Here is a 288,358-nt window from a genome sequence, read left to right as displayed (position 1 = left end):
GAGGCACAGAGCAGGCTGGTCTCACACCAAGGTGTGGTAGATAAAAATTGGGAGGGATATCTTGGCTCTAGAGGTCCCTCCTGGGGGCAAGGGGTCCCAGTCCCAAACTGGCTTCCAGCACAGGATTCCAGTGGCAGGAAGAAAAGTCCCCAAAATTTTGGCTGTGAAAACCAGTGAGGTTTGAGGTGGAAGAAGATGGAAGTTGAAGTTGCTGAAATTCCAGGCAGTTCCTTTCTATTTTTTTTAATTGCTTTATTGCTTAAAGTATTACAAAGAGTATTACATATGTCTCCTTTTTTTTCCCGCCCTTGACAATCCCCTGGCCTCCCCTACCCCCCAGTGCCTTATGTCCATTGGATATGCTTATATGCATGCATACAAGTCCTTCAGTTGATCTCTTCCCCCCCCCCTCCTGCCCCCCAACCCTCCCGGCCTTCCTGCTATAGTTTGACAGTCTGTTCAAGGCTGCTCTGCCTCTGTATCTATTTTTGTTCATAAGTTTATAATGGTCTTTATTATCCATAAATGAGTGAGATCATGTGGTATTTTTCCTTCATTGACTGGCTTATTCACTTAGCATAATGCTCTCCAGTTCCATCCAAGCTGTTGCAAATGGTAAGAATTTCTTCTTTTTTACAGCAGCATAGTATTCCATTGTGTAGATATACCAGTTTTCTAATCCATTCATCTACTGATGGGCACTTAGGCTGTTTCCAGATTTAAGCTATGGTGAATTGTGCTGCTATGAACATAGAGGTGCATATATCCTTTCTGATTGGTGTTTCTGTTTTTTTGGGATATATTCCTCGAAGTGGGATCATGGGGCCAAATGGGAGTTCCATTTTCAGTTTTTTGAGGAAACTCCATACTGTCTTCCACAGCAGTGCACGAGTGTTCCTTTTTCTCCACACCCTCTCCAGCACTTGTCGTTTGTTGATTTGTTGATGATAGCTATTCTGACAGGTGTGAGATGGTACCTCATTGTTGTTTTGATTTGCATTTCTCGGATGATTAGTGACTTTGAACATATTTTCATTTGTATCTTGGCTTTCTAAATGTCCTCTTTTGAAAAGTGTCTATTTAGGGCCTTTGTCCATTTTTTGATTGGAGTGTTTATCTTCCTTTTGTTAAGTTGTAAGATTTCCCTGTAAATGTTGGAGATTAAACCCTAATCAGTGATAACATTTGCAAATATGTTCTCCCATGCAGTGGGTTTTCTTGTGGTTTTGTTGATGGTTTCTTTTGTTGTGCAGAAGCTTTTTATTTTGATGTAGTCCCATTTGTTTATTTTCTCGTTAGTTTCCAATGCCCTAAGAGCTGTATCAGTGAAGAAATTGCTTTGGCATATGTCTGAGATTTTGTTGCCTTTGGATTCTTCTAGTATTTTTATGGTTTCCCATCATACATTTAAGTCCTTTATCCATTTTGAGTTTATTTTTGTGTATAGTGTAAGTTTGTGGTCTAGTTTCATTTTTTTTTTCATGTATCTGTCCAATTTTCCCAACACCATTTATTGAAGAGACTGCCTTGACTGCATTGTATGTTCTTGCCTCCTTTGTAAAATATTGATTGAGAATATTGGTTCGGGTCAATTTCTGGGCTCTCTATTCTATTCCATTGATCTATGTCTGTTCTTGTGCCAGAACCAGGCAGTTTTGAGAACAGTGGCTTTGTAATACAGCTTGATATCTGGTATTGAGATCCCACCTACTTTGTTCTTTCTCAGGATTGCTGCAGCTATTCAGGGTCTTTTTTTATTCCAGATGAATTTTTGGAGAGTTCGTTCTAGGTCTGTGAAATATGCCGTTGGTATTTTAATGGGAAGTGCTTTGAATTTATAGATTGCTTTGGGTAGTATGGACATTTTAATGATGTTGATTCTACCAATCCATGAACATGGTATGTTCTTCCATCTCTTTATGTCTTCCTCTATCTCTTTTTTCAACGTCCTGCAGTTTTCTAAGTAGAGGTCTTTTACCTCTTTAGTTAAGTTTTTTCCTAGATAGCTTAATTTTTTTGGTGCAATGGTAAATGGGATTGTTTTTTTAGTCTCTCTTTCTGTAAGTTCACTATTGGTGTATAAAAATGCCATAGATTTCTTGGCATTAATTTTGTATCCTGCTACATTGCCAAATTCATTTATTAAGTCTAATAGTTTTTTGATGGAGTCTTTAGGGTTTTTTATGTACAATATCATGTCATCTGAAAATAAGGACAGTTTTACTTCTTCTTTTCCAATTTGGATGTCTTTTATTTCTTCTTCTTGTCTAATTGCAATGGCTAGTACTTCCAGTACTATGTTGAACAGGAGTGGTGAGAGTGGGTATCAGTGTCTTGTTCCTGTTCTTAGAGGAAATGGTGTTAGCTTTTGTCCATTTAGCATGATGTTGGCTGTGGGTTTGTCAAATATGGCTTTCATTATGTTGAGGTATGATCCTTCTATTCCCACCTTGCTGAGAGTTTTTGTCAAAAATGGGTGTTGGATTTTGTCAAATGCTTTTTCTGCATCAATTGATATGACCATGTGGGGTTGTTTTTTTTCATTTTGTTTATGTGATGTATCACGTTTATTGATTTGCAGATATTGTATCATCCTTGCATCCCTGGGTTAAATCCTACGTGGTCATGGTATATGATCTTTCTGATGTACTGCTGGATCCAATTTGCTAAGATTTTGTTGAGGATTTTGGCATCTATGTTCATGAGGGATATTGGCCTGTAATTCTCTTTCATTGTGTTGTCTTTCCCTGGTTTTGGTATTAGGGTGATGCTGGCTTCATAGAATGAGCTTGGAAGTGTTCCTTCCTCTTGAATTTTTTGTAGTAGTCTGAGGAGGATAGGTTTTAGTTCTTCCTTGAATGTTTGGTAAAACTCCCCTGTGAAGCCATCTGGTCCTGGGCTTTTGTTTGCTTGAAGCTTTTTGATGACTGCTTCAATTTCTTCCATGGTTATTGGCCTATTGAGATTTTTAGATTCTTCCTGATTGAGTTTTGGAATGTTTATTTTTCTAGGAATATGTCCATTTCCTCCAGGTTGTCTAATTTGTTGGAGTAGAGTTGTCCATAGTATTTTTTAACAATCATTTGTGTTTCTGTGGGGTGTTGTTATTTCGCCTCTTTCATTTCTGATTTTGTTTATGTGGGTCCTCTCTCTCTGCTTCTTGGTAAACCTGGCTAGAGGTTCATCCATCTTGTTTATCCTTTCAAAGAACCAGCTCTTGGTTTCATTGATTTTCTGTATTGTTTTTTTGGTCTCTATGTCATTTATTTCTGCTCTAATCTTTATTATCTCCTTCCTTCTGCTCACTCTGGGCTTTTCTTCTTGCTCTCTTTCTAATTCTTTGAGATTTAGAGTTAGATGATTTACTACCATTTTTTCTTGTTTGTTGAGATAGGCCTGTAGAGCTATAAACTTCCCTCTCAGGACTGCTTTCATTGTGTCCCATAGGTTTTGGATTGTTGTGTTTTCATTGTCATTAGTTTCCAGGATGTTTTTAATTTCTTCTTTGATCTCATTGGTAACCCAATCAATATTTAATAACATGCTATTCAGCTTCCAAGTGTTTGAGTATTTTGGGTTGTTTTTATTGTAGTTTATTTCTAATATTATGCCATTGTGGTCCGAGAAGATGCTTGGTATGATTTCAATCTTCTTGAATTTGGGGAGACTTGGTTTGTGACCCAATATGTGGTCTATTTTTGAAAATGTCCCATGAACACTTGAGAAGAACGTATATTCCGTGGCCTTGGGGTGAAATATTCTGAAGATGTCAATTAAGTCCATCTGATCTAGTGAGTCATTTAGGATTGCTATTTCTTTGCAGATATTTTGTCTAGAGGATTTATCCAGTGATGTCAGTGGTGTATTAGAGTCCTCTATTATGATTGTATTGTTGTCGGTCTCTCCCTTGATATATTGTTGTCGATCTCTGCCTTGATATCTTCCAGAAGTTTTTTATATATTTGGCTGCTCCTGCATTGGGTGCATATATGTTTATCAGGGTTATATCCTCTTGCTGTATTGATCCCTTTAGTATTATGAAGTGGCCTTCCTTATCTCTTGTTATGGCCTTCACTTTGAGGTGTATTTTGTCCGATATAAATATTGCTACCCCAGCTTTCTTTTTCATTTCCATTTGCCTGAAAGATATTTTTCCATCCCTTCACTTTCAGTCTGTGTGAGTCCCTTATTCTGAGGTGGATCTCTTGTAGACAGCAAATATATGGGTCATGTCTTTTTATCGATTCAGCCACTCGATGTCTTTTGATTGGAGCATTTAGTCAACTTACGTTTAAAGTTATTATTTAAAGGTGCTTGTTTGTAGCCATTTCTATTTTTTGTGCCTGTTTTCTTTCTTAGCTTTTTATTTCTTCTTTTTACACCAGTCCCTTTAGCATTTCTTGCATTGCTGGCTTGGTGGTGATAAACTCCCTTAGCCTTTTTTTGTCTGTGAAGCTTCTTATTTCCCCTTCAAGTTTGAATGATAGCCTTGCTGGATAGAGTATTCTTGGATTCAGTCCTTTGCTTTGCATCACTTTGTAAATTTCTGTCCATTCTTTTCTGGCCTGATGTGTTTCTGTTGAGAAGTCATTTGATAATCTAATGGGAGATCCTTTGTATGTACTATTCCGTCTCTCTCTTGCAGCCTTTAAGATTCTCTTTGTCCTGAACATTTGCCATGGTAATTATGATGTGTCTTGGTGTGGGTATTTTCGGGTTCACCTTGTTTGGGACTCTCTGTGCTTGTGTGACTTTTTTCTTCCCCACCTCAGGGAAGTTTTCTGATATTATTTTTTCAAATAGGTTTTCTAACCCTTGTTCCTCTTTCTGTTGTTCTGGCACCCCCCCATGTGTTCTTCATATCAGATATATCATTCTTCATTTCTGTCTGGTTTTTGTTAATGGCCTCTATTTCCATCTTCATGCTGTTGTAATTTTCACTAAGTTCCTTAAGCATCATTATAACCATTGTTTAGAACTCTGTGTCTGATAGGTTGCTTGCCTCCATCTCATTTAGTTCTTTTTCTGGAGATTCCATGTTTTCCCTCATTCAGGGGTTATTTCTTTGCCTCCTCATTTTAGCTGTCTCTTTGTATTTGCTTCCATATGTTAGATAGAACTGCTATGCCTCCCAATCTTTGTGGAATGGCCTTATGTAGACAGTGTCTTGAGGGGTCCAGTTGTGTATTCCCTTTGCTTACCTGAGCTAAACATTCTAGGAATGCCCCTTTGTGTGTGGTTTGGGCTCTCCTGTTGTAATTGGGACTTTATTGTTAATGTCTTGTGTGTGGGAGAGATCTCCCCTCCAACTTGCAGCCAGTGAGGTTCAACCCCAATGTAATCATGCCAGCATCCAGTGGATGGGGACTCCTTAGCCCAGAAGTTGGGTCTGCCTTGAGTCTCACACCTTGACTGACACTGTTTTGAGCTGTACTTCCTTCCCCCACAGAGCTGATCCCACAGGTTTCAGCTTCAGACACTTGAGGTCCCACTGGCTTTTGCCTCACTACACAGTCCGGGATGCAGTGGGGACCCAAACTGTGGTTTCTGTATAATTAGATCATGCAAAGACTCAAAGCCTCCAGTGAACTGCCTCTTCCTACAGACAGATTGGATTCAGTCTTGAGTAGCCCTCAGGCAATTGTCCACAGGTAGGGCGAGAGATTTTCCAACAGGGTGGGACAATTGCTTCTGCCTGAAGACTAATTTTTATTCTCAGTCTCTTAATGAGCCTCAGATACTCCATGGGGTGGGGCAAGGGATTTTCCAATAGGGTTGGTCAACTGTCTTCCCCAAGTGGAAAACAGCAGGATAACAAAGGTTTGCCTGAGAAAGATGACCTGCTTAGGTTGAGGGAATGACTCAACACAGGAAAACTGGGTGTCTGTCTTCTGAGCTCTTGTTTATACAGCTCTAGTCTACTCTGCCCTTCCTCTGCCGAAGCCAAAGATAAGTAACTGCACTCAAAATGTTGTGTGTTGTCCCTTTGTGAAGGTGCCTGCATTTCCAGCCATCTCTCCCTGGCAGAGAACAACCCTAATATTTTTCACAGCCAAATATTATGTGGGCACCTTTCTCAGTCTGGTGCTCCCTGCTGGGGAGCCCATATTAGTGTTTAGACCCCAGATTCTCAGTGGCAATCCCCCACAGCTGAGATATCTGTCTGGAACTTCACCTGCTGTCTTTGGGAGCCTGGCCAGCCCTTTTATGCCTCCATCCTTCCTACCAGTCTCTATGTGGTGGTATACACTTTCCATCTTTGGTTATCATGGTTCTCTCCAGTTAGTTCTCAATTGATTTTTCAGGGTGGTTCTTCTATATTTTAGTTGTAATTCCAGTTTGGTCCTGGGAGCAAGTCTGTGTGAGCTTCCACTTACTTTGCCCCATTTTTAATCTCCTGTTTGGGCTTTCTTATGCATTTGCAGCTGACTGAGGGTTGCCTGGAAGCTGGCTGACTTAGGATGTCCAAAGCTGGAAAGACCCAACTCTGCTCCACTTCGTCCCTCATCATCATCCAGCAGACTAACCTCTGTTTGTTCTAATTGCTTGGTAAGATTGCAAGGGAGCAAAGAAAGCCTTCTATAACCTGAGCTTGGAACTAGAATTTTGTCACTCCACTCCTGCCACATCCTGTTGGTCAAATAGTTTCAAGGTCAGCCTGAATTCTAAAGGTAGGTAGTGAGAGGAGCTGCAAAGTCAGATTGTGAGCAAATGAAAACTATTTTTGCAGCCTACCACATTGATTACCATAATGAATTTTGCAAAATCCCTTTATCTTCTCATAGACATGCCTATTATTCATGAGGTCTACATTATCATATTTGTAAAATCATTGGGTTTCAAGTTTTATTTTACATGCATTAAAAGTCATAACTATTAAAAACTGAGGAAAGAAAAACACAACATACCAGTTAAAAATTTCTCAGTAAAACACATTGAATAAATTTAATATTCAGAAACTTGTATGGGCTCCAAAGTGTTATGAAAAATCTTTAACTTAATCAAAGTGATCTCTCTAACAAGTACTAGATCTCCCATTGTATATAAAGCACTCAAATAAATTTAGAGAAAGATACTAAAAACTTTAACCTTGTCTTAAGAAAGTTTATAATCCAACTGGCAAACAAGGTCATCTTGCCTGATACACTTGATAACCCATGATGAGTAGAAACACTATGTTTGTCACAAAGGAAGTGATCAAGTGGAGAGTAGAAGACCTCATGAAGAGACTTGGCTTTGAGCTGGAACTTTAATGTGGGTAGAGGAAGAATAAACAACCTTGAGGTAGGGAGGCTTTTTAAGTCCAAAGAAAGCCGCAACTAGAGGCTCAATCAATCAATAATTTTAATTTAGGCTCAGTAATATGAGGTAACATTAAAACTAACAGTATCTGCATTACAGTATGTAAATTAGATTATGTAAAACTTAGCTTTGCTCTTCAATATGGTGGTCATTGTGTACAACAGAATTTAAGAGAGACAAGGAAGGATATAAAAGAGTTGAGAAATGGGATAGACTCTACTTTGGTCAGGTGGGACTGCATATTTTGAACCAAAATTACTACTACAGATAAGGAGAAAAAATGAATACAATATAAAAGCCATTGGCTAGATGGCATTTGAAAGCTCATAAAATGGGTGGAAAATTATCAGCTCAAGATCTACACAGGAGATAAAAGCTCAAAAACCTGCTACTAGGAGAGAACCAAGATGGCAGCCTAGGTAAACACAGGAGATTGCTGCCTCGCACAACCACTTCAAAAATACAGCTAAAAGACAGAAAGGACATCACCCAGAACCACAGGAAGACTGGCTGAGGGGAAATTCTACAACTAGAAGGCAAGAGAAAAGCATACCGAGACTCAGAGGAGGTGCGGTACGGAAGTAAAATACAAAGGTGCGGAGGTGCGTGCGGAGCGGGCTGGCGGCTGAGGGCACGGTTGTCTTTTTCAATAGTGAGGGAGTCTCAGGCTCTGGGCTCCAGCTACAGGCGAGCCTCTGGGGACCCAGACTCAAACGGGAGAAGCAGGACTGTCTGACATTGGTCAGAACTCAAGGGCAGCTTTCTCTCTGAGGTACTTGCAGCGGTTGCTGGGACACTAAGAGGCAGAGCCTCTGAGGACGGGACTGAGAGCAGCCATAACTGCTCACTCCACCTGCCCTGTTGATCCCCTGGGACCCGCCCCGCCCAAGCCTTGCACAGAGGCATTTGCTGGATAGCCTCAGGCAAAGGCTAGATTAGCACCTCCCTAGAGGACAGAGGTTCTCCCACTGCAGACACAGCTGATTCTCACAGCCAGTTGGCCTGGAGGTCAAATCCCCCCCAGTGTTACCTACAACAATCAAGGCTTAACTACAACAAGACTGCACACAAAGACCACTAGGGGGTGCACCAAGAAAGCATAAAAAATGCGGAGACAAAGAAACAGGACACAAATGACAGAAATGGAGGAAAGCAAAATGCTGGATACAGAGTTCAAAACCACACTTTTAAGGTCTCTCAAGAACTATCTAGAAGCCGCTGATAAATTTAGTAAGGCCCTCAAAAAGACTGGTGAGACCGCCGATAAATATAGTGAGATCCTCAAGAAATCTAATGAGACCCTCGATGTTGTGATAAAGGACCAACTAGAAATTAAGCATACACTGACTGAAATAAAGAATATTATACAGACTCCCAACAGCAGACCAGAGGAGCGCAAGAATCAAGTCAAAGATTTGAAATGCAAAGAAGCAAAAAACACCCAACCGGAAAAACAAAATGAAAAAAGAATCCAAAAACACAAAGATAGCGTAAGGAGCCCCTGGGACAGCTTCAAGCGTACCAACATCAGAATTATAGGGGTGCCAGAAGATGAGAGAGAGCAAGATATTGAAAACCTATTTGAAGAAATAATGACAGAAAACTTCCCCTACCTGGTGAAAGAAATAGACTTACAAGTCCAGGAAGCGCAGAGAACCCCAAACAAAAGGAATTCAAAGAGGACCACACCAAGACACACATCATAATTAAAATTCCAAGAGCAAAAGACAAAGAGAGAATCTTAAAAGCAGCAAGAGAAAGAAACTCAGTTACCTACAAGGGAATACCCATACGACTGTCAGCTGACTTCTCAACAGAAACTTTGCAGGCCAGAAGGGAGTGGCAAGAAATATTCAAAGTGATGAATACCAAGAATCTACAACCAAGATTATTTTATCCAGCAAAGCTTTCATTCAGAATTGAAGGTCAGATAAAGAGCTTCACAGATAAGGAAAAGCTAAAGGAGTTCATCACCACCAAACCAGTATTATATGAAATGCTGAAAGGTATCCTTTAAGAAGAGGAGGAAGAAGAAAAAGGTAAAGATACAAATTATGAACAACAAATACACATCTATCAACAAGTGAATCTGAAAATCAAGTGAATAAATAATCTGATGAACAGAATGAACTGGTGATTATAATAGAATCAGGGACATAGAAAGGCAATGGACTGACTATTCTTGGGGGGGAAAAGGGTGAGGGAGGTGCGGGAAGAGACTGGACAAAAATCGTGCACCTATAGATGAGGACAGTGGGTGGGGAGTGAGGGTGGAGGGTGGGGTGGGAACTGGGAGGAGGGGAGTTATGGGGGGAAAAAAGAGGAACAAATGTAATAATCTGAACAATAAAGATTTAATTAAAACAAAACAAAACAAAAACCTGATACTAGATTTGGGGGCAATTTCCCTTGAAAGCATTAGCTACTAAAAGGCTTACTAGCACTTTTGACAGCTTCTCAGGAATAAAGACACCTAAGGTGGAATACTGGCTCACATTTTAGGATGAAGCCCTAATGGTTTTATTCTGAGTTGGGGTCAAGTGAAAACTGGCCCATCTTCAGAGCATCTAAATCTTTAAAATTGAGTTATGGTGTCCCAGGGCCTCTAGCATTTTAGAAATCTTGTTTTTAATTCTATTTCATTTTCCTTTCAGCTGAGTGTTCCTACTACTGGATACAGAATCTTGATGAGAAAAGACATCTATGAAAGTACTAAGATAATATGAATTGACTCACCATGTTTGCTGCAAAGGGAATTTTACTTATCACACTAAAATATTCAGAGCAGAGTGTTGCATTTTTATTCATTACAAAAACAAATGAAAAGAAAACCTTTTCATTGACTCCAACATGGGTCATTCATATAGGTGATTTTCTTTTATAACCTTCTTTATTTAACAATTTGGAAAAGTTGTTTATAAGATGTAGACCAAAAATAAGACTAAATATCACATGAATTATCAAGTCATATCAGAAGGAAAGAATCCAGTTTCTGAAGAAACCATACAGTTAGCCATGTGCCATTAGTTTTGACAAAGTTTGATTTTTATGAGATAGGGATGTTTTCAGAAGTCTCAAGATAGAACTCCCAGTAAGAGTAAACTCTGCTAAGCAACAGAAGTGACTTGTGCCACATGACAATTAGTATGTAGGTTTATAATCTGTTACTCAAAATACCCTAGTATATCTTTCTATTTAATTCATTTTTCTGATTCTCAAATATGTCAGAACAAAATGTTCTCATTCTTTCATTTTTAGGGACACAATTCTCTTTTGTATAATTTTAATTGGCACTTGTCTACTCTGTTCTTTACAGGGTTTTTATATATATATATATGGGCTGCTGTGTTACATAATCAAGTAAAATAGGAGCCACCAGATGCTGAGTTGCAGAGAAGAATGGACTAATGTATTCAAGTGTATTTGTGGTGAATTTTCTGTGCCTAACTCTTCAGTACCATATACTAAACAGGAATCTATAACTAAGATATTCAAATTCATTTCAAATATTTAATAAAATCAATTAAGAATGATGACCATTAAGAAACACTGCAGGCATTCATAACCAGATAAAATATAAAATGTTCTTTCCCTCCAAAATTTCTATGATAATTAATTGTATGGCTCAACTTGACTAGACTATGGTGCCAGTTGTTTGGTTAAACAAATCATATGGGTGTTGCTGTAAAGATATTTTTTAGATGCTATTAACATTTTAGTTAGTAGACTTTGAGTACAGCAGTTTATCCTCCATAATGTGGGTGGGCCTCATCCAATCAATAGAAGGCTTTAAGAGGAAATGCTTAAGGTTGCCTAAAGTAGAAGGAATTCTGTCTCAAAACAGCAATATAGAAATTCTACCTAAATTTCTAACCTCTGAATTCAAAATTGCAACATCAGCAGAATTTCAAGCTTTTTAGTCTGCCCCAGGGGTGGGCAACCCCTGGCACACGTGCCAAACATGGCACGCCAGTAACTTTTGCTGGCACGTGAAATCCTCTTTTATAATCTTCCATTTACAATTTATTTCTTAATATCAACTGTTTTATTTTTCAGATAAATTCAGTGTAGGTGCATCTTAGATAAATAAATAATTTTACATAACAAGTTATCTTAAAGACCATGGACATGGATTGACAAGAGAGGGGAAGAACAATTTCTATGCCTTTGCCTTAACTCTCCCTGCCTTCCTAGATTTGACCAGTGTTTTGGTTTCATCCACATACACTTGTGAATCTTTGTTCTCAGTGATGAATTTTGTTAAGTCTTGTAATAGGAGTAGCTTGACGGATGAAAGTAGTAGCTCGTGCATATCTCTGAAGGTCACGAAATATAAACCTGATGTAAAATCTCTGTCATCAGTGATGCAGCAGCAAAAGTCCCACTGATAATATCAAATGGAGTCATAAAATTTTCTGTCGGACTATCAGTGTACATGTATACATTAAAAAATAAATGTATTATTCATCATCATATATTGTGCTTTTGTCACTCGAATGAATTTTATTATTTCTTCAAGGTTCTTCACATACGTACACCTTAAGAGATATCAAGTAGGCATAACATGTTCCCAAAAAATTAGGGTTGGCACGCAGAATTTTGAGTCAGAGATTTTGCTGGTTTTGGCACACACTCACAAAAAGGTTGCCCACCCCTGGTCTACCCTATAGATTTCAGATTTGCTGTCTTCCAATTCTTAAAAATAAATATTTTTCTCTATATGCACATCTATATATCCTATTGATTCTGTTTCTCTGAAGAATTATAATACACCTTCCACGTTATACAGTGGAGTTACATGTAATAAATTTCAAATGTTTTTATAATTTTTTGGTACAGGTAGAGAATAATCAATTACCACAGGAAATTTATTATGTACTATATGCCTGGTGCATGAAATTCTTGCACTGGGGGGGGGGGTGGGGAGGGAGGATGTCTCTCAGCCCAGCTTGCACCCTTTCCAATCTGGGACCCCTCAGGGGATGTCCAACTGCCGGATGTCCACAGGGATCAGGCCTAAACCAGCAGTCGGATATTCCTCTCACAATCCAGGACTGCTGGCTCCAAACAACTGGCCTGCCTGCCTGCCTGAGTGCCCCTAACCCAGCGTTTCTCAACCTGTAGGCCCTTTGGAGGTCGAACGGCCCTTTCACAGGGGTCACCTAAAACCATTGGAAAACATATATATAATTACATATTGTTTTTGTGATTAATCACTATGCTTTAATTATGTTCAATTTGCAACAATGAAATTGGGGGTCACCACAACATGAGGAACTGTATTAAAGGGTCGCGGCACTAGGAAGGTTGAGAACCACTGCAGCCCTAACCACTTCTGCCTGCCAGCCTGATCACCCCCTAACCACTCCCCTGCCAGCCTGATCAACGCCTAATTGCTCCCCTGCCAGCCCAATCACCCCCAACTGCCCTCTCCTGCAGGCCTGGTAACCCACACCTGCCCTCCCCTGTTGGTCTAATCGCCCACAATTGCCCTCCCCTGCCAGCCATCTTGTGGCTGTGGGCACCACCATCTTTGAGGGCAGGGCAGTCAATTAGCATATTTCCTATAATTGTTTTAGATTATCTATGAGAATATGTTCTTTTGACTCTCTTAGACTTCTTTCCTCAGTCTTATTCTTCTGTTGCTTGCATACTAATCCTTAAAGAGCATTAAAGTTAATTCTTTTCCCTCCTGAATTAATAAAAGAGTTATAATTATGTATCCAATGGCCCCTAGTGGATTTCAAGTCAATGATTTTATTTCTTTATTTTAACATATTTTATTGATTTTTTAAAGAGAGAGGAAGGGAGAGGGATAGAGAGTTAGAAACATTGATGAGAGAGAAACATCAATCAGCTGCCTTCTACACACTCCCTACTGGGGATGTGTCTGCAACCAAGGTACATGCCCTTGACTGGAATCGAACCCAGGACCCTTCAGTCCACAGGCCGACACTCTGTCCACAGAACCAACCCGGTTAGGGCAATGGTTTTATTTCTTTCATGAAAACAACTATTGTCATTTTTTAAATTTTGAAACATAGTAAATTGCAATATATTTAAATCTATGGAAAAAATACTGCCTGTTCTATAAAACAGTTCCCAGAAGATTATTATTAAAGACAATTTACCAAAGTCATGAGTGTTAGGGCTATCTTAAGGACAACTTCTAGTGGTGGGAGGGGACAAAAATAATTTATTGAAAAACAAAAGAGTTAGTTCGGAATGGAGAAGTCTTGAAGAAAAAGTGTTTAATGAGTATATGAAGACAGATTTTTATATTCTTATGCTCAACTCCCTCATCCCACTGTGGCCAAACGGAAGAAAAGATATGGATATTAAACAATAGAAAAAATTCTAAAAGGTACATGTAAAGTTGTTCCTTAATCTTTTATCATAACCTAGGGAGACTGAATGTACCACTGATTGTTGTGGTAGAAAATAAATTAAGTGTAGGCATCTAGGATATGTAGGGACCAAAAAGAGAACTGTTAACAAATGTCCAAAATTCCACAGTCCATTAAAATTGTAATTTTTCAAATGTGTTTCTTTATATAATCATTTGGAGATGATGATTGACTATATTAATTTCTTCAAAACACACATGAGAAGATTTTAACAAAGTTATATAAGTACCTATGTTCACAGTATGACAAGAGAGAATTTTATCTTAACTGTTATCAGTGATCTGAAAATATTTCAGCCTTGAAAATCTGCTCTCATACATATCCTCTAGAATTTTCCAATGTATGTCAGTAAGTCTTTGATTCCTTTTCATGGATACATCGACCCAACTGGCAAGGCTTTATTTGTTTATCTCCTTTGCTGTTCTGACACCTAACTCTAGTTATAGGTTTGGATAAAAAGTAGAGATGGGGAGAGAGATGTGGGTAATGAGTTTCCTCTTCAAGGGATTCACTAAAATCTATTTTTTAAGATTTTAACAAATTGATTTTTTAAAATATTGTTTTATTTCAGTGAGGAAGGGAGAGGGTGAGATAACAACATCAATGATGAGAATCATTGGTCAGCTGTCTCCTTCACGCCCCCTACTGGGGATCGTACCCACAACATGGGCATGTGCCCTTGACTGGAATTGAACTCGGAACCCTTCAGTTCGCAGGCCCACACTCTATCCACTGAGCCAAAGCAGCAAGGGCTAAAAATAAAAAAAAGAATATTTTTAAGAGACAAGGAAGGGGTGGGAGAAGGATAGAGAAAGAGAAACATTGATCAGCTGCCTCCTACACGCCCCCCTACTGGGAATTGAGCCCACAACCCAGGCATGTGCCCTTACCTGAAATAAAACTGCCAACCTTTTGGTGCACAGGATGATGCTCAACCAACTGAGCCACACCAGCCAGGACAACAGAATAATCTTTAGTCAAGTGACAAAAATCATGAAAGATGAAAAGGAAATCTGCTTCTGAAGGCAGAGGATGCTTAGTGGAATATGGGAGAAAGCCACCTACATATTCTATTTCTAATTATTAAAGTTAGATATTTAAATTAGTAATTCCCTTTCTCTAAGATAGTCCTTTAATCAGAAGAAGGCACGCTGTCCTTGAGTTCCTGCTACCATACTTTGGTGGCAGCAATGCTGTCTCTCAGTGTTTGTTCCCTGGTGAACACAGAATGATTGAAATAGGGGTTTCACAACCAGTGTCATGGGTGACTAAATTCCATATCAGAATATTATAGGACTTTTAAGTGGATATATCCAGACCAAATCATCAGTCCCATTTTCTCCATTTCCCCAGGATATGTTTTGCTAGTGTTGGTCTAAGTCAGTGATGGCAAACCTTTTGAGCTCGGCGCGTCAGCATTTTGAAAAACCCTAACTTAACTCTGGTGCCGTGTCACATGTAGAAATTTTTTGATATTTGCAACCATAGTAAAACAAAGACTTATATTTTTGATATTTATTTTATATATTTAAATGCCATTTAACAAAGAAAAATCAACCAAAAAAATGAGTTCATAGGTTCGCCATCACTGGTCTAAGTATCAATTAGGGTATTGTTTTATAATAATTAGCATAAATATATTGTGGTTAGCTTAAGGTGATAGGTGGTAGAATTATAGAAATAAATATTGATATATTTAAGGATATATATGCATATATATGTATATATAAGGATATATATGCAAATATACATTCATATATGTGTGCATGTTTGATATATATATAAATGATATATATGTGCATATATCTGCCCAGAATGCATTTCTTCTATCCTTGTATGGATCGCAGAGTAAAGATTCCAAGTCACGTGTGGAAAAATCAATTAGGGAATTAAATAATTATCACTACCTGACTGTCAGTGTGTGTCTTATTCTCCTGCCCTATGTAGCAGGAAATAAGGTACTGCCTCCAGCAAGATTACACACCATGGGAAATTACCCACAAACAGTATAATAGACAGCCTCAAAATGCACATGGGCACTAAAGCTTAGGTGTCTTTGTGGCCAGCATAATCTCCTCATTGAATAAAATGCACTCTAGCATAGCTAACTTAAATATGCCTCTGAAAACTCTGAGTTACCTCCATGCTGGACATGTCTTGGTCTTTTTTTTTTTCTCCTAGCAAGGAACAAAACCAAGTTTTTTAATTGTAACTGTTCAGTCATCATGAACATGTAGCTTGCCTTGATTTGCAAGGCAGCAGTCAAATGGCTGTCACAATAGCAAAAGCCAAGTCTCCTTTGAACATAGAATCATCAATAAGATTCAGTCACTGGTGTCTGGCATGCAATAATTACTTTTCTACTACAGAAAGCCATCTGAATTGAATTTGTATTTCCTGTTTCCCAAGCATTTTGAGTAGGAGAAGAGTAGTCCTTCTCTACCATCAAATGCAGTGGCTTACATCATCTTAATTTGGTTGGTGCCTTATATCCCTGAAATCCTGACTGTCTGCATTCCAAGTTGTGGGGTGTGGCAAACAGCCCAGTTGCTTTACTTCCAGAAACTGCTTGATGAGGTTTTGAAATAAGACCACTATGATCTCTGTGCTTCGTGTGTTATTTTCATTGAATATGCAAGTGATTGAAGCTCATTCATTTACTTGGTTTTGACATTTCCAGACACTTAGTGTTCTCTCAACACACGTAGATGGAATACCAAACAAATCTTGTTCCTTACTTGTTCCAATTAAAATTGCAGAAACAAATGTTTGATACATTAAAGGATAAATAAAATATCATATGGTAAGTACCAAATGAATAGTACAGGTAACAAAAGATATAAGAGCCCTGGCCGGTTTTGCTCAGTGGATAGAGCGTCGCCTTGCGTACTGAAGGGTCCTGGGTTCGATTCTGGTCAAGGGCATGTACCTTGGTTGCGGGCACATCCCCAGTAGGGAGTGTGTAGGAGGCAGCTGATTGATGTTTCTCTCTCATCGATGTTTCTAACTCTATCCCTCTCCCTCTCCCTTACTCTCTGTGAGAAATCAATAAAATATATATATTTTTAAAAAAGATATAAGAAAGAACTTTAGTGATGGTAACCCCTCCTACACGTTCTGTTTCCAGGAGAACAGATTGTTGTTGTTTTTCTTATGTGTTCAGGTATAACTAAACAAAAAATTGTTTTGATTGTGCTACTCCTAAATAAATGTGTCTGCCTTTATTACCAGGGGAAGATACTTGCCTGTAAACTTATTCTGCTCTTTCTAGAAATATGTGTTCAAACCAAATTCTGAATAAAGCCTTAGCCCTGAAGCTGAATCTACTGCATGTTCTCCCATAGTTGTCCTTCTTAAATGTGTATAACTTGGCATTGCACGTCAAGTTACGATCTTGGGGAAAAGATCCACAGATTGCCATATTCAAGGAAAAAATATCTCAGATATGACATATGGAGTATTAAGATTTTTGCCTAAAGTTGGATAGGAACTGCATCTGTTTTTAAAGCATATCTCCATCTGGTAGTCAATTATTCTTATTAAATGGATGCTTTTTGGGGACTACCTGTGTTCACATCTTAAGCAGAACTGTAGAGTTAATACAAGTAGAGAAAGAAAGAGCTTTTTAATAAATAGGTGTGACAGGATTTTTCAGTATGAACTTCAGGATACCCTCCCTACAGCCCTTCTGGGTGACTTGTGAAAGAATGAACAGTGAAGTTCTGCTGGACTGGCTCATGGTCAATCTCCAGTACCTAATATGTTGTTTGATGTACACTAACTTTAGGGCATTCCCAAGTGCCAAGCACCATACTAAACAGATTATGGGCACATAGGAAGGGAATTCTTCAACTTGAGGCTGAAATCTCCATGAGAACCAGTGCTGGGAAGGAAAACCTAAACTACAGTTGATGAATTGCTGGTGGCTCTGAGAGATAAAAATTCCAGAGGAACCAGTCATGTGGAAGCCTCCACAATTTTGTGAATACTACCTCCTGGAGCTCTACCAGGTTTTCACCGTGACTAGAGGAGAAAAACCCCCTTGGCTTCCAGGAGCCCCATTGTTAAATAAACCACATCATTCTTTTGATGTTAACAAGGTCTGCCCTCAGGAGAAACTATTGAACCAGAGCCTACTTGCTACAATTTCATCACAGCCTGTCTAACCAGGGAGAAGGGAAATAACCAACTCTAGCTCACTCCAGTCATCTTGTTTCACCTGAGAAACTCGAATTAGATTCAAAGCCACATATAGAATGAAAACAAATGGATAGATAAAAACATACCATACTAATACTAATTAAAGGAAAAGAGAAAGTCGCAATATTAATTTCATGTAAAGCAGACTTTAGAGTAAGCAAAGTTACCAGGGATAAAGAAAGGCCTTTATGTCATTGTAATAATCTGGTTATTATTTCACAGGAAAGGAGTAAAAGGGAAACCAGATAATATAGGCATGCCATTTATAAAGCTTTGATAAAAAGCTTCACTTAACATTCTCCAAGTCTGTTCCCTGCTGATCACCAGGGGAAAGGACTGGACAAAGTCGGTTTAGATGCATGTCCAGTAAGGTCGGAGTGACATGGGAGGGTGCCTATCTGTCTGCCTGTCAATCATCCCTGGAAGGGAGTCGCCAGAATGGCCACTGCAAGCATGGGAAACCTAAACATTTAAACTTCTAAACAAAGATTCACACTGTCTTTCTTCTCTCTCTCCTCCCTCCTCCGCTCTCTGGGTTCCTGTGACTCCTGTGTCAGCGGATGTGCTCCCCTGCACTCATGTGGTTCACAGCCATGTGAGACACCCACAATGGACTAGTGGACTTCAATTAGCTTGGATGCTTAACTACACCTGGCTGCAACATGGAATGAAAGCTCTGAATACTGGCCTTACTTTTGGTTCTACTGAAACACCCAGCTGTACCTCCTTCAGGACTGACTTAAGCGACATGGGACTTTGGAACCTGAGCAATGTAACTTCCCACAAATAAAGCCTTTTACCACATCTCATTTTCCCATGAAGGCTTCTGAAAATTCTTATCTCAGAAATACTCCAGGAACCTCACTCCCATGAGTGACAGAGGAGTTTAATTCTCCAGCAACAGCCTAACATAATGATAAAGTTGTAAATTCTCCAGGAAGACACAATAATTGTTAATACATATGAACCTAACAACAGAACATTAAAATACATGGGGTAAGAATGATACAATTGCAAGAAGAAATAGATAATTCACTGTTATTTTTGGAAACTTTAATATTCCTCTCTCAGAAACAATAGAAACAGGCAGAAAACCAGTAAGACATAGTTGAATACAACACCATCAATCAACTAATTGATATCTAAAGATTATTTCATCTAACTACAGTAGAATGCACATTATTCTTAAGCTCACATAAAATATTCACTAAGACAGACCACATCCTGGTCCATAACACATCACTTAACAAATTTAAAACAGATATTGTACAATATCTACACTTCGACCACAAGGAATTAAACCACAGGTCAGTAACAGGAAGATGCCATTTACCATTGCAACAAAATAAATTAAGATACTTAGAAATAAACTGAACCAAGGAGGTAAATGTTTGACAAAGGACACAAGAGCATACATTGGAGCACCGACAGTCTCTTCAATAAATGGTGTTGGGAAAATTAGACAGGTACACGCAAAAAAATGAAACTAGACCACCAACTTACACCATACATAAAAACAAACTCAAAATGGATAAAGGACTTAAATGTAAGATGAGAAACCATAAAAATCCTACAAGGCACCATAGGCAGCAAAATAGCAGACATATGTCGTAACAATATCTTTACCAACAGAGCTCCTAGGGCACTGATGGTGAACCTTTTGAGCTCGGCATGTCATCATTTTGAAAAACCCTAACTTAACTCTGGTGTCGTGGCACATATAGAAATTTTTCGGTATTTGCAACCATAGTAAAAGAAAGTCTTATATTTTTGATATCTATTTTATATATTTAAATGCCATTTAACAAAGAAAAATCAACCAAAAAAATGAGTTCACGTGTCCCCTCTTACACGCGTGTCATAGGTTTGCCATCACTGTCCTAGGACAATGGAGACCAAGGAGAAAATAAACAAATGGGACTACATCAAAATAAAAAGCTTCTGCACAGCAAAAAACACCATCAACAAAACAACAAGAAAGCCCACTGCATGGGAGAATATATTTGCCAATGTTATTTCCCATAAGGGTTTAATCTCCAGAATTTACAGAGAACTCATACAACTTAACAAAAGGAAGGCCGAAACCGGTTTGGCTCAGTGGATAGAGCGTCGGCTTGCGGACTGAAAGGTCCCAGGTTCGATTCCGGTCAAGGGCATGTACCTGGGTTGCGGGCACATCCCCAGTAGGAGATGTGCAGGAGGCAGCTGATCGATGTTTCTCTCTCATCGATGTTTCTAACTCTCTATCTCTCTCCCTTCCTCTCTGTAAAAAATCAATAAAAAAATATATAAAAAAAATAAAAATAAAAAAAAAGGAAGATTAAAAATCCAATAATAAAATGGGCAAAGGACCTAAGTAGACACTTTTTGAAAGAGGGCATACAGAAAGCCAAGAGACATATGAAAACGTGCTCAAAGTCACTAATCATCTGAGAGATGCAAATCAAAACAACAATGAGGTACCATCCCACACCTGTCAGAATGGCTATCATCAACAAATCAACAAGCGACAAGTGCTGGAGAGGATATGGAGAAAAAGGAACCCTTGTGCACTGCTGGTGGGAATGCAGACTGGTGCAGCCACTGTGGAAGATAGTATGGAGTTTCTTCAAAAAGTTAAAAATGAAACTTCCATTTGACCTGGTAATCCCACTTCTAGGACTATATCCCAGGAAATCAGAAACACCAATCAGAAAGGATATATGCACCCCTATGTTCATAGCAGCACAATTTACAATAGCTAAGATGTGGAAACAGCCTAAGTGCCCAACAGCAGATGAGTGGATTAAAAACTGTGGTACATCTACACAATGGAATACTATGCTGCTATAAAAAAAGAAGGAACTTTTACCATTTGCAACAGACTGGATGGAACTGGAGAGCATTATGCTAAGCAAAATAAGCCAGTCGGAGAAAGATAAATATCATATGATCTCACTCATATGTGGGATATAATGATCAACATAATTTGATGAATAAAAATAGATCCAGAGACAAATGACGGGGGGCGGGGGAGGATATGCATGCATATTAACATAACCAATAGACACAGACACTGAGGTGGTGGGAGCTTGCCAGGGGTGAAAATGCTTTGGGGTTGGGGGATCATTTGGGGGAAAAGGAGAGATATGTAAAATTTAAGACAATAAAAAATAAAAAACAGAAAAATATAAGCCAGATCTCCCATTTAAAAAAACACCTCACAATTTGGGATTTTGTTGTTCTTATAGGTAAAATTTATGCCAAATGGATGACAAGTTGTTGTTTAGGCTTAATGGGACGACTCTGAGGGAGTATGCAGAGATTAATGCATAGATGCTGCATCACATTTGAGCTCATATACTCTTTGAAATAGAAAGAATAAAAATTTCAAGGCCTTTATTAATATTTCTCAATAACTAACATATATTCATAGACATCCATGCAAAATTAATGAGCTACTTAAATTACTTTCAATGCCTTTTTACTTTATTAATTTCTTGAACTCAAAAATAATGTCAGTGAAATTAAAACATACTTACATTACAGATTGATAAGATGAGCTTCCAAATATTAAGAACACAGGACGTATAGGAACCAAGATTTACTGAGCATATTCTGAACAATGGCAACGATTCTTCACTTGACCAAACTGAAGTCAGGGTCCTGAACCTCTCCTACCTCTGCCTGTGCACCTCCTTGAAGATTCAATTCTAGCAAGAAAGCTGCTAACTCAGTAAGTATAGCAGGAATTCCTCATACTCCATGTACGATTATCCTGGATATCTCATTGGCTTACTGATCCTTCACTGAGACAGGCCAATAAGCCAGGACAAGTAGAATAGGGAAACTGAGACCGAGAGCTGAGCAAACTACAGAGAATTTTATAGCAGATACAGAAGGTCACTTCCCTAGAGATAACGTCTAGGCCTCAGTTGTATTTCAGCTCCAGACCCAGAAAAGCTGCAAAACCAGGTGGGGACACCAGGACCAGCTATGATGACTGATGACGCCCTGTTCTGACACTGACCAATCCGTGGAGACTACAGCCCTGGAGAAGCACGCCTAGAAAAATGATGAATATTCTTCTGAGACCTCCCCTAAGATTCCGGTTCTATAGCAAGGAAGAGATAAAAAACCTTAAGACAAAGGATCCAGCATATGCTCTCCTTCTGGGGAGCAGCCTCCACCATTCCCTTTCCCCTCTTCTTCCTTCACTTCTTCCTCCACAGGCGTGCATCTCCTAAACTTTAAGGGACTCCATGAGACTTGCGACCAGGGGAGTAATGGACAGTAGCAGCTCATCCCAGGCTAATCCCTGAACCTGTTCCCAAGGACCCCTTGCCAGAGAGCTAAGGCAGCTCAACCTAGACTCTTCTGTTGCTTCTTCTATGCTAAGCCATTTCTTGTTTTACTGTCCCCAGCTTTAATAAACATTCCCTCATACGCTCGTGTTGCGAAATTTTTTCTGCACGGAGTCAAGAACCCACACACTACTGTTTGGCCCTAGGCAGAGCCACCAAGGGACAGGTCCCCTTCCCAGGAACACCCCTCCCCACCAGGTGACTCTGTTCACTCTGGCCTATCTTCAACAAAATCCTGGCAGGTTGGGTTAGCCAGAATCTCCTTAACTCTGATATTTCCTTAATAATTTTTCATCCACTGACCGCCCTCACTCTGCTTCTTGGCTATAAATTTCCACTTGCTGAAATTTATTTTAAATCAGCCCATTTCTATAGGAAGTTCTCTTTTTCACTATTGTAATAGTTCTGAATAACATCTAGTTTTACTATGTTAACTATTGTCCAGCTCTGCTTTTTCTTTGACCCAAGAATTGCTAGGTCCTTTTGCATACTTTTATCATTAAATCCTTACAGCAACCATAGTGTTATTATTCTCATTTCAAGTTTAGAAACTGAAAGGTAGAGAGATTAATATTTATTAAAGATCAAATAACTAGTTAGTGCTGAAGATAGAACTCAAATCCAGGGGTTTTGTGAACTTTTTAAAGTCTTATTTATTGCAAAAATTGTGTCATCTTTAATTTTTTCTAGGGTTTTAAAATTTTTCCCAAATATAGAAAGCAGAGGAGCTGTTATGTTAAACAGGCAGTTTTTACAATATAGGAGATAAAGATAGCTTCCTGTTTAAGATATCTTAAGTTTATCTTAGCATCAACACATTTTGGAGAGAAGCCATCATCATTATACAAGGGAGTTCCCAGAACTGAGCCAAACAAAGCCCTTGAAAACAGAATCATGGGAACCTTCATTTCACATTCTCTGGGGAAGAAAGTGAAGAATCTTCATCCCACATGGCAATGCTCCCTGCTGACCCTCCCTTCTTTGGGAAGGATCATACCACATTCCTAGAATGTTTGCGGTCATTATGAGAAATTGGCTGCATTCCCATCCACATCAAGAAAACAGTGTTCAAATCCAGCTAGTTGGAGATTACAAACTAACCCTTTATAACATAGAGCTCTCTTCAATTCTTGAATTTACAAAATAGCCTTCAATGTAACCTTATAGCAATAGCCTATCATTGATTTCTATGGAAATTCATCTTATTTCATTGTTGATAATAATGATTTATTATCTGTTACCTTCCCAATAGCCAGGTTAAATAATTTAAGAAATTGACTCCCCAGCATAAGAATGAGGCATTTTGCCTCCAATCTGAGGAGGAAGGTTTGCCTTAGGTGTGCAAAGAGCACATACTTGTAGAACCTAGGTTAGCTCATACATGTCTCTAGCTTGTTAAATTTGTGTTTTAGAAGTCAAGAGAACCCATTCTATGCATTTTGAAATGTCACATTTTAGCTGCCTATCTCCTTAAACATACTATTCCTGTCTCATATTCAGATGAACATAATTGTGGATTTGAACCATGGCCAGTATAGAGGAGGAAAAAGAAATTCTATCTTCTTACGTCCTATAGCTGGGCCTGAGAATTAAACTGACAAAAACAGATTAATACAAGAAAAGCATACAACTTTTATTTAATATTTTTATGTGTACATGAGAGCCTTCGTAGTGTTAGTGGTGAAACTGCACCAGATATAACAAGTGGTGTTAGACCAGACCTTGGTTCAGCAACCTCAGTACTTGAGTTTGGAAAAGAAAGAATTCAGAACCAAGGAACTTGAATTGAAGGAGGAAGTTTATTTAGAATATTACAGAATTAGAAAGAAGTGAGCCAGCTGAGTTGTGTGGGCTCAGGAAACAAGTTACAAAGGCAAAAGAAGGATCCTTGGAGCTTAGAGAAAGAAAGAGCAAAAGTACATACTTCGAGAAAAGAAAAAGGGGGAAGGGCAAGGGTGTACTCCAAAGAGAAAAAGAGGGTGCACTGGATCTTGTATCCTGAGAGTTTTTCTCCCCTCTCTAAAGACGGGGGATTTTAGGGAAGGTCCCAGGGGAGGATTAATATTCAATAGAATATTTTTTTAATTAAATCTTTATTGTTCAGGTTATTACAGTTGTTCCTCTTTTTTTCCCCCCATAGCTCCCCTCCACCAGGTTCCCACCCCACCCTCTGCCCTTACGCCCGCCACCCACTGTTCTCATCCATAGGTGTACAATTTTTGTCCAGTCTCTTCCCACACACCCCACACCCGTTTCCCCCCCAAGAATAGTCAGTCCACTCCCTTTCTATGCCCCTGATTCTATTATAATCACCAGTTTATTCTGTTCATCAGATTATTTATTCACTTGATTTTTAGATTCACTTGTTGATAGATGTGTATTTGTTGTTCATAATTTGTATCTTTTTGTTTGTTTGTTTTATTGCTTAAAGTATTACAAAGGGTATTACATATGTGTCCTTTTTTTCCACACCCCCCCCTTGACAATCCCCTGGCCTCCCCTACCCCCCAGTGTCTTATGTCCATTGGTTATGCTTATATGCATGCATACAAGTCCTTTGGTTGATCTCTTACCCCCCCCCCCTCCTTCCTGCCCCCCAACCCTCCCTGGCCTTCCCGCTGCAGTTTGACAATCAGTTTGAGGCAGCTCTGCCTCTGTATCTATTATTGTTCATAAGTTTATAATGGTCTTTATTATCCATGAATGAGTGAGATCATGTGGTATTTTTCCTTCATTGACTGGCATATTTCACTTAGCATAATGCTCTCCAGTTCCATCCATGCCGTTGCAAATGGTAAGAGTTCCTTCTTTTTTACAGCAGCATAGTATTTCATTGTGTAAATGTACCACAGTTTTTAATCCACTCATCTGCTGATGGGCATTTAGGCTGTTTCCAAATCTTAGCTATTGTAAATTGTGCTGCTATGAACATAGGGGTGCATATATTCTTTCTGATTGGTGTTTCTGTTTTCTTGGGATGTATTCCTAGAAGTGGGATTACCGAGTCAAATGGGAGTTCCATTTTTAACTTTTTGAAGAAACTCCATACTATCTTCCACAGTGGCTGCACCAGTCTGCATTCCCACCAGCAGTAAAGGAGGGTTCCTTTTTTTCTGCATCCTCGCCAGCACTTGTCATTTGTTGATTTGTTGATGATAGCCATTCTGACAGGTGTGAGATGGTACCTCATTGTTGTTTTGATTTGCACCTCTCATATAATTAGTGACTTTGAGCACGTTTTCATATGTCTCTTGGATTTCTGTATGCCCTCTTTCAGAAAGTGTCTACTTAGGTCCTTTGCCCATTTTTTCATTGGATTTTTTATCTTCCTTTTGTTAAGTTGTATGAGTTCTCTGTAAATTCTGGAGATTAAACCCTTATCGGAGATAACATTGGCAAATATGTTCTCCCATGCAGTGGGCTTTCTTGTTGTTTTGTTGATGGTGTTTTTTGCTGTGCAGAAGCTTTTTATTTTGATGTAGTCCCATTTGCTTATTTTCTCTTTAGTTTCCATTTCCCTAGGAGCTGTATCAGTGGAGATATTGCTATGACAAATGTCTGCTATTTTTGGTGCCTATGGCTTCTTCTAAGATTTGTATGGTTTCCCATATGCTATGGGATGAAAGGTCAGCCTGGGATGACGTCCTAACCTACAATTTTCCTTTGCTAGACACCCAGGGCTTTTTACCCTGGCTGACCTTCCATATCTGGCCTATCGCTCTTGTTCTGCTCATGCCTATCTAACTTCCCACTACAATAGAAAACAATAAACAATCAAAGAAACAGTTATGTGTAAGAGCTTATATACTTTTTTTTTTAGTCAAAGAATGATAAATTTGTGAAGAAATGACAAGACAAATAAAAGGGCTTAGAAGCTTCTAGGGGTGATAAATTGTGGGAAAGAGACTAGAATATATATTAGAAAAACTAATGTTAGACAGACATTATTTTAGTTGGTTTGTTTATACAGATCCATTTGACTTTAACTTCCAGACTTTAGTGATAAGAACGTTCTGTTCTTAGTACAGGGATGGCACCTTTCTTATGGGAAATTTTATGACCTGCCTTTAGATAGAAAAGGGAAGTCAGAGAGTCCTTTCTGCATCTGCTATTTCTCAAATGCCTTCAACGCAAAATAATCAATATGCCAAAGCAGCATATTTCAGAGTGGCATGTTCTAAACCCTTTTACCATCATTAGCAGTAAAGAATGTATGTACTTTTAGGCTTTGGAATCTCAGAAATTATAACAAAACAAAATTCTAAGAATCCATTTAATTAATACACACCATCAAGTAACAGAAGTCACTAGGGGAAAAAAACAACTAAGGATTTTGTATAAACCTACAATTCACCAGTAGGTTTTGCTTTAATGACTACTTTAGAGTTTAAAAATTCAAACAGTGTCAGTTGCATACAACTGATAAAGGAGAACTTTGCAGAGAGGAGATGTGTCCAATAGCAAAGAGAAGAAAAAAAGATTTTCACATGATTCTCAACATTCATGTTAATTTACTATTTTATACCACAGCTCTCAATTTTTTGAATTAACTAGGAAATTGCTGATTTACTTGAGAGCATGTGAGTAACTACTACCAAAGAAGTGGCAAACTGATATGAAAATCTTGGCTATAAAGCACCTACCATAAGAACATCAGTACAGAGTACTATTGAGCAAGTAGTTGGTTAAAGGCCTAGTGAGAAAATGCCAAGATGACAAAAATGCTCTGGAGAACTATATTTCATATGGAAAAATGAGCACAATTAAAAGGATGAATATGGTAAATGCTGCGGAGTGTACAGTTGGGGATTTATATAAACTCTAACAAGCAGAATTGGGAAAGACACTTGGAGGCAAACCACTATGCCTTTAAGTATTCTTGACTTCCAATTCCAATCTAAAGCTACGAATATGAACCTTGAATAGGTGACTAAAACATCTCCCATTACATGGTCAAAGAACATAATTTTCTTCATGATAAATGCAAAGTTCTTCATTCCTCTGACAGTATTCAATTTCAGAAATTTGGTTTAAAAAAATAAGTTGAGCAGATAAGGCATTTGAATACTTAAAGGAATAATGTAAAGAACACAATATTATTAAATGAATTTTTCACAGAACATGCTATACAACTATAAAAACATATAACCAAAAAAATGATCGAGGTCAGTGGCTACTTTCCTGGTACTTGATTCAGGTACAGATGTTTTATAATCAATGAACTCAATTATGAACAAAGCCTGAAGCTCAGTATTAAGATACTAGTCATATAAACATTACTGGGAGTTACCCACTTGATCATCTTTTAAAGTAGCACTTCACCAATGGGAGTTTCTGAGTTAAAGGATGTCAGGAAATTTTTTACACATCACAGTGACCTTGGGAAAACAGAGGTAGCCCTCTTCCTTGTACTTCAACTTTCTCTATTTTCACAGAAACCTATCAAATAAAAATTATGAATGAACTTTTAACATGTTTTTTTCCAAACTTTCAATTGACCCCATTAGGGTTGGTGTGAAGAAATATTCATATGACCATATAAAATCAGCATCAGGTCACAACCCACCATCTGTCCATGAGAAATTGACTGGGAGGTTGTTCATTGCTGAACAGGCATGTCTTAGCACTTAGGGGCAGAAACTGCGTAATTTATTGAACCAAAGTACTTTATGTTGGACACCAGAAGTCCTTTTCATATTAATGTAAAATAAGTCATCTGAAGGAGGGCATTTTTAATAGAAAGGGTGGTGCTTATTACAGACTCTACAGGATGATTACCATTAAATCATGTATTTGTTTGACTTTGTCTTAGGGTCTTGAAATCTATTTATGTCCTTTTGATACAGGTCCTAGAGACTCTCTGCTTTGTACTCAGTATGATAGAGTGAACTTTATATGTTTCTTTTGGTTTTGCTTCATTTTTTTTTTTCTTATTGATTTCAGAGACAAGAAGGGAGAGGGAGAGGGAAAGAGAAATAGAAACATCATCAATGAAATAGAATCATCTATTGGTTGCCTCCTGCTCACCCCCTACTGGGGATTGAGCCCATAGCCTGGGCATGTGCTCTGATCAGGAATCAGATCCTGACTTTCTGGTTCATGGGTCAATGCTCAATCACTGAGCCACACTTGCCAGGCAAGAGAGTGAACTTTATATAAATTAACCAAATTCAAAGAAGTTTGGTTTGTATTTTTGATAGTAATATAGTATATGTGACTTTAACAAGGGCATGAAGTAGCTCTTTAAAAATCCTCTAACAGCTTTTTTTATACAGTCTTTTAGTTTTCTTAAAAATCTAATTTTCCTCATGAAATTTTTGGTTATTACAATACCCACTTTGTATACAAGATTTAACTATCCTTTGAGGGTCATATTTCAAATTATCAACAGTATTTAGCACTCCTTGAAAGTTATCACAAAATGTAAAAAAATAGAGAGAAAGACAAAAAGTAGAGATGGAAGTCCTGAGCGGTGACCTACGATCATTCACCAAGTAAGGGACTGTCTCAATTCACATTATGTGATCAAATAATTAAACAAATTAAAGATGACTCCATTTGATTATGTGTAGAATGGTCAAAATTAATCTTAATTGCTGAGACTCTACTTGATGGTCATCCATGCTGGACAATAGATATTTTTGCTTCCTTACATGCTTGTCTGAGATCACTATGAAGCATGCCAGAGTGTCTTCGGTGTGATTGGTATCCTACAGCTCCCTCACTTTGTCTAATACAATTAGCACAACCACCTTGGTTCTATAAACTTGATCCAATGTTCTTAAACTTGCTGTCTTTATTTTATCTACATCTATCAATTTAGGCCAAAAGTGTTTGTTGCTGCTGTGGTTTTTGTTGTTTGTTTTTTTGTACATTGTATCTCCCAGTTTCCCAACATAAACATCTACTTTCCAGTATTTCATCCTTTCTGCTGTGGTCCATCAAAATGACAATAGATTGATTCAATAAGTCTATGAGAATATGGACTAGGGTTTATGAGGTTTTCACTTTTTACATTGTCTGCTCACTAACAGTGTGCTACTGTACAGGTTACTTAAACATTCTTCACCTTGCTTAAATCAGTCATGGGACAGAGAAAAACACCATTCTACAAGGTTAGGAGGGTCAAGTGAGAAAGGATTTATCTGCTCACAAATAAGAAGTTTTGATTTAAGACAACAGCAGAACTCTAAGTTTCTGTGAATAACAGTAGAAACAATACTCTTCCAATTTACTTTGGAGAAGAGTTAAGGTCAGGATGGGATGATCCCAATATTCACTATGTTTGAGAGAAAGCGTTTCTCAGGAAAAGGGAGTTGTCATCTTCTCAGACAAACAAAAATTCTTGGTACACAGCTAGCAAACTCCCTTCCTGGAATGAATGTACCAGGAAAGGTAATTGTTAAAAGAACTCAATTTAGCCGAGACCGGTTTGGCTCAGTGGATAGAGCGTCAGCCTGCGGACTGAGGGGTCCCAGGTTCGATTCTGGTCAGGGACATGTACCTGGGTTGTGGGAACATCCCCAGTGGGAGATGTGCAGGAGGCAGCTGATCGATGTCTCTCATCGATGTTTCTAACTCTCTATCTCTCTCCCTTCCTCTCTGTAAAAAATCAATAAAATATATTTTTTAAAAAGAACTCAATTTAAAAAGCGAAATGATCATTTGTAAACAATTATTGCATTTATTTTGACATAGCTCAATGAATAATTTTTCTGAATCAGTCGTACTTGTTCACATAGTACTAAATAAATCTCTGACAAATTATCCTGATTGTACTTTCTGTAACCATGTTGAGAAGAAAGTTAATTTCTAATACCTCAAATTTAGTCTGTTGGTATATTTTAATTAAAGAAATACCTAATTCACATCTGCTTTCTTCTTTCCCTAACTTTTCATTTCCATTTTTACATCACTAATATGTATTTGCCTGCTTCCAAAAGGTTTGGCATTCCCTAATGTTCATTTGCATTTTGTTCAGATTAAAGAACAAAGAATGGAAAAGAGGCTTTATTTTGTGAACTTGATGGTCTTTTTTGAATAATAAAAGCTCTTTCTAATGATATTTTGGGAAGAAACATATTATAAGCATAAAGGAATATCTAAGCACAGTTATTGTCCTTGATAGCAAGACCTCATTTACAGAGGGCTTTACTGGACTCAGATTAGAACCTTCAGGTAGAATAAGTAAAGTATGGACTGTTCATAGCATATATTCCCCCCAATTGTTATGCAAATAGTAGTATCATGTTAGAAATTCCTATTATTTATGTACCAGAATCCCAAGGTTGATTGATAGGCACTTGAGCATTGGAAGTTTCCAGATGACATTTAAGGGGCCTATATGAAAAAATAGAAAGGCTCATGGATTTAAAACAATATGGGATAAACCAAGTACAGTGGGGCCTTGACTTACGAGTGTCCCAACTAACGAGTTTTTCGAGATACGAGCCGTCTCTTGGATGATTTTTTGCTTTGAGTTGCGAGCTAAAATTCGGGTTACGAGCCAGCTTCAGATATCCCACCGCTAGTTGGCGCAGCGAATGTCGTAGTGAATGCCACAACATCAGCCCAGCATCACGTGTCTCACTCATTCACTTTTTGATTTGACATATGAGTAATTTGAGTTACGAGCTCCATCACAGAATGAATTAAACTCATAAGTCAAGGCCCCACTGTACAGTCATCCAGTTAAAATGCTCACCAACTCTATGATCTGGGATAAATCTCTTTAACTCCATTTCTTTACCTGTAATTTGAGATTGATGGGCCTTCATCAAACTACCATTGTGTACATCTACACTAATAAAAGACAAAGATGCTAATGGACTGTACCTTTGCTAGGCCCACCAGCCAATAAGAAGAGTATGAAATTAACCCAACAAAGTTGGCCGTTAAATTTGCATACTGCAGGTGGGGCAGGCAGTGCCAGACGCCACCCGGGGAGGTGGAGCCGGTGATCGCCCCAGCCAGAAGCCTGAGGCCTGGGCAGGGGCGGAGCTGGCAATCGCACAGAGCTGGGGGTCCCCTTCCCAGGCCTAACACCCCGGCCAGAGGCCTGAGGCCTGGACAGGGGTGGAGCAGGCCATCAGAGCAGGCTGGGGGTTCCCTGCCCAGGCCCAATGCCTGGCCAGAGACCTAAGGCCTGGGAAGAGACAGAGCTGGCAATCGCCCGGGGCTGGGAGTCCCCTGCCCAGGCCTAACACCCCGGCGAGAGGCCTGAGGCCTGGGTAGGGGCAGAGCCTGTGATCACACAGGGCTTGGGGTCCCCTGCCCAGGCCTAATGCCCCCCAGAAGCCTGAGGCCGGGGCAGGGGCAGAGCCAGGGATTGGTGTGAACTACAGAGGAAACACCTTTTCTGACCGCTCATTGGCTAAGCTCACTATATGCCACTGGTAATATTCTTAGTAACTTGGGTAATGAGAAACCAAGAAGGTGATCTAGGGGTTTTTCACCATACTCCTGGAGAAAAAAACGAAGGTCTGCTGCTGGAAGGGCTAAGAAATATCATATCCTGCCCTAGCCGGTTTTGCTCAGTAGATAATGCCTTGGCCTGCCTACCACAGGGTCTGGGTTCAATTCTGACCAAGGGCATGTACCTAGGTTGCAGGCTCTTCCCTGTCTGGGGCCCAGGTCAGGGCTCATGCAGGAGGCAACCAATCAAAGTGTTCCTCTCACTTTGATGTTTCTCTCTGTCTTTCCCTTTCTCTTCCACATTCTCTAAAAATCAGTGGAAACATATCCTCAGGTGAGGATAAAAAAAATAATAAAGACACATATGAAAGACACATCTTGAAAATGCCTAAAGAAAGTTGTCATTTTCTCATGGTGAAGGGACTGGAGTCCGTGTTGATGAAAGTACCTTGGAGGCTGCGGTGACTGGCAGTGGCTGCAGCAGCGGGGTGATGGGGCTGGTGCCTTCCCCTGATTAGCCAGGTCGCCTCCTACAAAGGGAGGCCAGACTGCAGCTTAGGCCCGCTCCCCATGAGTAGCAGGGAGTGGGCCTAAGCTGTAAGTAGGACATCACCTGAGGGCTCCCAGTATGTGAGAGTGAGCAGGCTGAGCTGAGGGACCCCCACCCAGTGCACAAATTTCATGCACCGGGCCCCTAGTTAATATATAAAAACTATTTCATAAGGTGTTAAACCCTAAAAACTACAGTTTTAGTAGTTGTCATTAGCAGTAGAAATGTTATTATCATTGTATTGCACCATCCTATCAAGGCATATATTTTGAAAACACATGCCAAAGGCAGACAAGGAAATCAGGTGAGAATTTCTACTTATAATAAGAAAGTTTCTAAAAAAACAAATATGGTGTAGCAGTCATAGGGTGCATTTCATAATGCAAGATTTTAGTACTTCTCTAACATCAGATATACAGATTAGTCTTTCGTTTGAAAATCAGCAGTGCCCTAGCTGGTTTGGATCAGTGGATTGAGTGTTGGCCTGCGGACCCAGGGTCCTGGATTCAATTCCAATCAAGGGCACGTACCTCAGTTGCAGGCTCCTCCCCACCCAGGCCCTTGGTCAGGGCATCTGCAGGAGGCAACCAATCAATGTGTTTCTCTCACATGGATGTTTCTCTCTCTCTTTCCCTCTCTCTTTCACTCTCTCTTTCACTATCTCTAAAAATAAATGGAAAAATATCCTTGAGTGAGGATTAAAACAAAAAAGAAAATCATCAGTAAAAAAAAAAAAATCACTGACTTCTTTCATTTACTCTCATGATATTGAAAATTACCAAACAAAATGTTTATTTTTAAAAATGTATATTTTATCTGGCTACTTATAGTGATAATACAGCTTGAATGTGTGAGATATTTTCATTTTTCCAAGGTAAATTATTTTTATGTATTTTCTTCTTAATAATCCTTAGAATGAAAGAGAGGAAATGTAATTTTTTTTCACAAAAGCTTTTTTTCATGAATTATATTTTGGATACAATTTAAAGGAAAAAAATGTTTAGACTAAAATATTTTACCCACAAAGTTAAATACAAATAACACTAAAAATAAATATTCTATAGTTATAGCATATGCACAACCACAAAACCAAATAAGTTTTCAAGTTAAGTATAACACCCCCAACTTTTTTTAATAATTAAATTTGCAATGACAGATGTTGCTGAGTTTAATAGCAAAAATGCTGCCTTAGATCTAGTTCTAGACTTGATCTGTTTCTAAATTTTTACATAAATACTAAATATGTAATAATTATCTATTCACATAGATGTATTATAGGAAGCAAATAGTTTCAATACATTACTAGCTCAGAATAATGACTATTTAGATGGAGGATTAAAAATGGTAGTAGAGTAAGTGGATGTTGTATGGACTCGCTCCCAGAATCAAACTGGAATTACATCTAAAATAAAGAAAAACTTCCTGAATAATCAAATGAAGACTCATTGGAGAGAACCCAATAACCAAGGACAAAAAGTAGGGACTACATAGAAACTGGAAGAAAGGGCGAAGGCATGAAAGGGCTTGCAGGGTTCCCACAGACAGCAACTGAAGTTCTGGGGAGATATCTCAGCTGTGGGGAGCTGCCACTGAGAACTTGGGTCTAATCCCCAAGCTGGGAATCCCAGCAAAGAGCACCAGACCTGAGAAGGGTACCCACATAACAGCTGGCTTTGAAAAGCAGCAAGGTTGCTATCTGCCTGGGGTAGAAGTCTGGAAATGCAGGCACCCTCTTAAAGGGACAACCCACAACATTTTGAGTGCAACCACTCACCTTGGGCTTCTGCAGAGGGAGGGCAGAGTGGGTTGGAGCTATGAGAGCAGAAGCCAGGGTTGGGGGCTTTGGGGATAGAGCTCAGAAGGCAGACAACTTGGCTTCCTGTGCTGAATCATTCCCTCACACTGCAGAAGTCATTTTTCTCACACAGACAAGTGCTATCTAGGCAGTTTTGCAGTGGGGAAGACAGTTGACTCACCCTATTGGAAAATCCCTGTGGAGTTTCTGTGACCCATTAAGAGACTGAGAATAAAAGTCAGCCTCCAGGTGGAAGCAATTGCCCCACACTGTTGGGAAAATTTGCACCACACCTGGGGACGAATGCCTGAGGGCAATTCAAGACAAAAAATCTTATCAATCTGTAGACAGAGGTGGTCTCCGGAGACTTGGAATCTTTGTCTAATCTAATTAGTCAGAAACACCATTTGCACTAGAGATTGAAAGGCATAGTAGATCTACCTAATACACAGTCACAAACCCAAACAGGCAGCCAGAATGAGAAGACAAGGAAACAACCCCCAAATGAAAGAACAATAAAATTCTACAGAAGAAGAGATAAATGAAGCAGAGATAAGAAATTTATCTGAAATAGAGTTCAGAATAATGATGGTAAAGATGCTCAACAGCATGAAAAAAGATATAGTACTAGGTGTACCAGCTAATAATGCGGATTTTGTAATCAAAGGAAACATGGTAATTTCAAGAGAAACATCAAAAGTGCTTTATTCAAAGTAATGCCCAACACTTGCTACAGATTTCCCCCATCTTTCAGGTAGTTTGTGGATGCCATCCCAATAGAACTTTTCTTGTTTTGAGGCAAACCATTCAGACACCCAATTTTCCACTTTTTCATATGTTTTGAAGTGCTGCTCAGAAAGTGTGTGTGCCATCAATTGGAACAAGTGGTAATCTGAAGGAGCAAGGTCTGGTGAATACGGTGGGTGGGTTAATACTTCCCAGGCAAGATCTTTTAATGTGTCTTTAACTGGTTTTGAAGTGTGTGATGGTGCATTATCATGAAGCAAAATTACTTTGCTGTGTCTTCTGGCACATTCTGGTCATTTTACAATCAAAGTGTGGTTCAAATTGATTATTTGTTGTGGTAGCAATCAGTATTAATGGTTTCACCTGGTTTTAGAAGCTCATAATGCACCACACCTTCCTGATCCCACCAAACGCAGAGCATTGTCTTCTTTCCGAAGCCATTTGGCCTTGCAGCCGATGTTGATGGTTGACCTGGATCAACCCATGATTTTGTGCAATTGGGATTCTCAAAATAAATCCACTTTTTATCACCAGTCACAATTCGATGCAAAAAAAGACTTTCTTTCGTACTATTGAAGCAATATTTTACTGATGACTTTTCGGTTTTCCATTTGTCTTTCGTTCAGTTGATGTGGCACCCATTTTCCGTCCTTTAAATCTTTCCTGTTGCTTGTAAATGATCAGAAATTGTTTGCTGAGCAATATTTAATCTTTCTGCAAGTTGTTTTTGAGTTTGACATGCATCTTCATCCAATAATGCTTGTAACTGTTGGTCTGCAAACTTTTTCGGTTGACCTGGACATTCTTTGTCTTTCACATAGAAACATCACTTATAAAGCATTTAAACCAGCATTCACAAGTATCTTAAGATGGAGCATGTTCACCATAAGCGTCCTGAAGTGTTCAGCAGCACTTTTCTTCAAAATAAAGTAATGAATTAAAACTTCCCACAAATGCTCTTTTTTGGCACAAAATTTGACTTTTTTAAGCATAAAAATATCTATGATGTTAACACCTTCAGAAAATTTGACATATAAAGTTTTGAAGTTTGCTGTCAATACAACAAAATAGCATGCATATCAATCGCATATATATCAACATATGTGTAACTCCATCTATTGAAAAAAGTCCACATTATTAACCAGTACAACTGGTAATTATGAAAAACAGAAATAAAGAATGACATAACACAAATAAAGAACACATTGAAAGGAAAACACAACAGATTAGGGGAAGCTGAGGATCAGATCAGTGAATTAAAAGACAGGGTGGAAAAAATATCAGAGAACAAAAAAGAAAAAAACAATTAAAAAACAGGAAGATAGCTTAAGAAAGCTGTGGGACATCATGAAACATAACAATATTAGAATATCAGGTGCTCTAGAAGAGGCAGTAAAGGTGAAAGGATAGAGAAGGTGTTTGAAGAAATAATAGCAGAAACTTCCCTAACCTGGTGAAGGAAAAACTCACACAAGTTCAGGAGGAACAGAGTCACAAGCAAGAAGAACCCAAACAAGCTCATGCCTAGACAAATCATAATTAAAAATGCCAAAAAATGAAAGACAAACAGAGAATCTTAAAGGCAGCAAAAGAAAAGAAAACTGTTACCTACAAAGGAGTTCCCATAAGGCTGACACCTGATTTCTCATCAGAAACTCTATAGGCCAGAAGGAAATAGCATGAAGTACTCAAGGTAATGGAAGGCAAGGAGCTGACATCACAATTACTATATCCAGAAAGGCTATCATTCAAAACAGATGCTCAAATAAAGAGCATCCAAGAAAAAAAAAAAAAGGCTAAAAGAGGACATCACCACCAAGCCAGCATTACAAGAAATACTAAAGGGACTGCTGTAATGAGAAGAAGAAACAGAGAGAAATATAGCCATACAGAATTAAAATGGCAATAAATAAGTAACTATCAATAATAACCCTAAATGTAAATGGATAAAATACTCCAATCAAAAGGCAAAGGATAGCTAAATGGATACAAAAACATGACACAACTATATGCTGTCTACAAGAGACCCACCTCAAAACAAAAGACACATACAGGATGAGAGCGAAGGCATGGATAATTTTTCCATGGAAATGGAAAAGAAAAAAAAAAGCTGGAGTAACAGTACTCATATCTGACAAAATAGACTTTAAAATGAAGGCCATCACAAGGGACAACAAAGGCCACTACATAATATTAAAGGGATCGATTCAACAAGAAGATATAACCTTGGTAAAAAACATATGCACCCAATATAAGAGCACCTAAAAATATATATATATAACTTCCAAAGGACTTTAACACAGAGATTGACAACAATTCAGTCATAGTAGGGGACTTTAACACCCCTCTGACTTCACTGGATGGATCTTCCAGAGAAACACTTAACAAGGAAACAGAGAATCTAAAGGACACACTGAATCAGATAGATTTTTTGACATTTATAGAACATATCACCCCAATGCAGCAAAATATACATTCCTCTCAAGTGCACGTGGATCATTCACAAAGATAGACCACAGGTTGGGGGAGGAGGGTGGGAAACAAGTCTCTACAAGTTCAAGAAGATTGAAATAATAGCAAGCATCTTCTCAGTTCACAGTGGAATGAAATTAGAAATCAACTACAATAAAAATACCCCAAAACATTCAAACATATGGAGGCTAAATGGGGCATACCTTGGCCTGGCCTGTAGGATTGGGCTAAAATCGGCTCTCTAACATTCCCCAAGGGGTCCCGGATTGAGAGAGGGTGCAGGCCAGGCCAAGGGACACCACCAGTGCACAATTGGTGCCAGGGAGGGACCACAGGAGGGCTTCAGGGCGTGTCCAGCCCATCTCACTCAGTCCTCATTGGCAGGACCCCAGCAGGAAGCTTAATTACCAGTCAGAGTGTCTTACCCCAGGTGGTCAGTGCACATCATAGCAAAGGGTTGAATGGCCTTAGTGTATCATTGGCATATCACCCTTTGATTGGTTGAATAAACAACTAGACACTTAGCATATTAGGCTTTTATTATATAGGATGAATGGGTTACCAATGAGATCAAGAAAGAAATAAAAAAAACTTTCTGGAAACAAATGAAAATAAAAACAGAACAACCAAAAATCTCGAGGACACAGCAAACGGAGTCCTGAGAAGGAAATTCATAGTACTATAGGTATACCTCCAAAAAACAAGAAAAATCAGCAATAAACTATTTAATCCTACAACTTAAAGAATTAGAAAGAGAACAACAACAAAAAATCATTGAGTAAGTAGAAGAAAGGAAATAATAAAGATTAGAGCAGAAATAAATAACATAGAGACTAAAAAAGTCAGCACAAAAAAACAATGAAACCAAGAGCTAGTTCTTGGAAAGAATAAACAAGATTGATGAACGGTTAACCAGACTAGTCAAGAAACAAAGAGAGAATACCCAAATAAATAAAATCAGAAACAAAAGTAGAGAAGTAACCACTGACACAACAGAAAAACAAAGGATTGTAAGAAAAGAATATGAGCAACTATATGCCAACAAGCTGGACAATGTGGATGAAATAGACAAATTCCTAGAAAAATATAATCTCTGAAAACTGAAACAGGAGGAATTAGAAAACCTGAATAAGCAAATAACAACTGATGAAATAGAAGCAGTAATCAAGAAACTACCACCAAACAAAAGCCCACATCCAGACGGCTTCACAGGGGAGTTTTACCAAAAATTCAAAGAAGAACTAACACCTATACTTCTCAAACTATTTAATAAAATCCAAGAGGAAGGAACACTTCCAAAATCTTTTTAAGAAACCAGTATTATGCTAATTCCAAAACCAAATAAAGACACTATAAAAAAAGAGAATTACAAGCCATTATCCCTGAGGAACTGTAAAATCCTAAACAAAATCTTAACAAATCACATCCAGCAATATATTAAAAAGATCATATACCATGATCAAGTGGGATTTATTCCAGGGATGCAAGACTGGTACAATATTTGCAAATCAATAAACGTGATACATCACATAAACAATTTGAAAGACAAAAATCACATGATAATATCAATACATGCAGAGAAAGTATTCAACAAAATCCAACACCCATTTTTGATAAAAACTCTTAGCAAAGGGGAAATAGAGAGAGTATATTTCAACATGATAAAAGCCATATATGACAAACCTACAGCCAACATCATACTCAATGGGCAAAAAACTAAAACCATTTCCCAGCGGGAAAACCAAGATGGCAGCATAGGTAAACAACGGAGTTTGCTGCCTCGAACAACCACTTTAAAAATACAACTAAAAGACGGAACGGACATCACCCAGAACCACAGAAAGGCTGGCTGAGTGGAAATTCTACAACTAGAAGGAAAGAGAAAAGCATACCGAGACTCAGAGGAGGCACAGTGCGGAAGTAAAATACTAAGGTACAGAAGCGCACACGGAATGGGCTGGTGGCTGAGGGCGCGGTTGTCCTTTACAAATGGGAGGGAGTCTCAAGCTCTGAGCTCCAGTTGTGGGTGAGTCTCTGGGGACCCAGACTCATACAGGAGAAGCGGGACTGTCTGGCAGCGGTCGGAACTCGAGGGCAGCTTTCTCTCGGAGGGGCTTGCAGTGATTGCCGAGACATTGAGAAGCTGGGCCTCTGAGAGCAGCCATAAGTGCTAGCCTTGCCCTGTTGATCACGTGGGACCCACCCCGCCCAAGCCCTGCAGGGAGGCTTTTGCTGGATAGCCTCAGGCAGAGGCTAGATTAGCACCTCCCTAGATATCCAGGAGCCAGTGTACCCAGAGGTCAAAGTGGGACCATCCAGTTTGCAGCTCCATGGAACCATAAAGGACACACTCAGGGGGCAGACTCAATGAGCACCAAAGCCCCACTGAAGCAAGTCTTGCCCCAGAGGGGTGTCTCCAGCACAGAAGTTCTCCCACTGCAGACACAGCTGATTCTCACAGCCAACTGGCCTGGAGGTCAATTCCTCCCAGTACTACCTACAACAATCAAGGCTTAACTACAACAAGACTGTGCACAAAGGCCACAAGGGGGTGCACCAAGAGTGTCCTCCTCAGGTAATCGTGGAAGCTGAACCACTGGGCCCTAGAGGACACATAGCACAGAAAACCACTTTATCAACACAGGGAAGCATAAAAAATGCCGAGACAAAGAAAAAGGACACAAATGGCAGAAATGGAGGAAAGCAAACTACTGGATCTAGAGTTCAAAACCACACTTTTAAGGTTTTTCAAGAATTTTCTAGAAACTGCCGATAAACTTAATGAGATCTACAAGAAATCTGATGAGACCCTCAAGGTTGTGATAAAGGACCAACTAGAAATTAAGCATACACTGACTGAAATAAAGAATATTATACAGACTCCCAACAGCAGACTAGAGGATCGCAACAATCAAGTCAACGATTTGAAATATGAAGAAGCAAAAAACACCCAACCAGAAAAGCAAAATGAAAAAAGAGTCCAAAAATACGAAGATAGTGTAAGGAGCCTCTGGGACAGCTTCAAGCATACCAACATCTGAATTATGAGGGTGCCAGAAGATGAGAGAGAGCAAGATATTGAAAACCTATTTGAAGAAATAATGACAGAAAACTTCCCCTACCTGGTGAAAGAAATAGACTTACAAGTCCAGGAAGCGCAGGGAACCCCAAACAAAAGGAATCCAAAGAGGACCACACCAAGACACATCATATTTAAAATGCCAAGAGCAAAAGACAAAGAGAGAATCTTAAAAGCAGCATGAGAAAGAAACTCAGTTACCTACCAGGGGGTACCATATGACTGTCAGCTGACTTCTCAACAGAAACTTTGCAGGCCAGAAGGGAGTGGCAAGAAATATTCAAAGTGATGAATACCAAGAATCTACAACCAAGATTACTTTATCCAGCAAAGCTATCATTCAGAATTGAAGGTCAGATAAAGAGCTTCACAGATAAGGAAAAGCTAAAGGAGTTCATCACCACCAAACCAGTATTATATGAAATGCTGAAAGGTATCCTTTAAGAAGAGGAAGAAGAAGAAAAAGGTAAAGATACAAATTATGAACAACAAATACACATCTATCAACAAGTGAATCTGAAAATCAAGTGAATAATCTGATGAACAGAATGAACTGGTGATTATAATAGAATCAGGGGCATAGAAAGGGAGTGGACTGACTATTCTCGGGGGGGAAAGGGGTGAGGGGGTTGCGGGAAGAGACTGGACAAAAATCGTGCACCTATAGATGGGGATAGTGGGTGGGGAGTGAGGGAGGAGGGTGGGGTGGGAACTGAGTGGAGGGGAGTTATGGGGGGAAAAAAGAGGAACAAATGTAATAATCTGAACAATAAAGATTTAATTAATAAAAAAATAAATAAATAAATAATAAAACCATTTCCCCTAAGAACAGAAACAAGACAGGGATGCTCACTCTCACCACTCCTGTTTGACATAGTACTGGAAGTGCTAGCCATAGCAATCAGACAAGAAGAAGAAATGAAAGGAATCCAAATTGGAAAAGAAGTAAAACTGTCATTATTCACAGTTTTACATGATATTGTGCATAGAAACCCCAAAGACTCCATCAAAAAACTACTAGACCTAATAAATGAATTCAGCAATGTAGCAGGATACAAAATTAACACCCAGAAATCTATGGCTTTTTTATACACCAACAATGAACTAACAGGAAGAGAACTAAAAAACAAAATCCCATTTACCATTGCACCAAGAAAAATTAAGGTACCTAGGAATAAACTTAACTAAGGAGGTAAAAGATTTGTACTCAGAAAACTACAGGTTGTTGAAAAAGAGAGGAATGCATAAACAAATGAAAAAATATACTGTGTTCATGGATTGGTAGAATTAACATCATTAAAATGTCCATACCATCCAAAGCAATCTATAGATTCAATGCAATCCCCATTAAGATATTTCACAGACTGCCCTAACTGGTTTGGCTCAGTGGATAGAGTGTTGGCCTATGGACTGAAAGGTCCCAGGTTCGATTCCGGTCAAGGGAATGTACCTTGGTTGCAGGCACCTCCCTAGTAGGAGGTGTGTAGGAGGCAGCTGATCAATGTTTCTCTTTCATCAATGTTTCTAACTATCCCTCTCCCTTCCTCTCTGTAAAAAATTAATAAAATATATTTTTTAAAAAGATATTTCACAGACCTAAAAATAACTCTCCAAAAATTCATATGGAATAAAAATAAATACCCCTGAATAGCCTCAATAATCTTTAGAAAGAAGAACAAAGTTGGTGGGATGACAATATCAGATTTCAAGTTTTTCTACAAAGCCACTGTACTCAAAACAGCCAGGTACTGGCATACGAATAGGCAAATAGTCTCATGGAACAAAACAGAGAACCCAGAAATCAACCCAAGCCATTATGTTCAATTAATATTTGACAAAGGACGCAAGAACATAAAATGAAGTAAAGACAATCTCTTCAACAAATTGTGTTGGGAAAACTGGACAGACACATGCAAAAAAAATGAAACTAGACCACCAACTTACACCATATACAAAAATAAAATAGTAAAAGACTTAAATGTAAGGCGTGAAACAATAAAAATCCTAAAATAAACCACTGACATTAAAATCTCAGACATCTCTCGTAGCAACATGTTTACTGATACATCGCCTATGACAATGGAAACTAATGAGGCAATAAACAAATGGGAACTAAATCAAAATTAATATCTTTTGCACAGCTAAAAAAAAAAAAACCATTTACAAAATAATAAGAGAGCTCACTGCATGGGAGAAAATATTTAGCAATGATACATCCAATAAAGGCTAACCTCCAAATTTATAGGGAATTCATAAAACTTAAGAAAAGGAGCATAAACAATCCAATTTAAACATGGGCAGAGGGCCTAAGTAGACACTTCTCCAATGTGGACATACAGAAGGCTAACAGGCATATGAAAATATGCTGAGTCACTAGTCATCTGAGAGATGCAAATGAAAACAACAATGAGGTACCACCTCACTGTTGGAATGGCTATCATCAACAAATCAACATCTGTCAGAATGGCTATCATTAACAAATCAACAAACGACAAGTGCTGGCAAGGATATAGAGAAAAAGGAACCATCATGCACTGCTGGTGGGAATGCAGACTGGTGCAGCCACTGTGGAAAACAATATGGAGTGTCCTCAAAAGATTAAAAATGGAACTCTCATTTGACCCAGTAATCCCACATCTAGGAATATATCCTAGGAAATGAGAAACACCAATTGGAAAGAAAATAGGCACCCCTATGTTCATAGCAGTACAATTTATAATAGCTACTATTTTGAAACAGCATAAGTGCCCATCAGCAGATGAGTGGATTAATAAACTGTGGTACATCTACACAATAGAATGCAACGCTGTTGTAAAGAAGGAACTCTTACCATTTGCAACAGCATGGATGAACCTGGAGAGCATTATGCTAAGCGAAATAAGCCAGTGGGAGAAAGATAAACATCACATGATCTCATTTATTGTGGAATATAATGAACAACATAAACAGATGAACAAAAATAGAGCCAGAGAAAATAAAATATTTTAAAATATAATAGAAGTAAACCTGTTATTTGCAGATTTTTAATATTTCCTACAACTTTTGTGATATCATACTATGCTAGTACAGTTTTGCTAATGTTACTATATTTAAAATCATTTTTCTTGAAATATTAATCTTTATTCCATGTAAATGGCTAATTATTTTGGATCTACAACCTGGTAATAGATTTATTTTATATATTGTAAATAAATAAATAAAGGATTGACACTGAAAAAAAAATTGTCCTAACATAACATGCCATGTTCCAATAAAAAATAGAAAATAAATTAACAAGGAAACAGTGACTTTAAAGGACAAACTGGATCAGGTGGATATAATTGACATTTATAGAACATTTCACCTCAAAACTGCAGAATATACATTCTTCTCAAGTGTGTCATTCACAAAGATAGACCACATATTAGGACACAAAACAAGTCTCTACAAGTTCAAGAAGATGGAAATCATATCCAGCATCTTCTCAGATCACAGTGGAATGAAATTAAAAATCAACTACAGTAAAAACACATAAAAGACATTCAAACACCTGGAGGCTAAATAGCATGTTATTAAACAATGAATGGGTGGCCAATGATATCAATCAAGAAATCAAAAACTTCCTGGAAACAAATGAAAATGAACACACAACAACCCAAAATCTCTGGGACACAGCAAAACCAATCCTGAGAGGGAAGTTCATAGCACTACAGGCCTACCTCAAAAACAAACAAACAAACAAACAAAATGAGAAAAAATAATAATAATGTAGGTAAAACTACAATTTAAAGAACTAGAAAGAGAACAACAAGAAAATCCCAATCCCAAGTACAAGGAAGGAAATAATAAAGATTGGAGCAGAAATAAATGGCATAGAGACTAATATATATATACTAGAGGCCCGGTGCACAAAAATTTGTGCACTCGGGGGAGGGGGGGGTCCCTCAGCCTGGCCTGTGCCCTCTCGCAGTGTGGGACCCCTTGGGAGATAACAACCTGCTGGCTTAGGCCTGCTCCCAGGTGGCAGAGGGCAGGCCCAATCCCTAGGTGCAGCCCCTGGTCGGGCTCAGAGCAGGGCTGATTGGGGAGTTGGGGCGCCGCCCCATCATGCACAGAGCAGGGAGATTGGGAGGTTGTGATGCCACCCTCAGTCACGCTCAGGGTAGGGCCGATTGGGGGGTTGGGGCACCGTCCCCTGTCACACTCAAGGCAGGGTCGATGGGGAGGTTGCGGCGCCACCCCCTGTCACGCACAGAGCAGGGCCAATCAGGGGTTGGGGCGCTGCCCCCTGTCACACACAGAGTAGGGGCGATAGGGGAGTTGGGGCACCGCCCCCTGTCACACACAGAGCAGGGCCCATCAGGGGGTTGGGCCGCCGCCACTCTCACACTCAGGGCAGGGCCGATGGGGAGGTTATGGCTCTACTCGTCACACACAGAGCAGGGCCCATTTGGGGGGGGTTGGGGAGCTCCCCTCTATCAGGCACAGAGCAGGGCTGCTCAGGGGGTTGGGGCACCTTCCCCTGTGAGGAACAGAGCAGGGCGGATAGGGAGGTTGTGGCCCCGGCCCCTGTCACACACAGAGTCGCAGGGCGATCAGGGGGTTTGGGTGCTGCCCCCTGTCACGCTGATCCCGGTGCCGGCAGGCATATTACCCTTTTACTATATAGGGTAGAGGCCTGGTGCACGGGTAGGGGCCGGCTGGTTTGCCCTGAAGGGTGTCCTGGATCGGGGCGGGGGGTCCCCACTGGGGTGCCTGGCCAGCCTGGGTGAGGGGCTGAGGGCTGTTTTCAGGCTGGGGGTGACTGAACTTCCAAACGCTCCTTTTTTTCTTTTTTTTTCTTTTTTATTCTGGGCCAGCTTTAGCTTGAGGCTTGGCTCCAGCTCTTAGGCCTCCCTCCGCTGCTGAAAGTAGGTTTCTGGCCTTTGCATACAATGTTGCGAATCTGCTGGCTGAAGTCCCGCAGTATCTGTTACAATGTTTGAAACTGCAGGCTCAGAGGCCTGCAGCCGCAGACGGGGAATGTTGGTTTCCTCCATCACTGAGGCAACCAAGCCTCATGTTAGTTTCAAGCTGCCTGGCTGCCCGCTGCCTTCTTGGCTGACAGTTAATTTTCATATCTCGCTGATTAGCCAATGAAAAGGGTAGCGGTCGTACACCAATTACCATGTTTCTCTTTTATTAGTGTAGATAATCAAGAGCTGGTTCTTTGAAAGGATAAACCAGATGGGTGAACCATTAGCCAGGCTCCTCAAGAAACAAAGAGAGAAGGGCCCAAAAAAATAAAATTAGAAACAAAAATGGAGAGGTAACCACTGGCAGCACAGAAATACAAAGGATTATAAGATAATATGAACAACTATATGCCAACAAGCTGGACAGTGTGGATGAAATGGACAAATTTCTAGAAAATACAATCTCCCAAAACTGAATCAAGAAGAATCAGAAAACCTAAATAGGCCAATAGCAATTGATGGAATAGAAGCAGTAATCAAAAAACTCTCAGCAAACAAAAGTCCTGGTCCAGAAAGCTTCACAGAGGAGTTTTACCAAACATTCAAATGGTCCCATTTGTTTATTTTCTCCTTAGTTTTCTTTGCCCTAGGAGATGTATCTGTATACATATTACTACAGAAAATGTCTGAGATATTGCTGCCTATGGTTTCTTCTTGGACTTTTATGGTTTCATGACTTTCATTTAAGTCTGTTATTCATTTTTAATTTATTCTTGTATATGGTATAAGTTGGTGGTCTAGTTTCATTTTTTTTGCATGTATCTGTCCAATTTTCCAAACACCATTTATTGAAGAGACTGTCTTGACTCCATTATATGCTCTTGCCTCCTTTGTCACATATTAATTGAGCATAATGGCGTGGGTCAATTTCTAGGATCTCTGTTCTGTTCCATTGGTCTATATGTCTGTTCTTGTGCCAGTACCAGGCTGTTTTGAATATAGTGGCTTTGTAGTATAACTTGATAACTAGTATTGTGATCCTTCCAACTTTGTTCTTCTTAAGATTGCTGCAGCTATTCGGTGTCTTTTTTGGTTCCATATATATTTTTGGAGTATTTGTTCTAGATTTGTAAAATATGCTGCTGGTATTTTTATAAGGATTGCATTGAATCTGTAAATTGCCTTTGATAGTATGGCATTTTAATGATGTTATTTCTACCAATCTTTATATTCTTCCACTTATTTATGTCTTCTTCTATACCTTTCTTCAACCTGTAATTTTCCAAGTGTAAGTCTTTTACTTCCTTAACATTAAATATTTTTGTACTTTATTGATTGCTACCAATTTAAAAAGCAAGTTTTTTTCATATTTAGTGGTCATTTACTATTGCTGAGTCATTGCACACCAGTCTTAGAAACATGTGCATAAAACAGTCATTTGCCAGTGAATACGGTGTGGTTTTACCCATTGAATTCTTATCTATTTTAAGTGCTGTGAAACTGTCCTTGTATGGTGATTTAGCATCCACTTGGCACAAACATACAATCATACCTCAACAAAAACATACAATCATATCCCAACAAAGGAAACTGATGTGACTGAGTAGTCCATTATAATGTGGGCATCTTGATGATGCAGAACTTGTTGAAAGCAGTTTGAGACCTTCAAGTGATATTTAATTACCTCAATCTGAAATACCATGGTCTAAAGTAAATTCTAATTTGTGCTTATTTCAGAGGAATATATATATTCTATGTTCAAAGGCTGTTAAATCGCGTTGTTTATCCATATCTTCAGAAAAAATTCACTTCTACTGTCGTGGTAAACAACCTGCTTCCCTATTTATAATGGCCTGGCCCTCTAGCAACTTCAGCATGAAATTATAGCTAATTTGCCTACAAACATCAGGTGGTCATAATAATCTGGCCACTCAGTGTGTGTGTGTGTGTGTGTGTGTGTATATATATATATATATATATATATATATATATATAGTTTCATAGTATAGTTTTCTTTTACTATAAGATTAAAATCTGACTAAGACAACAAAAGAACAGAGTGATTGAGATATACCAGTATTACCTTAGAAAAAGAGAACACAATTAATTAATCTTGACATAACTAGAGTAAGAGATAATAGCTGGTAAGAAGATAACATGCAATTTAGATAAAGTAAAGAAAACTGACAACCATTCGTCTGTTGCTAGAACAACAACCTTTGAGGAGTTGGGGGGAAAAAAATGCTGTAATGAGGTTAAGGGAGAGATTTTAAAAGTATACACACATATTTTAACTCTCCTCATTTGTTTTAACAGGTTATTAGGAAAGACTACAGGGAAAAAAAGAAAGAAAGAAAACAACGTGTTTTCCTTCACTAGAAAAATCAGGCATCCCCTGAAAATCATCTCACAATTTATACAGAATGATGCAGGCATATGGTAGAGGCATTTTCATTTTAAAATACATCCCAAAGAAGACTTAATGTGTGAAGTCTTAGGGAAACCTATGTGTTTATACTGTTACAAGAGTGACAGCAGCCATAGTACAGCTAATCACTTTTATTTACCATCTCAGTCCTAATGGTCTTTTAGAAATAGCTCAGTAATGAGCAGGCCATTTATGGAACCAACTCAGATCCAAGTGATTATATTGACTGAGAAAATAGGAGGACCCAACGAATGAGCTAGGGCCCCTTACGTTCTATCACATTTTCTTTTTAAATCACTATTGTCAATAAAAGATTATTATTTTGTTGTATCTTTTTCCCAGTGATCAAATCACTTGATCAAAATCTGAGATATATGATATTTACTTTTCCATGAATTTTCTATTTTAAAGATCTCAGTTCTTGAGTATGGTTTTTAAAAACTCAATGTGAAGAGCATGAGTTCTCATGTTTGAGATGAATGCATTCTTACTATGTCTTTTAATATTACTTGTAATTTTTTGGATAATGATTTTTGATAGTAATAACTTTTTCCTTTATATGTTAAAAATAATTATTGAACCATTCTTATTCTAAAGTTTCTTTAACTCTTCAATTCATCTGAATTTTCAGTTGTGTGTGATATAGATTCACATCCTGTTTTTCACCTCTCCTTTGACCCTGGAACTTTTGACCTCTGAGTTCTCTATTTTTCCACAAGATCTAAGCTGGCTTCTGGCTTATTTTAGATGATAAGGATATCAATTCTTTCAGCTTTAGTTTTCAACAAGGGGTGCTGGAAAAACAATCAGTTCAGACCCAAAGGACTGGGTATATAATTTTAAAAATTATTTACTTTGCAAAGGATAAGTAAATATTTCCATATACTTTTACTAGAGCTCCTACCTTCAAATCATAAAATCCTACCAACTAGCCCTCATCCAACTTATAAACAAGTTATTTTTTACTTACTTGGACTCTTTCTGAAAATATGTGTTTATAAAACTCCTACATGTAATATGTTAGCATTCAGGAACTACTGAAATCCTTAAGTCTAATTTAGACAATTTCAAACATAAGACATTATAAATGTTAAAAGCTTTAAAAATGACTCATCCAAGTAGAAAACTGGATATTTTCTTTGTTTCAATGCATTCTTGAAATTCACCACTTTGGTAAATATCTGCAGGTAGTCCTTTAGTTAAAACTACTAGATTATTTCTACTTTCCTTAGTGTGTGTGTGTGTGTGTGTGTGTGTGTGTGTGTGTGTGTGTGTGTTGTTTGAAAGCACATGCACTGAGGAAGCTATCCAACTTTATCCATTGTATTTGGTTGAATCTGGAAGCCCATCCTTTAAAATAAAATGCTAATATGAAACTTGTCCTCTCTACCAGAAATTTGACCAGGAGTTCAACTGGGAGTTTGACCAGGGGGGCGGCCAACCGGCCAACCACCTCTGGCCCCTTCCTCCAGACAGCCCTGCCCCTGATTGGCACATCCCACCCCTACCTGGGGCGGGGCTGGTGAGCCAACTAGCGGCAGCCCCTCCCCCCAGCCAGCCCTGCCCTATCGGCCCCAATCAGGGTGGGCCAGCCAGACCCCACCCATGCACGAATTCATGCACCACGCCTCTAGTTTACCTATATTTAATTAAAGCAATATACTCAAGCTATCTTGAGATCTTCGAAATAGATTTTTTTCTAAAACTCCAGAATCCCAAAATGCTGGGTAGAGCTCCAGAATATTTCAGCACCTCTTCTCTAAACAACACATGACTAGAAACCAAGGTGACAACAGAATAAATGGATCTGAATGGTGGCCAGTCTCAGAGGTAAATTTCTGATTTACCTTATGTATAGTAAGTCTAAGAAGTAGAACTAATGGCAACTAAAAAATCTTTTTCAGAACCTGTGTTCCTTGACCTAGATTAATATTTCAGATAAAACAGTCTTTTTACTTGAAATGCAAGTAGAAATTAAATTTTTAAAATTACAAAAATAAAAAACCACCTATACTCAGTTGAAACTGCATACCAATTCTACAGAATATATGGGATACAGAGTTTGCAATCAAAATGTACTTAATTCTGTCTAGTTTACATTGAAAATACCAAGTATACCTGTCTATACCTATATACATGACCAATTCAACTGAATGCCTTCTTATTAAAATAAAATATTAGAGCAACAAGAGAAAAGTAGATCAATTGGATTGCATCAAAATTAAAACTTTTGTGCACTAAAAGGGCACCATTAACAAGAGTGAAGTAGCAACCACTGAATGGGAGAAAATATCTGAAAATCATATGTTTGATATGGGGTTAACATCCAGAATAAGTAAAGAAAACTCAGCAACAACAACCCAGAAACAATCTGATATAAAATGGGCAAAGAATTTGAATCTATATTCCTCAAGCATGAAAAGATGCTCAACATCACTAATTATTAAGGAAATGCAAATCAAAACCATGAGATACCACTTCACACTGATTATTAGGTAGTTATTATAAAGCAAAACAAAACAAAACAGGGAATAAGTGTTTGCAAAGTTATGGGAAAATTGGAATCCTTGTGCATTGCTGGTGAGAATGTAAAATGATGCAACTGCTGTGGGAAATAGTATAGTGGTTCCTCAAAAATTAAACATAGAATTACCATTGATTCAGAATTTTATTTTTTGGTATATACCCAAAACACATGAAAGCAGGGACTTGAGCAGATATCTGTACACTCATATTTATACCAGCATTATTCACAACAGCCGAAAGGTGAGAGTAAACAAGTGCCTACTGACAGATCAATGGATAGACAATATATCCTATATAATAAAAGCCTAATATGCAAATTGTCCCCTTGGGTGGTTGTTCAATTGAGAGTTTGACTGGGAGCCTGGGAGTTTGACCACTCGCTATGATGTGCACTGACCACTGGGGGGGGGGGGGGTGTGGAACATGGTGGACGTAGGGGATGCGGCGCTGACAGTGGGCGGCAGTGGAGGTGCTGCCGGCCACTATGGGTCCCAATGAGTGCAGGACCATGGCGGGATTGTGGAACAGGTAAGCAGGTGGTGCCAGGCCAAGGCAGGTGCAAGTAGGGGTCCGATCACCCAGCCGATAGTCCCGCAGATGGCGATCAGTGGTGGTGACGGGGGGCAGGGCTGCTGCCAGGTTGTTGCCTGGCTCCCAGGCACTGAAAGATCCAGGTGGGGGAGTGGGGCCTGGCCCCGACTGATCGCCCCACAGGCAGGATGGTGAAGCAAGTGAGGGGTCAGTGCCAGGCCAAGGCGGAATGCCAGGCCAGGCCGTGAGGCTGCAAGGCTGAGGGCGGGAACTGGGACTGTGAAGCTGGGGGTGTGAGCTGGGGCCCAATATCCACAGGCCACCCCAGGGGACCCCACAATGCTCAAATTCATGCACCAGGCCTCTAGTATCCTATATAATAAAAACCTAATTTGCAAATCGACTAAACAGTGGAACGACTGGTGGAATGACCGGTCTCTATGACATGCACTGGCCACCAGGGGGCAGACTCACAATGCAGTAGCAGCCCCCAACCCCCAGGCCCCAGGCCAAGACAGGTGCCAGTGGGGGGGCCTCCCTAAATTCCCGGCTGGTAGCCTCCCACAGACCAGCAGCAGGGGGAGTGATCAGGCAGGCAGTTAGGAGCAAGAGGTCCCAGATTGCAAGAGGGTGCAGGCTGGGCTAAGGGACCCCCTCCATCCCTGTGCACAAACTTCGTTCATCAGGCCTCTAGTCTATATATATAAAAAGCCAGTGACTGGAATGCTGTAACAACTGGAACGACCAGTTGCTATGACGCCCACTGTGGCCAGTTAACCAGCAGGATCTGGAGGTGGGGCCAGCTGGCCAACCTCCCACGGCTGCTCCCCGCAGCTGGCCCCGCCCCTGATCAGCCTCTCCCACCCGGATCAAGGGTGGGTTGGCCAGCCAATACCCCTGCATACATTCCCCCAGTCTGGCCCCACCCCTCATTGACCCACCCCATGCCAATCAGCCTAAAGCCCCTCCCGCCAGCCAGCCCTGCCCCTTATCACCTTGCCCACCCCAATAGGGAGCAGGGCTGGATGGCCAACCTCCTGCAGCCCCTCCCCCTGGCCATCCCTGCCCCAGATGGGCCCCCACCACCCCAATCGGCCTGCAGTCCCTCCCCCCGCCAGCCCCACCCAGAATGGGCCCCCACCACCCAGATCAGCCTGAAGGCCCTCCCCCTGGCCAGCCCCACCCCTGATTGCCTCCTCACTACACCAATAGGGGGCAGGGCTGGCTGGCCAACCTCCTGAAGCCCTTCCCCCATTCCAGCCCCACCCCAAGTTGACCCCCCTACCCTGATCAGGGGCAGGGCCAGCTGGCCAATCACCTGCAGCACCTCCCCACAGCAAGCCCCACCCCCAATGGGCCCCTACCACCCCAATTGTCCCATGGCCCCTCCCCCCACCAGCTCTGACCCCAAGTGGCCCCCCCCACTTCAATCAGGGACAGGGCCGGCCAGTCAACCACCCATGGCCCCTCTTCTGGGCAGCTGGCCCCTGATCAGCCCACATACACCCCATTTGGGGGCAGGGCCAGTTGGGCCACCACCCATAGCCCCTCCCACAGCCAGCCCCACCCCAAATTGGCCACCCACCCCAGTTGGGGGAGGCTCCAATGGCCAATCGCCCACAGGCCCTCCCCACGGCCAGTCCGGCCCTGATCAGGCCCCAATTGGGGCAGGCTGGCCAGCTAACATCCTGCCATCTCCTCTTCCCAACTGGCCAGCTGGACCCCACCTGTGCATGAATTTGTGAACTGGGCCTCTAGTATATATATAATATTACTCAGCCTGGAAAAGGAAGAAAGTTTTAACTCATGCTACAGCATGAATGACCCTTGAAAACATTATGTTAAGTGAAATAAGACACAAAACAAATGTTGTATACCATGTATATCAGATACCTAGATATCACTTATATAAGGTACCTAGAACAGTCACATTTATATGAAAGTAGAATAATGATTGCCAGGTCCAGAGAGAAGAGGTGAATGGGGAATTATTGTTTAATGAATATAGAGTCTCATTTTTCAAGATGAAAAACGTTCTGGGGGTGGATGGTAGTGATAGTTGTACAAAATTGTGAATGTACTTTCATAACACTGAAGCATACCTTTAAAAATGGTTAAAATGGTAAGTTTTATGTTATCCATTTTTAACATAATTAAAAAATAAATAATAAAATATTTAAAAACTAGAGGCCCGGTGCACAAAAATTTGTGCACTCGGGGGGGGAGGGGGATCCCTCAGCCCGGCCTGTGCCCTCTCACAGTCTGGGACCCCTCGGGAGATAACGACCTGCTGGCTTAGGCCTGCTCCCGGGTGGCAGAGGGCAGGCCCAATCCCTAGGTGCAGCCCCTGGTCGGGCTCAGAGCAGGGCTGATTGGGGAGTTGGGGCGCCGCCCCCTGTCATACACAGAGCAGGGCGGATAGGGAGGTTGTGATTCCACCCTCAGTCACGCTCAGGGTAGGGCCGATTGGGGGTTTGGGGCACCATCCCCTGTCACACTCAAGGCAGGGTTGATGGGGAGGTTGCGGCGCCACCCCCTGTCATGCACAGAGCAGGGCCAATCAGGGGGTTGGGGTGCCGCCACTCTCACACTCAGGGCAGGGCCGATGGGGAGGTTATGACTCTACCCCGTCACACACAGAGCAGGGCCCGTGGGGGGGAGGAGGGGAGCCTCACCCTGTCACACACAGAGCCGCAGGGCGATCAAGGGGTTTGGGCGTTGCCCCCTGTCACGCTGATCCCAGTGCCGGGAGGTCTCGCGGCTCTGCTGATCCCGGTGCTGGGAGGCATATTACCCTTGTACTATATAGGGTAGAGGCCTGGTGCATGGGTGGGTGCCGGCTGGTTTGCCCTGAAGGGTGTCCTGGATCAGGGTGGGGGTCCCCACTGGGGTTCCTGGCCAGCCTGGGTGAGGGGATGATGGCTGTTTGCAGCTGGTCACACACCCTTCAGGGTGGGGGTCCCCACTGGGATGCCTGACCAGTCTGGGTGAGGAGCTGAGGGCTGTTTTCAGGCTGGGGGTGACTGAAGCTCCCAACCGCTCCTTTTTTTTTTTTTTTTTTTTTTTTTATTCTGGGCCAGCTTTAGCTTGAGGCTTGGCTCTAGCTCTTAGGCCTCCGCTGCTGAAAGTAGGTTTCTGGCCTTTGCTTACAATGTTGCGATCCTGCTGGCTGAAGCCCAGCAGGTTTCTGGGGTTTTGTTTAGCTTCTATGTTTGTTACATAGTTGCTTGCAGCTCAGAGGCCTGCAGCGGCAGGCGGGGAACGTTGGAGTCCTCTGTCACTGAAGCAAGCAAGCCTCATGTTAGTTTCAAGCTGCCTCGCTGCCGGCCGCCATCTTGGCTGGCAGTTAATTTGCATATTGCCCTGATTAGCCAATGGGAAGGGTGGCAGTCATGCGCCAATTACCATGTTTCTCTTTTATTAGATAGGATAAAATATTACAGACAAAGTTTGAGTTTGTAAAATTGCCTGGGTTTCCTATGAGAGTGGTTCTTGAGATCTTGCTGTCTTACCTAGAAAATTCGTTAGCACACTCTTGTGCTGTAAAATAAGATAGTGTTATCAGGGCCATCTTTGCTTTTTCCCAATGTAAATTTTACAGTTACTTGGAGGTTATAATTTAGAGAATCTTCCATTTGAGCAGATTTTTTAAATACAAACTAATTTTTCTTCAGAGACTCTGAATATCATCACAGAATGCATCCCTTAAAATAAAATAATCCTGACATGACTTGCTAAACTGTTGTATATAGGAATAAAAATATTAAAGTGTTAGTTAAGTGCTTTACACGAGCTTACAATAAAAAGTAGTCAACAGCCCGGCCAGCATGGCTCAGTGTGAGCAGATTTGATTTTCACTATCTAAATGTGGCTTATTATGGAACCTAGCTTATAATTAGGTGTTTTTTTTTCAGTTTAGTTTTTAAAATGTTTATTTCTACCTCAAAAAGTTTTTCATGCAATGCAGAAAAAATTTACTACATGCTAATATGTCTTTATAACATATTCCAAAATGCTTTGTTCCATGCTCAATGATTATCTTCTTAACCACTCACAGATTTTTTTTCATTAAAATTACGTTTTCATTGTAACATAACTTAAAATCATGCAAATATCAAAAGTGATGCCCAAATATTTAGGTATTGGTGAAAGCAAAGTTTAAAATCGTTTTTGTCCACTTTCTACTAATATTAATGATAGCTATATTTGTTGACTACTTCTTTTATAAATATACTTTTTAAAATTTATTTCAGAGAGGCAGGTAGAGGGAGAGAGAGTTAGAAATATCAGTGATGAGAGAGAACTATTGATCGGCTGCCTCCAGCATGCCCCACACTGGAAATTGAGCCCACAAACCCCGGCATGTGCCCTGACCAGGAATCGAACTATGACCTCCTGGTTCATAGGTTGATGCTCAACCACTGAGCCATGCCGGCCAGGCTATTGACTACTTTTTATTGCAAGCTCATGCAAAGCACTGAACTAACACTTTAATATTTTTATTCCTATATACAACAGTTTACCAAGTCATGTCAGGAGTATTTCATTTTAAGGGGTGCATTCTGTGATGATATTCAGAATCTCTGAAGAAAAATTTGTATTTTAAAAATCCATCTTTACTTCCAGGTACTCAAACGATGAGATCAAATCTTCATCTATTCTTTAAGAAAGAATTCTTCATGAACATAATGTTTCTGGTAGTAGAAGGTTTCTCTATCATTTTACTCTAAAAAAAAAGGTTGCAGTAAGAGATAAAATTCTCTAGATTCTTCAGTTTGAGAACTGTTACTGCACTGTGCATGTATGACAAAAATGTTCTACTGTGAGGAAGGCCAATGTACAAGATACTTTAAAAGATCTGGGAATCTGAATTGGATGTTCAAGTTAAGAAGTCCAGGAAGAAAGTGAATAATCCCATCTTATACTAATCAGTTTGGTCAGGAGCTTCTCCCTTCTTATTTCTCTGGATGATGAGTCTTTGTGTGATCATTGCTGCTGTCTAACATTTTTCACTATCCTTTGGCTTCAGAATTGCCTTTTGTTTGTTAGGTCAGGTTTAGTATTGGAAATACGTGTTCTTCATTTTGGTTTGTGGAATCTATGTCCTCCTAGGTTAGCCTCTATGGCACATTTTTAGAAGGGTGTGAATGGCTGTGCAATGCTCAGGGTACTCAGACTTTTAGAGTCTTGACATACATGGAATTGTTCAAATACCTATTGCTGGTGACATGTACTTGGCATAGTTAAGAACTTGGGAAATCCTAAATAATAAAAGGTTAATATGCAAATCGACTGAACAGAATGACTGGTCACTATAATGCGCACTGACCACCAGGGGGCAGACGCGGGAGCTGCCACCTGGTGGTCAGTGCACACCCACATGGAGAGCACCGCTCAGCCAGAAGCCCTAAGCCGAGCTTGCAGCTGGCAAGCACAGCTGCAGTGGCGGGAGCCTCTCCCACCACGGCAGTGCTAAGGATGTCCAACTGACAGCTTAGGCCCTCTCCCCAAGGGCTCCCAGACTGTGAGAGGTTGCAGGCCGGGCTGAGGGACTCCTCTCCCCCACCCCCCTGCCCCGTGCACTAATGGGATTCTCCAAGATAAATACCAGTATTGACTCCTTCAGCTCCCTTGAGAACACTCTAACTACTTATGGGATGTAGGTTATTTAAATGAAGAGAAAAGGAATAATCTGGATTAAAGTTGCATGGTGGGATAAACCGTGGCCTACTTAAGGTTTATGAACGGATAAAACTTGCCTATTTAAGGTTTGTGCTGAACTTAAACTATTACATCCATGTTGCCATGACGCTGACATGATTTATAGGGGCAGCAGTCTTCTAAACTCAGACTGGTCTATGTTTTCATAGAAAAGTCATGGTTACCATAAAGAGAGGACAATAATACTGGTGATAATATCAATTAATTTATGTGTGAATAAGAGAAAATTGCTTTATAAATGCACTTTTCCCTCTCTCTCTCTCTCTCTCTCTCTCTCTCTCTCTCTCTCTCTCTCTCCAACCAGGTGGACCTAGAAATTATTTTTTTATGTCCCTTTTTCTTTTTTAATTGAATTTATTGGGATGACATTGATTAATAAAATTATATAGGCTTCAAGTGTATAATTCTAGAATACAGCATCTGTATATTATATTGTATGTTCACCACCCCAAGTCAAGTCTCCTTCCTAAATGCACTTCTTTTATTGTTTTTGTTAAATTTCATGCAAAATGTCCTGGGCATATTAAGCTTTTTTAAAGTACATACCTAAATTATTGCAATAAGACTGATTCTCCATGAATGCCTTATTTCAGAATTATATGGGCCTTTAAAAGCCCAATTTCATACTCAGCATGGATGTTTTCTAATGCAACCACTTCAAATGTATATAATTCTTGCTAATTTGCATAATTTATATGCATTGCATGAGTTGGAAAAAGGCTCAATGGGCAAGTTATTTGGGAGGGTTAATCATTCTTGGTTTTTTTCTTTTTATTGAATTTACTAGAGGCCTGGTGCACGAATTTGTGTATGAGTGGGGTCCCTCTGGGTGGCCTGCAGAGATTGGGCCCCAGCTCTCACCCCCAGCCTCACAGACCCACAGCTCCTCCTGGTACCCTGCCTGGTGCTACCCCCTCACCTGCTCCACCACCCCACCTGCTCAGGGCCAGGCCCCACTGCCACTGCTGGTCACCATCTGCAGAGCGACCATGTGCACAAACATAAAATGTTAGCTTTTCAATGGCTGTGTCAAATCCAAAAATCAGGGCTAGGCCCCTACCCCCTGCTGCTGCCGCTTCAGGGCAATCAGCAGGGAGATCGGGCCCCTACTAGCACCTGCCTTGGCATGGCACTGCCCGCTGACCTGCTCCACCATCCCACTGCAGTCCCACTCTCGTCAGGGCCCATCCAGCAGTGCCTCCACTGCTGCCCGCTGCCAGCGCCACATCATCAATGCCCGTCATGTTCTGTGCCACCCCCTAGTGGTCAGCTCACGTCATAGTGAGGAGTTGAACTCCTGGTCAAACTCCAGGTCGAACAACTGCCCAAGAGGACAATTTGCATATTAAGCTTTTATTATATAGGACTAGAGGCCCGGTGCACAAAAATTTGTGCACTTGGGGCGGGGGGGTCCCTCAGCCGGGCCTGTGCACTCTCACAGTCTGGGGCCCCTTGGGGGATGACCATCTGCTGTCTGAGGCCTGCTCCCCAAGGGACTGGGCCTAAGCTGGCAATCAGGCATTCCTCTGGCAGCCCGGCAGCCCTCGGGGGATGTCCACTTGCCAGCAGGGAGCAGGCCTAAGCTGCAGTCGGACATCCTTAGCGCTGCTGAGGAGGCAGAAGAGGCTCCCACCACCACTGCTGTACTGGCAGCCATCAGCCTGGCTTGTGGCTGAGCAGAGCTCCTCCATGTGGGAGCTCACAGACCACCAGAGGGCAGCTCCTGCATTGAGAGTCTACCTCCTGGTGGTCAGTGTGTGTCATAGTGACCAGTCATTCCCATTCTTTCTGCTGTTAGGGTCAGTTTGCATATTGCCCATTTATGATATAGGATAGAGGCCTGGTGACGGGTGGGGGCCGGCTGGTTTGCCCTGAATGGTGTCCCGGATCAGGGTGGGGGTCCCTCTCGGGTGCCTGGCCAGCCTGGGTGAGGGGCTGATGGCTGTTTTCAGGCTGCTCGCACCCCCTTCAGGGTGGGGGTTCCCACTGGGGTGCCTGGTCAGCCTGGATGAGGGGCTGAGGGCTGTTTACAGGCTGCCCGAACCCCTTTAGGGTGGGCATCCCACCCGGGGTGCCTGGCCAGTCTCAATGAGGGGCTGAGGGCTGTTTTCAGGCAGGTCAAGCCTGCAACTGAAGCTCCCAGTCTCTCCTTTTTTTCTTTTTTCTTTTTATTCTGGGATTTATTTACCTTCTATAATTGAAACTTTGTTGTGGCTCCAGCTCTGAGGCTGGCTGGCTGAAAGCAGGTATCTGGTTTTGTTTAGCTTCTATAATTGCAACATTGTTGCAGCCGGAGCTCAGAGCTGGGCCGCAGCAGGCGGGGAACCTTGGCTTCCTCCATCGCCAGGACAACCAAGCCTCATGTTTCTTTCAGCTGCGTGGCTGCCTGCTGCCATCTTGGTTGGCAGTTAATTTGCATATCACCCTGATTAGCCAATGGGAAGCATAGCAGAGGTATGGTTAATTACCATGTTTCTCTATTATTAGATAGGATTGGGTGACACTGTTTAACAAAATTCTACAGGCTTCAGGTGCACAATTCTGTAGGACATCATCTGTACACTGTATTGTGTGTTCACCACATCAGATCAAATCTTTCATCACCATTTATCACCCCTAATATATTATTGTTTATTACAGTCATTGCTGCATTGGGTTAAGTTATCTTTGATAATTTCCTTCTAAACGTGACTTTATGTACTTACCCAATCAACAATGAAAATATTTGATCACTCAGATTTTTAGATATTAGAAATCTTTTCTGATTTTCAAATGTTGCCCTCCCTACCTACAAACAAAACACACTTTATAGAATATTTTTAAAAACGGGTTTTAAAAAACTTTTTAAAAATAGTTGAAATTTTTTAAAAATTGAAATTCTTGGTACAATTCTGCCTTTGAAATAGAATCTCGGCTTAACAGGTTGAGAATCTACTTTAAACATTCCAGGAAGTTCCCATGAAGTTTTCTTATTCCTTTCTGAGAAAGAGGTTTGTACAACACTAGGAAAATGTAGTACAGAAGGATTTGAGAAGCAATTTGTTCAGAATTTTGGGCTATGATGTTTCAGGATAGAAAAATCATTATTATGAAATTACCATGAAGGTAGGCACCTTCTCCACCTTGTTCTCTACTCTCTCTATCACTTAGTACTTACATGTCATACACATAAATATTTGTTAAATGAAGAATTTTCTTCACAGGCAGAGCTCAGGTTGAACTTGAAGTCACTTCAGAAAATAGTAGGTATGTGGGCAAAGGAATCCAGAATGATATTAATATATCATGTACTTATGTTAACAAAGAACTCTGATTATTTTAGAATCAAGAAAATCCTAGACACTTTAGTGAAAAGTACACCCTGATTAGATTTTCCTTCCCTGATGTTCACTAAATCAAAAGAAAATGGACAAAGAGATGAAAGAGTATGCCAGAAGCCCTTCCTATACCCTGAAATACTTATTTGAAAATTCAGATTTTCTAGAGTGTTTAATAGAGTGACAGAAGGCTAGCCTTAGTCCCAGTGCTTTGCTCTTGTTTGTTGAGGGAACATTGTGTAACACCTTCCTCACCCAGCAATGGTACTTGTTGACTGAATTGTTTAGGGCACAGCCTCCACTCTGCAGAAGAATGGAGAAAACAGAAGGAATGACCCGGCTGCCTCCTCGGGCATCATGATTGAAATTCTTTCTGAGTTTTTGTGTTCACATAGAAATGTTATCTTAATCTCAATTGACAAAAATTGTTCTAAAAAAAAAAAAAAAAAAAAAAAAAAAAAAAAAAAAAAACTCAGAGCTAGAGGGTGAGAGGAATGCTTCAGAGAGATCTAAAAAGAACCAAGTGAGTAATAGCTGCTCAGCAATTACATTTAGAAACTGAAAGTTACCCACAATTTAGACACTAGATGAAAAGACAGATTTTTCCTTTCTATTTTGGGTGAAGATTATAAAATACCATAATAGTGGTTTTTCACATTAAATAATGTTTTTCCATTCCTGTAAAAATGCATTCATGTCAAAAAAGGAAGGAAAATCACTTAGTCTCACAAGTGGGGAAAAATAAATCTATGTAGTGGCAATAATTCATTTATTCCTTCATCCAGTGGCTACTAAGCATCAATTGTGTGCCTGGTTTTGGTCTACGGGGAGAAAGGAATATTTCTGAATAAGGGCTCTAAAAGAGAAATCTCAGCATATTCTGAAAATCTTTAACTAGACTAGAAATAGGGAAGGGCTTCTCAGAAGAGAAGAATACTTGTAAATAGGCAATATGAGGATTTTAGAAATTGAAATTTGAAACATTTTAAAACAGTATCATTAAATTGTCTTTCCATGTAAATTTACCTAATGTTATTATTGAAATCTTTGTGTGTCCTAAGCACATATAAGCCCCAGAAGGAGAAAAAGAAGCAGTTCAGTGTTGTGTGGCAGGGAGGTACTGGATTTAAATGTTTCTAATAACCCAGCCCCATTCATAGCAGCACAATATACATTAGCTAAGATTTGAAATCAGTCTAAGTGCCCATCAGCAGATGAATGGATTAAAAAACTTTGGCACATCTATACAATGAAATACTACGCTGCTGTAAAAAGGAAGGAACTCCTACCATTTGCAACAGCATAGATGGAGCTGGAGAGCATTATGCTAAGTGAACTAAGTCAGTCAGAGAAAGATAAATATCACATGCTCTCACTAATTTGTGGATTATAATGAACAACATAAACCTATGAACAAAAACAGATGTAGAGACAGAGAAGCATTGATCAGATGCTCAAAACTCAGAGGGAAGGTAGGGGAGGGTGGGGGTGAGGGGGAAAGATCAACCAAAGGACTTGTATGCATGCATATAAGCATAAGCAATGGATGTGGACAACAGGGGGTGAGGGTGAGGGCAGGATTGGGGTGATGAGAGGACATTGGGGGCATAAGGACAAATTTGTAATATCTTAATCAATAAAGGGGGGAAAAAAAGAATAACTCTTGATCCTCACATGGTTCAGACATCAAACTGATAACTGAAGATAGAAGAGAAGGAGAATTTTTCAGGAGTATTTGGGAAGTGCATAAAACTTTGTTTGCTTGCTTGTTTTTAATTTTTAATCATCTTTATTTAATCCTAGATGACTCACTTTATTCTCTAAGAATCCTAGAACCTTTTTTTCTTTTTTCCTCCCACCACTCTCCTTTCTTCTCTCTCTCTCTCTCTCTCTCTCTCTCTCTCTCTCTCTCTCTCTCTCTCTCTCTTTCTCTCTCTCTGCAAACCTTACATCTCTACAAAAGATAAACTTGACACCATTACTAGCAGTCACTCTTTTGTATCTACTCTACAAGTTCCATGACACTGCGGAGGAAGCAGGAGTTTCTTAGGCATTGAGTGAGGATTGGGAAGGGGTAGCAATAAGGACTAGTATGCAGGAAGATAATTGTAGTTAGCACAGGAGGGTATCTGAGGAATGAGAACAAAGAGTGGAAACAAGATATATTAAACATCATGATTTCAACTCTACTGATGTTGCCTTCTGTCTTTTCTTACATAACATAAGATTTAAAGTAATAACTAGAAAATGATTGATGATAATATCTCTAAACTCCTTTATGTCCTTTCTGTACTACTCTATCCTTATGATCCTAACAGAGTCAGAGGAAATTTTAGGCCACAGTCTAAGAGGAAAAGAAAAATCCGGAAGTTCAGCTGTGGTGAGAAGGGAAAATGCATAGTTTTTAAGGTGCTGATCAAGATGTAGTGCGGTCCCAGTTTGGGATGGGGAGACAGAGAAAGGAGGTACGACTGTAGCAGATCTGATTGCCTAACTACTGCACTTAATTAGTAATAGTCCACTTTCAACCAGTGTCCTCAAACTTCAGTGTTTATGGGATGGGAGAAGTGCTTGTTGAAATTGCAGGATCCTAAACCCCATTGAAGTGTTTGGACAGCATACCTCTCTAAGAAACACCAGTTGAGAGATAAAGTACAAGTTTCTTAAAACATAATGTAAAATCCTTTGGGGACCTGAAAGAAGCCAAATTGACCATTTAATAATCACCAGGTTCTTTTGGCAAATATTGACAGCTCCCAATGATTAAATGTAGGCGTAGGCTGGCATTCCTCTCCCACACAACATGGTATGTTAATAATGAAAACAAGTTTTAGATTAAGTCCTGTCTAACATTTACTAACAAGCAAGCACAAATACTCACATAAACTGTGCTTGTAAGCTTTGGGTACAAAGGCTATTAAGACGTTCTGAAATCAGAGTAGCCAACCATTTAATTTGGGTCAAGCTATACTGTCCTCTCTGAGATGAGGGTGCAAGACCAAATGGAGTTGTGAACCTAGAACACAGCTCCAAAGATATTAGCTGTTGCTTGACTTGCCAAATCCTACACCATGCTTTACATGGGTGTTGATGCCTGTTTACTCTTACCCGATCATGATCAGATAACTCAAGCACAACTCATTTTACTATTTTAAAAAGATCATCTTAAAATTTATCAGACTAATTTAAAACTCTCTAGACATATGTACTACTATTTGTAATACTTTAAACAATAAAAAAAAATTTAAAATAAAATAAAACTTCAAAAAAAAAAAAAAAAAAAACCAACTCTCTGGTATAGTTTTCCATAAAGATATTTGAAGTTTTTGTGTTGCTACCTCTGAAGTGTGATTACCCAATTAGGCTACTTCCACTGTTAATTATACTCTTAGAATAATGAACATAGTAAGCATTCAAGTCATAGCTATTACTATTTTTCTTGTAATTAGCATAATTGCCATGTTTATCTCTCTTATAGCATATGACACATTCAGCTACTTCTCTACATATCTAAGTTAGTCATTAAACTAGTTTTTTTCAAATTCATGAATGGGTTATCAAATCAATTAACCCATTCCCCCTCCCACTTTCTCTCTGAGATTCATCAGTCTATTCCATGTTTCCATGACTGTCCTGTGCATTGAGCATCTGCCCCCTGGTGGTCAGTGTGTGTCATAGCTACCAGTCAAATGGTCGGACACTTAGCATATTGGCCTTTTATATATAGACTAGAGGCCTGGTGCACAAAAATTTGTGCACTCAGGGTGGGGGGTCCCTCAGCCCGGCCTGCACCCATTTGCAGTCCAAGACCCCTTGGGGGATGTCCACCTGTTGACTTAGGCCCACTCCCCAGGGGATCAGGCCTAAGCTTGAAGTCAGACATTCTTCTGGCAGCCAGGGAGCCCTCAGGGGATGTCTGACTAAAGGCTTAGGCCCCCAAGGGAGCTGTGATGAGGAAGCTGGGGTGACAGAGGAGCCACGCTATCCTGCCCCACCACCCTGGGTCGGGTCGCACATGGGACGCCCGGGCACGCTGGCAGATCGCTGTTGCCCTGTCCGGCCGCCTCTGGTCGGGTCACACACAGGATGCCCACCGCCCCGGGTCACAGATAGCAGCCCGGATGGCAGCAGGGCAGGCAGGATGGCACTGTCCTGCCTTGCCTGCAGCATGCAAATTAGCTGCCATCTTTGTTGGCGGTTAATTTGCATATTGCGCTGATTGGCCTATGGGCAGTGTGGTGAAGGTATGGTCAATTAACATGTTTGTCTATTATTAAATAGGATATAGATATAGATATAGATATAGATATAGATATAGATATAGATATAGATATAGATGATATAGATTATGCTAAGTTGCAATGGAAAATGTATTTTCTACTGTGGGTCATAGTCAAAAAGAAAAACACTGTAATGATTGTATTCCTCAAAATAAGGGAATAAGAAATGCTGTCTTACATGGAGGGACCTGGAGACTATCATGCTAAGTGAAATAAGTCAGTCAGAGAAATATAAGTATCACATGATTGCATCATATGTGGAATCTAAGTAATAAAATAAACTGATGAACCGAGTGGATCCAGAGTCAACAGAGTGCTGCACCTCAGAGGGAAGGCGGGGGAGGGTGGGTGACTGGGGAGGGTGGGTGGGTGGGAGGTAATCAACAAAGACCTTATATGCATATATGCATAACCCATGGACACAGACAATAGGCTGCTGAAGGCCTGGGGCAGGGGGTGGGGGGCTAGAGGGAGTCAACTTTCAACAATAAATAATTATTTTTAAAAAAAGAAATGCTGTCTTATTTATGTTGTTATCTCCATAGGTTAACATATGTTTAGATGCTCAGAATATGTTTGAATAATTTTTTTAATCTGCTAAAATGAATTTCTCTGTAAAATGGAACCAAAGATATTTAAACCATTTTCAGAATCTGAAACAGAGTATATATAAGCATTTGTAACTGATATTTATAGAACCAAAGAGTACAAGTGTTCTCCACTGTTCTGATTTGAAGAGAACTGTAATTATTTCTCTGGAAATCTTTATAGTCACTTTCTTCTATACCACAGGGTTCTACATTTTTTTAAATTAGCTATTTTTATGCAATGTATTTCTGTACTCTTTATATTCGTTTTTCTATTGTTGCTGTAACAAATTATCACAAGTTATAGTGGTTTAAAACAATGCAAACTTATTCTCTTCTAGTTCTGTGGAATAGACCTCTGACATGAGTTTTATTGAGCTAAAATCAAGATGTCCATGTGGCTGTGTATTTTGCGGCTGTAGAAGAGAATGTGTTTCCTGGCCTTTCCCAGCTTCTGCAGGCATTCCTAGACTCACGGCTCTTTCTCCATCTGTAAAGCCAGCAGAGTAGCACTCTGACCTCTGTTTGAATGGTCAAAGCTGCTTCCTCTAAATTTGACTCTCCAACCGCCCTCTTTCATTTATAAGGTCCCTTGTGATTACATTGGGCAAATGCAGATAATTCATACTAACCTCCCCAGCTAAAGGTCCTTATTTAGTCAGGTCTGAAAATTCCCTTTCAGCCATTTATTATTCACAGCTCCAAGAATACAACTTGGTCACCTTTGGGGGACAATTATTATGCTTACCACACCCTTCAATTCCATCATCTAAGAACTGCCCCAGGGAACAACTATTTGCCAAGCATTTTGGGTAATTTTCATTCTACTTGATTTATAGCTATCAGTATCCAACAAATTTCCTATAAACCTGTTTTCTGATTTCATATAACTTTTGGGACAAGGGCCAATACAGTAACATCTTACATCTATGATTTTAGTGCCCCTATTTTTTGATAATTTGCTGAAATTTGTGTAACATTATAATCCTTATGTTGAAATTTTCAAAATTAATAGCTTTTAACACTCATATTGTTTGCTTAATACCCTTAAAAGAAAGAATTGGAGAAATAGAAGTGCAATGCACAAAATTCTAAGCCAGTAAAGTATGGTTTCATAGTTTATGCTCATAATCTGCATTATATCAAACTTTGGGGAAAGAATATGTTTGTCCAGAACAAAGGCACTGCAGTGTTTCCTGAACAGTTGAAGGAAGTGATTCATAAGAGCTGCTACCAGTTGGCAGAACATTCTAACCTTGTCTACTCTGGCTTGTTTTGGAAGCCAATACTTTCTAACACTCTTTATTTCGGTGACCAGCATTTTAATTTTTTTTTCTCCAGCTCCCTATTTTCTATTTTTCTCAATTCACACTCTAATTCTTGGAAACAAGTCACCACATCCAGCTTACCCCAAGGAAGGATAGTGGTGGTGATTAAGCTGGGCCTCCTTGAGGAAGAAGTATCCACATATGTAAAATAGAATTCTTTCATATGGGAGATTTGTCTCTTCTTCCCAGTTATTTATTTATGTATTCATTTACCTTTATACAAGGATTGAACCTATATTTTTGACAATTTTTAACTGTTCACATAGTAAAGGAAAGCAAACAATATATTGAAAAACATGGATGTGGTTTCTATAGTAGTCTTCGGGCTAAATAATTTATTCTTTCAATATTTATAAGGGCTTTCTGAGAAAATATGAGAAAACTATTAAGGAAATGTTTTATCTAAATGATGATAAAAGATCTGGAGAAAGAAAAGTGCTCCGCGTAAATCAACAACTCATGCCATAGACAGTTTTTAAAACAAAAATGAACTCCAAAAATAATAGTTCAGCCTCATTGTTTTCATCAAGGAGACCAAGGTACTATTTAAGCTGTAGAAAAATAAATCAGGTAAATTCATTTTATGACTCTGAGTTCATCACAAAAAATGAGCCCCTCAATTTTAGGCATCTATTTTGTTTTCCCATGCAATACACATTTTTATAATATAATTTGGCATATTTTATGGCCAAGGTAAAATATACAAAAATACACTATAACATGAATGAAACTCTAAAAGCAAACTATATGAGGGGGAAATTACCCAAATGTCTATTAAGTAGAACTCAAGATAACTATTTTTTTCCTCTTCTTAGATGTTTTTTCACTTCTTAATCCAGCCTACATATTAGCTCCTGGACAAAAGTTTATTACTTGTAGGTCTATATATATTCCCTGGACAAAAGTTTATTACTTGTAGGTCTATATATATCTCTTGTGTTTCACTTCAATTGATACAATATCCCAGTACACATCTTTTTTTATTTCTTTCATTACATTGTACAATTTCTTCTTTGTTGGCTTTTATCTCCCTTAGAATGCTCTTGCACTGAAGACAGAAACTGCTTTTTTTAATCTGGATCCCTTTAGTTCTTTGCACAGTGCATAGCACACAATAGATGCTCAATAAATATAGAATGAATTGACTAACACATATATCACATCAACTCTCAGGACATTCAATTTCCTTAAAATGGTAGCTGTAAGTATGAAGATAGATAAGTACTGCAAACATTCTCACCTTTATAAATTCTTTTTTTAAAAATTAAATCTTTATTGTTCAGATTATTACATTTGTTCCTTTTTCCCCCGTAACTCTCCTCCTCCCAGTTCCCACCCCACCCTCTGCCCTCACTCCCCACCCACTGTCCTCATCTATAGGTGCACGATTTTTGTCCAGTTTCTTCCCGCATCTCCCTCACCCCTTTCCCCCCCAAGAATAGTCAGTCCATTGCCTTTCTATGTCCCTGATTCTATTATAATCACCAGTTCATTCTGTTCATCAGATTATTTATTCACTTGATTCTTAGATTCACTTGTTGATAGATGTGTATTTGTTGTTCATAATTTGTATCTTTACCTTTTTCTTCTTCCTCCTCTTCTTAAAGGATACCTTTCAGCATTTCATATAATACTGGTTTGGTGGTGATGAACTCCTTTAGCTTTTCCTTATCTGTGAAGCTCTTTATCTGACCTTCAATTCTGAATGATAGCTTTGCTGGATAAAGTAATCTTGGTTGTAGATTCTTGGTATTCATCACTTTGAATATTTCTTGCCACTCCAATCTGGCCTGCAAAGTTTCTGTTGAGAAATCAGCTGACAGTCGTATGGGTATTCCCTTGTAGGTAACTGAGTTTCTTTCTCTTGCTGCTTTTAAGATTCTCTCTTTGTCTTTTGCTCTTGGCATTTTAATTATGATGTGTCTTGGTGTGATCCTCTTTGGATTCCTTTTGTTTGGGGTTCCCTGCGCTTCCTGGACTTGTAAGTCTATTTCTTTCACCAGGTAGGGGAAGTTTTCTGTCATTATTTCTTCAAATAGGTTTTCAATATCTTGCTCTCTCTCATCTTCTGGCACCCCTATAATTCGGATGTTGGTACGCTTAAAGCTGTCCCAAAGGCTCCTTACACTATCTTCGTATTTTCAGATTCTTTTTTCATTTTGCTTTTCTGGTTGGGTGTTTTTTGCTTCTTCGCATTTCAAATCTTTGACTTGATTCTTGCACTCCTCTGGTCTGCTGTTGGGAGTCTGTATAATATCCTTTATCTCAGTCAGTGTATGCTTAATTTCTAGTTGGTTCTTTATCACAACATCGAGGGTCTCATTAGATTTCTTGAGGATCTCACTATATTTATCGGCGGTCTCACCAGTCTTTTTGAGGGCCTTACTAAATTTATCGGTGGCTTCTAGACAGTTCTTGAGAGACCTTAAAAGTGTGGTTTTGAACTCTATATCCAGCATTTTGCTTTCCTCCATTTCTGTCATTTGTGTCCTGTTTCTTTGTCTCCGCATTTTTTATGCTTTCTTGGTGCACCCCCTAGTGGTCTTTGTGCGCAGTCTTGTTGTAGTTAAGCCTTGATTGTTGTAGGTAACACTGGGGGGGGGGGGATTTGACCTCCAGGCAAATTGGCTGTGAGAATCAGCTGTGTCTGCAGTGGGAGAACTTCTGTCCTCTAGGGAGGTGCTAATCTAGCCTTTGCCTGAGGCTATCCAGCAAATGCCTCTGTGCAAGGCTTGGGCAGGGCGGGTCCCAGGGGATCAACAGGGCAGGCAGAGTGAGCAGTTATGGCTGCTCTCAGTCTTGCCCTCAGAGGCTTTGCTTCTCAATGTCCCGGTAATTGCTGCAAGCCCCTTGGAGAGAAAGTTGCCCTCGAGTTCCGACAGCTGCTAGACAGTCCCACTTCTCCCGTTTGAGTCTGGGTCCCCAGAGACTCCCCTGGAACTGGAGCTCAGAGCCTGAGACTCCCTCCTGATTGAAACAGACAACTGTGCCCTCAGCCACCAGCCCACTCCGCGAGCACCTCCGCACCTTAGTATTTTACTTCCACACTGCGCCTCCTCTGAGTCTCAGTATGCTTTTCTCTTTCCTTCTAGTTGTAGAATTTCCCCTCAGCCAGCCTTCCTGTGGTTCTGGGTGATGTCCATTCCGTCTTTTAGTTGTATTTTTGAAGTGGTTGGTGAGGCAGCAATCTCTGGTTTTTACCTATGCCGCCATCTTGGCTTCCTCCCCTCTCAGCAACTTTTTCAAAGCTTCAAGCAATTTACAGTTTGTGCTTGCCTCCACAGGGCTTGATTGTGCTCTAGGACCAGCCTCTTAGCAGCATAGGGACCAGGGGAAGGTCAGAAAGTTTCCCAAGGCAACTCAGGATCAGCCTCTACCTGCCAGTCAGCTATCAGACTTAGTCACTGAAGAAGTTGTTTTTGAAATGAGTTTTGGTGGAATCAGGAAGATGAGACCTCTGTGTCTACTGTGAGGGGGAGATGCCATTCAAATTTCAGAGATGATCATAGGTGTGTTCCCCCACCCCAAGTTACACATGTGAGTCTGTCCAAAAATATTTCCCTGACCTTATCAGGGCAGAGCCCCTCGTATGCATTCTTGTGAGGTCTGCTGTTTCTATCAGCTCTTCCATGAGGGCAAAGTACCAGTCAGTTTCCCAGGACAGTGTGGGAAATGGACCTACCCTAAATCCAGTCACTGTTGCCCCCTTAGACTACCCAGACCCATGGGGTAAGGGGGATTTCTGAGGGTGGGGCAAGCTATTTTCCCAAGGGCTGGATATTTGCTTTTCCCCAGGGTGTTGCTACGGGGAGGTGGGGGGGAAAGAGGGCAGTGCACCTCTCAAGAAAAATGGCTGCTGCAGTATGGGGAGGGGTGGGGCATGACCAAGAGCAGGTCTTCTGACTGGCACTGTTCCATGTCTCCCCCCAGTGCCTCACACCCCAGGTGATTCCAACTCGCACTGCCCTCCCTCCTCCAAAGCCTCGGGTGAGTGCCTGTTATGAAAACTCTGTGCTCTGGGGTGTGTGTGTGTGTTGGGTTTTTTAAAAGTTGCTTATTTCCAGTAGATTCCTTCTCTCCCTAGCAGATAGAAACCCTGCTGCCTTTATAGCTGGACATTATGTGATCAATTGTTCTTGGCTCTGGTGCTCTGGCTGGGAAGCCCAGCCTGGGTTCTAGTCTTCACTCCTCTCAGGATAATCCCTCTTCCAAGTAGCTGAGATATCCCTCCCATCCTCAGCTTGCCACCTGTGGGATCTGGGCCAGCTCCTCTCACGCCCCTGCCCTTCCTGCTCAGTTAGTCTTCAGTTGGTTATTCAGGGTGTATGTTCCCCAGTTTAGTTTAATTTCCAGTTTGCTTCTGGGAAGTGGTGCATGAAAGATCCACCTACTCCTCCGCCATCTTGAAACCCCCTCACATGCAATTCTTAATACTTAGATACATAGGTGGTCATGTTCCTGAACAAAACACAAATTTGAGTTAAAAAACATAAAGTATGAAAGGAAATAAATATGGCCCAATGAAAAAAGGTGTTTCAGAAATTGGGCCCAGCTATAATATATAGGAAGTTTCAGTCATCTAGGTATATTCAGACTTGCATGTGAAATGGAACTTAGAAAGGGATGGATATCAAGGAATGGAAAGGAGATCTTAGTGCCTTAAATATAGAGAATGAGGAGCAGTATGAGTCAAACAAGATAATAGACTTTGTTTGACACTGACAGATTACAGTCATGATGTGGTGTTGACAGATTCAATGAATCACAGAGGAAGAACTGGTTTCCAGTAGATGTTTTATTGAATTTGGTCCTTTCCTCACTGCAGAAGCACTCTCTCCTCTGGCCTTCTGCCAAACCTCTCTTCTCACTTTCTTTTTTACCTCTACCATTGTTTCTTCTCAGTCTTCCTCATGGCCTTCATTTTGTGCCCACCTCTTACAGCTCATACTTTCCTGAATAGAGTCATTCACTTCCAGGGCCTTAATGCACAAATACTAATTACTTACAAATGTATATGGTCAAAAGTATGTCTCCTCAACTTCAGACCTGGATTTCTAATTGCCTGTGGTTATCTAGCTCCACCGTCACTTTCAACTTGTCCAAAATTAATCTTATTACCATCTATTACCCTTCTACTTTATTCATACTCTTCATTATTACTTATCCCTACTCCATTTACTTTCTATCTTTGCAAATTGTCCTGAAGATCTATCTTCTTACCCAAGCTAGGAAGCTAGGAGCTTCTCCACACTTATCCCTGAACATGCCCACTATTTAATGCTATGTCTTGCCACGTCCTTAATTATGCTTGTTTCAACCATCCTCCTCAACTTTCTGCACTGTCCTAATTGCAGGTTCTTTTTTTTTCTCTTCGCTGGCCTATTATAATTGTATGGAAGCTTAGCTGCCCACCCTTAGTTTCGTCCAACTCCTACTATCTGCTTCCCACATGCTCTTAGAGTGATTTTCTTAAATATAACACTATTGCCCTAACCAGTTTGGCTCAGTGGATAGAGCATCGGCCTGAGGACTGAAGGGTCCCCAGTTCCATTCCAGTCAAGGGCATGTACCTTGGTTGCGGGCACATTCCCAGTGGGGGGGTGTGCAGGAGGCAGCTGATTGATGTTTCTCTCTCATCGATGTTTCTAATTCTCTATCCTTCTCCCTTCCTCTCTGTAAAAAAATCAAATATATATATTTATATATATTTATATACTAGAGGCCCGGTGCACAAAAATTTGTGCACTCGGGAGGGAGGGGGGGTCCCTCAGCCCGGCCTGTGCCCTCTTGCAGTCTGGGACCCCTCGGGAGATAATGACCTGCTGGCTTAGGCCTGCTCCCGGGTGGCAGAGGGCAGGCCCAATCCCTAGGTGCAGCCCCTGGTCGGGCTCAGAGCAGGGCTGATTGGGGAGTTGGGGCGCCGCCCCATCATGCACAGAGCAGGGAGATTGGGAGGTTGTGATGCCACCCTCAGTCACGCTCAGGGTAGGGCCGATTGGGGGGTTGGGGCACCGTCCCCTGTCACACTCAAGGCAGGGTCGATGGGGAGGTTGCGGCGCCACCCCCTGTCACGCACAGAGCAGGGCCCATCAGGGGGGTTGGGGCTCCATACCCTGTCATGCACAGAGCAGGGTCAATCAGGGGGTTGGGGAGCTCCCCCCTGTCACGCACAGAGCAGGGCCGATCAGGGGGTTGAGGAGCTCCCCCTGTCACTCACAGAGTAGGGCTGATAGGGGAGTTGGGGCACCGCCCCCTGTCATACTCAGGGCAGGGTGGATTAGGGGGTTGGGGTGCCGCCCTCTATCACCCACAGAGCAGGGCCGATCAAGGGGTTGGGGCGCCACCACTGTCACACTCAGGGCAGGGCCGATGGGGAGGTTATGGCTCTACCCCATCACACACAGAGCAGGGCCCGTGGGGGGGGGGGGCGCCGCACCCTGTCACACACAGAGCCGCAGGGCGATCAGGGGGTTGGGGAGCTCCCCCCTATCAGGCACAGAGCATGGCCGATAGGGAGGTTGTGGCCCCATCCCCTGTCACACACAGAGCCGCAGGACAATCAGGGGGTTTGGGCGCTGCCCCCTGTCACACTGATCCCGGTGCTGGGAGGCATATTACCCTTTTACTATATAGGATAGAGGCCTGGTGCATGGGTGGGGCTGGCTGGTTTCCCTGAAGGGTGTCCTGGATCAGGGTGGGGGTCCCCACTGGGGTGCCTGGCCAGCCTGGGTGAGGAGATGATGACTGTTTGCAGCTGGTCACAGACCCTTCAGGGTGGGGGTCCCCACTGGGGTGCCTGGCCAGTCTGGGTGAAGGGCTGAGAGCTGTTTTCAGGCTGACTGAAGCTCCCAACTGCTCCTTTTTTTCTTTTTTCTTTTTTTATTCTGGGCCAGCTTTAGCTCTGGCTCCAGCTCTGAGACCTCTGCTGCTGAAAGCAGGTATCTGGTTTGTTTGGGTTCTATAATCGAAACAATGTATAACTCCAGCTCTGAGATCCTGGCTGGCTGAAAGCAGGTTTCTGGGGTTTTGTTTAGCTTCTATATTTGTTACAGTGTTTCTTAAACTGCAAGCTCAGCGGCCAGCAAGGCAGGCGGGGAACGTTGGAGTCCTCCGTCACTGAAGCAAGCAAGCCTCATGTTAGCTTCCAGCTGCCTGGCTGCCGGCCGCCATCTTGGCTGGCAGTTAATTTGCATATCGCCCTGATTAGCCAATGGGAAGGGTAGCGGTTGTACGCTAATTACCATGTTTCTCTTTTATTAGATAGGATATATATATGATCATTTCCATGCTCGAGTTGAGTTAGGGGCAATAAATTAATGCAGACCAGACTACTTATACTGTGAACTGGTATGGACTTCAATCAAAACTTTGAGATTGTTAGAGTTCTTTTTGAGTTGTACTGAAGTTGGAAAACTCTATTTTTAGTCTTGTGATTTATTCATATTCATTCTATGTCTCACATTTATGATTAAATTTGGGACACTGGCTGGATAGTCATCTATATATACATAAAAGCCTAAGTGACCAGCCAACTGGCCAGTAGCTATGATGTGCACTGATGGCCAGGGGGCAGACACTCAAGGCAGGAGCTGCTGAGTGACAACAACTTTGCAGCATGCCCTCTTGCACTCTGGGACCCCTCGGGGGATGTCGGATTGCTGGTTTTGGCCCTATCCCCACAGGCCAGGCCAAGGGACCCCACCTGCTAGAAGGGATCCCACTCACTCCGCAGACATCCTTCAAGCCCCAGCGCCACCCCAGGTGCAGCTGGCCAGAGAGGGACCGTGGGAGGTTGGCTCCAGGGCATGTCTGGCCCATCTTGCCCAATCCTGCCCTGACAGCCACCTTCTAATTAATTTACTTTCAATGTGCATGAATCCATGCACCAGGCTTCTAGTTTAAATATAAAGGAAAGAGAATAAAAATCTGTTTATCATCATAAAAATTGAATTGGTAAAAAAAAAAAATTAAGATGTGGAAAAATGAGTAACTATTAGTATGATATTTTGTCCAAAATATGAAAGCCAACTACTTGCCTTTATAAATCCAATAAATGCTGTTTGTGTCACAAAATATAGGCAAAATATAATACTCTTTTCAAGTGTCAGTTTTATTTCAGGAAAGACTAAAATATTTTTTAAAAACTCTAAAAATCAAAGACAGTAACTCCCAACTATATACATTTTGCTTGCATTCCACACCATTTAGTCCAAAAATGAGGACATGTAGTAAGTTTTTACTTGTTTTATTTATCCCTAGATTTTTAGTTATCAATACAAAGTGCATATATCTTATTACTGGCTTTGAGGATGTCCCTACATGCAATTATTTGTCAATAAGTTTGTTTTTTTCTCGGTTATTTCCAAAGAGAATACCAACTTAAAACTCAGAAACCAATTCCAATTTGTTTTAGTGCATGTGTAGTATCAGAGAGGTTTTCTATTTAATATTTAAACACATTACTAAATATTTAAACAGAAAAGTACTTGCACTGGGTAAGTTCTAACTAAAGTAAGATGGAAACTATTTTACTGTTCCTGTGCTACTAACAGTGAATTGGGGATTCTCAGATATGAGGCTTCTTGCTGTGTGCATATGTGTGCATGTTGTCATTTCAGTCTATTCAGCATAACTTCCAGACTAAATTTGATTCAAGTTGAATAAGCCATAAAACTAGTTGAAGATTAAAGTGGTCTTTCTTAAACTTTTGTCTACTATATACTTTTGAACAAAATAAGAATTTCAAGAGTAAAGTAAAATCCTTTTCAAATCCAAAGTTTCAGCTATTGGTATGTAAGTTTAATTTATTATTTATTTATTTATTTATTGCTTATCTTGGATTATTGACTAATATCTTTCCCTTAAGCATACAGTTTAGAGTCTAAATATTTCCAAACAAAATGTTTTTTTATTCTTGTTAACTATCTTCATGACAAATATCATAAGTGAAAGTAATAAGAAGGCTAGAATTTTATGAAGTATAGTTATTTCCTATACCTGTTAGGACAAAGGTCCCAGTGTACTACCAATCCCATAAGAAATCTGTATTTTTAATGACAATAAAGTTGCAAACTTAGATAGGTGGGTAAATTTGGGGTGGTGGATAAAATAAAGAAAATGTGGATTAGATGTGACCTTTTGAAATCAGTGTTGTTCTAGCACAGAACTGCCTTTGTAGACTACTGAAAGAGTATCGTGCACATTAAAGATTTTTACCTGTCTATGAATCTACAAAATGGATTTAGGGCACATGTCTTTGAGGATATGAAATGATCTTCAATATTTTTTAAAATTAAAAAGAGCGAGGTAAAAAATAGAGATTATGTGATACTATCTTTTTTCTCTGGTTTCTATCCGCTCGTATATAATAAGAAACGATAGGAACGATTGTCACCACAGAGGAAAACAAGAGGATTTGATAAAATAAGTATTTTCATCTGTGAATCTTTTCAAAATTTAAAATTTGACTCTATCTGCTTGTGTTATCTAGTTTGAAAATCTGCGCAGATGCTGGAGACCCAGCTTTACTGAATCCGAATTTCTGGGGTCCGCTGAGCTATTTGAGTTTGTATGTGCTGTAACTCCCACTTGGCACTTACTGCCTCCTTTTAAGAGCTCTCCACAAAAAAAATAGAACTTTTGTTCCCCCCAACTAGAGAGGCACATGGATGGAGGTGAGGGAATCTAATGTTTTCTGTTGTTCAGAAATATCACTGCCATTCTACTATTACCTTATGTTATAATGAGGAAGGTTTTTAAAAATTAAACATAACAGGATTATGAGGTTATTAACATTTTTTATTTTTCTGATCAACAATATGATATCCCCAGTAACTTTTCTTTTTTGAAGGCCATAGTTAGTGAATTAATCAACCCCTAGATACCTTCAAGGGCAAATAATAAAGTCCAAAGCTAAGACTGTAGGCCTTGGGTATGTGTGGTTACCAGACACAGGAGAAGTCATACTATATCACAGAGAGGGTCCCCATCTCCAGGGTGATAGATATGGGGCAGGGCTATGGTTTGCTGCCTTCTCTTCTATTGTTAGGTCCCAGCAGGATGCACAGGTTTAGGTTATGCATGGCGTTCATGAAGATCTAGTTTACCATCATTTTCTTCTTTTTGACACAGGGCTTCAAGTCAGGTCCTTTCCAGCCTTTGGCAACCTCAGTCCCCTTATAAGTATTTGGGGGAAAGGTGTTCTCCAAAATATCCCAGGATCCAATATGGTAATGTACCCTAAACATTGTCTTTGTGTTCCACTGATCAACCCCTTTGGAGGTGGTTCTAATGCAGGAAGATCCAGGATGCCCAGAAAGAAGCTTTAAAGGCTCACTCTCTCCACAGGAGCGTATTGCACCTGAGGGGAAGCAACAGCTGGTCTGTTTAGGAATAGGATGGGAATAGTGACCTCCCTCATCTTCTCATGTGGGAGTAAAATGGAAGCAGTCAACTGGGCCTTTCATAGACTGTTCTGAATATACTGCTTTAAAAGTCACAGCAAGCCCAGCTGGTGTTGCTCACTGATTGAGCTTCGACCTATGAACCAGGAGGTCATGGCACATGCCCGGGTTTCAAGCTCGATCCCCTGTAGGGAGCATCCAGGAGGCAGCTGATCAATGATTCTCTCTCATTATTGATGTTTCTATCTCTTTCTCCTTCTTCCTTCTTCTCTGAAATCAATAAAAATATTTTACAAAAATAAAAATCACAGCAAAAGGACATTATTCAGGCAATGAAAGGTAAGTTTTGTAGGTTTAACTCTCATTAAAGGGACTAGAACACATCTATATGGTATTAGCCAGATGTTATCTGTTCCTATCATTGAAATTAGAATGGGAACTTGGTAAGGAAGCTAACAGGTGACTCCATTCCTCTTCTCACACATATGGCTCATTAATATTAGTTAAATTGAGGTTGGGCTCAATCTTTTCTCTAATTTATGAGAAGAACCGATCTAGCAAAAGAAACACATACATGGATATTGGGAAGAGAGGGTAAATATATTAGCTTTAAAAGAGATGAAGTGTAGCTGGTTTGGCTCAGTGGATAGAGCATTGGCCTGCGGCTCAAAGGGTCCCAGGTTTGATTCCAGTCAAGGGCACCTACCTTGGTTGCAGGCTCCTCCCCAGTCAATGCAATTTGGGTAGAAGGACGTTCTTGTCTATCTCTTTCTTTAACTATAAATTCACTATAGACAGCAACTTCTTATATTCTCCTGGGATTCGCTGGACTAGACTGTATAGCACAAAGCTTTGCTGTGTGGAATCTAAAATGCCTCTAACCTTTTCTTGGGCAACTGGTTTAGGAACTCACTCCAGAAGGGGACAGAAGGCCTCTACTCCAGTGCAAGCGCTAGGCCGATAGTTTGAGTGACTTCTCTCTCTGGCTTGTCATTTACTCAACTTTCCTTCTCTTTCATACATTTAAGACTGAAGATGGTGCCAGGCTGTGGTAGACAGAATTTTGAGATGGCCCCCAGAGACCCACACCCTTAAATTATCCCTCCACTTCACCCCCTTGAGTGTAGATGGGACCTGGAGCTTGCTTCTAACCAATAGAATGTGGCTTATGTTTTGGGATATCACTCCTGAGATTATGTTATATGGAAAAGATGAAGGGATTTTTCAGATATAATTGAGGTCTCTAATTGGTTGACTTGAAGTTAATCAAAAGGGAGATTATGTTGGATGGGTCTGATCTGAGCTCTGTTAAAGAGGTTTAGAAACTCTCTTTTTTTGCTATCCTTGAAGAAGAAAGCTGTTATGACTTCTACAACTGCAAGGAAAGTTATTCTTCCAACAGCCACAGAAGCTTGGAAGAGGACGCTGGGCATGGATGAGATCCAAGTCCTGATGACTCCTTGCATGCAGCTGTGTGAGGCCCTAGTAAGGTGGGCCTGGACTCCTCACTCGTGGAAAACTGATATAATAAGAGCAAGTTATTTTAAGCCACTGTGTTTGTGATAATTTATTATGAACCACAAATAACTAATACACAAGTCTATGAAATAAGAAACTCTGGTAGCTTTGTATGATTATATTATATTTTTATATGTCTGTATTTTCATACACTTCTTGATAGCTGGACTCCTCTTTGCTTCTTTTTTGTGTCTCCCTTCAGTTAGCACATAAATATTTCTTAAATGCTAGTATTCTTTGAATGAATAAATTAATGGATTAATTCCTTTTTTGTGGTACCCTGGTTCTTTTTATGTTCAATCCTTCTCCTAACAAACTGTTCTTTCCATCTCTTAGCTCAGCGGTTCTCCACCTGTGGGTCGCGACCCCTTTAGCGGTCGAACAACCCTTTCACAGGGGTCGCCTAAGACCATCCTGCATATCAGATATTTACATTACTATTCATAACAGTAGCAACATTACAGTTATGAAGTAGCAACGAAAATAATTTTATGGTTGGGTCACAACATGAGGAACTGTATTTAAGGGCCAGAAGGTTGAGAACCACTGTCTTAGCTTATTGTGTTCTCTGACTGTTCTCAACTGGAGAATAAGTTTAATCAATTAGCCAGCCATGTTTTGGTTATAATTAGCAAGCATTAGCATTGCAAAGTCTAATGTAAGTTTATTCCCTTCAGTTTGGGACCATGTGAGCTATTCAAATTAATATGTCTTTCTTCATATTCAATCATAAAGGCAACCTTCCTTTCAGATATCATCACTTGTCACTTAATTATTAGGACATTCTTATAATGAATTTCCCATTGAACTTGTCCAATTATAGGTACTATAAGATACAACTACATTATACATTCTGTTACTTACGAAAAATTGGGCCAGCAATAGTTCCTTGTTAAAAGTGACAGAAATCAATTCTGCCTTTAAGAAAGAAATGTGTTGGAAACCTATATGGCAGCCAACAAAATAAAAGGAAGGATAGAAAAATCAGCATGGAAAATAGATAGGAACCAGGCAAGTGTGTGGGGAGAGTTAGAACTACAGCTGAAGGGGTGACCTTCCAGCAGCCAGTGCAGTGTTGCTACATCCTTGACTTGACACGGGACACCACTCAAGAAGTCCTCACCATCATCACCCTTCCACTCTCACCACTCCTATCACCAGAAAGAATTCTAACATCTCTTTATTTGCCTCACTAGCTAAAGAGTGAGTGGGTCTGATGGAGTATCTTATTGGCAGAGAACATTCTGTAGGTTGGAGGGAGCAAGTATCAGCATTTTGGTTTCTGTGGCAGTAGTTGGGGCTCTACCTCTCACCCAGACACAATGGCCAATACCTCAAACATGAGGTTCAGGTAGTGGGCTGCTTCTGCCCAAAACCATAGCCTCCAATACATCCAGTACAAAGTGTTAGTGCTTTCTAGAAGTAGGCTTAGTGGTATTGTTGAAAGAAAACACAAAGCACATCTATATATGGTTTCTGGAAAAACTTGCTGTATTTTAGAACATCAGAGTAGGACTGATGAGAATTTTAGAACACCAGAGTAAGACTATTTAATGACCAAGTGTATGGCCACTTTTGGCAATAGTTACATAAAGAAGAGATAACACAAAATGGTTCTGGAGACTTCTCATATTTCCAGAAGTTGCCATTCATATGCACAGCTATGGATAATTCCATTTAACTGGAATAAGGATTCTGCAATGTTAAAGTGTGATTGCCATTCTCAAGGTATTTCCACACAATCCCCCCACCCCCTGTGTTTCCACTCACTAGCCTAACTAACTGTTGTATAGACTCTGGCTACAAAACTTCCTGCTGAGCACATGCAGATAATTGGTTCAAACAAATACAATAGATTCATGATCATGTACTTCAAGTTTCTGCGAAGCAAAAGCAAAAGAAGGGTCAAGTTCTCAATACCTTCATTCAGTAGGCTGGGACTTGAGGCCCATGCTGTCAAATACTCCCACATCATTCTTTCTTCACCAAAGCCTATATCAAAGTTCACTTTCTCTGTAAAACCTTGCTTTGTTTTCTCATATTGAGTCCATTTCCTTCCTTTGACTTCCAGTAATTTATAAATAAATTTGCTTATTCACATCTCATATTCTGTTGTCAGTACTTGTGATTCTCCACCAGATTGTAAACTATGTCAGAGCAAAGACTGTGTTCTTTAGGCAGAGTTAGGTATTCCCTAGTCCTCGTTTCCTCATTACATAGTACACTGAGACATTTTTTTCTGTAGCTGACTCCTGACCAGGCTGTCGGCTTTGGGAGGGAGGTGGGTAGATATTTGTTTTCCTTCAGTCTTTGTCCATGGTACTGAAATTTGAAAGAGGCCATCGCTTGGGATCATTGGTTTGTCTTAAGTGGACTTGTCATAAAGAAGATGAATACTACTCTCATTTATTTGGCCAAATTATCACATTTTTAGAATGCCAATGAAATTCGTGTGTGTGTGTGTGTGTGTGTGTGTGTGTGTGTGTGTGTGTGTTTCTGTTTTTTGGAAGTTAACTAACTGAAAAAGAGAGCATTATATCACTTATTCTCTGAAGATGGAAAAAAATAAATTTGAGGATTGAGTATAAAACCTTAATGTTAGAATCCATATCATCATTAGCTGTTATTGCTCCCCTGACAAAATTCTGCATAAGTGAGTGCTAACTGAATAGCACAATTTGCCTTTTTGAATTCATTTTTAATAATATTGGCAAGAGGAAGTGTTGCAAAATATATTACTATCTTAAATCATCATATGCCAAAGCTAAGACACCAAACTAAGAGTCAGAAGTCCCATTTCTTTATTTTTTTAATTAAATAAATATTTGCTGAAGTATTGTTAGGTACCATATACTTTTTGTGCACTGTTGGCAAGTCACTCAACCACTCTGAGACTAAGTTTTCACATTTGTACAATGGACATAGAGTTCATCCAGCCTTGTCTCATAGCATAGTGAGAGTCAAATGAAACACACTATATATTCAAGTGATTTTCGTATGGTAAAGCACTCAAATATAAAGTTATATTTATTATGTTAGTTATAACACACATATAATAATGCAATAAAATTATAGTTATCAAATACACTATGGTTATCTCTCAAAGCCAGTTCCTAACTTCCATAATTTTATTACTACCAAATATTATAACATAATAGTATCATACATTTGAAGTATATTTTACCATTTTCAGAGCACTTTCAAATAATGTATTGCTGATTCTTTTAAACAAAGGAAAATGTGGAGCTGCCTGCTCTGCTTTATTCTTTCATCCACACATTTCTAGGTCTCCTCTTTTCTACATGATAATTTCTAAAGATAGAACTAAACTAGCTTTTTCTGTTGTCATTGTTAATCCTCCCTCAAGGATATTTTTCCATTGATTTTTAAAGAGAGTGGAAAGGAGGGAGATGAGAGAAAGAGAAAGAGAGAGAAAGAGAAACATTTATATGATTCTCACATCGATTGGTTGCCTCACATACATGCCCTGACCAGGCCTAGGATCAAACCTGCAACCTAAGTACATGTCCTTGACCAAGAATCAAACCCATAACTCTTCAGCGCCCAGCTGAAGCTCTAACACTGTGAACACTGGCCAGGGGAGAACTAAACTAGCTTTTGAATGGTACTTGGATTAGAAAGAAATTTTGATTCTATTTATTTCTACCTCAATTTCTTGAGGATCTCAATTGTGATACATGATACTTGAGAGACATAAAGAGCTGTCAGATTAATTTTACTTCTAGATTTCACAAAAAGCCTGGTAACAATCGATGTCTACAGCAGTGGCCTCAACGTTTTTCATCCTAGGACTGATCTACACTCAAAAATTATTGAGGACCCCAATTATACCTGTAGATTATATCTATCACTCTTTATTTCATTAGAAGTTCAAACTGAGAAATTTCAAAAATATTTATTAAATTATTTTAAAACAAGAAACCTGTTACATTTTAATGTAAATATTACCTTTATGGAAAATAACCATATTTTCCAAATTAAAAAAATTAGAGAGAAGACTGACTTTGTTTGACATATTGAAGATCTCTGTCTGATTTAACAGAAGACAATAGAATTCTCTAATCTGCTTCTGCATTATATCTGCTACCATATATTATTTGGGATGAAGTATATGAGGACAATCTGGTCTCACACAGATATGTACGTGGTTGGTAAAGGGGGCATCTTACTGACCCTCTGAAAGGGTTTTTGAGGATCTCCAGGGATCTACCCACCACACTTAGAAATGGCTGCTCTACAGTGTGGGGGTTTCAATGCAGAAGCTGCGAAGTTGAGCAAACCTCCTACTGGGATTGAAACTGATTTAGTGTTTAATTGTGTGTCCTCAGGCAATTTACCTAAACAGTAAGCCCTTCTTCCTCTGTGAAAATAGTGTAATAATACCAACTTCATGGAGTTGTTAGAAAAACTAAAAGCTTGAAGTCTAAAATGCTTAGTGCAGGTCTTGGCACATAGTAACTATACAATAAAATAGTAGCTGGCACTAATGTATCATAGACTGTTTTCTATACTCCCCTTAAAATGAAGGCCTAGAATAGCCATCCCAACTCACATGCCTGTAAGACCAGTCATAGAGGGAAGGTTCTGAAATCTAAATCAAAAGGATCTCACTTTAAAATATGCTATCCTACTGTCATTTATACAAGATTCATTCCCAGTCAATATTCTCATACAGTTATGGGTGTTCATAATATGATACCAAATTGAAGGCTATGTGAGATTTGAAAAGAACCATTCAACTAATCTTCACATTGAAAAATTGTGTTGTTCTTGATGAAAAACAGGACAAATTAATATGCTAAGACAAACCTCATTTTATAGACAACTAGTGGACCAGTGCATGAAATTCATGCATGGGTAAGGTCCCTAGGCCTGGCCGGCAATCAGGGACGATCAGGAACTTCCAGCTGCCGGCCAGGGGCCTTCCTTCCCTCGCTGCCGGCTGCTGGCTGGGGCCTTCTTTTTTTCCGCGCCGCCCCCTGGTGGTCAGCACACCTCATAGTAAGCAATTGAACTCCATGTCTCCTGGTCGAACTCCCGAGGGAACACATTACATATTAGTCTTTTATAAATATAGATATTAAACATACAAAATATAATAAAAACGTTTTCTGGAAGCCTAGAAAGTAAAGATTTTTAAATTTTGTTTTCATTTTTGTTTATAAATTTATTTCAATGACTCTTAATATTTTCTCTTTTCGTTTTGTTCCTACTTGCTAGTGCATCATCTTTTCCCAAAGTAAAAGATTTGCCATATCTCTAGTATGTATTTTTAAAAATTAAATATAAAAATTAAATATATTTGCATCTGAACATTGTATCTTTTCTACTATCCAAGAAAACCCACAAATAATCAGAAGAGTCTAAAACTAGTGGTAAAGTAGCTGCCTAGGAATAACTAAACAAGTTCTTTTGTACATGATTTGATAAATGAAACTATTACAGAAATGTCAGTGGAACACTCCCTTCTTAGACTGTCAGATTTTGTAAACTTACTACTTAACTCTGCTTCTTATCTTGTTTTCTGAGATTTAGAATATTCAGTCCCAGCTGACTAATTCTTCTTGGTTCTCATCTATACTGGTTTTAACTTCTCAATTTATAGGTCACAAGGAAGGCCTACTAATAGTAATAGCAAGAACTTCTCATATGTATTATGTACTTACTTTTTATCTTATAGTATTCCTAATACTTTATATGTACTTAATAATTTAAGTAACCCTATATTATAATGCTCATATTAAAAGATGACAGAACTGACCCAGAGAACATCTTTCAGTAAAGGTCATGTCAGCAAAACAGAATACTCTCAAAATATTTAAATCAAGGGATACTTAACCCAAAGAATTGGTTATGCAGGTAACGAAAGAGCTGAGAAGCCAAACAAGGACAGTAAACTCAGCAACAGCAAGAACTCATAAATCTTAATTTCAAGGGATGATGAAAGGAAGCAAGATTTTGAGCAGAAATTTGAACCAAGGTATGCCAGTCTGGTGACAGGTAGAACCCCAAAGAAATATAGCCCTAGGAGGTGCCACCCAAAGGGGAAAAGGAGAAGAAGAAAGAGAAATAGTCTGGTTTCTCCCTTTCCTGTACCTCCCCTTTTCCCCACCCCTACTGCAGATACCACACCTATGTCTCTCATTGGCCAAATCCATTCTAAAGCCAGCTGATCTGAGAGCATGGAATATCCAGGGTTAGTCTTTTCTGTGATTCAGAGCAAAGCAATTGAAGTGCAAGGACTGTACCTAATAGAAAATAGGCAAGGATTGTGCAAAAGGCTTAAGTGAGTTGCTAGGATCATAGAATTAGCAGTCCTGGGCTGTTCTTTGGAATTTATATGTGTGTAGCAGTGATGTGCTCTGAATACGAGAGACAGAGGTCTTGAGAAGTGACATTAGTTTATGTAGTTTTCTCTGTCCATATATGCCATAGAATAATTTTAGGAAAATGTATGTCTATCACTACAGAAGAGAAAGAAAGGAAAGAAATGAGAAAGGGTCTGGGGCTCGAAGCCATTTTCATTTTCAGAGTATGCTTTTGAGCATGTTCAGGGTGAGGGAAGCAAGTGATTCATGCAAGAAATCTCCACTTTTGTGCTGGCTCTCAGTTAATAAAGTATAGCTTTCTATCCAAGTAGACATTACTTTTAAAGTAGACTTTGCAAAAAATAGTTCACATTGGACTAGATTCCTATTTTGATGCACAGAACCTCTTTCTCCCAAAACTATTGCAACTAGAAGTATCAAAATTGGCAGAAAACTCAGAAGTACTGTTTTTTAAAGTGTCAATGCATATCTTACCAATCTTAGAGTTTGTGAGATGGAGTAGGAAAAAGGATATTTGGTGACACAAAAGAATAAAGTGTAGGGTTAAGTACATTAAATATGACTGTTATGAGCTTAATTATGTTCCCCTAAAATTCACATGTTAAAGTCCCAACCCCTAGCATCTCAGAATATAGCTGTATTTGAAGATAAAGCCTTTAATGATGTGATTAAATTAAAACGAGGCTGTTAGAGTGAGGCTCTAATCTAATCCAATATGACTGGTGACCTTATAAAAACAAAGGAGCACCCAGGGTCTCTACCACAAATGAAGAGGCAGCAATAGTGTGGCACCTCCAAGCTGAGGAGAGAGGCTGCAGGAGAAACCAACGCTGCTGGCACCTTGATCTTTGACTTCCAGCCTCCAGAACTGTGAAGAAACAAATTTCTGTTGTTTAAACCACCCAGTTTGTGACATTTTGTTATGGCTGTCCCTGTCAACAAAGAAGCGATATCTGGAGACTCTCAATGTATACCATTAACTGCTGGAGATACTAATAATGGTATGCTGTGTCATATAAAACAATATAAGACAACTAGGGGCCCAGTGCATGAATTTGTGCATCTTAAAAGGAACTGTGGGCTGCAAGGCTGCAGTGGGCACAGGGGCAGGTCTCGGCCCATCCTCCACGCCCCCGCCTGCCCCTTCCGCTGTGGCCCCGGTCAGTCCCCTGTCTGCCAGCAGCCCTGCTCCTGCCACTTCCACAGGCTGATGGCCAGCCCCACTTGCACCGGCTAACGGCGTGGAGCAGTTGGGGCCAGTGCAGTCAGTGGGTGTGAGCAGTGGCTGCTGCCACAATCGCCCCTCAGGAGCAGGGAGAGGTGGAGAAGCCCTCAGGGGTGACCGGGGTGGCAACTGCCACTTGCACCCACTGACAGCACCAAGTGATTTGGACAGGCGCCGGGTGCCAGCAGCAGGTGCGAGCAGGACTGGTGCTGGCAATAGGTGTGAGTGCCGGGTGGGACCATGGCGCGCAGGAGCAAAGAATTTTCAGTAACCACCAGAGACTTGCCCAATGACAGTAACCAGCGGCCCGCCTTGGTCTGGTGCTCCCGCTCACCTGCTCCACCATCCCACCACAGCCAACGCCCGCCATGTTCCACACACGCCCCTGGTGGTCAGTGCACATCATAGCAACCTGTTGTTTGCTTGTTCTGCCATTCGGTCTATTTGCAATTTAGGGTTTCATATATATACTAGTATATGTAGATATGGCTGCCAGAACCACAAAGCTGTCCATTTGGAATAAGACATGCAATGCAAAAGCATAAATAAACTTGTTTTCTCTCCTTCATGGCTTCCCATTGAATATAATAAGCATTTTATTTTGCATGTATAAGGCAAATAGTACTCTTACAAGTTCTAATCTATGAACACCTATCACTAAATGGTGCCATTGTGATATCATAGAGAGTTCCTCTTTGAATAATTCCTTATGGTTTCCTTATTGGTGGGAAAAAATTATTCCAGAATGTCAATACATCTAAGGAAGAAAAATACTGTAATTCTTATCCTCCTTAAAGTAGAAGAACCACCCTTTTGTTGCAGAAATTGTTCAAATCTATCCTATGAATTGAATCTTTCTCTCTTATTCATATCTTACAAATGTGCTTTAGCAACGTATTCGATTCTTGGTCCAGAAATGGATTCTCAAACCAAGGGAAATGAATAGTTAAAATATACAAGACATAATACTGAATATTATAAGAAACATAATTTTGACCCCAAATAAAAAAATAGCCTTGGTACTAAAAACTAAATTTAAAATTTTATTTGAAATCTATCACTTTATATGTTTTTCTGAATATCAACAATTCAGAGGAAAGCAGTAGTTTAGGAATTATTAAATAGTATTCCTAGGCTATATTATTCCAACAACTATCATATAAAGGCTGATTCATGAATAGCAAAACTGACATTGTGACAAAATTTTTAAATGAATTAGAATACCTGACAATGGGTTTTATGTATAAATTTCTTAAATTCTCAAATTTCCTTTTTCTATTCATTTTAGTTGTATTCATTTTTAAAAAAATATATTTTATTGATTTTTTACAGAGAGGAAGGGAGAGAGATAGAGAGTTAGAAACATCGATCAGCTGCCTCCTGCACATCCCCTACTGGGGAAGTGCCTGCAACCCAGGTACATGCCCTTGACCAGAATCGAACCTGGGACCTTTCAGTCCGCAGGCCGACAGTCTATCCGCTGAGCCAAACCGGCTTTGGCAGTTGTATTCTTTTTAAAGAGAATACCTATAAGGAAACTAGAAATTGTCTTCTCAAAGTTCGCCAAAATAACAATTATGGTTAAAAAAATTAAGTAGGAAACCATCAGATGTAAGCTGGGAATGAATGACCAAAGTGGAAAAGTATAACTACCTTATAAAGACCCTTAAAGACCTTTATTTGATAATTATTTAGTAAGCACCAGAAGATAATTTTTTGGTGGAACTAAAAAAATTTTACACAGAGGAACACATTGGCAAATTCTTGAAACTAATCTTTAGTATCTGGCAATGTTTTTTTTTAAACCACAGTACTAGATTTTTATGTTTGATTTAACTTTATTCTTCCTCTTTTGGGGGAGGGGTAATGCTGGGGTTCTTGTCCCAGCATCAAGAAGGGTTCAGGAATCGGGAGAAGGCTGTGCATAGATGTTAAATAGGAATCCAGAGACTAACAAAGAGTCCAGAAATGAGATATAATTTTGAAAGGCATTTGGGGATCAGAGGAGCTTAGCTAAAGGAACTAAGATCCAAGATCTTAAGTCTAAGGTCTTAGGTTCTCTTTGTCCCCAGGACCCCATGCTTTTTATTAACACAATTTGTCCTGAGGTGAGGCAGAGATATACACTTCGAAGGGTATACACGAGCATTGTCAGAATGGGGGAATTAGCCTACGGCTGTTCAGGTGTTTGGCCAGTAGGAGGCAATAACATGTAAATTAAGATGCCTTTTAGCTGTCTGGCAGCCACAATCAGTTTCCTATTCAGGTGTGGGGAAATGCCTTCAGCCATTCCCAACAGGTGACTACATGTGTGACTCAACCCTGTTGAGTCCCCAAGTCTCATCAACCTTTTGATGAAACTCTTGAAATTATGACATGCTGAAATTGGTCTCCGGCAGGGTAATCTTCACCAGAGGTTATTTTTTCCATTGATTTTTAGAGAGAATGGAAAGGGGGAAGGAGGAAAGAAAGAGAGAGAGAGAGAGATGGATAGGTTGCCTCCCACTTGTGCCCTGGATGGAGTCTGCAACCTAGGCACCTACCTTGACTAGGAATCAAACTTGTGGCCCTTCCTTGCGGGCCGATGCTCTAACCATCGAGCATAACCAGCCAGTGCTAGATTTAACTTTCTTAAACTCAAATATTATGAACTTGATAGATTTTCTTTTTAAATCTAGAATGCAGAGAAACATGAAGTTGATATGTTGAAAAGAACTGTGCTCTATAAATGAGGAAAAATGGATTCTAGTATGCTTTCCTGGATGAGTCACTCTCTGTGCATTCTATCAGAACTGTTGCATTATTCCTAAAATACTGGGTTTCCAACCATCTCACATATTTTGGAATTCTTCTGGTAAAGACATAAAATATCAATAAAATAAAATTTGTAATTTGTCAAAATCAAATGATTAAAAATATGAAGAATCAAAGAGAAGATCTCAAAAGGTGGCTGAAGATAATCTAAGGTGCAAAAATGGTTGTAACATGCACAGATTTGTTACAAAGCCCTAAGTATTACTTGACATATGATTATTAAATAAAACCAAATAATATTTCAATGATCATTTATCAAGTTTGCTTTTTTTCTCAGCAGATTAAAAATTATACCTGGATTTGCATATGTGTGAATTTGTGATAATATGCACTAATTATTCCACCCCTCCCAGGTTAGCTCCTAAAACAAAAGCTAAGATAGGTTAAGGATAGAGATTGCTTTCTCCATGTTAGGTTTTCCTTAAAATTATATACAGGGTATCCTCCCAAAATACATATACACTTTGAATAATTATTACTTCCAAAAGGTTAAAACTGAAAAGAAAGAAACATCAGTTGAACTATCAGAAAAAAATGTGTGTAGATTTTTTTGGGACACCCTCCATGCAGAGTGGTTAATTGATAGCTTGGCAATTGGGATTAGAACAATGTAGCATTTTAGACAGTGATGCTTTTGTAATGTTGTCTGTTGTATAAACCATAATTCATTTATATAAAATCTCCGGGAAATAAACCGTATTTCTCCAGAGCTTAGCAGTGACCGGCACATGTTTGAATGAATGAAGTAGACGGAGAATGTCAATATTAATTTATGTAATGATTAGTAAAGAAAAAAAGGACATTCTAGCAGAAGGTCTTCTGTCCACCGTTCGGTTAATTCATTCTTGACTTTTCCCTTCGGGCGAGTTGTTTGCTTGGGAAATTCCTAGAAGGCGAAGGCAGAGGACGGAGACTTAGAAAAGAGAAGGGGTTCAGGACTCAAAATGGTTTTGGGACAGTATTACGGGGCCTAGAGGGAAATGTTTTGTCTTGTAGGAGTTCTGAGAGCAGGCGATCCGAAAGTCCTGGGCCCCACAGGAACGCAGCCCTCCAGCCTCGGCTTGGAATTTCGCGCAGCCGAGCGCGGCGTCGCGCAACCTGCGGCAGAGCAGGCTCCCAGTCCCGGCCAGAGGGGCGCGCCCTCCCTTCCAGGAGCGCGGGGCCGCGCCGGGCGGCCGGAGCGGGGGCCCGGGGGCGGGACTCCGGGCGGCCCCGCCTCGCCCCGCCGCCCCGCGGGTCACAATGTAGGGTTAGGCGGCGGGCGGGCGGGCGGGGCTCGGTGGGGGCGGAGCCGCCGGGCAGGGGCGGTGCCGGTAGTTGGGGGCGGGGAGGGGAGGAGGACGCGAGCGGGCGGAGGACAGCGCCATTCCGGCCGGCCGCTCCCTCTGGTCCCTCTGCCTTCCCCGCGGTGGCCCGAGAGCGCCAGCGAAGGAGCGCGCGCGTGACGCGGCCCGGCTCGCTGCGCCCTCCCGCCCGCGCCCGCCGCTCATGGCCCGGGCCGCGCTGGCCGGCCCGCCGTGAAGACGCCTCCGTGGCCCTCGCAGTCCGCGCTTCGCCGCCAGCCCGCGGTGCCCGCGCACCCCAGCCGCCATCGCCTTCGCGCCTGGCTGGCGGGGGCGCAGTCCCCGGCCGTCCGCGCCCTTCCCTGGAGCTCGGCGGAGCGTGGCAGCCGGGGCCGGCGGAGGTGCGAGGAGCCGGACGCCGCCGCCCGGGTCGCCGCCGGCGCCGCGGGGGCCATGACCGTGGAGCAGAACGTGCTGCAGCAGAGCGCGGCGCAGAAGGTGAGCGAGCCCGCGCCTCCTTCCGACGTGCTGCCCGCCCCCGGCCCCCGCCCTGCCCCCTCCGCCCCCCTCCCTCGCTACCACTCGGCCTCGCTGCCCCGGGCTCCCCCTCCGCCACCCACTGCCCCTGCCCGTGGCCTCTGGGGCGTCGCGCCCGGTGCCGGCTGCTGGGGTGTAGTTGGCGGGTCGCAGTCCACTTCCTTCTTGCCGATTGTTTTCCTGTAACACGGTGCGGGGTATTCATTGAGAGCGACCCTCGCATTCCTACACTCCACTGTGTGGCTTCTTGATTAAGCTTATCCTCCTTTAAAAACCATCAGTCGTCATTCCTGCCGAGCACAGCGGGCGTTTCGGAGGTAGGAACATTCCAGGCCTGCTGCTGTGCGAAAGGGTCTCCGCCAGGACTGCCCTGCCTGCCCTGCGGGGCAGGTGCGTTTACCAGGTGGACTCTCTGTACTAGTCGAGGGTTTGGTTGTTTCCCTTTCCTCTTCCAGTTTCTTTCTTTTTTCGTTTTCTTTTTTCTTCTTTTGTCCCCTTTTCTGAGGAACTGTCCTTTAAGAAAGGAAACCTTTCTGGCCATGTTTATTTCAGGAATCTTTTGTCCCCTAAGTTTGACCTTGTTCCATGGTTCACCCTTTACCCTGGCCTCAGTCACACATTCAAATGGTCACCTAAGGAAAATAAAAAAAATAAATCTATGTTTGTGAAGCGCCAGCTCTTTCATAGTCAGTAGTGAGAGACGCTCTTTTTATTCTAGATTTTGCTTTCAGAACCTCAAGTGCACTATCATGCTCGAACTATATCCTGAAGAGTAGATGGCTATGCATTATTTTATTTTATTATTTTTAGGGGGGGGGGTCATTTGTGTGAGAAGCATTTTGGGTAAAAGAAAAGCATTGCTTTAGTCTGTTGGAATTATGGGGATAACTTTGCTTTACTGTGAGCAGCTGCCAAAGATGTGTGTGGTTTATCTGGGAGAGTAATGAATGCCCCACCCTGTCGTAGTTTTGGCATAGTTATCCTACCTGTGCTTGGTTATAGAATGAGGCCTGCTGTCCTAAAATGGTCTATTTATATATTCACAGTATGCTAAGTTTTTGCTTTGAGATTATTTTTAGATTTTTATGATAGTACTTGTGGTAATTGAAGATGCTCAAGAATTTTGGAAAGCAAGGATAGTGCATTGTTATTTTAGGCCCTTTGGGAAAGTTCCCTTGTAACTCTTGTGTGTTATAGTTGACTGTTACTGGTAAATGTAGAAGGTTACTGCACCCTGCTGTTTATTTACAGTGAAATAATTCTAGATTTAATAATACGAGTTTAGAACAGTTTATCTTCTAATCTCCCCCTTGGTTCTATTTTGAATATCTTAAACTTTAGTTTTTGATGTTTATGTGATAAAGTGCTAATACTTTCAACAGGATTTCGAGGTCATGTATATGAAGTAACATTTAATAAGTTTGGTATCATCTTTGTTAATTCTTTTCAATGTTGAATATTAGAGCCTATTTCAAAGTGGGAAATGTAGCTAATATTTTTTACATCTCTTAAATTTGAACAATGGCAAAAAGTTTGTTAAATTGATTTCACCTAAGTACTTTAACATAGAATCAGATAATACAGATCTGTCTGGATCAGAGGTTTATACATAAAGTTGTAGGATTGAGAATCAAAATACTGAAAGTGATCTTGGCCATCAAGTTCAATTTCCTAGTTTAATGAACCCCCTCCTTACATAAAGAAAGTAGTAGTTAATTTAAAGTATTACAATTATGATGCTATGTTTAGTGTATGTCAGATTATTTCATTGATTTTGGGGAATTTTTTTAAAGCAATATAATTTTATACTTTCACCATAGTATTTATGTTGTTTAAAAAACGTTTAATTTCGTTATTACTATACTATTACATATTAGAGCTATTTTAAAAATATATGGGTATGAATACTTTACCCCACCTACCTCAAATAAGTTGATAGATTTAAATCCATTAAACTAGTAACTAGGAAGTGGGCTTCAAGCTAGTAACTAGGAAGTGAACTTCATACTTTAGAAGAAACAAAAGTGAAACTTTTTGTTTTCTCTTTGAAATTTTATGAATGATCATTAAAATGAGAGTGGTTTAGTGCACATTGCACAACCAAAATTTTAGTCAATTTTCTGCTCTCAAAAAAATTGTGTGTGTATGCACTCGTGTAACATTAGTTTTATGTAAAATAGCTGTACTCTGGTGATTAGAACAGTTCCCAATATTTTCAGTATTCTTTTTTTTTTTTCATCCAGAGAATAATTGGTGATAATCTTTTAAAAAAATTTTTTAAAGCAGCACAACACAAAACTCTCATAGCTCTTTGTTTACCTACAGAGTAGCTTATCACTGTATAATATAACTTAAGGAGCTGACTTTTCCTCTGATGTGTTGCTTGATGCTGAAGTTTGTCCATGACAGATATTTAGGAAATAGGATACAGCTACGGAGAGCTACTTTTCTGAGTTGTAGATGATACAGGTGAAGTGGAGTTGGAGGCAGATTAGATACAGTTAAATTCTGTCATTTGGTCTTGAACATGTATCTTGAGCCTTTATACTTGATATTTTTCTAAGTGTAGGATCCTTAGATCTTAAAAATTTGATACATAGATTTAGGTCCAAGTAAGGATTCTTTAGGGCAGCAATAGAAGACTTCTTCCTAGAAACCAAATCAAGTTGTGAAGCGAGCTGAATATTATTTACGTTAAATGTATCCATCTGAGTTGAATAAAATGTAAGGTTCATAAGGGCATGCATATTGGCTGTTGGTTTCACTGTGGGGTTTATAACAGTTCCTTGCATGTAGTAGGTTTGAGTAAATATTTGATGGTGAAATAAGAGTGAGTGTTTTCTAAAAGGGGTGCAAGTGCAGTAGTTATTTTAATTTCCTAACTGAACCTCAAGATTTAACATTATTGAGAAACAATGAAAGTTCGAACCAGACTTTCTGTTGTAATATAGGCAGTGTAGTGAAAAGACAGTAGGATGTGGGTAGGATCTAAATCACCTTTCTAAGACCTTGGGCAAATCATTAAATGCCTCTGAATCATCTTTTAAAGCCTCAAAGTTAATATGATTAGACAACTTTTTTATATCTGAGTGTTTAGTGGATATAAGCATGCATTTATTCCAAATAGGGAGGGTTAAAGAATAAATAGTAGAGAATGGAGGAAGAAGGAATTTTATGGATCAACAATCAATTTTCAATTAATTACTATGGCGGGGTGGGAAGGATGTCACAGATTAACCAAATTAAGACTTAAAACAAAATTTAAGAAAGAATACAAACTGGATTCAGGGTAAATTTCTTAGATAAAATAATGTAGTATTTTCTCATTTAGGTATCATCTAAAGTTACAAAAATGCAAACAGCATTTCAAGGTACAGTTAACATTATATAAATCACTGTACTGGTAAACATGACATAAAATGAATATTCTTTAGTACTAAATAATTGCTTATCTTGTTGTTAGGGTAAGACTTGGTTTGGGTAGAGAGGTAAGGATCCAGCTGCTTATTCCCTTCTTATCTTTTTCTTTCTCACCTAATTTTGATTTGTATACTAACATTGTATCCAGCTTCCTTTATGAATTCTCATCAGTTCTAATAAATATTTGATTGATTTTCTTCAGTATTCTATGTTGACAGTTACTATTTTACCGCTTTAGCTAAGATTACAGAATGCTACTAGGATTAATGTTAGTTTCTATTATGTATTTTATGATGATATGGAAATTACAGTTCGAAGTTTTTAAAATGTATTGCAATCAGATTTAGGATGTTGATTCTATTAAGTTTCTTTTTTTTCTTCTTCAACAACTGATTTTATATGTCAAGACTGTTGGAATAAATAACATAGATGTATTATGTACTATATGCCTAAGGAATTATGCTAAGAATTTTTTAAACTTTGTTTTGTAATATTTAATCTTCCCAACCACCTTATTAGATGAGCACTATTTTTTTTCCCTTCATGTTGTGATTGAGGCAACAGTATTAGAGAAATTAAGAACTAGAGCAACATTTCATTGTGATTATGTATTTAAACTCAGGGTCAGCAGACTCAATAGCTCCTGCTCTTAGCCATTATGCTTTCTGATAAAATCTCCTTTAGTCATGATACCTCCAAATTTGTTGTACTAAATTTTAATCTAGAATTTGGTATCTGTATGCTTACATGAGCTTGGTTACACAGTTTGCTTTTGTACATATGGGCTCCTAATGGGAGGTTAGATCATAAAATCATTAAGAAAGCTTTTTGTTTTTTTTCTGTGCTTTTGGAATTGTTTATTTTAGGATTAGGTTAAATCCTTCAAAATTGGTGGTATTAAATGAGTTTTGATGAATATAACAATATCACGATGACCATTTTGTTACAGAAAGTTTTAGATAAGCTTTCCAAATTTTTATTGTCTTTTAGATTTTCCACTTCTTCCAATTCAAGTTTAAGACTGTTTTATATATTCAGATTATATTTCATTTAGGTTTCCATATATATTAGTCTGATCTTTTCTCTTAAATCTATGTATATGTAGATAGATCCCTTTCTTTTGTCTTTAATAATTTCACCTTCCTACTCATTCAGGTGGTTATTGTAGATTTTATACTTGAATTCACATTTAGTGAATTTGTAATCATGTTTAATAACAAAAAGCATTTTGGGCTGTGGATTTTCATCTGATTTAGGTTTGGTGTTGACCTTACTTATTTTTTTCATTACTTAAAAGATTGCTTTTTGTTTACTTTCCAAGATGTTGCATTTTAAAAATTACTGATTTTTAGTTTTGACGCATTGTTTAAAAAAACATGATTAGTAATGGTTTTAGAAATTTATTAAGATGTTCCTCTAAGTATATGTGAGGTTTTACTGAGCATATGAAAAGGATGTGTATTCTTTGAAAGTTATAGAGTTGTATATATATATTAACGAACACTTCTGGTGTGATTTGAATATTTACTTTTTTTCCCCTTTATTTCTTAAATCCGGGAGATTTTGATGTCTTTTAATGTAATTTCATCAAATTCTCTATGTATTTTTAATGGATCTAATCCAAATTTGTTTGTTACTTGCTGGTCATTACTAAAAGTTTATCATTTACATATATGGTGATAACTAATAAATTTAATATTTCATTGTCATTTGAGTTACCATATATTAGCCATATTTTTCCCATTCAGTTTTGGTGTATTGATCAAGCTTCATTGTATCACCTTTCCTACTCTTGCCTGTATATCCTATAATGATCTGAAAATCTTTCTCTTTTAATTTTAAACCAACTAAGCATGTATTTTTCTGAATGTCAAAAATCAATAATTGGTTTTCTTCCTTTCCTCTACCATCAATAAGATAAGACTTTTTAGCATATTTTTTATTTATAACATTCCTGATTTTATTGGGATAATGTAGAATTATAATTCTAAGTGATACCCTTTTACATTTCTTAAGGTATACCTTACGTGAAAAAATACCTGTATTACATGTTAGTAGTTAATTAGTTTTTTTTAAGATTAGGTATTTACTTTTACTTTTAACTAATTTTTTTTCTGTATAATATAATACTATTTGATGTTACCTTTTAAGTTTCGTGTGTGTGTGTGTGTCTTTTTAACAGTCCTGCCTAGGATTTTTGATCTGAAAATTATAGTGTTATTTGCAGGAAAAATGTATTTTAAAATTATTGCTCCTACTCTGTTTCTTGTTTTCTCCATCTGTAACTACATTATTTGCATGTTAGATATCATTTATCTCTCTTGCTTCAAATTTTATTTTATAATTTCTTTCTCTCTTTTTGTCCTATATGCTGAGATAACGTCTTAGCTTGGTTGTCCAGATTATTATTTTTATAATGCCAGTTTTCTATTTACCACCTCCTTAGGTGGTCAGATATTTTTGGAGGGTTTTTGTAAATGTGCATTTAAGTTTGTTCTGAAGTGCATAGAATTGAATTAATCACAAACATTGGTTCATGATCAGCTGTACATGAAAATATTTCATTTATTTATGAAATTATTGTCAATACTAAGCCCATATAAATCCATACTTAAAACAAAAGCTAGAGCTTTGAAAGTAACCTGTATGTAAGCCCCTTTATCCCACCCCTCTTGTTTTCGTAAGAGATTGTAATCATCTTGAGTCCTGTTTTCATTCTCCCTTTAATTTCCTTTTCATTCCATCTCTCTGAATTGCTGAAGGTATATGTTTTTTATTTTAGTTGTTTTAAATTTAGGAACTTTTTTCTCACCTCGATATCTAAAAGATATTCATCCATCTTGAAAGGTTAAAGTCGGTGGTGCATGGGCAGGCTAAATAGCAATCTCAGATGGTGAATAAGAAAAATTGAATTGATTTAAAGAAAAGGAGATGGGGATATCCAAAGGGAAGGGCTACACAGCACCGAGCCAAGGGGTATTAGGTTGATTATGGCAGCAAAAACAACTTAGGACAGCAAAACAAGGAAGGTGCATAGAAGAAGCAACAGGAGAGCCTAGGCTGGGCTGAATTAGCTCACTGAGAAGTCAGAGAAAAGGGGACCTTGGAGACAGGTTCAGGAGGTTAGTCTGGGACTAGCTGTCACTGCCCATTGCTCCCCTGGTTGCAAGTCTCATGGGCTCCCTTAGAGGGGAGAAGGGGGAAGGAAATGGCACTGGGTAGCACGCACATTGGGTCTTGCATCCTGAGTGTATTTATTTCTCTTTTGCAGGTGGAACTCTTAGGGGAGCTTTCAGGGGAGGGTCTTAATAGAATATTCCTAGGCTTTCCAGGCATGTTCTTTCACAGGGTCATTATTCAATGCAGCTGGTCCTGAGGCAGCCATGGAGTCACTTGTCTGGTTTTGCTGCTATTTTGGGCCTGGAGCTGAAATACAACTGAGGCCTAGATGTTATCTTTAGGGAGGAAAAGGTAAAGGGGTCTAAACCTCATGACCAGCGATACGAAAGATCCAGAGTCCAAACCGCATGACCAGTGATATGCTAGGGGAGGGTAGGTTACCTTGGGGGTGAGGTTCTTGTTTCCCAGTTTTGCCCCGTGTTAGGCATCCAGGACTTTCTGCCCTGGTGAGTTTCTGTACACTGGCCCGTTGTCCTTGCTATGCTCATGTCTAACAGTTAGACTCTAACTGCCCATAACACATTTTCTATTAAGAGTTTTTGAAGTTACGTTTGCAACATTTTGACCTCATTTCATTTGCATTTAATTTTCCTATCTGGTATGAGGTAGGGACCCAATTTAATGTTTAGTATATATGATGTTTTTGTTGTTCATCTTACCTTATTGAAAAGTTAAATGCTCTCTCCCATTGAACTGGCATGCCATCTCTGTCATATATAAGACTTTATGTGAAATGCTCTTTTTCCCCTGTTGTTTTGTTCCATCATTCATTTTGTGAATACTGTCCTGTCTTCACTGTGGTAGCTTCATTATAGTTTCTGTACTAGTTAAGTAAGCTTGCTTTTCTTCTTCCAAGATGTCATGTTGCTTTATTCTTCCTTATAAATTTTTAGACTAATCATACAAAGTTCTCTGAGAAACCCTTGTTTGATGTTTTCTTTTTTATTAATTTCCTTGAATTCATAGGCCAATTTGGCATTAGTGACATCTTTATGATATTGAGTCTCTCTATGAACACGATATACCTTTTTATTTAGGTCTTCAGTATCTCTTATTCAGTTTATAATTTTAACTGTAGAATTCTTACACATTATTTGTTCTAGGTAGTTGATAATTTCTGGTGACAATTATATGTGATGCTTTAAAACATTTGTTATTGGCGCTGGTGCTGGCAACTTGGTGGCGATGCTTCTGGACATGAGCTGCAAAAAGTACAGGGTGGCCCTGAGGAAGGAGAACCTAAAGAAATGTGGGCAGGAACTCGGTAGTTGGAGAAACTCTGGACTCTGACAGAAGAAGGGGGAGGAAAAGGAGGAATCTCTTATTGAACAACAAGAAGAGAAGCTGTTGGAGAGAGGCAAAAACAACAACAACAACAAAAACACACACGAGTGGTTGCTGTGGGAGCAGAAGGCACAAAAAGAATTCAGAATAGAGGAGGAGGAGGAAGAGGCACCTAAAAAACAAGAACAGGAGAGAAAGTTGAAGAGAGCCGAGCAGCAGAGAAAAGAGAAAGAGGAGGAGCAGAAGCTGCAGGAGGAGAGGGAAAGTGGAGGCTGTGAGAAGGTGCTGGGGTGGCTGAAAATGAGCTGGGAAATAGTGCCATGTGGCAAAACTCAGAACCACACAGGACTGATGAATAATGAAGAAAGATCTAGCTAACTGTCCATTCTACAAACAAACAAACAAACAAACGGGAGCTTGCCGTTTTGGAGGTAGAGGTGTTCACTGAGAAACAGTTTCAACACCGAGCCCCACCCTTCTTATCAGAAGCATGTTTACAGTGTTTGGTGTGTGGCCAGGAGGGCAGCAGGAGGAGGGCACCCACGGGGCCTGGACTTCTTCGAGGGTGTGTCTCTCCTCCTCCCCCCAGGTCCGGTCAACTGCAGCATGGAACTGCATCTGAGGGGCAGCGTGTGTGTGCAGTACCGATGGGAAGAAGAAAGCAGAGTGACCCTTTCTCTGTTTAAAGGACCTTGGTTTGCAGGACGGTAGCTTCAGTGCAGGTTCTGTCCCGTGACTCCGTGGAAAGGGCAATTTGTGGTTTATTTGAAATACAGCAATGCCCAAGAGGAGAACACTGCAACTTTCTTCATGTGTTCAGAAATCCCAACAATGAGTTTTGGGAAGCTAATAGGGACTTGTCTCCCGGTGGGTTTGGTTCTCCCTTTGGTAAGAACTCAGAGAGGATAAGTATCACATGATCTCACTCATTTGTGAAATATAATGAACAACGTAAACTGATGAAAAAAATAGAACTAGAGACATAGAAACAACGAATAGACTGTCAAAGCCCAGAGGGAAGGCAGGGGAGGGTGGGAGGAGGAGGGAGGTAAGAGATCAACCGAAGAACTTGTATGCATGCATATAAGCATAACCCATGGACACAGACTGTAGGGGTTGAGGGCACGTGCTGGGAGGTAGGTGCGACCAGGGAGAGGTCAATGGGGGTAAAAAAGGAGACTTATGCAATACTTTCAACAATAAAGAATTTAAAAAAGAAAAGAAAAAGAACTAAAGAGGAGGGGACTGTGACAGGCCCCAGGAGTGGAAGCTCCAGTCTGGCCCGTTTCTGCAGAAGGAATGGAGAAGCTGAGAGGAAAAGGAGAAGTAGTCACAGGGGTAAGAAATCTCACAGAGACACAACACAAGTCGTGAAAGGCACAGTTCAGGAAGTAGAGAAAGAAAAAGGCACCGCAGAGGGTGGGGGCGTGGGGCAGCCAGAGCCAGAGCCCAGCCAGAGCCCAGACCTTTCCAAGTCTAGCAGTTGGGGTGGGAGGAGGTCAGGTAGTAGAGACAGAACTGTTGATAGTTCCAAATCCAAAGAAACTGATTTTATACACACACACACACACACACACACACACACACACACACACACACACATTTGTAATTACTGGTGTGTACAAATGCAACTGACTTGTACATTAACCTTATATCCTGATACCTTGCTAAGCTTTTCTAGTTTAATACTTTTTTAGCAATAATTTTGAATTTTTGTCTGTAAAAGATTATATGCATAAGTCATGATGGTTTTTTTAAAATATATTTTATTGATTTTTTACAGAGAGGAAGGAAGAGGGATAGAGAGTTAGAAACATCAATGAGAGAGAAACATCGATCAGCTGCCTCCTGCACACCCCCTACTGGGGATGTGCACACAACCAAGGTACATGCCCTTGACTGGATTCGAACCTGGGGCCCTTCAGTCTGCAGGCCGACGCTCTATCCACTGAGCCAAACTGGTTAGGGCAAGTCATGATGGTTTTATTAATTTACTTTCAATTTTTATGTCTGTAACTACACTTTTTCTTGTACTAGGTAAGACCACTAATAAAGATTGATTAGAAGTGATGTCAGTGGATAATGTTTTATTGCTGATTTTACAGGACAGTTCTCTACTTTGGTACCTAATGCCCTTCTAAAGCATTTAAATGTGTTAGCTATATAAACAGCTTTTATAATAATAAAAGGATAATATGCTAATTAGACCAAATGTCATTCTGGACGTCCTTCTGGACGAAGCCGGGGCCAGAGGGAAGCCTGGATCCTGGGTGCCAGAGAGAAGCTGGTGCTGGCAACCAGGGGAAGGAAGGCCTACTCTTGCATGAATTTGGTGCATCGGGCCGCTAGTATGTTATAAAAAGGGTTCTGTTTCTAAAGAACTAAAGATTGTTTTGTTATTTTAAATTTTCATGCTTGCATATATTTTTTCTTTTGTGCCCAAGTGACTCTTTGTGAAAGTTTTCACTCCAGGCATGCTGGGGGTGGGGGGCAGGTAGCCTGTTTGTCAGCCACTTCTCTGTCATGCTAGGTCTTTTGGTGTGTGTGTGTGTACAAATCATTTCTGAAATCTTTTAAAAAATGTGTGTGAAATAGCATATGAAACCTTATGTCTCCTTTAAAGGAATATAATAAAGATAATACCATTTGTATTACCTGGACATAAAATCGAGTATCATCTTATTATCAAAATTTCCTTTGTGCCTCACCCACACAGTCCCTCACTTCGATATACCACTAGCTGCTATCTTGACTTTTTGAAGTTAATGTTCCTGTGATCCTGTGATATAATTTACAAAAAATAAAATGAAACCACCCATTTAAACATGTTTAATTAGATGAATTCTGGCATTTAGACAGTTCTGTCATTCTAGAAGATTCCCTTGTGTCACCCTTCTGATTTAGTATTCCCACTATCCCTATTCCAGGTAACCATTGATCTGATTTGTATTGCTATAGATCAGTTGTGGCTGTTTTAGGTCTTCACATAGGTGAAATCATAAATTTTTGTTGCTGTTGCATTTGATAGTTTGGCTCAGTAAAATGTTTTGGATACTCAGCCATGTTGCATGTATTAGTAGTTTGTTTTTCTTTATTGCTGAGTAATATTTTAGACTAAATTTCAAAATATGTGTGAACACGTACCTGTTGGCGGACTTTGAGTTGTTCCTAATTTGTGGCTCTTATGAATAATGTTGCTACAATGTACATTGTAAGCAGGTCTTTGAGTAGTGGTATTTGCATTTCTCTTGGGCAAATACTTAGGTGTGTTTGTTATAAAATACTGTTAAATGGTTATTCAAAGTGGTTGTACCACCATTGTACATTCCCATCAGCAATGTATGAGAATTCTAGTTGGTCTACATTTTCAGCAACACTTAGCATAGACACATTTTATGTTTTAGCCATTTTTATGAGTATGTTATGTTACCTCATTGTTGTATTAATTTGTATTTTCTTGGTGACACAGTTTTGAACATTTTTATGTGCTCATTAGCCATTTTTTGGATGATTTTAAAATACTGGTGCTTCTCATATATTATCCATTTATATTCTCACAGGATCAGCAATAACTATATCTATTTATTCTTTCAAGTCTGAAAATGGCTAAATAGCTAAAGATGTTGTTAGAGGTAAAACATTATAGCAGCAAGTATGAATATGCTCATAAAGCAAAATGAAACTGCATAATGTTTCCATCATTTTTTAAAAAACTAACATGATGAAAAGGGTCACTGCTGAAGAATAAAAGCCCTTTTCTGATTTCATGCCTCAAACTAACATTAATTTAATTTCTTTGGTAATCATTTGCACACACAGTAGAAATCTTTATGATGTATATTTTGTTCATAGGGTACAAAATACTTTTACATTGTAGTTGGTTTTAAAAGAGCTTCGAGGACTGATGGCAGGTGGGATGAACTGTGGAGTTGAGTGGCTGGTAGGTAGAAAATAGGGCAGAGAAAGACATTTTTTCTTTTTTTTCTCTCACAGTTTTTAGTCTATGTGAGAACAAGAAAGAAGTGCAGCCTGTTTTGAACTGGAACAGAAAATATTTAATATTTGCTGGGATTTTGTTGGTGTTGTTCAGCCTGGAAGTTGGTGGAGTGAGGTCTGGTTAGCTGCAGAGCTGAAGGAGTGAGATCCTAAGTCTTCCCATAGGACCTTAGAGAAAGGTTTGGGGGCAGGGAAAGGTTGAGGAAGAGGATCAAAGAAACAAGCAGCAGTCCCATGCCTCAGGTTTAAAATTCCCAGTTTGGGGAGGGAAGAAGCAGCTCTTTGCACAGGCCTCCTGGGGTAGTGGACACTCTTTTGTACCTCTTTAGGTTTCACCATACAAATTCTCAGAACTGATTTCCAGGCTTCTTTTCCGGTGGGGCCAGGACTTCAAGTCAGTGATAAGACTGTAGAACTGCCCTAGCTGGTTTGGCTAAGTGGATAGAATGTTGGCCTGTGTACTGAAGGGTCCCAGATTCGATTCTGGTCAAGGGCACATGCCGGGGTTGTGGGCTCCATTCCCAGTGGGGGTGTGTGTGTGCAGGAGGCAGTCCATCAATGATTCTCTCTCATCATTGATGTTTCTATCTCTCTCTCTCCTCTCTGAAATCAATAAAAATATATTAAAAAAAACCCCCAACCAAACAAAAAACAAACCAAGCCATGTAGAGCTAGCAGAACTGACAATATTTCCTTTGTTGCTGGTGACCTCAGAGGGAAGGCACCAGTGCATCTGAGCATGTGTGGCTGTGGCTGGATAGATGAAGGCAGCATATGAGATGGCTAGGGTCAGTTGTGTGATTTCTGTGGTGTTCCCTGGGTAGGGGGCCCAGGCCTCTGGAAATGGGGATCAAAGCAGCCACCTCAGTGCATAGAGTTCTATATGAGGAGGTACGGTCTTAGGACCCTGTGAACATTCGTATTATTTGGTGTTGCCATTAGCTTACTCTTGGCCATCTTGGGATTGGCTCAGGCAAACTCTAGCCTCGGAGTCTGCAGTTTTCAGATGGAAGCAGATCCCTTCTATGCATTCTTGGCTATGCGGTGGTATCAGGTACCTTTTACACCCTGGCACTGCCTGGAGAGCAGGTGGAGTCTCTGGTTTAATGTGCAAAGGGAGGGGTTGACTGCCAGTTCCTCTGTTTCTCCTCTTCCTTCTGTCTTAGGGTCTCAAGGCTGTCTATAGGAGTGAGGGGGGAGGGTTGTGGGAGGGATGGTAGGCAGGCAGGGGGTGTGGTGGGGAGGTACTGGCAACCTGCTGCCTCCATCTTTCCTTACTGGCCATTTTTTTTTTATCTTCTATAGTCTATATCTTGCTATTGAGTTGTAGGAATTTATATATTCTGAACATGTTTTTTATTATATACTAGGGCCCCTGTGCACAAATTTCATGCACGGGGGGGGGGGGGGTGTGGCGGTTTCCTCACACTGGCCTGCGCCCTCTCGCAGTCCGGGAGCCCTCGGGGGATGTCTGACTGCCAGCTTAGGCCCGCTCAGGGGGAGCGGGCCCTGAGCGGGCCTAAGCTGGCAGTCGGACAGCCTTAGTGCTGCCACAGAGGGGGGAGAGGCTCCTGCCATGACTGCTGCGCTCGCCAGCCATGAGCCCAGCTTCTGGCTGAGCGGCACGCCCCCTGTGGGAGCACACTGACCACCAAGAGGCAGCTCCTACGTTGAGCGTCTGCCCCCTGGTAGTCACTGCGCATCATAGTGACCAGTTGTTCCACCATTGGGCTGAAACCGGCTCTCTGGCATACCTCAAGGAGTTCCAGATTGCGGGAGGGCACAGGTCAGGCTGTGGGACCCCACCAGTGCACGATCAGGGCTGGGGAGGGACATGGGAGGTTGACCAGCCAGGGAGGGACCGCGGGAGGGCTCCAGGGCCTGTCTGGCCTGTCTCGCTCAGTCCTGATCTGCCAGACCCCAGCAGCAAGCTAACCTACCGGTCGGAGCATCTGCCCTATGGTGGTCAGTGCATTTCATAGCAACTGGTCGACCAGTTGACTGTCTGCCCCTGATGGTCAGTCATGTCATAGCAACTGGTCGACCATTTGACTGCCCTCTCGTGGTCAGTGCACGTCATAGCGAACAGTTGAGCAGCCTTAGCGTATCATTAGCATATTATGCTTTGATTGTTTGAACGCCCAACTGGACAACTGGGCACTTAGCACATTAGGCTTGTATTATATAGGATTTTTTCTCTCAGTATGTAGCTTATTTTTATTTCATTTTCTTGTAAATTTCTGTGAAGTCAAAGTATTTTAACATTGGTAAAGTTGATTATGCCATTTTTTTCATTATAATAATGTGCTTTAACCTAAATTTTTGAACCTTGTCCACAAACATTTTTTCCTATATTTTTGTCTAAAATGTTTTTTTTTTAAAAACTTCTACATTTAGGTCTATGATCTATGTGGAGTTTATTTTTGTGTGCTCCAAGGTATAAGAGTCAAGGTTTATGTGAAATTAATGAACCTTGTTGTTGCAGTTCAGTTATACTTCTGTATATGGCAGAACTTAATCATTCTACTGTTGACACACTAGTTATCTTTTTATATATTTATGGAGCATTGGTTTTTTTTTTTCTGTGACATTCATATTTGTTTCTCTTGTTTTTTGGGGGGTGGGGTTGCTTTGTCCCTTTTTTTTTTTGAAGGAGTTCTTTATAATTTTATAACACTTTTTTTCCACTTACATCTTTTCTAAATCTTTTTCCATTTTTAGAATATCTTTTTACTCCCTTTATTGTGTCCTTTTATAAATAAAAGTTCATTTCAGTTTAGTCTCATATGTAATGTTCCCTTTTATCCCCCTCAAGTGTTTCTCTAGTTTTACCTTCAGTGTTTAAGTCTCATTTTACTTGTACTTGAGTTTTGCATATTGCTTGAGTATGTGGTCAGATTCGGTTTCCCCTTTGAAGAACCAGCAACTCTGTTGAAAAGTTTCTCTTCCCTGTTAGTACTTCTGATGACTATATGAATTGGGACTTTTTAAAGGAAAATAAGTCTGAGCGACTTTTTATTATAGTTTATGAAACTTACATAAATGTAAACTAAGTATAAATTTATTATGTTCTATTGTATAGCTCTTATGCACTAAACCCAAAAACCAACTAATAACTTAGATGTAACCCAAACTATAAAATTAGTATCATTTATAGTAACAAGGTTAACTTAACTTGACAATGGTTGTGTTTAATAGAAGCTAACTTGGCACTTGCAACTTCAACCAGTGTAATTCATATGTGTGTATCAGGATATTCTTGTAATATGTTATTAACATCTGGGAGTAGATTTTATTGCTGCTGTCATGTACATTACATCTGTGACCCTGGTGCTCAGTTAATAGCTAGTGTCTTAAGAGTGGTGTTCTCAGCCTTCTTGTTGTAATGTCTTCATAGATGTACCTTCAAATTTGACCATAGCTTAAAACATTTTTTTCTGTAATTCAATGAAATGTAATTATTGCAGTGCCTCTCAAATAGAATGTTGAACAGCATAGATTGTGTGATTTGTGTAGAGTGGGGTACATTTGCTGTGAAAAAGAAGTAACTATTGTAGCTTACGTTTAAGTTAATGCCAAGTAAATTTTATTTATTAGAACTTGTAAGTACTTTACCTTGTGAAGATATCTTAATGTCTGGGGCAATCAGGAGGGTGAAACAGTGCTGTGCAGTGTGATAACTGCTTTTGCAGACACCATGAGACAGCATTATGATACTGAAGTAATAACTGTTGTAGTTATTGCTACCTCCCTTAGGATTGTTGAACGTCATAGTGAAGGTTTAAAACCTTTCAAGTGTGCTGCCAAAATATTTAGCATTTGAATACATGTTACAAACACAAAGACATTGAGGATTTGGGAATAAGAAGACAGCAGAAAGTAGGCCTGGGTATTGGGCAAGATTTCTTTGAGCTTGTCAGGTTTTGCTGTGTTGAACTTTCAGTACATATATTTAAACTGTTCACATTTGGGTGATACAGCATGGCAAAATTTGACTGCTGATACCGTATGCTATGTTTCTACTTCTTAACTTGTAATTTCCAAGGCTTAGTCTTTTGATTTTCCGCTATTTGCGATCTCTATCTTTGAAAGATCACGTATTTTCTCAGTTATGTGTATTCATTACTACCAAGTTTGCATATGTAAAGTAAATTTACACCCTCATATAAATTCTCAGTTCAGGTTTTTAATTACCTGTTTCTGCTTAAATATCCAGTCATCTTTCATTGTCATGCTCATACATTTGTTTATTCTTTCTTTATTTTAAGCAGATTGAGAAATAACTAATACACAAAAAGCTTATAATTTGGTTGTGTTGGGAGCCAGAGATCTATATATGTTAGAAGTTAAGTGTAATGTTTTTAGGCTGTACTGGTATGACCAATTAGAAGATCTAAGAATAGGAAAGACCTCATATAGCAGAGAGTAATGGTTGAAATGAACTGATATTGAAGACTAATAGCCAGATTGAATATCCTAGACAAGGAAGTCCATGAACAAGGACATACCATTTTGGTGCCTTCTGTTATGTGGCTAGATGTGGTATAATAAAAAATAAATATTTAGTCTTTTGTATGCTAATGAGATAACTCCTGGTTGGGGGACTAGGTAGGTTCAGGTTGGGGGCTGTACCTCACAAAACCAACCACTGTGATTAGAGGTGAGACTTTCAGTCCACTTCCTAGTCCAGGGAGGAGAGAGGAACTGGAGATTGAGTCCAGTCACCAATGGCCAATAATTTGATCAATCATGCCTATGTAATGAAATCTCTGGTGCCTTAACATATTTCTAATAAGTTCTCAGTTTAGCATACATAGTTAATTTTTTCCTTCCTAGTTGTTTTTGAGACAGTTTTCTTAAAAAATATTAACGTTTGGGGAGAAACCAAGATGGCGGCATAGGTAAACACCGGAGATTGCTGCCTCGCACAACCACTTCAAAAATACAACTAAAAGACGGAACAGACATCACCCAGAACCACAGAAAGGCTGGCTGAGTGGAAATTCTACAACTAGAAGGAAAGAGAAAAGCATACCGAGACTCAGAGGAGGCGCAGTGTGGAAGTAAAATACTAAGGTGCAGAGGTGCCTGCGGAGCGGGCTGGCAGCTGAGGGTGTGGTTGTCGTTTTCAATCGGGAGGGAGTCTCAGGCTCTGAGCTCCAGTTCCGGGCGAGTCTCTGGGGACCCAGACTCATGTGGGAGAAGCGGGACTGTCTGGCAGCGGTCAGAACTCAGGGGCAGCTTTCTCTCTGAGGGGCTTGCAGCGATTGCCCTGACACTGAGAAGGGGGCCTCTGAGAGCAGCCATAACTGGTAGCCCCACCCTGTTGATTCCGTGGGACCTGCCCTGCCCAAGTCCTGCAGGGAGGCTTTTGCTGGATAGCCTCAGGCAAAGGCTAGATTAGCACCTCCCTAGAGATCCAGGAGCCAGGAAGCCCAGAGGTCAGAGTGGGACCATCCAGTTTGCAGATCCGTGGAAACATAAAGGACACACTCGGGGGGCAGACTTAGTGAACACCAAAGCCCCATTGAAGCAAGTCTTGCCCCAGAGGGGTGTCTCCAGCAGAGAAGTTCTCCCACTGCGGACACAGCTGATTCTCACAGCCAATTGGCCTGGAGGCCAATTCCTCCCAGTGATATCTACAACAATCAAGGCTTAACTACAACAAGACTGTGCACAAAGACCACAAGGGGGTGAACCAAGAGTGTCCTCAGGTAATTGGGGAGGCTGAACGACTGGGCCCTAGAGGACACTTAGCACAGAAAACCACTGCATCAACACAGGGAAGCATAAAAAATGCAGAGACAAAGAAACAGGACACAAATGACAGAAATGGAGGAAAGCAAACTACTGGATATAGAGTTCAAAACCACACTTTTAAGGTCTTTCAATAATTTTCTAGAAACTGCCAATAAACTTAATGAGATCTACAAGAAATCTAATGAGACCCTTGATGTTGTGATAAAGAACCAACTAGAAATTAAGCATACACTGACTGAAATAGAGAATATTATACAGACTCCCAACAGCAGACTAGAGGATTGCAAGAATCAAGCCAACGATTTGAAATACGAAGAAGCAAAAAACACCCAACCAGAAAAGCAAAATGAAAAAAGAATCCAAAAATACGAAGATAGTGTAAGGAGCCTCTGGGACAGCTTCAAGCGCACCAACATCCGAATTATAGGGGTGCCAGAAGAAGAGAGAGAGCAAGATATTGAAACCCTATTTGAAGAAATAATGACAGAAAACTTCCCCTATCTGGTGAAAGAAATAGACTTACAAGTCCAGGAAGCGCAGAGAACCCCAAACAAAAGGAATCCAAAGAGGACCACACCAAGACACATCATAATTAAAATGCCAAGAGCAAAAGACAAAGAGAGAATCTTAAAAGCAGCAAGAGAAAGAAACTCAGTTACCTACAAGGGAATACCCATACGACTGTCAGCTGATTTCTCAACAGAAACTTTGCAGGCCAGATTGGAGTGGCAAGAAATATTCAAAGTGATGAATACCAAGAACCTGCAACCAAGATTACTTTATCCAGCAAAGCTATCATTCAGAATTGAAGGCCAGATAAAGAGCTTCACAGATAAGAAAAAGCTGAAGGAGTTCATCACCACCAAACCAGTATTATATGAAATGCTGAAAGGTATCCTTTAAGAAGAGGAAGAAGAAGAAAAAGGTAAAGATACAAATTTTGAATAACAAATACACATCTATCAACAAGTGAATCTGAAAATCAAGTGAATAATCTGATGAACAGAATGAACTGGTGATTATAATAGAATCAGGGGCATAGAAAGGGAGTGAACTGACCATTCCTGGGGGAAAGGGGTGTGGGGGATGCAGGAAGAGACTGGACAAAAATCGTGCACCTATGCATGAGGACAGTGGGTGGGGAGTGAGGGAGGAGGGTGGGGTGGGAACTGGGTGGAGGGGAGTTATGGGGGGAATAAAGAGGAAGAAATGTAAGAAGCTGAACAATAAAGTTTCAATATAAAAAATTAATGTTTGTTATTAATACATTGTTAGGATATAAAAATTGCATTTAAAGAAGTTGAACCAATAAGGGTCCAGTTAGGAAACAAACCACAGAATAATTTGAGCAGGGAAAGTTTGATACAAAGAAATATTGCCTAGTAACAGATGACTGGCTAGGAATGAAGGAAGGTTACGATTGAAGTCTACTGGATGTGAGCGGTGCAGTGCTAGAGGCTGGGACACTTCTGCAAATTGCTCTTTTATGGGTCCTGGAAGAAAGTGGTATAGAGCATATGCTTTATTAAACCTACATTATATAGGTGAATGGAGGAGTTTCTAGTAGTCAGTAGGGTGTATTATGTGTGTGTACTTAGAATAACCGAAAACTGTATTGGTTTTCAGGAATTGTTTCTGATACATATAGACTCTAGGAATTATATAGTATTCAGTTTGAAAGTTCTACTTAGAGCATGTTTATTTTGCTTTTTAAGGGATTTTCAATGACTTGCAAGTTAAATATGAAAATTTAAGTAAGGAAACTAAAGATGCGTAAGTTAATTAAATGAGAAATATATTAGGAATCAGTCCGATTATTAGCATGAAAACAAATTAAGTACATATTTAAACTGAGAGATCATAGTTTAAGGATATGATTTGATTCACAAAAGTTTTGTTTAACTACATCTTTTCCAGTATATAGCACTCTAAGCAAAGAAAACAAAAAGACTCTTGGACACAGATAACAGTATGGTGATTTCTAGAGGGAAAGGAGGGTGGCGGGAGGTAGGAGAGGGTAAAGGGGGATAAATGGTGATGGAAGGAGACTTGACTTGGGGTGGTGAACACACAATACAATATATAGATGATGTATTATAGAATTGTATACCTGAATCCTATGTAATTTTAATAACCAATGTCCCTCCAGTAACTTCAATAAAAAATAAAGAGTCAAATAAAAGCACTGTAATTTAAAAAACACACTGTTCCAAAAGATTTTGCAAATTGTGTTTTCGGAACTCAAAAAGCATGTTCCCATAGAAACCATTTTTCATGTTGTTGAGCTCTTATTTGGCCTGGAAATGTGTTTAATTCTGTATGAATATAACTTATAGTGCTATGTAACAATATTTTTGGGAAAAACACATTTAGAGTTTCTACTTTTGATGCATTTCTTTTATCTGCTAATTAATAGGGATGGGGGATTCCATTGGCATGGCCGTGATGCAGATGTTAGATTGGTTGAAGTGTTGGGTGAAAAATAGGGATATGAATTCTGAGATGAGGAAGAGTGGAAACAAACATTTGTTGAGGACCAACTATATTCATTGCTCTTTGCTACTAATTCCCCATAAAGTATCTCATCCCTTTATTTTTTAATTACATGAAAGCTTAAGATTGTTACTCTAGGGTTCTATAAAAAGGAAAAGACTTTTTAAAATCAGAATTTCTGACATTTCTAAGCTTAAATGTAAATAGTGAAGATATAAAAAAGTATGCCTTCAGATTTATACACACACAGAGGTATGCAATTAACTTAGCGCTAAAATGCTGTTAACCCAAAATGATTAAGATAAGCCTTGAGCCTGTGGCAGTGGAAAATACAAGATACCCCAATCATTCATGGGATTACTACATAGATTATTTGTAATTGGGAATTTCAGCAATACTATATATATTGTTTGCTTAACTTGAAGCAGGATTGACAGGAGCAGAACTATGAAATGAAGCCTATGAAATTCTAGGTAGAATGTATGAGAGGATGGAAACATTGCTTATTAGTAAATGGGCCTGATTTATGTATGCTTGTTATTCCCATCTCCAGTAATTAGCTAGTACCTCTTTCCTGTGGGTAAGATCAGGCCTTGTGACCTGACTTACTCCGGTTCACCTCTGCAGACTCTGCTATGTTCAGTTTTCAATCAATATTCATTGAGTGCTGTCCCATGCCAGACACTGTACCAGTTACCAGGAATGCATTAGTGAGTGAAATGGAGTCATTGTATATTATTATAATCTGTGTTGCTAGGAGAGCCTCTCACCTTAAGAGAAGGCAGTTGAATATACCAAAAAACCTTTGAATTAGAAAGCAGAATAATTTTTTTAGACCCTGAATGACAGAGGGAAGAGGAAGACAAGTTTACACTACAGATAACTGTGGCATCCTTTAAGCCACACGGATTGTGCTATAGGAAAACTCAGAGGGGTCAGAGTATTACATAAGAAGGAAAATGAAAGGTTTTGTTGTCCCCTTTAAATTACAGATTTTTAAAAACAGCATATTTGGGAAATAAAAGTTTTGGTTTTTTGTGGTTTGGGTTTTGTTTATTGTTTGTTTGTTCTTTGCTTGTATAGCTGGTTGTCTAATAGGCTTCAGGCTTACAAAGAGCTACAAGGGGTCATATGTACTTGAAATGATCTGTCAGTGAAGTTCGGGGATTTCTTGTTACTGTAAGAGATAATATGAACTAGGGCAGTTTAGTGTTATCAGGTAGATGAGAAGGTATTCACGAAAATAGATGTGTGTATGGTTACATACCTTAACGGCAGTAGTATAATTAATTTTTTCATTGATGGGTAATGTTGAAATATTTATCACTTAGTGCCCAGCAGTGCTTTAATGCATGTGATTCTGAAGTTTCAGAATGCCTTCATATTTTCTGAAATTGTTTCCCCTTCTCCCCATCTTTTATTAGAAATTTTGAAAGCTCTCTTAGAAGTCATTGTAAGAGTTGCCTTTTTCTCTCCTGAAGATGGAAACCTTTGACTATCTTTTCCTCTGCACTAAACCAAGTTTTATTTATATTTGGAAATTCAATTAGAGGAACCAGTGACTGATTTATGAGTCATTTACCCCTAAATCAGAAAGCTTTCCTGCCCGTTAGTCAGTGGTGCATCACTTTTTTATACCATTATCTAAACACTAAAGGCCCAGTGCACGAAATTCTTGGGGGGGGTGGGGGTGGCGTGTCCCTCAGCCCAGCCGGTGCCCTCTTGCAGTCCGATTCCCCTCAGGTAGGGTCCCTAGGCCTGGCTGGCGATCAGGGCCTATCAGGGCTCCCTCCCCCTCCCCCCCCTCCCCCGGCTGCTGACAGCTGACCCTGCCCCCGCCACTTCCACTGCTTGCCATCTGTATGGTGCTGCTCCCTCCTCCCCTGCCACCGGTCGCCTCCCTCTGTGGGCGACAGGTGTGGGGTGTGATTGCTTGGCTGGCCTGGGCCTTCCTATGCCAGGCACTCACTGGCTGGTGGTCTGGACCTCCCTCTAGGAGCGATTGCAGAGCTTCCCCATAGATCGCCCTGCTGGCCGGTGGCCTGGGCCTCCCTCTTTGGGGCGGTCGATCATGGAGCGCCCCCCCCCCCCCCCCCATTGATCACCCTGCAGAGGGTGACCTAGGCCTCCCTCTGCAGTGTGATTGTGGGGCAATGGTGGGCACTCCGACCAATCACATCACACCCGCCTTTGCTGGCCTGGCGCCAGTGTGTGTCATAGCATGGTTGTCTGGAAGGTCGTCTGGACAGTTGTTCTGCTGTTCAGTCGATTGGCATATTACGCTTTTATTATTATAGATTTTACATTAACAGAGTAGTGGAATTTGGGGCTGAGGTTTCTTTTTACTGAATCTTTAGTCTCCAAAATCAGATATAGAGAAGAGCAAATATGGAAAGAACGTGGGCTGTGGAATTTGAAAAAACCTTATTCCTGATTCTGTACTTATTAATCTCTTGAAGGCTCTGTTAGCTATAAAATGAGAGTAACTTCTTAGAGGGTGTGTATATGTGCATGTGCACATATATTAAATGAGATTATATATTGGAAGCACTTAAAACAGTGCCTGGTATACAGAAAGAGCATAATAAGTGCTTGTTCTTTTTTTTTTCTTTGGCCTAAACCAGTGATCTTTTTTTGCATCCTAAAAAAGTTATACTAGTGTTTAATATGTTGTAGTCTTTACTGAAACAAATCTGAAACAGACCCAATATTAGATAGGGTTAACTGGGAAGGGCTAGAATTTCTGTGAAACCCTCTTATCCTTAATTCATAGTAAAACTATTAATGCCTCTTTTTACCTGGTAGTACAGAGTACTATATTTTGCACATAGTAGGCACTTAAGGATGTAATCAAGCAGTAAAAATAACGTTAAGGAGGCAATCTGAAGGCCTGAATGTAATCTTGGCTTCTTTGCTTATTGATTTTTATGTAAGCCACCGACTCTCTTTGAACATTGTGTCTTGCCCTTCTTGGTCTAGTAATGTGAGTAGGTTGCATCCACCTTAGAGTAGATAATAAAGTCATATAAGGAAGACCTCGGAGCTCAGAAAGGGAGCTCTAGAAGTGGAAGTGGTTGGATCTACCTTGGATCCAAATTGCTAGTCAAGGAGGAGAAACTACATGCAGGACATTTTTAGTTGAGGATCAGGTGTATCGGAGACCAGAAGTTTGGTAAATAAAAAAGGTGCAAACCCTGAAAGAAATACCAGGTTCTTAATCAAAACAGAAATAGCAGCAACAAAAACATATAATTGCAGGAAATTAAGGTGCAGGTTTTCAAAGACAGAAGCACAGATGGAAGATGCCAGTAACAACAAGGAAAACTTTACAAATGAGGTGGCTTCTATACCATAAATTTAGAATTCTCCTCATAGCTCACCTCTTTTCATCTGTTTCCCAGATCTTGCTAACTTAGCTAAGAAAATTCTTTCACTTTTTCTCTTTCCCACTTAGCCTTCTTCTCTACCCAGTGTTTTTCTCTTCACTGTTTCATTTTCAGTCAAAATGCATGAGATCAAGAACTATGCTAGAGCTATACCTGGACTGTTGTTTTTTTTTTTTTTTAGGATATTTACCTGGCTTTTTTGTGAAAGATGAACAAAATAACAAACCATAACAACATTTTGAAGATGTTGCTTTTCTTATAAAATACTCAGTATTCTTATTGCACTTTGTATCAGTCAACTGTCACCACAACAGCCACTACAAAAGTTAGTGTCATACCAAAATATTATTTTCATGTTCACAGATTTGCGGATTGGTTGGATGGCTCTTCTGCATGTGTACCTTATTCTTCTGGGGTAACTGGGCTACTCAGGTCATGTTCTTCTGAGGAAGTTGCAAAAGTTCAAGAGGGCAAGCTCAACCCTGCATGCACATTTTACGCTTGCTCTCATGCTGTCTGCTAATATGTCATTGGTCAAAGCATGCCAAATGGCAAGCCCAAGCAAGAAAATACAGCCTGTCTCTAGTGTATGAGAGTGGAAAATGGCAGAGGGTGTGGTGGATACAGAGATGGGAGAAGTCTTGCAAGTCTAGCTTGGGCATTGTAATATTTTCTGGGGTTTATATTTGTGTTTATGTTTTACCTTGAAGTCATCAATGTGTATATATACTATTTTGAATTTCATCACTTTAGCTTGATGTGATTTTGCAATATACAGTTGTTTGCTTAACTCAGACTGTACTTCTAGGTCCATCTATATCAAAATCACAGTCTCTGGGGGTAGGGCCTGGGAATCTTCATTATTAACAAACTTATCAGGTCTTTCTTATGCACATTGAAGTTTAGTCTTTCTTCCTTAGTGGACATTTACACTGTTTCTGTTTTTCCAGCGTAATATGTAATAGCCAGCAACTTTGTACAGGTGACTAATTTTGGGGGTGGTTATTCAATAGTCTTTCCCTGACCCATGATTGGTTAATTTGCACTTGAGGAAAGTAATATTTGGAGTAAAGAATGGAGTTTGGAGTGCTGGTGATGGTGAGATTACAAGCAAGGCTATAACATCTTTTAAGTATTTTATGCTTATTAAAATAAAACATTGAGTTAGGTAAGGAGAATTTCTGTAATATTGTTATACAGTTTTTAATTGTAATGTTGGGCTGTGGAATTGCTATTAGGGGTAATTTTTAAAATGAGAGTGGAAAAGTTGATAGGTTTAAGGAGAATTTATTTTTCTAATATTTTAGCTTTATTAATCTGGCATTTCGATTCTTCAACAATTTTGATTCTTCATGGCATTTAATAAAACCTTGTTTATGTACTTTATTGTGTCTGTATTGTTGGATATTCTTGGTTATTTTAGCTCTTTAGGAGTGTTATAGCAATGAAAATTGATGGCTTGGCAGATACGGTATATACTGGTATAGCATATACAGTATACATTCTTTTCTTTTTCCTTATAAACAGAACCCTTTTTCCTTATAAACAGAACCCTATTTATTTTATTTTGCCTAGCTGAAAAGTGTATTCCCCAACCTCCTTTACAACTATGATTTGGCTTTGTGACTATTTTGCTTAGTGAGAAATGAGACTTCAAGTGGAAGTTATTTGAATAAATAGGGTTTGTTAAAGAAGGCAGAATCATTTCACAGATACCTTTTGTCCTTTGCTCTTTTCTTCATATTACCTAAAACTTGGACAGAATGCTGGAAGAGGAGACATGGAGTAACCGACATTTGGTGACTGTCACACATAAGAATGTTTAGTGGGAAGACAGGAGGAGCTTAGATCTTTGACATCCCATGAGATATACTTTTCAGATCTAGACTGCTCTCCTCCAGTCTACCTAGATTAGGAAAAAGAGACATTTCAGTGTGTTGAAGCAATTATTTAAATGGGACTCTGTTACATGTAGCCAAATATAATTCCGAACTTATACTTGTGTTTTCCGTAAAACATATTTAGACTAGGTTATCTGAAACTTAACTTTAAAATTGCTTTTATTTTTTTCATTTAATTTAGACATTTTTTAGGACTCTTCATCTGAATGTATAAACAAGTACATTATGCATATTTAAATTATCAAGCATGTTTTGAAATGCGCATTTTCCAATACTGACGTCAACAAATCTACATGCAGAGTATTATAAAACTTACTTTGAAGTAATTTTAAATATAAAGTTGCAAGATGAGTATGAAGAACTTTCATCACTTATTTTTGAACCATTTGAGAGTAAGTTGCATGCTCCTTTACCACTTAAACATTTCAGGATCCGTTTCCTAAGAAAAAATATATTTTTGAGGCAGTTATCAAATTCAGGAATTTAATATTAATACAATATTGTTACTAAGCAGTCCATACTCCTATTTCTCCGGTTGTCCCAATAACATGCTGTAGAATTTAGTATGAGAAGCAATCTGGTCTCACTTTATGTTTGGTGGTCATGCCTTTTCAGTCCTCCTTTAATCTGGAACCGCATCCTTTGTCTTTCTGATGTGTAGACAGTGTGAAGATAAATGTTTCTCAGTTTGGATTTGTCTGATGTTTCCTCAAGATTAGATTCAATTTGTTTATTTTGTGGCAGGAATAGCACAGGTGGTATTGTCTTCTTGGTGTATCATATTATATATCAGGAGGCACACAATGTCATTTTACCCTATTAGGGGTAATATTAACTTTGATCACTTGATTCAGGTGATTTCTGTTAGGTTTCTTCTTTATAGTTACTTTATCACTTTAGAGTTCCTAGGAAGAGAGCTTAAAACTATGCTACTGTCCTGTTTCTCATTAAACTTTCACCCATAATTTTAGCATGCATTGATGATCTTGACTGAATTATTACTGAGATGAATGTAAAACATTTTCAAGAAAGATTTTATCAGATCCTTTTATTCATGACTAGAGGCCCGGTGCACAAAAATTTGTGCACTCGGTGGGAAGGGGGGGCCCCTCAGCCTGGCCTGTGCCCTCTCGCAGTCTGGGACCCCTCAGAAGATAACGCCCTGCTGGTTTAGGCCTGCTCCCGGGTGGCAGAGGGCAGGCCCAATCCCTAGGTGCAGCCCCTGGTCGGGTTAAGAGCAGGGCCGATTGGGGAGTTGGGGCGCCACCCCTGTCATGCACAGAGCAGGGCACATTGGGAGGTTGTGATTCCACCCTCAGTCACGTCAGGGTAGGGCCGATTGGGGGGTTGGGGCACCGCCCCCTGTCACACTCAAGGCAGGGTCGATGGGGAGGTTATGGCGCCACCCCCTGTCACGCACAGAGCAGGGCCCATCAGGGGGTTGGGGCGCTGCCCACTGTCACGCACAGAGCAGGGCCAATCCAGGGGTGGGGGTGCTGCCCCCTGTCACGCACAGAGCAGGGCCCATCAGGGGGTTGAGGAGCTCCCCCCTGTCACTCAAAGAGTAGGGCCGATAGGGGAGTTGGGGCACCGCCCCCTGTCACACAGAGAGCAGGGCGGATCAGGGGGTTGGGGCGCCGCCTTCTATCACCCACAGAGCAGGGCCGATCAGGGGGTTGGGATGCCACCACTCTCACACTCAGGGTAGGGACTATGGGGAGGTTATGGCTCTACCCTGTCACACACAGAGCAGGGCCGATCAGGGGGTTGGAGCGCCGCACCCTGTCACACACAGAGCCGCAGGGCGATCAGAGGTTGGGGAGCTCCCCCGTATCAGGCACAGAGCAGGGCTGATCAGGGGGTTGGGGCGCCTTCCCCTGTCACGAACAGAGCAGGGCGGATAGGGAGGTTGTGGCCCCACCCCCTGTCACACACAGAGCCGCAGGGCTATCAGGGAGTTTGGGTGCTGCCCCCTGTCACGCTGATCCCGGTGCTGGGAGGCCTCTCGGCTCCGCTGATCCCGGTGCTGGGAGGCATATTACCCTTTTACTATATAGGATAGAGGCCTGGTGCATGGGTGGGGCTGGCTGGTTTGCCCTGAAGGGTGTTCTGGATCAGGGTGGGGGTCCCTACTGGGGTGCCTGGCCAACCTGGGTGAGGGGATGATGGCTGTTTGCAGCTGGTCACACACCATTCAGGGTGGGGGTCCCCACTGGGGTGCTTGGGCAGCCTGGATGAGGGGATGATGGCTGTTTGCAGCTGGTCACACACCCTTCAGGGTTGGGGTCCCCATGGGGTGCCTGGCCAGCCTGGGTGAGGGGCTGAGGGCTGTTTGCAGCTGGTCACACACCCTTCATGGTGGGGGTCCCCACTGGAGTGCCTGGCCAGTCTGGGTGAGTGGCTGAGGGCTCTTTTCAGGCTGGCGGGTGACGGAAGCTCCCAACCGCTTCTTTTTTTCTTTTTTTTTTTAAATTATGGGCCAGCTTTAGCTCTGAGGCTCCAGCTCTTAGGCCTCCGCTGCTGAAAGTAGGTAATCGAAACAATGTATAACTCCAGCTCTGACTCCAGCTCTGAGATCCCAGCTTGCTGAAAGCAGGTTTCTGGGGTTTTGTTTACCTTCTATATTGTTACAGTGTTTTTTAAACTGCAGGCTCAGAGGCCTGCAGCGGCAGGCGGGGAACATTGGAATCCTCCGTCACTGAAGCAAGCAAACCTCATGGTAGTTTCAAGCTGCCTGGCTGCTGGCTGCCATCTTGGCTGACAGTTAATTTGCATATCGCCCCGATTAGCCAATGGGAAGGGTAGCGGTCGTTTGCCAATTACCATGTTTCTCTTTTATTAGATTAGATGCTGTCTTAGAAACTTCTTTTAAAAATGTAGGGAGGAACATAGCTCTTAATTAGGGTAGTTCAGGGAAGGATTTGATAGTGGGATCCTATCCATCTCCCTCCTTTTCTCTCCAATCTATACTAATAAAAGGGAGACCTTCCAGACAAAGCCATGGTGGCCGGGCCGAGGCAGAGGTGTTTAGGGGCGATAAGGCTGGTAGGGGAGGGCGGTTGGGGGTGAGCAGGCCAGCAGGGGGGGCGCTGTTGGGGGCAAGCAGGCCAGCAGGGGGGGCAGTTGGGGGTGAGCAGGCTGGCGGGGGGTGCTGTTGTGGATGAGCAGGCCGGGGGGGTGGCAATTGGGGGCAAGCAGGCGGCTGGGTGGGGGCAGTTGGGAGCAAGCAGGCCAGCAAGGTGGGGGCAGTTGGGGGCAAGCCGGCCAGCTGGGAAGGGGGCTGTTGGGGGTGAGCAGGCTGGCAGGGAGGAGAAGTTGGGGACCAGCAGGTCAGCAAGGGGGGGCAGTTGGGGTGAGCAGGCCAGCAGGGGGTAGTTGGGGTCGAGCAGGCCGGCAGTTTGGGGCAGTTTGGGGCGATCAGGCCAGCAAGAGAGGGCAGTTGGGGGTGAGTAGGCCGGCGGAGGGCGGCAGTTGGGGGTGAGCAGGTCGGCGGGGGGGGCAGTTGGGGGTGAGCAGGGGGCAGGCAGGGGACAGTTGGGTGAGCAGGCCGGCAGGGGGGCTGTTGGGGGTGAGCATGGAGGCAGGGGGGCTGTTGGGGGTGATCTGGCTAGAAGGTGGGGCAGTTGGTGGCAATCAGGCTGGAAGGCAGAGTGGTTAGGGACGATCAGGCAGGCAGGTGAGTGATTAGGAGCCAGTGGTCTCAGATTGTGAGAGGGATGTCCAACTGCCGGTTTTGCTCTAATCCCTGTGGGATCGGGCCTAAACTGGCAGTCGGACATCCCCTGAGGGGTCCCAGATTGGAGAGGATGCAGGCCGGGCTGAGGGACAACCCCCCACCCCTCGTGCACGAATTTCGTGCACCAGGCCACTAGTTCTATCTAATAAAAGAGAAACATGGTAATTAGCCATACATCCGATACCCTTCCCATTGGCTAATCAGGGCGATATGCAAATTAATTGCCAGCCAAGATGGCGGCCGGCAGCCAGGCAGCTTGAAGCGAACATGGGGCTTGCTTGCTTCAGTGATGGAGGACTCCAACGTTCCCCGCCTGCCGCTGCCGGCCTCTGAGCTTGCAGTTTGAAACATTGTTACAAATATGGAATCTAAACAAACTCCAGAAACCTGCTTTCAACGAGCCGGGATCTCAGAGCTGGAGTTGAAACAGTGTTTTGATTATAGAACCCAAACAAACCAGATACCTGCTTTCAGCAGCAGAGGCTTTAGAGCTGGAGCCAAGCCTCAGAGCTAAAGCTGGCCCAGAATAAAAAAAGAAAAAAGAAAAAAAGGAGCGGTTGGGAGCTTCAGTCACCCGCCAGCCTGAAAACAGCCCTCAGCCCCTCACCCAGACTGGCCAGGCACCCCAGTGGGGACTCCTACCCTGAAGGGTGTGTGACGAGCTGCAAACAGCCATCATCCCCTCATCCAGGCTGGCCAGGCACCCCAGTAGGGACCCCCACCCTGATCCAGGATACCCTTCAGGGCAAACCAGCTGGCCCCCACCCGTGCACCAGGCCTCTATCCTATATAGTAAAAGGGTAATATGCCTCCCAGCACCGGGATCAGCGGAGCCGCGAGGCCTCCCGGCACCGGCACCGGGATCAGTGTGACAGGGGGCAGCGCCCAAACCCCCTGGTCGCCCTGTGGCTCTGCGTGTGACAGGGGGCGGGGCCACAACCTCCCTATCCGCCGCCCTGCTCTGTTCGTGACAGGGGAAGGCGCCCCAACCCCCTGATCAGCCCTGCTCTGTTCCTGATAGGGGGGAGCTCCCCAACCCCCTGATTGCCCTGCAGCTCTGTGTGTGACAGGGTGCAGTACCCCAACCCCCCCCCCCCCCCAGGCCCTGCTCTGTGTGTGATGGGGTAGAGCCATAACCTCCCCATCGGCCCTGCCCTGAGTGTGACAGTGGCGGCGCCCCAACCCCCTTATCGGCCCTGCTCTGTGGGTGATAGAGGGCGGCGCCCCCAACCCCCCCCTTTCCCCCATGGGCCCTGCTCTGTGTGTGACGGGGTAGAGCCATAACCTCCCCATTGGCCCTGCCCTGAGTGTGACAGGGTGCAGCGCCCCAACCCCCTGATCTACCCTTCTCTGTGACGGGGTGGTGCCCCAACTCCCCTATAGGCCCTACTCTGTGAGTGACAGGAGGGAGATCCTCAACCCCCTGATGGGCCCTGCTCTGTGCGTGACAGGGGGGAGCTCCCCAACCCCCTGATGGGCCCTGCTCTGTGCATGACAGGGGGGAGTGCCCCAACTCCCTGATCGGCCCTGCTCTGTGAGTGACAGGGGGCAGCGCCCTAACCCCCTGATTGGCCCTGCTCTGTGCGTGACAGGGGGCGGTGCCCCAACCTCCCCATCGACCCTGCCTTGAGTGTGACAGGGGGCAGTGCCCCAACTCCCCAATCAGCCCTGCTCTGAGCCCAACCAGGGGCTGCACCTTGGGATTGGGCCTGCCCTCTGCTACCTGGGAGCAGGCCTAAGCCAGCAGGTCGTTATCTCCCGAGGGGTCCCAGACTGCGAGAGGGCACAAGCCCGGCTGAGGGATGCCCCCTCCCCCCCGAGTGCACAAATATTTGTGCACCGGGCCTCTAGTAGAGTATAATTACTGTATAGACAAATAGCATATGAACAGGTCTGAAGCAAATGGGAGCAAAAGATGCATTCTATATTTAGGATCTTTTATGACAGATTGGAGAATGAGGTGATTCTCTTTTTTCCTCAAATAGCTCTTAGTATTTCCATGATGTAGTATACCTACATAGTATATGGCCTGCCAAAGCATGTCTTTTTCAGACGTTCCAGGTGCCTGGATGTTGGCTGACCCAAGAGGCAGGGAGGAATTCCTAGAATTGCCTGACTTCAGTCAGTAAGGCCATTACCTCCTTGAAGTAGCCCAATGGATACACTTTCCTTAGTTTTCCTGGGTTTATCCACCATGCAGATCACTCCTTTTCATTTTGGGAGACATGAATGAGGTGGTGAAGATTAGCTAGAAACTTAATTCAGGAGCTCTTATTCTTTGGGAGTAATGTAAAAATTCCCTTTTGGTGGAATCATGAGAATGGGGTAAGGTTCTCCACATAGCATGGTTCATTCTTCCTAAAAGAGTGAAATTTGTTCAGTCTCAAGTTCGTTTTTATTCTAGTTTAATTTGCATTTTCCATCACCCTCCCCCCTCCCTGCAAAGTCAGTCATATTTTCATATTTCAAAGTGTAATAATTTTGGTTTTCCCCCTCCTTTAGCATCAGCAGACGTTTTTGAATCAGCTGAGAGAAATCACTGGGATTAATGACACCCAGATACTACAGCAAGCCTTGAAGGTATGACCTCTGTTTTATGACATAGTTCATGTTAACCCCTTTAGTCTTATTGCCTACCATGTTTGAAAGTTGAATTTTTTTGTTATACCATGTGGTAGTAGTAGAAATATAAGAAAGAACTTTTATAAAAGAAGAGACTTAACACACTATAGTTTTGAGCATGTTAGCTTCAGCAGCCTAATGTTCCAAGATATTGTGGAGTGACAGATAACTCTCCGTAAGAAACACTTTCATGGCAAAATGGAGGGGTGTGATGAATCCAGATGTAGATGGCTGATTTACTCAAGAGCCACATGTTAGAGTTTAAATGGGGTGGAGAGTGGGTTGCGTTAGAAGAAGAGGAGGAGAGAGGAGTAGAAAATTAATAGAGGATCAAAAGCTTACTTTTTTTTTCCTTCCAAGGAAAAATATAATTTGGCTAACATTCAACTGAATGTACCTTATGAATATTCAACATCAAACCTGTTTAGTACATGCAACAAATATAGTGCATCATTTTGGTTGTATCTTATGAAGTAGCCTCCTTTCTATATGAGGCACTAGATGAGTCATATCACATGGATACGTGCATTGAAAAGATGAAGTGGCCTGGCCTGAGTGCCTCAGTGGTTGAGCATCAACCCATGAACCAGGAGGTGACTGGTTTGATTCCATGTCAGGGCACATGTCTGAGTTGTGGGCTCGATATCCAGTATGGGGCTAGCAGGAGGCAGCCAAATGATGTTGCTCTCTCTAAAATCAATAAAAACATATTAAAAGAAAAAAGATCAAGTGAAGGAAAGATGTTTAAGAATTTAAATTTACAGTGTTTGTGCCACTCTAGGCCTTCATACAACTTCAATCCTTTGGAACTTGCTACATGAGGCAAAATTATGTAATTTTTTATTCTGAGCCCCAAATTCTTCATTTGTTTCTAGCAATAATTTATCATTTAGATGAGTGTAATCATAATCATCATAATGATAGTGATCATAGCACTTGTTAGGCACTTACAGTACTAGCTGCTATTCTCAATACTTCATGTGGATAACATTCTCCTACTAGCTCTATGAGATGAGGTAGGTATTATTTTCACCTCCTTTTAAAAGATTAGGAGACAGAGGTTAACGTGACTTGCTTAAGACCCCACAGCTAGTATGTGGAGGAGCTTAGAATAGAAACCAAGAAGCCTGGTTCCGGGGGGCCACACTGAACTTCTGCTTTTACTAGAAGCTTTGCTTCAGCTTTTTCCCCATTAGAAAAATGATGAGATAGTACTGTTTAGACTGACCCTCAATGCATGGGTTATGAAGCCAATGTATGTATTTGGACAGGAAGCAAAAGTGTTGTACTCTGTTTTTATAATTATGACATTTGGATGATTGCCAGTTTTTTCTTTATTCTGATAACCTGACCAAATCACCCCATGTGTATTTTCAGACAGTGTCTTTTCCATTCTGTACCACTGAGTGGGAGTATACACCATTATATTGTCAAGGCAAATCTAGGAAATTTCTTTTTTAACTTGGGAAATATGTAGGATATGTTTAATTAAATAATAATAAAGAATTAATTAAATTCTTGTCCACATTTTCTTTGAGGTAAGTTGTGTAACTTTATTTGTTTTTGTTTTAAACTTTTGATTCTGGTACCAGTAGTTGGTCTGGGGGTTGGGGGAGACATTGTGCTTGAACCTTAACTGTTGCCCAATATAAATTTGTAAGATGTTTAATAATATCTTGACTCTTGCAGTCATAGACTGACAGGTAGTTTACTGTTGGGAGCCACAATGTTATTGATTGATTTCAGGACTTTTATTTTATTTTGAATATCTATCTTTAGCATCCAAAGAGTTAAAGATAGATATTCAAAATAAAAGGTTACTATCTTTAGTAACCTTTAGGTTGTGTAAATCCTGGTTGCAGTTTGTTATTGCATAAGATAGTGTATGAAATGCACTTAGCACACTTTTTGGCACATAGTAAGTGCTCAATAAATATTAGCCATTATTATTGCAAATTATTTTACAACTAGTTTATTTATTGAACTATAAAATATGTTACAGCCATATTTTGGATGAATCATTCATTTAAGAGTCTTATAATAATTGTGACAGAGTTCAAAGCAGTGGTGCTTTTCAAATTGCACCGTGACCTTTTCTCTCCTCACTAGCTACTAGAATTGCAGTGAGTGCATTGGGGACTTCATTCTTCCATAGCTCAGGCCTCAGGTCTTGGAATCATCCTGATCTTTTTCTTTCTGTCATCCTTCCCCCCTCCCCCCATATTTAATATGATAGCAAATGATGTTGGGCTTTGCTGCTGCCCTTTCTGTCCTGTAATCTATTCTCAACAAACAGTAGAGCAATCCTTTAAATGTAAGCCATACCATGTTATTTCGGTCCAAATCACTCCACTGGCTTCCTGTTACACTTTGTGTGGGGGAAAGTTCCTAAGGCCTGCACAGCTTGTGTCCTCTGGTTTTCTGTTATAAAGATAACTTCATTATTAACATTTGGATTTCTTAATGTTGTTTGAATTAGCTGCCATAGAACTATTGTTACATGTATTAAGTGTACAGAGAATATAGAGATAAAACTGAGCAAGTCATTCTTTTGTTGTTTTAGAAATTCTCAGTTTCCTAGCATCTACTTTTTTTCTAAATTAACTGTAGAAAAAAGTTGTGTCTAGGTATGCTTTTGACGAGAATTACATAAACTTTATTAGTATGTATAGGTTGGGTGGGATCATCATCATCTTATCATTGAGCATTTCTGTCTAGGACAGCAGTTCTCAACCTGTGGGTCGCGACCCCTTTGGGGGTCGAACGACCCTTTCACAGGGGTTGCCTAAGACCATGGGAAAACACATATATAATTACATATTGTTTTTGTGATTAATCACTAAGCTTTAATTATGTTCAATTTGTAATAACGAAAATACATCCTGCATATCAGATATTTACATTACGATTCATAACAGTAGCAAAATTACAGTTATGAAGTAGCAATGAAAATAATTTTATGGTTGGGGGTCACTACAACATGAGGAACTGTATTAAAGGGTCGCGGCATTAGGAAGGTTGAGAATCACTGGTCTAGGAGTTCTGAGTGTCTCTTCATACTATCAAGCTGCAGAACGTTTTACTATTTTCTTTCTACAGGCCTTTGACATTTGCTTAAGTTTGCCTGTAGGCATGGATTCAGCATCCATATTAAAGGGAACATCTTTTATTGTCCTTGTTTACAGAAGTACTGTTATAAATACTGATTTTTTACACGTTTATATAGCAAGCTCCAGAAAACATTTTTTAGTTTGTTCGTTGGTTTAGAAGTATAAGTTTGTGATTGATTTTTGTTAAACAGATATGAAAGTAATGGAAAAATAAGAAATTGGTTATATAATTGATTTTTACATTGTATTAGTAGTTTTAATCAATAGAAACAGGAATTACTATTGATATAGTATACTTTGTTTACAATGAATTTAGGGTACAAAATTAGAATCAACAATAATTTCAAATCTGAAAACAATTTTTGCTATTAAGTATTAGTTGTTATGAAGAGAATTACATAAACCATGAGGATGTATAGAAATAGTTCAAAATATTTGATATTTTGTTCTTGATATTTGAAGGACAGTAATGGAAACTTGGAATTGGCAGTGGCTTTCCTGACGGCAAAGAATGCCAAGCCCCCTCAGCAGGAAGAGACAGCTTACTACCAAACCGCGCTTCCCAGCAGCGACCGGTACATCAGTGTGGGGAGCCAGGCGGACGCAAGTGAGTTTACTTCTCCTTCTTAATATTTTATATGATGTAATGAGAAATTCCCGTGGGAATATATTCATTTGTTTAAGCAGAGGTGAAGGAAAATAAAAGAGCTACTTCATCAGCATTATATATTTTTTTCCAGTTTAGGAGTTAAAGATTGTACGTAAGTTATTTATCTTTTCATTGAGCATTTCACATAGTAATTATTGTTTAAAATAGGGAGTAGCTACAGGTGTTACTCATTAAAGAAACAAACTTTTCTAGAATTTTAAGTGGGAACAGTCATTTCTTTTATGGAGTTTAAGTGTTGTGGCGGCCTCAATATTATTTTTGAAGGTAAAATATTATTTTTGATTACTGATAGGTCCATTTAATAGACTTTCCTTTACCTCAACCCCTGCCCTTCCCCAAAATAAAGCTTTTGGGAGAAGATTTATTACCATGTAATAAAATAAACACATATATGAACACACAGACACAGATACACATATACATAGAAAATTTTGCATGGGATACTAAGTTTTCTTCAGAGTATCAATATGTTTATATAACAATGAATTTTAAAAAATATGAACATTTACCCCCTATAAAATGTAGGTATTTATTTTTATGCATTCTGGACTTGAGCAGTTTGATTATTAACTTGTATTTGAAGAGAATTTCTGATTTTGTTTATAGACTTTATTTAAGTTAGACAGCAATCAGGAAGAACCCATCCACATAGATGTTTATAGCTATTGATTGGCATTAAATACTGCTTAATTCTTGTTAATAAAATATTTTCATTTCAAACTTTCAAGGTGATCTTTATATTTTTGCTTCACAAGTGATCTTAGGTTAGCCAAAGCTGGAATACTCCTACATCACACAGATAATAGGTGTGGGAGAAGTTTTATACTCATAAGACAGACTTTGCTTATGTTCAAGTTCAAAACACACTGTGTTTTGGCCTCTGTCTGTATCTCTAACTTCCTTTTCTCCTGTTGTCCTCCTCTCACTTTGTACTGTCATAATACAGAATGGCTTGAAGTTCTCAGACCCTCAGTGCTATTTAATCTCTCCGTCTTTACATTTGCTGTTCCTTCTGTCTGGAGTCCCATCTAGCCTTTACCTCTAGCTTCATTCCTTCTGGTGTAAGACTTAACTTAAGAGCTGCTGGTTCTGGCAATAAGTGCTTCTCTAGCAGCTAGAGCATACTTTTGTCTTAAAGAGTACTACTGTGTTATTTTCAAATTGTTTGTGTCTTTCTTGCTTACCAAACTGGAAGCTTAACAGGGCAAGAAACCATTGATGTTCCCGGCATCATACTAGAATGTCATAGTGTCTCAAAAGCGTTTGTTGAATTATTTTTAAATATATAAAAAGCTGTTTCAAGACCAATGAAAGGGAACAAGCTTGTTGCAAGAAAAAGAGAAAAAAAGAGGTGATTAAAAAAGGTGAAAAAGGAGAAGTCTATAAATAAAGAAGGAATGAGTATATGAGAATAACAACATTTATGGTTCTGAGACTTGGGGGGAAACAAAATTAGGTAGAAAAGGGAAAAACAGAATTATTTTGATTGAAGGCAATTGCTTAAAGTGAAGGAAACAGGGAATTGACTAAACATGGTTCAGGTTTCTAGTTGAATGGATGAAAATATTTTAGAATGAGAGCTGAGAATTCTTATAGATGGTAGACTTTGTGACATGAGATATCATATATAGGTATTCAGGGGAGGTAAGATCATAAGACTGTTATAAACAAAAGAAAATATCTTATTTGCTGTGAGAAAGTCAGGAAATATTCTTTTTTTAAAAATATTTTTTTAGGAAATATTCTTTTAAGGTAGATGTTAACACCTGTTCAAGATTTTTGACAAAGGAATAGTGAAAATATGGATAAAAAGAGATTTGAACAGGAGTTCTGAGGGAAAGGGCCACCTGATTTTATTTTTATTTATTTAATTTTAATGTTTTTATTTATTTTAGAGAGAGAGGAAGGGAGAGGGTTAGAGAGATAGAAACATCAATGAGAGAGAAACATCACTGAGCTGCCTCTTGCATGCCCCTTACTGGGGATTGAGCCCCAACCTGGGCATGTGCCCTGACCGGGAATAGAACCGGTGTCCTCTTGGTTCATGGGTCGATCGATGCTCAACCACTGAGCCACATGAGCTGGGCACAACCTGATTTTATAAGACGTATGTCCCATTTTCTCATAATGAAAATTTGTGTGTGTGGCTCTTGAAAAATGTACACTAAATAATTTTATATTTCACTTGAAAGAAATGGTAGAGAAATGGAATTTCTGGTTTCATCTCAACTGATTTGACAGTTGTATTGAGCAAATTGCTTGCTGTTGTGGTTTCTTTATTGATAAAATGTGCTGCCCTTCTACCCAGATGTTAATTCATATTTAACCATTCAATAATTTGGATAGCGTGTTCATAAAGTTGGTTTGAGATTAGTGAGAAGAAACTTTCTAAAATAGATGTGGTGATTGTATTAATAATAGTATCAAACTGAGGAAAGTAGCTGAGGAGGTAACAGTAATTCTTTTCCATTTAATAAGCTTGTGCCATATTTTATGAAGTTTTAAGAAGTACATCTGCCTTTAGGAAATAGTCCTGATTCAATATTTAAATTCTGTAGTGTAATAATTTCACATGGTTTAAAACTGAGAAAGTACGGAGATGTCATGCATTCATTAGATTCTTTAAATTATTGTGCTGTTATTGCTGAAAGAATCAAAATCTTTTGTGTATTTTAACTGGGAAAGAGTGGTAAAACATGTGGGTAGGAAAGATAATTACAAATGAAAATGTATTCGAACACTGGCCTCTACTGAAAAATCTGCGTTAAGTGCTTAAAGAATGTGTAGTGTTGAAGTGATCAAAGTGTTAGGAAGTTTTCCAGGGATTGCTCTAGATCAGTGGTTCTCAACCTTCCTAATGCCGCGACCCTTTAATACAGTTCCTCATGTTGTGGTGACCCCCAACCATAAAATTATTTTCGTTGCTACTTCATAACTGTAGTTTTGCTACTGTAAACAATATATAATTAATTATATATGTTTTTTCTGATGGTCTTAGGTGGCCCCTGTGAATGGGTCGTTCGACCCCCAAAGGTGTCGCGACCCACAGGTTGAGAATCACTGCTCTAGATCAAGCATGTCAAACTCAAAGGCTAAAACAGGCCAGATAAACAAGGGTTAAGTTTATGTGGGCCGCAAAAAAAACAAAAGCTTCAATTTTCATAGAAACATAGGTTTATTTTGATAGAGACATGCTGAATACAAAGGGCTGAAATAAATGAGTAATCGTTAACATAAAATAGAAGAACATTTTCATAAAAATTAATATATTTTTTAATTTCTTTATTGTTCAGATTATTACATTTGTTCCTCTTTTTTCCCCCCATAACTACCCTCCTCCCAGTTCCCGCCCCACCCTCCGCCCTCACTCCCCACCCACTGTCCTCATCCATAAGTGCACGATTTTTGTCCAGTCTCTTCCCGCATCTCCCATACCCCTTTCCCCCCCAAGAATAGTCAGTCCATTCCCTTTCTATGTCCCTGATTCTATTATAATCACCAGTTCATTCTGTTGATCAGATTATTTATTCACTTGATTCTTAGATTCACTTGTTGATAGATGCATATTTGTTGTTCATAATTTGTATCTTTACCTTTTTCTTCTTCTTCCTCTTCTTAAAGGATACCTTTCAGCATTTCATATAATACTGGTTTGGTGGTGATGAACTCCTTTAGCTTTTCCTTATCTGTGAAGCTCTTTATCTGACCTTCAATTCTGAATGATAGCTTTGCTGGATAAAGTAATCTTGGTTGTAGGTTCTTGGTATTCATCACTTTGAATATTTCTTGCCACTCCAATCTGGCCTGCAAAGTTTCTGTTGAGAAATCAGCTGACAGTCGTATGGGTATTCCCTTGTAGGTAACTGAGTTTCTTTCTCTTGCTGCTTTTAAGATTCTCTCTTTGTCTTTTGCTCTTGGCATTTTAATGGTGACGTGTCTTGGTGTGGTCCTCTTTGGATTCCTTTTGTTTGGGGCTCTCCGCGCTTCTTGGACTTGTAAGTCCATTTCTTTCACCAGGTGGGGGAAGTTTTCTGTCATTATTTCTTCAAGTAGGTTTTCAATATCTTGCTCTCTCTCATCTTCTGGCACCCCTATAATTCTGATGTTGGTACGCTTGAAGCTGTCCCAGAGTCTCCTTACACTATCCTCGCATTTTTGGATTCTTTTTTCATTCCGCCCCTTCGGTTGGGTGTTTTTTGCTTCCTCGCATTTCAAATCATTGACTTGATTCTTGCGCTCCTCTGGTCTGCTGTCAGGAGTCTGTATAATATTCATTATTTCAGTCCATGTATGCTTAATTTCTATTTGGTTCCCCATCATAACATCGAGGGTCTCATTAGTTTTCTTGTAGATCTCATTAAGTTTATCGGCGGCTTCTAAACAGTTCTTGAGAGACCTTAAAAGTGTGGTTCTGAACTCTATATCTTCCATTGACAATTTTGTCCTGTTTCTTTGTCTCCGCATTTTGTTATGCTTTCTTGGTGCACCCCCTAGTGGTCTTTGTGCGCAGTCTTGTAGTTAAGCCTTGATTGTTGTAGCTAATACCAGGGAGGGTTTGACCTCCAGGCCAAGTGCCTGTGAGAATCAGCTCTGTCTGCAGTGAGAGAACTTCTGTCCTCTAGGGAGGTGCTAATCTGGCGTTTGCCTGAGGCTATCCGGCAAATGCCTCTGTGCAGGGCTTGGGCGGGGCGGGTCGCACAGGATCAACAGGGTGGGCCGGAGAGAGCAGTTATGGCGGCTCTCAGTCCTGTCCCCAGGGGCTCTGCCTCTCTGTGTCCCAGCAACCTGCAAACCTCGGAGAGAAAGCTGCACTCGCTCTGACCGAAGCCAGACAGTCCCGCTTCTCCCGTTTGAGTCTGGGTCCCTAAAGACTCACCCGTATCTGGAGCTCAGAGTCTGCGACTCCCTCCCGATTGAAAACGCCAACCGCCTCCTCCGCCGCCAGCCCGCTCCGCGCACTCCGCACCTCAGAATTTGACTTCAGCACTGCGCCTCCTCTGAGTGTCCGTGTGCGTTTCTCTTTCCTCCTAGTTGTAGGACTTCCACTCAGCCAGCGTTCCTGTGGTTCTGGGTGATGTCCGTTCCGTCTTTTAGTTTCACTTTTGAAGTAGTTGTTCAAGGCAGCAAACTCTGGCGTTAACCTATGCCGCCATCTTGGTTCTCCCTAATATTTTTTCTTGAACATTAACTTACCAGACACTGAATAACTACATAAATAAATAAGCGTAATGCAAATAAACCTATTTTTCTTGTTCTCCAAAAGTGAAATATTTCCTGTTGTGCACACTGAACAAGTCAGTCCAAGACTATTAACATGACAATCAGCTGCTAAAATATTTGCTGCTAGTGTTAGTGGAGAGAAATGGTGTGCCTTGCGCGTAAGGCGCATAAGGGAAATGAATGCAACATGATTATAGTAATCAGTCATTAGTGAACGTTTTAGTTCATTATTAATAACTAGAGGCCTGGTGCACAAAATTTGTGCACTGGGGGGGGGGGAGGGGTCCCTCAGCCTGGCCTGCGCTCCCTCGCAGTCCGGGACCCCTCACTCCTTAACTCCTGCCTGCTTGCTGTTCCTTAGCGCTGCCACCGAGGCAAGAGAGGCTCCCGCCACTGCCGCTGCACTCGCCAGCCATGAGTCCGGCTTCTGGCTGAATGGCGCTCCCCATGTGGGCGTCTGCCCCCTGGTAGTCAGTGCACATCATAACGACCGGTCATTCTGGTTGTTCTTCCATAAGGGTTGCTTAGGCTTTGATTATATAGATTATATAGACTAGTAGCCCTGTGCACGAATCCGTGCGCCAGTAGCACACTGTGGGGCCTGGCCGATTCGCATCTGCTGCCCAGAGGCTCTCCACAGCCCAGAGGCCCATCTGCGTCCTGGCCTGGCCAGAGGCCCATCCACAGCCAGGTGCAGAATGCTTGCCTTGTTGCCGGGGCAATGACACAAGTGTCTCCTTCCCCCACCCCCACCACTGCTCCGTGCCTGCTGCTGAGAGGCCCTCCGCAGCTGGGGTGGAACACTTGCCTTGTCTGCCAGGCTGCTCATGCTGCCCACTCTCAGCGGCCACCCCCCCCCAGGACTGGGGGACTCTGGCGGGGCTGAGAGGACGGGACGTCGCCATCCTGTGGCTATGGGCACCACCATCTTTATGACGGAGTGATTGTTAATTTGCATACTACCCTTTTATTAGATAGGATTATGTATAACATATTGTAAAAATTAAGTTACGAAATTTTTATTAAAATGTTTCTCTTTAAATTTTATTTTATTGTTTAAAGTATTACAGATGTCTCCTTTTTTCCCCCATTGACCTTCCCCCGGCCTACCCTATTCCCCGGCACATGCCCTCACTCCACCCCCACAGTGTCTTGGGTCCATTGGTTATGCTTATATGCATGCATAGAAGTCCTTTGATTGATCTCTTACCTCCCCCCACACAATCTTCCCCAGCCTTCCTGCTGTATTTTGACAGTCTGTTTGATGCTTCTCTATCTTTCTATCTTTTTGTTCATAGGGTTATAATGTTCTTTATTATCCATAAATGAGTGAGATCATGTGGTATTTTTCTTTCACTGACTGGCTTATTTCACTTAGCATAATGCTCTTCAATTCCATCCATGCTGCTGCAAATGGTAAGAATTCCTTCTTTTTTATAGCAGCGTGGTATTCCATTGTGTAGATGTACCATAGTTTTCTACTCCACTCGTCTGCTGATGGGCATTTAGGCTGTTTCCAAATCTTAGCTATTGTAAATTGTGCTGCTAGAACATAGGTGTGCATATATCCTTTCTGATTGGTGTTTCTGTTTTCTTGGGATATATTCCTAGAAGTGGTATTCCTGGGTCAAATGGGAGTTCCATTTTTAAATTTTTGAGGAAGTGCCATACTGTTTTCCACAATGGCTGCACCAGTCTGCATTCCCACCAACAGTGAAGAAGGGTTCCTTTTTCTCCACATCCTCTCCAGCACCTGTCATTTGTTGATTTGTTGATGATAGCCATTCTGACAGGTGTGAGGTGGTACCTCATAGTTGTTTTGATTTGCATCTCTCCGATGATGAGTGACTTTGAGCACGTTTTCATGTGTCTCTTGGCATTATGAATGTCCTTTTTCAAAAAGTGTCTATTTAGGTCCTTTGCCCATTTTTTGATTGGATTGTTTATCTTCCTTTTGTTAAGTTATATGAGTTCCCTGTAAATGTTGGAGATTAAACCCTTATCAGAGATAACATTGGCAAATATGTTCTGCCATGCAGTGGCTTTCATTGTTTTGTTGATGGTTTCTTTGGCTGTGCAGAACCGTTTTATTTTGATGTAGTCCCATTTGTTTCTTTTCTCCTTAGTCTCCATTGCCCTAGGATTTGCGTCTGTAAAGGTATTGCTATGACATATGTCTGCAATTTTGCTGCCTATGGAGTCTTGTAGGGTTTTTATGGTTTCCTATCTTACATTCAAGTCCTTTAGCCATTTTGAGTTTGTTTTTGTGTATGGTGTAAGTCGGTGATCTAGTTTAATTTTTTTGCATGTATCTGACCAAATTTTGCAACATCATTTATGAAGGAGACTGTTTTGATACCATTGTATGCTCTTGCCTCGTTTGTCAAGTATTGAGTATAATGGTTTGGGTCAATTTCTGGGTTCTCTATTGTTCCTTTGGTCTATATGTCTGTTACTGTGCCAGTTCCAGGCAGTTTTGAGAACTGTGGCTTGGTAATATAGCTTGATGTCTGGTATTGTGATCCCTCCAACTTTGTTCTTCTTTCTCAGGATAACTGTGGATAGTCGGGGTCTTTTTTATTCCAGATGAATATTTGGAGAGTTTGTTCTAGATCTTTGAAATATGCCGTTGCTGTTTTAATAGGTATTGCATTGAATCTGTAGATTGCTTTAGGTAGTATGGACATTTTAATGATGTTGATTCTACCAATCCATGAACATGGTATTTTCTTCCATTTGTTTATGTCTTCCTCTATCTCTTTTTTTCAATGTCCTATAATTTTCCGAGTACAGGTCTTTTACGTCCTTAGTTAAGTTTATTCCTAGGTATCTTAATTTTTTGGTGCAATGCTAAATGGGTTTTATTTTTTCATTTCTCTTTCTGTGAGTTCATTATTGGTGTATAAAAAGGCCATAGATTTCTGGGTGTTAATTTTGTATACTGCTACATTGCCAAATTCATTTATTAGGTCTAGTAGTTTTTTGATGGAGTCTTTGGGGTTTTCTGTGTACAGTATCATGTCATCTGTGAATAAGGACAGTTATACTTCTTCTTTTCCAATTTGGAGGCCTTTTATTTCTTCTTTTGTCTGATCGCTATGGCTAGTCCTTCTAGTACTATGTCGAACAGGAGTGATGAAAGTGGGCATCCTTTTCTTGTTCCTATTCTTAGGGGAAATGGGTTTAGTTTTTGCCTATTGAGTATGATGTTTGCTGTAGGTTTGTCATATATGGCTTTTATTATGTTGATATATGATCCCTTTATTCCCACTTTTCTGAGAGTTTTTATCAAGAAAGGGTGTTGGATTTTGTCAAATGCTTTTTCTGTATCAATTTATATGATTATGTGATTTTTATCTCTCGGTTTGTTTATGTGATGTGTCACATTTATTGATTTGTGGATATTGTGCTATCTTTGCATCCCCACAATAAATCCCACTTGGTCATGATGTATGATCTTTCTAATGCATTGCTGAATCTGATTTGCTAGAATTTTTTTGAGGATTTTAGCATCTATGCTCATCAAGGATATTGGCCTATAGTTCTCTTTTTTTGTGGTGTCTTTACCTGGTTTTGGTATTAGGGTGATGCTGGCTTCATAGAAAGAGCTTGGAAGTGTGCCTTCCTCTTGAATTTTTTGGAATAGTCTGAGAAGGATTGGCTTTAGTTCTTCTTTGAATGTTCGGTAATACTCCCCTGTGAAGCCATCTGGTCCAGGGCTTTTGTTTGCTGGAAGCTTTTTGATTACTGTTCAGTTTCATCAGTAGTTATTGGCTTATTCAGGTTTTTTTATTCTTTCTGGTTGAGTTTTGGAAGCTTGTGTTTTTCTAGGAATGTGTCCCATTTCAGCGAGGTTGTCCAGTTTATTGGAGTAGAGTTGTTCGTAGTATTTTTTGACAATCCTTTGTATATCAGTAGGGTCAGTTGTTACTCCACCTCTTTCATTTCTGATTTTGTTTATTTGCTTCCTCTCTCTTTGTTTCTTGGTGGTCCTGGCTAGAGGTTCATCAGTCTTGTTAATCCTTTCAAAGAACCAGCTCTTGGTTTCATTGATCTTTTATATTGTTTTTTTGGTCTCTATGTTGTTTATTTCTGTTCTGATCTTTATTATTTCCTTCCTTCTGGATACTGTGGGCTTTTCTTGTTGCTTTGTTTCTAACTCTTTGAGTTGTAGTGTTAGATCATTTATTGCCAGTTTTTCTTGTTTTTTGAGGTAGGCCTGTAGAGCTATGAACTTCCCTCTCAGGACTGCTTTCATTGTGTCCCATAGATTTTGGATTGTTGTGTTTTCATTGTCATTTGTTTACAGGATGCTTTTTATTTCTTCTTTGATCTCTCTGGTAACCCAGTCATTGCTTAATAGCATGCTATTTAGCCTCCAACTGTTTGATTTTTTTTTCAATGTTTTTAATGTAGTTGATTGCTAATTTTATGCCATTGTGATCTGAGAAGATTCTTGTTACGGTTTCTGTTCTCCTGAATTTGAAGAGATTTTGCCTGTGTCCTAATGTATGGTCTATCTTTGAAAATGTCCGATGTGCACTGGAGAAGAATGTATATTCTGTAGCTTTGGGGTGAAATATTCTGAAGATGTCAATTAAGTCCATCTGTTCTAGTGAGTCATTTAGGATTTTGCTGTTTCTTTGCTGATTTTTTGTTTAGAGATTTTATCCAGTGGTGTTAGTGGGGTATTAAAGTCCCCTACTATGACTGTATTGCTCTCAGTCTCTCCCTTGATATCCTCCAGATGTTTTTTTTATGTATTTGGGTGCTCCTGTATTGTGTGAGTATGTGTTTACCAGAGTTATGTCTTCTTGTTGGATTGCTCCCTTTAGTATTATGAAATGCCCTTCCTATCTCTTTTTATGTCCTTCACTTTGAGATTTAATTTGTCATATATAAGTATTGCTACCCCAGCTTTTTTTCATTTCCATTCATTTGAAAAACTTTTTTCCATTCCTTCACCATCAGTCCGTGTGATTTTTTTCTTCTCAGGTGCGTTTCCTGTAGACAGCAGGTATATGGTTCATGTTTTCTTATTCACTGAGCCACCCTATGTGTTTTGATTGGGGCATTTATTCTATTTACGTTTAAAGTTATTATTGATAGGTACTTGTTTGTCACCATTTTTATTCTTTATGCCTGTGTTCCTTCTTTGCTTCCTATTCTTTTTACAGCAGACTCTTTAGCATTTCTTGCATTGCTGGTTTGGTGGTAATAAACTCCCTTAGTTCTTTTTTGTCTGTGAAGCTCCTGATTTCACCCTCAATTTTAAATGATAACCTTGCTGGTTGAGTAGTCTTGGATTCAGTCCCTTGCTTTGCATGACTTTGTAAACGTCCTTCTATTCCCTTCTGGCCTGATGTTTTTCTGTTGAGAAGTCAGTTGCTAGTCTGATGGGGGATCTTTTGTAGCTAACTTTCTGTCTCTCTCTGGCCGCTTTTAAGATCCTTACTTTGTCATTGGTGTTTGCCAATTTAATTATACTGTGCCTTGCTGTTGGTCTTTTGGGGTTCATTTTGATTGGGACTCTGAGCTTCTTGGACTTGTGTGAGTTTTTTCTTCCCTATATCAGGGAAGTTTTCTGTTACTATTTCTTCAAACAATTTTTCTATTTCTTACTCAGTTTTCTCTCCTTCTGGGACCCCTATTATGCAGATGTTGTTTCGTTTTGTGTTGTCCCAAAGTTCCTTTCCAGCTGTGGGCAAACTACGGCCCGCGGGCCGGATCCGGCCCGTTTGAAATGAAAAAAACTATTGAAAAAAAAGACCGTACCCTTTTATGTAATGATGTTTACTTTGAATGTATATTAGTTCACGCAAACACTCCATCCATGCTTTTGTTCCAGCCCTCCGGTCCAGTTTAAGAACCCATTGTGGCCCTCGAGTCAAAAAGTTTGCTCACCCCTGCCTTAGACTCTTCTCCTGTTTTTTATGTTTTTTTTCCTAAATGCTGCTCTGCTTGTGTATTTTTTCCTACCTTGTCTTCTATCTCATTGGTATGGTCCTCCGCTTCTTCTAGCCTACTGTTGATGCTTTCTATTGAGTTCTCTATTTCAGTGATGTCATTTTTCAATTCTTCTTGGTTCTTCTTCATTTCCTCTTGATTCTTACACATATTGTTGGATTTGTCTTTCAACCTTTTCAGCGACCTTGTGACCATTTCTCTGAATTCTTTCTCTGATATGTTGCTTGCCTCCGTTTCGTTTACTTCTTTTTCTGGTGATGCCTCCTTTTAGTTTGTATGCGGGTTGTTTCTTTGTCTCCCCATGATCTCTCCTCTCCGGGTGTCTGGTTTGTGTAGCTCTTTCTCTCCTGCGTTGACTTAAAGGCACAAAATACAACACAACAAGGCACAACACTGAAGACACTGGACACAAATGTATTCACAATACTAATAACCCCAAATAAAGGTGACCACCAGAGAAAAGAGAATTAGGGGATGAAATTTTTTTTAAAAAAAGTGCAAAAATTATATTGAGGAAAGGAAAAAAAGTAAGAGAGAAAATAAAGAGAATAAAAAAGAAGGGGAAAAAAACTTCATATGGGGAGAAAACTCCAATAGAACAACAACTAATCCAAAAAAAATGCAAACAACTAACACCCAGATATGAATGCAATCTACAAAGAACAACTAATAACAAGTGAGGAGAGTTAAAACAGAAGCAAAAAGAAGAGAAACAATCACAGAAACAAACAAACAAAAATACCAGTATAATCAACAATCAAACAACAACAATAGGACAGAGAGAACGAAGGGCAAAACAAAATAAAACAAAAAACATAAAAAACAAACAAAAATAAGGGAAGAGAAAAAAAATTTGATAGTTAAGAAAGAGAACAGAGAAGTGTTTATGGACTTGGAGTAGGGGATCAGAAATTAGATATATAAGTCGGATGAATTTTTTAATGGGGTAAATAGAAGGAATAGGGAAAATCTGAAGCAGGAATAAGGTAAGAGAAATGGGACAAGAAAAGGGGGAAGTGAGGAAGAGAGTGTTGGCATAAAGGTAAAGTTAAGATAGAGTCAAATGATGCTACAGGAAAAATGAAAATAGAATGTAGAACACGAATTCCAAAATAAAATAAAGAGAAAATAAAATGAAACTTTAAAAAGTAAAATAATTGTAGTAATAATACTGATTAAAAATAAAAATATAATTAAAAAGGTAAAATCAAGTGAGAAAAAAAAATTTGTTTAGTTTCTTGAGTAAAAGATAAAAAAAATGTGTAGTATTGAAGGTCATTCCCTTGCTCTACTGTTCTGTTTGGCATGCCTGTTTCCTGTCATGTAGTCTGGACACTATTGAAGTTCCCTGTGTTCCACTGTTCCTCTGTGTCATATGCCACAGTTCTGTTTCCAAGCAGGCGGTATTTCTTTGTTTCTCAGCCTTGCCTATAGTTGTATTTATACAGGAGTTAATTTGGGGAGTTAACTCCTTGTTAGCAGTTTTCTGTATTGACTTCTGGGGCTATAAGTCTTCCCTACCCATTATTTAGATTTTGTTTTCTCTGCTGCACTTAATACTGGTTTCGGGGAATGGACTGCCCCAGAGCTGGTTTTCTGATTGTTTCTCCCTGCTCTGATCCCCTGGTTCCACAAAAACAATTTTCCCCTGCAGTCTCTGAGATTGTTTTTAATTGGGTGATCCTATGTACTGGGCTTAGTAATCAAAAGCAAGGATTTAAAGAGAAAAATGAGCCAGAATAAGCGTGCGAACTCGTGACTTTTTCGCCTTGGCACTGCACATGACTTTGTGCTCTTCTCTGTGCACATCTTTTTCCCCTGGCATTGCTCAGCCAGTTTACTGGTAAAGCTTCAGGCTGCCTTTATTTGCCCAGCAAGTTATGGGTTGATTTCTAGAGTTCCCTTCTGCCAGCAGCCCTGTGGACCCCCTTCCACATTCGCGGACTACACTGGCCCCAACAGCTGTGGGTTTTGTGGGGCACAGATTTCTCTGAACCTCTAGATCCCGCTGCGCTCATTTCTCCCTCCAGTCTGGATTGCAGACCTCACCTTTCTCTGGATGAAATCTGACCTTTCCGTGAGAAGATGCAGAGCTCGTCTTCGTCTGCATATTCGCACTGCTTAAGACCCGGTGCTCGTGGATTTGCAGCTGGTCCCTGGATGTTGTGGTTGTAGGGTCTTGGGAGGTATCCGATTCTTCCCGGTTGAAGGTACTCTCTATTTAAGATGCTGCGGTCTCTGCGGCAGAGCTGGTCACTCTGGGAGAGATTTCAGCAGCAGCAGAGGCTGCCCGGTCAGGGGAGCCTGGTTCAGCAGTCCCCAACAGTCCCTTGGAATATAGCTGTCCCTCACTCACAAATAGACAGTCCCTGTACGTCCACACACTCTCATTTCGTTCTCTCACTCACACACTATCTTGCAGCCTGCTTTCCTGTCGGCAGCCATCTTTCTCTCCCTCAAAATGTTTCTTACATACTGTTATATTACTTGGGCTGCAAAAATGCTGGTTGTGGGTTACATGTGGCCTGTGGGCTGCGAGTTTGACATGCTTGTTTTGGTATAAAAACTTGTTTGAGCATTTTTTTTTTTTACTTTATGTGAAATATCTTGTTATTTGAAAGTAAAAGGAAACATTTCAAGGAAAGCTTGCACTCTGCATATCAAGAAATTATGAAGCAGTGTACCTGGTGTCCTTATAATGCTTTGGTAGCATTCCAGACTGTAATTTAATATTCTGTTGAATTCTGGGAAAAGCCCAAATCATTTGTAGTGTTATTAGCAAGAATTTTAGGCACCTTTTTTTTTTTAATTTCTTAGATCTCCTGTCCAGATTGGATATTGTGGATTTTCATGAGTGCCTCCCACCTCCATCTTAAATTGGAAATAAATCATGTTGGAATTTTGCAGTAGAAAATACTAATGCAAAGGGGACTAGGAAGCAATGCAAGATATTGAGATATCATCGGTGTACATAGTAGTCAGAGGAGAGATTCTCTGAAGCTTTTGTGTCAAGGCAAACATGACCATCTATTTAAGGCTGTTGCCCCATTTGAAATTAGTCATATTCTTTCTTCATGACCATTAAATTCTTTTGAGCTTTTTAAAACAGGAAAAAAACAATATCTGCCTACCAGAATGAGATGTAAATACCACAATTGGGCTATCAAAGTATGGGTCAAAAGATAAGAGGGATTTAGGTAGGTAATTTTAACACAGAAAGTAATGCCACATACTGGCTTAAATTTTAGAGAACTTGGCAGAACACATTGGAATGAGTATTAAGTGTTAAGAATGACTCTTCACAAATTTGGCATCAATGTATCCCCTCCCCCAGAGAACTTAAATAATTTGTAAGGATTGCCTAGAAAGTGAGAAAAATGTTGAGGTTCTGTCCTAGAGCCCTGGTCTTGTTTCTATTGCTTGGCCAGCCTAAAAGTGATTTAAAGCACAAGTGATAAGCAGATCCAAGTCTAGTGCTGTCATTCCTGCTGAGGGTAAGACACAACAAGCAGAGCAGGTTTCTGTTAATTGAACACTGGTATTTTCCCCATGCGTCATATTGGTCAAGTAACTGCAGATAGAAAAACACATGCAGTGAAAGTTAAATCTCTTTTTACATCAAGATTTCTAGTATGTAAAACTTTTTCAGAGATTCACCAAAAATCCAGGTTAATCTTACAAATGAGATGCTACAGTTGTGTGAAATTACTTGCAACTGATTAGATGCAATTTGGTTTGCATTCTGTTAGACATGCAGTATAGGATGACTTGTCTATTTTATGAATTTTCTTTAATTTCATAATTTTAGGCCAAAATGATAGTCATGGTCTTTGAACTTTTTGTTGACTAATATAGAATGTTAACTTTAATTTTTTTCACAATCCATGTTGAAAACAGTAAAATTGATGACAAAAATTATTTTCCTTATTTATCAATGCTAACATAATTTTAGCAGCTTTTATTAAAAACAGAACAAGACCATTTAGAGCTGAACTGTAGTAGCTAAAATTTAAATATAAAATTAAATAATATTAAAATTTTGTTTCTTTCTTGCACTGGACACATTTTAAATGCTCAGTGGTAGTCACATGTGACCAGTAGCTACTGTGTTGGACAGGTAATAGTGCAGATAATAGTACATTCCCATTATCAAAGAAGGTTGTGTTGGGCATCACTGTTTTAGAGAGCTGTGTTCAGTAGTGGGAAGATTGGAAAAGTAGGAACATCTTAAGAACTGACTGAGGGGAGAGGAGTGGGAAACAGTTTACATTGTTTAGGTCATCTTCCTTTTAAGGATTCCTTTGACATGATACCCTATTGTGCTATTTATCTTTTCACTTTCTAAAAAAAAAATTAGATGGATAAACCATACATCCTCAAGTCTTCTAGTTAGTTCTGCTATGAAGATGCCTTACTAATTTTTATCTATTCCAGAGTCTAGATATTGATTTTTATTTGTTTAACCAATATTTGTTGATTGCCAAGTATGTATCAGGCACTTGACTTTGTTAGACTATTAAAAAACACAATTAGTTTGCAGTTCTATCAGCTTTCATGTGCATTTTTTCCTGTATGGTTGTCTCCTGCCCTGATACACATCCTATGTAATAAAGCCTAATATGCAAATCGATCGAACGGCGGAATGACCGTTTGCTATGATGTGCACTGACCACCAGGGGGCAGACACTCAACGCAGGACCTGCCCCCAGGCCAGCTAAGGTGGGTGCCAATGGGGGGCCTCCGGATCACCCTGCCGGTCACCCTACAGATTGGCCCTGATCACTGGCCAGGCCTAGGGACCCATCCTGTGTACGAATTTTGTGCACTGGGCCTCTAGTTTTTCTTTTAATATATATTTTATTGATTTTTTACAGAGGAAGGGAGAGGGATAGAGAGTTAGAAACATCAATGAGAGAGAAACATCGATCAGCTGCCTCCTGCACGCCCTCTACTAGGGATGTGCCCGCAACCAGGGTACATGCCCTTGACCAGAATCGAACTGGGGACCCTTTAGTCCGCAGGCCGATGCTCTATCCACTGAGCCAAACCGGTTAGGGCAAGTTCTTAATATAACTCTTCTCAAACTCTTGTTCAGCACTTTAACTCCTAACTTTTCAAAACAGAGTTCTTTCTACTAATATCACTCCCCTGCCTAGAAATTTTTGCTGGTTGTAATTATAAATTTGGCTTATTAAACAAGAAAAGTATTTTCCTTAGGTTTAGCCCTATGAAAAAAAGGAAAACAGTGGAAAAACTTTCTTTTTCTTTTAAAATAAAAATCTTTATATATGTAGTTCAACTAGATTATGGGCTAAATTGGCTTTTGTGAACTAATGTAGATGTCTCATTGCCATTGAATATACTATTTTCATTGAGAAATGAATTATGAATTTAATAATTGCATACATTTGAAGTATAATTTATTGGTAAGTCAATGACTGCTTATCTTTTGGAGGTAGCAAAGAAGTGTTTGGTAGGTAAAGTTTTACTCAAATGGTAATTCTTTGGAAAGTGAAAGATTTATTAGGGTGAATATTATGTTTTGCTGTATATATTGCTGACTTTGTGTGAAAATGTTTTAATTTGAGCAGTCTTGAAAATTGGAGATTACTGTTTATAGGCTTTTGTAATATGTGATTTTTTACAGTGTTATTCAGTTAACACTATCTTGCTTGTGCACCTGAATTGAGTTCACACTACTGGAGGGGAGGGGTAGTTAAAATAAAGTTTAGTGTTTTACCACGGTCCTCCTTTGGCACAGATAAAAATATTCATAATGCTTTGGTATTTGGAGGGAACTGTTACAAAGACTAAATTGTTATATTTACTTTTGCCAATTAGAAATAGTTTAGAGCCAAGCTTATTCCCTGTTCTTTTTTGTATGTTAGCATATAAGAAAATCACGGAGGGCTAGTTTTTTATTGTGAAATTGGTAGTTCATTACATGTTTTATGAAAGTTGTCCTACTAAATTCAGAAAAAGAAGAAATTTAGGTTTAACCATTCAAGTAAAAGAATATATTTTATTAATATCTAGTCTTACATGAGTAGATTATAACGGTCTTCTTTCAGGGTTGCTGTATTATTCTAAAATAACCTATGGAAAGAAGCAGCTTTGTTAAATAATGAAAATATAATGAAGACAATTATTGTAGTTATATTGAAACTACAAATAATAAGTAAACCTTCTTTATTGCTTAAAGGAAGATGCCCAGGTTTTCAGTTGAAGGCCAATAGTTTGTGGTAAACCAGCCTTTCTAGCATTGACGATTACTATTGCTTATTTCTTTCTTTGCTCAGACTCAATACTTCTGACATCAGCTGTGTGAGTTTTCCCCATAGATGACCAATTCTCCAACATTAGCTGGGTGTCCTACAATTCAATTTAATTCTGAGACTGTGTACCTGAAGTTAGGATCAGCTGCCACAGGTTAAGGGCCCAGTCCCACAGACTGCCATCACTTTAGGAGTCATTCACAGGTTCACACACTGCTGTTTGACTTGGCTACAAATTGGGGGTTCTCACAACCTCTCCTCAAGTATGATAACTTGCTAGATTGGCTCACAGAACTCAGGGAAACACCATGTTTACTGGTTTATTATATAATAAAGGGTATGATTAAAGCCTTGGTCGGCAAACTGCAGCTGGCGAGCCACATGCGGCTCTTTGGCCCCTTGAGTGTGGCTCTTCCTAAGCCTTAGGAGTAACCTAATTAAGTTAATAACAATGTACCTACCTATATAGTTTAAGTTTAAAAATTTGGCTCTCAAAAGAAATTTCAATTGTACTGTTGATATTTGGCTGTTGACTAATGAGTTTGCCGACCACTGTGATAAAGGATCCAGATGAACAGTCGGTGAAGAGGTACATAAGGCAAAGTCTGAAAGGGTCCAAGGCACACAAGCTTCTGGTTTGTGGAGTTGGGGTGCTCCACCCTCCCAACATGTGAATATGCTCCCCAATCCCAAAGCCTCTGAACCCTGTATTTAGTGATTTTTCTGAGGCTTCATCAGGGAGGCTTGATTGGTTATTAACTTAATCTTCAGGCCTTCTCTCTTCCCCGAGGGTGGCCAAAGTTCCAAGCTTTTTATCTTGGTTTGGTCTTTCTGATCACCTGTGCCCATCCTGAAGCTGTACAGGAGCCCACCAAGAGTCACCTCACTGGAACAAAGATGCTCCTGTCACCCAGGAAATTCAAAGGGATTTAGGGGCTCTGTGTTAGGAACCAGGGTCAAAGACCAAATAGAATAAAAAGTTGCTTCTAAGCATCTTTTTCACATACCTTGCTCTTCTAATGGATTGTTTACTGTGTATGTGGTTTTATAACACTATGCATTGGTAATTTAGAAATTAATTCCTTTCAAATATTGGAAGAATCTTTACATTATAAAACAAATTGAAATTGTTAACATCACGTGATTTCATCCTTTATAATAAAAGGGTAATATGCAAATCGACCGAAAGGTGGAATGACCAGTCACTATGATGCACACTGACCACCAAGAGCAGACGCTCAATGCAGGAGCTGCCCCCTGGTAGTCAGTGTGCTCCCACAGGGGGAGCACCGCTCAGCCAGAAGCCAGGCTCATGGCTGGAGAGCACAGTGGTGGTGGTGGTGGGAGCCTCTCCTGCCTCCAAGGCAGTGCTAAGGATGTCTGACTGACAGCTTAGGCCCGCTCCCCCAGAGGCTCCCGGACTGCAAGAGGGCGCAGGCTGGGCTGAGGGACCCCCCTGAATGCATGAATTTCATGCATCGGGCCTCTAGTCAGAAAAGATTTAAAGTACTGGGAAGATATAAGTTCAAAATGGTGGAAACAAATTTAAAAAGTTCCAACTTTGCTTGAAAATTCCATATTAATCATTGGCAACAAATACTGTTAATTTGTTCTCTTCCAAGTGACAGACTCACTCAGTTTACTTTGAGAAAATGTCTGTCAAATACTGACGTCTGAATACTTATAGTCTGTAGTTTGTTGGTGTTCTTTCAAGTAAAAGTAGTGTTCCATGAAAAAGTCAGCCTTTCAGCCTGTCGCCCAGGCATTGCGTTGGTGTTTGCTCTCAGCAGCCACATGATCTGCATACATAGCATAAGTACTTCTGATTTCATCATACAGTATCAATGAACATGTAAGTCAGTGTTTCAGATTTAATAAAAATTTCCCCTTTTTATCAAGGACTTAAGAGAAACTAGACTTTTTCTTTTTGAATAGTTAGTGTGCATAGTTGTGAGTAGTATAATGAATTGCGCACACACTTGGTTCTACTGCCTTGATTTTTGCTAAGATGCAGCAATTTTAGGCACTATTGTTTTTGCATCATTAGTGCAAATGTGACCACACTAGAATAGGAAAGTAATATGTTAGTATTGTCATGAGAATATTTTTTACTTAAGGAATCCCCTTTTCTAATAGGGTAAGGGGATCCCCAAGGATCCATGGACCACACTTGGAGAACTTCCAGTATAGAGGAGAGAACACTTGATTTAATAGTTAGAAGACTTAAATAGAAGCCTGTCTGCATTCTTTATTCTATAATGTTACACTTCATTTTTACAACCTCGGTTATCTCATTTATGAAATAGGGTTAAAAACATCTTACTTTGTTATTTCCTTTTTTGGTGTTTGAGTTACAATAGATAAATTATGAAATGCTCAATATAAGTTGTTGCTATTTCTAATTTAGTTTTCTGCTCTAGCCATTTTGGTTTACTTGTCAGTCATGAAACAGTAAACACTCCTCATCATTTCAGAGAAATTTAAAACAGGAGTTTGATTCTTCAGAAATCACTGGAGGAACTGCAGCTCAGCCAGCTGATAGGATTCCCAACCCTTGCAGTCTGGCTAGCCAGAGAAGCTGCTCCCTCTGCCACAGTCAGGATTGTAGTGGATCAGAAGGCTGCCTCTGGGACTGCTGAGTTCAAGGACATACCTCTGTAGCTGTGGCCCAGGGAACAGGCAGCCAGGATTAGGTAGCTGCCACTGAGCTATGCCTGGACATTGGGATTCAGAGTTTGGTTGCCACTTCTCTATTGCTGACATCCCTTCAACGGAAACTGGACACTGGAATGCTCTATGGAACAACCATATCTATCTGTTCAATCATATTGGAAACCACAGCCAAAAGCAGTAGGATAATGGTCTCCCCCCTCACTCTGCCTTCCAAATCTCATGTTCATGCATCCAGTTGGGAGAACCTAAATTTTACCCAGAACTTGAACCACAAGTAGATTGGGAAAATAAGTTTGTTTGTTTCAATCTTTCCAGCTTTCATAGTTGAAGATAGCACACTTGAAGGATGAAAGAATGGAGTCTGTGGGCTAATTGATTGTATCCCCAAAACCTGTCTTTCTGCTTCTTTGTTCTTTTCAAATTATTTCCTTTACTTCCATTATTCTCTCTTTACTCACCCAAGTTATAGTCTTTACTTAATGGGCAGGATTTAATGACTCATTATTTATTTAAAATATGTTTTTTATTTTGAGAGAGAAAGGGAGAGTGAAGGATAGAAACATCAATGATGAGAGAGAATCACTGATTGACTGCCTCCTGCATGTCCCACACTAGGGATCAAGCCCACAACCCTGGCATGTGCCCTAACTGGGAATCGAACTGGTGATGTCCTGGTTCATGGGTTAATGCTTAACCACTGAGCCACTCTAGCTGGGCAATGACTCATTTTAATAGGGCATTTTATGCCCCTCTAGTCCTACCTTTTTCTTCATCATTTTTTATACTGGATTGGATGGTAACACCCAGGTAACATCCACCTACAGCTCTGGTCTAGTGAACTTGGGTTTTGTAAGCCAGACTGAGGAAACCTTTAGCCTGCTGGTATATGCAGGCATATGCCATATTTCAGTTACCCTAACTACTATAACTTGTTCCATATTTTACTTGGAATTTTTTTTTGGCTCCTACTTAATACGTTTTTGTGAGACTTATTACTAGTATACTAAGGACATTAAAATAACCCCTTCCATAGCTAACTATTATTTCTAATATTTGTGTAAGCTACTGTTTGGAGAAAAAAAGTATGGATAACAATCAATGTAGGCTTCTGAAACTGTCAATATACATTATTTCTTTCTCATTAATTGTGGAATATTCTTCTCTAGTATCTGTATACAACCCTTTAGCCAGATGATAAAATGCAGTTACCTTATTTCCAATGCCCTACCCCTTTTTGTTTGTTTCTCTCTTGTTAAATTCCAGGGTTACAGAGACAAAAAATAATTTTAACATTTCTCAAATATAAATAAAAAATGAATACAAAACTTGTTCAAAATATCAATAAGCGTAATTCCAACCACGCAAAGGTAATAACAGCTATACTACTTTCTCTTACTCACCATATTGTTTTGTAATCTCCTACTTAGCAACATGCTGTGCCTCCTATCATTGTTTAAATGATAATGGGAGTATTTTTGGCGTCTTTTGGGTTAAGGAAATTAACCAGTTTACATTGGCAAATTAGATTAAAAAGTGTTTGTTTGTTTTTCTGAAGATGATAATTATAGCCTTTTTTTTGGATAAAGAATACTTATAGCTATCAAGATAATTTTCTTTTGCTAGAAAAGAAATAGTGTCATTTATTTGTATTTTCTTGTTGTGAAATAAAATCTTTTTGTTAAATTTAAAGGACTGCATGTTTATTAAATACTTCAGAAGGTAGAGTGCTTAATATAGAAAGTAAAAGATCCTTACACTTCCTCCTCTGTTAACTGTCCTCCCCAAAATTAACCACTTTTAACAGTTTGGTACATACTTTCAGACTTTTAAAAATGTATATATATGGTCAGTTTCTGAAACCTAATTTTAGAGAGCTCCATTATTAATTGTTATACTATGATAGATAATAGCTAGGTTGTAAGGCTACACTCTAGTGTGTGTGCATTTGGGTTAACTTCAAAAAGCATAAATGTAGATGCTTAGTTGATTTCGATTTTTGTTGGTAAAGAAACTTATTAGCTTTTAATCAGACACTTTGTAGTAAATATTGAGATTCCTTTGCAATGAAAAATATTTATGCTCTTATTGTTTTAGGTATATCTTAGAGAAGAACATTAAATTTTGAAGTAAAGCAATTTATAATTGGTTTGCATTCTCTTCAGAGAGGCTCTTATACAGAATTAAGTTGGTGCTGACTTTGGTTTGAAAGGGTAATTGCGTATAACTCCATGATAAGAATTATCTTTCGTTTTGTTTGACTTTTAATTTTGAGTAAGATAGTTTTGCTTTTCAGATGTGATTGATCTCACTGGAGATGATAAAGATGATCTTCAGAGAGCAATTGCCTTGAGTTTGGCGGAATCAAACAGGGCATTCAGGGAGACTGGAATAACTGATGAGGAGCAAGCCATTAGCAGGTAAAAACCATAATGTGTATAAAGTAGATATAAGTACTATTTATAATAGACATAATAATTGGCTTAATTTCAAGAGGCACAAAGATACACTTTGTTATTCTAAATAAACTCTTAATATACTTCAGCATTGTTTTTGTATATTATGTAACTAAAATTTTCATATTCTAGTTCCATTTGAATATGAAGCTTAGATTTTAGGATTTGAAGTGGCATTATGGGGCATATGTTTAGGTGTATAGTTTAATATTCCTTTGATTTTTCTTTTCTTCTGCTAATCTCTTTTACATTCTCCAATTTAATTTATAATTATTTATAGCTAGAGTCAGCAAACTTTTGTTTTTGTAAAGGCCTATAGTACCAGTAAATATTTTAGGCTTTGTTAGCGATATAGTTTCTGTCAAAATCACTTCACTCTGGTGGTGTAGTGCAAAAGCAGCCATAGATCATGCATAATTTAGTGATTGTGTCTGTGTTTCAATAAATCTTGGTTTTATCAAAACAGGCTACAAACTGGATTTGGCTCATGGTCCATAGTTTGCCAGTCTCTCATCTATATAATATGATGGTATAAGGTTTATTTTTTGTGTTTTTTTTTTTTTGTTTTGTTTTTGTATTTTTTTAAGGAATTGGCAAGATCCCAAGGAATGTGATAGAATGCCTCTTTTGTTTTAAATAGCTAAAACTTTTTAGTTTTAAACAATTTGATCCACCAAAGAATCAAATAAGTAAATTTGATTTTTTTTATCACAAAACAGTGATAATTTTTTTAAAAGTATTTAAATTATCACTAACTGTAATCTAAACAACTCTTTGGAGGTGTTGGTAACTTACTGAAGAGGAAATTTATCTTTTAAGAGGCTAACTGATTTCTTAAAAGTTCACAGCTAAGATGGGTCTTATGACTCCAGCATTCTTTTTCCCTACAACAGAGGTTGGTAGCTAAATATATCAGCTTTCTCAGATAATTTCCCTTGGCATAATATCAATAGTTACTTCTTTTAAGTACTCTGAAATTACTGTATAGTAGGAGATTCTCAAAATACTATGTTTATGCTATGCACATAATTTTTCTTAGTGATACTTTTAAATGTCTTTAAATATTACTTAAGAAACTATCTTGTAAGACATTATATTAACATGGAAAGAGTTAATTAAAATTCATTATCCTTTTTAGTGTGGCTAATATAACTTATTGTCAGTAATTTTAAATGAAAACCAAAAATGCATAGGCTATCTTTAGATATTTTATTTAGGCTTATTTTTGTGAAGGATTTGGAGAAATTATAAAATTAGTTTTTATCTTAAGAAAATAGTTTAAAATAATTATCTTGAGTAATTATAAAACTTGACCATACTTAAGCTTTGATAAGAAATGTTTAAACATGAAATACATGAGTTGTATTTCATATTTAAGGGGAATGATGATCTATTATGTGAACAAGAGGTTGTAAGATATTGGCAGTTTTATGTCACGTATTTTCTAATTTTTTTTAACATATAAAAAATGATTTTATCTGAAAATATCCAAATATGAACACACTAGGTATTTTCTAATTTTAAAATAATATGTACTAATTATATAGTAAAAAGTAAAAATAAAGATAGGGGATTAAGACTATTCCTAATCTGTTATTAAGTTCAATCTATATGTTGTTCTAGATACTCATTCTTTTCCAAGGGGAAAAATTTCTTAAGATAATTTTTTTTTGTATTATTGGTTTTTTAAATTTTAATGTACTTTTAAAATAGTAAATATTTTGTGAATATTTATATTGTGGGTAACATTACAGAGATTTGGAATAGTGTAATTTTATATAAAATTATACTCTGTAGAAACAAAAAGTTATTAATTTACTGTTGCAAAGTGTAATTTTTTCTTGGTATATATAGATTTTATAATTTACAGTTTTCAAATGTTAAATGTAAAATGTGCAGTTAATAAGCATGTATATAAATCACATTGTGTCAGAAAAAAGGGAAGGTAAGAGTTCTAGCTAAACTTTTGGCAGAGATATATTTGTTCCTCTGGGTTTTTTAAGGCTAGGACTTAAGTTCAAAAGGGAAAATGATGCATTTTAATGGAAAAAAAAAAAGTCATGCTTAAAAGTAAATTTAACTGTTTGTTCATTACCCAAGTTCAGATGACAAAATGTTGCCAAATTAAATCCTAGAATCATTTGACTATGTTTCTATTTTCATAGACATACAGGGTGAGGTAAAAGTAAGTTTACAATTGTTCATATGGAAAGTAATATAATAATTAATAAATAATACAAGATAAACTTGTTTCCCATACTCACAACTGTAAACCTACTTTTGCCCCACCTTGTACCCTAATATGAGTTCACATATTTGAAATACTACGTTATTATATACAATTAGATGAGATGAAGTCTGTCTTTTTACATCTTACAATCTTGTGTTTAGTAACTCATGAATTTTATGGTATGATCTCTTAAGTTGAACATTTTTATTTTTTATTTATTTTATAAGAAATGTATGTGATATTTACATATATCAGATATGTCTAAATATATAATTATACATATCAACAATTGCTTTATATATGTCACTTATGAATCTATGCTTGCAAACAATATTAAAGTGTACTACTTAATATAATTACTTCTTAATTTAGTAAAAACTAAAGTAAGTGAAAGAAGGAACCCAAAAGAATAAGTTTGGAACACTGAAAGCCACTTTCTGACATGATGAATTTACTTGTGTGTATAAACTTGACCTTTAGTTATAATACACTTTAGAATGTGGGAAAAAGAAGTCTCAGGCCATTGTCTATGTATGGTGGGGAGCTTATTCCCCTCATTAAATGGTTATGCCAAGGGATGACATACTCACAATAAGGGTAAAATGAGAATCATCTCCCCCTTCAAAGCCCATACAGCACTACAAAGTTAGTTGCCTTGGCTCTGAGGATGTAGGTAATTGGACTTGCCCCTGAGGAGTTGTATTATGGTTTTGAAGCTGAAATCTGTGTCACTTTAATGGTCCAGTAAATCTTAACTTGGGAATTTAGTTTTAAAATGTGTTGGATTTGTGTTGTCTATAATTCCTGGCAGAATCAAAAATACATTCTATATTTAAGAAGGTGTCTTCAACTTTAGCCTCAAAGAACCCCCTTCAGTAACTCTATAAGCACCACCAGTCAAATTTACCAAGCATACTTGGGAAAAAGTTACTGTGAGAATCAGCAAAAATTATAGGCAGCAGAAATGCACCCATTTCTTTAGACGTTGTGATTGATGGAATTATGCTTAGGTTTTATTGGGGAAAGTTGCTCAGAGTATGACACTCTTATTTATTTTTTACCATTTTTTTCTTTGTTTTTAGCATTGACACTAATACAGACATGCCCCATTTTTCCTTCATTTCCTTTCTTCTGGCCATCACCACACTGTTTCCTGTGTTCATGGGCTATGCATATACTACAGGCCCAGTGCACAAAATTTGTGCACGGGGAGGGGAGGGTGTTCCTCAGCCCAGCCTGCACCCTTTCCAATCTGGGAACCCTCTCACAATCCAGTACTGCTGGCACCCAACCGCTCGCCTGCTTGCCTTCCTGATTTCCCCTAACTGCTTCTGCCTGCCAGACTGATCACCCCCTGACCACTCCCCTGCCAGCCTGATCGATGCCTAACAGTTCCCCTGAAGGCCCGATCGCCCCTACCTGCCCTCCCCTGACAGCCTGGTCACGCCTAACTGCCCTCCCCTGCTGGCCCAGTTGCCCCCAACTGCCCTCCCTTGCAGGCTTGGTCTCCCCAAGTTACCCTTCCCCTTTGGCCTGATCGCTCCCAACTGCCCCCCCCGCAGGCCTGGTCCCCCCTAACTGCTCTCCCCTGCAGGCCTGGTTGCTCCCAACTGTCCTCTCCTGTTGGCCTGGTTGCCCCCAACTTCCCTCCCTGCAGGGCTGGTCCCCCCGAACTGTTCTCCCCTGCAGGCCTGGGTCCCCCAACTGTCCCCCCCTGCAGGCCTGGTCCCTCCTAAACTGCCCTCCCTTGCAGGCCTGATCGCCCACAACTGCCCTCCCCTGCCAGCCATCTTGTGTCCACATGAGGGTGGCCATCTTGTGTGTTGGAGTGATGGTCAATTTGCATATTGCCGCTTTATTAGATAGGATGTCCTGTGGCTAAGCTTTTAAAGGAAATGCTTGAAAATATGACCTAACACATTTGAAAAAGAATTGAAATATCTTTTGGAAATGAAAATTAAAATATTAAAAAAAATACAACACAGGTTTAATAACAGATTAGAAATAGCTAGACTGGAAGATATATAAGAAGAAAGTATCCAACCTGTAACAGTCAGCTAAAAAGATGAGAAAAAGTTGCAAGATATGGAAAATAAACTGAAAAAGTCTAACATATTAATTAATATTGTAGGAGAGGAGAGAGTGGGTCAGAGACAAAATTTAAAGATGTGGTCACTGAGAATTTTTTAGAAGTGAAGAGAAAACCTGTTATTTCATAAAGCCCAACAAATCCCAATCATGAAAAGGAAAAGAAACCACTTAAATTCATTATAATGAAAGTCCAGAGCACTTAAGATTGAGAAAATCTTAAAAGTACTTAGAGAAAAAGGTGGAATTATCCTAAAAATAGTGACAGTGAAAGTGACAAATGACACAAATTGACACAGACATATGAAAATAATAAAATAATGTCTAGTGAATGGAAATACAGCTGCCAGAATCCTGTACTGGGTGAGACAGTGTGGGGTGGTCTCACCATGGGATTGCTTTTTGTGATGAGGGCTCCAGAGGCAGTTCTGAAAGGCAGGGGTTGTTCCTGTCTCTCCTATTCCCATGTCTCCCACACCTAGATGCAGGTGCTTGGGCTGACTCCATTACTACAAAATCAGTGCATCCCATTCCTGTGGTTATAAGTTCTTCTTTTTTCTAATAACTTCCTAATTGCACCCCACCTTTCATTCAGAAAGCCAGGTACAAAAGGAACAAAGGCATTTTTATAAAATTACAGGGGACAGTTATGCCTCTGATTTTGGCCAATATTGGCCACTGTGTAGGAACTGGATGATTTGTGTTGTCTATAGTTCCTGGCAGAATCAAAAATCCAGGTGTCTCAACTGAATTTAAGTTTGGAAGCCACCTGGAGGGTTTACCAACCAGGACACCATAGAGTTGTCATTAGGGGAATGAAAAAAGCATCATGTCCAGGAATTGTTAGGGTGGAATTCTGAATTTTTAAAATAGACTTCTATAACTCGCACCCTCTTCATCCTGGTTACGACTAGGAAGCGGCTGTGAGGGGGAACTGCCTTAAGAACGTGTGTGGAACAGGATAAGTGAGAGAAGCAATTACAAATTTTTTAAGATTGATTTGTGAGGATACTTTTAAGGCTCAACAGTACCACATGCCCATGGATGGTAGGGAGTATGGAAGATCCATCAAATATTTTCACTGTCATTCTATTTTTGAGTGATTTTTATGATAAAAGGTACACCAGTATAGATTATAAATGGTTTATAAAAGTTGAAAATATGAAACATTAGTTTCAAGGGCCACAAGGTGTGGCCAGAGTTGGCTGAACAGACATGAACAGCAATAATCTAACTAGAAAAAGTGTCAACAACTCGAGGTACCACTGATAGTCTTAAGACAAGTCAGAGGGAGTGGAGGGGGAAGTGATCAAATGTCCAATTTGGTCAGTCTGCCAAAAGTGGGAGTGACAACTCACCGTGAGAGAAACAGATCAACTTCTGGCAGGAGTTTTATGTCTGACATAGTGGTAGGCTCGGTGTCAGAAACAGAGTCCCTTAATTTGTACTAATTACGATTGTGGACATGTTGCCATGTTGGGTATGATGATAGATTGCAGCAGTGGTGACTGTCTGGGTGGTGCAGGCTGCATCACAATGGCTGAAATTAAAAAGATTGATAATACCAAGTGTTGGTGAACATGGACAGCAAACATGTCAATCCTGCCGTGAGTTTGACGTGCTGGACAAACTGTCATACACTGTTGGTAAAAATGTGTCATGATATAACCACTTTGGAAAACTGGGAATTTCTAATGAATTTCAGTATATACGATGCTATGACTTAGCATTTGCACTCTTAGGTATAGTCCCTTGAGAAAGGAATGCATAGTAGCTTTATTGGTAATAAAAACTGTAAAAAAACCCCACAAGTATTCATAAGAGCAGAATAGGAAACAGTGGTGGATGTTCACTCAGTGGAATTCTGAACAACATAATGGAAAACATTTTTCTGGTACTTGAAAGAATGTGCAGGAATCGCCAAAGCAACATGTTGAGTGAAAGAAACTTGACATAGAAGAATAATTGCCATCTAACTTAGAAGTCAGAATGGTGACTCTGGGAGATGGAGGAGACACTGCTGGCTAAAAAGGGCATGAGAGAATATTCTGGAATAATGGAAATTTCTATATCCTGATCTGAGTGTTAGTCACATGGTTATGCACATATGTAAAAAAATGTCACTGATATACATATTTAAGATTTTTATGTCTTTATTATCTCAATAAACTATTCTTACCAAGAAAAAAAGTATTTAGCTATGTTAATTGCGTATCAATATACAGAAATTAGATTTCTACATATAAGAATGAATGAGAAGGTGAAATTTTAAAAAGCTTTCATCTATAACACAAAACTATTAAAGACTAGGAATAAGTTTAATAAAAATGTGCAAGAATTACCAAGAAGAATATTATATTAGAGGCCCAGTGCACAAACTCGTGCACGGGTGGGGTCCGGCCTGCCTGCCCCAATGGGGGCCAGTTGGGGCTGAGCTGGTGTGGGAGAGGGGCCATAGGTGATTGGCCAGCAGGGCTGGCCGGGGAGAGGGGCCTTGGGAGGTTGTGGGGGCCAGTTGGCCACTGCAGTGCACGTCGTAGTGACTGGTCATTCTGGTTGTTCTGTCATTCCGTCCTTCCGGTCACTTGGCTTTTATATACATGGAGATGTCATTGAGACAGATTAATGAGTAATATCTCCTTAAGTTGACTTAGATTTAGTGTGATCCCAATAAAAATACCAATGATTTTTTTTTTTAAGGAAATGAACATGATGATTTCTCCCTCCCTCTTATCTCCCTCCCTTCCCCCCTCCCTCCTTCTTTTTTTTTTTTTTTTTTTTTAGTGTACAGCTTAAATGAAATGCCTGTTTCCTCAAAGTGGACTTAGATGATCTAAATGGGTTGTTTTCAACATTACTGCTATAATGCAATTTAAATAACAGTACGAAAAAAAAGAAAACAAGCAAAAATAATGACCCACAATCAGTACCACGAATTTTTAATGGGAAGATGAACATTTACCATAAGTCGATGCTTTAAACATTCATTGTGATGTGTGGAAGAGAAGACACAGCATCTTTTTATCTGTTTGTATTACTGGTTGCCATGGTCATGACCAGTGGTGGGAAGATAAGAAAGCCTGTGAAGTGTAGTGGGGGTTGGGTTTTGATTTCTGGCTCTAGGGGTTGCCTTTTGTCATGTTACATTTTGGTCTAGCTATTTCTGAGCTATTTGAAATTTGCAAATTTGTTTTGTTGTTGTGTTTTGTCTACCCTCTCCCTCCCTTCTGTCTCTACTGGCAACCATAATACTTGGAATGCAGCTGTTGCATACTTTAAACTTTAAAGCCTGTGTAGTACCACTGGCTTTACTTTGTGAGTCTAGGAATTTGGTTTTATAGAAAGTTTATGTTTGATATGCCAGTACTGGATTAGAGAAAGGAATACAAGTTTGGGAATAGAGTAGTCTTTGGGTTACAGGTTGGGCTTTTGCTTTGTTTTTATATCTTAGGCAACTTTGAGAAGCAATGGGCATGTATCTCTTGAGCCCAAATCAGTTATAACAGTTTGTATCTAATTTTATTCTATAATGAAAGGGGGATGGTATCTTTCCCTTCCAACTTTCTCTGTGGAGTAATAATACAAATAGCACAGGCAAAGCTGCTTTTGCCTAGAAAGTACATTTGAGGCAGTACATTCCCCCAAGTCCTGTCAGGGGAGAGAGTAGGCAAAGGAACTAAAAAGCTTTCATTATCTAATTACATTGAGGTAGTATTTACATTACACTATTTGTATGAACACATACAAATGAAGAGGTGTATTTTTTTGGTGGAAGATGGGCAGCAGAGGAGGGTGAGGGAATTGCTATATGGAAACAGTAAAAAACAAAAACCTCCCTGGGTTTTAATAATCTTAACCAGATGTGGAATAAGAAGAATAGCATTATCTCAGTGCAGTCTAGATGTAAACTTGGGTTGGGTTGTTGACACTTATGGGGAACATGAAACCTAATTTTATTCAGTCTGGTCTTGAGGCTGAATCTCATTTTTTAATTTTGTGACATATATGGATTTTAATTTTTTGTAGATTAGGTGTATTTTTTAGATATTAGGTATTCTCAAGTTTCCCATAAGTAATGTCTGTGTAACTCATTGCCTAGTCATTATGGTAAATGTGATCTGGCCTGTTGGCATTATCAAGAAGGGATCGTTTCTTACTAGTATTTTATTGTAATTAGTCGTTAAAAATGTATAATGGTAGAGGCTCACCCATTAGATTTAGGATTGAGTGTAATGCTCCTAGACTTTTTACTAGCTTATGCTTTAAAAATAAACTCTAGGATCCTCTCTTTAAGTGGTTATTGTACATATCAACAAGGACACGTACAGTTGCTAGGTGTCTCTCCATAGCTTATGTGTGACCACTGGTGCTAATTTCTTCTTTCCTGTGTGAGGTATTGCTGTGAGTTTTCCCAGAACTCATTGCATCTTTTATTAGTTCATTCATCTCTAATTACCAAGATAGAAATAAGTTTTCTTTATTTATACTTCTAAATATACATATGGATTACAAAGAGAAAATATTTTCAAAAGAAATCACTCCCGTTTATAAGTCAGTAAAAATTCAATATATCTTCTTATGTCCAGCAGTCTTTTGTGTCATATTTATGTTTTGTATGCTATGCATTAACTTTTCTCTGTTGAGTATAAATTAGTTACCTTGTACAAATGCAGTTTGTTCCAGTTGATTGTTGTTATTGTGCTATATTGTGCCGACCTGTCCAACTTGAACAGTAGGAAGTCTCAATTGGCTCTTTGACTTTTTATCTCTCCTTGAAAGGTATGCTGAAATACCTTCTAAGGAGTTATGGTACCTTTTATTGGTAGTTTGAGAAAAAGCCTCTAGTAGCCTCGGTTGCAATCAAAAGGTAATTATTAGGCAAAGTGTGCTGCAAATGTTTGATCACTTGTAATAGTGACAGAGGTGTGAACTGTTTATTTTTAAAGATGTGAGTTTATGTTGCTCTTCATATTTTAAAATATGTTGTTACCTGCTTTTTAAAACCTATTCCCAAATAAAAATTTTATTTTATATTCACATAAGTTATTTTAAGTAATAACTTGGAATCGTACTACATTGTATCTAATATCATGTTGTTAATAATGCTGTTGGAGTAATCATTTCTTTTTCCCCCACAATTAAGGAATATAGCTATATTATTTTGAAATTAATCTGATAGAGTAAAATCTTTAGGATAAAGATGGTGAACTCAAAAAGTTAGAAAAGCTCATTCTTGCTGAGGTTTTTGTAATGAGCAAAATAGGATAAGAGAACTGAATATTATTTATGCTTATTTGGAATAGTAATGCATGTCTTGAGCAGGCATTATGCTTGTTAGTTCATATGTGGGAACTAGGGTTTCCCAACATGTTGTTGCAAGAGCAAAGTAGCATTGCTTTTGCCATGTTTAGGTATGTTTAAGATATTCTGTAGGTGAGCTTATTTTGAAGAGGTTCATATTTTATTATTCTGATACGTAGATATTTATTTCACTGGAATTTTCCATAGGCAAACTTCTGGGTGAAGAAGTGAATACATAAATATTCTTTTCCTTTATTTGGCTGTCATAGAGTCAGATCTCTAGAACTGAAAGGAACCCTAGCACTTACCTTAACATTTTTTTTATAGAAAAGCAAATTAACGGTCAGAGGTGAAAAGTGCATTTGTAGTTTTTACTGTTTTCCTGATGATTCAAAGTAATTGTTATAAAAACTAGTCATTTTGTTACATTGCAAGTATGTACTTTAAAGCAATGATTTCTCAAAACTTATCTCAGTCCTTTCTATAGTCCTGCCACTAAGCCTTTAATTTGTTGAAACATAATTTAACATATTTTGTATTAAAAACATTTTATTTGAAATTTCCTGTTTCTTAGAAAAAAGGCTGCATGTCTTGATTCTTTACCACTGCTATGTTTTTAAAGAACACTAACCTCTGCTTGATTTAAAGATAGCCCTAAGTAGTACTTCCCCAAATACATTATCTAGAGATTAAGTAATTAAAATCTTTAATTAATGCTATTTCCTAGAGTACAGCACTGAATTATAACTGTTCTTTTTTTTGTGTGTGTGTGTGTGTGTTTTACTATTTTCTCCCATTGCTTAAGAGTTCTTGAAGCCAGCATAGCAGAAAACAAAGCATGTTTAAAGAGGACACCTACAGAAGTGTGGAGGGATTCTCGAAACCCTTATGATAGAAAAAGGCAGGACAGAGCTCCTGTTGGATTAAAGAATGTTGGCAACACTTGCTGGTTTAGTGCTGTTATTCAGGTAAGGATATTATGCAGATCTTATTTGCTGGGCATGATAGCAGTGGAGAGTGGGTTGGACTTGGGTTTCTTTTAAGTTGTGTACTTGAAACAGAACTGCAGGCAAGGTTTTAATGTGATTTTCTGTCCGATGAACTAGTGTGGAGATTGCAACATTCCTCAACCTCCTCTGTTCCTCAGTCCCAGGATGGAGTTTTAATGGGAGAGCATTACCTATACCTTCTTTGGGATTATTTTGAATTAATTTATTATTTGAAACTAATTTCTTCTCCCTCCCTGCTGTTAGGAATTATTGTCAGAGTGGAAAGAAAATATTTCTGAATGTATTTCCCTGCAATTTTAGGAAAGATGTAACCAAGATATGAAACCAGAACTAGTTTTTATTTGTGTATGTCCATTAGATCAGATTTACTTGTATATACTAGAAAATGTTTTTCATAGAATCATAGTCTTTTAGACACTATTTTAATGAAATAGGGCATTTTATTTATTTGAGGAGGGTATAGATTTTAAAACATTTTTTTTTTCTAACTTGGAAAGTCCTTAGTGAAATGTTTCCTGAGCCCCTTATTCTAAAATGAAAAATGTTTGTATGCGTAGATATCCATCCTCTTCTTAATCTTGAATAGTTTGCTTTAATTTTTATATCATAAGACTATTATCTCTCAGATTTCAAAACCTTGAAGAATCTCCATAAATGAAATAATCTATGAATAATAACATTTTCTTAATTTTTATTACCCTTTACAAAAATTCATTAATATTTTGTGTTTATTTTCCTAATGCAGTTGAATTGTAGCTTATTTATTTCATGTTCCTGATGTTTCATGTTAAAGCAAGTAACTAGTTTTAACATTTTCTCTAGGATTTTAATTGTGTTTTCTAGACAATTAATATGTACTTTTAACTTTTTTTCTACTTCAGTGGTGTAATTTTTTACTCCCACAAACCCCCATCTTTTGCTTCTGGCACATAATGCGGTGCAATTTGATTTCCTTTAGTTTTCTGTATTTATGTCTCATTCTTTATAATATACCATGGTGTATGTTCGTTACTAACTAATATGCTACTTTGTTTTCCAGGCTATTAAAATGTTAAGGAATACCTGGAGTAACAGTAATACCCTTGTTCCTAGCCTTCTGCATTATATACTCACATGCCAACAATATCTACAATTTTATTTGCTATTTTATAGTCTCTTAGAACAGACTATCTTGCTTTCCTTTCTAGCGCTGTTAGTAAGGCTTTTACCTTTCACTGTCTAATTTAAATAATTTGGACATTTTAAAATATGGAGCATAGTTTTAAGGCTGTGCTCTGAGGGTTCATGAATATGCTTTGCTGCCATAATTTAGACAAGTAAATGCTATTTCTGCACTATTATGGCCAATAAATGAGGTGCATTGATTAGAAGCTTTTAAAAAACTGGAAGAAAGAAAAAACTTTCAAATAAATATTTATTATTTAGAATAGGCGCTCTTTATTTCTCCACACCATACTGTAAGAAAACCCCACTGAAATGTAATTAATTTAATATTAATAGATTTGAGGATAACCACTCTTTGTTTTCATAGGATAAACTTCTCTCAGTATCTTAGTTCAAATGTGGAAGAATTGTTCATCTATTTCTACTTTAAGTGGTGTTTGCTGACCTTAGCTTTTGCTTTACATCTCAAATTTTTGGAGTTTCTTTAGTTGGGATGAGGAAAGGACTAAAAAAATTATTTGTCCTTTTTAACAAAGTTGAAGTAATTTTACTAATTTTAAATTTTTTCTGCTGCCTAACTGGTAACATGGCTTTACCACACTCCTAACATAGGCAAGTATAGGACACTTGGGATTATTATTTATTATTATTATTTTGGAGAAATTGAGACACCCAGAAGTAACAGCTAACCTTGAAAAAGTTGAGTTATAATGAAGTATTAAGATACTAATTTTGGGCAGTATAGTAAAACATTAAGCTTTAGCTTTGGGAAATTATGGATGAAAAAAGAACTTTGTCTAAAGATTATTTCAACTTTTGTTTTTTACTGTTATTTTAAAGTCTATCCTGTTCTAAGTAGCTTTTCATTTCACCATACTCATATATCATGTAGTTCCTGGTTGACTAAAATGCAAACATCCTGAAGGCAGAGAGCACATCTTCTAGATTATTCTGTATAGTCTGACACCTTGAAGTAGCTCCTTATGTAATCATTGAATGAGTGAATAAAGGAACCAAAAAGGAGCAAATATAAATTATGGAGGAATTGAAGACTTAGGAAGCTTCTATCACCCTAATGATGTATGGGATTGAAAAGATGCTGCAGGTTTTCAAAAAAATTCAGTATATAATTTAACATATTTATTCACATCACTTGTTCATGTCTCTTTAATTTTCCTCAAAGAATCCAAATACGTAGTTCAATGAGAAAACCAAGAATTTCATAGCAGTAATCTGCCCTAAACCTCCCTGATGATAGTCCTGTGGCAACTACAACCAGTTCTAGCTTTTTCTCCTATTATCTTCATTTTTATAAATGACATGCCATGCCTTCCTGCTGAGGGAAGTGAGGATTTAGCACTTTCATTTCACTTGTCTAGAATCACCATTTCTTCCATCCACCAGCATAGTGGTAGCTCAACCAAAAAAAAAAAAAAAAAAAAAAAAAGATTGTAGTAAGAGTCTGCATTCCCATGGCTTTGTGAATGCTGCAGCGATTCACTAGGACTTGCCTCTCTGTAACCCTTGTTTTCCTGGGCCTGCCACTTGTTTTTCTGCCTATTTTCTATATACCTATTCTCAATAGTTTCCAGATGCTCCAACATCTCTGTTATCATCTTATCAGTAATATGTTCTATATGCTCAAACATATTAGCTCAATGTTTTTAAATTAAATCTTTATTATTCAGATTATTACATTTGTTCCTCTTTTCCCCCCCATAACTCCCCTCCTCCCAGTTCCTACCCCACCCTCCACCCTCACTCCCCACCCACTGTCCTCATCCATAGGTGCACGATTTTTGTCCAGTCTCTTCCCCCATCCCCCACACCCCTTTCCCCCCCAAGAATAGTCAGTCCATTCCCTTTCTTCGTCCCTGATTCTATTATAATCACCAGTTCATTCTGTTCATCAGATTATTTATTCACTTGATTCTTAGATTCACTTGTTGATGGATGCATATTTGTTGTTCTTAATTTGTATCTTTACCTTTTTCTTCTTCCTCCTCTTCTTAAAGGATACCTTTCAGCATTTCATATAATACTGGTTCGGTGGTGATGAACTCCTTTAGCTTTTCCTTATCTGTGAAGCTCTTTATCTGACCTTCAATTCTGAATGATAGCTTTGCTGGATAAAGTAATCTTGGTTGTAGGTTCTTGGCATTCATCACTTTGAATATTTCTTGCCACTCCCTTCTGGCCTGCAAAGTTTCTGTTGAGAAATCAGCTGACAGTTGTATGGGTATTCCCTTGTAGGTAACTGAGTTTCTTTCTCTTGCTGCTTTTAAGATTCTCTCTTTGTCTTTTGCTCTTGGAATTTTAATTATGATGTGTCTTGGTATGGCCCTCTTGGGATTCCTTTTGTTTGGGGTTCTCTGCACTTCCTGGACTTGTAAGTCTATTTCTTTCACCAGGTAGGGGAAGTTTTCTGTCATTATTTCTTCAAATAGGTTTTCAATATCTTGCTCTCTCTCATCTTCTGGCACCCCTATAATTCTGATGTTGGTACGCTTGAAGCTGTCCCAGAGGCTTCTTACACTATTTTCGTATTCTTTTTTCATTTTGCTTTTCTGGTTGGGTGTTTTTTGCTTCTTTGCATTTCAAATCTTTGACTTGATTCTTGCGCTCCTCTGGTCTGCTTTTGGGAGTCTGTATAATATTCTTTATTTCAGTCAGTGTATGCTTAATTTCTAGTTGGTTCTTTATCACAACATCGAGGGTCTCATTAGATTTCTTGTACATCTCATTAAGTTTATCGGCAGTCTCTAGAAGACTCTTGAAAGACCTCAAAAGTGTGGTTTTGAATTCTATATCCAGCAGTCTGCTTTCCTCCATTTCTGTCATTTGTGTCCTGTTTCTTTGTCTCGGCATTTTCTATGCTTCGCTGTGTCGATAGAGTGGCTTTCTGTGCTAAGTGTCCCAATTAGTTGAGGTAGACACTCTTGGTGCACTCCCTTGTGGTCTTTGTGTGCAGTCTTGTTGTAGCTAAGCCTTGATTGTTGTAGGTAACACTGGGAGGGATTTGACCTCCAGGCCAGTTGGCTGTGAGAATCAGCTGTGTCTGCAGTGGGAGAACTTCTGTCCTGGATCTCTAGGGCGGCGCTAATCTAGCCTCTGCCTGAGGCTAACCAGCAAATGCCTCCATGCAAGGCTTGGGCGGGGTGGGTCCCAGGGGATCAATAGGGCAGGTGGAGCGAGCAGTTATGGCTGCTCTCAGTCCCGTCCCCAGAGGCTCTGCCTCTCAGTGTCCCAGCAACTGCTGCAAGTACCTCAGAGAGAAAGCTGCCCTTGAGTTCCCACCGATGCCAGACAGTCCTGCTTCTCCCGTTTGAGTCTGGGTTCCCAGAGACTCGCCCGGAACTGGAGCTCAGAGCCTGAGACTCCCTCCTGATTGAAACAGACAACCTTCCCCTCAGCCGCCAGCCCGCTCCGCACACACCTTTGTATTTTACTTCAGCACTGTGCCTCCTCTGAGTCTCGGTATGCTTTTCTCTTTCCTTCTAGTTGTAGAATTTCCCCTCAGCCAGCCTTCCTGTGGTTCTGGGTGATGTCCGTTCTGTCTTTTAGTTGTATTTTTGAAGTGGTTGTGCGAGGCAGCAATCTCCGGTGTTTACCTATGCCGCCATCTTGGTTTCTCTCCAAACATATTGGCTTAATTTTTGTTGAGTGCTTTACCACAGAAGATTTCTCACCTCAATATCAGACTGGATTCTGAATCAGTGTGTTGTAAGCATGGTCGCTAGCCTTCTTGGACTGGGGGAGAATCAGTTGGGAGTCTGTATGTTTTTACTTACTACTCCTATGTATTTATAGCTCTGAATCTCATGCCATTTTTCTATCCTTATACACAATATGACTGATTTTTCTGAACCTGAGTCAGTTAAGTCAATAATATTCAAAGACTAAATTTCTTATATTCCAAAGAAGGAGATAGTTGTTGTCTGGATGAATATAAGGCAGTGATGGCGAACCTTTTGAGCTTGGCATGTCAGCATTTTGAAAAACCCTAAAATTTATATAGAAATTTTATAATATTTGTCACATATAGAAATTTTTTGATATTTGCAACCATAGTAAAACAAAGACTTATATTTTTGATATTTATTTTATATGTTTAAATGCCATTTAACAAAGAAAAATCAACCAAAAAAATGAGTTCGCGTGTCACCTCTGACACGTGTCATAGGTTCGCCATCACTGACATAGGGATTTAATTGCTCTATATACAGAAGTTATCTTTTAATCATGCCATCAGCTTTCAATTCCTACCTTACCTTGAAATTTATATGATACTAGAGGTCTGGTGCACAAAATTTGTGCTTGGGGGGGCGTCCTTCAGCTTGGCCTGCATCCTCTTCAATCGGGAACTCCATGAGGGATGTCCTACTGCCATCACTAAACAGGCATTTGGACATGCCTCTCACAATCCAGGACTGCTGTCCCCTAACTGCTCACCTGCCTGATCACCCCTAACTCCTCTGCCTGCCTGCCGGATTGGCCCTAACCACCTCTGCCTGCCTGCCGGATCACCCCTAACTGCTCCCCTGCTGGCCGGATTGCCCCTAACCGCCTCTGCTTCAGCCCTGCACCCAGGACCCAGGATTCCCTCCTCCAGCCAGCCACAGGCACCTTGGACCCGGGCCAGCTTCACCTGGATCGGCTGCAGCTGCAGGGGACTGTGGGTGGGCCGCTTTCCATGGGCTGCAGCCGCAGGCGCCTGGGACTGTGGGGCAGGTGGCTTCTCCATCTCCCGGGCCTCAGCCACAGGCACTGGCATCTGGGACTGTGGGGCGGGTGGCTTCTCTGTCTACCGGCCGCAGGTGCTGGCACCCAGGACCGCAGGGTGGGTGGATTCGCCCAGGCCCAGCTTTGTCAGGAAGGATGTCCGAATGGTTGTCCAGAAGACATCCGGTCTAATTAGCATATTACCCTTTTATTAGTATAGATACCATTTTTTTTTTAAATCCCCCTAGGAAAGTGTATCTTGCTTCTCCTCAGTATCTCTACTATAGACAGGTTATATGTCCTTTTGTTATTTTGTCATCATCAATGGCTGATATTAGCAGCATATTAGACACACTGAAGAGAATTAGTAAACTGGACAGTTGGGCTGAAGAATACTTTGAGACTAAAGCCTTGAAACACAGATGAGAGGAATTTCCACGTGGTGGGTGGGAACATGGTGAATAGCACTAGCACAGTCCATTTGTGGTTCCAGAGGGAGAGGAAAAAGGGATAGGGAAAAAGCAGTATTTGTGAAGAGACAACAATTCCCAAGCAACAGATTTAGGACACAATAGAAATCAAGTCATAGAAACAAAGAACTCTACACTAAGGCACATCATAATAAAATAGAAACATAATGGATTAGAAGTAGCCAGATGGAAAAGGTATATCACCTTTCATAAAGGAACAAAAATATGGGTGCTAGAGAAAATAACTGTCCATCTAGAATTCTATAACTAGCAAAAATCTTACCAAAATGAAAAGAAAACCATTTCAGTTAAACAGAAGCTGAAATAACTCATCAGCAGCAGATTCACACCAGAGAAGATGCTTCTGTCTTTTCAGGGAGAAGGGCATAGTTCTCCAGTGGGAGCTCAGAGCCCAGAAGCAGGATTGGGATTCTTTTCATTTATCAGTATTCTCTTTCCTATTTAAATTCTTCATAAGAACAGTCTATATTTTGTCTCCCTTACTTATATCCCATTTCTAGCAGTATTCATTGCTGCTATTTTTATTGTACTGTTCTACTGAAAAGTGACTTCCCAAATGCCAAATCCAAAGGTTACTGTATTTTTTCATGTATAAGATACTGTTTTTTTCTAAAATCATTAGACTGAAAATTGAGGGGTGTCCTATACACAGAAGTCAGCTGAGGAGGGTGCAACAGGGGTGTGTAGCTAGTCTTTGCTGCCTGTCTTTCTTTGTATCTGGCATGCAGTGGGTGGATACTCCATAAACATTTGTTGAATGGATGCATAAGTGAATTATCTCATATGTGCATATTGTTTAGTTAAGAAATATTTCTAGATCACAAGATAAAATGTTTTCCAACAGTTTCTATTAGTAAATTTATGGTTTTACCTTTCATATTTATGTCTTTGACCCAAATGTATATTTATATATCTGTAACTACTACAGTGGGCCACTTTTCTCTACAGCCAACTATCAAAGAAAACCCCGTTATTTTCTTATTGATTTGTGGTGTCTCCTTTATCTTTTAACAAGTTGGTAACTTGTCTTTACTTAGATTTAATACATTATCACCTCCTGTACAGTGACTTTCAAACTTTATAAACTGAGACTCACAGAAAGGAGTACATTCTACTTTGTAAAACACTTTACACGTATACATGCATGTACAAAATCTACAATGAAACTTTACAAACAGTACTCTGTGGTGAATTTACTGTGTATGAATATGCTCTGAGATTTTACATTGTATTTCATTTCTTATTTTTTAAACAAATGTTTATTATGATGACTGTGGATTATAAGCTATAGTTTATATAGCTTTCATTATACTCTGTGAAGAATACTGCTATATCTTAGAGTCACATTTATATTGTTACAATTATTTATCTTCCTTCTAGGTTATGTGTCTCCTTGAGCATAGAGATAATATGTAATTTCTTTTTATGTCTCCATCACCAGGCATCTGACCCATAAATTTACCTGTACTATATTTTTGTAGAATTAATACCTCTAGATAACTTATAGTAAACATAATATGTCTAAAAAGTTCTAGACCAGCGGTTCTCTACCTGTGGGTCGCGACCATTTGGGGGTCGAACGACCCTTTCACAGGGGTCGCCTAAGACCATTGGAAAACACATATATAATTACATATTGTTTTTGTGATTAATCACTATGCTTTAATCATGTTCAATTTGTAACAATGAAATTGGGGCTCACCACAACATGAGGAACTGTATTAAAGGGTTGTGGCATTAGGAAGGTTGAGAACCACTGTTCTAGACTTTGCTTTTGTATACCTTTTATTTTGAGGAAACTACATATTAGACACAGTGTAACAGAAACAAAGAGAGCTTTTAATATAATATATAGTATGTATGTTTGAGTTGTCCATGTATAATTTTAACTTTTCAGTATTATAAATAATTGTTAATGATCAAGAACAGCATGTCCAAATATAAGTAATTTGACTTTTTCTCAGAGGAATAATAGGCCTTCTTGCACCAATTGCAATAATTCTGTGATGAAGTGCATAGTTGTCAAAAATAAACCTCTGAAACACATTCTATTTTTACTGTTCTGTTAATAGAATTTTTCCTTATGTTTCTTAAATTGTTCTTTTTCAGTCATTATTTAATCTTTTGGAATTTAGAAGATTAGTTCTGAATTACAAGCCTCCGTCAAATGCTCAAGATTTACCTCGAAATCAAAAGGTAAAATTAAGCAGAGGTTCTTAATTTTTAATTTGTGTTTATTTTGGGGGCATTTGCCTCTCATCAAATCTTAAACCAGTGTCAAATTTGAATGTCAACTCATTAATTTCATTCACTACTACAGTTACTTTCAGTTCTTTGTCAGTGTATTGTGAATATGAATTTTTCTTCACCTGTGTGACAGTATTATTCCAATTTTTTGTGTAAGTTTACTAATTGCTTTTTCTTTTGGACTGTCCAATTTCAGTAAACTTTATAGGCTGCAATGTACAATTCAAGAACTTTCCTTATCTCCTGAAAAATTCTGTTGAAATCAAAAGTTTTTTCTGTAGATCATCCCTTTAAAAGCTTACTTTTGCACTGGCTGTCTTTGCAATGCAAATCTATTTTGGTAGGCAGTATAATGCAAAAGCACAGATACGAGGACCAGGTTGCCTGGTTCTCCTGTGGAGCTAACGCAAGACAGATCATCTTATCTGATCTGTCTCTGTTCAGTTTACTTATCTGAAAAGTGTAAATAATAATGGCAGTTATTTTATCAAGTACTGTGAGAATTAAATAATATAAAACATGTAAAGGGCTTCTAGTACATAGCAAGTACCAGGTGTCAACTGTTAGTTATTGTATTGGTCATAGTAGCTTTTCAAAATATAGGACTGATTTGCATGCAGAAATTCATACTTACTGGGCAAAAATTAATTATGGAGATAATATGCTTGAGTGTAGGTCTTCAGTGATCTTCTCATAAACACATTGTAGCCCTAAAGGGAACTAGTTTTCATTAAAGTGTTGAACTTTGTGTGACCGTTATTAGTAGTAATGATGAATCATTCAGTTACGTTTTTCTTTTAGTGTATAATTTTGAAAACTACTTTTCCTACAAACATATGAAACGTTTATAATGCAAGCTAATGGGAATATAGCTTGACTTATAACCAGTTTTTCAGTCTGTAATCTTTAGATTATAAAGTGTCAGGCTGATAAACAAGCCGTTTTCAAAAGGGAGCTAAGGTCATCTGATAACTCCTCATACCTCCAGAGAAGCTAAATAAACCGCTTGAGTCATCACACTGTTCACATGAAAGTTTGGGATTACTGCTGCCCTTTATCGCAATTTGCTAATTTGAACAGTCCTTTCTTCCAATGTGTCCATTGGAGTGTATTTATAATTTACTTAACATTATTTAAAATTATTACTTCCAGTTACATTTTCATATGTATCTTGACCTTTTCTTTTATGTTCCTAGATTTTAGTGCTTTACAGAGTTTTAACTTCTTTTATTCTTCATAGTGTTGACTCAAATAAGTTACTTTTCTAATCTTGCATAATAGACAATTGTGATATCCATGCTTATATATCAGAGCTAGTTTGGGGGTTGTGAGAATGTTCAACTAAATGCGAGAGAAATACATGAACCAAGTTTTGAGCATCTTTCTAGAAAGATTTATTTCTTGCAGGGGAAGGGTCAGCATATCCAGGTGTTCCTTTAGCTTAAAATATAAAAAGAACTTCTACTTCCATTCAGAAAAGACGCTTATAGAAGAATACCGCAGAATTTTGTAAAAGACTGTTCCACAAATGAGGTATTCTTTAATTTGGCATGGTGACAGCAATACATTCTATATCGACATCTTTGAAGCAAATATGTGGGATTTATAGGTAGTTAACCAACCTCTGATTGGTGCTACATTCAGTTAGGTTATAAAAAACACAGGTTTTTAAAAGGGTGTCAGTGTAACTTTTATCACTTATTATTTAATAATGCATTTATGTGTAGCTCATGCTTGCTGCTACTGAGTTTGAAAACTGTGTTAAGATATAGCTTACCCTGTGATCACTTAAATCAAAGCACAGAGATGCTATTTGCTTAAACTGCTGAGCAGGGTATTTTTATCAGCACTTAGAGGTTGCCAAAAATCATACATATTGAAGTGAGAAAAAGAAATGGAGTCTTTGAAATCAGTTTGTATTTTCGGTAGACTTGGTTGTTTCTAGCAGTTGAAACTAATTTTATGCATTCTTATTTATTTGTACTGTTCAGATTTTAATGTGTAGTAGAACTGTGAAGTATCAGAAATTTAAAGATAGATTCTCACTGTAAACATCTCATCCCTACCCACCTTCACACAAACTGTCATTGGCCTAAGAAGTTACAAACTGACGGCAAAGCATATGTTAACAATTGATACACAAAGATGCATAAGCTCATAACACCTAGAAATCTTTATATAAATAGCTAAAGTTTTATTAATCATAAGGTTACCAGAGGCGCAGTGCACAAAATTCATGCACTGGTAGGGTCTCTAGCAGCTGTTGGCTGTGAGCTAGGTACTCCCTCCCTTCCCCCAGCTGGCTTTGCCCTCTGGTCGAACTCCCAGATAAACTCCCTGTTGAGGGGACAATTTGCATACTATGCTTTTATTATATAGGATATTACTTAAAGTCTTGATTTAAGAAAATTTCCAGATAATATCTCCCCACTTTTCACTACTCACAAGTGAGAAGCATATGGGAAAGGAATGTGTTTAGTTGAACACCCTACTGTATTACTACACAAATACATGAAAGAATTTTGAATTTTACAAATAAAGGAGCCATTCTGGAATTTCTGTCTTTAACCATGATGAGGTAATAGAGACTGGATTTACAAGCCTTTGTATATTTTAGAGGATTCAAAGCATAAAAAGTTTGTGTTCTAACTATAATGAAATTAAGTTAGAAGTTAACAAAAAGATATCCAGAAAATCTCCCCGATAGTTGGAAATTAAATAATATGCCTTTAACCCAAAGGACAAAGGGATAGTTCAGAATACTTTGAACCAGATAAAAATAAAACCTTACATATTAAAATTAGAGGGATGCAGCTAAAAACAAAAGTAATGGTAAGTAGAAAATATATGAATTAAACATCTTATTGGTAAATAAGAGTGGTTTCAAATTAATGACAACAATTTACACATCAAGAACTAGGTGGGGAAAGGCAATTAATTTGAAAGCAGAAGACAAGGAATAATGAAGATGAGAGAATAAATCAATGAAACAAATCAGAAAAATCATAGAGAAAATTAATGGGATTAAAAGCTACTTTATAAGAATATTGGTAAAATTGATGAACTAGGTAGACTGAGTAAGAGAAAAGAAGGAAGAAACAAATCATCAATATAAAGAATAAAAGGGGCATATCAGTACATATTCTATAGATAATTAAAGAGAATAGTGGTATATTATAAACAGATAAATATCCTAAAACACACAAGCTATTGAAGCTCACTGATAAAAAGATAGATAATCTGAGTATCCATATATTACATTAAAAAAAGAATATTTAAAAATAATAGTTGAACAGCCACCAAAAATTTAACAACAAAATCGTTCACTGGTGAGTTATACTAATTATTTAAGAAAGAAATAATACCAGTTCTCTAAATACTTTTCCAGAAAATTGAAGAAGAGATAAAACTTCCCAACTCACTATGAGCGTAGGATTTTCCTGAAACCAAAAGTACAAAAAGAAAACAAAAGAAAACTACAGACCAGTATTTCTCATGAATGTAGAAATAAAAGTTGTAGCAGATTTTGGCAAATTGAATTCTGTGGTATGTATAAAGGATAATACCTTATTGACAGGTGGGGTTTACCCAGGACTACAAGATTGGTTATATGTTCAAAAATCAGTATAATTCACCACATTAACAGAGACTATGGAAGAAAACCATATGATTGTCTTAGTAAATGAAGAAAAAGGGTTTGGCAGAAAGCTAACATTTATTTATTGCAAAATCTCTCAAAACTAGGGATAAAAAGAAACTTTCTTATCCTGATAAAGCTAATTTATGAAAAATATTAAACTAATATAAGACTTAATGGCAGAAGACCAAATGCTTTTCCCCAAAGATGAGAGCAAAGCAAGGATGTCAACCCTAACCACTTATATTAAACATTAGACTAGAGTTTTTAGGTAGTGCTGTAAAGCAAGAAAAAGAAATAAGCATGTAGATTGGAAAATAAAGCTGTTTTTTGCATGTTTATGACTTGTCTCTGTAGAGAATCTCAAGTATTCTACAAAAAAAAAAATGCTTAGAAACAAGAAATGATGATCAAGGTTACATGATACAAAGCAAACATACGAAAATCAATTATATTTCTAAATACTTGCCATACACAATTGGGAGTTTAAATTTTGAAATACTTACATACAATAGCAGAAAATATGTACTTTTAGGGGTAAAATGAACCAAAGATATATATGAAAAACTATAGAATATTACTGAGAGAAATTAGAGAAATAAAAAGATATATATCATGTTCATGGATCAGGGCGTTCAATATTATTAAAGTGTCACTTGTTCTTGATTTAATCTGTGTATTCACTGCAATCCCCATCATAATCCCAAGAGGTTTTTTTCATAGGATTGACAAACTGATTCTAAAATTTATATGGAAAATCAAAATATGTAGAATGGCTATAACAATTTTAAAAAGATAGTGTTGGAGGAGTAATTATCAGGCTACAATGATCAAGAAACTCTGCGATTGGCAAAAACACTGGTCTATATGAAGCTAATGGAGTCAAGAAATAGACCTACATATCTCAGGTGAATTGATTTTAGTCAGTGTTGCCAAAACAATTCAGTGGGCAAAGGAAAATCTTAAACTTACAGTGTCATAGGCAGAAGAATAATCCTCAGTTCTTACAGAATACTAAATTATACAGGTATCCTGCTTTAGAAATCCATAGAGGAATTTTTGCTTTTATGAAAAAAAGTTGTTCCAACAATAATGTACGTCTTTCGTAAAACTGAAGTGGCATAAGTTGAACTTTCAGGAAGCAGAGGATACTGTTCACTACACGTTTTGGCTTAGGAAAAGCTTCATAGAAACACTCTACTTTAGATAGTGTGGGGAACATGTGTATGAAAAAAATATAATGGATTATAGAACTAAAAGCAAGAACTATATATAAAAGTTATTGAAGAAAACATAAGAAAAATTTAGTGTCTTGAGTTTAAAAGATGTCTTAAGTAAGATAACAAAAAGGTACAAATCATAAAAGAAAAAATTGATAAATTAGACTATTAAAATTAAAAACTTGTAATCTTTGAAAATTATATAAAAAGGAAAAGGGAAGCTACAGACTGGAAGAAAATATTAGCAAAACATGTATCACAAAAAGGAATTGTATCTAGAATGTCTTCAGAACTTGTACAAGTCAATAATAAAAGTAACCTATTGTATTGGGAAAAATATTTGAATATATACTTCATCAAATAATATATGTAAATATATGCACATGAAAAAATGCTCAACATTTGGAAAATGCAAAATGAAACTAAAGGTGCTGTATACCCACAAGAAGAACTAAAGTTAAAAATATAACACATATGTAAGTGTTGTAGAATGTGGACCTAGAGCTGTCATTACACTGCCAGTGGGAATATAAAATAGTGCGATGCCTTTGGAAAACAGTTTGGTTTTTTCTTAAAAACACCTACACAATCTAGCTCTTCCCTCTGGGTTTTTACTCAAAAGAAATGAAAGCATATGTTCACACAAAGATATGTGCAGTAATATCCACAGAATCTAGAACAGGTTAATGGATAAATAAATGTGGTATATCTACACAATGGAAGACCACTGAGCAATAAAATGGAATGAATTATTATTAATATGCACAGTCATGAATGAACCTCAAAATAATTATGCCTATTATAAGAAACCAGACTAAAACAAGTACATAGTGTATGATTTGATTTATATAAATTTCTAGAAAAGGGACCATGTTTGCCTGGGATGATTAGGAAGAGGAATGAGGGATGAAGAACCTTTGGGGCATGATGGATAGGTACGTTATCTTGATTGTGGTGATGCTTTCGTGAATATATATTACTGAAGCTCAAAAAATTGTACACTTTATACTATACAGCACAGTTTATACCAGTTATACCTTGATAAATGTGTTTGAAAAAAGACCAATATTTGAATAGTTTTTACATGTGGTATTTTCATAATTTAGCCAAATACAGTAGCTGCTTTTAACATAATTTATGGTTTTGCCACTTGAAATTTAAAAAGTCATAGGAATTGTCTAAGAAAAAAATATATCATTACATTAAAGTATTTTCTTAATATGCTTTTTTAGCAGAATTCCACTTAATTTTCAAAAGTCAGTTATTTTATCTGTGTCTTCGCAAGGAGTGTCTCAAAACACTGCACTGACTTTAGATATAGTGATAAATGAAGAAATTGATCTCAGGAAATTGAGGATATATATGGAAATTATTTTGTGGATTAAAATTTGTAGTATTTACACTTTTAAAACTTATTTATATAGGACAATTGTAGGGGAATAGGAAGTACCACAGAAAAATCATGGGTCAGTTTTATATCTGATTTAAAATTTTTGCATTTAATGTTTATCATAGATAAAAAATTTATTATCCTTAAATAAAATGCATGTTTCCCATAACTTAGCATTTTTATGTCAGACAATGCTCTTTGTGATTACTCTATAGTTTTGGATCAAATATTTGGAATCAGTTTTATTCCCTTACACCTATATTTCTTAGAATTCCTTTTTTAATGCATTCTGGGAGCAGCTGTTTCTATATTGTTTATATTAGTGTGAAAGCAATTATACACATACACACACACACCCCTACAGTTTTATAATGCTGAGAACTCCAGCTCTGCAAAATTGGAAAACTTTTCTAATATTTAAATAGCATAATAAGTTTTTATCTGTTAAAATTGATAAATTAGACTTCATTAAGATTAAAAACTTGTAATCTTTGAAAAATGTATACAAAAAGAAAAGGCATGCCACAAACTGGAAGAAAATATTAGCAAAACATGTATCACATAAAGGAATTTTATTTAGGTTATACACAGAACTTGTACAAGTCAATAATAAGACAAGTAGCCTATTACTGTATTGGAAAAATATGTGAACATATACTTCACCAAATAAGAAATGCAGATATGCACATGAAAATATGCTCAACATTATAAGTCATTTGGAAATTTGTTACTGCAGGAGCTAACTGTATAAGAACTACTTTTGTTGCCATAAAGTATTTCACTAAAATATGTGAATTACATTCTTTTAAAAGTTTCCTTCTTATTAAGTTTACAGTCTTATTGAGAAAAGTTGAGTAAGATTTCAGAGGAGCACTAGGTGGATGATACATTAGTCTAATATTATGATCTAGATGAATTGTTAGACTAATATTAGGATCATCACATGACAGTGGCAGTTGGTAATTTGTTGAATGAAAGACATTCATTTTAGTAGCTATGGAGTTTGAAGGGATCATTGACTTGGAGGGTCTGGGAAGGCTTCATGGAGGTAGAGGGATTTTTGATTAAATAGGTTTATCAAGGTAAAATACCTACACAGGGCCTGGTATGTAGCTAACACCCATTGTATGGTAATGATTGTTATTGCTGTCCTCAGCAGCATCTGGGCCTTGCTGAATGGAAAAGGATTATAATAAACAGACTTGAATGAGGAGGATATTCTTGCTGGGTAATGACATGATTTGCTATGAATATGTGGCATTTATGCTGAAATTGTGAGCTTAGCCTAGATACTTTGCTGTTTTTGTGCTTGATTCCTTCTTGAGTCTCCTAAATGACATCACTCTTCTTTAATTATGATACAGGAGTGCTGGACTCGTTCCTAATCTATATTACTTAAATTTTTGCTTAGTTTTTAATGAATATCTGTTTACCAATAAAGATTTTGTTAATCTTCATTTAAAAGCCTTTTTTTCTTTGATCCCATTAGGAGCATCGGAATTTGCCTTTTATGTGTGAATTGAGATATCTATTTGCACTTCTTGTTGGTACTAAAAGGAAATATGTTGATCCCTCAAGAGCAGTTGAAATTCTTAAGGATGCTTTCAAATCAAGTGACTCCCAGCAGGTAGTTCTATTGTGCTTGTTTATAAATAATTTGTATTTTACTTAATCTGATCACTCAGCAGTTTTTTCAGAGTCATATAATTGAAGATGTTGTTATTCATCTTTATTAAAAGTAAGCTGGAGCCATTTAAAACATTTATTTGGAGGAATTATTTTAAATTAAGAAAAGTAATAATGATCTTGAAAGTGTTAAGATAAATCAAAGTATCATTTATATTATGATTGAAACTGGTAAGTTACAACAATGGGTAAAAGTAAAAATTCTCTAAAACATGTAATTGAAAATATTCACAAATGTATGATAACCCAATGCCAGTACAGTGTGCCTGCTTTTGAGATGCATCTTTTTGTTGGCAGGTAATAGTTTTTCTTAATTATTCAGAAAGGTTTCTGATCTACATTAACTTAGTTATGTTGCTTTCCCCCCCCCCCCCCTTCTAATCTTTATGTACTGCTATTTGAAAGGTTAAAGTGGGTGGTGCATGGGCTGGCTAAATAGCCATCTCAGATGGTGATCAAAGAAAATTTAATTTATTTAAGGAAAGGGAATGGGAGATGGAGATATCCAAAGGGAAGGGCTACACAGAGAAAAGGGGGCCTTGGAGACCAGTCAGTGGGTTAGCCCCTGCCCGTTGCTCCCCTGGTTGTAAGTCTTGCGGGGTCCCTTATGTGCCTATCGGAGAATGGTCGTTTTTCCTAGGTTAGATTCCTCCCCCTAATCATCACCATTTTAGGTCCTACTGCTCATGCCTCATAGTAGAAGGACCTCCCCCTGGGCCCTCTTGGCTTCTGCTGGGCAAGTGCCCACCAGAGAAGTCCTGGTACTCTGCTGGTTGTACCCTGGGGAGATTGGAAAGCCAATTTTTCTTCCCTAAACGGGATGGAATGATAATCCCCTTGGCAGGGCAATGCTGCTGTCACCTAGTGTGCATGGAGCTGTGGCTTCTGACCTAATTAAACTTAGCCAATTTTCCTCCTTTCTTTTATTAATATCTAGCTAGTCTATGCTAACAATACCATATTTGCTTTTATTTATTGTTTTCAGTTTTTTAAAATATCTAACTGTCCCAGTGTCTGTTAGGTTAGTGTCTTATCTGTTATAACAGTTCTTAAATACATCAAAAGAAATAATATTCCTAAAAATGATACCAAACCACCATTTTAGGGCACTTTTTCTGGTTTTTAAGTGTTACCAAAAGAAATTATTGGGCCAGATTTCCCAAACAGGAGTGGGAGTTGGGTTCTTGGGGTATCACTGAAATAAGAATTTTCAGAAGCTCCCACGGGAGAGTGAGATATAGTAAAAGGCTTTATTTGTGTAGAGTTATATTCTTACGGTTGTCAAGTCCCATGTCTGTTAACCCAGTCCTAAAAGAGGAGTAGCTAGGATTCCAGTAAAGCCAAAAGCAAAGCCAGGGTCCAGACTGTTTCATGTTGCAGCTAAGCTTAGTTCAGCATTAGGCTAGTTATAGTCCATCAGCCCATTGTGTGGGTCCCACGTGGCTATAAGCCATGTGAAATGCCCCCTTGTAGCAGGAGTCACAGGAGCGCAGGTACCAGGAGAAGCAAGAGCCCAGAGAGCAAAAGCCAAGAAAGTGCACTCCTTTGTTCAGAAGTTTAAATATTCATGTTTCCTGCTCTTGAAGTGGCCACATCTATTTGCTTCCAGGTGTGAATGACATGTAAGCACCTTCCCAAGTCACTCAGACCTTACTAAGCATGCGACCAAACTGCCTTTGTCCAGTCCCTTGCCCCATCAATCAGGGAATGGACTTGGTGAGTGTTAACTTACCAAAGCTATATAAATAGCATGTGAATATTAGCTAGTTTTCCCTCTATTCCTTTCCTGTTAAATAATAATCAGATTATTAAAATTGGTGTCCAATTTTCCCAACACCATTTATTGAAGAGACTGTCGCTGCTCCAATGTATGCTCTTGCCTCCTTTATCAAATATTAATTGAGTATAGTGGTTTGGGTCGATTTCTGGGTTCTCTGTTTTGTTCCATTGGTTTATATGTCTGTTCTTGTGCCAGTATCAGGCAGTTTTGAGAACAATGGCTTTGTAATATAGTTTGATATCTGGTGTTGTGATCTCTCCAACTTTGTTGTTCTTTCTCAAGATTGCTGCAGCTATTGGGACTCTTTTTTTATTTCATATAAATTTTTGGAGTATTTGTTCTAGATCTGTAAAGTATGCTGTTGGTATTTTAATAGGGATTGCAATTGAATCTGTAGATTACCTTAGGTAGTATGGACATTGTAATATGTTAATTCTACCAATCCTTGAACATGGTATATATTCTTCCACTTGTTTATATCTTCTTCTATCTCTTTTTTTAACATCCTGTAGTTTTCCGAGTACAGGTCTTTTGCCTCTTTGGTTAAATTTATTCCTAAGTATCTTATTTTTTTTTTGTTAAATTGTAATGGGATTATTTGTTTACTTTCTTTCTCAAAATTTATTGGTATATAAGAAGGCCATCAATTTTGGGGTATTGATTTTGTATCCTGCTACATTGTCAGATTTATTTATTAAATCTAGTAGTGTTTTTTTTTATATATTTTATTGATTTTTTACAGAGAGGAAGGGAGAGAGATAGAGAGTTAGAAACATCGATGAGAGAGAAACATCGATCAGCTGCCTCCTGCACATCTCCTACTGGGGATGTGCCCGCAACCCAGGTACATGCCCTTGACCGGAATTGAATCTGGGACCTTTCAGTCTGCAAGCCGATGCTCTATCCACTGAGCCAAACTGGTTTCGGCATCTAGTAGTTTTTTGATGGAGACTTTAGAGTTCTGTATTTACGGTACGATGTTATCTACAAATAATGAGAGTTTTACTTCCTCGTTTCCAATTTGGATGCCTTTTATGTATTTTTTTTCTTGTCTGATCGCTATGGCTAGGTCTTCCAATACTATGTTGAACAAGAGTGGTGAAAGAGGGCATCTGTGTCTTGTTCATGTTCATCTGGGAAATGGTTTTAGTTTTTGCCCATTGAGTATGATGTTGGCTGTCAGTTTATCATATATATCTTTTATTATGTTGAGATATGCTCCCTTGCTTCCCACTTTCTGTGAGTTTTTATTTAAAAAAAAGGGTGTTGGATTTTTGGCTAATGCTTTTTCTGCATCAATTGAAATGATCATTTGATTTTTGTCTTGCAATCTGTTTATATGCTGTGTCACATTTATTGATTTGCAAATATTGTACTATTCTTGCATCCCCGGAATAAATCCCAATTGATCATGTATGATCATTTTACTGTATTACTGGCTCCGGTTTGCTAAAATTTTGAGGATTTTAGGATCTATGTTCATCAGGGATGTTGGCATATAGCTCTCTTTCTTTGTAGTGTCCTTATCTGTTTTTGGAATTAGGGTAATTCTAGCCTCATAGAAAGAACTTGGAAGTATTCGTTCCTCTTGGATTTTTTGGAATAGTTTGAGGAGGATAGGTGTTAGTTCTTCTTTGAATATTTGATAAAACTACCCTGTGAAACCATCCGGATCAAGGCTTTTGATTGCTGGGAGTTGTTGTTTTTTTTTTTTTTTATTATTACTGCTTGAATTTCATCAGTAGTTATCGGCCTATTCAAGTTTTCTGATTCTTCCTGATTTACTTAGGAATATGTCCATTTGGTCGAGGTGTCCCATTTGTTAGAATAAAGTTGTTCATATTATTTTTTTGCGATCCTTTGTATTTCTGTGGGGTCAGAGAGGACCAGAGAGGGAGAGAGAGATAGAAACATCAATGGGAGAGAACCATTGATGGGTTGCCTCTTGTACGCCCCCTACTGGGGATCGAGCCTGCAACTTGGGCATATGTCCTTGGCTGGAATCGAACCCGTGACTCCTCAGTCTGCAGGCTGAAACTCTATCCACCAAGCCAAACTGGCCAGGACTCTGATTTTTTTGGGTGTCCTCTCTCTTTGTTTCCTGGAGAGTCTGGCTAGTGGTTCATCAATCTTGTTTATTCTTTCCAAGAACCAGCTCTTGGTTTCATTGATCTTTTCTATTATATTTTTGGTCTCTATGTCATTTATTTCTGCTCTAATCTTTATTATTTCCTTCCTTCTACTTACTCTGGGCTTTTCTTATAGTTCTCTTCATAATTCTTTAGGTTGTAGTGTTAGATAACTTACTCTAGTTTTTCTGGTTTTTTTTGAGTTAGGCCTATAGTGCTAGGAACAAAACTGCTTTCACTGTGTCCCATAGATTTTGGATTGTTGTGTTTTCATTGTTATTTGTTTCCAGGATGTTTTTTCTTTCTTCTTTGACCTTTTTGTTAACCCATTCATTATTTAATAGCATGCTATTTAGCCTCCATGTGTTTGATTGTTTTTGAGTGTTTATTGTAGCTGATTTCTAATTTCATGCCATGGTAGTTTGAGAAGATACTTGAAATTATTTCAATTGTCTTGAATTTGTAGACACTTAGCTTGTGTCCTAACAGGTTGTCTATATTTGAAAATGTCCCATTAGCACTTGTGAAGAATATATATTTCCTAGCTTTGAGATGGAATGTTGTGAGGATGTCAATTAGTTCCATCTGATTTAGTGAGTCATTTAGGATTTACTGTTACCTTGTTGATTTTTTGTCTAGAAGATTTATCTATTAATGTAGGTGGAGCATTAATGTCTCCTACTGTGATTGTACTACTGTCATTCTCTCCCTTGATAACCTCCCGAAGTCTTTTTATGTATTTGGATGCTCCTATATTGGGTGCATACATGTTTACCCGAGTTATAGCCTCTTCTTGTATCGATCCCTTTAGTATAATGTAGTGGCCTTCCTTATCTCTTGGTATAGCCTTCACTTTGAAGTCTGTTTTGTCAGATATCAGTACTGCCACGCAAGCTTTTTTTTTTTTTCTCATTTCCATTTGCCTGAAAACTTTTTTTTCCATTTCTTCATTTTCACTCTGTGTGAGTCCTTTGTTCTAAGGTTGGTCTCTTGTAGACAGCATATATATGGGTTATGTTTTCTTATTCATTCAGCTACCCTATGTCTTTTGATTGGAGCATTTAAGCCATTTATGTTTAAAGTTATTATTAACTAGAGGCCCAGTGCAAGAAATTCTTGCATGGGAGGGGAGGGGTGAAGGGTTCCTCAGTCTGGCCTGTACCCTCTTGCAATCCGGGACCCCTCAGGAGATGTCTGATTGCCGGTTTAGGCCCGATCCTGACCGCTGGCTCCTAACTGCTCGCCTGCCTGCCTGCATGGTCGCCCCTAACCACTCCCATGCCTCTCTGATCGCCTCTAACCACTCTCCTGCCTGGCTGATCGCCCCTAACCATTCTGCATGCCTGCCTGATCACCCCTAACCACGTGTGCCTCGCCCCTCCTACCATGGCTTCATTGGGAAGGATGTCCGGAATGACATCAGGAAGGTCATTCAGCTGTCCGGTCTAATTAGTATATTACTCTTTTATTATTATAGACTGGAGGCCCAGTGCATGAAATTCGTGCATGGGGGATGGTGTCCCTCAGCCAGGCTTGCACCCTCTCCAATCTGGGACCCCTCGGGAAATGTCTGCTCGCCTGCCTGCCTGATTGCCCCTAACCACTTCTGACTCCCAGCCTGATCGCCCCCAACTGCCTTCCCCTTCTGGCCCAATTGCCCCCAACTCCCCTCTCCTACCAGCCCAATCACCCACAACTGCCCTCCTCTGCTGGCCCAATCACCCACAACTGCCCTCCCCTGCCGGCTCGATTGCCCACAACTGCCCTTCCCTGCCATGATCCGCCTCCTCCACCGGGACCCGCCTCCAACGTGCGAGGTGACAGAAACGCCGGGACCGGCCTCCTCCACGCTCTGCAGAGCCACAGGACCCCCAGGCCTCATTGTGCGGAGCGGCCACCAGGCTCCACCTATGCTGTGCACGTGGTCATCTTGTGGTGGCCATCATGTGGTGACCATCTTTTAGTGGCTCTCTTGTGGCGACGTCACGTATGAGGGCGCGAGGACCACCTAGGCTTTTATTAGTATAGACTAGAGGCCCCGTGCACAAAAGTTTGTGCACTCGGTGGGGAGGGAGGGTCCCTCAGCCCGGCCTGTGCCCTCTCGCAGTCTGGGACCTCTCAGGGGATGACCACCTGCTGGCTTACGCCCGTTCCCCAGGGGATTGGGCCTAAGGTGGCAATCAGACATTCCTCTGGCAGCCCGGCAGCCCTCGAGGGATGTCCATTTGCCAGCGGGGAGCAGGCCTAAACTGCAGTCAGACATCCTTAGCACTGCTGAGGAGTCAGGAGAGGCTTCCACCACCACCGCTGTACTGGCAGCCATCATCCTGGCTTGTGGCTGAGCAGAGCTCCTCCCATGTGAGAGTGCCCTGACCACCAGAGGGCAACTCCTGCATTGAGCGTCTGCCCCCTGGTGGTCAGTGTGTGTCATAGTGACCAGTCATTCCCAGTCCTTCTGCTGTTAGGGTCAGTTTGCATATTACCCTTTTATTATATAGGATAGAGGCCTAATGCATGGGTGGGGGCCGGCTGATTTGCCTTGAAGGGTGTCCCGGATCAGGGTGGGGGTCCCGCTGGGGTGCCTGGCCAGCCTGGATGAGGGGATGATGGCTGTTTGCAGCTGGTCACACCCCCTTCAGGGTGGGGGTCCCCACTAGGGTGCCTGGCCAGTCTGGGTGAGGGGCTGAGGTCCGTTTTCAGGCTGGCGGGCAACTGAAGCTCCCAGCTTCTCCTTTTTTTCTGTTTTTCTTTTTATTTTATTCTGGGATTTATTTACCTTCGGTGGCTGTCACTGGAACTGAGAGCCGGCTTTAGCTCTGAGGCTTGGCTCCAGCTCTGAGACCTCGGCTGCTGAAAGCAGTATATCTGGGTTTGTTTAGCTTCTATAATTGAAACTCTGTTGCCATCACTGGTGCTCTAAGCTCTGGGCCCGCTGGCGGCTGAAAGCAGGTTTCTGGAGCTTGTTTAGCTTCTATAATTGCAACATTGTTGCTTAGAGTGCAGCTCAGAGGCCGGCAGTGGCAGGTGGGGAACGTTGGCTTCCTCCATCACTGGAGCAAGCAAGCCTCCTGTTCGCTTCAGCTGCCTGGCTGCTGGCCGCCATCTTAGTTGGCAGTTAATTTGCATATCTCTCTGATTAGCCAATGGGTAGGGTAGCAAAGTTACAGTTAATTACCATGTTTGTCTATTATTAGATAGGATAGGTTCTTGTTGGTGGCCATAATGGAATACTTTATGCCTGTGTTCCTTCTTCCCTTTCTATTTCTTCTTTTTACAACAGTCCCTTTAGCATTTCTTGCATTGCTGATTTGGTGGTTTTAAACTCCTTTAGCCTTTTTTTTGTCTGTGATGCTCCTGATTTCACCTTCAGTTTTGAATGATAGCTTGCTGGATAGAGTATTCTTGGATTTAGTCCCTTGATTTTCATCACTTTGTATACTTCATGTCATTTCCTTCTGATTTAATGTATTTCTGTTGAGAAGTCTGTGGATAGTCTAATGGGAGATCCCTTGTAGGTAACTTTCTGTCTCTGTCTTACAGCCTTTAAGATCCTTTCTTTGTCTTTTACATTTGCCAATTTAATTATGATGTGTCTTTGCATAGATCTTTTTGAGTTCATCTTGATTGGGATCCTCTGTGCTTCTGGACTTGTGTGACTTTTTTCTTCCCAAAGTCAGGGAAGGGTTCTGTCATAATTCCTTTCTTGCTCAGATTTTTTTATTCCTTGCTCAGCTACCTTTCCTTCTGGCACCCCTATTATGTGATTGTTGTTTTATTGTTGTCCCAAAGCTCCCTTAAACTCTCCTTTTGTTTTTTATAATTTTTTTTTCCCAATTGCTGCTCCACTTGGGTGTTTTCTACCTTGTCTTTTAACTTGCTGATTTGGTCCTCAGCTTCCTCTAGTCTACTGTTGAAACCTTCCATGGTTTTCTTTATTGCAGCTATGTCATTCTTCATTTCCTCTGGATTCTTACTCATGGTGTATTTCTCATTTGGGTCCCTATAATTCTCAGTGAGTTGCTTGTAATTCTAATTCAGATGTTTGAGCATCCTTATAACCATTACTCTGAATTCTTTATATGACAAATTTCTTGCCTCCACTTCATTTAGTTCCTTTTCTGGTGATTTCTCCTTTTCTTTCATTTGGGGGTTGTTTTTTTGTCTCCCCATTTTAGCTGTTCCTTTGTATTTCTTTGTATATATAGATCTAACTGCTGTGCCCCCCAGATTTTTTGTGTTGGTCTTATGTAGTAGTTGTTTTGTGGGTCCGAGTGGTGGTGTCTCTCAGGTCTCCTAGGCTGGGTGTTCTAGAGAGGCCCCCTACTTGAAATATTTGAATCTTGAATGTTATTGTCCCATTCCTAGATGGAGAGTCATCTGATTATGTGGCTCACTCCCAACCATGTCATGCCAGCCAGTGTGCAGGTGCTGACTGAACAGCACAAAATACTACAGAATAAGACATGACACAGAAGGAACAGAAAATGAATGTACACAAGACCGCTATCGCCCCAACAGTGACCACCAGAGAAAAGAGAATTAGAAAAGAGAATGATGGAATGGAAGGGAGGGAGAGAGGGAGGGAGGGAGGGAGGGAGGGAGGGAGGGAGGGAGGAAGGAAGGAAGGAAGGAAGGAAGGAAGGAAGGAAGGAAGGAAGGAAGGAAGGAAGGAAAAATTTTTGGAGAAAACATAAACAAATGAAACAAACAGCACAAACAAAAAGCACCCAGAAATGTGGGTGGGGGGCAGAATCTGTAGATGCAGAGTTTAAATAAAATAAGAATAAAGAATTAGAGGAATAGGGGAAGGACCATGGTTTAGAAAAAGGAGTAGAGAAAAAATGAGAAGACAAGAAAAAAATATTTGCAAAGGAGAATACAGGAGAGAGCAAATAGGCCTAAATTTAGGAAGTGAAACAAGAAATTAGAAGAAGAAATGAAAAAGAGAAGAGAGAAAAAAATTTAAAAATTGAGCAGTGGAAGAAAAAGGAAAGAGAACAGGAAATTGAGTAGGTGCAGGGAAGAGGAAAATTATATATATGAACAAAACAACAGAGAATAGGATACTAACACATCAATAAAGCAGATAGATAAAAATGGTCAATTTTAAAAAGTGGGGAAAAGAAAGAGAAAAACTGAAAAGGAGAAAGAAGAAAGAAACATGGGAGGAAAAAAAATGAAGAGGAAGAAATGTGCAAAAAAAGAAAAGAGAAAAGTGAAGTGTCATTCGTTTAAGCTGAGTTTTAATGCCCCATGGGAGCTGGCTTAGGGCCCCACTCTTCTGTCTGCCAGTTCTGGGCTTCCTGTTAGGTACTTGGGTGCTAACCACTGTCAGGCATGTCTTTTGGCTTTTAGCACCTGCTTGAAGCTCCAAACAATCCACCAGTCCACCATTTGTGTCTGTGTCCACAGGCCTTATCTGCAAGCCGAAGGGGCAGTCTGTCTTCTAGAGAAGGTTTGTTAGCCACCTGGAGCCCAGGGCTGATTCAGCACTCTTCCTCTGAATCTCCATGTTCCACTGCTGCCCACCTTTGCCTGTCAGCCAGCTGTCAATCTTAATCACTCAAGAGTCTGTTCCTGACAGTGTTTGGTGTTTCACTTTCAGAGAATATGATGGGTATTTTTTTCTGTCCCAGAGCTACTCCTCCGCGAGTGGCCCAAAATATTACTCTGCTATTGGCTGGACAGAGATCCTTGTATGGAGACCAATGGGGTCAACTGGGGGGTTCTCGTTCCTAGAATAGTGGGGCTGATGGCCCCTCCTCCAATCCATTCACTGAGGGTCCTTGAGACTGTTCAGACCCTTAAGCTGGCCTCTGCCTTTATTTCCTCTGTAAAGCTCAAAATGCAGGGTGTGGCAGGCTGTATCACCTAGGGCAGGGTTTTTTTCCTTTACCTGCCTTCTGGGTGTTAGGAGCAGGTACCTCTCTTCCCAGGGAGAATAGCTGTTTTGGTTTGGAAGCATATGAATGATCCAATGCAGGACTCCCAGCTACTGCTTTCCCAAGTCTCTCTGCCCTGCTTTTCACCCCCTCCTGTCCTCAGGCAACTCAATTCTGTGCCTATTTCCCTATGCCAGTGGTCAGCAAACTCATTAGTCAACAGAGCCAAATATCAACAGTACAACGATTGAAATTTCTTTTGCGAGCCAAATTTTTTAAACTTAAACTATATAGGTAGGTACATTGTTATTAACTTAATTAGGGTACTCCTAAGCTGGCCTTTGCTAAAAACGTCCTCAATCTGATTGAGGTACGTTCACTGAGGTCGACCCCTTCCAACTCTCCCATCCTCAACTCGTGCATGAATTGCGTGCACCTCCCCAGCTGCTGCGTATCCCGCGGCTGCGGCTGCGCCTTTGCCCGACCGACGGACACCCCCCACTTCTTCTAACGCCACTTCTTCAAATTAGACTCGCCCAGGCAGAAAACCGACTTCTGCGCACGGGCCACGAAGTTTCAATCACACTGTACGTGTGCGCCCGCATGTGGTGGTTTGTGGAAGAGCCACACTCAAGGGGCCAAAGAGCCGCATGTGGCTCGCGAGCCACGGTTTGCCGACCACTGCCCTATGCCAACAGCTCGGGTGTGTATTTGCAAATGAGAACTCTTGTGCTTTGGGTTTAAGTGATTAAAAACGAAAGAAAGAAAAAGGCAGTCGAAACTGCAGCTCTCTCCCCCACTGACTCTCGTCCGCCAGGTCTAGACTCTGCTGCTGCCAGCAATCCTGCTGCCTTTCACAGCTGCTTGGATGATATGGGCGTTGTGGGCCACACTGCCACAGGTCAGGCCACCATGGGCTTGGGTAGTGCTGCAGGTCGGGTCATGCCACTGCCACCACTGGTGCATGGAGTCCTGCCTGTGCTCCCAGAACAGTTCTCCCCATAGCACAGCTCCTTCCTTTCCAGGCTCCCCACCTCTCACAACCTCGCCCTTCCTACCAGTCTCCAGGTGCCTTCCTTGTTATAAGTCAGCTCCTCAGCTGGACCACAGTTGGAAATTCCAGGTGAATGTTCTCCAGTTTAGTGGTATTTCCAGCCTGGCCTTGGGACAAGGTGCCCAACAGGTCTGCCTATTCCACCACCATTTGTCTCCCTACTATTAAGTTTTAAAAGTCATTTCTGTTCCTTGACTTATCTTTTCTTCTGAAATTGCTTTTTCTTTGTCTTTTTTGGCTGCTTTCTTTTGTGTTGAAGCTTTCTAAGAAAGCATAGTGATCTTTAGGTATCTTTTCATATTTAAAAATGAGGTAGCACAAGTTTAATTGGAAGCCTTATATGTATGTATATGGGTAGACTTCACTTTTGTTAGAGTGGACAGAAGACAACTAGCTGTTCATGCTGTGACATGCTCCAGAATGCCACATGGCGAATGTCTTTGCTTTGGGTTCTTTTTCTCCCCTCTACAAGGGCTTTTAAAGTAGTTGCACATCACCCTGGCTTGTGTGGCTCAGTTAGTTGGGCATTGTCCCATGCACATTAAAGTTACTGGTTCAATTCCTGGTCAGGGCACATGCTGGATTTCAGGCTCAATCCTCAGTAGTGGGCATGCAGGAGGCAGCTAATTGATGTTTTGCTCTCATACAGATATTTCTTTCCCTCTCCCTTTCTCACTCCCTGGGCCGGGGGGGGGGGGGGGGGGGGGGGGGAGGGGAGGCGGGGAGGAAATCTTTAAAGTAGTTGCACATCAATTGAGGTAGATATAGGTTTGATTCTCTTCTGTTCCTAGATATTCGAATCTAAAGTACACATTAGTGGCATAGTGGAGTGGATCTATAAGTAAAGTAAGCATCATGACTTTTAAAAGTGAATTTAGCCAAAACCGGTTTGGCTCAGTGGATAGAGCGTCGGCCTGCGGACTGAAAGGTCCCAGGTTCGATTCCAGTCAAGGGCATGTACCTGGGTTGCGGGCACATCCCCAGTGGGGGATGTGCAGGAGGCAGCTGGTCGATGTTTCTCTCTCATCGATGTTTCTGACTCTCTATCTCTCTCTCCCTTCCTCTCTGTAAAAAAATCAATAAAATATATTTTAAAAAAAATAAAAATAAAAGTGAATTTATATGTTCATTTCATATTCTTTTTAATTATATCTTTGAAATATTCAAGAGTCTCGGGGATATTTTTTGGGATACAGTACTGCCAAATTTAAGTATACTTATAACTTAATTTAAAACTAAAATGTTATCATTTTTTTCTCTTGATGAAAGCAGGTAGAATTATTTTGTAATTGTAAATTTTAGATTGATTGCTAAAAAAGACAGGGATTACTTTCTCTGAAGAGTATTATGATAACGAGGAAACCTTTTTGTTTTTTGTCAGATAACCTTGCAAGATAAGCCAAGTTGTAGAAAAGTATTGAAGGTTTTAAGGTGTTATAACTTGCTAGGACAACTGTAGCAAATTACAACAAACCGAGTGACTTCAAAACAGTAGAAAAATATTCTCTCCATAGTTCTAGAGGCCAAAATCCTAAGTGTAGGTAGGTGATGGAAGAGCTTTGCTCCCTCCAGTGGCTCTAAGGGAAAGAAGCCTTCCTTGACTCTGTCATCTTCTTTAGGCTCCTGTGTTCCTGTCTTCTGGCAGCATACCTCCAATCTCTGTCTACATCTTTATGTGGCCTTTTCCCCAGTGTGTCTATGTGTTTGCTCATTTTCTGTTTCTTAGAAGAATACTCACAATTGGATTTAGGCCTATTCTAACCCAGGATGATCTCATCTTAAGATCCTTACCTAAATCACACCTGCAAAAACTCTTATTCCAAATAAGTTTGTATTCTGAGGTTCCAGGTGGACAAGTGTTTTGGTGGGCCACTATTTAACCTACTACAGATAGTATGGATGTTTATAACTGGATTTTTGTGCTGAGTTTGTCTTGAACTATATGACATTCTTGTAATTTACTTACTCTTCCTAGACCTTAGTTTTAACATTTTAAAGGTGTGCAAGTTGGCCTAGATGCTCTTTAAACAACTTCTAGATGGAAAAATGTGTGACATTAAAGTTTGTTTTATATTTAGAGCTATTTTGATAAAGACCAAGTGCTTACCCTGCTTTATCTTTCTTTGATGGGTTGATTGAACTCAGTCAAATATGTTTAGTGGATATGCCTTTGAAAAGTTGAATGAAGAAAGGCACATCTTCCTTCTAAGAGAGAAGCCAGTATTCTTTATAAAATGAAGAACTTTTTGGTGATATGCATACTTTTATAAAGGTTCATTAACAGCTTTTTTGAAAAAATATTTTGTATTATTTCATTCATACATGTAATCTAATGAACAAAATAAGTTAACAAGCAAAATAGAGACAGACTCATAGATAGAGAGTAGGCTGACAGTTGTTGGGGGGAGATGAGGAGTGGGATTGAGCAAAAAAGAAAAAAAAAACAACTCATGGTGATTGCTGGGAGAAGGGGTGTACAGAGTTGCAGGGAAGTGGAAAGAGGGTATGGGTAGATAAATGGTGACGGAAGGAGACTTGACTTGGGTGGTGAATATACAATAGTGTACAAATGATATGTTGTAGAATTGTGCAGCTGAAACCTGTATAATTTGTTAACCATTGTCACCCCAATAAATTCAATTAAAAGGGAAAAAATAAAAATTAAAAAATAGAAATCTCATTTGTAAGTTGGAATTCTGATATTTATTTTCCTAAAGTGAAAGCCAATCACAATGATTATCAATATAATGCTTGTTTTTCTCAAATACTGATTTTGTGCTCTGGTTAAGTTATAAATATTTATTGCATTTGATGTGAAAGATTTCATTTAATACCTTTGTGAGTAGTCAGTAATTATATGTTTGAATGTCTGGGTGCAAGTTTTATGTTGCAATATTTAGCATTTTTATTAATAGGCTTAAAAATTAACAAGGTTTTTTTTTTGTGTGTGTTTTGGTTTTTTTTCCCTATAGCAAGATGTGAGTGAGTTTACACACAAATTACTAGATTGGTTAGAAGATGCCTTCCAAATGAAAGCTGAAGAGGAGACGTAAGTTACCATGAAATTTAGTGATGGTATTTTAAGAGATCTGTAAGTAGCACTCATTTTTTTTTCCTTTAATGTATTCAGTGTCAACAAATAAATAGGAATCTGAGATAGACATATGGGAGCCCAAATGTTACCTCTGTATTATTGATAAGCTGTTGGAATTTATGGCCACAAATGCTGGTAGCTTTAGATTTCCACTATCAGGGAAGAATCTAGCCAGAAAGGTCTAAAAAGTGATCCCTGAAAGGGCTAATCCTACATTGCCCAGTTCTTTTCATTAGATTCAATGAGGAGAGGGACATATTTCAAATAAGACTTAAGATTTCTGAAGATATGGAAAAATTCTAGCCTGTTTTAAAACTGTTTTTAAAAAAGGGGAGATAATTTGTTAGTTACCAGATCATATAAGGTGACTAGGACCCAAAAGAAATTAACAAAAAGTAAGTAAATAATAAGCAAGATCTTCAAAATCAGAATAGAATAACTCGTTCAGAAGAAACAAAGATTCATGAAATAGTCAAGTGGCTTTCTTCTAAGTCTACAGGTGAAAAGCAATTGAGGACTCGTGTTGAAAGTATGACACTGAAGTGCTTACAGAAATCTGGATAGACTTGAGAGGAGGACTAGGGGTTCCAGGGTATATAAAACATTTAAAAAATTACTGAGGGAAATTCAAAGACACTCGGGTATCATAGATTGGGATACAGATATCATTTACTCAGAGGAAACTTGCCCAATAAATTTTAGTATTAGAACCTTAAAGATACAAGGAACTTGAACTTTTAAGAACCAGGAACCAAGGTGGACAACCTTAGGTCAAGTCCACACAGAGGCTCTCTATTAGTCTGACAGGACAGTAGCACTTGTGGGGTCCTTCAACTTGAAGGTGGACAAAGCATGTTTGATCAAGGGTGGCTTTCCCCCTTCCCAACAAGTCCAAAAAAGTATATATAATAAGGACTGAAGGTCCGAGACTGAAGTGTGTAGTGATAATAGAAAAGCTAGGCACTTTATGGGCACTGACTGTCAGGTCCTCTTGTAAGAGCATCTTGCATAGTTATTTTAACCTTTAAAACAGCCTTGAGGGTTTAATTACCATTATTATCTTCAGTTGACAGGTGAAGAAATGGAAAAGTAAATTTAAGTACCTTTCCCAGGGTGACACTAAGTACCAGCCGAGTGCATGATAACCTCATACACGTTATTACTTTGGCATAGGCTATTGTTTTTCTAATGTTTCCTTCATTACTTACAGGTCCAAAAATTATAACCATATTTATGTTTTTTAACATGCTTTAGGGATGAAGAGAAGCCAAAGAACCCCATGGTAGAGTTGTTCTATGGAAGATTCTTAGCTGTGGGAGTACTTGAAGGTATTACAATGAAGAGATATAATCTGTTAGCTTCTTTGTCTTGATAGTAACTCTTCATTTGTTGAATGACTTTTAATTTTAATTTGACTTACTCTGTCTAGAGTTCCTGTCTAGAGTTACATTGCTACCACTAGTCATTTATATACAAAGCACAGAATTGAGATATGAAAAGGAAGGTATAGAGTATATTATCCCATGCTAATTGATACTTAGTTAATATTATCCTGTTGTTTTTTCCCTGGGAAGGCTTCTGTAATTCTGTGAATTATTGGGATACAGGGATTACAGGGGCAGTTGTGTTGTTGGTGAATCTTTTGAAAATAATATTTGAATTGAATACTGGGGTTGATATGATTATCACTGTTTTTGAGGGTTTTAAGTCTGTGAATGTTGAAAGCTGAGTTTAGCAATTTAGCATAGTTGGGATATTGCACTTTTTAGGTGATTATAAAATTCTTTAGACTCTAGTTTTCAAGAAAGAGTTGTATTCTATCTTTTGAAAATTCAGTTAAGAATGATACTACTCCATCTTCCTTAAATGCCTATTACTTAAAATCTGGACCAAACCAGTTACACTCTGATTCTCCTAACAAGGGACTGAACTGAGTCAGTAGATATACTTCAAATAATAATATTACTAAGTCCCAAAATATAAATTTTTGATAACTTATTTTTCCTGAATGGCCCAGTGCATCAACTTTTGGAAGTGCCCAAAGTATAAAATTTGGAAAATTGTTTTTTCTTCAGGATAAGTAATGGATTCATAAGAAGTTTTGTTTGAATATAGTTTTATAACTTAGAATTTAGAAAAAGACAGAGGCTAAGGATTTGGTCAGTAAGGTTATATTGAGGTGTCAGACCAGTGAGTCCCAATGGGGTGATTTCCGTTTGTTTGCTAAAGTAGCCCCTTGCAAAAAGAACTTATAGACCACTGATTCCTCCATTTAGTTCCTCTCAGCCCTTCTCTTTATTTCCATCCTTGTTCATTATAATTATCTGTATAAATATCTAAAACTCCCTTTCCCACATTGATTTCTAGCACTGTCTCTGTCTATTCTCTGACCTTTATTAAGCTATTTATCTTCTCTCTGCATGCCCTGAGTTCCTGAAATTGCTGAGGAAAAGTCACTTCAGTGGGCTAGCTGTAGTGGATCAGGAATCTGTAGTATACCAAGCTTCACTGGTTCCAGTTCTCTAACCCTACTTGGCTGTCATACTTATTTTATTTAATCACTGTTTTCTATCCTGTTTTCTGCATTAACAATTTCTATCTTTTCTACTGTAATTCTAACGTCTTGTCTCTTCATTGTCTAAAAAACACTTTACTTCAACTTTCATGAATTTACTGTGAAGCTAATGAAACCTAACTGTGGGTCCTAAGGCCCTGAATCTAATTTTGTGTTATAATATTGTAAAACAGTTCTTAAAATGCTCATCATCAAATATTGTGCTGCAGCCTCTCCAACCTGGATCCATTCCTAATGCCACTAATTATTTTTATTTGATCCCCCAGATAATAGAGGAATATTTAGTCTTATATCAACAGAGTATTCTTTGTATGTTCTCAGAATCTCATTCCTTCATGCTTTCACCCAGACCTCACTGTTCTTATTATCTTGTGGGCAGTTTTTTATTGCTGTTGTTTTTTATCTTCACCTTAGCCCTCTTTAATGTGTCTTCTCATTGATAATTGGACCTGGTCTGGTATCTCATGTCTTAAAAATTAAGGCACTCTTTTAAGTTAATCCTATTTAAGTTTAAGCCCCTTAAGGACGGGTTTGATATCATCTGCTAACTCCCCACTTGTTAAAACCATCCCACTTTTGCTTCTGGCCCAGACCTCTTCCTAAAGGAATATTTTTAAGATTAATGTAGGTTTTTTTACATGTGTTCAAGTTCATTGGGTCCCTCTCAGTTTTTGTACTGAACTCCTATCAGCTATTAATTCTATTGATCCACTCTCTCCTCTTCTTCCATTTTTCCTTTTAAAAACACTTCTCTGGCTTCTATGGCACCATATTTTCTTGGCTTTTTAAAATTTCTGAGTGGGTACTTCTTAGTAGTTATGTTTTATAGTCTCTTCTTATATTAAAGGTAGGGCATCTTTGGGACTCAGTTTAGGCCCTCTTCCTTATCCTGTTTACTAATTCCCTAGACAGTCTCATTTACTGCCTTGATTTCCTGCTACCAGTAAGTCAGCGATTTTTAATTTAGAGCCTCAGACTAGAGAAATAATCTTACAGACTCATATCCAACTATTTTCTCAACCTTAAACAAAACAAAAATAATCCTCTGTGCTTTCTTCAGTGGGGCCCCTTCAGTACATAAACATTAGTCCAATTGTTAATACTAGAAAGGTGAGTCTCATTCCTGATACCCTACTTACCTCTGTCCCCCATTCTGCATTGAGCCAATCAATCAAGCCTTACTGGTGCTCCTCCTTGTATACATACATAAATGTGTGTGTGTGTGTGTGTGTGTGTGTGTGTGTGTAAATTAATTTGTGTGTTTTTGTACACTTTTACTGGTAACACCCTATTCTACACTGAATGGATTCCATAATACTATCCTAGTAATCTACCACCCACTTATTACAGAAGTCAAAAGAATGTTTTAAATACATAAATCTGATCCTTTTCTTGCCTTTTTATTTAACTTATTGGGATGACAGTGGTTAACAAAATTACAGATTTCAGGTGCAAAGTTCTATAACACATCATCTGTACACTGTATTGTGTGTTCAAAACCCCAAGTCAAGTCTCTATCACCATTTATCCCCTTTATACCCTCCTCCACTTTTTGCCATTCCCCTTCCCTCAGCAATCACTACATTGTTGAATCTGTCCTTGAGTTTTTTCTCTTTGCTCAATACCTTCACTCCCCGTCCCACACCTATCAGCTTTCTATCTATGAGTCTGTCTCTGTTTTGCTTGTTAGTTCTTTTGATCCTATTATTCCTAGATTTAACAATTTAATACTTTCTATTATTCTCAGAATGTACTGAAAAAATTCGTAACAAAGGCTGTTAGACTTTGTAGATTTTGACCCACCTAACTAACTCTTGGTTGTCACCTCCCCATTGCTTCCCCAAGCTATACTGTCCTCTTCTTTGTTCTTCAAATGTGCCAAGTTCTTTGCAGCTTTAAAGTCTTTGTATGTGCTTTTCCTTGGCCAAGAATACTCTACAGTTCCCGGACACTCTGGCCTGGCTAACTCCCACTCACTAAGTTTGAGAATAAATGTCTTTTTGCTATGGAAGCCTCTTTGTTCTACTCTCGATCCCTAAAGACTAGGACAGCTCCCCTTTTTCTACCCTCTCACAGCGGTCTCTCTCACCACACTTTTTATAACATTTACAATACCAAACAGTTGTTTGTTCAAAATTATGTGTGCAATTAATATGTATGATGTCTTTTTTTCCAGAAGAGGCTAAGAGTTTCCTCAGCTCAGGGACCATCTCTTGTTTTTCACTGTTGTACATATTTTTATTGCTTAGCACAGTATCTTGGCCTTAGAAGGGCTTTTTGGAAGAATAAGTAAATAAATACATACATATATACATACATATATTACATTTGGGTTGAATTGAATATATGACTGGATGTGAATGTACATATGTACATATATAAACCAACAGAATTTGGTTTATACACTAGCTCATTACCCTCTGGAACATAATCCATCAGAGTTAAGTTTTCAGGGTAAGAGGTCATTCATAATACAATTAGTAGCTAAAAGGCCACATTGAGGAATAGTAAGTTAATTAACTTTCCCCCCTCCTATAGGTAAAAAATTTGAAAATACTGAAATGTTTGGTCAGTACCCACTTCAGGTCAATGGATTCAAAGATCTACATGAGTGCCTAGAAGCTGCTATGATTGAAGGAGAAATTGAATCTTTACATTCAGAGAATTCAGGAAAATCAGGCCAAGAGGTAAGTTTAACATCTGCATCATCCCTCTCCCCCTAAATCTTTATAACAGTGCTGTAAAGCACAATTTAAGTCCCCATTTCTATAGCTACCTACTAATTGAGAATACTCTAAATATGTGTTTTCATTGAATGATGGTATTTTAGACATATTTGGGAAATCTGCATAGCCCATCTATCCTAATAAAAGGGTAATATGCTAATTAGACCAGGAGACCTTCTGGACAAAGCCATGGTGGCGGGGCCAAGGCAGAGGCAGTTAGGGGCGATCAGGCCAGGAAGGGAGGGCATTTGAGGGTGATCAGGCTGGCAAGTGGGGGGCCGGAGGGTGCATTTGGGGGCAAGCAGGTGGGCAGGAGGGGCCTATTTCATTATATCCTTCAGAATAACTATTTCTTCTTGAGTCTCTACAAAGACCCCTTTTCTTGTAAAATTTCAGTATAATAATGTGAAGGACAGATGGAAGAACTTGCTTTCTCCAGAAGGAAATAATTTACAAAATCTATAATAATAAAAGCATAACATGCTAATTAGACCAGATAGCCAAATGACCTTCCGGACGAAGCTGGGGCTGTGAGGGCCGAGCCCCTTGCACAAATTTCGTACATCAGGCATTTAATATATTATAAACCTATTTATCTGTGTCTACTGCTTTCTGTCTCGCCACCCAACTCTGTCTCTCCAGCTCCATCTGCATATCCATCTAACCATACATGTACTTATCTTTTGAGGAGTGTTACAGCAGAAAGTAAAGAACAGATATGAATCTTTAAAATCAGTCATTGTTAAGCAATTGCTGATAGTTGCTTTTGTGAGCCTCCATGCTTGAGGGCAGGATCTTCATATGTGCCACTCCCTTCTGTGTCCCTAGTGGATAGTGTGGTAACTGCAATTAGAGGTGTGACTGACTGAATGAAATGTCTCAGTGTTATCAAAAGAGTTTATGAGGTCTTTATCCCTGAATAGGAGCTTAATAAATATTAACTTATTCTATCTCTCTTGTGTTTATCTAAAAAGGGACTGGGTTCTTGTATCTTTGAGAATAAATTGATTTTATTTGAATTGTGTGCTTTTTTAAAAATTGTAATTAACCATTTTTGTCCTAACTTTTTTTCCCCTTCAACAGAAATAAATAATATTTATTATTTGGTGTGGCGTTTTTTTATAGAGGGAAAGAGAGAGAATCTGTGAAATAATTGTTCTCTCCACCTCACAGGTCATCTACTGAGTCATTCTCAACAGATGCCTAGGCCCCACTTCAAAGCTATCAAATCAGAATCTAGGACAGGGATATGGTACATGGCACAAGAGCTCCACAAGTGATTTGATATAGAACTATACTTAAGAATATTTAAATTGCCCTAACCGTTTTGGCTCAGTGGATACAGCATCGACCTGTGGACTGAAGGGTCCCAGGTTCGATTCTGGTCAAGGGCATGTGCCTTGGTTTCGGGCACATCCCCAGTGGGGGGTGTGCAGGAGGCAGCTGATCGATGTTTCTCTCTCATCGATGTTTCTTCTCTTTTTTTTTTAAATTAAATCTTTATTGTTCAGATTATTACATTTGTTCCTCTTTTCCCCCCCATAACTCCCCTCCTCCCAGTTCCCACCCCACCCTCTGCCCTCACTCTCCACCCACTGTCCTCATCCATAGGTGCACGATTTTTGTCCAGTTTCTTCCCGCATCCCCCACAACCCTTTCCCCTCAAGAATAGTCAGTCCATTCCCTTTCTATGTCCCTGATTCTATTATAATCACCAGTTCATCAGATTATTTATTCACTTGATTCTTAGATTCACTTGTTGATAGATGCGTATTTGTTGTTCATAATTTCTATCTTTACCTTTTTCTTCTTCTTCCTCTTCTTAAAGGATACCTTTCAGCATTTCATATAATACAGGTTTGGTGGTGATGAACTCCTTTAGCTTTTCCTTATCTGTGAAGCTCTTTATCTGACCTTCAATTCTGAATGATAGCTTTGCTGGATAAAGTAATCTTGGTTGTAGGTTCTTGGTGTTCATCACTTTGAATATTTCTTGCCACTCCCTTCTGGCCTGCAAAGTTTCTGTTGAGAAATCAGCTGACAGTCGTATGGGTATTCCCTTGTAGGTAACTGAGTTTCTTTCTCATGCTGCTTTTAAGATTCTCTCTTTGTCTTTTGCTCTTGGCATTTTAATTATGATGTGTCTTGGTGTGATCCTCTTTGGATTCCTTTTGTTTGGGGTTCTCTGCGCTTCCTGGACTTGTAAGTCTATTTCTTTCACCAGGTAGGGGAAGTTTTCTGTCATTATTTCTTCAAATAGGTTTTCAATATCTTGCTCTCTCTCTTCTTCTGGCACCCTTATAATTCTGATGTTGGTACGCTTGAAGCTGTCCCAGAGGCTCCTTACACTATTTTCGTATTCTTTTTTCATTTTGCTTTTCTGGTTGGGTGTTTTTTGCTTCTTTGCATTTCAAATCTTTGACTTGATTCTTGCGCTCCTCTGGTCTGCTTTTGGGAGTCTGTATAATATTCTTTATTTCAGTCAGTGTATGCTTAATTTCTAGTTGGTTCTTTATCACAACATCGAGGGTCTCATTAGATTTCTTGTAGATCTCATTAAGTTTATCGGCAGTTTCTAGAAAATTATTGAAAGACCTTAAAAGTGTGGTTTTGAACTCTATATCCTCCATTTCTGACATTTCTGTCCTGTTTCTTTGTCTCCGCATTTTTTATGCTTTCTTGGTGCACCCCCTTGTGGTCTTTGTGCGCAGCCTTGTTGTAGTTAAGCCTTGATTGTTGTAGGTAATACTGGGGGGATTTGACCTCCAGGCCAAGTGGCAGTGAGAATCAGCTGTGTCTGCAGTGGGAGAACTTCTGTCCTCTAGGGAGGTGCTAATCTAGTCTTTGCCTGAGGCTATCCGGCAAATGCCTCTGTGCAGGGCTTGGGCGGGGTGGGTCCCACGGGATCAACAGGGCGGGCGGAGCCGTTATGGCTGCTCTCAGTCCCTTCACCAGGGGCTCTGCCTCTCAGAGTCCCAGCAACCACTGCAAACCTCGGAGAGAAAGCTGCCCTCAAGTTCCGACCGATGCCAGACAGTCCCACTTCTCCCGTTTGAGTCTGGGTCCCTAGAGACTCGCCCGGATCTGGAGCTCAGAGCCTGAAATTCCCTCCCGATTGAAACAGACAACCGCGCCCTCAGGTGCCAGCCCGCTCTGCGCGCACCTCCGCACCATAGTATTTGACTTACGCACTGTGCCTCTGAGTCTCGGTATGTCTTTCTCTTTCCTTCTAGTTGTAGAATTTCCCCTCAGCCAGCCTTCCTGTGGTTCTGCGTGATGTCCGTTCCGTCTTTTAGTTGTATTTTTGAAGTGGTTGTGCGAGGCAGCAATCTCCGGTGTTTACCTATGCTGCCATCTTGGTTCCTCCTCATCAATGTTTCTAACTCTCTATCCCTCTCCCTTCCTCTCTGTAAAAAATCAATAAAATATATATAATTTTTTAAAAAAGAATAATTAAATTAAGTTGATTTATTTTATTGATGGAAAATAGATATCCAAGGATTGGAACTTTCCCAGGACCCCATAAGAGAACAAGAAAGCAGAATTCCTTAAAGTATGATCTGTTTTGGATTAACTAAGGATGATAGATGGATGGGTGGGGCAGGGAAAACAGGATGGCATATTCCTTACTTTGTCAAAGCAGCTTGTAAGTGAAATACACTACGGTTTATTGGTAAGTAATCTTTCTCACATATGTCTAGCTTTCAAAAATGGTTTTCCTTACATTCAATCTAAATTTTTATTTTTATTTTTTTAAATATAGTTTTATTGTTTTCAGAGAGGAAGGGAGTGGGATAGAGACAGAAACATCAGTGATGATAGAGAATCATAGATCAGCTGCCTCCTCCACACCCTCACTGGGGATTGAGCCCACAACCTTGGCATGTGCACTCACCCGGAATTGAACCTTGACCTCATGGTTCATATGTTGACACTCAACCAATTAGCCATGCAGGCCAGGCTGCTATCCTATATAATAAAGCGCTAATATGCTAATTAGACCCAACAGCCCAATGACTGTCTAGATGACCTTCTGGACGAAGCTGGGGCTGCGAGGGCCGAGCCCCTTGCACAGATTTTGTTCATCAGGCCTCTAGTTTATTTTTTAAAATCTAGTTTGTCCTTCATCTTTGTCTTTATACTATAAAATCTTAGACTGCATTCTATGCTTTCTGCCTAGGTTTTTTAATTCAGCCTATGGAATACAATAGTTTGCCATCTTCTCTAAATTCAGTTTCTAAGCAGTCTCAGTAATACCAAATTTGATCTATTACCAATTGCCTAGATAAGTTTCTAATAACATTTTAAAATTATAGTCCTATTTCATTATATGCTTCAGAATAACTATTTCTTCTTGAGTCTCTACAAAGACCAATGAAAAACATGGTAGATGTGTTTCAAAATTGGCATAATTCTTGATGGTAACACCTCTTACACTATTGTTTAGTAAAAGTTGTTGATTTTACCTTGATACAGAAAATATCATGTACCAGGTCTCTAGTGTTTATATAAAACTTGAATGTTTTCTACAAAAAAAAAAATTTTTAATTTTGTTGTATAACATTCATAATTGAACATTCCCCAAAGTTTTTGCTGGAGTTGGTTCATAGCAATGAGGCATTTAATTTGTTAAATGCTAGTTACTATAAAGGATTTCAAATATAATTACCATAAATATTTATTAGTGATATATCTTTTTCTTAAATTATTCAAATTTCCAGTAGGACAATTAAGTTTAAAACAGTTCCTAGTTTTTAAGTATGAGAATTGTGATCATTTATGTTATAACATTTTTTTTCCTTTATGTACTACATCTTGGAACTTTGTCACAGGTTTTGACAGTATGAATGATTGTAATAAGAATATATACCATTTATGGTAGCAATAGTAATATAATCTTGAGCTAATCTAATGAACAAAATAGACTGATGAACAAAATAGATCCAGAGACATAGACGCATGGAACAGACTGTTGAATCTCAGACAGAAGGCAGCGGTGGATGTGTTGGGTGGGAAGAGATCAGCCAAGAACTTATATACATATATGCATAACCCATGGACACAGACCAAACAGGGTGGGGAAGACATGGGGTAGGGGGAGGGAGAGGGTTAGATGGGTCTATAGGGAAAATAAGGGGGCATGTGTAATATTTTCAACAATAAGGATTTTAAAAATAAAAAACTTGAGCTACTAAGTTATGATTTTAACCAATGGCTTTCTCTTTGGGTTAGAAATTCAAATATAAAGAATTGTCATGGAAGAAGAATTGTTAGAAGATTTTTCTCTTTCCTGGTTGTATGTTAGCCTCATCCTTGGAATTTTCAAAAAGTGTGAAAGTTTTATCTAAATACCATACCTAATTTTTTTAGTGATGTCGTCATTGTGACGATGCATATAAAAATGTCACTGCTGACATCCTATGCCTAAATTTGGAATGGAGAAAACAGAAAGATGATACTAATGTTTTGAATTATTATTTCTTTCAGCATTGGTTTACTGAACTACCACCCGTGTTAACATTTGAATTGTCAAGATTTGAATTTAATCAGGCATTGGGAAGACCAGAAAAAATTCACAACAAATTAGAATTTCCTCAAGTTTTATATCTGGACAGGTATGGTTTGGGATATAGCATAAATTAGTTTAGAAACAGTTTAGTAACCAAGTGAAGAATTACTGTATTTAGAGAAGAATTTTGTCTAATTTCCTTAAATTCTTTAATTTTTGTATAAAATATTTAGTAGCATTTGTCAAGAAAAGGTATAGTAAAAGGAAATTATAAGGAAGTTTTTTAAAAGATTATTATATTCTTGTATTATAATTCTATGAGAAATTTTCAAAAGTACTATTTTATACTGTTTGATATCCTATATAATAAAAGGTTAATATGCAAATCAACCAAAGAGTGGAACAACCGGTTGCTATGATGCTCACTGATCATCAGGGGGCAGATGCTCAAACAGGAACTGCCCCCTGGTGGTCAGTGTGCTTGCACAGGGGGAATGCCACTCAGCCTGAAGCCAGGCTCATGGCTGATGGGCACAGTGGTGGTGGCGGGAGCCTCTTCTGCCTCCATGGCAGTCAGACATCTTCCGTGGGTGTGAGAGGGTGCAGGCCGGGTTGAGCCACTGCCCCCCCCCGCCCAAGCGCATGAATTTTGTGCACAAGGCCTCTATTTTTATTATAAAATTTTAAATGAATTGATCTATGGGATTGCCTAGACCAGTGGTCGGCAAACTGCGGCTTGCAAGCCACATGCAACTCTTTGGCCCCTTGAGTGTGGCTCTTCCACAAAATACCACGTGCGTGCGCACACATACAGTGCGATTGAGACTTCGTGGCCCATGCACAGAAGTCAGTATTTTGTGGAAGAGCCACACTCAAGGGGCCAAAGAGCCGCATGTGACTCGCGAGCCGCAGTTTGCCAACCACTGGCCTGGACTTAATATTGTATCTCCTTCCACAATATTTAGAGATACTAATGATTGCTATTTTTCTTTTTTTTCTGGAAGATACATGCACAGAAATAGAGAAATAACAAGAATTAAGAGGGAAGAGATCAAGAGACTGAAGGATTACCTTACAGTATTACAACAAAGACTAGAAAGGTATTGTAACTTTTATAGAATTATGAGCTAACTGTAGAAGTTCATGCTTTTAGCGATTATCTAGAATTTTTAATCTTACATTTTTCTTGAGTAATTTATGATCCTAGGAGTAGATAATAATTCTGAACTGATATTATTGCTTATATAGTTTAGTTTTTAATTCTGTTAGAAACTTAAAATCTTTTATAGTTCTCATTAGAAGCTTATTCTAGTATTTAAAGGTAAATATTCTCACCAACAACAGGTATGATTCTGAAAATAGATATAAACTAACTTATAATTGAGGTTTCTTCTTTCATGATACTAAATATTACTCTTGAGATTTCCTTTAAGACAAATGGTGACAGAGTTTTCCTCCTTAATACAGAAGATACAAACTCAGATGCCTACCAGGACCTCGTGGAGGCTTTCTGAAGAAAGGCAACAAGTCAAACATAGTGGTGGACAGGGATGCCTAGAGCACACCCCTTGGAGAGAGAGTGGCTGCCAGCCACATTAGCTCGTGGAGTCATGATGAATGTCATCTCAGTATCCCTAAAGTGTCAGATTGTTCCCAGAAGCCAACATCTAGACCAGCCATGGCCAAACTACGGCCTGAGGGCCGGATCCAGCCCATTCGGCTGTTCTATCCAGCCTGTGGAGCCGAAAGAGTGGAGGGTTCTCGTGCTCTCCCCTCCGCTCCTTCACCAGCAGCAGTGTTAACATGGCAACGTCGGGAAACACGGCCGCAGCTCCTTCTTCTGAGTCCAGTTTGAGAACCCATTGTGGCCCTCAAGTCAAAAAGTTTGCCCACCCCTGATCTAGACTGTCAAATGTTCTGTAGTTTAGATAAAGTCCCCAGGCTGAAATGTCATCTGCCAGATGCCAGTTTGCAGCCTCTGATGTAATCTTTATCCCCTTATTTTAGTGCTAATTTGAAAATACCCTGAAACTTTACTATACAAATATAATAGATCATATTTCAATAATTCTTATTCTTAAAAGGTATCTACACTAATAAAAGACAAAGATGCTAATTGACCATACCTTTGCTATGCCCAAGCCTCACCCACCAGCCAATCAGAGTGACTATATGCAAATTAACCCAACCAAGATGGCGGCCGGCAGCCACGGAACTGGAGCAGTCAGAAGGCTTGGTTGCCCTGGCGATGGAGGAAGCCAAGCTTCCTGCCTGCCTTGGCCAGCTGTGGCCTCCACAAAAGGCAATAAAGTTTCAATTATTGAAGCTAAATAAATCCCAGATACCTGCTTCCAGCCAGCCATCACTGGGAGCTTGGGTGGCTGGGGACTGTAGTCAGCCTGCAAACAGCCATCAGCCCCTCACCCAGGATGGCCACATCCTCATGGGGTGAGGATCCCTGCTGGGGGCTTGGCCAGCCTACAAACAGCCATCACCCCTCACTCAGACTAGCCGGGCACCCCAGCAGGACCCCCGCCTCCCTGAAGGGAGTGTGGCTAGCCTGAAAATGGCCCTTAGCCTCTCACCAAGACGGGACAGGCAACCCAGCGGGGACCCCCCACCCTGAAGGGTGTGTGGCCAGCCTGCAGCCAGCCATCAGCCCCTCACCCAGGCTGGCCAGGCACCCCAGCGGGGACCCTCACCCTGAAGGGGCTGTGGCCAGCCTGCAAACAGCCATCAGCCCCTCACCCAGACTGGCCAGGCACCCCAGCGGGAGCCCCACCCTCATCCAGGACACCCTTCAGGGAAAACCATCCGGCCCCCACCCGTGCACCAGGCCTCTATCCTATATAATAAAAGGGTTATATGCAAATTGACCCTAACAGCAGAGCGACTGGGAATCACTGGTCACTATGACACACACTGACCACCAGGGGACAGATGCTCAATGCAGGAGCTGCCCCCTGGTGGTCAGTGCACTCCCATAGGGGGAGCTCTGCTCAGCCACAAGCCAGGCTGACAGCTTCCGGTACAGCGGTGGTCGTGGGAGCCTCCCCCGCCTCCTCAGCAGCGCTAAGGATGTCCGACTGCAGCTAGGCCTGCTCCCCACTGGCAAGTGGACATCCCCCTTGGGCTCCTGGGCTGCCAGAGGGATGTCTGAATGCCATCTTAGGCCCGATCCCCCGGGGAGCGGGCCTAAGCCAGCAGGTGGTCATTCCCCGAGGGGTCCCAGACTGCAAGAGCGCACAGGCCGGGCTGAGGGACCCTCTCGAGTGCACAAATTTTTGTGCACCAGGCCTCTAGTCAGTAATAATATTGAAAAATAACCAGAGGTAAAAAATTAGGAAGATAATATTAGTCATCATGAAACCAGGTAACAACTAAAAAATAGTCTTAGGAAGATGAAACTTAGAGTAGTGTTAAAATTCATAACAGTGTGTACATGCATTCAAGTTTAATCAGCTTTGGTTTCTTTTGGGTAATATTTAATTTACTTCTTGAATGTATATTTAGTCTTACTGTCTTCATCTGAAAACTGATTTCATTGTTGAGTTTTATTGAAGTATTTGTATCATGTTTTATAAAAATTATTGAAAAACACAAATTTGCTTTATATGCAAATTAAAGCATTCATACATTTTATGGTTAATAGATATTTAAGCTATGGTTCGGGTCCCAAGCGCTTTCCGTTGGTAGATGTTCTACAGTATGCATTGGAATTTGCCTCAAGTAAACCTGTTTGCACTTCTCCTGTTGATGATATTGATGCTAGTTCCCCACCTAGTGGTTCCGTACCATCACAGGCATTACCAAGGTAAAAAGTCTTTTTGATACAAAAGACAAGCTGTGCTTTCTATATTACATAATAATGTAATTGGTACCCTTTGAAGAAGGTTTATAAGATGCATGTTGTGATTAATTTTAATGAATTCTAAAAAAATTAGATTCACTTAAAACATTTGTTGTATGTGTTCTAGGTGCTTTCTTCATTATTTTAATAGGTTGTGGATTTAATTTTTCTGGTTGTGGATTTAATTTTTCATATTTTTTCTATTCAGAGTTATACTTTAGGTTGTTTTAGTATGTTATCTGTTTCAACCTTTTATTCACGAAAATAATATTGTTAAATTAGAAATTTTTTCTACAATGTAAGCTGGTAAGTATTAGCAAGGAAAGGTATTTATACTTTTGGTACACATAAGATTTGTTGGTGTATGTTTTTTTAAGTAGATATGATCAAGGTATTTCTACTATACAGCCACAATTTCTTCCTTAAAATAATGTAGTCCTTGTTTGTTAAGGAACTCATGAGGATGTTAGGTTACTCCTCATCTATTCTTAAGACCGTTTCTTTTTGAAATTATAAGCCAATTTAATGCTATGTATTTGGCACAGTCTGTGTCCAGAGCTTCAATTTGGAAAGTTTAATAATATTTTATGCTTTAAAAATACAGCACAATGGAACAACAGGGAGCTGCCTCTTCGGAATTGCCAAGCACATCACCTACATCAATAGCTGCCATCTCATCAAGATCTATGATTCACAAACCATTCACTCAGTCCCGAATACCTCCAGACTTGCCCATGCATCCAGCACCAAGGCACATAACGGAAGAAGAACTTTCTGTGCTGGAAAACTGTTTACATCGCTGGAGGACAGAAATAGAAAATGACACCAGAGGTAAGAAGCTTCTCGTAGTGTACTTATTGTAGCCTCAGGTGGGTCTGTATAAAGACAAATGGAAAACGAAAATCACTCTGGATTTCTTGTGTAAATATTATAAAGTATTTTTTTCTGGAAAGGGTTTTCTAAAAGATAAACTAGTCTGGCTTTCCATTTTTATGATCTTAACTAGAGGCCTGGTGCACAAATTCATGCACGGGTGGCATTCCCAGGGGGGTGTTGGGGCTGGTGCATGATCAGCCCTCCGGGCAGGTGGTGGGACACCCTTGCTGGCCCGGGATCTGGATCCATCCCGCTGACGATCGCACCGGTTGTCGGGAGCCACCTGGCAGCTGCTTTTATATCCTTTCTTCCTTGTGGAGTGTCTAGGTAGGGGACGCGGCCGTGGTGTCCGCGGCCGACTTCCAGGAGGCTGGAAGCACTGTCAAGATCATGCTGGTGGTGGTGGTCCATCGGTGCATGGCCCTATCTCCGGAAATTGGACCTGCAGGACTACTGAGGGACTGAGTGGCTGCCGACGGGCTGGTGGGCCACGGGACTGGTCGGTCAGCTGAAAAGTGCTCCTGCTGTGGGAGCGCACTGACCACCAGGGGGCAGCTCCTGCATTGAGCGTCTGCCCCCTGGTGGTCAGTGTGTGTCATAGCAACTGGTCGTTCTGCTATTTGGTTGATTTGCACATTAGCCTTCTATTATCTAATCTAATAAAAGACAAACATGCAAATTGACTGTACCTTTGCTGTGCCTTAAGCCACGCCCACCAGCCAATCAGAGCAAATTAATCCAACCAAGATGGCGGCCGGCAGCCAAGGAGCTGAAGCGAGCAGGAGGCTTAGTTGCTCCAGTGATGGAGGAAGCCAAGCTTCCCGGCCAGCTCTGAGCTCCACTGAAGGCAACAAAGTTTCAATTATAGAAGATAAATAAACCCCAGATACCTCCTTTCAGCCGGCTGTGGCCATGGAGCTGGAGCGAGCAGCAGCCGGCTCTGAGCTCCACTGAAGGCAATAGTTGCAATTATAGAAGGTAAATAAATCCCAGAATAAAAAAAATAAAGAAAAAAAGGAGAGGCTGGGAGCTTCCGTCTCCAGGGGCCTTGGCCAGCCTGAAAACAGCCTTCAGCCCCTCATCCAGACTGGCCAGGCACCCCAGTAGGGACCCCCCACCCTAAAGGGGGTGTGGCCACCCTGCAGCCAGCCATCAGCCCCTCATCCAGGCTGGCCAGGCACCCCCGTGGGGACCCCGACCCTGAAGGGGGTGTGACCAGCCTGCAGGCACCCATCAGCCCCTCAACCAGGCTGGCCAGGCACCCCAGCAGGAGCCCCACCCTGATCCAGGACACCCTTCAGGGAAAACCATCCGGCCCCCACCCGTGCACCAGGCCTCTATCCTATATAATAAAAGGGTAATATGCAAACTGACCCTAACAGCAGAGCGACTGGGAATCACTGGTCACTATGACACACACTGACCACCAGGGGGCAGACGCTCAATGCAGGAGCTGCCCCCTGGTGGTCAGTGCACTCCCACAGGGGGAGCTCTGCTCAGCCACAAGCCAGGCTGATGGCTGCCAGTACAGCGGTGGTGGTGGGAGCCTCTCCTGCCTCCTCAGCGGCGCTAAGGATGTCCGACTGCAGCTTAGACATGCTCCCGGCTGGCAAGTGGACATCCCCCAAGGGCTCCCGAACTGTCAGAGGGATGTCTGATTGCCAGCTTAGGCCCAATTCCCCAGGGAGCGGGCCTAAACCAGCTGGTGGTCATCCCCCAAGGGGTCCCAGACTGCGAGAGGGCACAGGCCAGGCTGAGGGACCCCCCTCCCCCACCCCACCCCCGAGTGCACAAATTTTGTGCACCGGGTCTCTAGTATAGGATAATGTCTTATTATGGACAAGGCCTCTAATTCAGTTTTTTTTAAGTAGTTAAAGGGAGGGGCAGAATTTTCACTTGAGACTGAAGCTAAAATTGCCCTTAGCTCAAATTGCCCTTCATACCACTGAGACACATCTTGGTGAGGTTCATTCTGTACCCCTACTCTGTTCTATTATGTGTATAAGTATTGGGAACCATCTTATCTCTTTAGTGAAAGGAACCTTTTGTTATGTTACAATGACTAACTTTATCTCATGAGTTGTGTTTTGGCTTCAAGCCTGTATCCAGTATTCATGCAGCAACTTCAACTCTTCTGTTCAGTATTTATCTCGTATATATTTTATTTTATTTTCTCTAAGTCTTTCTAGATTTTTATGTATTAGATAGGAATAGCCAATGGACACAGATAGTAGTCTGGCAAAGGCCTGGAAGGGGCGGGTGCAGGGTGGAGAAGATCAATGAGAGAAAAAAAACTAAAACAAAGAGACATCTGTAATTCTTTCAACAATATATATTTTAAATAAGGAAAATATCTTAGTTGAAAAGAATTTTATGTGAAATAATACAAGTAATTGCTCTACAGTGTACTTTATATTCTCAACTCCTCTCAAAGAGATATTAATTGATCTATGTTTACTTAATATTAATTGACCCTATGTTCACTGACTTCAGGACTGACTTCCGCCATGCCAACCCTGCACTGACTTCCACGGGGGCTGTGATCAGACCTTGCTTTTCTCTCTGAGCCTCTGTCTGTGCCTGATCGCAACCCCCTCTGCAGTCAGTGCTGTGTCACTGAGGCGCCCACAGCACTGACTGCAGGATTGACTTCCGGTGTTCAGTCGAGCCTTCGGTCGTTTTGGATGTTACGGACCTTGGCTCTTTTTATATAAATATCAGATTCAGAGAGATGGAAGAATTTTTCCTGGATTACTTAGCTGCTTAATGACATGGCAGATGGTCTCATTTTCTAGTTTAGTGCTCTAAATTAACATCAAGCTGGTATTCTCAGCTTCTTTATTGGAGAAACCCCAGATAGCATCATATTTGTACTTATAAATGGTGTGCTATCCCTGATGTTGACACAATGAAGTTCAAGTGATAAAAATTTTCTTTAGACTTAAAAATTAGAAATGTGAATTTAAATTTTCAATCTTCTCTAATGAGATCTCCACATATGATATGAACTCAGTGCCAGCCTACAATGAGTTTTAACTGGAATGGAGCAAAATAAAGACAGTGCCCTATGAAGGAGAGCGGTAGTTGGTATTAAGTTGCCATCTCTCCTTTCTTGGAAGGAACTCTACTATTGTTAAAATGCCCTTTTTTTTTTTAATTACTAAAGTGACATAATTTTATGGTAGATTTTATTGTAAATTTTCTTTGAAAAGTAACTAGTTTTATGTCAAAAGGTTGAAACTGTATTAAACAATATCGATTGTTAGATTTTATGTGCCCAACTTGACACTTTATAGACAATATGTAAATAAAGTGCAGTCCTAATTTAATAGTTAGTAGGATATGATGGTGACAATTAGCATTAGTAACTGTATAGATTTCTCTTAGCATTTTTCATATATGAAGGCATTTTTTACATTTAAATTTATTAGTACACATTAATTAAGCACATAGCTTTTCCTGAACACTGTGTTAAGTTTGGGATAATTTTCTACTGGACCTGACAGATTGTGTTTCTTTTATGTTTTATGTATTTATCTTTTATTTATTTTTTATTTTTCCCCATCACCATTTATCCCCTCCATGCCCTCTTTCATCTTCTCCCAACCTTCCTCCTAGCCCACAATCAACACAGTGTTGTCTGTGTCCAGGGATTCGTTCTCTCTCTCTCTCTCTCTCTCTCTCTCTCTCTCTCTCTCTTTGCTTAATCCCTCTACTTTTTAGTCTGCGGTAGTCTGATAGTTGAAAATGGTTTTTCGGTTTTTTACATTTCCTTAATTATGACTAAAATTTTATTTTTCTAAATTTCTTGTTTGTGATATCTGCCCATTTTTATATTGAAACACTTGTCCATCTCTTATTGCTTAATAGAAATTAGCATTATGGGTATCAACCTGTTTTCCAAAGTGTATGCTGCAGATATCCTTTTCCTTGTTTGTCTTGGTTATTTGACTTCCTTTATGTTGGATTTGCTTTGTTTTTATAATGTAGACTAGAGGCCTGGTGCACGAAATTCGTGCACTGGAGGGGTGTCCCTCAGCCCAGCCTGCACCCTCTCCAATCTGGGACTCCTCGGGGGATGTCCAACTGCCCATTTAGGCCCGATCCCTAAACAGGCAGTCAGACATCCCTCTCATAATCCAGGACTGCTGGCTCCCAACCGCTTGCCTGCCTGCTGCCTGATTGCCCCCTAACCTCTCCCCTGTTGGCCTGATTGCTGCCTAACTGCTCCCTTGGCAGCCCGATCGCCCCCAACTACCCTTCCCTGGTGGCCGATCGCCCCCAACTACCCTCCCTGCCAGCCTGGTCCTCCCCAACTGCCCTCCCCTACACTCCCATTCACCCCTAACTGCCCTCCCCTGCTGGCCCGGTCGCCCCCAACTTCCCTCCCCTGCTGGCCTGTTCGCCCCCAACTGCCCTCCCCTGCTGGCCTGTTCGCCCCCAGCTGCCCTCCCCTGCTGGCCTGTTCACCCCCAACTGCCCTCCCCTGCTGGCCTGTTCGCCCCCAGCTGCCCTCCCCTGCTGGCCTGTTCGCCCCCAGCTGCCCTCCCCTGCTGGCCTGTTCGCCCCCAGCTGCCCTCCCCTGCTGGCCTGTTCGCCCCCAACTGCCCTCCCCTGCTGGCCTGTTCGCCCCCAGCTGCCCTCCCCTGCTGGCCTGTTCGCCCCCAACTGCCCTCCCCTTCTGGCCTGTTCGCCCCCAACTGCCCTCCCCTTCTGGCCTGTTCGCCCCCAACTGCCCTCCCCTGCAGGCCTGATTTCCCACAACTGCCCTCTGCTGATGGCCATCTTGTGGTGGTCATCTTGTGATAACATGGGGGCAGTAATCTTTGTGATGACGTGGGGGCGGCCATCTTGTGGCCATTTTGTGACCACGTGAGGGCGGCCATCTTGTGAGGACGTGGAGGCAGCCATCTTGTAGCGGCCATCTTGTGACAAAATAGGGGTGGCCATCTTGTGATAATGTGAGGGAGAGAGGGCCACCTAGGCTTTTATTAGTATAGATTTTCTTAAGTTTGGGTAGAGAGTCTTATCTTTTCCTTTTTGGTTACTTGATTTTCTGTCAGGCTGAGGAAGATCTTTCCCTACTCTAAAGTGACATATTTTTTTTATAGTTTTTCATGGTTTGTTTCTGATTCCTTTCAACAAATTTATAGTATAGTGTGTTTATGCCATTATACTATAACGAACCATTTTCTTATTGACAGATATGTCTTCAGTTTTTAACTTATATGGACAGTATATCTGTGAACATCCCTGTCTCGGAATGACTTTGTGTAGGATAGATTTCTACTGGAAATGGAAATAATGAGTAATGGGAGTCTCGGAACTTTATTTCCATTGGTAATTTTAGTGAATTCTTATTCAATTATGTGTTTATATAAGATATATAGTGAAGGTATTTTATTTCATGCTAAAGTTTTTCTGATTTACATAAATATGTAAGGGGGTTTAGCTTTAAATTTCATTGAAAACTTTTTTATAGATACATAGTTTTATTGGTTCCACACATTTTCCAAAAGAACCATATTTTTTTTGGTTTTTAATTATGAATTTATGCTGTATATTTTATTAAGTTAAAAAGAAATATATATATATTTAAATATATTTTATTGGTTTTTTTACAGAGAGGAAGGGAGAGGGATAGAGAGTTAGAAACATCGATGAGAGAGAAACATCGATCAGCTGCCTCCTGCACGCCCCCTCCTGGGGATGTGCCTGCAACCAAGGTACATGCCCTTGACCGGAATCGAACCTGGGACCCTTGAGTCCGCAGGCCGACGCTCCATCCACTGAGCCAAACCGGTTAGGGCAAGAGAATTATATTTTTATATAGACTCCAAATAATAATGTTTTTAAGAACTCTTTTAGGAAATTTTTTTTATTCTTCTAACATATTGGCAGGAAAATCTTTAATCTCTGTCTTATAGGTCTCAGTAGAAACATCCTTGAAGTTAATCATTAAATGACATCTTCTGCTCTTAGATTTGCAGGAAAGCATATCCAGAATCCATCGAACTATTGAACTAATGTACTCGGACAAATCTATGATCCAAGTAAGTTAAGTTTTGAGCTAGTAAGCATTATAAAAATTATTTATATGTTTTATTTATCTTAACCAAATTCTTCTTACATGTTTTGTTATAAAATTGCTGAACTTGAAGAAGCCATATTAATATTTACCCCATTCAGTTATATTTCCATACTGTATTTATTGCTTACTCTTTTTATTATTTTTAATAATAAAATATATCAGAATTCCCCTTAATATTTAAAAATAAAATCATGAGAGAATCATAAGGTTGTTTAAAGATATTAAAATTATGGAAGAAAGTATAGGACTCAATTATATTTTAAGTTCTGGTAAATATATTCTAGTGTTTAATAGAATAAGCCATTTTGGTAAACTGAGCCATCAGTTTATAATTTTGAAGATTTAGACAAATCATGTGCTTTATATAAAAATATAAGCTCTTAATTCAAAAGAAATAAGTGAAATAGATCAACAAATACTTGCATAAAATACATTTTCAAGTTTTAAAAATCATCCAATTTATACATCTGTCTGCTTTCTACATATTTAACTTATCTTCCCCTTCTTTTATTATTTTGTAGTTTAATATTTTTCAAACTTTTAATCTCAGCCAATTTTCTTTTATTAGGAAATATGCTTCTATGTATCCTCTAGTCACATAGTTTGTGTGTTTCATGGAATGTGGTACAGTAAAGAGACTCTTGATTGCTGTTTAACTCTTCTGTTTTCATATTTAGGTTCCTTATCGGTTACATGCTGTTTTAGTTCATGAAGGCCAAGCTAATGCCGGGCACTACTGGGCATACATTTTTGATCATCATGAAAACAGATGGATGAAATACAATGATATTGCTGTGACAAGATCATCATGGGAAGAGCTAGTGAGGGACTCTTTTGGTGGTTATAGAAATGCCAGTGCATACTGTTTAATGTACATAAATGATAAGGCACAATGCTTAATACAAGGTAAGAATACAAAATATATAGGGTACTGTATATTTTTAAATAAGTTATCCTTTTATGTGACTCTGATCTCTGGTTTGATGAGTTATGTAAAATTCACGCAGGGAATGATGGATATGATAAGAAAATGCTATTGAGTTATTGTGAGTAAACCCAAATCAAAATGTAATATGACCAGGGGTGAGAATTAGAATATATTTTGTATTCAAAGTTAACTATTTATTAACCATTGTAGAATATAAATATGACATGTTTATCCTCGCTTAAAATTCTTTATTTTTTTTTATTTTTTTCTCTTTTTTTTATTGCTTATAGTATTACAAAGGGTATTACATATGTGTCCCTTTTTTTCCCCTGCCCTTGTCAATCCCCTAAAATTCTTTAATGACTACAACACACGTTGACTCATATTCAAGTTCCTCACCCTGACATATTTCTGACCTCTTGATTGTCTCTCCAGCCTCATTTATGACCATTGTCTATCCATTTCAAAATGATATTGAACTTCTTGCTGTATTCTGCTCTCACCAAATCATTTTATTCACACATTTTATCTGTATGTTCTTACAGGTTTTTTTATATTTTGCCTGCAATGTTCTTATTTCTTGCCTTTTTTGCCTAATTCCTGCTCGTCTGTCAAGGTTCATTTTAAGTGTCATTTGCTTTGCAAGTCTTCCTTGTCTGCCAGAAAGAAAACTTCCTGGTATTCTCAGAGATCCCTCTGTCAGGCACTTACTGTGTGTTGCAGTTGTATGTTGACTTGTCTTTCCCACTTCACTCTGATCTGCCCAAAGCCAGGGACTATGTCATACTATGTCTTTTTGTTTTTTATATTCTAACATAGGGTTTGCATATAGAAAACACTTAATAAAGGTTTGTCAAAACTGATAAAATCAACCTTCCTTTAATTATTCAGCAAAACTAGCTAGGAAATCCACTTGTGATTGAAAAAAATTTAATTGGTGTTTGTGGAGTAGAAATTGAATAACTTAAGTAATATTTACACAATCTTTTAAAAATCTATGTTAATTAGTTTTCAAATTGCATACTATATAATAAAAGGCTAATATGCAAATCGACCAAACAGCAGAACAGCTGGTCACTATGATGCGCACTGACCACCAGGGGAAAATGCTCAATGCAGGAGCTGCCCCCTGGTGGTCAGTGTGTTTTCACAGGGGGTGTGCCTCTCAGCCAGAAGCCCTGAGCCGGGCTCACTGCTGGTGAGCGTAGAGGTGGTGGTCGGAGCCTCTCCTGCCTCCGTGGCAGCGCTAAGGATGTCCAACTGCTGGCAATCGGACATCCGCTGAGGGCTCCCAGACTGTGAGAGAGCGTAGGCCAGGCTAAAAGACCCCCCCACCCCCTCCACACACACACCCTGAATGCACGAATTTCATGCACCAGGCCTCTAGTATAAATATATTGCTACTACTTAACTGCCTCTGATGAAAAAGAATTTTAGTTCTGTTTTGAGCTTAAAAAAGTTATGAGTTATTCTCATTTTGTGGTGTTTTACTTCATGAATAATCAGACATCTTATAACAGAAAAAGTAGTACTTACAAGTAGTCAGTGTTTGAGTAGCAATTTTGGCTTTATATTTGGTTGCATTTTTTACTCTTCCAATTAAAACTGAAAGATGAGAATATTAACTAATGGATTATCAAATATTTGAATCATTGATTTTATGAGCATTTGAGTTTTCTTTTAATTTCTAGGTAATATTTATTTACTAACTGTAATAATTTATACTTTATATCTCATTTGAAATGCATTCTATTTGGAGCTTTGTGTTTTTCCTTTAATTCTTAATTTTATATTAGTTTTTGAAATATAATTTGCAGAGGAGTTTAATAAAGAAACTGGGCAGGCCCTTGTTGGAATAGAAACATTACCACCGGATTTGAGAGATTTTGTTGAGGAAGATAACCAGCGATTTGAAAAAGAACTAGAAGAATGGGATGCGCAACTTGCCCAGAAAGCTCTGCAGGAAAAACTTTTAGCATCTCAGAAATTGAGGGAGTCAGAGTCTTCTGGAACAACAGGTTAGTCCATTTTATTAAACCATGTTTTACTATCAATATATTTATTATTGATATTTTATTATAAAATAAGATACTTATAAAATAAAAAACAAATTTTAGTTATCTTAAAGTGTGAAGAAGCTGGTAAAAATGATCAGAAATTTCATCACTCAGAGATAACCACAGGCCAAAATTTAGTTTACCCCTTTGCCAGACATCACTGTGTACATGTATAACTGACACTTGAATAACATAGGTTGGGTGCCAACCACCTGAACAGTCAAAAATCTGAGTTCAATAAAGCTATCAATAAAATGAATTCAAGTGATTTTATATTTGAGCAAAATAACACTGTTCCATATATATTTTGAGTATACTCAAATATATAAATTTTTTCATTGTTCTTAAAATTAAAAATAAAAGTAGCCCAAACTAAATGTTTAATATATTCCAGGTAGAAATGTATATAGAAATATAAAACAGAGATAAATGTATAAAAATATAAATATTAAAAATATTCTAGTTATTAGCTGATGAAATCAATAAAATATTTAAACACTATGCCAAAATAAAGAAAATATGTTGTAGCAAAATTGAAAATAGAATGTCTTCTGATTTTTAAAAGATTAATTTCATCATCATCGAATTGTGAGTATGTTTCAGGATAATATTTACTACTGTAGGAAATGGGCTCTTGGGGATATTAGAAGAGATAAGTTAAACACTTTTTTCACACATTTGGCTCCTGTTTTATAACTTTGAATGGATCTTTTTGAATGACCCTTTTTTTTTTTTTTTTTGCAAGGTCTTTGTGTTTTGTTTTTAGTTGTTTAGGAAGCATCTTAGGTGCTTGTTTAATATCTTTTGCAGACACATCCCTAGGTGGGTTTTTGCAGTATCACTTGAACTTTAGAAGGACTTATTCTTTCAATGGGAGATTAACAAGGACTCAACTATTCAATATATATAAAAACAAGTTACAAGTCTGAATAGTTGAGTCCTTGATCTTGATAGTAAGAGGCATTGATTTAGAATTTTTTAAAGACCAAGATAATGGTATTATACCAGCAAAGATACCAATGCTTGATACATAGATGTAGTACAGTATATCGGAATAGCACCATTGCCATTTGGTGAGCTCTGCCGTTATTAGCAGCAGGACTGCACTTTCTTTCCATATATCAGGGGTCACTCTGTATAACGGGAGGTGCTGTGGTTTCATTACAGTGAATTTATAGGAAATGAAATAGCTCAGCAGGTATCAAAGAGGCTTCTGAGCGCAAATCGCAGTGTAGTAACTACATTGTATTTCTTTTCAATTTCAGCCAATTTCATCCCTTTGTGACTTCCTTCCTTGTTTTCTGTACATACCCTCACCAAACCACTGCCCTGAACTTCCCTCAAGATGTAGCTACTGTTTTATTCTTCCCTTAACTTTTACACAATTCCATTTGCATGTGGCTGTTCTCATTTCTAGTGGAATAATGGAGCTGCATAATTGGCATAACTGTTAGTGGTACTTAAACACTCAGATGAAGGTTATGCTCCAGTTCTATTCTTGGTTCATCTATATATTATGGCACCAAAAATATTAAATTCTAGAGTCTTCTCTTTATCTGGTCTGTTTCTCACAAGACTCTAAATTTACAGAGTTAGCACAGTATATTTCTACTAAGTCAAACTAATACATATTCCTACATAAGTGGACAATATTAACGCCTATCTGACAGGGCTAGTCAACTTTGCCCCACTGTTTACATTTGTCACCTTCTATGTTCTCTATATAAAAGGTCATATCTGTGTGCCTCACACCCTCTTTTCATGGTAGAACATTCTACCATGCACTTTATATGCTGCTTTGTAATTTTAAAAAATTCAGTAGAAGGTTTTAGGCATGCATTTTCATGTCTCTCAGTATTTAAAAAAACAACTCGAAGAAAATGCAACTATTTCAGAGAGGAAGTAGAATAAAAAATAAAAGAGGGTGAAATGTCAGTTCAAATATAATTGTTATCCATAGTTATCTTCCAAATTGGATTTTTAGAAAGCAATATACCTTAATAGGAAATATTGTGTCCTCCATGGAAATGCTAGAAATAGGCACTTCATTTGAGTTAGTAGAAATAGAATATGCTAACTCTATAAACTTGGGGCATAAGGTTATTGCTGAAAGATTGGTTTCTATTACTATACTAGTGGCCTGGTGCACAGATTCGTGCACATTGAAATTAATTAGAAGAAATATTTTAATATCACTGTTCGCCCTTTCTCTATAATAGAAGTGTCAAGCAAATTCACAATCAACAATGACAGATCAAAACACAGCATGTGATTGGCGCCAGGGAGAGCTTTATATGTATCGTGCATGCACAAGTCAACTTAGCCTTTTATATATGTAGAATAAACTTGCTTAATTAGACTTGCTTTTTGATTTAGCTAAACTTTTTCCAGCCCAGTGAAGCACCCCAACTTCTCTTTCAGGTAACTGTCAGCAACACAGCAGTAAATATCAACATGAAGCAGATTATTATTGTAGATCACACAATAATAAGGGAGAGCAAAGGGTAAAATATTTAACTGCAGCAGTGTTTGACTATATTCTGTGCAGTGAGAAAACCTGAAATCATTTTCAAGGCCCACCATTTCTTACTTCTTTTCAGTTGGGTCAAGTTTCTAAGCTTTCTAAATCTCTGTTTTCTGGCTAATGAAGAGAAAATAGGATTCCACTGAGTATCCTATCTACCTACTCCAGGACTCTGTGAGGATCAAATGAGATGAGGCACAGGAAGACACTTCACAAACATTTGGTTAAAGTGTGAAATGTTTCCACCTGGCTATAAAGCAAGTCCTGTTCCTGGGCTGAGGAAACTGCAAAGAGGCTAGTCCAGTGGTCGGCAAACTCATTAGTCAACAGAGCCAAATATCAACAGTACAACAACTGAAATTTCTTTTGAGAGCCAAATTTTTTAAACTTAAACTATATAGGTAGGTACATTGTTATTAACTTAATTAGGGTACTCCTAAGGCTTAGGAAGAGCCACACTCAAGGGGCCAAAGAGCCACATGTGGCTCGCGAGCCGCAGTTTGCTGACCCCGGGTAGTTGCTAGGAAGAGGGAGCTGGGCGTTGCTATATGACATCATTACCCAGATAGACACTTAGCATATTAGCCATATATATATATATATATATATATACATATATATATGTATATACATATATATATATATATATGAATGTGTATGTATGTATATGTGTGTGTGTATAATATCATACTAAGAAATTTGTCCTCCATTGCAGGGGAAGTTAACATATCACAGTTGACTAAAGGAACTTATAGTGTTTATTGGAACCACTTATCTGATCTCATTAGTATTCTTTTTCTTTCTCTTCACAGTTTTCTAAGTAATTTGTTTAATTTGGTATAATACTTTCAAAGTATCAAAGAAAACCTGTATTTATATCTCTCAGTTGTACACCAGGATTATGAAGTAATACAAGGAAATGTTGCTGATAAAATCCATCAGAGTGATTTTATTCCCTCCCTTCAAGTGTTCTCAGTAAAACTGTAACATAAGTGCTATTAAAATTCAATTTCTCCTGTGTGATATTCCAATAAGAAGATTAACTTATATAATATTAATTCAATAAGTATTTGTTCTTCTAACATGAAACCCATAGGCATCACTTCTCTAATATCATTCATTGTCTTAATTAACAAAGTAATAAATGATGGAAAAGTATTATTTGATTTATCTTATGCTACCTCCTTATTCTGCTTACCAGAAAAGAGAACTTACCTGGACTCTTATGTTTGGAGATCTTCAGATAATTTGAGGTATATCTCTGATTAAGCAGCATCGCTCTAGACTGCATTTGTAAAACAAAGAAATTAATCTGAAGAAGAGAAGAGCTATGCCTGATACTCCTATTTTACTAAAAGTTTATTTGAAGTTATTAGAACATACTATAGTATATTCAAATGAAAACAAAAGAAACCAAAACAAAAAAAGTAAGGTGGAAATGGTTAGTATTGGAATGAAATGCATTCCACAAGGTTTCATAATTTGCCTAGAGGCATCATGTAGAATTGGCTCTACGACTTCCCTAAAAATAACTTTCCTAAAAGTTAAAAATAAACAGATATTCCAGGAAAGTCCAGCTGGTTTCTGAGAGTAAGACCTGGTAGAAGGAACAGTGTTCTCAGTATTCTCAGGTTCCTTTCAACAGGAACTGGGTGATGTTCCTGTTTATCTAGCACAATAAGTGACATGTGATAGGTGCCCTTTGAATGTTTTCTGCATTGAATTCATTCCTTATAGAGATTTCAGTAACTGAGTTTCCTAGGGGTGATCCTCAGTGTATGAGAATGCCAACATTTTAAAAGTACAGCCAAGAACTCTTTAAAAAAAATGCCAAGAAATAAGGCAGTTTTAACATCAATATAACACTGGCCAGTCTTTAATTAAAAGTCATGTGTGGAAAAAAAAAAAGTATAGCCAAAATTACTATACATTAGAGAAGCAGGCTAAAAATGTGTGGTGCAGATGTATCTCTGTTCTGGATATATTTTAAGTTTAACTGGTTTTTAAGCCTCTACCCCATCCCTCATTCCCAAAATTCTATTTGTGGTGGCACTCAGGAATCTGAAATTTTACGTTTTTGGTGATTCATTATAGCCAGCATAGCATTGCTCTTTATAGACCACTTTTGGGGACTTGTCAGTTTTAATTATATTTCTAGCAATGAATGGACTACATATCTTTGAAGCAGTCCTGTTTAAATGTTCTTCTAGATGTGAGTGTAATAAGTATGACTCATTAGTAAGTCAAGATTTTAGATATTTCTGTAAGATATGAGATGTTGCTTTTTTTTAGTAGTTGATTAAAGAGCAGATCCTTACACTTTAACAGAAAACCAAATGGTTGTCAAGTTGACTCACCTCTTAAAATATTGAAGAACATAACCAGGAAATATGCTTAAGTAGAATGCGTCCAAGCCCTCCCAATCTTTTACTTCAACGTGAAAGTGGACCAAAGGAGCAAGCTCAGAGTACTCTCAGAATGCTGGTCTATAACAACCAAACAGGTGAATGAAGCCCCCTTCATTATGAACATAGAACATGGCTTCCAAAATGTCAGTGAAGCACCCATAGAACAAATGAATGATTTGAGAGGTACTTTAGGTACAGGGGTATTATATCCCTCCAGAGAGAACTGGTCACATATGGTGAAATGAGTATGTTTAGGAGTTTGTAGCTGTAGGTAGGGAACCAAGGTAGACATCCAGGAAGTAAGAATAATAAATGATATGCAAGTAATCACCAGGTGTAATCCAAGTCAAAGCCTGAAAATTACATTAAACATTAAATGGAGGGACCAGTTAGTATATAAAGTGCCTACCATGTATATAGGCCAGCAGTGAAGAGGCTTCTGTAGGAGTACATAGGGTGAAGATAAATCATTGTGTGTATTTACACACACATACACACACAAAACTAACTCTTTCTCTTGTTGTTTTGTGGTTTTACAAATAAATGGAAATTGCCTAGATATATGGTAGGGTACTAGTTTCATGGACCCTCTGGACAGAAGAATACAGTATAACCAGTAAAAAAATATGTTAACATGAAAATGTTTATTATATTAAGTTTAAAATATTCAGTATTATTATTTTTGCTTGAAAAATGTGGGTATGTGAAGTCTGGAATTATATAATACTAAAAATATTAACAATGTTTATGTCTGAGTAGCAGAAAGAGCTTTTTATTGTTTTCATTTTGGTTTTTTGTTCTCAGCATGTTTTGTACTTTTCTGTTTTGACAAAATGAAGCCGAAATTTATTTTTGTTATGCGGACCCACCATTATAATCTGACTCCTTTGTAATTCTTCCAAGACTGCTTCACTATGAATACCTTATGTTTTATTTAAACTAGATTATTACCCAATACTCTTGCTTTAGGGAACTTTCCTATCATTGTTCATCAAGAACCCTTCATTTTTTAAATGTCCTCTATCAATATTCTTGAAATTCTATTCTTTAAGACCTTTCTCAAATTGTTTATGAACCCCCATAAAATTACCTCTGTATTATTTATTATCTTTTTCTTCTTTATTCTAATCTATTTTCACTATCAAATTTGTGTTGTATTTGTATTCTAATTTGTTTAAAATAAAGACATGTAGTGTAGAAACTCATTAACAGCCAGGATTTTATTAATCTTTTATCTGTCTTTGCAATGCCTTTGCATATGTTATTCCTTCTCCTCGAATCTTTTTCCCATATCCAAGATAATCCTCTCCACAAATCCTTCAAGACTCAGCCCAGTTGGCATTTCTTCTAGAAGGTGTTTCTTTTTTTTCTTTTTTCTTTATTGATTAAGGTATTACATATGTGTTCTTATTGCCCCATTGCCCCCTCATCCCCCCACTCATGCCCTCACTCACCTGTTGTCCATGTCCATTGGTTAGGCTTATATGCATGCATACAAGTCCTTTAATTGATCTTTCCTCCTTACCCCCACCCTCCCCTACCTTCCCTCTAAGGTTTGACAGTCTGATTGATGCTTCTCTGTCTCTGGATCTGTTTTTGTTCATCAGTTTATGTTGTTCATTATATTCCACAAACGAGTGAGATCATGTGATATTTATCTTTCTCTGACTAGCTTATTTCACTTAGCGTAATGCTCTCCAGTTCCATCCATGCTGTTGCAAATGGTAAGAATTCCTTGTTTTTTACCTTAGTGTAGCATTCCATTGTGTAGATGTACCACAGTTTTTCAGTCCACTCGTCTGCTGATGGGCACTTAGGCTGTGTCCAAATCTTAGCTATGGTAAATGGTACTGCTATGAGCATGGGGGTGCATATATCCTTTCTGATTGGTGTTTCTATTTTCTTGGGATATATTCCTAGACTGGGATCACTGGGTCAAATTGGAGGTGTTTCTTAATATGCAACATCATCTCAAGTGTGTGTATTAGGCCCACACTTTTATAACATCTTGTGCATAACTCTGATATTGCATTTAGTACTTTCTATTGTAATGCAGTATATATTTATCTGATTTTATTGAGAATTCCTTAAAGTGAGTGAATTTTATGTCTTTTTTTTTTCATTGTTAATACCAAGCAGAGTACTGAAAATGGCACCGGCTCAATAAATATATTGAGAATGAAGTGTGGGTTTTTATTTTCAAATTCCCAGATCTCAAATCCTTATAGGTTCACTTATTATACTACAGCACCATTCAAATATATTCCCTGCAAGATTATACACAGGGAAAACTCTAGAGGAAATTGTTCTTTCTGTGTGACAATTAGACAAAACCATTCAGCATTACTCATAAGGTCTTTGGACTCAAATTCCTATGTAGAAGGAAACCTTGACCTTGATAACCTAAGATATATTGATGGTTTTGATTAGATAAAATTACTTTTGCTTCTAAGAACTTACTGTCCAGATTTTGGTGATTTAGACCAGTGTCAGACCAGATAGATTTCATGGCCCTCAATAGCATTAAGTTCACATGCTACTACCGGCCATTGATGTTTTATCTATCACAGTGAGAATAGACAAAGGGGGCAAACACAGGTAAAATCTTTATCAATGAGAAGGTTCTTTGATAAGCCCTAAATAAGCTGGCGTAGGTCACTTAACCATGACACCTACCAGAAACAGAAGCCCTGCTAAAGCTGGAGGTGTAGCCTAAGATTTTCTTTACCTATTCATTATTACAGGAGCATTGAAAGAACATTGCAGCCCAGTCACAAAGTACAGAAATGAGAACTTTAACTTATTTTAGCTTCTCTGCTCATCACACAATATAGGCATTCCTCCCTCTAGTTTTCCCCACTAGACTATATTTCACCTCTATCACCCTCCTTACTCATGCCAAAAACTTGGAGTCATCTTCACATTCAGTCTCCATGCTGTTTATTTCCAAACTGTACTTGAATCTACCCAGTTTTCTCTGCCCTGTTGCTATCTCTGTTTAGCAAAAGCTGTCTTCTCTTGTTCATACTGCTCTCATACCTTCACTGATTTCCAATTTTACTCTCCTCTCTAATCCATTCTTTACAGTGTAGCTGGAATACATTTTTTAAAACTTGCCATGCTGCCATTGTATTGAAAACATTCTTTCACTTTCTTATCTCCTCTTGTGCTGTAGTCCAGCCGCACTAACCTTTCAGATCCAGCTCATGCTCACTACCTGGGCTGTTCATTCTTCCATCCAGCAAAAGAGTCACTTTATTTCAAATCCCATCATTTAAGTCACCCCTCCATTTTATTGCTAGAATGTATTATTGTAATAGTGCCACAATTCACATGTGTGATTCTTTGGTTAATGACTTTTTCCATAGTTGACTGCCAACTTCATGGAGCAGAGACTGGCTATATTGTTTGCACTCAATACTAGTCTAGTGCCTGGCACGTAATTACATGCTTATTACATTTTATTGGATAAATGAATGGCTATACATATTTGAAATTATAGTACTTCTTTTTGAATGATATTTTACTTGGACAGGTTTTTTTTTAATTAAACAAATATTGGAAAGGATGACAGGAGCCCTGTTGTGTCCTACCAGTTGGTTGAGGAAGGACTCAGTTAGTTCCAATAACGTGGGACGTTTTAGTGTACTTTTTTCTTCCTTATATTCATTCATAATCTTATTAATTCATTTGTTCCATTAATTTATTGTGTGCTTTATTATGTGGTAGGTATTGAAGAAATAGCAATACAAAAGGGAGATAACATCCCCGCTCTTACATCCAGCAGGGGATATAGGCATGAAACATATATCTATAATAATTAAGTTATAATTGTGGTAAGTGCTATTAATAAGAGAGTGTAAGTTAGTTTAGAGCAATGGTTCTCATCTGGGAGTGATTTTGTCCCCTAAGGGCATTGACAATGGAAGTCACACCTAGGAACACTACTATTGGCATCTCGTGGGTAAATGCCAAGGAAGTACAGGACAGCCTTCCACACCAAATGCCAGTGTTCCGAGATATGTTGTAATCAGTAATACTTTTACAGGGAAGTGGTATTTAAACAAAAGGATAAATTAGTTATTAGATGAGGGAGTGAGAGTGAGTAAACATATAGCCAGAGGGAGGAAAATAAGGAAAGAGCTAAGGTTGGAACTCGATCTCTTCGATGTATTCAGTAAGCTGAAAAAGCTATGATAGTCTCCTTTTGAGCAAAAGACACAAGATTATGTCGGAGAGCTAAGAAACGGCCCCTTAAAGTCTGGAGTTTTCTGTGAATCACCCAGTAAATATTCAGAGAACACTTGCATCTGTGGGTGTTAATGTCAGAGCATGGGTCGTGGATATCATTTTGGGAGTTCTTAGCAGGGATGGTATTTGAAGTTTTGAATTTATTTTAATACCAATTTGCCAATGAGTAATTGTTATTTTCCCTGACAGCACTCAACTACCAGGGGCAGGTTTAGAAAAAAAGAGAAGATTGGGCGCATTCAGGGTTAGCGTTTTGTCAGGTAGGTGTGAAAAAGGATAGTGTAGCCAGAAAAACAGCTCTGTAGAGACCTAGGCCAGGTAGGCCAGGATTGCTGTACAAACCAAATCCTTTCTGTTTGTTTTTTGTAGAATGCTAGTGGTTTTTAAAATGAGATTTTGGGATTTAGTGCAAATAAAATTACTGTGAATTCTGTGTCATAAACTATAATGGGTACTTTTTTCAGTAATTATTTGATTACTTTTGGATTTTTTATTAATTCTGGGAGAAGTGTTGTGTGTATATAAAATTGATGATTGCCTAACTTTGAATTAGAAATAAATAATAGAGTAATTTTAGTATAGATGCTCTGATTTTATTAGATATACAGTTGATTCTTTTCTCATGAAGCACAAGCAGGAGAACCAGAATATCTAGAGCAGCCATCAAGAAGTGATTTCTCAAAGCACTTGAAAGAAGAAACTATTCGAACAATTACCAAGGCATCAAGCGATCACGAAGATAAAAGTCCTGAAACAGTTTTGCAGACGGTAAGAACTTTTCTTTTCCCCCTCTGAGCATAGCCATGTTCATGACGTTTCCTAGCTCTGTGATGGACAGTGAGCTCTCTGGGAGTCGGGGTAGGCAGTGCCATGGGCTCTTCATCCACATGAACAGTGACTGGGGGCATCACCTAACACCCCAGCTGTAGTTTTTTCCTCTATAATGTTAAAAAATTATTCTTTTTAAAAATAAGTTACTAACTTCCTGTTTGAGAATTATGAAAAATACAGTCATAGGTTAAATTGGTCATTGATTGGGAATTAAAAAGAGAACTAGAACGTTTAGCATTACAAGTTGACCCTTGCACAACATGGGGGTTAGGGTGCCAGCCCTCTGAGCAGTTAAAAATTCAAGTTTAAAATTTGACTCCTCAACAGCTTTACTAATAGCCTATTATTGACTAGAAGCCTTACTAGTAATATACACAGTCAATTAATACATATTCCTTATGTTATATGTATTATATACTATATTCTTACAATAAAGTATAGAAAGGAAAATGCTATTAAGAAAATCAGAAGGAAAATACATTTACAGTATTTATTTTTAAAAATCCACATATAATGGACCTGCACAGTTCAAATCCATGTTGTTCAAGGGTCAACTGTGTTTCTCACGCCTCCCTCAATCTCTAGTCTTACTACATTGGAATAGTTTAGAATAAGGAATAATTTTCATTGTTGCATGGAATGTGTTTAACAGTAAAATACCAGATATTTTAGGTTAGAGTAGTAAATATTATCTTACACTATGGTTTATGCATATTTCAGTAGTGTTCCGTTCAAAATTGTCATGATAATTCTTCTGTTGGTAGTTTTCAGTTGTGTCTTTTTATAACAATAAATTGAGCACATTGGTATTGCACTGTGTTTTCAGTGACTATAACATTCTGGGATATGCTATTTCAAGAATTTGCTATTACAAAATTCAGTTGCCATCATCTTATTTTATTAGCACAAGCAGCTCTAATATAGGTTTCATGATAGCTAATGTTAATATTTGACGATTCTCCTCTAGAGAACTAAAGAGAACAAGAGATACAATTTTTCAATGCAGTTTTCTACTTAATTGCTAAATGCACTGAGGTCTTTAATATAAGACCTCAATTAACCAAAATGTCCATTTAATAGGGTGTTGTTTTAATGAATGAAATAATCAGGAATTAGTTTTTAAAGTTATTTTCTGTTTGAATAATTTTGATTATATATCATCTTACCATAAAAATTATGCATTAATATCATTTTTTTATCTAACCAAATTTTGCAAATGCTCTAGAGACTCTGAATGAGTTTGAGATGAACACCTACTAACAATAGAGCACTTGTTGGCAAGTACTTCTTCTAGTGGTCCTGAGCTGTGTAGTTCTTGGGGAATGGTAGAATAGGAAAACTAGGGAGGGAGAAAGGGCTGAGAAGTAGGTGCACAGGAGAAATATTTTTACCAGTAATAAAAAATAACTTGTCAGGGCTTTTGCTAATTAGGAATTTTATTTGTTAGAGCTTACATTATGGTTAATAAATAGCATTCTTTTAACTGATATCAGAAAGCCTAAAAGCATTATTTAGCTTAACGTAGAATCATGATTGTTTTTGTCTGTCTAATCATGTATAATTTAAATTTGCAGAAATCACTTAAATTTTGATTGCTTAGTTTATTAATATGGATATCGTCTTATAAGCTAACAACCTACTGCTTCACCTTTACTTGAGAAAGGAGGATGACATGGAGATAATATGATAGATGGCTAGCATAAATATTTTTCTGTTTGGCTTATTTTCTGGTACAGCACCAACATTTGGTCCCTTTGCCTATATAAATCTTGCAACATGCCTAAGAATGTGTTAACATGGCTGTCTGAAGCAGCCTGTGTTCCTGGTCTCATGGTCAGTTGCTTAGACTCTTGGTAACCACCATTGGGTTTTCTCATTTAAATCCATGCTTTAGAAACTAAATTGCATAGATAAAAAGTGTCTGCAGACTTTGTGATTAGATAGTCTTGATTTTTGAATATTGGTTTTACTTCTTACTAGCTATGCAAACTTGAGTAAGTTGCTTAATTTCTCTAAATCTCAGTTTTCTTTTATATAAAACGGAGGTGATTGTGAAGTTACTTTAGATCATTTTTTAAAAATGCCTAGCTTGTAGTGTAGGCACTACGTAACTGTTAGTTTTCTTTTGTTGTTTAAGTTCTAACCATTTCACAAATATACAGTATATTAAGCTCCAACCTTACTGTAAGAAGAATTCCCTGGAAAGCTTAGAATCACAGAAACCATGGAGAGATACTCTCCAAATGTTATACAGCTTGCTTTTTGGGAGAATGTACCCAAATTTAAATGAAATATTTCAGGAAATTTGAAATATACAAAAAAGTGGACTCCCAGAAAAAAACATGCGTAGTCTCAAAGTTAAACACTATGAATATGTTAGTATGTTTTCTTCTATTCTTATTTTTATATACAGGTTTAGAATTTATCTTTATAGTTGAGTTATTACTGCATATAAAATTTCATATCTTACCTTTGCTTTTTTTAAAATCACATTATAACTTAACCGTTTCCCATGTTATAAACTCTTTAAAAAAGTTTATAGGTTTAGTATTATTCCTTTGAGTGATTAGATTCTTGTTTACTTAACCTATCCCCCATATTCAGTTCTACTTTTACATTATTCTAAAGGGGCTGCTAGAAATGAAACTTTCTTCATATGTTAGGTTATTTCTTCAGCTTCCTCATAGTTGAATTACTTGGTTAAAATGATATGAGCATATTAAGGGCGACAAAAGTGATGAGATGATATAGTGCTCTAACCACCTTTTATGTGACTGCTTTCAAAAAAATGATATATTTAACTAGAGGCCCGATGCACGAAATTCGTGCAAGGGGCTCAGCCCTCACAGCCCGGCTGCCTCGCAACCCCCTCACTGGTCATTCTGGAAGGTCGTTTTGGAAGGTCGCTCCACTGTCCAGTCTAATTAGCATATTAGCTTTTATTATATAGGATGGCTTTTAAGCAGTCAATAAAAATCTTTGTATTTTAATTATTTTTGCAACTTTTTAACTGAGGAACTTATTTTTAACTCTTTCAAATTCATCCTTGGTTAAGATGTTTATACAGGACATGATAGTAATTGGAAAAGATAAATATGCATCTACTTTACTTAAGTGAACCCTTAAATTCTTTATATGAACATTTTTTATGGTACCTTAGGATATCTAAATGTGAGAATAACAATACCTACAGAATTATTATCTGAACCCAAGCTATTTCCGTTTTTCAACTTTTACCCATATAATTAATCAGTATTATGCTGTTGAAACTCTTCTGTGGTAACTGGAAAGGTTTATAAAACCCTGATTTTTTTTCTTAACTACATTTTTTCCCCAATGGGACTGTGTAAGGATCAGTATTCTAAGGAATACATTTTCTAGTTGCTACTTGCTGTAAATTTGTCATGTGTCCCAAAAAAGTGTATTTACATTTTAATAGCCGATAGCTCAATTTTGAAAATGAATTGTATTTTAATAAACACTGCCTTTTTCATTATTAAATGTGTGATGTATATTTTTTGAGGACACCCTATACTTTCTCTTCTTAAGACAGTATTGTTTGGGATTGGTGTTCTTGTGAGAAATTTTTTACCACTGTGTCCAGACAGATTTCTTAATTTATCTGCTTATTTCACTTTTATGAATGGAGACCTAGGACATTTATTACTACATAATAAACATATCTCTATAGGTATTTGTGATGGTAATATTGGGTTAGAATTATTCAAATGTAAGCAATTTAAAATAGTATTAATCTATAATAATAAAGCATAATATGCTAATTAGACGGAACAGCCAAATGACTTTACAGACGTCATTCCGGACATCCTTCTGGATGAAGCTGTGGCGGCGGTGGCCCATGCAGAGATAGTTAGGGGCAATCAGGCAGGCAGGCAAGTGGTTAGGGGCGATGAGGCAGGCAGGCAGACAAGCGGTTAGGAGCCAGCAGTCAAGGATTGCGAGAGGGATGTCCAACTGCAGGTTTAGGCCCAATCCCACAGGGATCCCTGCGAAATCTGGCCTAAATCAGCAGCCAGATATCCCCCGAGGGGTCCCAGATTGCGAGAAGGTGCAGGCCAAGCTGAAGGACCCTTCCCCTCACCCACTCCCACCTCCGTGCACAAATTTTGTGCACTGGGCCTCTAGTAGTATAATAATATTGGTAATGCCTGTCATTTATAGAGCAACAATTATGTCCCAGGTGTGGGGTAACCTGAATATTATCTCATGATCATGGCAAACATACAAGCTCATTATTTTTCCTTGAAAAATGAAGAACTCGAAGGAAACCTTTTCGAAAAATGTTATTTATAAATAGCATTTCTTTTAAAAGGAATAGTGCCAGTCTTGGTCATTAGTTTTATTTTATTGTTTAATTAAATTCTTTCTGCAAATGTACTTCTGGAAAATCAGAATGTGCTCACATCCCTAAAACGTACCTTTAAATGGAAATAAAACCCTTTATTAAAGTTTTCTGTTTAATATCAAAAGTAAAGTTTTTTAAAAAAAATTTTATTTTTGCTTAGGAAAACTTTTATGGTGCAATTTAAAATTACTCAAGCAAGCTTTATTGAAGCATTTTAGGTACTTTTTAACTTTGTTCGTACGTAAATACTAAATATGCTAGTTACAAATCTATACAGTAAAATAAGATCTGAGCAGTATTTTGAATGAGCTGCATTAGTGTCTTCAAGTAGACTTTTCTGGATTTCATGCTACCTTCCACTCTTAGTGTGGATTAGTGAAATTTATAGTCTTTGTTAAAGAAAATAAAAAGAAAGAAACCTGATTGGTTAAAAATAGTATCTTGCAGCTTTTAAAAAAACAAGAATTCATTGGATACTTATGATATAAATATATGGTACTAGGTCTCATAGGCTGTTACAGAGTGAGTTAAGCACCATAGAGTATGGATAGTGAGTAGATATACACTTGATTACTAGAAAGGATAGAGAAGTAAAATCATACGAAAGAAAACCTACAAACTCTTCTGGGTTCAGAAGAATATCTTTGGGGGGTTTTTTGTTGTTTGGGTTTTTTTTTTATCCTTACCCGAAGATATATTTATTGATTTTAGAGAGGAGAGGAGGGGAGAGAGAGAAGTATTAATGTGAGAGAAAAACATAGATCGGTTGCCTCCCATACGTGCCATTATCGGGGATCTAACCCACAACCTTTTGGTGCATGGGACGACACTCCAACCAACTGAATCACCTGGCCAGGGCAGAGAAATCTTATTTTAATGGAGATAAAGTATCAAAAAAGCTTTATGGAGTTATTAGAATTAAAAAAAAAAAAAAAAAAAAAAACTTCAGCTATGAAGATAGTAATAAGAACTGCAACTCCACTGTTTATTATTTTTAAGGATTTAGAGTCCAAGATGCTTTACGGGAAAAAAGTAAATGAAAACTTAATTTAGTGTTTGAGATGAAAAGGGAAAGCTGGAGATCTTGTATTAATTTATTTGTTTCTAATACTCAGATTTAAGTGGTTTTGTTTTATACTAGGCAAATGCAGATATTTTTAAAAGACTCAAGAATCTACACTTAAACTGGTGCTTCCATTGTTCTTCTCTTTTCTAATGTTCATACTAATGATTTTTTCCTGCAGAAACCTGAAAGTGCTACAAGCCAACCACCTTGTAACCAGCAAGTTGTAGAGGTGGCGATTCCTCACGTAGGGAAATTTGTGATTGAGTCAAAGGAGGGGGGTTATGATGACGAGGTACCTTTGTCACAGCGCTCTGCACTGTTCTACTTATTTTTCACTATTTAATACCATTACTTTGGGCATGCCTGCACCCTCACACTGATGTCTACTACTGCATAACATACAGCTTTGCCACCCATGGTCTGAAATTACCTTACCAATTGCTAACACAACTTTCAATTTCAAATAACAATTTAAGCAGAAAGCTTATGGAATTTTTCAGAATAATAATTTTATGTTTCTCGTGTTAATTCTCTTATGCAGATGTAGGATTGGTTTACTCTCAGGCTGATAGATTACAATAAGATTTGTTCAATTAAATAGCAAAAATTTTGAGCATTTAAAATAATTTTAATTTTCTCTTTTGCTTGAGTTATGTATTGTAATACTTTGGCCACCATTTCCTGCCAGAAGAACATACATCCTTATTACAAATAGATAATTGGTATTTTTGCTTTTGCAACCTCCATGTGACTGTGAATTAAATGATTCATCAATGTTGCTGAATGCCTACCAGAGTTTTATACACAATGGGACTTTCCAACTTATCTTTTTCTACCTCTCCACTATTAATTCTCATCTAGTTGGATTTCTAACACTATAGAAGCATTTTTGCTTCTCATGAGGTGTTTTGGGGGAATCCAGATGAAAATACACTATTGTCTTGGTCCCATCATATTTTCCCCCCTTCCTCCACTTTTCTCTTAAGACTTTTACATTTTGATATCTTTCATATTTCATGAAGAGCATAGTGAAGACCTTGGATTCTATCATTTTACTGGCATAGATGAGAATTGAATATACACGAAATAGTTTTTTCCAGGTAACTTTTTTCTAGACTTATTCCAAGATTATAATTAAACTATGAGTTAAACATGTCTTTATGGCACTAAAATCAGAGGTGTCATACAGATATTAATTTTACTGCATCAATGTAAGAAAGCATGGCCATAATGAGAATAAGGAGCAGGTTTGTGAGATAGGAAATAGTCAGAAGGATTTTCTCAAGTAGTTAATGTTATTGCAACTCTCAGTATATAATCCAAAATATATACTTTGAATAATAGTTTCAGTGAATCAGAGGTAATTGATGTACTCTCGCCTTTTAAAAAATATATATTTTTCTGATTTTAGGGAAAGGAAGGAAAAGGGATAGAAAGGTAGAAAATTGAGAGAAACATCTCTTACATGGCCCCTCCTGGGGATCAAGCTGGCAACTAAGGCATGTGCCCTAACTCGGAATCAATCCATGACTGCCTGGTTCATGGGCTGTTGCTCAATCACTGAGCCCTACCAGCCGGACTGGATGCACTCTCTTGACAGCTCTAATATAATAGCTTCATAGTGCCTTGAGTTATATCATTTTTTCAGGTATTTTAAAATGTAAACAGCTAAAAATAAGCTATTATGAAAACAAAAAAAAATATACTTCAGTATTTAGTACTTAATATCAATATGTTGTTCTAGTTATTTTAATACTACTATGTTGGTACTTGAAAATTATAGAAACTTACTTTTTTAATAAAACGTTTATTAAGCACCTCTGCTTGTTTTAGGGTGAACCTTCTGGCATTAACAAAACAGAATTAGGATTAATCATTTAACACTATCTTTTGTACAAATGCTTATGCAACTGGCAGAGGTTTTGTTTTTTTAATGCATAGAGTGATGGTTTAACAGTGCATGTGCTTGGCACCAAGGTCTGTGGACACAAGGCTGCTGCAAATGAATGTTCAGGTTGTATGGTTGTGCAAGAACACCTAGCCAATGGGCGTACTTGGAGTTGAAATTGAGCTTATGCTTACTGAGCTCCCCAAACCTTAATGAAGAGGCACCTTTTTAAATAAAAAGATTGTTGCTATTTCTAAATGGTTCTCTCATTCAGAGAGCAGCACATTTTTCTAATTTGTCGAGAAGGGGCTCTTTTTAAAATTGTTTGGTTCAGAGAGGATGCCTTTTTGCTTTTTGCGCGAAGGCACCATATGAACTAGATGTGGCCCTGTAGAGATTTTGAAATATACTTACATGCATACTGGGTCACGTTTGCTATAAAAAATGCAACGTTTGATTTATAAGTAATGAAAAGCAAAGGACTTCTAACTTGCATGTAATTATTTTGTTATTTTAAATTTTTTATGTTACTCATTCAAAAACTCTTAACTTTCAATCCCTTGTGGCAGATCATGATGACACCGAACATGCAAGGTATTATCATGGCGATAGGTAAATCCAGGAGTATATATGACAGGTGTGGCCCTGAAGCAGGGTTCTTTAAGGTACAATTAACATTTTCACTTTATGTTTTTACTATTTTTAAGTGAGACTTCTTAAAATGTTTTATTTCCTTGAACTAAATTTGTTTTCTTGTATAATTACTCTTTTTCTAAAGTAGCCGTTGTTACCTGTTGTTCTGGGGGTTTCTTTTGTGCATGAATCTAAGACTGATTTTTTTTTCTTTTAATCGAAATAATTCAACAAAAACAAAGCATTTTACCCGAGTTATCCTAGTAGTGCACCTCTGTTTTGTTCACAGAAGTTTGAATTATGTTTTTATTTGAAGAGGAAAAAAGCATATTTATTGATGAGCAAAACTAAGAACTGAGTAACTCTCTGATAATAGTTAATTTTTGCCTCATTGGTATACCCTTAGTTAGTGTTATATATATATTTTTAATTTTATTATCACATGATACTAAATTGTTTTCTTTATTGGGCTATTTTTTAAATTATTCATTCATGTATTGTCTTTTTATGTTTCTATTCACTTATGTTTTCCCCATGGTTAATTTTTGATATCCTGATCATTTCAAGGCATGTGAGACAGATCAAGCTGATGCATCATTTGATGACTCAATCTTTTTCCCCTCTGATTCCAGATTTTTAAAATGTTTTTATTACAATATTATTGCTTTTACTTATTTGTAAAACGAAAACACTGTATATTTTTGTCATTTTATTTAGATTAACTGAAAATCTAGGATTTTTTCACTCCTGTCACCTTGTTAGTGTTTACTTTTTTTCTATTAAAAACAAACAGAAAGTTATGGGGTATAGTTCACTATAATTGATGCATGCTCCTTTACTTCACATTAAAAATCTAAAATTTTCGATTTTCCACTTGGTCTTGGTGGTCGAGGTACAGGAGTTCACACCTGGGACAATGGTGTGCATTCCTTGTATTGTCATTCCAATTCTGCTCTGGGTCTACAAAAAGTTCCTAGAGCTGTACCTATATGCCCTCTGATTTCTCCCTTGTTAGTCGCATGTGGCCTAGAAAAGCTATGTAAGAATCCAACGATACAAGCAAAAGCAAAGTAGACTATAAGGGTGCAGACATAAATAGATTACCAACACAAGGATCAACAGAAATCTCTGATAAAAAGAAAAACTAGAGTGATTGTCCCAGAAGACCTCATTGTTTTCAAAATAGACCTAATAATGTGAAGCACCTTCTTTGTAATTGTCTCTGACCTTTTTCTTTTAGACCAGAATTTGAGATGGATGGTTTAGATATTTACTTGATATTAATCCGGAAATACATGGTATTTATATTTAGAATGTATTTAGTTATGTTTAATAATCTCATTCCCGAGTTCCTTTTTCATTAACATAGCTTTAATAATATGAATAAATAGGAGGTTTGTGCCAGTAGACATTGTTACTAAATCAGTACCTAAGCATTCTTGGGCTTCTAGCTTCTGTTCAGGCTCTTTGAATTTGAGTGGAGTGTATTTTTACTATGAAACAGTACAGTGAGCCTGTGCAGTAAAATGAAAGGGAGTGTTTGGAGGTGATAATGACTTGAAACATAAAGTTATAATTACTGCCCAACACAGTGGAGCCCCTTATCTGCGAGAGTAGAAATTATAGGTTATTGCTCTGAAGAAAATAACAAAGAAATTGAGGATATTTCTTTGGGAAAAATGGAACAGTTTTTACATAAATGTCTAATCTATACTAATAATAGCCTAGGGCAGTGGTTGGCAAACTGCGGCTCGCGAGCCACATGCGGCTCTTTGGCCCCTTGAGTGTGGCTCTTCCACAAAATACTTCTGCGCATGGGCCACGAAGTTTCAATTGCACTGTACATGCGCGCCCGCACGTAGTCAAGGGGCCAAAGAGCCGCATGTGGCTCGCAAGCCGCAGTTTGCCGACCACTGGCCTATGGCAAACCAGTTTCCATTAGTGGGAAGAAGATACAATAGAACAGCCTGGAAACGGCCAGTCTTTTTCCTTATTGATTCTTTATCGCTGGGCTCTAGAGAAATAATGGCCAGGTCCCCTGTTGGGTCCCTCGGAGCCCTGTCTCTCCTCCTCTGCTCAACCCTGCTGATCATCGGGTGTCCCAGAGCAAGAGGGAGAGAAAAGCTGGACTTAGCAACACCACCCACCCAAGGGTTGGGGGTAGCAGAGGGACATCGTAATTTTGGAATCACACAGCCTCCGCCAGTTAGTACTGTGTAACCTCTCTGAGCCTCGGTTTCTTCATCTAGAAAATGGGTATGATAACAGTACCAGCTTCAGTGGAATGTTACAGGTGTGCATAAGATTGTGCACATAAGGCTCTCAGCCCGGTGCTTGACAGGTACTAAGCCTCACTTTGCCACTGTGATTATCTGCCCCTGCCCTCCTTGGGCTTACGAACCCGTGTTTAACTAGCAGTGTAGGCAGGTGTGGAAATTGCCTGCTCCGTGTCCTGGGGTCCCTGGGAGAACTCGGATTCCGGATTCCCGGGCAAGATGGCTCTGCAGTATGAAAACCTTGAGGGTCAGGAGTCCAGCCGGGTCCCAGCATGTGCTCCCTGGGTCTCCGGGGCAATACTGCTGCCTTCCCTCTCTTCCCGGCACTGTCCTGTCCTGCCTCAGTTGTCACTCACGCTGGGAATCCCTGCGTCATCTGTGTGCACATCTGTTCCCCAGCAGCCCCCACTCCGTGTGCCTCCCAGCTCTGCCCTGCACTTTGGAAAATCATTTAATCACTCTGCGCCTTTGTTTTCTCCTCTGAAATCTGGGAATAATAGTGCCGGCCTCCTGGGCTTGTTGATCAAGCCAGGTCACCAGGTGAAGAAGCACTTAGAAGAGTGCTGGGGCCTGTTTTAAGTGGCCATTCAGTGTCAGCTGTTCTGTTATTACTGTTGAAAGGCGAGTCTTCTAGGAGTAGGGGTTCTTCGAGGTGCCACTGTCCTGTGAAAACCCTGAAGGAGAATCTTCAGCCTCTTTCAGAAACTGAGAGCTCATTAGCATAAGAAATCACCTGTGAAGGACCTTTGACTCCAATAAGCATTAACAACAAAGAGTAAAAAGCCTGAGGCCCAGGCCTGGATGTCTGTCCTGTATACCAGTAGGTTACTGGTTAGGTTCCCTGTCAGGACACATGCCCCTATTGTGGGTTCAATCTTTCTCTCTTTCTTCCTCTCTCTCAAATAAATGAAAACATATTTAAAAAAATAAAGTTAGAGGTGAAGCCATTATGACCCCATGGCTGCAAACTAGAAGAAAACATAACTCAACGAGAATAAGAGACTCTTAAAAAAAAGAAATTATAGCAATAAAAATAACACAGAATTTATCTATGGAAGGAATCCATGTGGCTACAGGGGAAATCGCTAATGAGCCTAGATTTTAAAAGACAGACTGGGGAAAATGTATTTGCAGCAAATATCCGATAAATACTTAGTATCTTTAACATATAAGAGCTCACACAGATCCTATATAATAAAAGCCTAATATGCAAATCAACCGAACTACTGAAGGACCTGTGGAACGACTAGTCTCTATGACGTGCACTGGCCACCAAGGGGCAGATGCTCAACACAGGACCTGTCCCTGGTGGTCAGTGCGCTCCCATGGGGAGCGCCGCTCAGCCAGAAACTGGGTTCACAGCTGGCTAGCGCAGCTGCGTTGGCGCTAAGGAGCAGTGAGCCAAGAGGTAAGGAGCAGCGAGCAGGCGAGTGGTAGGGAGCGAGGGATCCTAAACTGCAAGAGGGATCCTGGACTGCGAGAGGGCACAGGCTAGGCCAGCCGTGGGCAAACTACAGCCCGTTTGAAATGAATAAAACTAAAAAAAAAAAAAGACCATACCCTTTTATGTAATGATGTTTACTTTGAATTTATATTAGTTCACACAAACACTCCATCCATGCTTTTGTTCCGGCCCTCCGGTCCAGTTTAAGAACCCATTGTGGCCCTCGAGTCAAAAAGTTTGCCCACCCCTGGGCTAGGCTGAAGGACCCTCCTCCACCCCCCCACCCCCTCAGTGCATGAATTTCGTGCACAGGGCCTCTAGTGTATATTATAAAATTCTAATCTTTGTTCATTCCTACAGAATGTATTAAATATTCAGCTTAGCTTGTGGTTGGGGTTTTGGCTTTTTTTTTTTGAGTTTAAATATTTCTTAAAAGGGATATTTTTCACCATATCAGAAAGCAGAATTATAATAGCATGCTCGCCTCTGGACAGTTCTGAGACGACAATTTTTTTAAGTAGATTTTATCAGTTACTTAGGGTTGCATAACAAGATACTCCAAAACTTAGTGGTTTTCAACAACAGTGACATGACTGGACAGTTCTTTGCTGATCTGGGCCTCTATATGGTCTTTCACCCCTGAGCTGCTTAACTTTAGGGACTTCTAAATGTTCAGAGGTGATGAACCATATCTTTATATCATATTTATTTATTCCCTCTGAAGCAGGGAATGGTTGGAAGAGACTTCTGCCTTTGGGTCCCCAGTGAAGTCCTGGGTCCTAACCGAGGTTCTGTTAAAGTATATGTGCTAGCAAGTCATTGATTCACCCTGGTCTTCATTTGATAGAAATCAGTAGGTTTCAAGTGTTCTGCCCCAAACCACCTGAGGGATAAGATAAATTTTCTTTAGCAGCTAAATTCAGTTGATTACTTTAGTTTGTTGTTTAAAGTATAAAAACTATATTATAAAAATAGCAGATGTTCATAGTAAACCAATGCAATGGAAAGTTAAATGAAAAGTTCATGTTCTTTCACTACTCTCATTCCCTTATTCCATCTCCACAAATGTTAGTTCTTTTGTGTAGCCTTCTAACAACTTTCTTAACATTCATTTGTTTTGGTTAAATATAACATTTTTTTAAATTGTAAAAAAAAATTCTAAAAGTTTCTTTTAATTTTTTCTACTGTTCCATCATCAAACACCATCTTTAAAAATACTGCTTATTTTCAGTAGTTTTTTCAATATATAAAACAAAGGCCTTGTGCATAGTAGCCTATATCAATAAACACTTTTGAACTTGTTTGGATTAGCATGACCAACCATCCTGGTATACCCAAGACTGTGGAACTCCTTAGAGAAGGAACTTCAAGTGCTAAAACTATAGAACTTCTGGCAAATTGACCCTAACAGCGGAACGACTGGGAATGACTGGTCACTATGACACACACTGACCACCAGGGGGCAGACGCTCAATGCAGGAGTTGCCCCCTGGTGGTCAGTGGGCTCCCACAGGGGGAGCTCTGCTCAGCCACAAGCCAGGCTGACTGCTGCCAGCACAGCAGTGATGGCGGGAGCCTCTCCCACCTCCTCAGCAACGCTAAGGATGTTCGACTGCAGCTTAGGCCTGCTCCCCGCTGGCAAGTGGACATTCCCCCAAGGGTTCCTGGGCTGCCAGAGGGATGTCTGACTGCCAGTTTAGGCCCGATCCCCCAGGGACCTGGCCTAAGGCAGCAGGTGGACATCCCCCGAGGGGTCCCAGACTGCGAGAGGGCACAGGCCTGGCTGAGGGGACCCCCCCCCCCCCCAGTGCACAAATTTTTGTGCACTGGGCCTCTAGTATATATATATATATATATATATATATATATATATATATATATATATATATATATTTTATTAGATTATCCAAAGTCATCTTTTTTTTTTTCCAACAGTAAAATCAAATGAATTTACTTTCCTGCTTTGGCATTTATGAATGCAAATATAATCGCATAAATTTAGACTTCCTGTGAGAGAATTTGAAACCACATTGTGGATATGACTTTCACATAAGGTTTGTCCCTTTTTCTGAATTAGAAAGTAAACTTTTAAAAAATCTATTCTTGTATTAGACCCTAAGCAAAATCAGCAGAACCCTGATTTTATATTTTTAAAAGCCAGTGAATCATACATACTACAAACAACACTCATCCCACCCCTTCCCCACGGTAACAGCTTTCCATTACAGTCAAACCTTGAAGGTCTTCTTCTCAAACAATTTGCTTCTCAACCTGACAACCCTTTCATGCTCATATCTGTATGATCAGTCACATATCTGTCAGGCGACAAAAGAGAGAATGTGCAAGTATGAGTCAGTTTACCGCTAAAACTCATGTTAACATCTCAGGAAATTGTGCTGTGAATACTTTCATGTTTTTTGCTTTTGTTGCTACTTATTATTAAATTTTCATTTTTTATTGTGCATTTTATTTTTGTTAAATTTTCATTTATATTTTATGTCCTTTAAGGTTTTTAAAGTGTTTACTTATAAACACTTTAAAAACAAAAAGAGTGACCAGTACCTTAGAGTTGTACTGTATAAACGGTAAGAAAAGTTAAAGCAAGGAATCATTTGGGGACCTGGAACAGATTAATTAAATTTACATTATTTCTAGTGGAAAACATTGGTTCGGTTTTCAGACAGCTTTCCGGAATGAATTAAGTTCAAGAACCAAGGTTCCACTGTATTTTATCTAGTCTTTTGGCATTATTTCCATTAACTTTAAATACAGTGATTGTGTTTACACATTTATTTTTTGTTTGTTTATTCTTTTTTTAAAATACACAAATAATGCATAATTATTGTAAAATTGTATATTATTGCTATAGTTACATTATCTATGGAGTCACATTTTGATGAGCTACGATGAGGTATACTATGAGTGCTGGCATTCTTCTGAAAAATGAGACATATTTTATTTTTGGTTTTTGGTTGTTTTTTAATCATTATTGTTGACAGTATTATATATGTCCCTTTTTTTCCCCATTGACCCCTTCCAGCCTGCCCCCAGCCCCCACCCCAGGCCTTCACTACCCTATTGTCTGTGTTCATAGGTTATGCACATTTGCATACAAGGTCTTTGGTTAATTACCTGCCATCTACCCACTCTCCCAACCTCCCTCATCATCCCTCCGAAATTCTGCACTCTGTTCCATGCTTCCATGTCTCTGGACCCACTCCGTGAATCCGTTTATTTTGTTAATTAGATTCCACGTATGAGTGCAATTATGTGATGCTTGTGTTTCTCTGACTGGCTTATTTCAGTTAGCATGATACTCTCCAGATCCCTCCATGCTGTCTCAAAGGGTAAGAGATTCTTCTATTTTACTGTTGCATAGTATTCCATGGTATAAATCAAGGATGGCGAACCTTTTGAGCTCGGCGTGTCAGCATTTTGAAAAACCCTAACTTAACTCTGGTGCTGTGTCACATATAAAAATTTTTTGATATTTGCAACCATAGTAAAACAAAGATTTATATTTTTGATATTTATTTTATATATTTAAATGCCATTTAACAAAGAAAAATCAACCAAAAAAATGAGTTTGTGTGTCACCTCTGACATGCGTGTCATAGGTTCTCCATCACTGGTATAAATGTACCACAGCTTTTTTATCCACACGTCTACAGATCTTAGCTATTGTAAATTGTACTGCTATAAACACAGAGGGGTGCATACATTCTTTCTGATTGGTGTTTTTGTTTTCTTAGGATATGTTGCAAGAAGTGGATCACTGGGTAAAATGAGAGTTAAATATTTAATTTTTTTTGAGAAAACTTTATATTGCTTTCCATAATGGCTGCACCAGTCTGCATTCCCACCAGCAGTGTACTAGGGTTCTCTTTTCTCCACATCCTCGCAGCACTTGTCATGATGGTAGCCATTCTGACAGGTATGAGGTGATACCTCATTGTCATTTTAATTTGCATCTCTGATAATTAGTGACTTTGAGCATTTTTTCATGTCTCTTGGCCATCTGAAAGTCCCCTTTGCAGAAGTGTTTATTTAGGTCATTTGCCCATTTTTTAATTGGATTGTCTTCCTTTTGTTAAATTGTATGAGTTCCTTATATATTTTGGATATTAACCCTTTATCAGATGTCTCATTGCCAGTATGTTCTTCTAAACAGTTGGCTCCCTTTTCGTTTTATTGATGGTTCCTTTTGCTGTAAAGGATCTATTTATTTTGATGTAGTCCATTTGTTTATTTTCTCCTTAGTTTCCTTTGTCCTGGGAGATGTATCCATTAATATACTGCTATGAGATATGTCTGAGATGTTGCTGTCTTTGATTTCACCTAGGGCTTTTATGGTTTCATAACTTACATTTAAGTTTTTTTATCCATTTTGAGTTTATTTTTATGTATAGTGTAAGTTGATGGTCTGGTTTTGTTATTTTTGCATGTATCTGTCCAATTTTCCCAAACCATTTATTGAAAAGACTGTCTTGACTCCATTGTATGCTCTTGCCTCCTTTGTCAAATATTAATTGACTAATGGCATGGATCAATTTCTGGGTTCTCTATTCTATTCCATTGGTCTATATGCTTGTTCTTATGCCAACCAATACCTGGGTATTTTGATTACAGAGGCTTTGTAGTATAACTTGATACTTAGCATTGTGATTCCTGCAACTTTGTTCTTTCTTGAGATTGCTGTAGCTATTTGGGGACTTTTTTAGTTCCATATAAATTTTTGGAGTACAGTGGGGCCTTGACTTACGAGTGTCCCGAATAACGAGTTTTTCGAGATACGAGCCGTCTCTTGGCCGATTTTTTGCTTTGAGTTGCGAGCTAAAATTCGGGTTACGAGCCAGCTTCAGATACCCCACCGCTAGTTGGCGCAGCGAACGTCACAGTGAACGCCACAACATCAGCCCAGCATCACGTGTCTCACTTGTTCACTTTTTGATTTGACATACGAGTAATTTGATTTACGAGCTCCGTTACGAAACGAATTAAACTCGTAAGTCAAGGCCCCACTGTATTTGTTCTTGGTCTGTGGAATACGCTGTTGGGGACATTTTAATAGGGATTGCATTGAATCTATAGATTGCTTTGGGTAGCATGGACATTTTAATGATGTTGATTCTACCAATCCATGAACACGAGTATATTCTTCCACTTGTCTATATCCTCTTCTATCTCTTTTTTCAATGTTCTTTAGTTTTCCAAGTATAAGTCTTTTACCTCCTTCATTAAGTTAATTCCTAAGTATCTTATTTTTTTTGTTGCAGTGCTAAATGGGATTATTTAGTTTCTCTTTCTGAGAATTCATTTTTGGTGTATAAAAAAACCATCGATTTTGGAGTGTTGATTTTGTATCTTGCTACATTGCCAAATTTATTAAATCTTGTAGTTTTGGTGGAGTCTTTAGGGTTTTCTATGTACAATATCATGTGACCTGAAAATAATGAGAGTTTCCTTTTCTCCTTTCCAATTTGGATGTCTTTTATTTCTTCTTGTGTGATTGCTTTGGCTAGGACTTCCAGTACTACATTGAATAAGAGTGGTGAAAGTGGACATCCCAATCTTGTTACTGTTCTTAGAGGAAATGTTTTTAGACCATTGAGCATGATGTTCACTGTAGGTTTGTCATATATGGCAAAGTTATGTTGAGTTATACTCCTTCTATTCCCACTTTGCTGAGAGTTTTTATCCAAAATGGTTTTTGGATTTTGTTTAATGCTTTTTCTGCATCTATTGATATGATCATGTGATTTTTGTCTTTCAATTTGTTTATGTGATGTATCACATTCATTGATTTGTGAATATTGTAACAGCCTTGCATCTCCAGAATAAATTCCACTTGGTCATGGTGTATGATCTTTTTAATATATTGCTGAATTTGATTTGCTAATTGGTTGTTGAGAATTTTAGCAACTATGTTCAGGGATATATGCCTGTAATTCTTTTTCTTTGTAGTGACTTTGTTTGGTTTGGGAATTAGAATAATGCTGGTCTCATAAAAAGAGCTTGGAAGTGTTCCTTCCAGTTGGATTTTTTGGAATAGTTTGAAGAGGATGGTTTTAGTTCTTCTTTGAATGTTTGGGAAAACTCCCCTGTGAAGCCATCCGGACCCAGGCTTTCGTTTGCTGAGAGTTTTTTGATTACTGCTTCTATTTCATCCATTGTTATTGGCCTATTCAAGTTTTCTGATTCAGTTTTGGGAGATTGTATTTTTCTTGGAATTTGTCCATTTCATCCACTTGTCCAGTTTGTTGTCATATAGTTGTTCACAATATTTCCTTACAATCCTTTGTACTTCTGTGGTGTCAGTAGTCACTTCTTCGCTTTCTTTTCTGATTTTATTTATTTGGGTTCTCTCTTTTTGTTTCTTGATGAATCTGGCTAATGGTTCCCTAATCTTGTTTATCCTCTGAAAGAACCAGCTATTGGTTTCATTGATTTTTGTGTATTTTTTTCTCTGTTATTTAGTTCTGCTCTAATCTTTATTATTTCCTTCTTTCTATTTAATCTGGGCTTTTCTTGTTGTTCTTAAGTTGTAGGGTTAAATAGTTTATTATTTTTCTTATTTTTTTGAGGTATGACTGTAGTGCTATGAACTTCCCTCTCAGGAAGGTTTTTTGCTGTGTCCTAGAGCTTTGGGTTGTTGTATGTTCATTTTCATTTGTTTCCAGGAAGTTTTTGATTTCTTGATTAATAGCATTGGCCACCCATTCATTGTTTAATATCATGCTATTTAGGGGCCATCTACGAGAACTAGCTTTTACTGTGTATTTTCTGGCCATTTGATCTGCCATATGAACTCCAAATTTTGTGCTGTTATAAAATTGAATAGATTCCGGTAACATTTTTTTATTACTTTTATCAATTTTCACAAATTTATGCTTAGAACTTAGAACAACTACTCTTTTATTTGGTTTCCTTTTATATATTGTAAGAACACAATTCTCTGATTTATATAGCAGAGTGGAAAAACGAGGCATGTTATCCTTCATTTGTTTGGCTGCTTTGGGTAGTTCTCTTTTGTTTCCTCTAATAGTTCCAACTAGAGTTGTTTGTTTGGCCAATAATTTTGTTGCGAGTGACATGCTAGTGAAAAAGTTATCAGTCGTGATATTTCTTCCACAGCCTGTATATGGCTTGACAAGTTTCAGAACAATGTGTTCACTGAGAAGCATTGACGATGGTTGTTGTTCATCTTTCCCCAAATAAGAAAAACCATTCAAAACATATTTGCTACTAACATCTGATGCAAGCCAGAAATTTGATGCCAAATTTGTTGGGTTTATTAGGCATATACTGTGTAAACCTGCACCTGGCTTTTGACGGAAATAATTGCTCGTCAACTGTTATATTTTGCCCTGGTTGATAGCAAGCTTGACTATTTTCAATGAACTTGTCCCATATTTCCGAAACCAAGGCAAACTTATTTGTTTGTAGGTGCCTACTTCTTTCGGTTCTTTTGTCAAAACGAATAAATCGTAGGATTTGCTTGAACTTTTCTCTGGCCATAGTTTTTTTGAAGAATTCGGGACCCCACTTTGCTGACCATAAATAACTCAGTTTTAAATTTTTTGCCTCGTAGGCTCCACAAGCATATAAAATCCCAATAAATGCATGTATTTCCGGTAATGTTGTTGTCCAATCGTTCCTCAAAATTCGGCGGCCTTCTTCTTCTGTGCACTTTTTTATATGTTTGATAATATAGTTATCTATTATCAACGAGAATGCACTGATAAGATTATCTGCCATAATGTTCCTTTTTGCGTAGCCTGTTGGCCCTTTCACACCCTTGAAAATCCAAGTAGATGGTAACCTTCCAGGAATACCACCTTCGTCAAATTTTGACCACACAGTACCATCGGCAGCTGTTTCGGTCTCCTGAAAGGTGTGTTCAGTTTCTTCATCAGAGTCTGAACTACTTAGCACCCTACACCTTTTCCTGGGCATATTGATGGCACTTTCATTTTCATCATTGGTGATCGACTCTTCATCGCTATCTTCAGTGTCAGATGTTTCACTTTGAATATAATCCGCTTCATTTTCAGATGATACTTCAGAATTTGTTGCATCTGATTCTATATCGGAGCACTCTTCACTTATGTTCGTTAGCTTTTCCAATAACTCCCTTCTATTCGACATTTCTTTCATGAATTTAGGGAGCAAAAGAAATAAAATAAACAACTTATTAGAACAAGTATCACTGAATAAAGATTCAAATAACAAGTACTAGTTTAGCTTATTGAGCAACTGCAACTTATCAAGTACCGACAATTTATCATGTACTTGTATGTTATCATGTGACGGTAATCGAAAAAAAATGAAAACTGTTATTTCAATACAGAGCCGAACTGGTCATATAAGAAATTTACTCAATTCAATAATAAGAGTCATTTGATTATTCAAAATTTCCAAAGCAGTCAAATGACTGCTTTTGGGCAACATAGGTATAACACATATATATGTACCGGAAATGAAGGAGGGGGGAGGTAACTACAATTATTGATAAACGCATTTATATGTTCTACAAAAAGTCACAAAATTCTAAGACATTGTGTCCTTATATACATAATTGTTTTTCTAATTGAAATTAAAAAGCAGTCAAAATGACTTCCTTGGGCAATCTAGTGTTAAACACTTTCTCTGTCTCTTTCTCCCTTTCTGCCTCATCTGGCACACCTACTATGCCAGTATTGTTACATTTCATGTTGTCCCACAGTTCCCTTAATCTGTCCCTCTTGTTTTGTTGTTGTTGTTGTTGTTGTTCTCTTGAGTGATTTTTTTCCTACCCTGTCTTCTAATTCACTGATCCGATTCTCACTTTCCCCTGATCTGCTGTGTATTCCTTCCAGTGTGTTGTTTATTAGTGCTGTGTCATTCTTTATTTCTGTTTTCATAGTTACCGTGTCATTTCTCATGCTGTTGTGCATCTTTACCATCATTATTTTGAATGTTATATTAGATAAATTTCTTACTTTCATTTATCTGTTCTTCTGGAGAATTCTCTCTTTCTTTCATTTGGGGGTGGTGGTTTTTTTTGTCTCCTCATTTTGGCTGCCTGTTTCAGTTTGTGACTATGTATTAGGTAGATCTGCTATGCTTCTCAGTCTCTAGTGCAGGACAGTGTCAAATTCTGTTTCTCACTAATTAGATTAGGGAAATACTCATAGCTTCCAGAGACTGCCTCTGCCTGAAGACTGCCTGGATTTAGTCTTGAGTAGCCCACAGGCAATCAATCATTCACAGGTGAGGATAGTTTTTCCAACAGGGTGGGGCAATTGCTTCTGCCTGGAGGATAATTGTTATTCTCAGTCTCCTAATGGGCCTTGGAAACTCCACAGGGTGGGGCAATGTATTTTCCAATAGGGTGGTTCAACTCTCTTCCATGTAGGCAAAACTGCCTGGATAGCAAATGTCTGTGTAAGATGACATCCATAGTGTAAGGGAATAACTTGGCACAGAAACCCAGAGTGTCTGCCTTCTAAGCTCTATCCTTAGAGCCCCCTACTCTAGCTTCTGCTCACATAGCTCCTGTCCACGCTGACCTCCCTCTGCTGGAGCACAAGGTAATGGCTATACCAGCCGTGGGCAAACTACGGCCCGCAGGCCGGATCTGGCCCGTTTGGAATGAATAAAACTAAAAAATAAAAGACCGTACCCTTTTATGTAATGATATTTACTTTGAATTTATATTAGTTCACACAAACACTCCATCCATGCTTTTGTTCTGGCCCTCTGGTCCAGTTTAAGAACCCATTGTGGCCCTCGAGTCAAAAAGTTTGCCCACCCCTGGGCTATACACAGAATACTTTGTGTTGGTCCTTTAAGAGGGTGCCTGCATTTCTAACCATCTTTCCATGGCAGACAGCAACCGTGCTGCTTTTCATAGCCAGGTCTTATGTGAGCACCTTTCTCATTTGTGCTCTCTGCTGGGTTGCCCAACTTGGAGATTAGATCCCTGAGTTCTCAGGGCAACTCCCCACAGCTGAGATATCTCTCTGGAACTTAAGCTGCTGTCTGTGGGATCCCATCCTGTTCTTTTGTGCCTCCTCCCAACCTCCCATCTCTATGCTGTGTTCACTTAACATCTTTGGTTATCAGGGTTCTCTCCAGCTAATCTTCAGTTAATTATTCAGGATATTTTTTGTATTTTAGTTGTAATTCCAGTTTGGTCCCGGGAGCGTGTCTGTGTAGCATCCACTTACTCTGCCGCCATTTTTAATCTTCACATGAGGTACATTTTTTCTACACATGAATTTTGAATTCCCTGCTGTGGGATGTGAATGATGAGCCCTTTCTTCTCCCACCTCATATCCTCACACTGACTCACAATACAGTTCCTATCACTACTACATCTCTCTCAGACATACACAAACACACACCTAAAATCTTGCCATTTTTATTAAATCAGAATTCTTTCTATAATGCCTATGTACTAGTATGCTCCTCGGAATTGACCTAAGTTCTAAACATTATTATTACTTTCTCTTTTTATAACTACAGCTTTCATTTTCCTTGGAGTTTTATTCTTTGGTTTGCTTAATTTTCTATGTGCTATCACTGTTTCACTTCTAAAGTCTCCACCATTTGCTTGAATCTCCTCTTATTCTGTTCTTGTGAATTTTATCTGCACTGTTTCCTGTACTTCAAGATCTCCTTTCCCCATCACCCCTGGGGTGCCCTGTGCATCTGGTTATCCTTGTATTTTCCACATGTCATATATTTCTCTTTTTTGGTTTACCCTCTAATTTTTATGCAGCAGCAAATTTCTGAAATTTATATTTGTGTACATTTTATTTTTACCCATCTGTAATTGAGTATATATGTATGTAATCTTATCTAAACATTATTTGTTTATAATTTTTTTATACAGTTATAAATAATGTATAAGTATATGACTAACATTTGGAAAATTCTAGCTTATAATATATATTTTTGGGAAATTTGTTCAAAAGTAATATATAGAAATTGCAGTTACTCAGTAATACGGTGTCCAAAATATGTATATAGCACAGTATCGAACAAATGATGGCCACTTCTGTCTTCCTATTATTCTTAAAATAGATATAGTATATTTTTAATTTTTTAATAGTTTATTATAAATTGAGGGAGAAGGTTTTTGTTTTTTTTAAATATCCCTCCTATCCTGTCATATTACCAAAAAAATCTTTATTGGATTTATTTTCTATTGACTTTCACCTAGAAGAAGGAAGCTTTTCAACTCTATGCCTAAGTACTCCTAGATAGGAGTTTCCTTACGCATTTATGATCAGGCCATTTTTTATGTGTGATATATGTTTGCTAGTGGTAAAACCATGTGATGAAAATGTGAGCATTGTTACTGATAAAAATATAAGTTGCAAAGTGAAACTTACATCAGGCTGGGTAGTGGAGTTGCTAAGGTTTAACTTCTGAATTAGGTTGAGTTACCAACCTAATCAGTGACTATATTAGCTTCCCACACGGGATTCTGCTCCTATAACCATGTAATATGAAAGAGTTAACTGGCAGGGAGATCTGGGAAAATAAATGAGGAAAGACACTTACCTAGGTTCTTCTCCCAATTTGACTATTTGTTAGGCTTGGTTTTCATTGTTAACAGGAAGATCCCAAAAGAATAATGACTCAAAAACAAAAGTTTCTATCATGCAAAAATGAAATCCAGAGGAAGGCAGGGCAGGACTACTCTGATGAGCAAAAATAAAAGTCAGAAGGGAAAAAAAGAATAACATTCTCAAAGTACTAGTTGCTTGTGTGTGTATGTACAGGGGTGGGATTGAAAGGTCATATGATCATTATAATTGTGGAAGTAGTTTAACTTTTTTAATTTACTTTAAAAGATATTAAAATTTCTTTTTTGTGTAAATTACTTTCTAAACCTAGTAAAGTACCTTTAGGATGTTAATGAAGTAATAACAGTTTTATATTATGAGACCTTTTTGTGTTTATTTCATTTCTTCATAACAGTTGTTTCTTGGTGACATAACTTTATCACTCTCTTTTAATTTTGAAATGCCTATTGTTATTACTCCTTTGTTTATTCAGTAGATAGTAATATAAAATATATCAGTGAAATGGAGAGACCCAAGCAGTCTCACTTATAACTGGTACTTAATATGTGAGAAAGATGTTATTTAAAGTCAGTGTATAAAGGATGCTTTAGTCAAAATTTTATGTTTGGACTACTTGGCTACTTCTAGAAAACAAAATCCCTTATTTAGGAATCTAAACAAAAGTAAAATCCTGAAAATACTAGAACTAGAGATGTGCATAATTTTGAAAGTGTTCATATAGGCCCAAATCTATAAAGAAAATATTGCTATATTTTATAAGATTTTAAAAATTCTACACAGTAAGATACTAAAAACAAATTTAAAGATAAATGACAAGCAAAATGCAGTTTTCAACTTACAGACAAAACAAATACTTTAGCAAAGCAAATGCTTATTTAATTTAAACAACAAAAGTACCTTAGAGGTTCTTTATTTTAATGAGAATGTCTCTAGTGTGTTTTATTATTAAGGACGAGAGACCTGATGAATGAAATTCATGCATGGGGAGGGTCCCTTGGCCTGGCAGCTGGCGATCAGGGCCAACCGGTGGGGTGATCGGGGGACGGGACCTGACCGCTCACTGGCCGGCCCCCCCATGGCCTGCTCACCGGCCAGCCCTGCCCCACTGCCACCGCTGCCGGTTGCCTCCCTCTGCGGGGAGACCGAGGGCCCCCACTGCACCCTCCTTGGCTGGCCTGGGGCCTGCAGGCTGGGGGCAGCTCCTGCGTTGAGCATCTGCCTCCTGGTCAGTGCGCATCATAGCAGCCGGTCGTTATGCCATTTGATTTGCATATTAGGCTTTGATTATATAGGATACTAGAGGCCCGGTGCACAAATTCATGCACTGGTGAGGTCCCTGGGGGTGGCCTGTGGAGATTGGGCTCCAGCTTGCGCCCCCAGCCTTGCAGCCCCAGCTCGCGCCCCCAACCCCACAGCCTTGCCTGGCACCCCGCCTTGGCCTGCCAACGCCACCTCACATGCTCCACCATCTCGCCTGTGGGGAGATCGATTGGTACCAGGCCCCCTTCCCAGCTCCCAAAGTGCCTGGGATGCGGCAGCGGCCCCACCCCCCACAGCCACTGCTTGTTTCCCTCTACGCAGCGATCGGCGGGGTGATCAGGTCCCTGCTCGCACCCACCTTGGCTGTTGCTGCCCGCTTACCTACTCCACCATCCCACTGTGGTCCCGCTTTCATCCGGGCCCATCGGGGCCAGCAGTGCCTCCATTGCCACCCTCTGCTAGCACCACATCGCAGATGCCCACCATGTTCCCTGATGGCAGCATACATCATAGCAAGCAGTAGAGCTCCTGGTCTCCCGGTTGAACTCCCTGTCAAACGACCCCCTGGGGGGACAATTTGCATATTAGGCTTTTATTATATAGGATTAGGTTTTTAATCTATTATTATAAATCTAAAAACACTCTTTAATTCATAATTAAGAGTTTTCTTTGACACTGGTGCTGAAATTTAGAAAATTTTTAATGCATCTATTTGAGATACTGAACTGGTTTCTTTTTAATTTGTAATCTTAATATTGGCTTTTAGAAAAATCATTGCAAACACCATGTATTCCTATATATTTTTTTGTATACAGTGTCGTTTATCAAAAATGAATATGGATGTTGAGATCTATGTTCATAGATAAATTGATACATACTTTCTTTTTTATATTTGTCAATTTTTGGTATTCAGTTTAAACTAGCCTTGTAAAATCATTAAGGAGACTCTTCCCTTTTTTCAGTCTTTAGAGAAGTGTAGATAGATAGAAATCACCTTGTCATTGAAGATTTGACATAACAGCACAGCTCTAAAACAATGTGGGCCTGATTCCTTTATTGAGTACATATCTCGGGCAACGTTTTCAGTTCTTGTGTAGTTTTGCTGGGTCTCTTCAGTTTTTCTATCTCTGAAAGCAATCCTGGTAATTTATATTTTTCTAGATGATCATCTGTTTAATCAAGATGTTATAGTTTATTGGCATAAAGTTATATGTATTATCCTTTTATAATTTTTAAAACTTTTACCTGTATTTTTGTTATTATCACCTTTATTTCTGGTGTTGAGTTTTCTTCCATTTTTTGGTCTTCCATTTAGCTTTTTGGAAAGAAAAATAATTAACTATATCCAATTACCACATTATTTTATTTCTCTAGTTTACTTTGGTTTATTTTCTTTCTTTCCCTAGTTTCTTGAAGTAATTTTATTTTACTTAAGTTGGAAATTTTCTTTGACTACCAATCTGTCTGTGTCCTATAGATGTTGATATCTCATATTCTCAATATTAATATACATTTATTCCTTGGGCCTAAGAATTATTTAAAGCAGTATTTTAAATTTCTAAGTGTTTAGTTTGGGAGTTACCTTTATTTATAATTCTGTTTGTTAGTGTTGTGGTGAAAGAACATATCCTACATGATGCTGATCCTCTGGAATGTGAAGTGGGTTTTCTTCATCCCTGTTACACTGTCAATTTTTAAATAATAGTCCATAAACATTTAAAATACATACATTTACTTATATATAGACACACATTCTCTTTGTATTCAACTAACATTATTTTAGAGATAATAGCACTTAGAGAATTATGTGACTGGTTCTCTGTCACAATTAGTAAATGATATACTAGCTTTCCGAATCTTTGTCTAGCCGATTTTCCCTCTGATCCTACTGCCTCCAGAGTATATAATATATTTGTATGTTTGGTGTCTTCTAATATATATGTATAGTTATATCAAAATAAAGTCTGTAAGAAGTTAAAAATTTAGAATGATTTTATGATTTAGAAAAGTAAAAAATGTTTAGGTAGAAATCATTTGAATCTTTAGAATTAAAGATTGTAAGAGAGACTTAAACTAGTCTTACTGAATAAGTCATCTGTAGATAGATGGGGTATGAACCAGAAAAGACATCTTGTATGTGGAGAACTTAAGAACAATAGCACATATGCATCTTGGAACAAGCCTGACCTAGGTGGATGGAGGAGGTCTTTGTTGAAGAGGAATCTATATATATAAAAGCCTAAACGACTGAACAACCGAATGACTGGTCGACTGGTCGCTGTGATGCACATTGACCACCAGGGGGCAGACTGTCAACATGGGAGCTGCCCCTGGGGTCAGTGCGCTCCCACAGCCAACCTCCCATGGCCCCTCCCCCTGACCAGCCAGCCAACCTCCCATGACCCCTCCCTCTGGCCAGCCAGCCAACTTTCTGTGGCCCTTCCCCCTCGCCGGCAGGTTCCAATGGCCCCAACATCCCGCAGCCCCTCCCCCCAGCCAACCTCCCACAGGCCCGATTGCCAGCCAGGCTGAGGGACTCCACCCATGCACGAATTCGTGCACTGGGCCTCTACTGAGAAATAAGACCATAGGTAACATTGGGCCTGGTTAGTAGGACTGGTGAAAAAAAGTTGAAAAATTAAATGCAAAGCAGTTCTATCACCTGTTGACCAATGTCACATTTCATTTTGTAAATGTGTGGTGGTTTCATTGCAGTATCAGTGATAATTAAATTAACTGAAAGGACAAACAGTTCTAAGTGTAAAGGACTCTGAGGAATTAATATGAGGTTGATTTAATAACTCAACAGTGTTAACTGTATTAGTGATAGATTGATTAGAGCTCTGCTAAATATATCAGCATGCTAAATCTGTTGACAGTTTGAAGGAACAAATAGGATTGCAGAATATTTTAAAAGTTAGAAAACTAAATTTTAAAAATGAGGACTGTATGCTAGTAAAAAGAGTTTTTGAAAAATTACTTCGAGAAATTAAAACGTACCTCTACTGGGTTAAACACCTATGGATTGTAAATTTGTCATTTACTTGTAAAAATTAGGAGAGACTTAAATAGAGCAAAAATCAAAAAATAAACATAATCTTAGAGTAAAAGAAGAATATATATATATATATATATATATATATATTCCAGTGTTTTAATAAAAACCCATGTACTATTTATAAAATAATCACAGCCTCTATTCTGAAAGTAGATAGAAAAATGGATAACTATTTAGTGTTATAATTTCTATCTCTAAACTATAGTAATTATCTTAACAAACTCAATACAAATTTATTTTATTTTGGCCATACTAATTTAGGCCAAAAGCACAATATCTAAAATATTTGAATATTTAAAAACACACCTATAATAGCCTAAACAGTCATTGCCTAAGGGGCGTAACAAGTAAAAGCAGTTATTGTTTTTGTTTTATATATTTTATCAAATTCAGTATAATTTGATTATTAAATGAACATGTGCCTTTTTTTCAAATAGGGAAAATGGGGAGATTTTAAATAGTTCTAAGCAAAGTTCATGTGTGCTAATTAGGTATGCCAAGAAGTGAATCTTGATAATCCTACATGTTAAGATATAGTCAATTTCCATGGCTATTTTAACCACAGCTCTCAGAATTTAGAATGACATATATATTCTAAAAATAACCTAATAGAATATATTATTTTAGCTAAAAAGTAATTCTTACTCTATTTATAATGCTGAGCTATATAGAAAGAACTTACTAGCCTTCCCCTTAATGAAGTATAACAGTATATAACTAGAACATTTAATGTCTGTTAGTTATATTTTCTCCCTTCTGTAAAATATAGTCGTATAGGTGGTAAAATCTGTATGTCCAAGAATTACTTAAAAGCATACATTTGACAAAGAAAAACCCTTCTATAGAAAAGATAATTTGAAATATATGTTGCATATTTTATGGTTAATAGAGCTACAATTAGGAATAAGTCTAACAAAAATGAGTATTCTAAAAATTATCTTTAATCGTAAAGGTTTCTTGTATACAGCATTATTTGATGTGTAACTCTACATATATTTCTGTATGAGCAGATCTTTTTCAAACCATTTGCTCACGTGTAGAAATATATTAGTATTTATTTTCCATCATAATTAGTTATAAATTATGAGGTGTTTTATCTATAAAGAAAAGCTCCAGCATAATAGTAGTAATATTCATTAATAAATAATTATATTAATAAAATGCAAAAAGTTTGAAGCAACAAAGACTTCATTCTATGGTAACTACAATCTCTGGGCTTGCTTTTTCATCCCTTATCTGTGGGCTACCCAACCAAAAGTTAATTGTAATAATATTATTAGGATTCAAGAGCCAGCCATTTTCTCTCAGATATGGGTATTCTACAGGAGCTGTATTTCAGCTATAGAATTTGGGATATTAGAGGCTACATCAAACTGATTCTAGAAAACATAGGATAGGAGATGCTTAGTATCTCAATCTTAGGCTATCTCCCATCCAATTATTAACCAGGCCCTGAATAGACTTTGACCAGGCTTTGATAAGTTTTATAAAATTGGCTCACATAGTAACCTTAGATGTATTGTTTATTTTACCATTTTTCTTTGTAGAAACAAAGAACATTTATATATTGAAGGGGTAAGGAAGGGCTTATGTGGGCAGTTTTTTAGAAAGTTCTTTTAATCTATGGAACATGAAACAATAAATATTTTTATACATACTATCTTGTTTGTAGTACTTTAAAAGAAAAAAGGCATATTTGAATGCAACAATAATTAAAGTTATAATATTCAAAGATTTCATTGTTATAGCTAACCAAAACTGACATTTTGTTACATTTCTTAGGCAATTAAGTTGGAATATTCAAGGTTGGTTAGATTGGCCCAAGAAGATACCCCACCAGAAACAGATTATCGTCTACATCACATAGTGGTCTACTTTATCCAGAACCAGGCGCCAAAGAAAATCATTGAGAAAACATTGCTGGAACAATTTGGAGATAGAAACCTGAGTTTTGATGAAAGGTAATTTAAAAATACAAAATACCTTATTCGTAGGCTCAAATTGTTCTTATTTTTGTAGTTCCCAATGCAATTTTTGAATGTTTATTTTACACATACACAAAGACATTTCAATAAATACAGCACGAAATCTGACTTTACTTAATTTGAACAGTTGCTTTGTAATTTTATCTATAGGTTATAATCATGACCTTTAAAAGCTTGAACTGAAAATAACTCATCGTTTCCATACATTGCAGTTGTGAGCTAAGCAATATAATGATACACAGAAGAGTATACTGTAATCACTGCTTTGTGGGAGTCAATATTTTAAAGATAAAAATTTTTCAACCTTTATACTAAGGATATTTGGAGTCAGATAATTGGTTAAATTAATTTTAGTTTATAAAAAAAGTTTTCTCTTAGAAGTTCCTATAAAATTATTTACTAATATTAAAATTTTAAATTTAATCTAGTGAGAACGAATACTGTTTAAAAAAGGTCTCAGTTAAAGATCAAAGTATTGGAAGTTATTTTAGAATACAGAAACATTTATGCTGTCTTGGAGTTCATTGTAATTGCATTTTAATTTTGAAATAAGTGATTATCCTTTTATGAAATTTCAAAATACTTAATGAAAAATATGTTTAGCAGAGGAGAATATGAGGAGAAATGAACATCTAGTATTAATTCCTGCCTCACCATGTGTCTGAAATTTAGGATTAAGAGAAATAGTACAAGTAAATGGTTTTGAACAATACCTAGTAGACACTGAGTGCTCAGTGCGTGTTGGCTATTTCAGTTTTTGATAGTAGAAGTATGGTTATCATTTATTTTGCTACATATGGCTACAAAGAGCTCTGAAGTATGATTATGACCCTTTTAATCTATCTGTTAATGCACATGTTCCAATAAACATATGCTCCTGAATTTGGGGAAGAGATTTATGGAATAATCACATTGACTTTTTATTCTTTTGCAATTTTTTGTCCTGGCAACTGCAGATAGTCAATTTGTTTTAATAATCTAATTTGTGTTGTGCTTAAAAGACAGAGTATGTGCTAGCATGTGATAACTAAATATATTTTGTAGGGATTTCTGATCACGAATTTATTGGAATGTTTCCATTCTTACTTGAAATGATAAGAATGTTTTGTATTCTTTTGTACTATTTGCAAATAATGCTATTGGGGGAAGTAAAATTTAATGTATCTTGAGCTAAATAAATACAAATTATTTTTAAAAGTATATTTTTATCTATGCAATCTTTATTAATAGACTGTAATTTAAAAGCCATAAGTATAACACAGTAAATTTGACTTAGAATCATTGACTTAGAATCATGCAGTCTTTTTTATGTACTTTGTAACCAACATTGGTCTCAAAAAACACATTTTTTTCTTAAGCTTATTTGGGAGTTGTTTCCTCAGTTACAGTGGTTTTCATTTATATATGTGTTGTGTAGTTTCATTTATTTAACACACATTTTTCAGTTTTATGGATTTGGCTTTTGATTTAGGATTATATACTTTTTTTTATTTTAAGGTGTCACAACATAATGAAAGTGGCCCAAGCCAAACTTGAAATGATAAGACCTGAAGAAGTAAACTTGGAGGAATATGAGGTAATGTGCTTTGTGAGAGGTCAAACTATAGACTGAGGAATTCTGTGGTTCACTGATCTTCCTTTCATTTTAGCACAGCTACGCACCTGAGAAAGTGAGGCATATGGAGTGAAGTCATACCCACCAAAGTTTTTTACAGCTAGCAGGTTACAACTTGGTTAACAGAACCTCCATTCTTAAATGCTATGCTTTACTGAAACCATGCTGCATTTTTTCCTTTGTTTCACCACATGTTTTGGTGATGTTAGAAATTCATTTTAATCATTGAATCCCACATTTATTTGTCATTATTGGATGTTGTGCATGTGAGAGAGCACACACAGTACTGTGATTGGGCTTGCAGTAATTTTATGCACAAAGTTCTCTGTCTTAACTTTTGGCTTTAAAATTAATACCTTTTTTTTATTCACCAATTTAAATTTCTAGTATTTATTCAGACTTTAAATTTATACTATATATGTTATATATTTTAATATGTACATCATTAAATGTAATATTTATGATACATTATTCAGTAGTGTCTTTTAAAATTTACAAATCCAGTTAATTTTTAGTTGCTTTCATGAGTGCCTTTGATGAATGTTTGGTCCTATTTACAAACTTAATTATTTTACATTCCCTTAAACAATTATTGTAATTCACCATATTATAACAGATAAAAGGAAAGCTACTGAAACACTCATTTTTGATGAAAACCCTTAGTTAACCTGGAATAAGAGATAAGTACTTTAATCTGCTAAAGAGTGCTTTGAAAAACAAAACAATTACAACAAATATATAGAATTATAGACGTGGAAAGCTTGCTATTTGAGATTAGGAAAAAGGGATATCTGCTGTCACCACTTCTACTCAGAATGGTACTGAAAGTTCAAGCTGGGCAATAAGGCAACAAATATAAGCAAAAAGTAAAAGATATGAAAAGAAGCAATGAATTTATCATTGTTTTCAACTTTAGACCTAGATAATACAAACAAAATCTACAGATAAATTCAGTGGAACTAGTAAGAGCTTTGCAACATGCAAACCTATGTCAAATATCAATTCGTTTATACCAATAACAAATAATCAGAAATTGAAATTTTTAAAAATGGCACTATTTACATAAAATATCATCCAAAATTATGGGATACCTAGAAATAAGTTTAACAAAAGATATGCATGACTTTAGGAGTCATTAAAGAAGACCTAAATCAATGAATAATATGTATCATCTTAGGAAAACTTGGTATTATAAAGATGACAGTATTCTCCTAAATCAGTGGTTCTCAACCTTCCTAATGCCGTGACCCTTTAATACAGTTCCTCATGTTGTGGTGACCCCCAACCATAAAATTATTTTCGTTGCTACTTCATAACTGTAATTTTGCTACTGTTGTGAATCATAATTATCTTTTATGCAGGATGTATTTTCATTGTTACAAATTGAACATAATTAAAGCATAGTGATTAATCACAAAAACAATATGTAATTATATACGTGTTTTCCGATGGTCTTAGGCGACCCCTGTGAAAGGGTCGTTCAACCCCCAAAGGGTTGCGACCCACAGGTTGAGAACCATTGTCCTAAATTGTTTATGGATTCATTGCAGTTTCTATCAAACTTTTAGAAAGTCGTTTTAGGGAGTTTGCTATACCAATTCAAGAATTTTATGGAAATGCAAAGATTTCAGCCTAGTCCTGACATTCTTTTTTTTTTTTCTAATATATTTTTATTGTTGATAGTATTACAGATAGCTCCCATTCCCTGCCCCCTTCTCTACCCTCCTCCCAGCCCCTACCCATCCCTCCAGATCTTCACTACCCTATCGCCCATGTCCATGGGCTATGCATGTAAGTATATTAGTTCTTTGGTTTATCTCTTCTCATCCCCCCAACCTTGAGGTATGCTTCGGATCTTATTTTGTTGGTCAATTCATTTTGTTCGTTAGAGTCCACAAATGAGATCATATGATATATATATTCTTTCTCAATTTGGCTTATTTCACTTAGCATATTTTCCAGGTCCATCCATGCTGTCCCAAAGGGTAAGAGATCCCTCTTTTTTACAGCTGCATAGTATTCCACAGTGTCAATGTCCCACATATTTTTATCCATTCACCTTCTGATGGGCACTTGGGCTGTTTCCAAATCTTAGCTATTGTAAATAACACTGCTATGAACATAGGGGTGCATATATTCTTTCTGATTGGTGTTTTGGGATTTTTAGGTTATATTCTCAGAAGTGAGATAGCTGGGCCAAACGGAAGTTCCATTTTTAATTTTTTGAGGAAACTCCATACAGTTTTCCATAATAACTGGACCAATCTGCATTCCCACCAGCAGTAAATGAGTGTTGCCTTTTCTCCATCCTCACCAGCCCTTGTTGTTTGATTTGCTGATGATAGTCATTCTGACAGGTGTGAGGTGATATTTCATTGTAGTTTTAATTTGCATTTCTCTGACGATTAGTGACTTTGAGCATTTTTTCATATGTCTCTTCGTCATTTGTATGTCCTCTTTGGAGAAATGTTCAAGTTGTCTGCCCATTTTTTAATTGGATTGTTTGTGTTTTGTTGAGTTGTATGAGTACTTTATATATTTTGGATATTAACCCCTTATCAGATGTATCATTGGCAAATATGTTCTCCCATTCAGTGGGTTTCCTTTTCATTTTGATGGTGGTTTCTTTTGCTGTGAAGAAGCTTTTTATTTATTTATTTATTTAATTTTTTATTATTAGTTAAGGTATTACAAATGTGTCCTCATCCCCCCCATTAACCCCCAACCTCCCCCCCACACACAAACTCATGCTCCCATCCCCCTGTTGTCCATGTCCATTGGTTTGGCTTATATACATGTATAGAAGCTTTTTATTTTGATGAAGTCCCATTTGTTTATTTTCTCCTTAGGTTCCTTTGCCTTAGGAAATGTATCCGTAAACATATTGCTATGTTAGATGTCTGAGGTTTTACTGCCTGTGTTCTCTAAGATTTTTATGGTTTCATGCCTTACATTTAAGTCTTTTATCCACCTTGAGTTTATTCTTGTGTATGGTGTAAGTTAGTGGTCCAGTTTTTATCTTTTTGCATGTGTCTGTCCAGTTTTCCCAACACAATTTTTTTGAAGAGACTGTCTTGACTCCATTGTATGCTCTTGCCTCCTTTGTCAAATATTAATTGACCGTAATGGTGTGGATCAATTTCTGGGGTCTGTTCTGATCTGTTGGTCTATATGCCTGTTCTTGTGCCAATACCAGGCTGTTTTGGTTATAATGGCTTTGTAGTATAGTTTGATATTCGGTATTGTGATCCCTCCTACTTTGTTCTTCTTTCTCCAGATTGCTGCAGCTATTTGGGGTCTTTTATGGTTCCGTATAAACTTTTGGAGTATTTGTTCTAGCTCTGTGAAGTATGCTGTTGGTATTTTAATAAAGATTGTGTTGAATCCTGTAGACTTCTTTGGATAGTATAGACATTTTAATTATGTTAATTCTTCCCATTCATGAATATGGTATATCTTCCATTTGTTTATATCTTCCTTTATTTCTTTTTTCAATGTCCTATAGTTTTCCAATCACAGATCTTTTGGTTAAGTTTATTCCTAGGTAATCTTACTTTTTTGTTATTGTTGCAATGGTAAATGGAATTTCTTTTTTAGTTTCTCTTTCTCATAGTTCATTATTGGTGTATAAAAATGACATCGATTTGTGGATATTTATTTTTTATCCTGCTATCTTGCTGCATTCATTTATTAAATCTAGTAGTTTCCTGATGAACATTCTTGAAGAACAACTAAGAAGGCTTATTCTACTAGTAATCAAGACATGCTATCTTAACTATTATGTTTATAATAATACTAGAGACCTAGTGCATAAAATTTGTGCACGGGGCAGGGGGGCCCTTCAGCCCTTCTTGCACCCTCTCCAATCCTGTAGCCCTCGGGGGATGTCCAACTCGCAATCCGGGATCTCTGGCTCCTAACCGCTCACCTGCCTGATCCCCCTAACTGCTCTCCCATGCCGGCCTGATCCCCATAACTGCCCTCCCCTGCCAGCCTGGTCCCCTTAACTGCCCTCCCCTGCTGGCCTCATCTTTCTGACTGCCCTCCCCTGCAGGCCTGATCCCCCTAACTGCTCTCTCCTGCCGGCCTGATTCCCCTAACTGCCCTCCCCTGCCCACCTTGTCACCCCTATTAACTTTTTTTTAATCTTATCCCCTTCGCACACAATTGTATTTGACTTCCTTATTGGCTTCTCCCTCTCACACAATTTTTCTCTCTCCTTTATGTAACACTTTTCCTACTGACTCATCATTTATAAGCTTTTCCTTTCTCTTTATTTCCTACTTCTGTTCCATCATCCTTCTTCCCATCTTTCTCCTACCCTCCCTCCCTCCCCACATTCCTTTTTCCTTAATCTTTACCCCTACTCTCCCTCCCCTTTTCCTTCTTCCCACCTTCAATTTTTTCTTCACTTCCTCCCTCGGACCTGCTTTGCTCTCTCCCCCATTTCTTCCTTCTTCCCATTCTCCTTTTAAGCTCTACTGGCTCCCCTTTAAAACTTTTCTTCCCTCTCTCTTTCTCTCTTTCTTTCTCATCCCACCTTTCCCATACATTCTTCTGTACTTACTTCCACTGTTTTAATATCTATCTACCTGCCTAATTATTCACTGTCATTTATCTTTTTTCTTTTCTGACTCCTACTTTTATTTTATTTTTTTATTTTTTTGAAATATATTTTACTGAGTGGAAGGGAGAGGGACAGAGAGTCAGAAACATCAATGAGAGAGAAACATCAATCAGCTGCCTCGTGCACACTCCCCCCTGGGAATGTGCCCGCAACCAAGGTACATGCCCCTCACCGGAATCAAACCTGGGACTCTTGATTCCGCAGGCCGACGCTCTATCTGCTGAGCCAAATCGGTTAGGGCCTGACTCCTACTTTTAAAATCTGTCCCCAGTAGACAACTATACTTGATTTTCATTATAGCTCCTACAGTTCTCTCATACATTCTCTTTCCTTCTTTAATTCTGCTGTCTACTGACTCCTTTATAAAGTTCTCCCCTCCCTCCTTCTCTTCTTCCCCATCCTCCGTGCCTCCCCCCTCCGAGTCAGGGGAGGGTCCACCAGGCCTGGGCTGGTGTCCATTGCAGGGACCACTGTATTACGTGCACGCGCGTGGCTTTTCTCCCGATGCGTGCTGAAGGCGGGGACGCGGAGGCCTTTCCCATCCCCTGGCATGCCCGCTCCCATGCCTCGAGCAGCTCTCCATCCACTCCCGTCCCAAATTCGCAGGCAATGGGTATGCTTTCACAGGCATGGCTGGGGCTCAGCTTGCCCTGGGGGGGCATTCCTCCCAGGATGTGAGCCCCTGTCTGGGTCGGACTGGGCAGATGAATAGATGGACGGCTGGAGAAAGCCGCGGCAGCTTCCCTGTGGTGTGAGGGTTGCCTGTGGTCTCCATGGTGGCGGGGCCAGGTCCGCGTGGCGGGAGAAGGCTTCAAGATTGTGTGCTTGGGAGGATCAATTGATGTGCCGGGCATTGCGGGGCCACCCTGTGTGTCTGTGGTGGTGGGATTCTCACATTGTTTACCCAGTGGCCCGTCCAGGTCTGGTGCCTTACCTCGATGTCCACTCTCTCTTGTCGCTCCCAGGCTCTTCCTTTGTGTTGGGTCCACACCCTCTCGATTTGCATGCGCGACCCCTCCCAGGATCACCACCAATGCTCACACCCCCTGGTTGGTGTCTGCCAACCATGCCTTCTGCCGGTGGGTGTTGCCACTCGGTCTTCCCCACCTCGGGGGTTTGGTGGCGTCCTCAAGCAGAGTGCATTTGGACAGGGCGTGGTGCCAGGGGAAGGGAAACGAGCCTCACGCAACTTCCCCTGCTGCATGCGCAGCCTGTTGAACAGTCATTACTATGATGCGGTAATGGACAATTTGCATATTACCTCTTTATTATATAAATTAGCGTAAGAATGGGTATATTAGAATAATAAAGCATAATAGGGAATCTAGGGACATACTCACAAATCAGTGGACACAGGATATATGCTAAAGATGGCAAGCAAATTGGTTGTGAAGTCTACATCTGTCCCCAAAATTCAGGTTACAACTTAATTTTAAGTTGTGATTTGATTCTGTAGTCCCTCCCCAAGGTTGCTTTATCAGATTGGATTCAGCATATTTTTATTCTGAAAATATCTTGTATTCTTTCTAATTTCAGAGTCATTACATCTTACAGGCATTCACATAACATGTTTTTGGATTTCTTAACATTTCATATATCTTTGTCTTGCTCTAAGTCAGGGATCAGCAAACATTGGCCTGCAAACCAAATGCAGTTCACCACCTATTTTTATAAATATGTTTAATTGAAACACAGCCATTTGTTTGTGTATGTTTCCACACTGTAGCCACATAGTTGACTGCAAATCCTAAAACACTTACTTTCTAGCCTTTTTTAGGGAAAGAGTTTACCAACTTCTAAGGCAGTTCTTGAATGACAGTAGAGTAGCAATTTGAATACTTTCCCAAGAAGCTAACTTTATACTTGCAAACAAATTTTGCCTTAATTTGTTATTAAGATTTACTAGTAATATAAAAAATATACCTCAAAACCTTAAAATTAAAAATTAAAATGATTTATATTCAGGGAGAATATAGTAGTTCAATAACAGGTCTATATGTTTCTTACTTTCATTTTCTTATAATAATCTACACTAATAAAAGAGAAAGATGCAAATTGACCATACCTTCACGACGCCCACCAGCCAATCAGGAGTGTGTATGCAAATTAACCCAACAAAGATGGTGGATTAATTTGCATACACAGGTGCCGAGTGGCTGGAGGCAGGGCTGGTGACACTTGCATCATCGCCATGGTGACAACACAGGCGTTCTGCACTGCCCCAGCCGCTCCGGGCCTCTGGGCAGCATGGGAAGGCAGAAAGGCAGCTCCAGGCTGGAGTGAAGGAGGAAAAGCGGCTCCGGCCTGAACAAAGGCGGTGCCAGCGGCCAGGGGAAGGGTGGCCCATTCTTGCACAAATCATCGTGCATCGGGCCTCTAGTGTCTATATAAGAGCTTTAACACTTTTATTATCAGTGTCTTTTTTAGCATACTCCTATATTGTATTTTAGTTATGGTTTTCCTTAGTCAATTTTTATTAAATAAGAAAAAAAATCATGATTTATATAGGATGTCAGTTTTGAGTGTGTTAGTCCTGCTACTTGCCCTACAATCGGCTTTTAGGATGGAGGGCAGTGAAATGGGAAATGCATCTATCCTTTTCACTGTGTCTCAGATGAATAGACCATTCACATGCCACATTTAAAGTCAAATTCCACACAAATTTGCAAAAAGTAAATGATCAAATAAACTTACTATGCTAAAACATTTTTTTCTTTTAGTTCCTTTAAATTCTGCATCAAATAATAGACTTCAGGCTTTGTTTCACATTAGAGTAGGAAATTCATTTACCTCCTACATTCAGTGTGATGTAGACGCAGGGTGGGACAAAAGTAGGTTTGCAGTTGTTTATGGAAAATCACACAATAATAAATAATAATAAAAGAATAGACTCAGTTTCACATACTCAGAACTGTAAACCTACTTTTGCCCCACTCTATATTTTCATGTTTTTGTACTGAGGAATTTTTTAGAGATAACCAGATTGATTATCCTATCTTATATTTCTTACATTTCTGATGAGATCTTTGTCATTTAATTTTTCATCAATGTCTAATCATTTTTATGTTTATTATTTTACTAAGAAATAGTCTTTGTCAGAAACTAAAGTCTTGAATTAGCTCTCGTTCATCTAAATTTTGAACCCTTTGCTTCTATTAATTCAAATAGTTATCAGCCCAGGCCGACATGGCTCAGTTGGTTGAGCATCATCCTGTGAATGGAAAGGTAACCAGTTTGATCCTGACTAGGGCACATACCGATATTTCTCTATCTCTCTAAAATCAAATTTTTAAAAAACCCAAGTAGTTATTAGAATTGTATATTACTTTATGAAGAGTTTTTATTGTAGTTTTCTTCTTGTATATACTTTTATATTTTCTTTCACTTACAGGAATGGCATCAGGATTATAGAAAATTCAGGGAAACAACCATGTATCTCATAATTGGACTAGAAAATTTTCAAAGAGAAAGGTAAGGAAAAGTGGACACAGCTGAAAAAAAGAGCTTAATTTTTGTAATTTGATTTGTCACAAATGCATTAATTTCCCAATAATTCTGTGCTTGAACATTAGAATATAGAATTGATCATTTATATCTGAACACATGAAATTATATAATAAGCATTAACACTGATTGGCAGTGTATCCTCTAGAGTTTTCTTTATAATATTTTACTTTTTAGGATGTTCCATTTTTATGAATTAATCTATAGAAAGATATGTTCTGATTGGACAAACTAACACAATGGAAATATCTTCAAATATCTTTAATATTTCAGTTTTACAAACATATATCTATGTATTTTTTCCCTGTAGCATGTTAGAAGGTAATTGTTTCATAGGCAGATATAACACTCAGTTTCCTCTCCTCCTTTTATTAACTAGTTTGAACTCCATAATTTCTAGATTTAATTAACAAAGTAATATTACTTGTATTAAATATAATACAAGGCTACACTTCCAGCCTTTTATGTTAGTGTTTTCTTTTGTTTCTTTGCATCTTGCTAGAGTTCCCATGTTTTTCTCATCTCCCTTGGGTATTCTCCCCACAACATGAAGTTTTTCTCAGTGACTAGAACTGTTCCTGTGGCATAAAAAAAACCTGACCAAATAGTCACTGAATGAACCAATGATATGGTTAAAAAACAAAGTAACATTCTTTCTTCAAACAAAAATGACATTACATTAAACAAGTAGTTTATTGACTTTCACATGTCTTGGTTTTGAATCTAAATGAAAGACATCAGGAAAATAAATCTCAAAGCAGACAAAAGCAACTACCTGAATTCATCAATTATGGCCTTTTCTCCCAGTTTTTGTTTGTTTTGTTTCATTTATTTGATTTTTTTTGTATTTCACTTTTAAGACATAACTGTCTCATGGTTTCATATGTGCCTGTTTTTATTTTTTGTTATTTTTATTTTATTTTATATGCCTTTTTTTTAAAGCAAGGCTCTCAGTCTTCCAATACATCAGATGATAGTTTTTATTATAATGTTCTGGATAATCAAAATGTGTTTATTTAAATTTTTTTATAATTATAATTGGATTTTATGTGAAATACTAATGCTATCTGTTTCTTACAATTTTTAAGTTATATAGATTCCTTGCTGTTCCTTATCTGTGCCTATCAGAATAACAAAGAACTCTTGTCCAAAGGCCCTTACAGAGGACATGATGAAGAGTTGATATCACATTATAGAAGAGAATGTTTACTTGTAAGTTAAATGTACATAATATTTGTTTACTTTATCTTTTTGTCTTACATTGAGCAAATTTTCCAGACTCATATATAACTGATTGACTTTATAAACTCTGATGGGGTAAGAATTTGATGATGTCTGTAATCTGGGGTTACTCTAACCCGTAAGAATGGGAGAATAGACTCAATTCTTTATCCCTTCTTTTCTATGGATCCTAAGTATTGCATGTGATAAACCATAAATGTTCTTGAAATGGGATCAGAATGATTACATTTTTATATTTAGATTTCTTCATCACTCTGCCATTCCCTTCTTGGTGGGAAAGGAGAGGCTGCATAGAATGTGAGTAATTAATACTTAAGCCTCTCTCCAAGCTAAAAGTAAATTGCACAAGAATGATACAAGTTTTATGTGTGTCTCTGAGAAATTTAACAACAAAGATGTGGACTCCTATCTCCCTCTGTCCCGTGGCTTTGCCGACTGGTTCAGTGTTTTGGGTTGCCAGGGGGCCCCCGAGTCTGTCTTCTGTACTGGGAGACTGCGCTCCAGAGCCTGCAGAGGAGCCCACCACTATGAAACAAAAACAAGAGCCTTCTTTAGAGTCAAAAGATAACTTCAAAGCAACACCACGGAATACTTGTTTAGGAGCCCTATGGCAAAAACTATAGTACATAACTCTAGATTTTCTATCTCGTCTTAAAAACTTAGCTAAAATATAAATATGTTATTTTCACACATGAAGGTTACACTTGTGCCCCAGCAGGAGTGGGGCATGCCCTCTGAGGTATGTGCAAGTGTGCTGATCTATGCAGAACAGCCCATTTAAGATGATATGGGAACCAGAATGCAGGCTGCAATTTAAAGAAGGGTTTTGGTGAAGCACAGAATGGGGAGAGCACTTACCTTGCCTTCCTGCTTTTCCTGCAGAGGCTTCCGCTTCTGTCATCCCTTGGCTTTAGGTCCCAACTTGAACCTGGGAAAACTGCAGAGTTTGGAGTTTTCTAAGCCATAGAAAAAGGAGTTAGATTCAATGAAGGGGGAAAGGCAGCTGCACTTTGTTTTCTACGATTTATTTCAAAGCATAATCACATGAAAAAAGTCATTTTCTATTGTGCAAAATGTTCTGAGGCTGTTCTTACCATAGACCAAGGTATCTGAGGTCTTCCTTAGTGGTATCATTAAGAATATCAGAAAGTGTATAACCTTCTTTAACAATCTGAAATAAAGATCAAATGCATAGGAGGTAAGCATCTTTGTAATAATAGCAAAGGATTATTTTTGGGGGGTATAAATTTACCTTTTCAATAGTATTTGCATCTGCTCCTTGCATTTGCAACCAGTCTACAAACTCTTGATATGTTCTCTGCCCACAAGACAATCTGGGTTCTCTGTAGTAATTAGAAGTTTGTTTTATTGTATATGGATGTGTAACAATAAAACTTCAACAGTGACTAGGAAATAAACTATTCCAGAATGTAAAAAAAACAAATAATATAATCTTTATATTTGAAATTCAGCTTAACACTATGGTTATTTGAAATCATATTTATCATGCTATAAACATAAGATTTCAAACATAAGCCCTTAAATATTATAGCTCTTATTTTGCCTGGATTTCTTATCTATCTCTTATGTCTATATTTCTTATCCTTAAGGATTTCTCAGTTCTACTAGATTAGGGATCAGCGTACTTGGCCTGTACTCCAGCCTGTCACTTGTTTTTCTCAAGTTTCATTTGAAACATAACCATACTCATTTATAATTCATACTAGGGGCCCGGTGCATGAAATTCATGCACTGGCATGGGGGGGGGGGGGGACTGTCCATCAGCCCAGCCTGCCCCCTCTCACATACTGGGAGCCCTCAGGGGATGTCCTACTGACGGCTTAGGCCCACTCCCAGCTCCCCTTGGGGAGCGGGCCTAAACCACAGTCTGGCCTCCCTTTGTGGGAGGCGACCAGGCTGATCAGGGGAAGGCACCAGCCCCATCACCCCACTGCTGCAGCCACTGCCAGTCACCGCAGCCACCAAGGTGTTTTCATCAACACGGACTCCAGTCCCTTCACCATGAAAAAATGACAACTTACTTTAGGCATTTTCAAGATGCATCTTTCATAGGATATGGCATTTCTTTCTTTCTTTTTTTCTTTCTTTCTTTCTTTCTTTCTTTCTTTTTTTCTTTCTTTTTTTTTTTTTTCCTCACCTGAGGATATGCTTCCATTGATTTTTAGAGAATGTGGAAGAGAAGGTAAAGACAGAAACATCAAAGTGAGAGGAACACTTTGATTGGTTGCCTCCTGCATGAGCCCTGACCTGGGCCCGGGCCAGGGAGGAGCCTGTAACCTACGTACCTTCCCTCGGTCAGAATTGAACCCACACCCTGCGGTCAGCAGGCCGAGGCATTACCCACTGAGCCAAACCGGCTAGGGCAGGATATGATATTTCTTAGCCCTCCAGCAGCCGACCTTCCTTTTTTTCTCCAGGAGTGAGGTGGAAGAACCCTAGATCACCTTTTTGGATTCTTATTACCCAAGTTACTAAGAATATTAGCAGTGGCATACAGGGAGCTTACCCAATGAGCGGTCAGAAAAGGTGTTTCCTCTGTAGTTCACACTGATCGCCGGCTCGGCCCTTGCCCAGGCCTAATACCTCTGGCCGAGGCTTTAGGCCTGGGCAGGGGCCCCCTCAGCTCCCATCGCAGGCTCGGCCCTGCCCAGGAGCCCCCTGGCTCAGGCCCTTCCTAGGAGGCTCAGGGCCCACACGGAGGCCTACCTCGGAGTGACCTGGGTGTCGATGATGTTCCCGGGACCCAGGCCACTGGGCGCCTACATATGCAAATTAACCACCATCTTTGTTGGGTTAATTTGCATACTTATCCGATTGGCCGGTGGGCGTAGCGGAAAGATGGTCAATTTGCATGTTTGTCTATTATTAGGTAAGATGTGGCTGCCTTTGTAAGACAATGGCATGGCTGAGTAATTACAGCAGAAACAATATGGCCCTCAAGGCCTAAAATATTTCCTGTCTTGTTCTTCACCAAAAAAGCTTACCAGTCCCTGTACCACATCGTAAGCTCCATGAGAGTTTTCTGTATTAATCACTTAAGTACTCCTGCATCTAGAACAGTTTCTGGCACATGCCATGAACTCAGTAAGAATTTTTTGAAGGGATAAATGAATTAATTGTTTACTTTCATGTTTTTGTATGAAAGAAGATAGCTTTTCTTGTTCAATTGACATTTATAGAGAAATGATAGTTTTTCAAAATTAATATGGAGTTTGAATCTCTTTATTTTCAAAATTATTTTGAGTGCTTATTAAATTTTAGTACTGGGGGAAGTTCATCCATGGAGAATAAAAATTGGCCCCTGTAGTGATGATCAATATAAGCTAAACACAAATTTTAAAAGCATAACAACAATATTTTCCCCACTTCTTTTTTCTTTTATTTCTGTTGTTAATACACATAGCTTTTTCTAAGAGATTTTTCATGCTAAAATAGCTTGAGATTATTTTTCCTGATTGCCATTTGTTCTAATACCGTTTGTGAACATACTCATTATATCATCTTCAGTATTTATACTTACGGGTATTTTATTACATTAAAAAAGAAAACAAACCTGTTCTTTTTCTCATTGCATTAAGAAATTAAATGAGCAAGCTGCAGAACTGTTTGAATCTGGAGAGGATCGAGAAGTAAACAATGGTCTGATTATTATGAATGAGTTTATTGTCCCATTTTTGCCCTTATTATTGGTGGATGAAATGGAAGAGAAAGATATACTTGCTGTGGAAGATATGAGAAATCGATGGTGCTCTTATCTTGGACAAGAAATGGAATGTAAGTTTAAATAATGCTAGTGGACATCTGAAGTTGGTTGGAATTAAAAGCAGTTAGAATTAATGTTATTTATTTGTATCATTTTTTATATTTTGTAATATTCACATTACTTTTTTCTTATTTACAAACTAAGCTATGAACTCATTGTCATTATCTTTTATCTCTTCCCTCAGGATGATAATTATTTTATATATTTTAAAATGAATCATCAACTGGCCACTCCAAGTTAATAAATCATCTTAAAGATAATTTCACTCGCTCTCTATCCTTAGTTACCTCTAATTGTTTTTATTTGCAGCAAACCTCCAAGAGAAGCTGACAGATTTTCTGCCAAAACTTCTCGATTGTTCTACGGAGATTAAAGGTTTCCAGGAGCCACCGAAGTTACCTTCATATTCCACACTTGAACTGTGCGAGAGATTTGCCCGAATCATGTTGTCCCTCAGTCGAACTCCTGCTGATGGAAGATAAACAGCGCACACTTTCCCTAAACACACTGTGTAAACTTTTTTTTCAGTTCTTAACCCTTGCCTTCTTGTCACAAGGTTTGCTTGTTGCTGCTATAGTTTTTAACATTTTTTTATTTTAATGACTTCAAAATACAAAATGACTATACAGACTTTAGCTGGACTGCAAACAATAAAGCTGGGAATCGCATGGCTCTCAGACTTTGTCTTAGCCAGATCTCATGTATAATTACAAACCTGATTGATCGTATCATTGAAAAACCATGTTTTTGCCACCTTTCTCTTACAGTATTACTGCTTTTATCTTTACCTACATTGTTCCATTGAGTCTGGATCCTTCCATGGCTACAGCCATTTAAGTGTTCAGCACTGTGTACGATACATAACATTTGGTAGCTTGTAAATGGAATTAAAGAATAAAGTTTTATTTATGGCTACCTATGTGTTTGTAAGCAGGTATATTGTATATTAGTGTGTTATTTTAGTTGTATAAATGAATTTTGGGGATTAAGAGTGGGTGATGAGTAATAAAGACTTTTTATTCTGCTCTAATGTTAGCACATTGGAAATTTACTAAATATTTGACAAATACATACATATATATATTTTTTTCTAAGTAATTAAACTTAATATGGCACCTAAACTTATTTTGAATTCAAATCAGGTTTTCACTAAAGTGAGTGACTAAGTCAACCACACTGAAACTTTTAACCTTTCTTAGATTAACCTTTTATTTTTTTATGTATTTACAAATAATATAGCAAGGTGATTATTTCAAAAGATATGAGAAAATGTACTTGAATAAGGGCTATTTAATAGGGAAACTTATAAGAAATATGTATATGTATACATAATACATACACATGCACACATACACACATATTCTTTGTAGAGGAAGACAATGTTTTGCATTACAGAATCATTCTATTTTTTTGTAAATTGTATATTACTTTAATTGAAAATATTCTCTGCTAATCAGTGCTGTGAAATGAAGTTGCTGTTGTTGACCTAGAATTTGAGTATCTGACCTGCTTTTATTTACCACCTTTTTAATAAGGAAGAAGCTGTGGAACATTTTATAGATGGAACTTCTGTTTAAGATTAATGAAGTAACATTGTGAATCAAAATCAATGCTTTAAAGGTAATCATGTTACCAACAACCTATTTTTGAATTTATAAAATTTCTTTATGAACAATACTTTGTTAGCTTAGTAAAATATATCATTATACTGTGCGTATGTTTGTTACGGCGCCGCCAAAAGTGCTCTGTGTAAGTGCCTCTCACAAAAGATCCTGGACAGAGGAGGAAAGGGGAATATGCAGTTGTTCTAGGATGCTCCTTACAAAGGCATCAGTATGCTGTTAAGACATTAATGACAAGGACCTGGTACTGTTTCTTTCATAAGTGTAGATTTTGCATATCGTAGCTATCCAAATGTGTTTTGATTCAGGTTTTATATTCTTCACTTCAGCAGAATCTGTGTTCTGCATTGGTTTTCAAGTTCTGTCAAGACCTCAGAAACTTTATATGAATTATCTAAGCTTTTCTAAATTATCTGCAGTATTTTATGATATTCTACCATAACGGTAAAGTGATCTGTGTTTAATGTGTCTAACTGACTACTGAGACACAACACACCCAAACGCCAGGTGGAAATTTCTCCTTATATAAGCCACATCCAGAGAATCGTATGTGGCTCTTGTGCCGAAGGTAAGTTTTATTATTATATTTACTTCATACTGAAAAGCCAGTTTATTTATTCCTAGTAATGAACCTAAAGTACTTATTTACAGAAGTGACCTTTTTCAAGAACCGGAGAAATTACTTGTTTTTATATCGGCTTTAATATTTAGGTCAGCAAAATTTCCTTACCTTATTTACTGGGTTAAATATAATTTATAGGCAGGAATATAAAATTTGGAACTTCATAAAACTGTTGTCTGTGGCAGATTTTATTTTTATTTAAATGACTCTCATTTTGATTACTATAGTCCTCCCTTCCCATCCCCCAAAAATTATGTTTTGCAGTAATACAACGCAGAATTCAAACAGATAGAACTTAAGACTTGTATGAATTTCTTATAAACACAGGGCATAGGGAGACTGTAGTCATGACGAACCTCTGAGGCCCCACTAATACTTTCTAGGTTCATTAAAATACTATAATGACCATACACTGAATCAGTTCTCAAATCGTGATCTCAGACCAGCAGCTTCAGCAACGTCTGGGAACATGCTAGAACTGGAAATTCGTGAGTCCCACACCAGATTCCTGATTCAGAAGATCCTCAAGTGACCTGTGTTTTAACAAGTCCTTCAGATGATTCTGATCTGCTCAAGTCTGAGATCCACTGCACCTCAAGTCGATGCTTTTTAATTTCCATTTACTTGGGATCCCCTGTGTGTTGGAAGATTCTCATATTTCCCTCACTTCTAATTTCAAGGACATGACTAAAAATGATTTTGCTTAGTTTTAGGTTTGAGACTAAGGTGGATTTTCTCCTTTATCTGATTCTCTACAAGGCCAGTGTCTTTGCTCTATAATTCAGAATTATTGACTCTGCCTCTAGATCCCCCTGTCCTTTTCCAAAAGTACAGTCACTCCGTTGCTTGGGGGAGGTTAATTTTAAAAAAAGGATTTACATCATTAAACAAACACCGTTTAATTTTATTCAACTTATATGTATTAGTTAGCTAGGCCTGCCAAAACAAAATACCATAGAATTGTGGCTTAAAAAACACATTTTCTCACAGTTCTGGAGTCTGGAAGTCCAAAATCAAGGTGTTGACAGGTTTAGTTTCTCCTGGGGCCACTTCATGGCTTGTAGACAGCCTTCTCTCTTTGTGCATGCACATATTTCTGGGGTCCCTCTTCTTATAAGGATACCAGTCATATTGGATTAGAGCCCCACCCTCATTTAATCTTAATTGCATATGGAGATACAGCCTTTAAAGAGGTAGTCACATTGTGGGTAAGGGCTTCAACACATGAATTTGGTAGGGGGTAGGGGAAACACAATTTAGTCCATAGCAATATGTGATGACCCAGTTCATAGCTCCTTTCCAAAAACAGAAATACCATTTTCAGCCTCAAGATTATAGTTCTGTTCTTACATCTACTTTTTTGTTTTCTAACTTACACTTCTCCAAAACCTATAGTAGATATAACACGTATGTTAGAAAGTGCTCACAAAGCATTCATCTAATCAGTCAGTGTTTTTATTGAACTAATCTTTGCTGAATGAATGCAGTAGTGCATGTTGACTGGTCCTTGTTCTTGTGTTTATTTCATCAGGTTTACTTAACATTGTGTCATGGTTCTGTTTCTGTTTTGCTAGTGTTTTTATCCTTACCTACTCCCCATCCCTTTTTTATTCCACCCCCACCCTGGAGGTACTACTGATAATCGTCGTGGCTACATATTTTCCATGTTTGCATAATGTTATACAGTGTATACACATAAGCAGTATTGGCTTTTTTGGGAGAGGAATGGAATGCCTTTACAAAAATGAGATGCCATCTACTTTCTCCTTCCCCCTCCAGTCCACCTTTTTCTAATTAGCTTTGATAGAGGTGACTTAACAGTAATCTATATATATAAAAGCCCAAGCAACCGTTAGGGACGACCGGTCACTATGACGCACACTGACCACTAGGGGACAGATGCTCAACACAGGAGCTGCCCCCTGGTGGTCAGTGCGCTCCCACAGCCAACCTCCCTTGGCTGGTGACCGGCCAACCTCCTGCGGCCTCTCCCCCCACACAAATTCATGCACTGGGCCTGAATACACCAATAATAATAAATACACCAATAAACGTTAAGTGAGGCATGAGTGACAGACTATCTACCCAATTGAATACAAACATACACACACACCAGAATTTAAAAAATCCTTTTTCATTCCATACACAATTCTTCTCAATGACTATTTCAAACTTTCACTACTGTCCTCAGCTCCTATCCAATGTCAGTTCCAGTAAGAATGGGGTAATGTTTCCTTTGCTTAATAAGACAATTGGGGACATTGGATAGGATCTTCCCCTTCAAATTTCTCCTCTAAACCTGTAAGTTTACAGGTAATGATTAGATAACCAGAATGTAATGGGGGATGGACATTGAAAATCCAGTGTTATGAGAAAAATATAAATAAAATCAAATGTATAAAATGAATTTATAAATTTAAATTACATCCATTATTTTTGGACGTAATTGTTTTTCTACAAAATTAATTTTTTTAAAAGTTCTCTTTTTTTGCCATGTACTAGCCCCGTGGTCGGCAAACTGCGGCTCGCGAGCCACATGCGGCTCTTTGGCCCCTTGAGTGTGCCTCTTTCTAAGCCTCAAACCTAAAACTAAACAAAATCATTTTTAGTCACTAATTAAGTTAGTAACAATGTACCTACCTATATAATTTAAGTTCAAAAAATTTGGCTTTCAAAAGAAATTTCAATCGTTATACTGTTGATATTTGGCTCTGTTGACTAATGAGTTTGCTGACCACTGTACCAGTCCAAGCATGTCAAACTCATGGCCCATGGGCCATATTTTTGCAGACCAGCCAATATAATGATGTGTAAGAAATGTTTTAATAAAAATTTCATAACTTGATTTCTACAATATCGTTATACATAATTATTAATAATGAACTACAATGTTCCCTAATGACTGAATACTATAATCGTGTTGCATTCATTTCCTTTATGCTCCTTATGCGCACCATTTCTCTCTAATACTAGCAGCGAATATTTTAGCAGCCAATTGCCACGTCATTAGTCTTGGACTGACTTGTTTGGTGTGCACAACAGGAAATATTTCGCTTTGGAGAACAAGAAAAATAGTTTTATTTGTTTTATGCTTATTAATTTGTGCTGTTATTCAGTGTCTAGTAAGTTAATGGTCAAGAAAAAATACTAATTTTTATTAAAATGTTCTAATATCTTATGTAATGATTATTCATTTATTTCAGCCCTTTGTATTCAGCATGTCTCTATCGAAATAAGCCTATATTTCTATGAAAATTGAAGCTTTTTGTTTTTTTGTGGCCCACATAAACTTAAACCTTGTTTATTTGGCCCATGTTAGCCTTTGAGTTTGACATGCTTATACTAGTCCATGGTCTGTACATCAGTTTGTCCTTTAGCAGATGGCCTTCATTCTTCATTAATCTAGTGCTAGACTAGTATTTCTTACCCCTGCTGTGTATCAGAAGCATGTGGGTTCCTAAAATACTTGAAAGTGAGGACATTTGGTAAATGCTTCTCCAACCTCAATTCTAAGAATCATCTGTGGCTCTACCCTGAGAGACTAATTAAACCTAGCTAAAGCATTCAGGTGAAGAAGTTTGTTGTTCACATTATTGTACGTCACAGGAAAAGCAGAAGGTTAAGTGTACTGCTTGGCCACCTCAATCATAGGGCCAACTTGCTTTGGTATGTGCTCCAGCCGAAGCGGCACGCCAACGTTTTCAGTCTGTAGCTCACTGGACTTCTCTCTTTTGAGTGGCTTCAGAGTGTAGGCTCTAGACCAGATGCCTAGGTCCAGATCCTGGGTCAGGGAGCTGCGGGTTGACCTTAAGTGAGCTCAACTTTTATGTACCTTAGTTTCTCCATCTGTAAAATGGAATTACACTATAACCCACCTTATAGGATTCTGAAAAGATTAAATGGGGTTCTATATATAAAACACTTTAATAGTCTCTGCCACATAGTGTTCAATAATTGTCAGCCCTTTTTACAGTTTGTCACTTGGTTACTCTTGCTCCTGATTTTTAGAACCTTTACCTTCCTGAGACAGGTTCTTTGAGCTACTCTTATTCCTGTCTGCATTCCTTATCATTTTCTTTTCTCTGTTCCCTAAATATCACAATTGTCAAGGCCCCTTGTAACTCTTCACCTTTCCTAGGTGGTCATGTCTACTACCTTGTCTTCCTGCGCTGCCTACACGCTGACTCACAGATCCATGTTTCTAAGCAAACCTTCCCTGTGAGTTAATTTCCAGTTGTTCGTCTAGACTTGGATGTTTCACAAGCATTTTAAACCTTGCAATCCAAAACAATCCCTCACTTCTTCCCAAGCCTGATTCTCTTATATTCCCTTGGAAATTATATAATAATCTAGAAATGGGAAATTATTTTCAATTCTACTTTTATTTCCCATGGATTGCCAAGTTGTGAACAGGTCAAATTCTTTAATAGTTGCTCATGCATCCCTTTTTTTTGTTGATCTCTTAATTTTGACAAGGGGCCAAATCTATATTTAATATTGTCCCTACAATCTGTCTTCCACATTATTGGCAGAATAATCTTTCAAAGAGTTTTTGCATGTTTGTCTTCCATTGCTGGACTGGGCTTCTTTAGAGGAAGATAATGTCTCTGGGTTTTGCATCCCCAGTAACTTTGAAGATATCTGGCAACTTCATAGAGGTGGAGTCTTGCAGGTTCTCTAGCCCTACAGTCACCTTAGATCTCCGTTGTCCAATACTTTAGCCACCAGCCACATGTAGCTATTTAATTTAAACCAAATAAAATTACTTAGGCATACTAGCCATATTTCATATGCTCAATAGCGGCATGTGACTGTTGTCTATCACATTGTACAATGTATTGGACATTTCCATTATTACAGAAAGTTCTGTTGTACAAAGCTGTCCAGACCCTTACTGACATGGACATTTTCTTCTATTAATACCCCTGGAACATTCACACACCATCCAAAGTGCTAACCTGAGCAGTTGGCCTTTAACATTTGTCCTTTTATCTTGATCCTGCCATTAACCACTTCACCACATCAGATAGCACTTGGAGCTTAGAGCTCCAAGTCCCCATGCAGTTGCTCAGTCTGAGGAGGTTCACCACCTCTCCACTCTTGCTACTTCTGAGGGATGCAATGAAGATAGTACTAGAAGATCTTAAAGTGGTTAAAGACTGTAATCAACTGACACTATTAGGTCAACACTGGTAGAATTGCCAAGCAAAGACTAGGAAGTAAAACTTGTTTTTCTGCCTTCCAACTGTCCTCTGGTACAACTTACTGGCAGAATCTAAGTGGATGCAGCAAATGGGTCAGGAAAATGCAGTTTGCAATCCCAGCACCAGCATTACAGAGCTGAGGATACAAGCGTGGAGCTGAATTGGAACTGAGACAATAGGTAAAGAACTAACACACTAGTTCCTTTCAGAGATTCCTTTGTATCCAAAAGTTAATCCCTAAAACACTGTTCAGGAATTTATTTGTAAACTATCTCTGGGACCTCAAGACTAAATGCACTAGTTCTAATTGAAATCTTGTTGCTATGTTCTATCAAATGAGATCTTTTAATGATGGCTATTTAATGCTTTATTTTTAAAATCAGCAGTGGAGGGTTGTCTTATAAAATGAATTCATACCCATCCACACATTTTTTTGCATGCATACCGCATGCCACATAATCTGCCAGGTAGTACATATATAAAACAAAGCTTATGTAATAAGACAAAAGTAATAATCTGCCCAAATGCATCTACCCAGAACTACACACTTAACATTTTTGTATTGATGCCTCGGGACATCTTTCTATACTTGTGCACATATACATACACAGGCAACTATATATAAGCGGTTTTCATAAGCATAGAAAATATAATAAATGTGGACATATTTTAAGAAAGTATGTATGGATCTACCTGTCTTACTCTCCTGTAGTATTTGATTCTAAGGAAAATGTACTATAATTTATATAATGTAGGCTGCTACTTATGTCTGTGTATATTATTTCTATACCTTTTGTCTTTCTGCTTAATTTCTAGATGTATAATTTCTGAGCTACTGAGTATACAAATTAAAAATGTTGAACTGAATTGTCAAACTGTTCTTCACCAAAGCTACTCCAGTTTACATTGCTACCACTAGTGTGTGAGAGTGTTTATTCACAAGTTCAACGACATACAATGTTATCAGTCATTAAGATTTTTCAGTAACAGCCAAAAGCTTATTGTATTATTTTTATTTTTTGTGAGAGTGAAATACTTCAATGTTAATGGCTGTTTGTATTTATTGTGTAGCTACTTTCTTATGCCCTTTGCACTTTTTCTTGTGGATGTTCATATCTATAAATTTGCAGTAATTCATGTTAGAAATCATTAATCTTTTATTACACACATTGCACTTTTTTGTCACTTACTTTATTTTAATATTGTTTCATGACTTTTTGTTTTTATTCAGATCTGATGACCTGCTTTATCATTTCTGCCTTTGATATCATGTTCGGAAGAGTTTTCCCTGTCCAGTATTATAAAAATACCTGTGTTTTCTTCTAATATGTTTATGATTGTTTTTTATGTCAGTCTTTAATGCAGTTGAAAATTATATTAAGGTGTGAGGTAAGGATTCACAAATTTCTGTCAAGATTATCTAGTTGTCTAATACATTTATAAAATAATTCTTTTCCCTTACTGATCTAAAATGTAATCTTCATTAGATAATAAATTTTTACATTTGATATTTATAAACACTTTTCAGTTCCATTTGTTTTTGTCTATTCACTACCATTACTATTAAATACTATTGTTTTAACATTGATTTAAAATATTTTATATGTAACATACATGTTTTCCTATCTAATAAGTCTTACCCCTAACACACATACCCTTAATACTCATTTTTGCCAGAATCTCTGTACTCTTACAAAAAAAAATCTAGAATTACTCATGTCCTTTCAAATAAAAATCCTACTGCCATTTTGATTGCAATTACATTGTCTTGTACAGATTGGTATACAGAGAATTATGGCATCCTACACTATTGAATCGTCCTATCTAAAAAGAATGTTGCTTGACTTTTTACTATATTTTTATGTCCCTCAGTAGAGCTTTAAAATTATTTTCATTTGTCTTTAATTTTAGGTATTTTAATGTATTTTAATGTTTTGTGGTGTTTATGAATGAGCTTTTTTTCAACTTTGAAAAAATGTTCCTATTTGAATATTATTTGATACAGAAGAGTAGCTATCAAACTTTTTGGCCTCAGAACCACTTCACACTCAAAAACTATTGGGAACCTATATGAGCTTTTGTTTAGGCCAGTTACATCTATTGCTGTTTGCCATATTAGAAATTGAAACTGTAAAAGATAATTTTAAAATGATAAAATATATTAAAAAACGAATACATTTTAAGTGGAAAATACCAAAAGTTTCTGCCTAATCTTTATTTTGGAAGTTAGTATTTTTAAACCAGAGGCCTAAGGCTTGAAAAGAAATGAAGTACTAGTTATAATTGTCCCCAACCCTTTCAGTAATTACGAAAATTTTGCTGTCCTCACACTTTCAGAGAACACGTAACTTAAAATTTGGACTAGCAATCACTAAAAAAAAAAAAATTGATTACTTAAGTAATACATTAGAATCATTTTTCCAAAGAAGTAATTTCTTAGAAAAATAAAAACCAAATTTAACAGTTTAGAACTTCAGTATGTCTTCAATAGTCCTGGAAATTGATTGAGTAAAAAAAGAAAACAAAAAATGAGAGAGAACTCATGGACACAGACAACAGTGTGGTGACTGCGGGGATAGGGAGGTTGGTAGAGTGGAAGAGGGTATGGGGGAGGGGGTGGTAAATAGTGATGGAAAAAATAAAGATACCATACGAAAGGAGGGACGGAAGGAACGAAGGAAGGGAGGGAGGGAGAAAAGAGAGAGAAGAAAGAAAGAAAAAGAGAAAAGGGAGGGAGGGAGGGGGAGAGAGAGAGAAGGAAGAAAGAAAGAAAAAAGAAAGAAAGAAAGAAGAAAGAAAGAAAGAAAGAAAGAAAGAAAGAAAGAAAGAAGAAAGAAAGAGAGAAAGAGAAAGAGAAAGAAGAAAGAGAAAGAAAGAAAGAAGAAAGAAAGAAAGAAAGAAAGAAAGAAAGAAAGAAAGAGAGAAAGAAAGAAAGAAAGAAAGAAAGAAAGAAAGAAAGAAAGAAAGAAAGAAAGAAAGAAAGAAAGAGGAAAGAAAGAGAAAAGAAAAAGAAAAGTAAATTTCCCTTTTCCCTTTGGGGGTTGCACTTGCCATGCCCCATGTTTGAAAATTTTTCCAGAAAGGTTACCTGGTATGCTTCACTGCTCTCAAGTATTTCAACTTTGTAGTATCCATTGTCCAAACACTGAAAAGAGTATCTTCATATATTTTTATCCAGATTCGTGGGCAGTGATGGCAGGAAAGTTATTCTGATACCAGCTGTTCCATGTTGGCTAAATCAGAAATGTATATAAATCTTTTAGACAATAGCATAGGGGAGTACCTTTAAGATCTTAGAATAAAAGTGGGTTTCTTGCCTGGCTGGCGTGGCTCAGTGGCTGAGTATCCACCTATGAACCAGGAGATCACGGTTCGATTCCCGGTCAGGGCACATGTCTGGGTTGCGGGCTGCATCCCCAGTGTGGGGTGTGTAGGAGGCAGCCTATCACTGATTCTCTCTCATCATTGATTTTTCTATCTCTCCCTCTCCCTTTCTCTCTGAAGTCAATAAAAATATATTTTTAAAAAATTGATTTCTTAACACAGAAAAAGAACTCAACATGAAGGAAATTTTTGATCAATGTAAACACATTAAGCATTCTATCCAGCAGAAGATTCCCGGAGGAGTAAGAAGACAAGGCAATGTGGTGGGAGAAGATATTTGCAGTGAGCAAGAGGACAGGCAATAATAAAACTAAAGAAAGAATGTGCTTAGGTGAGATGACAAACTCTAAAATGTTCCCAGATCCTTTTTTCATTTTTTTTAAAAGCAACAAGGAGAGCTAAAGAAAGCTGTAGACAGCATTTTCAGCAAATTAAGTGACAAGGCATTCTCATAGAGCCAAAAAATGTAAGTGAATGGAACCAAATTACAGTCAAACGATATTTTGGTAAGACTTTGCCAAGATTAGCAGATGTGAGGAGGTTGCAGAGCAAAGAAAAGGGAAGTTCTGTGTGTCCTAAGACCCCCAGGAAACAGAAATTACTGATAAATTTTGATAAAGTAAGACCCCAATCTGATTGGAATTTCCTTTAAGTAGTTCTGAGAAGTTTCAATTTGTGATTATGAGCACAAAAGAAAATGAACACTACAGTGTTGCAAAAAATCAGAGGGTGTTGAGGCAGCCTAACCCTCAAGGAAATTAAATTCACCCAAATAAAACTATTTCAGAAGGCCAGAGACTATTCTGGTGGTTGGGGGGGAGCGGGGGGGGGGGGGGCGCGTGGGGGAAGCTGCTGGAAAGAGAATTCAGTTAAGATGAACCTAGCCCAAAATGCTTTAATCATCTGACCTACATATATTTCTATTCTTACTGGTGTACGTACCATAATGGCATTCCTGCATCCCCAGGAATTTTATCAGTTTAGATACAGTGTCCAAATATCTGAAATGCCGGATTGTATTGTTTTCCCCAATGCACAGTCATCTTGGCAACTGGACACAGGTTCCTTTGGGGAAGGTTATGACTTAGAATATGGATACTTCTACAACATTGGGAACTTTCTCAAAGGGAGTAGGTCTTCGTTTGAGTGGTTTTGGAGCTGCAAACTGACTCGAGTCTTGGAATTGGTTGAGGTGATTCAATTCAAATTTCTATTCATCAGATTTACAATCTTCCATTATAAAAGTGGACTTGAACAGGGGCTTTACAAGAAATATATCAAAATGACTGATAAACATGAAAAAGTGCTCAACCTCATTAGTAATCAGGAAAATGCAATTAAAACCACAGTGAGATACCAGCAAATGCCAACAAGATTGGCAAAAAAATTAACATTTGGCACTATCAAATGGTGGTGAGGTGTGTATGTACCAATAGAAACACACAGATGGTACTGTGGGTATGTACATTAGTGCAACCACTTTGAAAAAGCGTTTGGCATTATTTTAAAACATCTGAAGTTATGAGTACATTACTCAGTAATTCCTTAGTAGTTTTCCTAATATGTGGGTGCATGTTTATCAGTTTGCACATACATAACTATTCTTAGAAGCATTGTTCACACTAGCAAACACTAGAAGCAACCCGAATAGCCAACAAAAGTAAACCTTCATTGGGGGATATTCATATAATGGAACACTGCACAGCTATAAAAGGAGCAAGTGACAGCTGCATGTGTTATAAAGATAATACTGAGTGAAAGAAGCAAGATAAAAGTATATAATATAATTCCATTTATTCACTGTTCAAAAAACTAGGTAAAATTAAAATATAGGAATGTATTCATGAATGTTAACAACAGCAGCAAAAGGCAAAAAAAGGATTGCACATAAATCCAGGTAATGGTTACTTCTAGGAGGAAGGAAAGATGTGTAATTGGGAAGGGACATCTGCATGGCCCTTGATGTGCTTCCAATTTCATATGATTTGATATGTGTTCCTTTTCTGTATGTATATGTTTGCAGTTGGAGTTGTAAGTTTGGAGCATGAAGCAGAGTTGTTCCCCTAGAGACATAAATTTAAGAATCATCATCTCTGAGATGCAGTCGAGGTCAAGGGAATTCCTGAGATCTGATAAGTTTATGTAAAGAGAGGAGTGGAGGCCCCAGGAATGAATTCTCAAGAGAATTAAAAGGTGCTCTATTTGAGGAGAAATCAGCAAAGGAAATAGAGAAGTATATCAGATGAAGTAGGAAAGAGTCTTTTCATACAAGACACGGTAATTTTTCTAAAAGCAGGAAGTGGTCATCTATGACAAATGCTTCTGAGTAAAATGAGGACAAAGAGTGGGTTATCTTGACAAGGGTAGTTTCAGTGGAGTGGTGGAGACAGAGGTATGTTGGAATGGCATAGATTTCCAATACCTGGCTGACCTCATTAACAAGAGAATTGCAATATTAGATAAAATATTAAAACAGATTTAATGCACCCCTTAGTCTGAGAAGAAACTCAGAAATAGCCTCAGAGGCCAAGGATGAAGAAAGCCTGAATCCATTGTTATCAACTGTGCCAAGAGGGAGAATGAATTACTTTTACAATCTCCCCTTTAAAAACTGTACAAAATTGCTGACATATGAAGGGATGCAGTAAAAAAATGCCAGAAAAAAAAGTGGAGATGACTGAATTTAATTATATTTGTTGGCATTTGTCTTATTTTCATGACTTTGCTATTTCTTTTCCTATTCTAATATTAATTTTCTACATAATTTCACTTTTTTAAATTTAAAAGCTTCTCCTCTCACTGTACCTGGATCTTTAGGCCCATGAAGTGTAATTCAGGCCAGTCATCAGGTAGAGGAGCATTAAACCTAGGACCCAGGCAAAAAGCAAATACATCAGGAAAAAGGGAGAAAACCTTCTACCCAGGAAAGACAGTAAAAAACATGTCTACTTCATCTTTTCTGGTAGAGAGAATTGGTAGAGAGGAAAAATGTGAGCACCGAGGCCATGCTCGGTCCAGTGTACAGCTCTGGATCACATACAGCTCTCCGGAGGGATTTACAACCACAGCTGTTTATTTGGAGATGTTGGTTTGAGGCTACTATTTACCTTGCATACATGTTCTGAAAAAATCTCAAGATGAGGACTTTGTCATTTGCAGCAGCTACAGGTTGGTGGTGACAACAGGAATCTGGCAGTAGCAAATTCAAATCCTTTGTGGGTTAAGCAACTAGCAACCAGAAAGAGAAAAGAAAAGGTGTTAGCCCTTAGAAATATGGTTTTAAAAATTGATTTTATATAAGCCATGATCAAGAGGTAAATATGAACATTTGCAGAAATCAGCATAAAAATTCTTTCAGATGATGCTGGGAAAGAATTTGACTGTTTTGATGGCAGTTATGCACAGAAGAAAAAGAACTTTAAATAGAATTATAGAAGGATTGAAGTAGCATGCTAGATATGATCACGTTTATCAGATTGATAAATATTTCCATAAGTGTAGCCTTAAAATCTCTTTACAGTGTCTCTGTAATCCCACATTGAGGTGTATACACAGAGAGGAGCCACCCAGATGCCCTTTCAAGAGAGCTCTCTGCTGGCAGGTCCTTCAGGGTCTGCTCAGTACAGAAGACTGCTCCACTCAAGGGCATGCCCTTCCTGGAGTTCCTCACTTCTGGCTCCCATCGATGCGTGGAGGAAAGGTCAGGCCATTTTGGCCCAACGCAGAGCTGTATGTGATCCAGAGTTGTACACTGGACTGGCCATGGCTCGGGACTCACAGTTTTCCTCTCCATCCATTCTAGCTTTCCCTGTCACTTCCACAAGTGCAGGTCTCTTTTCTGCACACCAACTCAGCTTCAGTGTGGGCTTCCAGAAAATCCAGTCTGTGACACATTTATCCAATTAGATTTAATTAGGTTTCTCAGATATATGATGCAAAAATAGAACCAAATTCATCTTATAAGCAATTATCTCTCATTATAAGTTAACTAGAGGCCCAGTGCACGGATTCGTGCACCGGTGGGGTCCCTCAGCCTGGCCTGTGCCCTCTCACAATCTGGGATCCCACAGGAGATGTCAAAGGCCCAGTGCACAGATTTGGCCTGAATCCCCACAGGCCAGGGGAAATAAAAAATGAAAAATGGTTGAACTAGAGACTCCCTAACATAAAAATTTACTAATAATTTTGTAAAATTGCTGTCTTCACCAGTGTATGTATATTAGATGTTCCTTTGATAATTTTATTGATAATATTTTTTAAACTTTTTAAAAATATATTTTATTGACTTTTTACAGAGAGTAGGAAACATCAATGAGAGAGAAATATCAGCTGCCTCCTGCACACCCCCTTCTGGGGATGTGCCTGCAACCAAAGTACATGCCCTCGACCGGAATCCTTCAGTCCGCAGGCTGATGCTCTATCCACTGAGTTAAACCAGTTAGGGCTATTGATAATCTTTAAAATGCTTGTAGTTGAGGAAGGATAGTTACATTGAAATAACTTGACTGTTGTCTTCTCAATTTCCAGTAGGTGGTGCCATAGTAATGCATTTAGAGAATGGGTATTTTTTTTTTTTTTTTGGTATGTTTTAATAAAGTGGAAAAAGAAGAAAAAGCTAATCTTGCTCAAATATATGTACTTTCATTTAAAAATATTCTTTACTTTTTCTTCTAAGATAGCACTATTATAAATACATTTATGCTATGTTTCTTTAATTACATTTTTATAAAAAAGTTTGTACTAAGTGAGAGCATTTTATTGTTTACTCTAGAGTTGTATAATACCGCAGAACAAGATGGCCAAAATGTTTTCAGAAAAAATTTCCCATGATCTTTTTTTACACTCATGCCTTAAACATATGAAAAAAAGAAATTGCTCTTGTCTTGGAAGTCAGACAGGAATGTAGAACTTGTCATATAATCATTACTAGAGGCCGAGTGCACAAAAATTTGTGCACTTGGGGGGAAGGGTCCCTCAGCCCGGCCTGTGCCCATTTGCAGTCCAGGACCCCTTAGGGGATGTCCAACTGTTGACTTAGGCCCACTCCCCAGGGGATCAGGCCTAAGCTTGCAGTAGACATCCTTCTGGCAGCCAGGGAGCCCTCAGGAGATGTCCAACTAAAGACTTAGACCCCTAAGGGATCGGGCCTAAACCGTTAGTTATACATTCTTAGTGCTGCCACGGAGGTGGGAGAGGCTCCTGCCACCACCTCTGTGCTGGCCAGCCATGAGCCAGCTTCTGGCTGAGTGGCACTCCCCATATGGAAGTGCACTGACCAGCAGGGGGCAGCCCCTGCATTGAGAGTCTGTCCCCTGGTGGCCAGTGCACATCATAGCAACCAGCCATTCTGCCATTCAGTCAGCTTGCATATTAGCCTTTTATTATTATTACTAGAGGCCCGGTGCACAAAAATTTGTGCACTCAAGGGGTGTGTGGGGGGGTCCCCTCAGCCTGGTCTGTGCCCTCTCACAGTCTGGGACCCCTCAGGGGATGACCACCTGCTGGCTTAGGCCTGCTTCCTGGGGGATTGGGCCTGAGCTGGCAATCACACATCCCTCTGGCAGCCCAGCAGCCCTCGGGGGATGTCCACTTGCCAGTGGGGAGCATACCCTAAGCTGCAGTCGGACATCCTTAGAGCTGCTGAGGAGGCAGGAGAGGCTTCCACCACCACCGCTGTACTGGCAGCCATCAGCCTGGCTTGTGGCTGAGCAGAGCTCCCCCATGTGGGAGCTCACTGACCACCAGAGGGCAGCTCCTGCATTGAGTGTCTGCCCCCTGGTGGTCAGTGTGTGTCATAGTGACCAGTCATTCCCAGTCCTTCTGCTGTTAGGGTCAGTTTGCATATTACCCTTTTACAATATAGGATAGAGGCCTGGTGCACGGGTGGGGGCCGGCTGGTTTGCCCTGAAGGGTGTCCCAGATCACGGTGGGTGTCCCACTGGGGTGCCTGGCCAGCCTGGATGAGGGGTTGATGGCTGTCTGCAGCTGGTCACACCCCCTTCAGGGTGGGGTCCCCACTGGGGTGCCTGGCCAGCCTGGGTGAGGGGATGATGGCTGTTTTCAGGCTGGCCACACCCCCTTTAGGGTGGGGGTCCCCACTGGGGTGCCTGGCCAGTCTGGGTGAGGGGCTGAGGGCCGTTTTCAGGCTGGCCAGCAACTGAAGCTCCCAGCCTCTCCTTTCTTTTTTTTTTTTAATTCTGGGATTTATTTACCTTCTATAATTGAAACTCTGTTGCCGTCACTGGCACTCCCAGCTCTGAGGCCGCGGCCTGCTGAAAGCAGGTATCTGGGATTTGTTTAGCTTCTATAATTGAAACTTTGTTGCTTTTGGATCTGTTGATTTTGGAGCTCAGAGCCGGGCTGTGGCAGGCGGGGAACCTTGGCTTCCTCCATCACTGGAGCAAGCAAGCCTCATGTTCACTTCAGCTGCATGGCTGCTGGCCGCCATCTTTGTTGGCAGTTAATTTGTATATCTCGCTGATTAGCCAATGGGAAGCGTAGCAGAGGTACGGTTAATTACCCTTTTTGTCTTTTATTAGATAGGATATAGGATGTCCCTATTTCCCCCCTTTTGTTCCCTTTACCCAGCTCTTGCCCCCCACTTCTCTCTGGCCATCATCATACTGTTGTCTGTGTCCATGGGTTGTGCATATATTTTCTTTGGCTAATCCCTTCTTTAAATTCACTTCTTTAAGTTTTTATTTTCAGATAAGTGCTTATAACTGCACTATTATATATTTTCTATTATATCATTAAGAATTAAGATATTTTTTAATTGAACCCTTGTAAATTTTAGCACAATTTAATAAATTATGCTAGAAGCAATTAGGAGATTTTTCATGTAATGCAGATACATTTCAATTAATATTTTATTAATTTTTAATTTGAAATAATCTCATACATGTAAAAAAAACTATAAAATACTACAGCATATTATATGTACCCTTCACCCAATTTCTTAGGTGTTAATAATTTAAACATAACCATTATACAACTAACAAAATTTGGAATATATTTTTCTTATAATCTAATGTTACTTAATCCATTTACTTTGTTTTTGTTAATCTTCACCCAAGGATATTTTTCCATTGAATTTTAGAGAGAGTGAAGGGAAAGGGAGAGACACATTGATTGGTTGCCTCCTGCACATGCTCTGATAGGGACTGGGGATCAAGCCAGCAACTGAGGTACATGCCCTTGACTGGAATCTAACCTGGGACCCTTCAGTCCACGGGCTAATGCTCTATCCACTGAGCAAACAGGCTGCAGCTTAATTCATTTACTTTTAATCTATATGTGTCTTTTAAAGTGGGTTTTGTTTTTGATTCACCATCATAATCTGTCTTTTAATTGGTGCATTTATGCCACTGACTTTCAGAGTGCTTACTGATAGAGTTACTGCCATATCAGGCGGCTTCTGGGGCTCCTGGGGCTGGCCTGCTGCCCCTGGGACTGGATCTGATCATGGGGGCAGCAGGCAGGCGGCTTCTGGGGTTGCACATGGGGGCCTGGATGGCAGCTTGCACTGATGGCTTGTGCTGTCCTGCCCTGCCTGCAGTATGCAAATTATCCGCCATCTTTGTTGGCAGTTAATTTGCATATCTTGCTGATTAGCCAATGGGAGGCGTAGCGAAGGTATGGTCAGTTACCATGTTTGTCTATTATTAGATAGGATAACCTTTATTTTGCAGTCAAAATGTTTTCTAGTTTTAACTGCTATTTTGAACTATCTATATCATAAATTATTAATGTTGCTGAAAATCCAGCTATTTCTAGTTGAATTGAGTGTAGTCTTAATTTTTCTATCTTACATTTCAGTAATCCTCATGTTTTCTTTGTCAATATCATACATGCACTAAGACGATAACAAAATAGTATGGTCTTTGTGTAAGGTGTTCAGCGTCACTCCAGCTAGAGTATATACCCTTTGAGGACAGGGGACATGGATTAGTGTGTTGTTTTTATAACCACCACATGACTACTTTAAACTATGTAAAATCACTTAGTAAAATTTATTAAATATATGTTAAGTAAATATGCTACTTTGTAAGTTTAAATAATTAACTTCACCTTGAAACCTTCCTTCATCCCAGAAAGTATGTGTTTACAATATGAGATCTATTATTTTGGTAATTTAATGCTTGTGACACTTTAGTAGTCAATAATCTGAAAATGTATGCTCTTTATGGGATTGGTCTTTAAGGGAATAATGTAAATTCTTTTGAAAAGTTATAAATATTTCACTTTTAAATGTTAAAGCATTTTTAATTTTCTAATATGTTCTGAAAATTACAAAATTAAGCTGAAATAATTTTAATATATATTTTTTTTCTTTTTTCCTTTTTTTTGAGAGAGAGAGAGAGAGAGAGAGAGAGAGAGAGAAACATTGATGTGAGAGCATAAAATTGATTAATTGATTTGCTGCCTGCTTCATGCCTGCTACCGGGAATCAAGCTAGCAACCTAGGCATGTACCCCGACCAGGAATCGAACTGACAACTTTTTGGTGCACAGGATGACATCGAACCAACTGAGCCACACTGGCCAGGGAAAGTAGAAAATTTTAAGTTAAAAAAGATAGTTTTTGAAGACTACTGAGATATCTCATTACAGTCAAGGAAATGTTGAACACCCAAGCCTATGAATGGGCAGGAAGTATGGCAGTCTCAAAGTCTTTTGCAATAAAAATCCATTGACATTCCCTGGAAAAAGGTGTTTCTTCACTTTATTACTGAGTTTAGTAGTTGAAGAGCCATTTCTTCAAGGTCTGAAGGAGCTCTCTAGGTTTCACCCTAATTGTAATATTTCTCTATGAACCAAGATCTACTACCCCCGATACTATGGGCTGAATTGTGTCCCTTTAAAATTTTATGTTGAAGCCTTAACCCCCCAGCACCTCAGAATATGACTGTATTTGTAGATAGGCTCATTAAGAAGATCAGTTAAAATCAGGTGATTAAGGTAGGTCCTAATTCAATATGACTGATGATCTTATAGAAAGAGAAAATTCGCACCCAGGTATATAGAGACGGAAAGCTATGTAAAGACAAAGGGAGAAGATGGCCATCTATAAGAAGAGAGGCATGAGAAGAAACCTTTCTTGTCAACACTTTAATCTTGGACTCTTATCTAACAGAATTGTGAGAAAATAAATTTCAATTTTTGAAGTAACTCAGTCTGTGGTACTTTGTTGTTATGACAGCCCTAGCAAA

The 288,358-nt window shown here is 38.9% G+C and overlaps 1 protein-coding gene and 2 pseudogenes across 22 annotated transcripts; all 3 read left to right on the top strand.

Annotated features, from left to right (window-relative positions):
• The first annotated feature begins 89,922 nt into the window (after positions 1-89,922).
• On the top strand, positions 89,923-99,847 carry LOC118675994 (annotated as a pseudogene).
• Positions 99,848-113,801: 13,954 nt separating this feature from the next.
• On the top strand, positions 113,802-277,152 carry USP25 (ubiquitin specific peptidase 25). Of its 22 annotated transcripts, XR_004973994.1 has the most exons (29): positions 113,806-113,935; positions 115,693-115,903; positions 121,750-121,827; positions 125,442-125,586; positions 148,078-148,201; positions 158,662-158,824; positions 167,353-167,439; positions 175,227-175,364; positions 189,241-189,317; positions 190,617-190,690; positions 194,476-194,624; positions 200,151-200,278; positions 201,177-201,272; positions 203,825-203,986; positions 204,627-204,853; positions 210,881-210,951; positions 211,667-211,895; positions 213,735-213,935; positions 223,786-223,925; positions 229,599-229,712; positions 231,878-231,973; positions 253,341-253,519; positions 255,041-255,119; positions 263,177-263,256; positions 264,378-264,501; positions 268,131-268,326; positions 268,625-268,826; positions 269,851-269,935; positions 276,995-277,152. XR_004973994.1 is itself a non-coding variant. In XM_036349158.1 (28 exons), exons 2-27 carry the CDS (start codon positions 115,859-115,861, stop codon positions 268,795-268,797), a joined length of 3,375 nt encoding a protein of 1,124 aa, XP_036205051.1. In that variant the 5' UTR covers positions 113,806-113,935; positions 115,693-115,858; the 3' UTR covers positions 268,798-268,826; positions 269,855-269,916. The 22 variants fall into 22 exon arrangements, 19 of the variants coding, with proteins under 19 accessions (XP_036205054.1, XP_036205051.1, XP_036205058.1 ...); XR_004973995.1 differs by lacking the exons at positions 268,131-268,326; positions 268,625-268,826 and adding an exon at positions 270,267-270,505; XR_004973993.1 differs by lacking the exon at positions 276,995-277,152 and having other exon boundaries at positions 268,625-268,871; positions 269,851-269,927.
• On the top strand, positions 231,994-233,648 carry LOC118675995 (annotated as a pseudogene).
• Positions 277,153-288,358: the final 11,206 nt, after the last annotated feature.

The sequence above is a fragment of the Myotis myotis genome, unplaced genomic scaffold (genome assembly GCF_014108235.1).
Source record: "Myotis myotis isolate mMyoMyo1 unplaced genomic scaffold, mMyoMyo1.p scaffold_m19_p_2, whole genome shotgun sequence".
NCBI lineage: Eukaryota > Metazoa > Chordata > Mammalia > Chiroptera > Vespertilionidae > Myotis > Myotis myotis.
Note: the sequence above shows the minus strand (reverse complement) of the source record. Positions and strands in the feature narration are given on the sequence as shown.

Coding starts and splice junctions, on each gene's coding strand:
- USP25 (XM_036349158.1), top strand. CDS start 115,859: ATGAGTATGAAGAACTTTCATCACTTATTTTTGAACCATTTGAGA. Junction 148,202..158,661: donor GAGGAGCAAGCCATTAGCAG/GTAAAAACCATA, acceptor CCATTGCTTAAG/AGTTCTTGAAGCCAGCATAG. Junction 201,273..203,824: donor TTACAACAAAGACTAGAAAG/GTATTGTAACTT, acceptor TATGGTTAATAG/ATATTTAAGCTATGGTTCGG.